At 44.5% G+C, this 288358-nt stretch overlaps 4 protein-coding genes across 5 annotated transcripts in view; 2 read left to right on the forward strand and 2 right to left on the reverse strand.

The window, feature by feature from the left end:
* Window positions 1-3473: 3473 nt before the first annotated feature.
* On the reverse strand, window positions 3474-52717 carry SFXN3 (sideroflexin 3). The gene is made up of 11 exons (XM_040436929.1): window positions 52598-52717; window positions 40075-40241; window positions 35575-35745; window positions 33908-34006; window positions 29868-29943; window positions 22623-22708; window positions 13585-13712; window positions 10907-10956; window positions 7025-7074; window positions 5803-5850; window positions 3474-4248 (listed from the first exon to the last, which is right to left on the reverse strand). The coding sequence occupies exons 2-11, from the start codon at window positions 40236-40238 to the stop codon at window positions 4152-4154; spliced, it is 969 nt and encodes a 322-aa protein (XP_040292863.1). The 5' UTR covers window positions 40239-40241; window positions 52598-52717; the 3' UTR covers window positions 3474-4151.
* Window positions 52718-54005: 1288 nt separating this feature from the next.
* Window positions 54006-79646, forward strand: LOC121005521 (proton channel OTOP2-like). The gene is made up of 8 exons (XM_040438293.1): window positions 54006-54632; window positions 60405-60460; window positions 71682-72088; window positions 73886-74022; window positions 74609-74667; window positions 75498-75622; window positions 75903-76864; window positions 79461-79646. The coding sequence occupies exons 1-8, from the start codon at window positions 54006-54008 to the stop codon at window positions 79644-79646; spliced, it is 2559 nt and encodes an 852-aa protein (XP_040294227.1).
* A 26355-nt stretch (window positions 79647-106001) lies between these two features.
* Window positions 106002-221408, forward strand: PDZD7 (PDZ domain containing 7). Its single transcript, XM_040437546.1, has 17 exons — window positions 106002-106063; window positions 110659-111075; window positions 147927-148067; window positions 150619-150793; window positions 158981-159157; window positions 164154-164301; window positions 165457-165517; window positions 169420-169917; window positions 173354-173542; window positions 179156-179197; window positions 181843-182006; window positions 199053-199144; window positions 200003-200094; window positions 203538-203609; window positions 206437-207051; window positions 208422-208522; window positions 220498-221408. Exons 2-17 carry the CDS (start codon window positions 110883-110885, stop codon window positions 220645-220647), a joined length of 2910 nt encoding a protein of 969 aa, XP_040293480.1. The 5' UTR covers window positions 106002-106063; window positions 110659-110882; the 3' UTR covers window positions 220648-221408.
* Window positions 221409-278877: 57469 nt separating this feature from the next.
* LZTS2 (leucine zipper tumor suppressor 2) overlaps window positions 278878-288358 on the reverse strand; it is a 139272-nt gene continuing 129791 nt past the window's right edge. For both annotated transcript variants that reach the window (XM_040435205.1, XM_040435206.1), the window contains 3 exons: window positions 285900-286493; window positions 282760-283029; window positions 278878-282148 (listed from right to left, as the gene is read on the reverse strand). In XM_040435205.1, the coding sequence (XP_040291139.1) occupies window positions 281444-282148; window positions 282760-283029; window positions 285900-286493 (1569 nt within the window). In that variant the 3' untranslated portion in view covers window positions 278878-281443. The remainder of the gene's footprint in view (window positions 282149-282759; window positions 283030-285899; window positions 286494-288358) is intronic.

The following is a 288358-nucleotide window of genomic DNA, read 5'->3' on the forward strand; positions in this document are numbered from 1 at the left end:
TACACGACTTTTTGTTCACTGTTATAATTTTTTTTGGGGGGGGGAAGGTAACTAAAGAATTTCAAATTGTGTGTTTTTTTTTTTTTCTGTTACGGTGTTCACATTTTCGGACATGCCGATACCTGATATGTTTATTTTTTCTGTTAATATATTTTTATATGGAAAATATGGAAAGGGGGTGATTTAAACTTTTAATATTTTTTTATTTAATAACAATTAGCCCTTATGGTGCTAGAACCTGGGATTCCTTGTCCTATTCGCCCTAACAGAGATCTATTAGGGTGAATAGGATTTTCACCTGATCCCTGCTGCACTGTTCTTTGTGCACACAGCAGCAAGGAGCTTACCATGGCAGGCGTGGAAGGCTTCACAAGTGTCCAGGCTGCCATAGTAAATGATCGGAGCACCACGATTTAATGGCAGGAGCTCTGATTGGAAGGCAGAGGGGGTCGCATACCTCTGCTTTGCCTCGATCAGCATGGATCGTGTCACCTGACACCTGAGGGGTTAAATGACAGGATTCGTCGGGATCGCTGTGCCCCATCATTGCAGCCGTGTGTCTGCTGTAGTATACAGCCGGCACCCGCCGTGTATGGAGCGGGCTCACTGCAGCAGCCCATTCAATATATTACATTAAAGGGGTTGTCAAGGATTAAAAAAACATGGCTACCTTCTTCGAGAAGCAGCACCACAACCTTTTATGGGTTATGTCTGACATTGAAGCTCAGCTCCATTAAAGTGAATAGAGCTAAGCTGCAATACCACATAAACACAAGGCACTGTTTCTGGAAGAAAGCAGCAATGCTTTTCTAATCCTGATAAACCTCTTTAACTCCACATGGTATTAAAATTGGAGAACTACTTTTCGTTGGTCATACACAGATCAAATTTGTGTATGATTAATCTAGTCCTTCACTGAATAAAGATTCTTTAGATATTAGACGTGTCAGTCAGAGCTGTACTGGCAGTACTGCAATCACAAACCTGGAGCTGCTGGAAGGACCAGGCCACGTTGGGTCTGTAATATTGTCAGCCCCTTCAATGCAGTGAATACTAATGAAGCTGTGTGGCCCTTCTGTGGATATGGGTTGACTAGGGCACTCTCCCAGCACACAGACATTTACTAAAGAAATTATTTTACAGATCTCTGTGGGGAACAGAACCACAGGCATTCTGCATGGCAGGCAGCAAGTTTACCACTACTCTATAGACCCTCATTGTTATAAGGACAAGGTTTTCTGTGCCTAAAAAGCTACTAAATAATATTATTGTTTTCTTCACAGTCACATATTAAATACAGTGTATTATTCTTAGTAGCATTTTAGGCACTTTTAATTTCCAGCTTTTCTTTTACTATAAAAAACTGGAATGTAAATGTTACATTGTTCTGCAAAGTTAATGTTACTAAGCAAAAAACATTACTATAAATGTGTAGCATACTTTCTATTAAATATCACAAAACACCATTTGGCATCCCTGGAATTCAACTGGTTAGTGAAATCTTTGTAATCATAATAACCTGCACAATTGTTTTCTTCCTTCATTTAATCCATTGATAGAAATTAAAATTGTAATTATGTGTATGACAAAATGGCCTGACGCAAAAAAAAAGTTACGCTTGTTATAGCAATAAATATGAGTAGGGCCGGTGGGGGTTCAAACAGTTTGCCTGTATGGGGGCCTGAAATTCCTGATGGCAGCCCTAATGTCAGTATTGCCCTGGTTTGGGTGTAACTAACTTATCATTTCTGTCAAATGTCCACTAACCAATTGAGTTGTAATGTAAATATAATTAAACATTTATTTCATTATATTTTTCATTGAAGAAACCACAAAGTATCACCATTTTTGTATTCTTTATTTTCAAAGCAGTCAGCGGACCATAAAGGGTTTACATCCACATTTTGACATATCAACCAGGTTTACGACTACAGACTGCATAGAATGTATATTGTTTCCTCTCTAGCTCGTCAAGACAAGTAGAAATTGGTGGTAAAATTGTTTATCAATCACTGGTCATTACAAGGCAGAATTTATCATAAAATGTATTGTACCATCCATTCACAATAGGTTTACAGCATGTACTAATTAGAAGTCATAAAATATGACAGATTATACTGGTTGTTTTGCCTGGCTGTGGCGCAATAATAATCTTGAGAAAATTAATATAAATATAATAGAATATGATACATGTTGTCAGTAGGCAACCACAGAAGTCCCACTGCAACTCAAATACTTGCATCTTGTTCAGTTTGGCTGCTCACACAGGTGGATGACCAGTCATCTGGACTTCAAACAAATTGGCAAAAATTCTGAGGAAACCATAGTGTTTCCAAAGATTGCTCAAAGAAGCTTTAAATGTTTAAAGAAATATGCTCAGTACCAAAGATCTATAGTATGAAACCTTTCATTGGATTAGAAGAAATTGGCCAAAATTGGTAAAGCTGTAGACTCTGCGAGGAGCAGCTGATTGTCGGGAAAGAAGCGTTCACTCGTTAAGTGGAGGTAAAGCACTGGATTTACATGCAGTGATCACCTCCACAGAATATGGAAGAGTGATGGATGCTGCTATCGCTCGTCCCCATCATTGTTCGTGTTCAGACACCACGATCTGCGGACCGGGAACGAGGATTGAGTATTTCGCTCAAGAACCCCAGTCTGACCCTGCTTGGAGATGACAATCTCTGAATAGCACCACTGGGGTTCTTAAGATTTAGGGTTCATTCAGACGACCGTATGAATGGGTTCACATCTGTTCCACAATGTGGCCTCAAAAGATGTGGACAGCACACTGTGTGCTGTCTGCATCTGTAGTTCCGTTCCTCAGCCCCGCACAAAGAGTGAGTCCTATTCTTGTCCAGATAAGAATAGTCATTTCTATAATAGTGGCGGGCATGTGCAGTCCATAAAATGCGGAACGCACATGGACGGTATCCGTGTTTTGCAGATATGCAATTTGCGGACCGCAAAACACTACGGCCATATGAATGTGCTCTTATAGACACCTGCAGCCTGTTGGAAATCAACGAGGAGCTGCTGATGTCATGTAAATGCATGATGTATGTAAATATCATTATCATGTATGTCACATAACTTTATACAGTACATAATAATATAATCTTCATATAAATGCTGTAGACCAAATAATATATAACACACATTCAGATTGTATGAGGCATTTATGCTTTTATATGATTCTGCAGGGATCATTATTGAATTCAGACTAGAGAAAACCTACCACTACTAAGAATATATTTTGGTATATTAATCAAATGCAATAGGGAAGATGTATAAAACAGTCTAAAAATTGTCTTTGTTACCCATAGCAACCAACCGCACTTTGATTGTTTGCTATTAGGGATGAGCGAATCAACATCGGATGAAACATCCAAAGTTGATTCGCATAATTCTTCGTTTGAATACTGTACGGAGCAAGCGCTCCGTACAGTATTAGAATGTATTGGCTCCTATAAGCTAAAGTTATTACTTTGTGAAGTCTCAAGAGACTTCGCACAATAACTTCATAAATCAACTTCTACTGTAAAAAAACATTTCCCGAACTCGGCTTCGGTTCTAAGGTACCAATTGCAAACGAAGCCGAGTTTGGAAAAAGTTTTTTACAGTAGAAATTGATTTATAAAGTTATTATGCGATGTCTCGTGAGACTTCGCGAAGTAATAACTTCGGCTCATAGGAGCCAATACATTCTAATACTGTACGGAGCGCTGGCTCCGTACAGTATTCAAACAAAGTATTATGAGAATCGACTTCGGATGTTTCATCCAAAGTCAATTCGCTCATCCCTAGTTGCTATGAGCAGAGAATAAAATATTTCTTAAGACAATTTTCATAAATCTGCCTGAATATGAATATGAATTAGGCCTATTTTTGTTTTCAGTTCTCAAAGGTCTAGTATAACCTATAAAATCAGTCCTGGGAAATGTCACTTATAACTGGAATGTATTCAATTTACCAGGAAAACACCCAATCACAAACCTCACAGAACATTACACTGTGTCTGGTTATACCTGAGAAGGCTGGAAATACCCTCATGGAGGAATACAATGTATAGTAGCAGCTTGTAGAGTGTATTGTAGACACAAACGTTCCTATAGGGTCTGCTCAGTATGGAGACACTATATGGACCATGTCTAGAGTCCTTTGTTAAAATATACAAGATCTGTACCGGGGCTCTTTGCTAGGATGTGATCACGGACCTCCGGCTCCAAACTGGATACTTTCATAGAGCTAAAGAGATAGTAAAAGAGAGAAAGTAAAGGTTTTCTTCCAGAATCAGAAAGAAAGAAAGAAAGAAAGAAAGGGAGCTAAGTTAAAACACAGCTAAAAACAGATGTGATAGATGGATGGATAGATAGATAGATAGATAGAGATTAATAGATAGATAGAGATTGATAGATAGATAGATAGATAGATAGATAGATAGATAGATAGATGATAGATAGACATGAGAGAGATTGATAGATAGATGTAAATAGATAGATGTAAATACCATATTTTCTGCTCTATAAGATGCACCCCCCCAAAAGTGGGGAAAAATAGCAGTGTGCGTCTTATGGGGCGAATGCTGCGGCCGTCGGGTGTATCGGCTGAGAGGGAGGAGGGGCTGGGGGCCGGCATCTGGTTCTGTAATGGCAGCGGGGCCCGGTGCAGTCACTGTATTCTACTACACCGGGCCCCGCTCACAGTAGTATCATCATATCTAACTTGTAGGTATTGTTAAACTATTCAAATATCATCTGAAATCCAGCGCTTTGCTTACTACTAACTTTGTAGCAGTCAGGAGGCCGGGCGGGCGCTCGCAGTGTGACTCACTACATCACCCGCCTGCTCTGCCAACTTTATGAATGAAGCAGGTGCATGATGTAGTGAGTCACACTGCGAGCGCCCGCCCGGCCTCCCCACTGCTACTAAGTTAGTAGTAAGCAAAGCACTGGATTTCAGATGATATTTGAATAGTTTAACAATACCTACAAGTTAGATATGATGATACTACTGTGAGCGGGGCCCGGTGTAGTAGAATACAGTAACTGCACCGGGCCCCGCTGCCATTACAGAACCAGATGCCGGCCCCCATTCACTACACAGGGACACTGTTATGGGGGATCTTTGGATAACACATTAGATAAGATGCTATATATGTGTCATCCACAGATCCCCCCATACCAGTGTCATGCCATCCACAGATGCCCCCATACCAGTGTCATGCCATCCACAGATGCCCCCATAACAGTGCAATCCACAGATGCCCCCATAATGATCCCCCATAACAGTGCCATCCACCGATGCCCCCATAACAGTGCCATTCACCGATGCCCCATAACAGTGCCATCCAAAGATGCCCCATAACAGTGCCATCCAAAGATGCCCCCATAACAGTGCCATTCACCGATGCCCCATAACAGTGCCATCCAAAGATGCCCCATAACAGTGCCATCCACAGATGCCCCCATAACAGTGCCATCCACAGATGCCCCCATGACAGTGCCATCCACAGATGCCACCATGACAGTGCCATCCACAGATCCCCCATAATAGTGTCATCCACAGACCACCATTAGTTCAAAACCCACCAAAAGCACACCTTTTGGTTCAAAATATTATTTTTCTTATTTTCCTCTTCAAAATCCTAGGTGCGTCTTATGGGCCGGTGCGTCTTATAGGGCGAAAAATACGGTAGATAGATAGATCCTTTCATAAGTACAAAACAATTTCAGATAGCATTAATAATTAACAAATAACTCCATCACTGTTACAGACCTGTTCCGTGGATTCATTACTTACCTCTTTTGAGGGAAAAGTGCACAACACAAAGGAGTTGCAAACACCAGACTAAAATGAAAAAAAAGAGCAAGAGGTTTATATTCTATGCAGATGCTGTTGAGTATTAGGCTCTATTCAGACGTCCGTATGAATGGTCCGGATCCGTTCCGTAATTATGAGAAACAGGTGCGGACCCATTTATTTTCAATGGGGCCGGAAAAGATGCAGACAGCACACAGTGTGCTGTCCGCATCCGCACTTCTGTTCCGCGGCCCCAAACTTCCGGCCCGCGTCTCCGCAAAAAAATAGAACATGTCCTATTCTTGTCCGCTATAATAGGCATTTTCTATTATAGTTCCGGTGATGTGCACATGGCCGCTGTCAGTGTTTTGCGGATCCGCAATTTGTGGATCCGCAAAACACTTACTGACGTGTGAATGGACCCTTAGGGTGAGGATACACTGCGACTATTTGTAGCGCGACTGATTGATTTTAACTCTCTACTGTAACTACAGCTGCAGTCCAAGTGAAGGCATTCAGATGAATGCGATCTTGTGGACTGCATCTGTCATTCAATAGTTAAAATCAATCAGTCGTGCTACAAAAAATCGCAGTGTATCTTGAACATAGAGGACCTCCGGTAAAGTGCTGAAGGGCACAACGGCCATCCTACATTCATTTCTACAGGAGTGTTGAAAATAGCCGAGCGGCATACTTGGCTATTTTCGGAAGTCCCATTGAAATCACTGGGAAGCACACCACGCACGCAAGTGTTCGATTTCCCTGCAGTGCAACTACAGTCTAATAAAAGTATTATGCCGTGTGTCCTGATGTGCCAGGTCCTCCCGTGGAAAGAGATACTCTTTCTTCTGTACAGTTGCTCTCCATTTAGTCTAATACAGGAGGCGATCTATCAGGGGTCTTGGAGTCGCCTCAAGATTCTGTAATACGTTTACCAGGCAAAGTACTGCTTCTGAAGCGTTAGGGATATCTTTGGCTTTTTTTCCCCAAAACTCAGGTCTAACACAGTACCTGGACAACTCCATGCATTCAACACCGCACTTTCCAACAATCTAAATTTTCTCAGGATTCTCCCACAAACCATTCTTGAGGAGTTTGCTGTATTGATGAGGAGAGTGATCCCCCCGTCTCTCCCTGTCTCCCCACCTTCTCACCAGTGACAGACGTCATGTATACAGGCAGATATACCGGAGTGTTCATAAACATAAGTCAACAAACTTACCAAAATCCAACTAGGCCAACTTGTAGTGGTGCGTTCATCCAGGGGTAGCGCTGTCGTCAGAATACAAGAGATACAAATCACTCAGGGCAACCAGAATAGATTTTATGCAGACGGTGATTCCATACGTCCTCCCTACAAGGTGGACCTTATAGATCTAAATCGTTTCCACTATCATACATTCTGTAAATTCCAGTAACACACAGCAGGTGTCCTCTGGCATCCCATTTACTGGAGAATATATGAAATGGGGTTGTCCCACAATAGGAACTTATCTACTACAGGATGGGGAATAAGTATCTGATTAGTGGGGGTCAGACTGCAGGGACCATTGATCACAAGAATAAGGTGCTGAACTGAATGCAGTGGTGGCCATTAGTGTTGAGCGAATCGAGGACTTCAATCTGAATTTCAGGAAAAATTTTCCCTGAAATGGGGGTAAAAATAAAAATAATCATACTGTGGTGAAGTGCATGATAGAGGTGGGCTGACGGCACTGGCGGATCCGAGCTGCTCAGAAGTGGCGGCCGCAGGGCACAGGGAGATGAGCGCTTCCATTGTGGAAGCGCTCATCTCCATAGTCATCTGTATCGTCATCCTCAGGACAGCGATACAGATGGCTGTGCTGCAAATGTGAACGGGCAGGGGAGGGAGAGGAGTGTCCCTTCCCCTTCCTCAGATAGGCTGCAGGCACTAAGCCGCCTGAGTCGTACAGCGCGGGACACAGGCCGGAAGAGGCCTGCACCGCATCGCTGACATGGAGGTAAGTTTTTTTTATATGTACAATAGTTTTACTGACACATTAGGTGGGGCCTCTTGTTACTGGCACATTAGGGGGGGAGGGCTCTTGTTACTGGCACATTAGGAGGGCCTCTTGTTACTGGCACATTAGGGGGGGGCCTTGTTACTGGCACATTAGGGGGGGCTCTTGTTACTGGCACATTAGGGGGCTCTTGTTACTGGCACCTGATTGGGGGGACTCCAGTGACTGGCACGTGATGGGGGGCTCTTATTACTGGCACGTGATGTGATGGGGGGCTCTTATTACTGGCATGTAATGGGGGCTCTTGTTACTGGCACATTATTGGGGGCACTTATTACTGGCACATTATTGGGGCACTTCTTACGGGCACATTATTGGTGGGCACTATAGGGGCATCTACTGAGGCCACAAAGAAGGGGCATTTTATATGGGGGGCTCTGTACAGTAGCATTTTATACTGGGACACATTATGGTGGCTACTATGGGGAAGTGGGGAGAGGAGTACTATGGGGTCATCTCCAGGGGGCACTAAGAAGGGGTATTTTATACCTGCAAATTGGCATCTAATGGGGCATTATATATGGGACATTTTATACTGCTACATTATGGGGGGCACTAGGAGGAAGGGGGAGAGAAGAACTATGGGGACATTTACTGGGGCACTATATAGGGGTATTTTATACTGGCACATTATGGGGGCACTATGGGGACATTAGCTCAACTGGGGGCATTACAAGGGGGTATTTTTTTTCACTGTCTATTATAAGGAGAAATATTTCTACTGGGGGGGGCATTATGGTGGGCTTTATTACTCCCCCATGGTATGAGCCCCCTAGTAGCAGCACCAGACTCTCCCTGCTCTGCTATCCCTCTGCCCCGTCTCCAAATCTTTATTATGAAATCTTTCTCATTAGGATAAAACACAACATCAGCTCCACCGAGCCCCCCAGCCAAAGTGTTAAAGTGGTGTCCGAGATCCCCAAGGGCCAAGTCAAGTAATTGTAAGTTTTAATGTGAAATATGTTTGTTATACACATATAGCATACACTGTGCCCCACAATATACAGTATACCTCTACACTGTGCCACACAATATACAGTATACCTCTACACTGTGCCACACAATATACAGTATACCTCTACACTGTGCCACACAATATACAGTATACCTCTACACTGTGCCACACAATATACAGTATACCTCTACACTGTGCCACACAATATACGATATACCTCTACACTGTGCCACACAATATACAGTATACCGCTACACTGTGCCACACAATATACAGTATACCGCTACATTGTGCCACACAATATACAGTATACCTCTACACTGTGCCACACAATATACAGTATACCGCTACACTGTGCCACACAATATACGGTATACCTCTACACTGTGCCACACAATATACAGTATACCGCTACACTGTGCCACACAATATACAGTATACCGCTACATTGTGCCACACAATATACAGTATACCTCTACACTGTGTCACACAATATACAGTATACCTCTACACTGTGCCAAACAATATACAGTATACCTCTACACTGTGCCACACAATATACGGTATACCTCTACACTGTGCCACACAATATACAGTATACCGCTACACTGTGCCACACAATATACAGTATACCGCTACATTGTGCCACACAATATACAGTATACCTCTACACTGTGTCACACAATATACAGTATACCTCTACACTGTGCCACACATTATACAGTATACCTCTACACTGTGCCACACAATATACAGTATACCTCTACACTGTGCCACACAATATACAGTATACCGCTACACTGTGCCACACAATATACAGTATACCGCTACATTGTGCCACACAATATACAGTATACCTCTACACTGTGTCACACAATATACAGTATACCTCTACACTGTGCCACACATTATACAGTATACCTCTACACTGTGCCACACAATATACAGTATACCTCTACACTGTGCCTCACAATATACAGTATACCTCTACACTGTGCCACACAATATACAGTATACCTCTACACTGTGCTACACAATATACAGTATACCGCTACATTGTGCCACACAATATACAGTATACCTCTACACTGTGCCACACAATATACAGTATACCTCTACACTGTGTAGTCTTGTGGCGGCGGACAGAAAATAATTTGGAAGTGCCCCTCTCGAGACCAGGCTCTGGATCCGCCACTGGCTGACGGTGTGTATCTCACCTGGGTTTTCAGTTTAGCTGGGTGAGATAACTGGAATCCAGAAATGGTGCTGCCCCCCCCCCCCCCCCCCCACAAAAAATGAATACATTGTTTTTTAATGCATTATATGTATCCCAAAATGGTGACATTATCTTGCAGAAAACCTTTCCATGCCATTCCTCATATTATTCCTTCTAAAAGTTTATGAATGAAATACCAGAAGTCTGCCATAAAGGCCTAGATGGGTGTTACCAGTTGGGGGGATGTCCCTGCACAGTCTTACACTGGCAGCACTGATTGGACAGTGTCAGACTGTGAATGGAAACACCCATTTAGACCTTTATGGCGGGCCTCTGGTAATTCATTCATAAAATTCTGAATGATAAAACATAGAGTTATAAGAGTAGAAGCTCCAGAATTGCAATTATATGGGGAATGTAAGTACTGTAGTTACTAAAACAGACAAGTCAGGAGAGGTGATGGGTCCTCTTTAATATACAGCATTTTACTGCACTGACTAAATGTGCAGTGTTAGGGCTCATGCACATGAACGTATTTTTTGTCCATGTCCGTACTGGTCTTTTTTGTGGCCCATATGCAAAACTATACATTTCAATAGGGCCGCAAAAAACGGAAATGACTCTTTGTGCATTCCGTGTGCATTCTGCAAAAAAACAGAACATGTCCTATTTTTGTCCGTTTTGCGGACAAGGACAGGCATAGTTACAATGGGTCTGCAAAAAAAAATGGACGTAACATGTTTTTTTTTGCAGATCCGTGTTTTGCAGACCTCAAAATATGTACGGTCGTGTGCACATGGGCCCTAACTGAATGAGAATTTATCCTGAATCGGGGGGGGGGGGGGGGGGGTCAATACTGAGACGTGTGTTTCCAGTAATATAAATGCTTACCTTAAGAAATGCTCTCTTCTCCAATATGTTCATTATCACTGGGGGGATTGCTAGGAAAAAAGCAAATTATTGCTGATTATTTGGACACTAAGCACTAAAGGAACATTCCAGGTAAAAGTAATCCATATTCTGAATAGTGCAGGGCCTGGAGGCGGAGCATGACACAGAGATAAAAGATTACAAAAGTCAGGACCTTGCCTCATTGACTAGCACAAGGGTGCATGGCACAGTGAAAGGGCACATCTACATGAAGATCCACTGCAGAGTTTGCCAATGAATGAGAAGCAAAATGAGTTACGTAGAGATTCTGACACAGATCTGCAGTGGAGTTACCTCTGTTGTCACCTTCTACTTTGCAAAGGGAGAAATCCCCAGTGGAACTCCGTGGCCTAAACTGACATGCTGCAGGTTGGACATTCACATTGCGGCTCACTTTACACTGCAGATTTTTTTTTGTGTGGACGAGATTTCAGAAAAACTCATCCACATTGTCGGTTTTGTAAAACGCTGCAGATTTTCAACACGCAAATCGAGGTGGCAACTTCACAGTGTATTTGCCACAAGCCCTGGAGGAGAGGAGGATTGGAGTGGTAGTGGCTCTTGGTGCAACAGTTAGGGCTCATGCACACAGCCGTTGTGCGGCCGTTCCGTGCATTGGGGACCGCAATTTGCGGTCCACAATGCACGGGCAACTGCCGTGCAGGTGCCAGGACGGATCAAGACCCATTCAACTAGAATGGGTCCGTGATACGTCCGCACCGCAAAAAAATAGAACATGTTCTATTTTTTGGCGGTGCAGAGGCACGGACAGAAACGCCACTTCCGTGGGGTTCCGATCCGTGCTTCCGTTCCGCATCTCCGTGATTGTGGACCCATTCAAGTTAATGGGTCCGCATCAGTGATGCTGGGTGCATGAGCCCTTATTTCACAGTGGCAATCCTCACACCGATGCTCCCTAGGGTCAAGCATTGATAGGAGGGCACGCCCTTCCTTCCCACAGCTTACAAGAAGACTTCTCAAAAATGTTCTTCCAGGGCCTCACACCCGGAGCTCACCAGTGATTGACTGAATGCTTCTTTTGCTGCTAGAAATACATTACAGGGGTATTTTGGCACAAATAAAATAATGACCCATGGCCTGCAAATAAAGAATCTTATAGTCCCCTCGCTGATCCAAACTGATCATAACTGATGTTCAAAATAACAGATTCATTTTTTTTTCGGTTCTTCTGACGGATCAGAAGAACGGAAAGCTAAACGGTGATTTTATCATTTGCAGACTAGGAACATTGTTTTACTTGTGTGGAATACCCCTTAAACTTGTAATTGACTTTCCTGGTACCAGTTCCAGGATGAAACGATCTGTGATAGAGCAATTTTGTTGGGACAGAAAAGTGGTGTCCTTGGGAATGTGGGTCTATTCTGATTGTTTGGAAGGCATGGCGCACCACGTCAAGAACCCGTGTGCACCTTACACTCAGGTGTGCACCACCAATGAGGCAAGCTGAAGCGATCGCCTCAGGCAGCACCAGGTAGAGGCAAGAGGGGGGCAGCCGAAGGCCCATGGCCTGAAGGGTAGGGGATAGGTAAAATAATTGGCATTGGGAAAGGGGTGTGCCGTTTCAGTTTTTGCCTTAGGCAGCAGAAAGGCTAGGTGCACCCCTGCTTACACTAGCCTGGAATATTGTATTACAGGTTTCCAGTAACTGAAGCAGAGCCAAAAGGATTTAGGAACTTTTTGGAGAGCTAAAGCCCATTCATTCTGGGAAATGATTGTTAGGGCTCATGCACACGACCGTGTGCTGGCCGGGCTCATGCTGCAGAGCACAAATTGCGGTCTGCAATGTACGGGCACCGACCGTAGGGCCGCCACATGTGGAACGCGGACCTATTCACTTGAATGGGGTCCGATATCCGCATCCGACGTTCCGCACCGCAAAAAAGTGGTGCATGCAGTGAGGAGGCACAGACCGAAAACCCACGGAAGCACTCCCTAGTGCTTCCGTGGACTTCCGATCCATGCCTCCGTTCCGCACTGCACCACATCTCCTGGATTGCAGACTCATTCAAGTGAATGGGTCCGCATCCGTGATGCTGGGTGCACACGGCCGGTGCCCGTCTATTGCAGACCCACTGTATGTGGGCCATAATACGGCCATGGCCGGGCAGCGGCTGTGTGCATGAGCCCTTAGTACAATATTATGGATTCTAGCAATGGGACCTCTTTAAAGAAACACTTTATACAGTGCATCAGAAATGTAGCTGTTTCCCTTTTTGGATAATTCATACCTATGGATATTTTTTTTTCTTTTCCCCCTTTTATTTTTAATAAAAAAATAAACAAATAAATCTGCCCTCAAATAAGAAAGTGCGTCATGCTTAAAGGGATTTGTGAAAAGCATGCTGCTTGGTATTATATGACCTTTCCAGTCGATTACTATTTTTTAATTAACGAACATTACTATGCATAGGCATGTAGTAGAAAAAGGTTCCACTCCTTACAGGAAAATATCAATTATCCCATGAAATGCCGAACATGGTGGTAAGTAACCTCAAACAAAGGAAGAAAATCTTCTGGAAAGTTCATCAAATATCAGCAGCAACTAAGACCTCAGCAGGACCACAGTAAACAAGGTGTTGCTGTTCCAAGGTAAAGAATTTTAACCATACAATACACACCCATAGCCGGAGCTGCCATGCCAATCCTAGATACCACCACCTGGGCAATGGCCTGCTGAGCAGCTTTTGTAGATTCTCCCAGTCTGTTTCCATTCTCATCTGTAATGGGGATCCCAAACTTCAATTCTCTGCATAATACATCAATAGTTAGATCATAAGAGAAATTCTAAAAAAAAAAAAGTCGATAAACTGAGACTTTAAACTTGAGGGTGAATGCTAAGGCGGTCTGCTTCATTACCTGGCACCTCACACAAGGTATGATGGAGGGCAAGAGTGAAAAAATAAATATAGAGCACTAGGGCAGAGATTTATTATCTTCCTACGCCAGTTTTCTGGTGGAAAAAAGTTGCAAAACCCATGTTTGCAGCTTTTTTAATGCCATTGTGAGTTCTTACTGTGCTCTCGCACAGTAGGGGATGTGGCAAAGGTGGGAGTCTCCGAACTGCCGTAAATTTCAGTTTAGGTACACGGACTGCAGGGGATGCACCTAATTTATGACAAGTCCTGCATCTCACCATAAATTAGGCTCATCCTCCAGCACCACAGGCAGGGGCAGACTGGTCATAGACCTTACAGGGAATTTTCCAGGTGGGCCCATGTCCATAGGGCAACTCGAGCTCCCCTCACTGCCACTTGCCAGGTACATACTAATGAGAGAACTAGAGGAATCATTATTAGTGCAGGAAGTCCAGGAAGAATGCTGAAGGTAGGGCTGGCATGATGTTGTGGTCCACATCTCAACCCCTAAGCCTACTGCTCCATATCCATTTTAGAGACAATTGGATGAGGAGGACAGAACGTGGCAGCTATTGATGGCCACCACAGAGGGGCAGCTTCTGGGGAGGTATTTTGTGCTGCACTGTGGTAATTGGTTCTGTGGGATGTTATTCTGTGCTGCACTATGATATTACTGACCCTACCTACTTGTGTTGCTCCACCTTTGTCAGTTTGGACCCACATTGGGGTCAAGTTTTTTTTAAATTCCCAGTCCGCCCCTGAGCATAGGGGATATCAAGACTGGTGTACAAAATCCCAGTCTTGATAAAATCTGCCCCTTGGAGACTAAGGAAAAGATACACAGCATCTGACTGAAGTTTCTTAAGCCCACCAGAGGACATGTGTATAATATGGATGTCCACTTTTAAGTAATTGTTGTTATTTCACATGCATGGTTAATCAACAAGATCTAATAGGATAGCTAGGTACTAGTTCCAGGGTCTTCTCCAAATTATCTTCTACTAGACCCTGGGGCCCTGTTTTAGTAGAGGTTCATTATTGTGTCAGAGTTTGGTACTGGTTGGCCGGTCCAACCATGGACACAAGGTGCAGGGTGGGGTGGAGACTAAAATAATCATTAGCTGTTCCAAGTTTTAATATGAGGCTCATTATGGGGTGACTTATCCAAACAACAGAGCAGTAGGAGCTGGCCCTAAATCGACTACAGACAATTAGACGACTATTGCAACCTACATCTACCGTGCAGTCATCATAATATTCCGTTCTCCTGAGCTGGTTTCCTGGAGTTGCTCTCTGCTGCCACCTGCTGTTCCAGGGCCACATATGAGACACTTTTCCATTTTTTTTTAGGTACAATACACAAGAATCCCATGACACATCAGCTAAAAAGAACCTGTCATCAGGTTTACCCCTCTAAATCATTCTCATCATGTTTTATGACTCACCAGTATACCTGCATTATTTAGAAAAACTAGTTTGAAAAATTCTTCAGCCATATGCAAATAATTAAGTGTCCACTGGGGCACATCTGGACCATGCAAATGACCTGGTCTTTCCACACAAATCTAGTCCCTCTACCTTTGATAAAATGAAACAAAGGACCGGCACTTCACTGATGAACAAATCTGTGGCTTTATTGAAGCATGGAGGAAACAGCGCTGTTTCCTCCATGCTTCAATAAAGCCACAGATTTGTTCATCAGTGAAGTGCCGGTCCTTTGTTTCATATTGTGAGTGGGCTTTCATACCCTGGACACGGGCACCACGACTCTGCCAGAGGAGTGCCGACCGTCTTCAATTTTTGTATTCTACCTTTGATAAAGGTGGTTGATGCCTCCTAGACCATCCACACATATTTTTTATTTACAGACATGGATTTATAGCTCTATAAAGCAGAGAACTGACTTGTGCGCAGAGTGGTAGCCCTCTTCTGGGGAGAGGACTTGATTTCATTCTGTGCATGCGCCAGTGCCAATGTAACTTCGGGGTCATCAGCTTTTACAGCCTTTTATTGACCATAGCAAAAATTTCACAAAATGGAGGTCTTCATGTGCGGTTCAAAGATGTGCCTTCCACTTGATATTTTTGTTGCAGCTGAATGACTGTAGAAGCCAATGACCTAGAAGGTACTTCAAGATCTTCAATCAAAGACATAGGGTCTGGCTTAGTGCCCATAGTCCAGAACACTTGCCTGGTTCAGATATGTCCAACACTTGAGAATAAATTTGCATATGAAGCAGGACATTTGAATAGGCGTACAGCTTGGTAGGTACAGTTTAGAAGAGTAAAACCTTGTGACAAGTTCCAGATAACCATATTTTCTAGCTCAATAAACAATTCTAATATCTGTGTTGCAAAGTGTGCTCTGGCTTCATGTCCAGTCTATTAGTGCTGATCTGGGCTGCCTAGACCTCCGATTTTTTCCTATGTAGTCATTCAACCTTTGGCCATCTACCTGTGTCTAATCGAGATCCTTCTCTCTAGATCTTCAGATTGTCTGATTGAAAAGTTGTCTGCTATTGACTGTTTCTGTTGGAAACCAGTTCAGGAACTGGAACTTGGGGATTTAGGGCTCATGCACACAAAGAGCAAGTCTGCAATATATGGGCCCTGGCCGTTTGCGCAACGCATCATAGATGCGAACCCTTTCACTTGAATGGGTCCGCAATCCGGAAGGAGCGGTGCGGAACAGAGGCACGGAAGCACTACTGAGTGCTTCTGTGGGGTTCCTCTCCGTGCCTCCACACCGCAAAAAAAAAAATAGAACATGTTCTATTTTTTTGCAGTGCGGACGGATCATGGACCCATTCAAGTTGAATGGGTCTGCATTCGTCTGCGGACACCGCACAGATGTTGCCCGTGCATTGGGGACCGCAAATTGCAGTCCTCAATGCACGGAACGGCCAGCACACTTAGGCCTCATGCACACAGCCGTTGTTTTGGTCCGCATCCGCGCCGCTGTTTTGGCGGCTCGGATGCGGACCCATTCAATTTAATGGGGCCGCAAAAGATGCGGACAGCACTCTGTGTGCTGTCCGCATCCGTTGCTCCGTTCCGTGGCCCCGTCAAAAAAATATAACATGTCCTATTCTTGCCCGCGCTTTGCGGACAAGAATAGGGAGTTATATGTAAAGGCTGTCCGTGCCGTTCCGCAAATTGCGGAACGCGCATGGGCGCCATCCGTGTTTTGCGGACCGCAAAACACACCATGGTCATGTGCATGCGGCCTTACTCTGAGAATACGGACATGTCTCTGAGGAGGCTTAGTGGTCACTGTACTTTCGCGCAACTTTGCATAAATCAATAGTGCAGGTGAATATATGAAATTGTGTAATATATTGTATCGGAGAAAAATTTCTTGTTCTCCAGTTATCTTTTTAAGATATAAGATAAAATAAGATAAAAAGTTATTATTTCCAGAGAACCTCATTAACCCAAATCTGTTAGGGGGCCGAATCCTGGTTTGTTACAACTTGTCATGAATCAGTCAGTATAAAGTCAGGCCGGACAGGAGCGCAGCGGTGGGGGAGGACGTGCATGAAGGGGCTTGGCGGTGAAGGACAGGTGAGGAAAGGGTAAAATGTGAGTGGGGGCGGGATTGGAGAAGAGGCGCGAGTTGCTAGGGCGGCGGGGGGCGTGGCCAGAGCGGAGGCAGAGGAAGAAGGCGGAAGTAAGAGCAGTGCGGCCAGGGGACTGAAACGGACGGACAGTATCATGTCGGCTCCTGTGATGACGGTGGAGGAGATGCTGGAGAGGTTGCGGAGAGAAGCGGAGGTGCGGGGGCCTGGCTGGCTGCAGGAGCAGGTTGGTGCATGCATAGTTTCACCTGCTCCTGCGGCTACCCCCATTGTTAGGGCTGCCCGGCCGCAGCGGAGTATTCCACCGGCGCGCTTAAGCCCTGAAGTCACCCCCCGGGCCCGGCGCCGAGTAGGGAGCCCCCCTGTGGACCCTCGGCGGCTGAGAGCGGCCGCTCAGCCTTCCGCGAGCCGCTCTCGCCATGGGAGAAATCCCAATACACGGCGGGGCCCTGAGAGGAGCGGGACGCCCCTTCCCCCGCTCCTTGCGGCTGTGCAACTGGATTCAGGACCAGGAACGGTGGACCGGCCCAGTCCCTCCTTCAGCGGGCGGTCCACTCGGCTTATAGATGACATCCGGGTTCCTCGGGCTGCACTGGTGGGAGACGAATACCAGCGCAGGTCCAGAGAAGATTTGAGCAGTGTGGAAGAAGGTCCCCTTGCAGTGGTGGGTGCCGCGGTCTCGTCCCGGTGTCCGCCCAGCGTGGTGCAGAGGGTCGTGCAGGTGGTCCAGGAGGAACAGCCGTCGACGTCCAGGAGCTATGACGGTGAAGTGTCCGTGCGGCGGGAGTCAGGATCTACGGCAGCGGGAGTAACAGCGCCCGTGGTGCCTGGTGAGATTGCTTGGGGCTCCATGTTAGCGCAGGGTTTCCCGGTTGGTGGGGGGGGGGGACCATGGGTGATTTTAGTAAGGGTTTGGGGCAGTTTCTGGGGGGATTGGCGGGATGGTTGTCAGGTATGGGGGCTGGCGCCGGGTCTCCGTTGCCGGGGTGGGGAGTGGTGCCGGGGTCAGGGGCAGGGACGCAGGTGGTTACGGCGGGGTCGGTGTCAGTGGAGACGCAGGCGGGGGGAGAGGAGGAGGTGCAGAGGTTGGATGATAGGGCTCGCGGTGAGGTGTACGTGTGCTTTGAGGGGCCGCTGGGGGCTCATTTGAAGCAGGAAGTGAGGGAAAAGATCTGGAAGGGTGAGTACGTGGAGATATTCTCGCTGCTCCCATTAGAAAGGTTTAACCTGGAGAGGGGTAAGAAGGATGAGGAAAAAAAGGAGGATGAGGATAAGCGTCGGCATCGATTGATGATTGGCTACAGGCGTTTGTCATATTAGCAAGTGTCATTGGGGAAAGGTCTCCGGAATGTTGTTCGGCGCTGTTTTGCTATCAGGACGCTATTGGGGAAGCTTATAGGGTTTATGGTGGTGTGGGTTGGCTCCGTTACGATGAGCAGTTCCGGCAGCGTAAGGCGGTGAGACCCGATATCCGGTGGGATCATAAGGATATTGGGTTGTGGTTGAGGGTGACGGCGCCTCCTAGAGCTGGGCAGTCCTTTCTGGGGGAGTCCGGGGGGTCATCCCCGGGTGCTTTGGCAGCGGCATCGGCAAAAGGGTTGTGTTTCCTTTTCAATGAAGGAAATTGCAGATTTGGGGCCAAGTGCAAATTTAAGCACGAGTGCACGGGGTGTGGGGGAGCCCATGGAGCTAACCGTTGCTTCAAAGGGGGAAGGAATAGGGGGGGTGAGGGTGCTGGAAAAGGGACGGACGCCGGTGCGGGTGGAAGAGATGCAGGTGTTCCTAGATAGATATCCGGATCGGGTTGCGGCTGGTTTGTTGGGGGATGGTTTTAGGTTTGGTTTTCGTATTCCATCGGTTGTTACGGCGGGGCCTATGGTTCCTAAGAATCTTAGGTCTGCGCTTGTTCACGCGGGAGTGGTGGCGGAGAAGTTGAGGAAGGAGGTGGAGTTGGGGCGGATGGCGGGTCCATTCAAGGAGCCGCCGATTAGGGGGTTGAGGGTGTCTCCGCTAGGTGTGGTGCCGAAGAAGGAGCCGAACAAGTTTCGGCTCATTCATCACTTGTCTTATCCGAAAGGGGCGTCGGTCAATGATGGTATAGATCCTGAACTTTGTTCGGTGGTCTACACTTCCTTTGATGCGGCTGTAAAATGGGTGAGGCGGTTGGGGGGGGGGCGTTGATGGCTAAGGTTGATGTGGAGGCGGCGTTTCGCTTGCTTCCGGTGCACGTGGAGAGCATGGGTTTGTTTGGCTGTTTTTGGGATGGGGAATATTTTGTGGATAGGTGCTTGCCGATGGGGTGCTCTCTTTCGTGTGCGTATTTTGAGACCTTTAGCTCGTTTCTAGAATGGGTAGTGGTGGAAGTTTCAGGTTGTTCATCCGTTATCCATTATTTAGACGATTTTTTATGTTTGGGGGCGGCGAATTCACGGGTTTGTTCGTTGTTGCTGCATACGGTGCAGTCGGTTTTTGCGCGCTTTGGGGTACCGTTGGCGCGGGAGAAGACGTTGGGTCCGGTGACGGAATTGTGTTTTTTGGGGATTGTTATAGATACGGAGCTGATGGAGTGTAGGCTTCCCCAGGATAAGTTGGTGGATTTGCGTCAGGAGATTGATAGGGCCATTGGGAGGGAGAAGATTAGGTTGCGGGATTTGCAGTCATTGTTAGGTAAATTGAATTTTGCTTGTCAAATTATGCCAATGGGTAGAATTTTTTGTAGAAGGTTGGCCGCGGCTACGGCGGGGGTATCGGCGCAGTATCATTTTATCAGGTTACGGAAGGAGTTAAAAGGGGATTTGAGGGTGTGGGCGGAGTTTTTGGGTCAGTACAATGGCAGGTCTTTGGTGATGGCGGAGTTGTGTGATAGCGTGGATTTTGAGTTATATACGGACACGTCGGGGGAGGTGGGTTTTGGTGCCTATTGCCAGGGACAATGGTGTGCGGGCGTGTGGCCAGATTCATGGGTAAGTCGTGGGTGGGTTAGGAACATGGCCTTGTTAGAACTTTTTCCAATTGTGATGGCGGTGGTGTTGTGGGGCGAGAAATTAGAAAATAGGAAGGTGCGCTTTCATTGTGACAATTTGGGGGTGTTTCAGGCTGTCAACAGTTTGTCCGCATCTTCTCCGCCGGTGGTTAGGCTGTTACAGTTTCTGGTATTGCGATGTTTGTCGATTAACATGTGGTTGGTGGCTGAACATGTGGCTGGAGTGGCTAATTCAGTGGCGGATTCTCTTTCTCGTTTACAGTGGGAGCGGTTCAGGCTTCTTGCGCCAGAAGCGGAGGTGGAGGGTCTGGAGTGTCCGCCGTGGCTGTGGGGTATCCTGGAGGAGAAGTGATGGGGATGTTGAGGGATTCGTTGAGTCCGGGTACTTGGAGGGAGTATGGTAAGGCGTGGACGACCTGGGAAACTTGGAATGGGACTTGGGGGGCTGGTGGTGGTGATGGGGATGTGAGGTTGTTGATGTTGTTGGGGCAGTTGAAGAGCGAGGGGTGGTCGGTGTCAAAGGTGAATCATCTTATTGCGGGCGTAGCGTTTGGTTTTAAGTTGCGGGGGTTACCGGATTTGACTAAGAGTTTTTTTGCGCGGCAGGTTTTGAAGGGTTGACGTAGGGGTGCAGGCAGGGTGCCGGACTGTCGGAGGCCGGTGTCTTTTGAGTTGTTGGTGCAAATGGGTGAGAAGTTGAGTTGTGTTTGTAGCTCCGGGTGGGAGCTGGGGCTGTTTAAGGCTGCGTTTGCTTTGGCGTTTTTCGGTGCTTTCTGCTTGGGGGAGTTGGTGTGTGACAGTGTTAGTAGAGTGGGGGGGCTTAGGAGTGAGGATGTCGAGTTAGCGGGGGATAGGTTGCATGTCCGGATTCGCAGGTCAAAGACGGATCAGGAGAGTAGGGGGCAGCGTTTTACGTTGTTTTCAGTTCCAGGGTGTAGTATGTGCCCAGTCCGGTGTGCAGGGTCTTATGGTGCGGGTCTGCAGAGTAACGAGGTTCCGTTTCTGAGGCATGAGGATGGTTCCTTTTTGTCGAGGTTTCAGTTTCTGGCGGTCTTTAAAAAATGTTTAAAGGTTTTGGGTGTGCCGGTCAAGGATTATTCTGGTCATTCGTTCAGAATTGGTGCAGCAACTGAGGCAGCCAGGCTGGGCGCCAGTGAGGAGGTGATCAGGAGGATTGGGCGTTGGGAGTCGGTCGGACGACGGCGGCTTTGGTGTGGATTTTGGGGCACTCCTATGTGTTCTGGGGTGCGATCAGAGCGGATGTGAGGCCGAGCGGGCGACAGTTGGGTATTAGTCCGGAGTTGGCTACGGTTAGGTGGTTAGGCGTGAGAGGTATGTTGTGGGGCGGAGTGTTGCGGGAGGTGCATCATTTCGTTCGGTTGGATCGGCCTCCGGATGTGTTGGTTTTGCATGTGGGGGGGAATGATTTGGGCAAGCGTCCTTTTAGGGAATTGGTTCGTGACGTTAAGTTTGACTTGCTCAGGATCTGGGCGTTGTTTCCGGGGGTGATCACAGTTTGGTCGGACATTGTTCCGCGTAAGGCGTGGAGGGGTGCGAGGTCAGTGGAGAGTCTTAATAAGGCTCGGATCAAGGTGAATAGAGCAGTGGGCCGGTTTATGGCGAGGAATGGCGGTGTTGTGGTGCGGCATGAGGTATTGGAGAAGGGTGAGGGTGCATTTTGGAGAGCAGATGGAGTGCACCTGAATGCGGTGGGAACGGATTTGTGGTCTCTGGGGCTCCAGAGTGGTGTGGAAATAGCTCTGCGTATGTGGAGGGACGCGCAGGGTTGAGGGGGTCAAGCTGCGCGTTCTTGGAGGCGGGGGAGGTCCTTGAAGTGGAGGAATATGGTGGTACCTGAGGATGGGAGGGCCCCGCGGGAGGGGCTGGACTCTCATTGAGGAGCTGGTAGGAACTAATTACGCGTCCATCAGTTGCTGCCTCCGAGCTGGGTTCAACGGCTGGGGGCAAGATGGAGACGCAGGTGTTCCAGCGTTTATGATGTTATTGGGGCTTCTAGGACCTCCCTCGTCATTGGTTAAATTATGTTATATATTTTGTATTTATTCAATAAACGGCTGCTGTGGCCGATTAAATCCAAGCAGTGGTGTGGTGTGTTTATTTCTAGGGGTTAGGGTGAGGGGTTGTGGGTAAGGTGATGGTTAAGCTAGTGGGACTGAACAAATAGCCAATGCCCTCTTCATGTCCATGACATAATGGTTTACTGCAAAGAAACACACTTACCTTTGTCTCATAAGAGGGATGTTGATGCAGTTAGCCGCAGCAACAGCAGCAAAAGGCACAAAGCGCCCGATTAATGAGGGAAGGCTCTGAAATACATAATGGGAGAGAACTGTTCATAAATGCAAAGTGGAAGCACATTGTAAAAACTTTCCCATCTAAAGCTGAAATTTTACCTTCGCTTGCTTCTGCTATCTTGTCAATTTTTCTTCCAGAATTTATAAAACCCACATACTGTATAATAATTGGTCTATTTTCACTGGTAACAACTACTGTACCTTTCTTTTTCGTGATAATGAGAGGTTGCATTTTGAAGGTAGTCAACCCTTATCTTTTTGTCATACATCTTTATATTCATGTGAGGATGTTTTCAGATTTTATATTGCTGTTTTTATCCCTTTAATATTATTTATTATTTTTATGGATATTTTGCAGGCCCTAATTATTTGTGGCATGTATTTTGGTTGAAAAAGGCCAAGTAGCATTGGCTTGCTTGAGAAAGTAGCGTCACAAGTAGCATCTAGTACACTGTTACCCACCTCCACCATGCCCTTTGGGATGGTGAACACTATGTTTAAGTGTATTTTATATTTGCATTAGTAAAAAGATAAAGTAAATGACTTTCTGCGTCCCGGCATTTTTGTATGGATTTGATGGAGGGATGTGGATCCCTGTGCTTACGGATGGTGATATAACGTGAGTACTGACTGCTTTATGTATACGAATTAGGATGCATTCACACGGCCGTGTTCGGAAACCATTCCATGTGCTTCCAGGTCCATGTGGCCGCCCTGCCTTTGGCTGTAACATGCGGATCATGAACCCATTGAAATCAATGAGTCTGCACTGAGATGCTGCGTGCAAATGGCCGGTGTTCGTGTCTTGCGGAGCCGCAGTTTGCGGTCTACCAAACAGACACGGTCGTTAGTTCTTCATACAGCATAGGAAAAATTAATTGGCAAATCCAATGCTTCATAACATCATTATGTGGCTTTGGTTCTTCATTTATCAGAATATATACAGATTGATAATAGCAGTGATGTCTTCTTAATTCAATTGTTTGTAATAACCAGGATTAAATTCGGGCACACCAAATTTCTGCACCTGTCTCCAGCGTGGAGAATCTTTATTAATAAATCCATACATTTTTATACCCATAACTAGAGATGGCCTTGCGGTTCGCCCGGCGGTCGTTTTGCGGCGAACTTTGCATGTTCGCGATTCGCCAAACATGCGAACATATGGAGAAATACGCGCCCGCCATATTCTTTTACATTATGAAGAACTTTGACCCATGACACATCCATCAGGTGGTAGAGGACAGCCAATTGAGACATTTCAGCACATGGACATACCCCCTACCTAATTAATAGACCTGATCTGGCCGCCATTTTACATTCAGTGTTTTGCCAGTGTAGGGAGAGGTTGCTGTGTGGAGCAGGGACAGACTGTTAGGGACACAAATCACTAGCTAATAGGGCCACAAAAATCATTTTAAGCACTAGTATAGGTGTGCTATCGATAGGTGTGATACACAGAGGGGTGCGATATACTTATAATATACTTTTATAATGAGTCAAAAACACATAGATCTATATAGTGATCACCTGGAAGTCAGGGGCCTAGGGGCTAGGGGCTTACTAGGGCCATTTTTATATAGGGTAAGGTTCCGGACAGGGTCGCTCTTATCAGGGCGGGTGGTCTGTGGTTAGGCTATCAGGGCAGGAATAGCACCCCCCTGGCAATATCAGGGACAGTTCTTTGCCCACCCTGTCCTTCAATACCACATCATCATCTAGCCCAGGGATAGATGCTTTTTTGCTTTCCCTCCTGGATTTATCAATGTGCACTGGAACCCCCCGGATTGTGGTAGGACAATATGGTTTCTGATTTGGTGCCACCGAGCACCTGATTTAGTGCCGCCGAGCACTTGTTATTGCCTACCACATCTATGCTTTTTGCTTAAAGGGGTTCTGCACTTTGTTTTAACTGATGATCTATCCTCTGGATAGATCATCAGCATCTGATCGGCGGGGGTCCGACACCCGGGACCCCCACCGATCAGCTGTTTGAGAAGGCAGCGGCGCTTCAGCAGCGCCACGGCCTTCTCGCTGTTTACCGCTGGACCAGTGACGTCACGACTAGTATCAACTAGCGTGGGCAGGGCGAAGCTCTGTCCACTTGAATGGAGCTTAGCCCTGCCCACGCTAATTGATACTAGTCGTGACGTCACTGGGCCAGCAGTAAACAGTGAGAAGGCCGCGCCGCTGCTGGAGCGCCACTGCTGCCTTCTCAAACAGCTGATCGGCGGGGGTCCTGGGTGTCGGACCCCCGCCGATCGGATGCTGATGATCTATCCAGAGGATAGATCATCAGTTAAAACAAAGTGCAGAACCCCTTCAACTTTAATAATGTAATTTATTTTTATTTTGAGGAATATCATTTCCATTCACACTTCCGCAAAATGGGTTCGCACCCGTTCCGCAATTTTGCGGAACGGGTGCAGACCCATTCATGTTCAATGGGGCCGAAATGTGCTGTCCGCATCCACATTTGCGGATCCGCATCCGCATTTGCGGATCCGCACTTCCGCATCTGTGCTTCCGTTTCCGCCAAAAAATAGGACATGTCCTATTCTTGTCCGCAATTGCAGACAAGATTAAGCATTTTCTATTATAGTGCCGGCGATGTGCGGTCCACAAATTGCGGAATGCACATTGCCGATGTCCGTGTTTCGCGGATCCGCAAAACACTTACAGACGTGTGAATGGACCCTCATAGTAACATTATTAAAGGTTACGTTTTACCTTTATGTGTATTCTAATGGATTGCCTTCCTTGTACAATGTTATAATATACTTTCTATGTTAGAAAGTATATTATAGCGCATTTGTATTGTGCGGCAGTTGTGTGCGGTTCTGCCGCGATACTGCAGGTATATAGAGGGACAAGCGTTATTGGAACAAATAATTTCTACTGGTGTGATATACCAGTCACCCCCCAAAAAAACTGATTGAAGCGGGGTGTTATATACCAATATACTTTCTTTATAGTGCATTTGGGTACTGTATAGTGCATTTGCGCCTGCGCATACGCGAAAAATATATTGCCGATATTTCGCATTGAAAAAAATAATAAATGGAGATCGCAAATTTGAATAATACATCTGGTATGTCACTGTCCATGTTGTGTGACTATTTGTGCACTTCTAGTAATTATTACGTGGCTGCAAATATGAGCTGAAGGTTTTTCAGGTTCGCCTGCAATTAAAATAAATGGGACCCAACGCAAACTTGCGGTTCGCAAACATTTGATCGCGAACCGTCCCGGCAGATGTTCGTCCATCACTACCCATAACCTCTTGTACAGTCATTCCATTTGTCCATATTAAAGGGTTAAAACTTTTTAATCACTTATCTGGAAGACTTTCTCACCTTTCTATGGATGGGCTGTAGCTCATCAATCACCTGCATCTAGTAGGATGCATTGCAATTAACTCTTGTTAACCCCTTCCTCCCCTTGGAAGAGACTGGTAAAGACTAACAATAGCTGGATAACAGTTAGAAAGAGGGGTAGAGGAAAGAGTGCCAGGGAGGCTAGCCCTGATCTGACACACCCCAACAAGTTTGCATGGTTGGCAGATGAGGGGGATGTCAGTCCAGGGACGGCACTGCTGCAGCCGGACACTTTCTTTGCCAGTCAGGGGAATGTCGGCTCCAGTAAGCAGGAGACCAGGAGAGCAGGGCAGGCCAGACAGGTGCTGGTATTGGGAGACTCAATTATTAGGGGTACTGATAGGGCGATCTGTCACAAAGACCGGGATCATCGAACGGTGTGTTGTCTTCCTGGCGCTCGAGTTCGACACCTCGCGGATCGTGTTGACAGATTACTGTGAGGGGCTCGAGAAGATCCAGCAGTCATGGTCCATATCGGAACCAATGACAAAGTTAGAGTTAGGTGAAGCGTCCTTAAAAATGATTTTAGGGATTTAGGTCACAAGCTTAGGACAAGGACCTATTTTCCAAAATACTGCCTGTACCACGAGCCACACAAGAAAGGCAGCGGGAGATTAGGGAGGTTAACAAGTGGCTCAAGAACCGGTGTAGGAAGGAGGGGTTTGGGTTCCTGGAGAAGTGGGCCGACTTCACGGTCGGCTACAGGCTCTATCGTAGGGACCGGCTGCACCTCAATGGGGAAGGGGCAGCTGTGTTGGGGGAGAAGATGGCTAGAAGGTCGGCGGAGTGTTTAATCTAGGGACTGGAGGGAGGGTAATTACGTTATAGGAGGGGAAGATAGAGACCGGGGGCAAGGTAATGGAACTGGGGGAGGAATGGAAGGAGGGACTAGAACAGTTCAGAAGGAAAGGTGGGTAAAAAATATACATAAACCTCTTAATTGTATGTATACTAATGCCAGAAGCCTGACTAATAAAACTGGGGAAATAGAATTAGTGATGTGTGAGGAGGACTATGACATAGTAGGGATAACTGAGACATGGCTGGATGATAGCTATGACTGGGCGGTTAATGTAAAGGGTTACAGTCTGTTTAGAAAGGATCGCAAAAACCGGAGAGGGGGAGGGGTCTGCCTTTATGTAAAGTGCTGTCTAAAGCCCACAGTCCGAGACGATATAAGTGAGGGACATGAACATGTGGAGTCACTGTGGGTAGAAATACATGGAGGCAAAAACAATAATAAAATACTAATAGGAGTTTACTATAAACCACCTAATATACCAGAGTCCACAGAAAATCTACTACTAAACGAGATAGACGAGGCGGCAAATCATAATGAGGTGGTTATTATGGGGACTTCAACTACCCAGATATAGATTGGGAAACTGAAACCTGTATATCTCATAAAGCAAACAGGTTCTTGGCAATAACCAAAGACAATTACCTTTCCCAACTGGTTCAGGACCTGACTAGAGGGACGGCCATACTGGACTTAGTATTAACCAATAGACCTGACAGAACAAGTAATATCCTAAGTTAATTAAGTAATGTCATAGCCAGACCCTTATTTCTGATATTTGCAGACTCTCTACTGACAGCGAGTGTTCCAAAGGATTGGCGCATAGCAAATGTGGTGCTAATATTCAAAAAGGGTCCAAAAACATAGCCCGGAAACTATAGGCCGGAAAGTTTAACATCCGTCCAGGGTAAACTGTTTGAAGGTTTTCTAAGAGATGCTATCTTGGAGTACCTTCATGAGGGATCGGTCATGTCAAACTAATTTAATCAGCTTCTATGAGGAGGTAAGTTCTAGACTTGACAGCGGCGTATCAATGGATGTCGCATATCTGAACTTCTCCAAAGCATTTCACACTGTACCACATAAAAGGTTAGTATACAAAATGAGAATGCTTGGACTGGGAGAAAATGTCTCTATGTGGGTAATTAACTGGCTCAGTAATAGAAAACAGAGGGTTGTTATTAACGGTACACATTTAGATTGGGTCACTGTCACTTGTGGGGTACCACAGGGGTCAGTACTAGGCCCTATCCTCTTCAATATATTTATTAATGATCTTGTAAAAGGCTTGCACAGTAAAATACCATTGTTTGCAGATGACACTAAACTGTGTAAAGTAATTTACACTGAAGAGGACAGTATACTACTACAGAGGGATCTGGATTGATTGGAGGCTTGGGCAGATAAGTGGCAGATGAGGTTTAACACTGACAAATTAAAGGTTATGCACATGGGAAGGAATAATGCAAGTCACCCGTACATACTAAATGGTAAAACACTTGGTAACACTGACATGGAAAAGGACCTAGGAATTTTAGTGAACAGCAAACCAAGCTGTAAAAACCAGTGTCAGGCAGCTGCTGCCAAGGCCAATAAGATAATGGGTTGCATCAAAAGGGGCATAGATACCCATGATGAGAACATAGTCCTACCACTTTACAAATCACTAGTCAGACCACACATGGAGTACTGGGCTCCTGTGAACGAGGCAGACATAGCAGAGCTGGAGAGGGTTTAGAGGAGGGCAACTAAAGTAATAACTGGAATGGGGCAAATACAGTACCCTGAAAGATTATTAACATTAGGGTTATTCACTTTAGAAAAAAAACGACTCAGGGGAGATCTAATAACTATGTATAAATATATCAGGGGTCAGTACAGAGATCTCTCCCGTCATCTGTTTATCCCCAGGACAGACTGTGACGAGGGGACATCCTCTGCGTCTGGAGGAAAGAAGGTTTGTACACAAACATAGAAGAGGATTCTTTACGGTAAGAGCAGTGAGACTATGGAACTCTCTGCCTGAGGCGGTGGAGATGGTGACTACAATAAAAGAGTTAAAGAGGGGCCTAGATGTATTTCTGGAGTGTAATAATATTACAGGCTGTAGCTACTAGAGAGGGGTCGTTGATCCAGGGAGTTATTCTGATTGCCGGATTGGAGTCGGGAATTTTTTTCCCCTTAAGTGAGGAAAATTGGCTTCTACCTCACAGGGTATTTTTTGCCTTCCTCTGGATCAACTTGCAGGATAACAGGCCGAACTGGATGGACAAATGTCTTTTTTCGGCCTTATGTACTATGTTACTATGTTACTAATATTTTTATTGCATGTAAATTGCAGTAATAATTTGAAATGCCCTATTGAAGGCATAGGAATACTTTTTGTGGGTAGCCTCTTAAAGGGGTTATCCAGTAAATGATGTTTGCCTATCCTCAGGATAGGTCATCATTATTAGATTGGCAGGGGTCCGGATCCCCGCACCCCCACTGGTCAGCTGTAGTGTGCTAGATATTGCAGTTCAGCCCCATACACTTCAATGTGGCTCAGCTGCAACTAAGCAATGTGACCAATGTACAGTGACATCACATGGCCTAGGAAGAGGCCACAGCACTAAATGAGTGTCTGACCTCTTCTAAAAGCTGATCTGAGCTGGTCCCGGGTGTCAGACCCTCATTGATCAGATATTGATGACCTATCCTGAGGATAGGTCATCAATATCTATTCCAATATCTATTATAACCCCTTTAAGCCACCTATAGTACATGTACATGTAGCTCAACATTTACAGTTTGCTAAAAGTACTACCACCAATCAGGGGTAAAGCTAATGGTTACAATTCAGAGTAGACCAGTATTGCTTGAAAGCCCAGACTTCTTGCTCAAGGAGTTTTATGGTACAATGAATGGGATGTGCAGGGGATCCAATGACATGTCACAGGGTTATTTCACTGGTAGGATGAGTATATTGATATTGACAGGAATGCATCATATTTACCTTGGTCAACGACTTGAGTCCCAGAGCAGTGACGACTGCCCCGGTAGTTGCACTAACGTAGGCTGTCCCCAGTTGGCTGCAACATTGATATAAGTATATGTTAGAAAGACAAAGATAAGGTAAATGTATGGATGCTTCTGAATCTATTATAAGATACATACAATATGTAGGAGTTTAGTCTTTATAGAACTTTTATAAAAATATTTATCTCAATACATTTATTTCAATGTAAACACTTTTTTAATAAAGTCATGACCATTCATATGGTGCAAGAATAATCCCGACACTTTTCCCAGTTTTTCGATGATTTCCTGCTACAGGGTCTTATGTCTAGTGATTGCTAGATTAATGTTGAACTATTCTTCTGGATTCTGAAAGTTAAAGCAATTAGCCAAAAGGTTGATAACATGAAACTTCATTTGTCAGTATCCCTGTCCTCCATGACCATAAGGAGGGCCATCACCTGGCAGCTACTTTATGGTGGTAAGGGTTTTGGTATTAGGAGGGTGATTATTACCTCCTAAAACCTGTGAACCTGTAACCTGACATGGTTGTTGTGGTGGTCAGTACACTTCTTTTTGGGGATGCAAAATGAACAGTAAAATGTGCAAAAAAACAGATAAAAATTTCTGAACTTTCTTACTTTTTTTTATTACTCTTTCTACGTTGAAAATGTTCTACTGGACTTTTCCCAATTTGTTCACTATTATAATTGCACGTTGCACCATAAAAATGGGCACAAAACAAGAATCAATATTATTCAGATTCAAAACTTTTTGTTTTCACCAAACCATGTGCATTACACGCCAAAATAGATGTTTAATTGTGGAAAAATTTTGGATAGCTCCAATGCTGATTTAATTCACGTGATGTTGAGATGCACCAACTGCCATCACCCTAGGCTAAAACTAAATGAGGTATTCAACACTAAGATCCTGTGTGAAGCATTTAAAAAAGAAGTAAAAAAAAAAAGATATAAAAGTTACAAGACAGAGGGGGATTTATCATTCCCCTTATGCTTCTTTCTGGCTTAGAAAAGTAACAAATCTGGTGGATTTTTTAATGCATTTGTGAGTTTTTTTTATTGACAATCTGCATTTTACTCTGCCCTTACCAAGTCTATGATAGGGTGGGGTGTGGCGACTGGCGAGGGAAGGGTGAGGGTGATGCAAGGGCTGGGCTGTCCACCACAGTTAATTCTTCGTTATTTAGCCTAGAAACTGCCATAGAGTTGATATGCTTCATCATAATTTACATGCCTCCTGCAGGCCTTTTAAGGGTCTTAAATGTCTTGTTGGGATAAAAAGGAGTCCAAACTGCAAGAAGAAATAATGAAAAACTGAAAAGAATCCGACCCTCTTTGTGCTAGGACATGTATTGCTGGGAAATTCAGTATGGCAATGAAAGGGAAACTACTGAAACATTTACATTTATGGGGCAGGTGGAAAGAAAGAGAAGGGAATTATAAAAAGGTGGAATTCGTTTTTTTTTATATATTTTTTTTCTCTCTGTAAGTTGCTGGGGCTGGAGAGAGGTCGGGGGATATATGGGGTATATACTATAACAGATTTTTTTTCTTGTATCAGTTGAGTTATTCATTTTTATGCAATTTAATAAAGAACTTGAAAGCAAAAAAAATAAAAAATAATAATAATTGCACTAGACTAGGGCGTAGAAAATGATGAATGAGATGGGCCAGCTGGCCTGTCCCCTTCGCTGCCCACTCCACACACCCTTTTTTGGACCTGGGGCGAGTGGGGAAGATATCGCAGATTCCGATGCCACATGGCGTGCGACAGAATCTGTGCCAGATGCAGGCCACAAAATCTGTTTGGAAATAACCCTCAATTGTTTTTTTAAGTGTATACAAATCTAAAGCAAGAATTTGATCGAAACAGAAACCTAAAGGGGTTTAAAAAAAGAGTTTCCTATTTTCGATAAACAACTGCAATCATTCATTTGGGCTAAAACAAGTATTTTCTTTAACTACACAGGGCTGAGCTGCAATACCAGCCACCTGCTGAGAGATGTTGCTGTTCCAGCTAAAAAAAAACCAGAAAGTTTTTTCTCATTTTGACCAACGCCATTAAAGGGGTTTTCCGAGACTTTAATACTGATGATCAATCCTCAGAATAGGTCATCAGTATTCTGATCTGTAGGGGTCCGATACCCAGGACCTCCGCTGATAACCTGTTTGATAAGGCCTTCTCACAGCTTTGCCTAGGCCAGTGACAACACGTTCATCGGTCACATGGCCTAGGTCTGTGATGGCTAACCTCCGGCACTTCAGCTATGGTAAAACTATTACTTCCAAGATGCACACTTGCTTGGCTGTTCTCAAAACTCCATAGAAATGAATGGAGCATGCTGGGAGTCGTAGTTTCACCATAGCTGGAGTGCCGGAGGTTAGCCATCACTGGACTAGGTGCATCTCAGCCCCATTCAAGGGAATGGAGCTGAGTGCGATACCAAGCACAGCCGCTAGACAATGTACGGCATTGTGCTTGGTGAGCTCCGAGAAGGCCGAGGTGCTCACAGGAGCGATGGTGCCTTCTGAAAAAGCTGATTGGTGTGAGTCGGAACCCCACCGATCAGATACTGATGACCTGTCTGTCTACAGGATTTATATACCCTGTCTATGCCTATGCTATATGCACCTTTGAGTCTAGGTAGCTGTGAGCACCACCGGAGCCAGCTTTGATATTTTATGCTGACCTGGTTGTTGGTACACAGCTTTCCCTAAGCAAGATTACTGATTGTATAGTGATTATCCATTGTTGAACAGTGATCTTAATGTGGACTGTCTTTTATGGCACTCTTAATGGTCTCTATATTTATGTATTAGTTTATGTCTTTTATGTCATTTAATAATAATAAAATAAAAAACTATTTTAATGGATATTATATAGCACCGATTCTCATTTGGTTGATATATAGGATAGATCATCAGTATTAGAATGTTGGAAATCCCTTTTAACTACTACAGTACTGTGTCAGTATATATTCTATGAAAGTGGTTTTGGAGTACACAAATGTGAGGTGAACAGAAAAATCTAGAAACGCAGTTTATGAATTACTGTATTTTTAAGAAATTATACTACTAAAACGATCAGTCATGCCATGCAGCTGAGGTTAAAGTTTAAAATAATAACTATACATGTGGCGAAACCAACCTCGCCACTGGGTTTTGGAGAGGCCTGTTTAAAAGCCTCTTGCCTCAGGATTATGGCCCATACTAACTTTTAAACCCCTGAACCTATTCAAGTGAATTTTGGATAGGTTTGTCCCCAAGTTATACTGTTTAAATTGATGTAAGTTATATGTATGGACAATGTAAACTCACAAAGTTGTAACAATTTATAATAAGTGTAACTTGTCAGCTTGGGAGGAATATGCTGGGTGTGTTTCTATTGTGCCATTGTCCCATTGTGTGTTTAAATGGTGATGTCTGTCCTGTTGTATCCACATGTGTATTGGCGATTTCCCTTTGTCCTGAGAGATAATTGGATTGCTCCTCGGTTGTCTCCGGGACAGAGAGGAGGAAACCATGATGCATTGTGGGGATATGTTGTATCTGTCCTGTGTCGCAGTCTTCCTTCTGGTCCCCTAGGGGCGTGAACGATTGGTTGCTGTACTTACATTGTATGTGTTGTAATATATTGATTGGTTGTATTTCAAAACCCTGTGGGCAGTACTATGTTTTTGGTTTGTGAATAAAAGAGGCTGTACGTGAAGTACAGTCAGACCACTGCTTGACCCTCAACACGGAGCCTTGTCTCGTTATTGGGGGGATCCACTGTATGCTGTTAGAGACTGATTGCCAGGAGTGTAAGCTGATTCCTGTTCGTCTGCTAGCAGCTATTCGTGAGGTTCCAGTTTGGAGTGCTATTTTGTATCCAGTTCGGGAGGTTGGTGTTCTGCAGTAGCTGTGCCTGTCTCTCAGAAAAGGGGCATATCGCCTAAACGGATTTTAACCCCTTGTCTGCTGAAACGGTCCGTTACAATACAGATAACTGGAAGGAACGGAAAATGTGTTTTACCTGTTGGTGATAGGTGCGTCCCCACTTCTGTTGGTGTAATTAACAATGGCATTAAAAGACTGATTGATCCACTGCCAAAACACAACAGCAGGGGTTGTTCTGTAGGAAAGAGGAAAGAAACATACAATTATAGAATTTCCACATTAAAAAATGTCTGTGAAGGTTCTCATTTATCCAGGTCATGGTATATCTGTAAAGAATAAATCAAGGCAACTGGACTTACTGTAGATTTCTTGAAAACGTTTTCAAGAAATCTACAGTAAGTCCAGTTGCCTTGATTTATTCTTTACAGACACAATAAAAAAAATTATAAGGAAATGGTGCTTCTTGTCATGTCTTGCTGTAGTCAAAGCCTAAGGCCGGCCATACTGGCGTTATGTCATGATTGATGTAGAAAAAGAAAATCAGGCTCCATATAGCAAATGACAATCTCTTTATAACAAAGCTAGAACCAGACCCATATCTCACATACTGTAGATCCAGAGCTACCACCCTTTATTGCTAAAATTGATCTCCTAGATTTAGGTCAAGCTGGCAGCTCCAGGGGACATGTTCTTTCTCAGGGTGTGTGTCCTTTCTCAGCGGAGATGGCCTTTCTGCTGCAGCTCTCTCTACCTGTAACAGTTACATCTTCTAGCAGTAGATATGGCTGGTGACAGTTGAAGAGTGGAACTGAGCATGTGCGACCACCTCAGGAGGGGGCGACATTATAATGAATTAAAGAAAATATCTCACAACTGGAGCATTTTTGTAACAGAAAGTACATTACAAAAGTAATCAGCTTTTCATGCTAAATTAGATTAAAATAACATTTAATGGTGGCACAACCCCTTTAAAGCCTAAAAAGGAACAAGGGGTCATTGGCCCAAGGGTCATGGAAACAGAACTGAGGTGGGTAGTAAAACCAACACTGTAATGGAGACGCATTTTGTTTATTGCTATGGCCACCCCTCTCTTTTATGGTCTCCACTGGACAAATATAGTTGACCATAAGAAGCTACCACATATACCGTACTTGGCTTATGAAATCCATCATACTAAATATCAGATTTCTTTGCTGTGTACTATATAAGAGGTTACAGCTTGGGCTCACAGAAAGAATGTAAAACATGCTAAATTGAGCTTGAATACATGAATTCATGCCAAAGAGTTTTCTGTGTTTGAGCTGTGTCTATAGAAACCCTTAATGAAAAGTAAATTATTCATAAGTAACTTTCTGCTTAGGATTCCTGCTTTTTCTCTCTCTCTCTCCTGAGATTAGAAATAGACAAATAGAACAACGGGCTAAGATCTACTGTAAAATTGGGTACTTCATAAATCCCAGCTGCAAGTGACAACTATACAGTGAGCTTCAGAAGTGGTTGTCCACTGTTGTCCACTGTTGGACCTCTTTGTCCCAATTGTCATCTGACAGCTTGTGCCAACTGAAGATCCTCAGCTGATCCAGCCTTAAATATGTTGTCTTGGGGAACTAAAGTTCAGACTATTGTATCAAATTGTTGATGATTTCTCACCTACTTCTGTGTTCATGTCAAGAGAAGACCACTTTTTCACTAGAAAATGACCATATATAGTAACCATTCTGTGTGTAATAGATGGATAGATAGATAGATAGATAGATAGATAGATAGATAGATAGATAGATAGATAGATAGATGGTGACATGCCTGTAAAATGTCAGCATGCAGCCTGTGATTGTCATGTTCATGGGCACCTGTGCCGACATCCGTCCTATCAAGACCATCTTCTCTCCTGTGTCCGGGTGGAATGCGGAATCATAGATGTATTTTGCTTTCCATAGCTGGTCTTCAGTAAGGCCTGGCGTCCGAACTCCATTTCTGTGATTAATAATAAGTGTCAGAGTTTCTAAGAAGAAAAATTAATTTATCATTGGACAGTTTGGGAAATTTTCATCAGCACGCCCCCTTCCCCCTCCTTTCTGTTACAGTACAATACATGTTGAAGAACTTATCAAAACCCTATCCATATGTAGAGGAAACATCCTACAAATTTTCGGAGATATGCCATGTCCATTATATTGAGGAGTTGTTGCATATTTTTATAGATTCTCTACAGATTCATCATGGATTTGCAGAAAATCAATTTTAGAAAAACTCTTCCATGTCTGAACCCTTTTTCTATTTGATGTACTGTAACACAAGCTATGTCAATGGGGGGAAACTACTAAAATGATTAGTTTATATTTAAAGAGAACCTGTCACCACATATGGTTTTATGGGAAAAGATTCAGTAAAACATGTCATTTATACTTTTACATCTCTGCTTTTTCTGACTTAAAGGGGTTGTCTCAGTTCAGCCAATAGCATTTATCATGTAGAGGAAGTTAATACAAGCCATTTACTAATGTATGGTTATTATCCTTATTGCTTCCATTGCTGGCTGGATTTTTCCATCATATTATACACTGCTCATTTCCATGGTTACGACCACCCTGCAATACATCAGTGATGGTCGTGCTTGCACACTATAGGAAAAAGCGCTTGCCTATTTGGTGGCCGGGACCATGGGAGCGCACATAGGCTAGTGCCTTTTCCTATAGTGGGCAAGCACGACCATTACTAATGGATTGCAGGGTGGTCGTAACCATGAATCCAGCCAGCAAAGGAGGCAATATGGACAATCACAATACATTAGTAAGTGCCTTGTATTAACTTCCTCTACATGATGAATGCCATTTGCAGAACTGAGTCAACCTCTTTAAAACCACCTGAGTGAACAACTCCCAGTACAGATGACTAACAGGTGACTAACAGATATCTATGTATACACACTTACACAGAGAATGCTATCAATCCTTAGGATAGATCATCAATGTGAGATCTGTGGGGGCCTGACTACCAGCACCCCTGCTGATCAGCTGTTTGAGGTAGCTCTGTTGCTCATCAGTGCCCTGGCCTTTTTACAGCTTACCAAGCACAGCTCCATATATTTGATAGCGGTAGGCCATGTTACCGATGAATGTGACATCACATGACCTAAGTGCTCCCAAAGTGCCAAAGCCTCTTTTTACATCAGGGATCCCGAAAGTTGGACCCCTGCAGATCTGATATTGATGATATATCCTGGGAATAAGCCATCTGTCACGCACCAGCGGGTGTGAACCCACTGTGCCACGTGTCCTAGCTCCTCTGGGGGCGTTTTCTACGTGAACCCCTCTATCTTCACAGTACCCCTGATGGTGGGGATAGGCTTTCCCGAGGGGAACACTAGGTTGCTACCTCTTGAGGAGGATAAGCACATGAGACAGCTGGTCCAGGCGGACCAGGAGGTACCTGAGAAAGGTACCAGAGGTGCAGGACCAAAGGATGAGGCAGAGGTGTAGTCAGACAGGCAAAAGGTCAGGGCAGGCGGCACAGGTACAGGTCAGGCAATCCGGTTTGGCAACAGGAGAGTCGAGGCAAGCAGGTAGGGATCTAACAGGTAGCGGAGTCCAGGAATACAGATACAGGTCAGGAACACAAGAACACGAGCGTAAGCCAGGAACCTTAGCAGGACACAAGGACCTTGGCACTGAGGCATCTGGGAAGGGGGCTGAGCCACTTATATATGGGAAGGATGGCTAGGATTGGTCAGCAAGGTCACATGACCTAACCCATAAAGCCCAGAAAGTGACGTGCGCTGGCCCTTAAGGAAGTGCTGCAGGAAACAAACAGCAAGCATGCTGTGGCCAGGGCTGAGAGGAAACTGTGGAGCCGATCCCAGAACAACAGCACCCACACAGACAGAGCCCAGGACTGCAGCGGTTAATGGGAAGCACCGGCCGCAAATCACCGCTGAACACGGCGCTCGGGACCGCGGCGGTAAGCAGCCACTGTTACACCATAAATATGTAAATCCCAGAAAACCCCTTTAACTTGGAGATTTTTTTTATTTGATAAAACTTTTTAACTTGTATTTTTGCAATTTATTAGTCCCTCAAGAAGACTTTGACAGGCGATCTACTGATTGTTTCTATAATACACTGTACTCCTTATCTAGTACAGTATATTATGCTGTGAGTGGGATACTGATAGGCATACACTACAGGCAGACCTCGTGCCCTTCATTTGGACCCCTGCCACTATACTAAAATATCGGCACCCTGTTGTAATCTCATTCGAAGCAGTGCTGATGCCTGAGAGAGGGAGACGGACTTCTCCCTCTAAACAACTTAGATGTCAAGGACGCTATTGACCGGTGCTCCTAAGGGGCTATACAGCCTGGACCAGTCATTAGGGCAGGAGCCTGGCTGTCAAAAGGGAACCCAGCTCCTGCTTTCCACTGTACTTAGACTAGGCCTCTATTAAAAGACAGCAGCCTAACCTAAAGCCCGTTAGTGACTGTTATAAAAAGGTGTATTGTCTGCCACAAACGTTTTATTTTTTTTTGTCTATTTATTTTATTTGCAAAATGGGGAAAGGGGGTGAACATGCAATAACTGGGTCGCTTATGCCATAGACTGCAAAAAGACACCATTGCCTGAAGCAGGACTTTAAAATAACTTTACAATGGCAGACCTTTGAGCTTTTTCAAGTTCCTAGCTGCCAGAGTAATAAAACAGATCCCATGGACTTGTTGTGAGCAGGGGCGAATTAAGGTTACCATGGGCCCTGGACTGAATTAAGAATGTGTCCCCTTCCATCCATCTACAGTAAAACTGCAAAGATATTATACCAGAGCCAAGATTACTACATAGATACAACACCAGAACCAAGATTAATACATAGATACAATACCAGAACCAAGATTACTACATAGATACAACACCAGAATCAAGATTACTACATAGATACAACACCAGAACCAAGATTACTACATAGATACAACACCAGAACCAAGATTACTACATAGATACAACACCAGAACCAAGATTACTACATAGATACAACACCAGAACCAAGATTAATACATAGATACAACACCAGAACCAAGACTACCATATAGATACGATGTTAAAACCAAGATAACTTCATAGTTACGATACCAGAACCAAGATTAATATATTTATACCATACAAGAACCAAGATTACTACACAGATATGATACCAGAACCAATATTAATACACAGATATGATTACAACATACATACGATACCAGAACCAAGAATACTACATAGATATGATACCATATATTGCTAAAATATTATCATAGCCACACCCCTTTCTCAGCCCTGTGCTGTGGCTGATGTTGGGTAGTCAGAAGGTCACAGGGTACAGTGATGTCATCACTCCCTGCCCTGCACGCCAAGCTGACAGAACTGCTGCAAAGGGCATACTTTGTGGGGCTGTCTGTGCCTCAGTAAGAGAAAATAGAAAGTGTGATGTATGGCAGGTTTACTTTGAAGTGGAAGATCGTGGGTGGTCAGGGATACTCGGGCCCTCGGCAGCCACCCGAGTTCAATTTTTGCCTAATGCAGTATGAAGGCTATGTACTTTCCTGCCCCTAGAAACAAAGCACTGAGGGAAGGGGGCCCAAGCTGAACTCTTGCATCAGGGTCCATGAGCCTTTAGCTACGTCCCTGGTCAGGTGAGAAGTGGGGGTTTACAAACATCCGAGGGAGCTTTCCCCTCTAATTGACCACTCAGATGCCATGGTCGCACATTTAAGGTGGATGTTACTAAGGGGTGAAGAAAAAATCAGCTCCTGAGACTCCTAGTGATCTATAGTATTACAAATGAATTGGCTATTATGTAATACATAGCCATGAAGAAGTAAGTGGTAGCAGTGCTTTTTAGATCTCTGTCTAATAAAGGGAAGGGCAAGTGGGGGTCCTAAGCGCCCTAGTAAGGCATATGGATTGGGATTTTCTTTTAACATAAATTTCAGTAAATATTCACCTTAGAAAAATATGTTATAACTGGTGGAAGAAATCATCTCAGAAGATCAGAAAATAAAACGTGTATGTTTAATGACAAGGTTTCTCAAATCCAGTCCTAACTACCTCCAACAGGTTGTGTTCTCAGGATTGCACAAGAGAAATATTTATGATCAGAACATTAGGAATTGCCATCAGCGTTCTTTCATTAGATCATGACCAGATGAACCTGAGAGCTGGAGACGAGAGTCACCGTTTTACAAAAATTCTAATGTAAAATATAATTAGCACTGCCTCGTCTGTACAAAGAATCCTATAAAAGAAGTGCAACATTGTCATATAAAAAATATACCTGTAATTTTCAATAATGTTCTTTGCTTCATCAAGAACTTTGGGTCCAAGCAGAATATTGCGAGGATCTGTTACCATGAAGAAGTGTCTGGCTCTCCCTTCGAACGTGCCCTGATCCCATCGAGGTTCCTTGATGTTAATGTTGAAAGGAAGGTCTTCAGGCATTGTCTGCAAAAATACAAAGATCGATAAAATGTTTTATGAATGGTGATAAAGTATGTAAAAACTGACAGTTATCAATGTAAGAGAAATGTAACCAGTATTTTATATTGTATTTATATCTTATGCTTTAGAGATCTCTGCCTAAGTAAAAAAAAAAAATATAAAAAGCTCATGAATATCCTTTTTCTTAGTCAGTATTTTACTACTGCCATTCAGAGATTGCTGACATCTTTTGGGATTGCTTGCGATTTTTTCACGATTGTTTGCATTGCGATTCATTCACGATTGTTTGCATTGCGATTTTTTTGCGACTATTTACATATAGAGTTGCATTGGCATCCATTATTTGAGGTCCAGACTTACAGAATACACTTTTATTTTATGTATGTTTTTATTATTGTCATATAATTTTATCAATATTTTATCGATTAAATATTTGACTTATTCATATAGTACTTGCTGCCATTTCCTAAATTTGCAGTGCCCCTCATTATCTATTGCTATTCCATTTTACTACTTACAGAAGCAACATGTACTAGAGCGCCCCTCTTCCTACTGAAAATGGCTACAATCAATCATACATATGAACTGTATACTCTGTATACCCCACTGACTAATGTGTTCAGTCAGGTTTCCATCAGTTAGGCTGGCATTGTACCAGGCAAAAAAGTGGAGCATGATGCACTATTTAGTCTATTAGCATCTATAGGAGCCTCCAATGCCTATCTCTGGATGGTCGGCCTATCAGAGATAGGATACCGAACCAAAAAGGCCTCTTGGCTTGATGTCCAATCAGAGGGCTAGGTGGGTGGGGGATTTAAATCAGGCATTGACTCTTGGTCATCTTTGGTCAGTGCCTGTGATTTTGTTTGATTCCTGGCTCCTTGTTGCCCTACATTGCTTTATGTTCACCCCCTATTCTTGATTAGATATCCTCTGTGTATCAACTTTGACTTGGTTTCTGATTAACCCCTTTTCTGCTAATTTGGCTTCTACTTATTCTCATGGTTTTGACCCTGGCTAGCTGACTACTCTTCCAATAAGTTCTGCTACCTGTGAGCTCACTGTTGCTTTACTCTGCAGATGTAACCTAAGTCCCAAGCAACAAAGTCTATCTGGCCTTTGGCTCTGGTGCTCTGGTGCTACATTTGGTAGCCTTAGATCTACTAACAGGAGTGGTGTTGGACGATTGGTAGCAGTTTAGAGTTTGCTGGCTGTAACCTCCATAGTTTACCTAAGCATTTTTTTACCATAAATCAGGAGCGGAAACTAAACAAAGGCAAAACATAAAGGAAATATTTATTGGAGAACTTCAATGCTTCTTCTGCCTTCAGCTCAGTTACCTAGGCCCATGTGTCACGGGGTAGCGTCACGGGTATAAAGATAGAGCAGAGGTGCACCCCCTGAGCTGCCACCCAGTCCCCTGTCCCTGCCTACTTGCACCACCCGCCCTAGGTGAAGGGGCGCAACTGAGCGACAGTCCCTGACCTGAGTAAGTGCAAGCAGAGCGATAGAGACAGCAGGGAAGCGGACAGCCAATGAGAGGTAGCACATTCGAGCGGACAGAGAGGTGGAACAAGCAAGGTACCACCAAAAACGTAAGGGCGAGGCGGGTCAACTAGCTGGGGTCAGTCCAGGAGGTCACGTCAGTACGAGGGAGGAGACAGAGACAGATCCGAGAGCGGGCCAAGGTAAAAATCTGGGAGGTCACGTCAGTACAAGAGAAGAGGCAAAGACAAAATCCAAAAGCAAGCCGAAGTCAAAATCCGAGAGGTAGCGTCAAGGTTCAGGGAGCAGGCAGAAGAGGTGTCAGGAAGCAGATCAAGGGTCAAATACAAAGGTAAGCTTAATAACAATAATAATACACAGCCTAAGGGACCAGAATCACAGGCAATCTGTAGCCAGAAGGTTGCCTGTATTTATAGTGGGAAAAGAGGGTCATGTGACGTGGCCAGCGTCACATGACCGACAGACAGACAAGTCGAGCACCGAGTGATCAGCTTGGCGCTCAAGGCAGACCTAGAAGCAGGGAGCCTCCCAGCTAGCAAAAGCCGCCCTCGAAACGAAGCCGAACACAGATCCTCGCTCCCGAAGCTAAGCAGCAGGTCTGCGGCTGATGGGAGACTGAGTGCGCCTTCCGCGCCCCGTTACACCCATGGTTAAGCTATGGAAAGCCCCCATGACAAAGGACTACTGGGTTGGTTCTAGTAATCAGTGACACAACATATTTCTTACAGCAGCTGGTGCAGTAGTCTCGTTTTGGTACATATATTTATGTGAGTTAGCGGTTAGAGTGCAGCCTTGATGTGACATTGACAGACACTGCTAGATCTGAATTTTCTGTCCACAATCGGATGCAAATCCAATACTGCAATGACTCTCTGCTGTAAAAAAAAATTCTAAGAATAAATGAAGATGATAACCCCCGATCTAGAGCTGGAAACTGGCTGGCAGCTTCTTCTCTCCTGCATTGACTAGAAGAGCTGGAGCATCAGCACTAGGTGACCCTGATCAGAAGCCAGGGCCAACTGGGTATGTCAAAGCAAACATGCTCTACAAGCTGGGAGTGTGTTAGAAAAGAGTTCCACTGTTACTACCATAGTCCAACCCCACATACACAGGGAGCTGACCTTGGCTATAGGTGTGTGCATGAAAATGCATCACCAGCTTTTGTTTCCTCTACAAGTTACCACCAGTAAGCTATGACTGCTATTGCTAAGCATTGGTTTAAACATATTTAGGTCATTTCTAAACAATTATTCATTACAGAGCTTTGAAAGTCTCTTTGGTGTCTCAGAATGGACCCATTTTTGGTATTCCCACCTATGGGGAGAACACAGACAAGCATTTTACAACTATAATGGAGTGAGGAGCGTCCATCCATGGTGACCTCTCTACCTTGTTTTCTCTTCTCTGAGGATACCTCTCACAATACATGGTGGTCCCAGAGATGAAACTCTCACCAATCAGATCCTGTGAATATGCTAAGGTTTCATATGGATATATCCCTTTAAAGTATTACTCTGGGTGAAATTTACACACTGTGTTATGCCAAGTGCAGGTCCTGAGGGGACCATACATGACACAGGGATTCAGAGAGCACCAAAGAGAGAATACCAGTCAAGGTCTGCACAGGACATAACAGAGTAACAGTTTGGCTTGGATTTTCTCTTTAGGTTAAAGGGGTTTTCCCGGGAGCAGAATATTGATTACCTATCTTCAGGATAAGTCATCAGTACCAGCTGTTTGAAGAGATCAAGGTGCTTCCAACTTACCAAGCACAACAGCATTCATTAGATATTGGCTGTGCTTGATATTGCAACCCAGACCTATATTCTTGCATAGGTCTGAGCTGGGCCTAGGCAATGTGAACAATGAACGTGATGTCAACTGATCGGCAGGGGTGTCGGGAGTCGGACCCCCCCAATCAGATACTGATAGTCTATCCTGAGGATAGGTCATCAATATTATGTTTCTGGAAAACCCCTTTAACTCATACTAAGGGTCCATTCACACATTCATAGAATGGGTTCGCATCTGTTCCGCAAATTGCGGAACGGGTGCGGACCCATTCATTCTCTATGGGGCATGAATGGATGCGGACAGCACACAGTGTGCTGTCTGCATCCGCATTTCCGGAGCGCGCCCCCGATCTTTCGGTCCGCGGCACCGGAAAAAAATACAACATGTCCTATATAAGGACATATAGGCAGTTCTATGAGGGTGCCGGTTGGGTGTATTGCGGATCCGCAATGCACTACGGACGTGTAAATGGACCCTTATACTTACACCAATAAACATATCGGACAATATAGAAAACAATCTACCTGTGCAATGACCCCCAAATTATGAAAACCCAAAAAATTGCAAAAAACAGGATTTTATAAATCAATCTATCTTTATTCCATGATTATAATAAAAGACACAATTAAAAAGATTTAATCTGTGGTGGTACATAGAATACATAAAACCAATAGCCAAAGCAGGGGACATACACGGACGGAAAAGGTTGTATAATAGATGTTAAATATCTGGTAAATACAACTGGCAATATTGTATAAAGCTAGAAACACAACTAGTAAAGTGCAAAGAGACTAAACAAATAAACATGGGCTAAATGAAAAAAAACGCCCATAAAAGTGCCAGGTAGAAGCAACATACAGTGCCAGTCATAAGAATACCATACCGACCAAGATAACCCTGCACCCCGACGCACATTTCACTCAAACCTTCATCATCGTCCCCCGGATGAAGCTTTGAGCGAAACGCGTATTCTATGTACCACCACAGATTAAATCTTTTTTAATTATGTGTTTTTATTATAATCATGAAATAAAGATAGATTGATTTATAAAATCCCGTTTTTTACTATTTTTGGGGTTTTCATAGATATACTTGCCAACTTTGGGAAACCAGCATCTTGGAGGCGGTGCTGAATTTTTTGGGTACGTGACCATGCACCTTTTGTAGGTCATGCCCCTCTGCATGGACACAGCAGAAGCCCCTGAACGTGAATTTGGACACCAGGACTTTATCTGATGATGTAGCATCCTGGCACCATGGACAGGAAACATTTATTATGTGCTGATTTCCAGGAGGCTTCATGGAACTCGGAAGATTTGCCAACTCTTCTGGGAGTCCAGGAGGTCATCTCTTTTTCCAGCAAGTATGGTCATAAATGTCTCCCCTTTCTTTGCCCCCACACAGTGCACCATAAGCACTTACCTGCCCCTACTTCCTCCCTGCATCTTTCAAGTCCTACATTTATCACTATGGTTGGCACAAGGAAGAAAGAACAGTGGTTCAAACCTATTGACGGAACTCCGTTCTCAGTTGGATGCAGCTGTTTCCTGATGGTTGAACGTAAAATCTGTAAGGGTGCGGCCACAGGGGCAGGTTCCTGCATGCAGTTTCAGAATTCAAAATCAAGTGGATCATAAGAGGACAGAAAGTATGACGGAGAGATACAATTTCCCGTTTTATTTTAATTCACTCCCAGTTTTGGCCTCCAAAACTGAATGCAGAAACCTGACTGTGTGGTCGTACCCTAACAGGGCTAAGTGCCATTTATATCACAAGTGTGACCTCAGAGACAAGGGTCCAGAATGCAACCTCTGCCCCTCGAAATTTACACCTTGGTTTTCAAGAAAACATATCAACCAACCAAAGCTAAATTCATGAGACTCCTACAGAAAGCCACATTCCTCATGTTTTCCAGAACTCGTGTGCCAATCCCAGCCCTTTGGGACAATGCCCAGAGACATTACACTCAAACTTTCCGTTTTCAAGAGTTATGTCAATTGCAGGCGTGGATTATTTTTTAACTGTTTCCTTCTCCTTCTGCTTTACGAGTCAGTTCTACTTTTCCTGCAAAGAAGTATCTGACAGGTGAAGAATAATGGAATACATTGCACTAAGGTTTCCCCGTTGCCTGTCAGCAAGCGCTTGCTGCATTCCAGGCCATCGTCGTACAGGCAGTTTCCATGACAACTGTCGGAGTGACACCAGCTCCCGTGCTCGTGTATGGAGGCGTTACCTGGTTTACCATTATTGAACTTCCTTTGTTTGTAAAATATACAAGACATGAAAGACAGGAGGACAATATTGATTCCTCCGCTGCTGGAGACTGAACTCGCATTGTGTTCTGACGTGCAAATGTCCCCACGTACAGGTCGAGGCGCTGCAGAGAATATTCATTGTGCTCCAGCTTTTACCTTCATTGCAATGAGGCCATAAGATAAAATCCAACAGGGAACAGAAACTTACTGAGCAGATCTGTTCACGGAGAATGTGTTTTCTTCAGATAATTTAACTCTGCAACAGTGCCAAGACCCCACCCAGACTGCGAGCACAACAAACCTTATAGGGGCTGGTTACTAATCTATAGTACATACTAGTATATAATACTGTCTACTGGAGCTGGTTACTAATATACAGTACATACTAGTATATAATACTGTATATCAGAGCTGGTTACTAATATACAGTATGCACTAGTATATAATACTGTATATCAGAGCTGGTTACTAATATACAGTACGCACTAGTATATATTACTGTATATCAGAGCTGGTTACTAATATACAGTATGCACTAGTATATATTACTGTATATCGAAGCTGGTTACTAATATACAGTACGCACTAGTATATATTACTGTATATCAGAGCTGGTTACTAATATACAGTACGCACTAGTATATATTACTGTATACTGGAGCTGGTTACTAATATACAGTATGCACTAGTATATATTACTGTATATCAGAGCTGGTTACTAATATACAGTACGCACTAGTATATAATACTGTATATCAGAGCTGGTTACTAATATACAGTACGCACTAGTATATATTACTGTATACTGGAGCGGGTTACTAATATACAGTATACACTAGTATATATTACTGTATACTGGAGCTGGTTACTAATATACAGTATGCACTAGTATATAATACTGTATATCAGAGCTGGTTACTAATATACAGTACGCACTAGTATATATTACTGTATATCAGAGCTGGTTACTAATATACAGTACGCACTAGTATATAATACTGTATATCAGAGCTGGTTACTAATATACAGTACGCACTAGTATATATTACTGTATACTGGAGCGGGTTACTAATATACAGTATACACTAGTATATATTACTGTATACTGGAGCTGGTTACTAATATACAGTATGCACTAGTATATAATACTGTATATCAGAGCTGGTTACTAATATACAGTACGCACTAGTATATATTACTGTGTATCAGAGCTGGTTACTAATATACAGTACGCACTAGTATATATTACTGTGTATCAGAGATGGTTACTAATATACAGTATGCACTAGTATATAATACTGTATATCAGAGCTGGTTACTAATATACAGTATGCACTAGTATATATTACTGTATATCAGAGCTGGTTACTAATATACAGTACGCACTAGTATATATTACTGTATATCAGAGCTGGTTACTAATATACAGTACGCACTAGTATATAATACTGTATATCAGAGCTGGTTACTAATATACAGTACGCACTAGTATATATTACTGTATATTGTAGCTGGTTACTAATATACAGTACATACTAGTATATATTACTGTATATCAGAGCTGGTTACTAATATACAGTACGCACTAGTATATATTACTGTATATCGAAGCTGGTTACTAATATACAGTATGCACTAGTATATAATACTGTATATCAGAGCTGTTACTAATATACAGTATGCACTAGTATATATTACTGTATATCAGAGCTGGTTACTAATATACAGTACGCACTAGTATATATTACTGTATACTGGAGCGGGTTACTAATATACAGTATACACTAGTATATATTACTGTATATCGAAGCTGGTTACTAATATACAGTATGCACTAGTATATATAACTGTTTATCAGAGCTGGTTACTAATATACAGTACGCACTAGTATATATTACTGTATATCAGAGCTGGTTACTAATATACAGTACATACTAGTATTTATTACTGTATATCAGAGCTGGTTACTAATATACAGTATGCACTAGTATATATTACTGTATATCAGAGCTGGTTACTAATATACAGTACGCACTAGTATATAATACTGTATATCAGAGCTGGTTACTAATATACAGTACGCACTAGTATATATTACTGTATACTGGAGCGGGTTACTAATATACAGTATACACTAGTATATATTACTGTATATCAGAGCTGGTTACTAATATACAGTACGCACTAGTATATATTACTGTATATCTGAGCTGGTTACTAATATACAGTACGCACTAGTATATATTACTGTGTATCAGAGATGGTTACTAATATACAGTATGCACTAGTATATAATACTGTATATCAGAGCTGGTTACTAATATACAGTATGCACTAGTATATAATACTGTATATCAGAGCTGGTTACTAATATACAGTACGCACTAGTATATATTACTGTATACTGGAGCGGGTTACTAATATACAGTATACACTAGTATATATTACTGTATACTGGAGCTGGTTACTAATATACAGTATGCACTAGTATATAATACTGTATATCAGAGCTGGTTACTAATATACAGTACGCACTAGTATATATTACTGTATATCAGAGCTGGTTACTAATATACAGTACGCACTAGTATATAATACTGTATATCAGAGCTGGTTACTAATATACAGTACGCACTAGTATATATTACTGTATACTGGAGCGGGTTACTAATATACAGTATACACTAGTATATATTACTGTATACTGGAGCTGGTTACTAATATACAGTATGCACTAGTATATAATACTGTATATCAGAGCTGGTTACTAATATACAGTACGCACTAGTATATATTACTGTGTATCAGAGCTGGTTACTAATATACAGTACGCACTAGTATATATTACTGTGTATCAGAGATGGTTACTAATATACAGTATGCACTAGTATATAATACTGTATATCAGAGCTGGTTACTAATATACAGTATGCACTAGTATATATTACTGTATATCAGAGCTGGTTACTAATATACAGTACGCACTAGTATATATTACTGTATATCAGAGCTGGTTACTAATATACAGTACGCACTAGTATATAATACTGTATATCAGAGCTGGTTACTAATATACAGTACGCACTAGTATATATTACTGTATATTGTAGCTGGTTACTAATATACAGTACATACTAGTATATATTACTGTATATCAGAGCTGGTTACTAATATACAGTACGCACTAGTATATATTACTGTATATCGAAGCTGGTTACTAATATACAGTATGCACTAGTATATAATACTGTATATCAGAGCTGTTACTAATATACAGTATGCACTAGTATATATTACTGTATATCAGAGCTGGTTACTAATATACAGTACGCACTAGTATATATTACTGTATACTGGAGCGGGTTACTAATATACAGTATACACTAGTATATATTACTGTATATCGAAGCTGGTTACTAATATACAGTATGCACTAGTATATATAACTGTTTATCAGAGCTGGTTACTAATATACAGTACGCACTAGTATATATTACTGTATATCAGAGCTGGTTACTAATATACAGTACATACTAGTATTTATTACTGTATATCAGAGCTGGTTACTAATATACAGTATGCACTAGTATATATTACTGTATATCAGAGCTGGTTACTAATATACAGTACGCACTAGTATATAATACTGTATATCAGAGCTGGTTACTAATATACAGTACGCACTAGTATATATTACTGTATACTGGAGCGGGTTACTAATATACAGTATACACTAGTATATATTACTGTATATCAGAGCTGGTTACTAATATACAGTACGCACTAGTATATATTACTGTATATCTGAGCTGGTTACTAATATACAGTACGCACTAGTATATATTACTGTGTATCAGAGATGGTTACTAATATACAGTATGCACTAGTATATAATACTGTATATCAGAGCTGGTTACTAATATACAGTATGCACTAGTATATATTACTGTATATCAGAGCTGGTTACTAATATACAGTATGCACTAGTATATATTACTGTATATCAGAGCTGGTTACTAATATACAGTATGCACTAGTATATATTACTGTGTATCAGAGCTGGTTACTAATATACAGTACGCACTAGTATATATTACTGTATATCAGAGCTGGTTACTAATATACAGTATGCACTAGTATATATTACTGTATATCAGAGCTGGTTACTAATATACAGTACGCACTAGTATATATTACTGTATATCAGAGCTGGTTACTAATATACAGTACGCACTAGTATATATTACTGTATATCAGAGCTGGTTACTAATATACAGTACGCACTAGTATATAATACTGTATATCAGAGCTGGTTACTAATATACAGTACGCACTAGTATATATTACTGTATATTGTAGCTGGTTACTAATATACAGTATACACTAGTATATATTACTGTATATCAGAGCTGGTTACTAATATACAGTACGCACTAGTATATATTACTGTATATCTGAGCTGGTTACTAATATACAGTACGCACTAGTATATATTACTGTGTATCAGAGATGGTTACTAATATACAGTATGCACTAGTATATAATACTGTATATCAGAGCTGGTTACTAATATACAGTATGCACTAGTATATATTACTGTATATCAGAGCTGGTTACTAATATACAGTATGCACTAGTATATATTACTGTATATCAGAGCTGGTTACTAATATACAGTATGCACTAGTATATATTACTGTGTATCAGAGCTGGTTACTAATATACAGTACGCACTAGTATATATTACTGTATATCAGAGCTGGTTACTAATATACAGTATGCACTAGTATATATTACTGTATATCAGAGCTGGTTACTAATATACAGTACGCACTAGTATATATTACTGTATATCAGAGCTGGTTACTAATATACAGTACGCACTAGTATATATTACTGTATATCAGAGCTGGTTACTAATATACAGTACGCACTAGTATATAATACTGTATATCAGAGCTGGTTACTAATATACAGTACGCACTAGTATATATTACTGTATATTGTAGCTGGTTACTAATATACAGTACATACTAGTATATATTACTGTGTATCAGAGCTGGTTACTAATATACAGTACGCACTAGTATATAATACTGTATATCAGAGCTGGTTACTAATATACAGTACGCACTAGTATATATTACTGTATATTGTAGCTGGTTACTAATATACAGTACATACTAGTATATATTACTGTGTATCAGAGCTGGTTACTAATATACAGTACGCACTAGTATATATTACTGTGTATCAGAGCTGGTTACTAATATACAGTACATACTAGTATATATTACTGTGTATCAGAGCTGGTTACTAATATACAGTACGCACTAGTATATATTACTGTATATCAGAGCTGGTTACTAATATACAGTACGCACTAGTATATATTACTGTATATCGAAGCTGGTTACTAATATACAGTATGCACTAGTATATAATACTGTATATCAGAGCTGGTTACTAATATACAGTACGCACTAGTATATATTACTGTATATCAGAGCTGGTTACTAATATACAGTACGCACTAGTATATATTACTGTATATCAGAGCTGGTTACTAATATACAGTACGCACTAGTATATATTACTGTATACTGGAGCGGGTTACTAATATACAGTATACACTAGTATATATTACTGTATATCGAAGCTGGTTACTAATATACAGTATGCACTAGTATATATAACTGTATATCAGAGCTGGTTACTAATATACAGTATGCACTAGTATATATTACTGTATATCAGAGCTGGTTACTAATATACAGTACATACTAGTATTTATTACTGTATATCAGAGCTGGTTACTAATATACAGTATGCACTAGTATATATTACTGTATATCAGAGCTGGTTACTAATATACAGTACGCACTAGTATATATTACTGTATATCAGAGCTGGTTACTAATATACAGTACACACTAGTATATATTACTGTATATTGGGAATGTATAGAAATACACACATACACAAGGCTTGGGGCTCCAAGTCTATGGTCAGTTATGGGTCCCGGCCTCTTAGTGTATCTGCTCCAATGCACACAAACCTGTATATGTGCAGAAAGTCAATGTGCTGATATGTGTAGGATTAAGCTCCTCTGAGTCCTAATCCTCTAACAGAAACCTCCCAATCATACTCTAATCCGCTATCAGTGTGAACCCAAGGCTGTAACGTAACCTTTATGAAAAAGAAAAGGACCCTAAAACTATGAACCTATTTCTAATGACTACTCTCTATACCGAAAATAGCAGCCTGTCACCTAAAAATCCCCCTGAGGAGCACATGAGATGTGGGGCAGGAACGCAACGTGTACCATCTTTCATGCACCATTGGTAGAGGTACAGATCAAAGATGGATGGATGAATAGATAGATAGATAGATAGATAGATAGATAGATAGATAGATAGAGGATGATAGATAGATAGATAGATAGATAGATAGATAGATAGATAGATAGATAGATAGATAGATAGATAATAGATTCTGTGGAACAATCACTCTTTACACACAGATTAGAATCGCTCTGACGTAGGTAGACTGTCCATCTTATCCCCATGTGGAGCAGACCTCTAGGTATTCCTGTCCTTTCTGCTGCCCACCATCCCACCACCAGTCAGGCTCATCACTCGCCCTATTGTTGTCAGATCCTCTGCTATGTGCTGCTACACTGTAACCCTTTCAGTGCCAGCTACTCAGATACAAAGTTGCCATTCACCAGAAGCTTATAGAAATATTTCCACAAAATATTAGCCGTGTTCTGTGCCAAAATGAAAAGCCGGTGTGTACACTTACGCTCGTCTATGTCCTTGCTCAGAAGACAAATGGTATCTAGCATCCAGTGATCGCAGTGACCTCTCAATGACATCACCTGCTTGTACAGTAGAGGGGAGGGGAGCACAGCCTAGCCTGCTGACAACCAATGCCCACATAATACCGCACTGCTAACACAAGGCGCCCTGTGAGTGGCTCAGCGTGTTCTGCTGTCAGTGGAAACCACACAAGACTCCAGGGGGTAGGCTGGCTAAGAATAACAGCTCCACCTAACTGCTTCACATGGAAGGGGGAGCCGGCTGAGGCCAGCTGCTGCCTGCTGTCACATGAAGTATATCCTGAGACAAATAGTAGTGTAGAAGCAGCACTGTGCGGTCTCAGGATAATGCGTCTATGTCAATGCAGCAGCCTAACCGTAGGCCCTTGATCCATCAGGCCAAATCGTATACGTGTAGAAAAGAAGATGGCTTCGGCAGCATTCCGCAATATCAAAAATACTTTAATCGTACCTCCAGACACAGATGGCAACGAACGTTTCGACTGTGTAACAGTCTTTGTCAAGCCTAATGACACAAAATCTGATAGGCATATATATACCCCCCTCATATAAAATACACACCCCGTTACATCATTAGTGCAGATCACTACATAATAGGATACACATGTTCATACTTTAACTCACAGCTAACGACATGTCCAACGAACTCGTGTAGTTCTCCTCGGCGTTCCCTTATCTGTAATGCGCAGTCGCGTCTCAACCCATCTAAAACCCGGAAGTATCATACGTCGCCATGGCGCCCGGAGGCGCACGTGTCTCTAGCCAATGAGCTGCCAGAGGGCCTCACTGACGTCACAGACTGCGCGTCAACCTCGTAACACTCACCCAAGAGCGCACATCCGTGCGTCGATGGCGTGGGTCACATGAGGTACGCAGCCAGTAACAACATCGCGCAGGTACCGGCGCCATGACAACGAAGACGCCACGATCCACGCTGCTTACTGTGGAGTAAATATGTGCTATCCGTATCCAAAATGAACTGGTTTGTGCAACATATAGACAACACAGATAATAGCCCGATTACAGAGGGACATCAAGCCGGACTGTACATATTCATGATCATAACAGGTATAGGGCAAAAACATATCATAGCAAGTACAGATAGCAATACAAACAGTGTATCCCATGTATACTTCACATATGGATCATCATCATAGCACTTTGACATATAAATTTGGGGACCAATCCCCCGGTGGATGCGCTACATATAGGTTAAAATCATAATGTCCCTATACCAAGCAGAAAAAGAGGGGAAGGCGATATAGAAGGGGTGGTAGGAAACACCACCGATCCAACAAGAACCCTTCCCCCAATATCGATAGAGGCCCCCACCCATATCCAGGGGAGAGTAACGAGACGCGGACAGCGGAAATGATGAACCTGGTCGTGAACATCTCTTCCTTCCAGCTTGACAAAGCACAAATTAGTGTGCTAAGCCGTGGCCTAACATTCTGCCCTACAACATCAAGGGACTGGTTCGAGTTTGAGCTCGACTTACAAAAGTTCTTTAGACGCTTGAGACTGAAGGCTTTTTTTTCAGTTAGAAATATTGATGTACCTATTAGTCAACTTGATGTTTCCACTGATACCTTAATGTGCAAAAACTTCGATTTACGCAATAAAAGTCACTTTACTCCACCGCAAAACAACCATGTGATTGAAACCTACATCAGCTTTGTCAGGAAACGGATCGAGCAATTGAGGGTGGAGGGAACCCACCAGTTCAAACACAACCTATCTCAAGATGAGAGGCGGGCTGTTCTTGAACTGGAACACAACAAGCAATTGACGATCAAGCCAGCTGACAAGGGGGGCGCCGTGGTCGTGATGGACACCTGTAAATATATTGACGAGATCAAAAGACAGGTAGGAGATATTAATGTCTATGAGATGTTGGGCAAGGATCCGAGGTGGGACATAGCAGATATCATAGGGGTGTTATTGGATGAGGCTCTTAGTCAAGGAGTCATTGACGATGAACTAAACAGCTTTCTGCGGGTGAGCCATCCGATCACCCCTGTGATATATGTATTACCAAAGATCCACAAGAGTCTTGTGGATCCCCCTGGCCGACCTATAGTGTCGGGCAGGGGTTCCATCTTTAATCCTGTATCCATCTTTTTGGACAAAGTGTTGCGGATCCACGCGACCACGGCTCCCTCCTATATCAGTGATACTGGCCATTTCTTGACAAAGCTGAATTCACTTGATTTGCCGGCGGAGTTTTTGCTTGTGAGTTTTGATGTTGTATCCCTGTATACATCCATTGATCACTCTTATGGTCTAAATGTCGTCGATGTGGCCCTGGCCGGCACAGGGCTCTCTCCTGGGGCGCGCCGGCTGATCCTCGCCCTCCTGGAGGTGGTCCTGAGGAGGAATTATTTTCTCTTCGGGGACACCTTCTACCAGCAAAAGCGGGGTGTGGCGATGGGGTCCAATGTGGCCCCCACCTACGCAAACATCTTCATGGCGGAGGTGGAGGATCGGCTGGTGTATCACTCCACATTTTTTGAGAGAGTCCTGTGCTGGTGGCGCTACATCGACGACATTTTCTTGATTTGGACGGGGACTGTGCCCGAGTTGGATGAGTTCCATGCGCACCTGAACTCTGGGGTCCGGGACCTGCAGTTCACCGTGATGCATTCTGCCCGTGAGCTGCAGTTCCTTGACGTCCGAGTTCAGGTGCTCAATGGAAGGATCTGTACTGATCTCTTCCAAAAACCTACAGACAAGAACACCTTGTTAATGTATGACAGTAGTCACCCTCAGAATATGGTAAGCTCCCTTCCGTGGAGTCAATTACTTAGAGTACGTCGCATCGTATCAGATGACACCCTCTTTGAATTCAGAGTTGATGAGATGTGCGATAAGTTTAGTAAGAGAGGTTATCCCACCAAATTGATTAACCGTACCAAGCATAGGATTACATCTATGGAACGTTGTTCCACTTTGGTAAAGAAACCACAGAAACATGAGACCCCCCGAATTCCATTTGTATCCATCTTTGGGAGTGATAGCGGCAATATAGCCACCATCCTACGTCAGGAATGGCAGATCCTGCAGAAAGGATTGCCTACAGTCACTGAATTTTCAGTTCCCCCAATGATGGCATACAAACGGAGCCCCAACCTACGGGATAGATTGGTGAAAGCGGATATAGGGGGTAAGGACATCGAAAGACAGAAAAGACTAGCACCAATGAGGAATGGTAATTTCCCTTGCCTTTCCTGTTGCAACTGTGGTGGCATCATGAAAGGCGACGGTTTTACACATCCCTATAGTGGTAAACGGTTCAAAATCAAGGGTCACTATACATGTAAGTCCACAGATGTGGTTTACATGATACAGTGCCCATGTAGCTTGATCTATGTGGGGGAGACTACGATGGAATTGAGGGAAAGAATTAATAAACATAAAAGTACAATAAGAACAGGTGCACTCGACAAACCGGTTGCCAAACACTTCATTGATTGCAAACATTCTATCAATCAATTGAGATTTCGGGCTATTGATAGCGTGGGATATTTGAGAAGGGGTGGGGACAGGAAGGGAATCCTGAGGAAAAAGGAACTTAAATGGATCCATACCCTTAGGTCCCTTCAACCCTTTGGTTTGAATCTAGAGTTCAATGTCTCATCCATCGATTGATGTGTGTCATTGTTTTGTCCTCTTAGTATAGGGACATTATGATTTTAACCTATATGTAGCGCATCCACCGGGGGATTGGTCCCCAAATTTATATGTCAAAGTGCTATGATGATGATCCATATGTGAAGTATACATGGGATACACTGTTTGTATTGCTATCTGTACTTGCTATGATATGTTTTTGCCCTATACCTGTTATGATCATGAATATGTACAGTCCGGCTTGATGTCCCTCTGTAATCGGGCTATTATCTGTGTTGTCTATATGTTGCACAAACCAGTTCATTTTGGATACGGATAGCACATATTTACTCCACAGTAAGCAGCGTGGATCGTGGCGTCTTCGTTGTCATGGCGCCGGTACCTGCGCGATGTTGTTACTGGCTGCGTACCTCATGTGACCCACGCCATCGACGCACGGATGTGCGCTCTTGGGTGAGTGTTACGAGGTTGACGCGCAGTCTGTGACGTCAGTGAGGCCCTCTGGCAGCTCATTGGCTAGAGACACGTGCGCCTCCGGGCGCCATGGCGACGTATGATACTTCCGGGTTTTAGATGGGTTGAGACGCGACTGCGCATTACAGATAAGGGAACGCCGAGGAGAACTACACGAGTTCGTTGGACATGTCGTTAGCTGTGAGTTAAAGTATGAACATGTGTATCCTATTATGTAGTGATCTGCACTAATGATGTAACGGGGTGTGTATTTTATATGAGGGGGGTATATATATGCCTATCAGATTTTGTGTCATTAGGCTTGACAAAGACTGTTACACAGTCGAAACGTTCGTTGCCATCTGTGTCTGGAGGTACGATTAAAGTATTTTTGATATTGCGGAATGCTGCCGAAGCCATCTTCTTTTCTACATGAAGTATATCCTGTCACATGAAGATTCTCCCTGCATTGCAGAACCTATATAGACTCAAGAGTGGAAATACTAAGAGTATGGTCACACGGTCCGGTTTCCTGATGAAGTGTTGGAAGCCAAAATCAGGAGAGAATCATAAAAGGAGAGAAAGTAGAAATGATCCGTCTTTTACAAACGCATTGCAGGAACGGATCCGTCTGTCCGTTTGTCATATGGACAAAGGGATCCATTTAGATTTTTTTCACATTTTTACCGGTTTGCGCATGCGCAGACCAGAAGGATGGATCCGGCATTCCGGTATTTTGAATGCAGGATCCGGCACTGATACATTCCTATGGAAAAAAAATGCCGGATCCGACATTCAGGCAAGTCTTCAGTTTTTTTGGCCGGAGATAAAACCGTAGCATGCTGCGGTTTTATCTTTTGCCTGATCAGTCAAAAAGACTGAACTGAAGACATCCTGATGCATCCTGAACGGATTACTCTCCATTCAGAATGCATGGGGATAAAACTGATCAGTTATTTTCTGGTTTAGAGCCCCTAGGACGGAACTCAGCGCCGGAAAAGAAAAACGCAAGTGTGAAAGTACCGTAACAGGCAGCAGGTAGCAACTAAGGTGACAATGGGCCCCCTACCTCCTGGGCCATGTGCAGCTGCACACCTTGTGCATACAGTATGTCGGCCCCTGCGTGTAGCTGTATCATAAGACATGGTAGAGCTGGGCTGAATTTGTAGCAAACATGTGCTTGTCCAAACTGGTATAATGTGATAAGTACAGTGGGATGCTAAAGTTTGGGCAACCTTGTTAATCGTCATGATTTTCCTGTATAAGGCTACTTTCACACTTGCGTTGTTCTTTTCCGGCATAGAGTTCCGTCACAGGGGCTCTATACCGGAAAAGAACTGATGAGGTATGTCCTCATGCATTCTGAATGGAGAGTAATCCGTTCAGTTTGCATCAGGACGTCTTCAGTTCAGTCGTTTTGACTGATCAGGCAAAAGAGAAAACCGTAGCATGCTACGGTTTTATCTCCGGCTAAAAAAACTGAAGACTTGCCTGAATGCCGGATCAGGCATTTTTTCCCATAGGAATGTATTAGTGCCGGATCCGGCATTCAGAATACCGGAATGCCGGATCCGTCCTTCCGGTATGCGCATGCGCAGACTGAAAAAAAGGTGAAAAAATAAATGCCGGATCCGTTTTTGCCGGATGACACCGGAAAGACGGATCCGGCATTTCAATGCATTTTTTCGACTGATCAGGCATTTTTAAGACTGATCAGGATCCTGATCAGTCTTACTAATGCCATCAGTTAGCATACATTTTGCCTGATCCGGCAGGCAGTTCCGGCGACGGAACTGCTTGCCGGATCTCTCTGCCGCAAGTGTGAAAGTAGCCTAAATCGTTGGTTGTTACGATAAAAAATGTCAGTTAAATATATCATATAGGAGACACACACAGTGATATTTGAGAAGTGAAATGAAGTTTATTGGATTTACAGAAAGTGTGCTATAATTGTTTAAACAAAATTAGGCAGGTGCATAAATGTGGGCACTGTTGTCATTTTATTGATTCCAAAACCTTTAGAACTAATTATTGGAACTCAAATTGGCTTTGTAAGCTCAGTGACCCCTGACCTACATACACAGGTGAATCCAATTATGAGAAAGAGCATTTAAGGGGCTCAATTGTAAGTTTCTCTCCTCTTTTAATTTTCTCTGAAGAGTACCAACATGGGGGTCTCAGAACAACTCTCAAATGACCTGAAGACAAAGGTTGTTCACCATCATGGTTTAGGGGAAGGATACAGAAAGCTGTCTCAGAGATTTCAGCTGTCTGTTTCCACAGTAGGCAACATATTGAGGAAATGGAAGACCACAGGCTCAGTTCAAGTTAAAGAGGACCTTTCATCAGAATCAAGTATGTAAACTGAATATACAGACATGGAGAGCGGCTCCCAGGGATCCCCCTGCACTTACTATTATCCCCGGGCGCCGCTCCGTTCTCCGGTTATAGCCTCCGGTATAGTCATAGTTAGGCTCCACCCATTTGAGCCTGCCGGCGTCTCTTTCTCCTATGTTGTAGCGCTGGCCAATCGCAGCGCTCAGCTCATAGCATGGCTAAGAGCTGAGCGCTGCGATTGGCCAGCGCTACAGCATAGGAGAAGGAGACCGCGGCAGGCTCAAATGGGTGGAGCCTAACTATGACTTTACCGGAGCCTATAACCGGAGAACGGAGCGGCGCCCGGGGATAATAGTAAGTGCAGGGGGATCCCTGGGCGCCGCTCTCCATGTATGTATATTCAGTTTACATACTTGATTCTGATGAAAGGTCCTCTTTAAGGCTCGAAGTGGCAGACCAAGAAAAATCTCGGATAGACAGAAGCGACCAATGGTGAGAACAGTCAGAGTCAACCCACAGACCAGCACCAAAGACCTACAACATCATCTTGCTGCAGATGGAGTCACTGTGCATCGTTCAACCATTCGGCGCACTTTACACAAGGAGATGCTGTATGCGAGAGTGATGCAGAGGAAGCCTTTTCTCCGCCCACAGCACAAAAAGTGCCGCTTGAGGTGGGCGAAAGCACATTTGGACAAGCCAGCTTCATATTGGAATAAGGTGCTGTGGACTGATGAAACTAAAATGTAGTTATTTGGCCATAATAAGGGGCGTTATGCATGGAGGAAAAAGAACACAGCATTCCAAGAAAAACACCTGCTACCTACAGTAAAATATGGTGGTGGTTCCATCATGCTGTGGGGCTGTGTGGCCAGTGCAGGGACTGGGAATCTTGTCAAAGTTGAGGGACGCATGGATTCCACTCAGTATCAGCAGATTCTGGAGACCAATGATGTTTTGTAAAGAGGAATGGTCCAAAATACCTTCAACCAGAATCCAGACTCTCATTGGAACCTACAGGAGGCGTTTAGAGGCTGTAATTTCTGCAAAAGGAGGATCTACTAAATATTGATTTCATTTCTTTTTTGTGGTGCCCAAATTTATGCACCTGCCTAATTTTGTTTATTCAATTATAGCACACTTTCTGTAAATCCAATAAACTTCATTTCACTTCTCAAATATCACTGTGTGTGTCTCCTATATGATATATTTAACTGACATTTTTTATCGTAACAACCAAAGATTTTTACAGGAAAATCATGACGTTTAACAAGGTTGCCCAAACTTTCGCATCCCACTGTATATATTCAGGGGTGACCTAAGTATGGTTCATGAACCTTCATCCTGCAGCTCCTGATTACCCAACACAATGATAAATATGGAGGCTCGGACAGGGAAACTGTTAGGTAGGCCCATAAAAAAGGGTGTGCCCCCAGTCCCCCACCCCTTGCAAAAGTGGCACATGACACAGATGATTGACTGCACTACATATAAATAGGTAGCGCACAGAATCTCAGCCTATGTGTCCATATAAAACAGTGGGTATCTTAGTTAAGCAACTACTCAGTTTATTATCAGAGATTTCTGGGGACCCAAGCATTAGCTTGCTTTGCATGGTGGTAAAACCTGATCCTGATCACAAGTTTCAAACTGGTAGATCGTTGTGATATCAGAAATGGGTTTCCATCAGGTAAGCTGTTGTGACATCACATTTGTCTTTCTGTCAGATAAGCTGCTGTGACATCAGGGTGGTTTCAGTCAGGTCATTACTATGACATCACAACTGCTCAGTTACTTAAAGGCTATGTACACCTTTGGGGGATTTTTTTTATTATTGCATTGTACTCATTTTCAGCTAAAAATATTTTTTTAATTGGTCTTTATAAAAAAAATATGGGTTCCTTTTTTTCTGTATAGAGCTGAGATGCTCTAGTAGCACCCTTTGGGTTTTTGGTTCTTTTCCGTCAGACCAAGAGCAGACGGGCTCCTTATCTCTGATCTTATAAACACTCATTATAGCTCAGTTCTTATCTTACTGATAAGAATGTGGCTTAAATAAGTGTTTATGACCCATAAGTAGTTTAGAGATAAGGGTTATCAGTGGTGTGGAGAGCGCCATAGCAGCCATAGCAATGGCTATGGGGCCCTACGCCACTGGGGGCCCGGGCTGCCGACTGAAGATATTTCAATTTTTTTATTCATGTGGCGAGTGGGCCGTGGCGCTGTGATAGGGGGCGGCCGGAGGCAGAGAGGGAGTGGTCCCGCAGTCTGGGCGGCAGTTCTGACTAGTCCTGGCCAGAAGTGGAGGAGGCAGACTTGGAGCGTGCCGTACACCGAAGCTGCGCGCTGCTGGAGTGTGGGCGGCTGGCGCGCAGACGTACGGTACGGTTCAAGTGGCTAAGGTGAGGGCTGGCTCTGGTCTGGCTGACTCTGGCTGGGGAGTGGGGACTGTCACTGTAGCGGTGTGTCCGACCGAAGTGGCAGCATCAGTGGAGTTATATCATCTGTGAGGTACAGCCGGATCTCAGCATCTTCCCTATTCACACATATACCTGCTCAAGCCTGGCAACTGCATTATTTAATAGTGTGGTGTGGTAATGGTGAATGGCGAAGACACAGCCACCTAATCCTATCTGAGGGGTCTGTAACACAAGAAGGTTAAAGTACATATCGTGGGGTGTGTATGTGTATTAGACAGAAAGTAGGGATATGTATCTTGTGTAGTTTGGGTATTAGGGAGAGTAAGGGGTATATATCTAGTGCTGATACATGTGTAGGTGAAGAGCGGCTCTTCACCTACACGTGTATCAGCACTAGATATATACCCCTGCCCTTACTCTCCCTAATACCCAAACTACACTAGATACATATCCCTACCTTCTGTCTAATACACATACACACCCCACGATATGTACTTTTACCTTCTTGTGTTACAGACCCCTGTACAATTTAACAATCTTCTTTAATACACAGACAGTTAGATTCATACATTTCCTACACTGGCACAAATGCGTTGCCAGTGACCAAGTGTCTGTGCTCAGTCCTACGCGTAACCGTCGCAAGTGCATGAGGAGCTGCGGATGTGGCGCGTCCCCGACACCGAGAGCGCGCACCAACCGTCTCCTTCAGTAAACCGTGTCCCGACTTTCCTGCTGAGTATATTCAGCCATCATCAGCCGCATTCAATACGTACCTTCAGAGCCTATACAGACATATCATCAAATCCACACTAACCAACAGATGTAGAGATAGGCTGAGGGGCGGACACACTCCATTTACCTGCCCCTTCCACAGGTGACAACTGCCCTGCAACCACAGGGCTGTAAAAGTTGCCAAGTTCTAGGTGCATTTCGCCAAGGAGTTAAAAAAAGGGTTATTCCCATCTCAGACATGGGGGCATATTTCTAGGTGTGGTTCACAATGCAGGCTCCATTCTAAGTAAAGGTGCTGGTGACCAGCACCTTTACTTAGAATGGAGTCCGCAGAGTCCGCAGAGTCCCGGAGGGCACACAGCGCATGAGCGGCTGCCCTCCATTTATTCCTATGAGAGCACAGAAAATAGCCGAGCGCAACACTTGGCTATTTTCGGAAGTCCCACATTGAAATGAATGGGAGACGCACTACACAAACACGGCCATCGTTCTATTCACTTCTAATAGCTGAGCCAGCGCTCTCATAGGAATGAATAGAGGGCAGCCACGCATGCGCAGTGCGCTCTTCGGAGCTTTGCGGCTCCTTTTTAAGCACATCAGGCATTGGAGACATATCTTAGCGATATGCCCCCAATTAGGAGATTTAGGATGGGTGTAGGGGTGGGAAGTCTAGGAGGGGTGTTTGGGTGGGAGCTCTGAAAGGGGTGGGAGGTCCGAGAGATATGTGGGAGTGGGAGATCCGGGAGGGGGGGGGGCATAAATTATTTTTGCTATGGGGCCCAGTCATTTCTAGCTACGCCCCTGAGGGTTATTAAATGACAGCACAAAGTGAAAGTAAAAGTCACACAGCTAGAAAAACAGTTAACCCTTTGTGACAGAACAGTTCAATATTTTTAACAAAGGCCATATGGAAAAAATTATTTTTAGCCAAAAATGAGTAACATGCAATCATAAAAATGTTTGCCTCCGAAAGGTATACATAGCCGTTAACCTCTTCCAGACACAGGGCGTACAGGTACGCCCTGATGTCCTGGTACTTAAGGACACAGGGCGTACCTGTACGCCCTGTGTATTTTTCGATCACCGCCGCACGGCGGGCGGTGATCGGAACAAGGTGCCTGCTCAAATCATTGAGCAGGCACCTTGGCTAAATGCGCAGGGGGGTCCCATGACCCCCCGTGTCGGCGATCGCCGCAAACCGCAGGTCAGTTCAGACCTGCGATTTGCGGCTTTTCATGTTGCGGGCGGCGGCGGTGCCATCGGAACCATGTGGGGCTGTAGGGGGGACCCGATGGCATAGAAGGCAGCGCGATGCCTTCCTGAGGCATCTGCGCTGCCTTCCGGTGACAAGCCTGTGAGATCCAGCCCCCTGGATCTCACAGGCCAGAAGCTGTATGAGTAATACACACAGAATTACTCATACAACCAATGCATTCCAATACAGAAGTATTGGAATGCATTGTAAAGGATTAGACCCCCAAAAGTTCAAGTCCCAAAGTGGGACAAAAAATAAAGTGAAAAAAAGTTGAAAAAATAAAGTTTTACCTCCCAAAAATTAAAAGTTTCAAGTAAAAATTAACAAAAACGTAATTTTCCCCAAATAAATAGGAAAAAAATTGGTAAATAAATAGGGGAGGAAAAAAGTTGACATATTAGGTATCGCCGCGTCCGTATCGACCGGTTCTATAAAAATATCACATGACCTAACCCCTCAGATAAACACCGTAAAATAAATAAAAAATTTGCTAAATAAACAATTTTTTGTCACCTTACATCAGAAAAAGTACAACAGCAAGCGATCAAAGAGGCGTACGCCCACCAAAATAGTACCAATCTAACCGTCACCTCATCCTGCAAAAAATGAGCCCCTACCTGAGACAATCGTCCAAAAAATAAAAAAAAACTATGGCTCAGACTATGGAAACACTAAAACATGATATTTTTTGCTTCAAAAATGAAATTATTGTGTAAAACTTACATAAATAAAAAAAAAGTATACATATTAGGTATCGCCGTGTCCATATCGACTGGCTCTATAAAATAATCACATGACCTAACCCCGCAGATGAACACCGTAAAAAATTTAAAATAAAAACGGTGCTAAATAAATCATTTTTTGTCACCTTACATCACAAAAAGTGTAATAGCAAGCGATCAAAAAGGCACACGCAACCCAAAATAGTGCAAATAAAACCGTCATCTCATCCCGCAAAAAATGAGATCCTACCTAAAGTAATCTCCCAAAAACTGAAAAAACTATGGCTCTCAGAATATGGAGACACTAAAACATGAATTTTTTTTGTTTCAAAAATGATATTATTGTGCAAAACTTACATAAATAAAAAAAAAAGTATACATATTAGGTATCGCCGCATCCGTAATAAGTTGCTTTATGAAAATATCACATGACCTAACCCCTCAGGTGAATACAGTAAAAAAAAAAAAAAAAATTTTTTGTCACCTTACTTCACAAAAAGTGTAATAGCAAGCGATCAAAAAGTCATACACACCCAAAAATAGTTCCAATCAAACTGTCATCTCATCCCGCAAAAAATGAGACCCTACCTAAGATAATCACCCAAAAACTGAAAAAACTATGGCTCTCAGACTATGGAGACACTAAAACATGATTTTTTTTGTTTAAAAAATGAAATCATTGTGTAAAACTTACATAAATAAAAAAAAAGCATACATATTAGGTATCGCCGTGTCCGTGACAACCTGCTCTATAAAAATACCATATGATCTAACCTGTCAGATGAATGTTGTAAATAACGGTGCCAAAAAAGCTTTTTCTTGTAACCTTGCGTCACAAAAAGTGTAATATAGAGCAACCAAAAATCATATGTACCCTAAACTAGTAAACTTCCACCCGATCCAGTGGTTTCTAAAATGGGGTCACTTTTTTGGAGTTTTTACTCTAGGGGTGCATCAGGGGGACTTCAAATGGGACATGGTGTCAAAAAACCAGTCCAGCAAAACCTGCCTTCCAAAAACCGTATGGCATTACTTTCATTCTGCGCCCTCCTGTGTGCCCGTACAGCAGTTTACGACCACATATGGAGTGTTTCTGTATGGCATTCCTTTCCTTCTGCGCCCTCCCATACGACAACATATGGGGTGTTTCTGTAAACTACAGAATCAGAGTATTGAGTTTTGTTTGGCTGTTAACCCTTGCTTTGTAACTGGAAAAAAAATATTAAAATGGAAAATCTGCCAAAAAAGTGAAATTTTGAAATTGTATCTCTTTTTCCCATTAATTCTTGTGGAACACCTAAAGGGTTAACGACGTTTGAAAATCAGTTTTGAATACCTTGAGTGGTGTAGTTTCTAGAATGGGGTCATTTTTGGATGGTTTCTATTATGTAAGCCTCACAAAGTGACTTCAGACCTGAACTGGTCCTTAAAAAGTTGTTTTTTGAAAATTTCTGAAATATTTCAAGATTTATTTCTAAACTTCTAAAGCCTTGTAACGTCCCCGAAAAATAAAATGTCATTCCCAAAATGATCCTAACATGAAGTAGACATATGGGAAATGTAAAGTAATAACTATTTTTGTAGGTATTAATATGTATTATAGAAGTAGAGAAATTGAAACTTGGAAATTTGCTAATTTTTCAAAACTTTTGGCAAATTTTGATTTTTTTTTATAAATAAAAATGAATTTTTTTTGGTCATAAAGTACAATATGTGACGAAATAACAATCTCAGAATGGACTGGATAAGTCAAAGCGTTTTAAAGTTATCACCACATAAAGTGACACTGGTCAGATTTGCAAAAAATGGCCTGGTTCTTAAGGTGAAATAAGGCTGTGTCCTTAATCCCCTAAAGGACTCAGCCCTATTTCACCTTAAAGAGGATCTTTCACTAGAATAAAAAATCTAAACTAAGCATACAGACATGGAGAGCGGCGCCCAGGGATCTCCCTGCACTTACTATTATCCCTGGGCGCCGCTCCGTTCTCCCGGTATAGGCTCCGGTATCTTCATATGTTCGGCTCAACTGGGTGGAGCCTGCCAGCGTCTCCTTCTCCCAGGCTGGAGTGTTGGCCAATCGCAGCGCTCAGCTCATAGCCTGAGAGAAAAAAAAAGCTCTCAGGCTATGAGCTGAGCGCTGCGATTGGCCAGCACTCCAGCTTGGGAGAAGGAGACGCCGGCAGGCTCCACCCAGTTGAGCCGAACATATGAAGATACCGGAGCCAATACCGGGAGAACTGAGCGACGCCCAGGGATAATAGTAAGTGCTGGAAGATCCCTGGGCGCCGCTCTCCATGTCTGTATAGTTAGTTTAGATTTTTTATTCTAGTGAAATGTCCTCTTTAAGGACTTTTTTGCAAATCTGACCGACCAGTGTCACTTTAAGTGCTAATAACTTTAAAACGCTTTGACTTATCCAGGCCATTCTGAGATTGTGTTTTCATCACATATTGTACTTCATGACACTAAAATGACACTAAAATGAAGTAAAAAAAAATTAATTTTCATTTATTTTAAAATACCAAATTTACCAAAAAATTTTAAAAAATTGCAAGTTTCCAAGTTTCAATTTCTCTACTTTTATAATACATAGTAATACCTCCAAAAATAGTTATTACTTTACATTCCCCATATGTCTACTTCATGTTTGGATCATTTTGGGAATGATATTTTATTTTTTGGGGATGTTAGAATGCTTAGAAGTTTAGAAGCAAATCTTGAAATTTTTCCGAAATTTTCAAAAACCCAATTTTTAGGGACCAGTTCAGGTCTGAAGTCACTTTGCGAGGCTTACATAATAGAAACCAAAAATGACCCCATTCTATAAACTACACTCCTCAAGGTATTCAAAACTGATTTTACAAACTTTGTTAACCCTTTAGGTGTTCCACAAGAATTAATGGAAAATAGAGATACAATTTCAAAATTTAACTTTTTTGGCAGATTTTCCATTTTAATAATTTTTTTCCAGTTACAAAGCAAGGGTTAACAGCCAAACAAAACTCAATATTTATGGCCCTGATTCTGCAGTTTACAGAAACACTCCATATGTGGTCGTAAACCGCTGTACGAGCACACGGCAGGGCGCAGAAGGAAAGGAATGCCATACGGTTTTTGGAAGGCAGGTTTTGCTGGACTGTTTTTTTTGACACCATGTCCCATTTGAAGCTCCCTGATGCACCCCTAGAGTAAAAACTCCATAAAAGTGACCCCATCTAAGAAACTACACCCCTCAAGGTATTCAAAACTGATTTTACAAACGTCGTTAACCCTTTAGGTGTTCCACAAGAATTAATGGAAAATAGAGATACGATTTCAAAATTTCACTTTTTTGGCAGATTTTCCATTTTAATATTTTTTTTCCGGTTACAAAGCAAGGGTTAACAGCCAAACCAAACTCAATATTTATGGCCCTGATTCTGTAGTTTACAGACTCAAACGTCATTAACCCTTTAGGTGTTCCACAAGAGTTATTGGCAAATGGAGATGAAATTTCAGAATTTCAATTTTTGGGCAAATTTGACATTTTAATCCATTTTTCCCAGTAACAAAGCAAGGGTTAACAGCCAAACCAAACTCAATATTTATGGCCCTGATTCTGTAGTTTACAGAAACACCCCATATGTGGTCGTAAACCGCTGTACGGGCACACGGCAGGGCGCAGAAGGAAAGGAAGCCATACGGTTTTTGGAAGGCAGGTTTTGCTGGACTGGTTTTTTTGACACCATGTCCCATTTGAAGCCCCCCTGATGCAACCCTAGAGTAGAAACTCCATAAAAGTGACCCAATCTAAGAAGCTACACCCCTCAAGGTATTCAAAACAGATTTTACAAACGTTGTTAAGCCTTTAGGTGTTCCACAAGAGCTATTGGCAAATGGAGAAGAAATTTCAGAATTTACATTTTTGGGCAAATTTTCCATTTTAATCAATTTTTCCCAGTAACAAAGCAAGGGTTAACAGCCAAACAAAACTCAATATTTATGGCCCTGATTTTATAGTTTACAGAAACACCCCATATGTGGTCATAAACAGCTGTACGGGCACACGGCAAGGTGCAGAAGGAAAGAAATGCCATACGGTTTTTGGAAGGCAGATTTTGCTGGACTGTTTTTTTTTTACACCATGTCCCATTTGAAGCCCCCCTGATGCACCCCTAGAGTAGAAACTCCAAAAAAATTGCCCCATTTTAGAAACTACGAGATAGAGTGGCAGTATTGTTGGTACTAGTTTAGGGTACATATTATTTTTGGTTGCTCTATATTACACTTTTTGTGAGGCAAGATAACAAGAAAAAGCTGTTTTGGCACCATTTTTATTTTTTGTTATTTACAACATTCATCTGACAGATTAGATCATGTGATATTTTTATAGACCAGGTTGTCACGGATGCGGCGATACCTAATATGTATACTTTTTTTTTATTTATGTAAGTTTTACACAATGATTTCTTTTTTTAAGCAAAAAAAATCATGTATTAGTGTCTCCATAGTCTGAGCGCCATAATTTTTTCAGTTTTTGGGCGATTACCTTGGGTAGGGTTTGATTTATGCAGGATGAGATGATGGTTTTATTGGCACTATTTTGGGGTGTGTGTGACTTTTTGATCGCTTACTATTTTACTTTTTGTGATGTAAGGTGACAAAAAATGGTTTATTTAGCACAGTTTATATTTTACATTTTTTACGGTGTTCATCTGAGGGGTTAGGTCATGTGATATTTTTATAGAGCTGGTCGATACGGACGCGGCGATACCTAATATGTATACTTTTTTATATTTATGTAAGTTTTACACAATAATATCATTTTTGAAACAAAAAAAAAGTGTTTTAGTGTCTCCATATTCTGAGAGCCATAGTTTTTTCAGTTTTTGGGCAATTATCTTAGGTAGGGTCTCATTTTTTGCGAGATAAGATGACGGTTTGATTGGCACTATTTTGGGGTGCATATAACTTTTTGATCGCTTGCTATTACACTTTTTGGGATGTAAGGTGACAAAAAATGGTTTATTTAGCACAGTTTTTATTTTTTACGGTGTTCATCTGAGGGGTTAGGTCATGTGATATTTTTATAGAGCCGGTCGATACGGACACGGCGATACCTAATATGTATACATTTTTTTTATTTATGTAAGTTTTACACAATGATTTCTTTTTTTAAGCAAAAAAAATCATGCTTTAGTGTCTCCATAGTCTGAGAGCCATAATTTTTTCAGTTTTTGGGCGATTACCTTCGGTAGGGTATGATTTATGCAGGATGAGATGATGGTTTTATTGGCAATATTTTGGGGTGCGTGTGACTTTTTGATCGCTTGCTATTACACTTTTTGTGATGTAAGGTGACAAAAAATGGTTTATTTAGCACAGTTTTTATTTTACATTTTTTTACGGTGTTCATCTGAGGGGTTAGGTCATGTGATATTTTTATAGAGCCGGTCGATACGGACGCGGCGATACCTAATATGTATACTTTTTTTTTCACCTATTTTTTACCAATTTCTTTTAATTTTATTTGGGAAAAATGACGTTTTTGTTTATTTTTACTTGAAACTTTAAATTTTTTGGGGGGAAAACTTTATATTTTGAACTTTTTTTTTCACTTTATTTTTTGTCCCACTTTGGGACTTGAACTTTTGGGAGTCTAATCCTTTACAATGCATTCCAATACTTCTGTATTGGAATGCATTGGCTGTATAAGTAATACTGTGTGTATTACTCATACAGCTTCCGGCCTGTGAGATCCAGGGGGCTGGATCTCACAGGCTCTTCACCGGAAGGCAGCGCGATGCCTTCCTTAGACATCGCGCTGCCTTCCATGCCATCGGGTCCCCCCGACAGCCACATGGGGACCCGATGGCACCGCCGACCACCGCCGCCGCAACATTGAATTGCCGCAAACCGCAGGTCTGAATTGACCTGCGGTTTGCGGCGATCGCCGACATGGGGGGGTCACAGGACCCCTCCGCGCATTTAGCCTAGGTGCCTGCTCAATGATTTGAGCAGGCACAGGGTTCCGATCACCGCCCGCCGGGCGGCGGTGATCGGAACTATACATGACGTACCGGTACGTCATGGGTCCTTAAGGACTCGGGATCCATGCCGTACCGGTATGTCATGGGTCCCTAAGGGGTTAAGGAGTTAAGCTATTATAACAATTTTTGTAATAATTTGAACAGCAGTCAGCGTCTGTCACATCCCACGTGTGTTACAGTAAGGCTTGTTTCACACTAGCGGCAGGGGAGTCCGGCTGATGCAATGTGGTGTCTTCAAAGTTCATCTGTTACACAGACAGAAAATACTGTCTCTGAATCCGGCCTAAATTACTGGTATTGTACAGTCTTAAAATGTAAATCTTCAAGGTGACCATAAGTGATAGGCCATAACCATTCGCTTCTCCTTACCAATAACTTGCAGTCTCCTAATTCCACACAGTCAAGGGTGGTCTTACATTTTAAGAACGCCTCCTCTTATTCCATCTCTAATAAAGTCAAACGACTGTGCAGCAAGAACTTCACTAGGACACAGGACATTCAGCGGGGTCATAGCAAAAACAGTCACTTCTAGTAAAAGTAAGGTAAGAGCACAATTTACAGCCTGTTCAGATATGTTGCAGCACACTTGAAATGCAAATGATTGTCCTCTTAATATCTTTGGCTGATTAAACGGGTTTAACACCATTTAAATCTCATGTAATGTAATTATGGTAATTAGGTCTTAAGAAGGGTTAATTAGATTGGCGCTAACGATTTGTCAGTTGCTTAAGCATAATTAGGGTCACTTGGCAGATTTATTGCAGAAATTGCTGTCAATTCATCCGAATGGGACTTGCAAAAATGCATGCACGTGCCGCAGAAATAACCCCATTAAGGCCTCATGCACACGAACGTTAGGGCTCCGTGCCCATGCTGCAAATTGTGCAATTGTGTGCATGTAGCCTAAGGTGTATGGAATGGATTTTCAGTCCCAGAAATATCTGCAACAAGTCTGATATGTGAGCAAATCCTTATAGTCAATGTCCCAGACAGTATATGAGGAATATAGAATTGTATGGTTATTCTACTATTTTCCCATTGTAGAGTAGATTTCAGCTTCAAGGGGTTATCCCACAAAAATGATTTATCGCCTATCCGCAGGCTACGTGATAGAAGTGAATACAGTGGATCAGGGATCCCTAGTTCTTAGGATGCAATATTTATCACCTGTCCTGTGCATAGGCAATAAATCATTTCATTTGCCCAAATAAAGGGCATATGGAAAGGGGTTATCCTGGTGGGCAGCTGAAGCAGACATGATGCTTTCTCAAGCATTACAGCGATTTCTTTCTTGAGATAGTGTAGGTCCTAAGCTCATGGCTACTTTCTCCAGTGCTATCAGATAACTAAGGGTGCACCTACCTTTATGGATAATATATTTTATGATGATTAATATAGTTGTTAAAGACCATTTGAGATACAGATGACCTTAGACTGTTCTGATTATTGAACATGTTTTATCCCAAAAGAAACACAAATGAAAAGATGAACACAACTGTGATCTCCGGAGAAGGCACCACTTTCCAAGTTCAAGACGTCACCACTAGAGATACCACTTGCTCCCCAGATTCTCTTTTTTCCAGTATCAGCATCAGCAGCTCAGAAAATGAGAGAGAGACATGGCACCACTCTGCCAACCCAAGAACTACCATTCTCCTCTCATTACTTTACCTGGCCCTCCTGACTTTCTTTGGCAGTGCAGTCCTCTTGGCGGAGATGCGTCATCACAACCCTCAAACACACAATGTCCAGGGATTTCTCACGGTGCTCATGTTGTCCTCCTCAGCTTGGATGCTATGGTTTGCATGGACATCTGCCAAAAATAAAAAAATAAAAATGTATCAGGATTACCAGGCTGGGGCTAGCTGGCTGAAAGGTAGGTATTGCATTATTCTTATTCGCTGTAATAATTTATGACACGATGACAAGATGTTAGGAGGTTATTATCTTAACGTAGCAATGAAAAGTTCACAATTGTTAATGACAGAATCATTAGTTCTAAGTTAAATAGTTGGGGTTCCTCTATTAAGGACCTTCGTCTATTAGCCAGAGCAGCTCCAAAGAGTGTCTCTCACTATGGAGGACCTGCCATGTCCATGCATTACGGTGACAGCTCATTGATTCTGCAGGGAACTGTGTAATTCCTTGTTTCCCCCATGGTGGCGCGGCGGGGGAACTGAACACTTGCTTCCAGGTTCCTCCACAGATTATAGCTGATCATCGGGGATACTCTGTGATCCACTAATCATTCAATTTAGGGATTCATATTAATAATAGCATAGACCAGGAAACACAACAGAAAGTGGATTAACAATGGATGATAACAGATCCTATTCATTTCTATGGGACTGAAGCTGATGCCAAGGTACATCAGTCATCAGTCCTCTCATTATCAGTTTTACAGTATCCACCTTCATCTGCTTGAATTAAAAGTGAACCTGTCACCACAAAATGCAGTGCAATCTGCAGGCAGCATGTTATAGAGCAGATTGATGTATGGTTTTATGGGACAAGATTCAGTAAAACTTGTAATTTATACATACATTTAATCTCTCCTCTTTCAATGCTTAGCAGTCATGTGGGTGGTTCTACTCAGTACTTGACAGCTAACTATTAGTGACTAAGCAGCCGCCCACATAACTCCTAAGTAATAAAGGAGAAGGATTTAATTGAATAAATAAAAAAATAAAAAATAATTTTATAAATATATATATATATATATATATATATATATATATATACACTGTGACACAGTGAGGGGAATGGTCTGGGAAAACAGGTATTTTCCTCCCAGCGTGTGCTGCTGGGCTGATTTGCAGCCAGGTGGGGTCAAACACCGGACTGGATTTTAATTGCCGGTCCGGGTTTTTGGCAGCACCTGGCTGTCCTTAAATAGGCAGCTGGGCTAAGCAGCAAGATCTCTGTGGGGATCTGAGGCTTGGTGCCAGGTTGGAGGCTGAGACCCATGGGCCGAGGAAACAGGCCCCCTAAAGCCTGCCGTGGACTGCTGAAGGCAGAACTGACATCAAGGTCTTATATGTACTTTCCATTGTGTGTGAAGTAACACCAAGACTGCAAAGTAACGCATTGTTTTGTGCATTTGCCTCAAGTGTGAATAAACACTGAAGTTTTGTGTTAAGAACTTGTCTTTTGCCTTTGTACTGCGTCCGCTTACCCCATCTACCAGAGCGAAACCCCACAATACACATATATATTTAAAATCTGCTCAGCTCCTCCTGCTCGATAACATGCTGCCCGCAAATTGCATTGTATTTTCATGGTAACAGGTACCGTTCAATAGGCTACATATTGGAAATGACCATGCACAGCAATGTACTCTGATTTTATTTCCCCTTTAATTTTCACCCCGCATACATCAATTGCAGTGATCTAAAGCTCACATTAACAATGGAATTGACCATGGACTCTAATGTCTACTAGGGTGTCCTAACTCCTTCCCGAGGGCAGATATTAGGGGGGGGGGGATGATCAAACATGTTGGATTTCAAAGGGGCAATGGCTTATTACCTTCGCCTCATTGAAAACAGCAAAGTGTACACGTACATGGGAGAGTCAGGGGTCATAGCTGTTGATCTGAACATCTCACCCTTAATAGGAAATGCATAAAACCTTCCACAGGTATAATATAACTGACACTTATATGTCTCTGCAGGTGGATTGTGCCTTTTTGCTCTGGCGACACTTGTCCTAGACTGTTTAACACTCGGGTATTACCATGAACTGCATCAATGTACCCCAGTATTGGTGACTTCATTCCCTATTGTCCAGGCTGTCTTCACAGTGATACAGGTGCGAGATAACAGGGATTATAGATCTTAAAAGGGTTTTCCATTTGGGACATTTATGGAATATCGCTAGGATTTGACATAAATGTCAGATAGGTGCAGTTCCCATCTCTAGGATCCACTCCTATCTCTGGAACAGCTCCCCAAAATGAACATAGATGTAGCCACGCATGTGCAGCCAAACTTCCTTCTCCACTATGGGAGATTTGAGTGCTGGCAGTCCCATAGTGGCATGGCTTGCTCTCCATCCACTACTATAGGACTTCCAAAAATAGCCGACTGCCCTCACTCAACTATTTTGGGAAATTCTCATAGCAGTGAATGGAGAAGATACTGTGAATGTGGGGTGTGCTCTCCTTCACTTCAGGACCCCTTTTCTACGATAGATGAGGGTCCCACAATTATCTGAAGTATTAACCAAAATAATAATGAATTTTGCACTGTATATACATTCATTTCACTTTACCAAGATATAATAATAATAAAATAGTAAAATAAGTGCAATAAGGAGCCACTGGAGGAAACTGGGTTTAATGGTGGGAGACTAGAGGTCTCACACACAGCCTTTTCTTCTGTTTTTTCCTTTCAAGGTCTCTCTTCTTTCATTTTACGCTAAAATCTGCATACAGGAGAAGCAACAGTTAAACAGGTAACATTGCCCGAGTGCATGCTCCAAGTTTTCCTAATTTTTGTGTGCCTCACTGCTCTAAATCATATGAATGGAACGCGTTCCCACAGGATACGTCTCCTAATCTAAACTGATTAGCTGAAGGTGATTTCGACTTACGTTTGTCTAAAATGTTTCCAAGTTTCATACAGTACAGATTGGACTGAAAATCTTTAGTCTCCATTTGCGGCCCTAATAGTTCCTACTGTAGTAGCAATAGGTTGGCAGATTTTAGTCTACTGTCTAACAAGCTGGTTGTGCAGTCAGAACACTTATTTTTGCAATACATTTTTTTAAAGGTGTTATCTGAAAGTTTAAAGGGGTTGTCCCATGTGGGGCATTTATGACATATTGATGGGATAGCATTCATGTAAGAGTTGTATTCTGTATTCTCTAAGTCAATGAGAGTCCCTCTTTGATGTTCCTCCTTCATTCTTTCCCTACACTGCTTCATCCCGAGTGAGAAGCTGCAGCTGCATCCCCCTCCTCTCCTACCTTATTACTTCATTACTATCAATAGTACATTTACATTATTTGTTAAAACCTATTATGATAGTCACAGGCTACAATATGGCACAGAGCATACGATAGCCCTGATAGCCATTCTAAACCCTCCTAACGTGATCCAAGGAAAACTCAATGACAGAGTCAACCCCCCCCTCCCCAGTTTAAATAACCGACTGTGATGTCATCAGGGAGAGGCAATGACGTCAGGAGCTCCCACTATACCTCTGCCATTGGTGCAGGAACGTGGAAAGATAAATAATATTACCTAAATTGCTGTTAAGATGCATTCCTTCTCTTTCTCATAGGTTCGGCCTTATGCATGCACTAGCGACAAATATATTAATGTGGATGAGTGTTGTCCTAGACGAGTCTATGAAGCACCTACAAGAAATTTATGATATTCAAAAAAAGAAGATGAACATCTTGGAACGTAAGACTTTTAGAACTGCCTACTGCAGGGATGTCAAACTCATTACCCTCCAGCTGTTGCAAAACGACAACTTCCAGCATGTCCTGATAGCTGTAGGCTGTCCTGGCATGATGGAAGTTGTAGTTTTTCAACAGCTAGAGGGCCACAAGTTTGACATGCCTGGCCTACTGGAACGTTGTCTATGATGTTATAGCAGGCTTTCTACTATTCTAGCTTTATCTTCGTTCCAGCATTTGCTTTTTGTTTTGCTTATTAAATGACTATCGTGTCCACGTTTCAGCGGCTGGGGTTCACGTAAACAGCTGTGTCTGCACCACAGACCTGTGCCACATCTTCTCTGAAGGAGCAGACTACTTACACCCTTTCAATATAGAGTTTAGTCTCTTCTCGTCTACCATGCTCTACGTCATCTGGAAGAACACAGGGAAGACAAGCTGTACTGCAGCAGTCTCGGGGCACAGCAAAGGCACTCTTCATATTAATGGAGCATTCGTAGGTCTGATCCTGGGAGCATTTGCCATCTCAGCTACTTTTGGAGTCATGATTAGCTTTGGCGTCCTTGCTAAGTCACCTGGGACTGTTCCTGAGGCGTTGCGTATCTATTACCTTTTCAACTCAGTCCTCCTGTCTGCAATGTTCATTGCCTCTGTCATTGGCATCATAACATGTAGGCTGCAGAAAGGTTTTCGCGTTGATGACGTGTCTAAGAGCGTGGTGAGAAGCCTGGACATAACTCTTCTTATGGGAAGTTCTTGTGGTCCGTTATTGGTATCCGTTTTCTCCTTAGTGGCCATATTCTTCCTGCACATTGAAGGGAACCTATACATTCTGGATCTCTGTTTTTCTCTCTGTAAAACTGTTCAAGTCCTTGGCCAGAATCTTTTTATAACAGAAGCCCTTTACTCTGGGCCGGTGCAGAATAAAACCACTGCATCCAATGCCTGGGTCTACTCCATATCCCAGGTTCCAGCCAAAGAGAGCATAAAAGGTGAAACAAGCAACTTGCCCACTGAGTATGACCATGTAAGCTTAAACTCAGAGCATGCAGCAAGCGTAAAGAGCTCCAAAACTTTGATGGACTTGTGTACAGATGTGCCAAAAAATCGACAATCTAGAACCGGTGTGGCAGAGATTACCCACAACAGTCACATTGTTAAGAAAGAGGACAAAGTACCATTTATTAGAACTAGAAGAAAGATTCTGCAGAACATATCCATCCTATTAATCTGCTACAACATATCGGTAAGTGCAGGGTGAAGGATCATGAACATGGCTCTGTGAAAGTTAAAGGGCAGCTGTCAGCAGTTCTGTACCTATAACACTGGCTGACCTGTTACATGTGCGCTTGGCAGCTGAAGACATCTGTGTTGGCCCCATGTTCATATGTGCCCGCATTACTGAGAAAAATTATGTTTTAATGTATGCAAATGAGCCTCTAGGAGCAACAGGGGCGTTGCCGTTACACCTAGAGGCTCTGCTCTCTCTACAACTGCCGCTTCCTCAGCACTTTGATTGACAGGGTGAGGTGTGATGACGGTTTCACTGCCTAGACTTGTCAAAGTAAAAGTAGATAAATGTGGCAGACTTTATGTCCCCACCCACTCCCTGTCCTTGCCATATCCCCTTTTAGGTAAGGCGGCGAGTTTGGTACAGAAACGCCACTTGTGTAACAACTATAATGGGGGCGGGACGGAGTTCCGGCAGGGGCACGGCAGCGCATGGCGAGAGGCTGCCGAAATAAATGTCGGACATGTAGTAGTTTCATTGCGACAGCCTCTCGCCGTGTGCTGCCGTGCCTCCGCCGGAACTCCACCCCCGCCCCTATTATAGTCAATGGGGACGGAGTGGTAGTCCAGGGGCACACGTTCACTAGCGGCAGCACGGATCCGACATGCTGTTCACCCGACGTAACAGCCTGCCAGAGGTCCGTGCCGCTAGTGTGAAAGTAGCCTTATTCATTTCTTAGGGTACTTTCACACTAGCGTTTTTCTTTTCCAGTGCTGAGTTCCGTCCTAGGGGTTCAATACCGGAAAAGAACTGATCAGTTTTATCCCCATGCATTCTGAATGGAGAGTCAGTCCTTCAGGATGCATCAGGATGTCTTCAGTTCAGTCTTTTTGACTGATCAGGCTTTTCAGAAAAACGTAGCATGTTGTATTTTTACCTCCGGCCAAAAAGCCTGAACACTTTGACTGAACGCCGGATCAGGTTTTTTTCCTATTGACTTGCATTAACGCCGGATCTGGCACTGTGTGTTCAGTCAAAACGGATCCGGCTTTTGCATGTTAAACCCGAAAAATGTGAAAAAAAAGTTAAAGTCCATAAATGGCGGATCCGTTTTTTCCAATGCATTTTTTCATTGTGATCAAAATCCTGATCAGGATTCAAATGTAATCCGTTTTCACACGTTTTTCCGGATCCGGCGGGCAGTTCCGGTGTCGGAATTGAACGCCGGATTAAAACAACGCTAGTGTGAAAGTAGCCTTAATACATCTTCATATCCCTTTTCTGACACAGAGCTCAGACTCGCCTGTATACAGCAGAAATAGCTCCAAACCTGCTAAACTCCCTCTAGTGGTGACTGCGGGCAGCAGGACAGTAAGCAGTGGGTTTGGAGCTCTCACTTGAAGGAGGCTGATTTGCAGCACTAGACACAGGACCCCATGCTCATAGACTGCGGATCTGGCCTCATCGATTATGTTTTAGGCTTATACATTTTAAACAAATTCTCCCTGCTGGTATACAGTACATGTGCCACATCTAGTTCTCCCTGAAGTCATTTTATTTCAAAATGAGCTCGCTCCCAAGTCTTCCCAAGGCCCCATTCACATGGCCGTATTTTTGGTCTGCATCACATCCGAATTTTTTTGCGGATTGAACACGGACCCATTCATTTCTATGGGTCCGCGGAAAAATGGACAGCACACTGCTTGCTGTCCGCATCTCTATGTCTGTTCTGCAGTCCCTCAAAAAAGATAGAACATGTCCTATTCTTGTCTGTTTTGTGGACAACAAGAGACATTGTTACAATGGGTCCACAAAAAAAACTGATGCAACACGGACGTCGCCCATATTTTTTGCAGATCCACATTTTGCAGACCACAAAATGCATACGGTTGTGTGATTGCACCTTTAGGGCTGTTTCACACGAGCGGATACCTTGCGTGACATCCGCTGCGTGAATGACAACGAAGACCCGCTGCGGACAGCAGAAGCACGGAGCATTAACATTATTGATAATGCTCCATGCCTTTCTGTGATCTTTTTACTACAAAATCCCAGTGAGATAAAGTTGTCACCGTGACTTTGTAGTAAAAAGGTCACAGAGAGGCACGGAGCATTATCAATCATGTTAATGCTCCGTGCTTCTGCTGTCCGCAGCGGGTCTTGGCTGTCATTCACGCAGCGGATGTCACGCGTGGCTTCCGCTCTTGTGAAACAGCCCTTAGGGTACGACCACACGGTCAGTTTTCCTGATGTAGCTGGAAACCAAAACCAGGAATGAATTCCAAACAGAGAAGTATCTGTCCTTTATACGGTACTTTCTCTCCTTTTATGATCCACTCCTGATTTTAGCTTCCAAACGTCAGGAAATCTGGCCATGTGGCCGTGCCCTGAGACACATTTTCATAACAACAGGTTTATCTATAAAACTCCAGATGTAAATGTTGAAGCATAAAAGTGCCATAAACCTGGGCTTGTTTTCCCGTCTTGCTCAGTTTACTTAAACTCTGTAATTTTCTAGGTTTATGACATTGTGGTTATGTCAACAGCAATAAGATCATAATGTCATTCAGTCAAGTGTGCAGTAACAACAATTGCTTTGTGTGATCCACAGGTCTGGATTTTATACGCTTATGGCACCCGGCCACACTTGGTGAGCCAAATAGAGCAGTCCTTCTACGGCTTCACGCTCTGGGTCATCATTGTAAAAATTTCTCTTCCGCTGGGGATCTTCTATCGTATGCACTCTGTGGCCAGCTTGTTTGAAGCCTATTGTAACATATGTGAAGCAACCGCTTGATAAGACCCTTACAACGTCGTTGTCGTCCAACCATTCCAACTTTGTCTTATTGCAATTCCTCTTCCTGAACGCTGTGCCATCCAACGCATTTATGAGATGACTACAAAAACCTTGAGAGAAGTACATTTTGATGCTGGAATTTTATCCTTTCCTCTGGAGTATTAAATTCCCACAAGGTTGACGTGAACATCATGGATGGCACAGCCACATTCACACATAATAACAATCTTCTTCTCTGTTTCGACACAAGAACTTGGATAGCCACAATGAGATCATCTATGGAGCAATCAAGTGTGTGATTGTATGGTTACTACTAAAGATGAATCTCTTGAGAACAAGCTCTGATCTTCTTCACTCTACATCTGAGATTACACTTACCAGGACATTTTATTGCCCCATTCACAAGACTATCATAGAGGCTGACCATGCTGCTTCTATGGGAATCCAGGAGGGGGACGAAGCTCAGCTTGGCTGAATTCCTAACTTTAATGGGTTGTATGGGATCTCCTCTCCCAAAGCTCTACAACATGCAAAAAATTAGCTCAAGGAAGATGCAGCTCAGGGAGGCACTGGTTCTCATTGACAAGATCCAGAGGGTACATGGAGCCTTATTATCTGGCAATGCTCCATGGGTAAAGAATATGAAAATGATCTCATGTCAGCCAAGACAGAGAGAATACTCATTTGTCTACTCATGGATGATGGAAATGAGATGGTCTGTCCCATTTGGTGGGGTCTATAGCAGCAATATTTTCTGCCATCACCACTTATCCAATCTAATTGACTCTAATATTAAAGAGAACCTGTTACTGCAAAATGCAATGCAGGCAGCATGTTATAGAGCGGGAAGAGCTGAGCAGATAGATATATAGCTCTATGGGAAAAGATTCAGTATAAGGCCTCACGCACACATCTGTGTCTGTACTGTGGTCCGCAAACCATGGATCAGCAAAATACAGACACCTTCCGTGTACAATACCCATTTTTCTCACTCCTATTACTAGAAATGACTATTTATGTCCGCAATACAGACAAGAATAGGGCATATTCTATAATTTGTGGAACGGACACGTGGATGCAGACAGCACACAGATGCTGTCCATATTTCTTCTGGACCAATAGAAGTGAAACAGAAACAGATGTCAAATACAGTCGTGTTCATGAGGCCTAACTAATTTGTTCATTTAAATATTTGCTCATTATGAGAGATTTAAAGTGTCACAGAACTTGAAAAAAAAAAACCTCTGATTTGTGTTAGTGACATATCAACGATCACCGATCTCGCTGCAGGAGACAGAAGCAAGACAGGCCCAAAGACTTTCTATTAAGTCCAACTTGCTTCCTCTCCTGGTCCATGACCATATAATGGATATAAATGATCAGAGAAACAAATTGGCAATTAAAAAAGGAAAAAGAAGGACTCGCATATCATGCTTTATCTCCTCGCTGCAGAAAACAGAAGCAAAATGGGCCCTTAGACTTTCTTTTCGGTCCGTGCAGCTTTTTCTCCTGCAGTGAAGAGAGAGAGTGATATGAGCGTGCTCCTCTCCCCTCGTTCTAGCAATTGGTGGGGTTTCTAGGATATATCAAATGTTTTTAGAAAACTCAGTAAGGTTACAAGGTGAAAATAAGTGGCTGTGCTAATAACTACTAGATCGCAATGCAGTTTTTTGAGAAAAACCAGATCACAAACAGGTTACTGTACAGGCCTTATATCACTGCAGCCAGTCTGCATAAATCATAATGTCAGAAATGTAAAATATCATGTCCTAGACTTACAGGTGAAACTCAAAAAATTTGAATATCGCACAAAAGTCCATTTATTTCAGTAATGCAAATGAAAAGGAATTGCATTAATGCAGCTTAAAATTAGAATTTTGTGAAAAGGTTCAATATTCTAGGCTCAAAGTGTCACACTCTAGTCAGCTAATTAACCCATACCCCCAGAGCAAAGGGTACCTCAAAATTAAGACTTTGGGGTTTATAAGCTATAAGCCATAATCATCCAAATTATACCAAATAAAGGCTTGAAATATCTCGCTTTGCATGTAATGAGTCTATCTCATATGTTAGTTTCACCTTTAAGTTGCATTACTGAAATAAATGAACTTTGCACGATATTCTAATTTTTCGAGTTTCACCTGTATATAATAGCACATTTATTGCACTTAAAATGTTAGGATTTATAATGTGACAAATAATGTAGTTCTTACTGCATGTATCACATGTGAATAAATGAATTGTAAATCAGCTTATTGGGAGAAAATGTCATCTACCTTACAACTTTCGTCCGTTTATGTATTTTCAGTTTCCGCACGGTTGGAATTAAATTTTTTTGGGGGATTGTTAAATGTAACTATGTGATTACAGAAGGTATAGCAGCAATCTACCTGTGTGTATTAAAGAGAAATTGAACGTCAAGCCTCAGTAGTCCATTTACGTATTTTCAGTTTTCACACGGTCGCAATTTAATTTGTTTTAAGGTGGTGCTTTCAGTTTAATTAAGCAGCATATATGTGTGATTACTGCAGCAATACCTATTATGTGGCAGCAATCTACCTGTGTGTGTTAAGTTGAAATTGAGAGGTGAGCAGGCAGCAATTGCAGCAGTGAGCAGTGTAATTACAAGTATGGAGTCCCCATTCACTTCTGTGAGACGGATCTGTCTGTTCAAGTGTACACTACAGAGTCATCCTATAGAAGTGAATGGGGACGCCATACTTGTAATTTCACCTGCTTGCAATTGAAGCAGGTAAACAGAGCAGAGAAGGCAGCACTCGTACGAGCACTGCCTTCTCTTCAAACAGCTAATCGGCGGGGGTGTCGGGTGTCAGACCCTGCAGATATGATATTGATGACCTATCTTGAGCATAGGTCATCAGTAGTAAAAAGCAGACAACCCCTTTAAAGACATACTTGGAAAATATTGCATACAGCGCTACAGAACATACAGGGTAATACAGTGCCACATACTGTACCTCTTAAATTCAGTGACGTCTCCCCTGATGTAGATGTTCTCTTTCCTCATCTTCCCCTTTCCGACCGCCATGATGATTTCTTTCAGCCATCTCATCTCTACAAAGGTTAACAAAAAGACATCTTAATTTTCTACTTTTTTATAATTTTCCCACCTTCTGAACACCCCAACCTACAACCCCCAATACTGTGTCCACTGTGCTCCCTAATACTACAGAAACAGTCCACCTGAAAATACTGGTACCACACAGGTAATGCCCCCTTCAACAATTATTGGCACACAGTGCCCTAAAAAATAACTGGACCCGGCAAATAGTGTCCAACAATAATAGTGTAACCATAATGTCCTACAAAAATAATTGTGCTAAGCTATGCCAGGTGCCCCCACAGTAATAGTGCTCCCCAACGTCCCACCAATATGAATAATCTGCCAGAGCGCATAGTTTTAACAGTGCCCCCAGTGGTAATAATGTGCCCATTGTGCCCATCATGTTCACCATAGCTCCCCAGTACTAATACTTCTCCTTATATTGCGTGCCAGTAGAAAAATACCTTCTAATGTGTGCCAGTACAAAAATGACCCCCCTATAATGTGCGTCAGTGCAAATACAACCTTATATTGTGCACCAGTACAAAAATACCCCTTATATTGTGCACCTGTACAAAAAATACCCCTTTTCCTTTCAAATCAGACCCCTATATCAGACCTCAGATCTGACCCCCATATCAAACCTCAGATGAGACCCCCCCATTTCAGACCTCAGATCAGACCCCCTTTAGACTTCTATGTCAGACCCCATATGAGACCCCAGTTTCAGACCTCAGATCAGACCCCCATTAGACCTCAATATCAGAAACCCCCATATCAGATCTCAGACCAGACCCCCATTAGACCTCTCAGACCCCCGCATATGAGAACTCAAACCAGACCCCCATTAGACTATAGCTACATCAGTGGTTTTACCCATAGCTATGTATGTCAGTGTCACTCAAACATGGGCGGGCTGGGAACTTAAAGTGGCTCTGGAAAAAAAAATAAAGTGGCCTTAATGTTTTAGGTACTGTAAGTCCAAATTGACGGAAGGTGGGACAACAAAAGTACCGTAGATGAGGCTAATACAATTGTCAGGGTCAGCAATACCATAGTGCATCACAAAATACTATCCCACAGGACCAAATACCACAGTGCAGCACAAAATACCTCCCTAGAAGCTTGTCTCTCTGTGATGGCCATTAATAACTGCCACATTCTGTCCTCCTCCAATTAAGATATAGAGCAGGGGGCTTACGAAGTGAGATGTGGGCCACTTCCTCTAATAATGACCACTACAGTGCTCCCAGTAGTATGTACCTAGCCAGCGGCAGTAAGGAGGGCTCAGGTGGCCCTGTGAGGCATCGGCCCACCGGGAAAAAACCTTGCAGAGTCTATGGCAAGTCCGCCCCTGTACTCAGACATCATTTACTATTGCTGTCATTGCATTCTAAAGCTTGGGGAGGGAATAAAAATCACGAAAAAAGATAACAAGTTTTCCTAAAAATTATGAGTCCTAGGAGGCCAGAGGCTATATACCAACTTTTAAGGCAATTGGAGCAACTTCTGTTAGGCCTGAATCGATTTGGGTCCGAGAAACTGATCTCTACATGGAAACATATCAGTCTGCATGGGAGCTGTATAGGCAAAACGGTAGTAAATTATAAAGTTTTCAAAGACTAAGGTTGCCTGATATTTTATTTTAGACACATTAGGAGGTTCACGCAACAACCCAACGTTGTTTTAAGCTCTCTGCATAGAGTATGTCAGATGACAATCTAACCGGCTGTGTCCCATCCAATAATCTTGGTTGACATTTCTCATAGGCCTGATGCACACAGCAAACAGCGGACATGGAAAAGAGAAAGCAATATACTGTTTCTTGGACTTTATATTAAACCAGTGACTTCCCGAAGATCGTTGTTTTGTGGGTTTGTGTCTGAGAATGCATGGCACTTGAGATGTTAGTGGGAGTCGGATGATTAATTCATAAGACCTGAGTCACTCATCCAAGACGCTGTAATCCAACTAATGGATAGGAAAAGTCAGCTACTTTGTGCTTGTATTACCTTCAGGCCAAAGATATGTTGTATGTAGAAATCTTTTACTTTGAATTGGAGATTTCATGCATTAACTAAACACACATTTATTAACCCCTTCCCGACCAGCACTGTACATGTACGGCACTGGCCAGGACTTTAAAGATGGTGCCTGTTCGCGAGCACAATAGCTGCCAGTTGCCTGCTGTTTCATACAGCAGACACCCATGGCTAATGGCTACGACCAGCGGTGATGATGTTTGTGGACTTTTAACCCTTCAGATGCCATGGTCAGACGTGACCATGACATCTGTACATGCTAAAACCCGGAAGGGCACGCTTACAGCTTACCCCGTCGGGGATCGGGGGAGCCAGAGTGTGTGTGCAGCAGCCTCTGCTCACCTGTGTGACAAGAGGCTGCTGCACATTAGTTCTTATAGAGAGCCTGTCTGTGGCAGGGCTCCATAGGAACACAGTATTGGAGCTAATGGAGTCTATGAAAGGAGTAATCATTGGGCTGGTTTCACACAAGCGGGTGTCACGCTCCGAACTTGCAGCGCAGCTCCCGTCCTGTCCTCCCAGCACTGCCGGGGTTGCATAGCATTATATTTATTTATGATGCTATGTAACCCTTAGAGGTCAGGAATGTATTGGATAACACCAACATAATGCTGTCCGTGTTATCCAATACATTCCAGAACTGTAAGGCCTCTTTCACACGGGCGTCACGTTTTGGCTCAGGATACGTCCCGGGGGCATTGTGGCAAACCCGCGCGAGTAGGTATGCAATTGCAGTCAGTTTTGACTGCGATTGCGTTCCGTTGTTCAGTTTGTTATCGCCCCGGTGCAATGCGTTTTGCACGCGCGTGATAAAAAACTGAATGTGGTACCCAGACCCGAACTTCTTCACTGAAGTTCAGGTTTGGGTTCAAGGTTGTGTAGATGTAATTATTTTCCCTTATAACATGATTATAAGGGAAAATAATAGCATTCTTAATACAGAATGCTTAGTAAAATAGGGCTGGAGGGGTTATATTTTTTTTAATTTTATTTAACCCACCTTAATCCACTTGTTCGCGCAGCCCGGCTTCTCTTCTTTGTTTTTTCTTCAGGACCTGGGTAAAGGACCTTTGATGACATCACTGCGCTCATCACATGATCCATCACCATCAAAGAAGAAGAAAGAAGAGATGCCGGGCTGCGCGAACAAGTGGATTAAGGTGAGTTAAAAAAAAAAATATTTTTTTTTTTTACCCCCTCCAGCCCTATTTTACTATGCATTCTGTATTAAGAATGCTATTATTTTCCCTTATAACCATGTTAGAAGGGAAAATAATAATGATCGGGCCCCCATCGCGATCGTCTCCTAGCAACTGTAAGTGAAAATCCCACCACATCCGCACTTGCTTGCGATTGCTTGCGATCTTCAAGCAGCCCCATTCACTTCTATGGGGCCTGCGTTGCGTGAAAAACGCACAAAATAGAGCATGCTGCGATTTTCACGCAACACACAAGTGATGCGTGAAAATCCCCGCTCATGTGCACAGTCCCATAGAAATGAATGGGTCCGGATTCAGTGCGGGTGCAATGCGTTCACCTCACGCATTGCACCCGCGCGGAAATCTCGCCCATGTGAAAGGGGCCTAAGGGTTACTTAGCACCATAAATCAATATAATGCTACGCAGCCCCAGCAGTGCTAGGGAGGTCAGGACAGGAGCTGTCAGATACTCACGCTGCGAGTCCGGAGTGTGACACTCTCTCGTGTGAAAGCAGCCTAATAGTTGCTTGTTATAGTTCCCTATGTAAAAATAAATAAATGTTTTTAAAAATAAAAAATTTTAAAATTAAAATAACCCCCCTTTACCCAAAATGAAAAAAAATAAATAAAAAATAATAAAATAATACACATCATTTCACCGAGTGTGAAAACACCCGTACTATTAAAAATATCCAATACGGAAAAAAGGCGAATCAGGAAAAAAGTCTAAATGGCCGATTCACAGTTTTTTGGTCGCTTCTCCTCCCACAAAAAATTCAATAAACAGTGATCAAAAAGTCATACACACCTCAAAATGTTATCAGTGAAAAGTACAAATTGCCCCTCAAAAAATGAGCCCTCACACAGCTCCATACACACAGCTCCAAAATTTTTTATATGGGTCAGAATATGACATGGAAAAGAAAAGATTTTTTTTTTTCAAGGTTTTTTTTTTTTTCTGTAATAAAATGTAAGAAAAACTCTACATATGTGGTACCGTCGTAATCGTACTGACCTGGAGAATGAAAGTAACTGGTTGGTTTTAGCATATAGGGAACGCATTAAAAACAAAACCCATAAAACTGTTGTGGAATTTTTTTTTGCCAGTTTAACCCCATTTGGAATTTTTTTCCAGCTCCCCACTATATCGTATGCAATATTACAGTAAATGGTGGAATTAGAAAGTGCAACTTGTCCCGCAAAAATCAAAGCCCAACAGAAAAATAAAAAAAGGCAGGGAGTGAAAAACATAAACACAAAAATGAAAAAACCTCCGGGTTGACAGGGTTAAATCTGGTGTGCACAATATTTTGCAGTTTTGAGAGCTGCACCTCCCGGGGCCACTTTCAGAAGTGGAGTGAAAAGTGGGTTGGGTTTTCAGAATAAATGACTTTTACATTACATTTATAAAGTGCTAGTTTTAAAAAGTCACCTAATAAGTACTTTCACTGAAATAGGCTCATCTACATTGCACATGCTCCAAATGTATTAATTCCATGCACCATATACATACATTTGGCACAGGTGCACATAGCAACTCCAATCTAAAAACTAACCTCAAATACACCTACAATAATAACTAACACACACACACAAATTGTCTTAACCCAAACTGCAGACTGATCCTACTGATCAAATAAGAAAGATTATTCTTGATACGCCCAGATGTAACAGCCATCTTTGCTTCTACTGATCCATAGACAAAACCGTGCAGGACATAAAGATGGGTAGGGGTATTTGGGCTCTGGTTGGTCATACACTCCAGGATATACAGACAGGGTTGGACTGGCCCATCACAGTACCAGACAATCCTCTGGTGGGCCCAGGCTCTGATACAATAGTGGGCCCCAAAGGTCCAGGAGAAGAATCCCATTTGGAGCTCCCTTTGGCTATAATTATTTGCCACTAGGGTCTATTTCTTTGATTCAATACCTATTAGACATTATTAATGATATAGGGGTTGGGACTAGGGACGAGCAAACCCAATGTTTTCAGGTTCGGGTTCGGCATTTGAGTTCTGGTGGAATTCTGTTATCACGGAACATAACGGAATTCTATGATGGAATGCACCACGGAAGCCGTTAAGAGGTATTCCGTTTTGCATTCCGTCATAATAGAAGTCTATGGACAGCATAACGGATCCGTCCTGTTTCCATTATGCAGGACTCAAAACAAAGTCCTGTCCTGCATAACGGAAACCAGACGGATCCGTTATGCTGCCCATAGACTTCTATTATGACGGAATCCATAACGGAATTCCACCAGAACCCGAACCTGAAAACGTCGGGTTCGCTCATCCCTAGTTGGGACCTCAGAATAATTTTCTTTGGTAGGGCCCAGGAACGCCAGTCCGGCACTGTATACATTGGATTGATTTGCCAGGGTAAATTTTTACCACTCACCAAAATGTATTATATGCAGTTCAGTCTGCTATAGGTAATGTATATATTTGGAGTGCAACTATACAAGCACTGATTTATCCAAATAATAGCCAACATTTCTGTATGATTAGTGAAAGGAGTTGAGGTTTCCATCTGCATTATAAGTAGTGTTGGGCGATCATGCTCGGCCGAACACTAATTTTACTTGACTTTCGCAATGCTCGGCACATTGCGTGTTCGGCCGAACACCGCGTGTGCTCGAGCGCCATGCTCGAGTCTCCTCCCAACACGTTTGTTGGCTGCTACGCAGCCATTAAACATACAGGTAAGTACTGCTATTCACAGTAATGCCGTAGAGGAGAGAATATTTAAAAGAAGAAAAACTGCTACAAGAGGACATAGTTTTAAATTAGAGGGGCAAAGGTTTAAAAGTAATATCAGGAAGTATTACTTTACTGAGAGAGTAGTGGATGCATGGAATAGCCTTCCTGCAGAAGTGGTAGCTGCAAATACAGTGAAGGAGTTTAAGCATGCATGGGATAGGCATAAGGCCATCCTTCATATAAGATAGGGCCAGGGGCTATCCATAGTATTCAGTATATTGGGCAGACTAGATGGGCAAAATGGTTCTTATCTGCCGACACATTCTATGTTTCTATGTTTCTATGTCATATTGACTACTGGCATTACAGTGATTGGCTGGCTGGAACGCATCATCAGGTGCTATATAGCGTGTTCGGCTCAATCTTAGTCAGGGAGAGCTGTGTTGAAGAAGGAACAGATAGTGTAGGGAGTGAAATACTAATATTTTTATTGAAAAAACTTGTTAGAGACCCAAAATTCTTTTTAAGGACTACTGTTGTATCTGGCAGCAATATAATTATTAGTGCAACCTGCGCTAAATTGCATGGAATTGTTAGAGACCCAAAAGTCATTTTAAGGACTATAGTTGTATCTGGCAGCAATATATATTTTTAGCACAACCTGCGCTAAATAGCTTGCAATTGTTTGGCCGCTGCAGACAGCGACATTATCTGCGCTACATCTCCTGTCTAAAGTGTGCACATCCCAAAAATATCTGTGACATCCAGTGTACTTTTTCCGTAGACAGTGTCTGCTGCGGACAGTGACATTACCTGCGCTACATCTCCTGTATAATGTTTGCGCATCCGAAATATCAGTGACATTCAGTCAAATTTTTTTGCTGCTGGTGGCAGTGACATTACCTGCACTACATCTTCAGTATAACGTTAGCGCATGCGAAATATCAGTGACATTCAGTGTAATTTTTTTCAACGCTGGTGACAGCGATATTATCTGCGCTACATCTCCTGTATAACGTGTGCGCATCCTAAATATCAGTGACATTCAGTTTATTTTTGCTGCAGACGATGTCCGCTGCGGACAGTTACATTACCTGCGCTACATCTCCTGTATAACGCTTGCCCATCCTAAATATCAGTGACATTAATTCAGTGTAATTTTTTATTAGCTGGTGGTGACAGCGAAATTACTTGCGCTATATCTCCTGTATAACGTTTGTGCAACCTAAATATCAGCGACATTCATTCAGTGTAATTTTTTACTAGGCGGTGATGATAGCGACATTACTTGCGCTATACTTCCTGTATAACGTTTGCAAATCGTAAAATTATCTGTGACATTCAGTGTACTTTTTTCATAGACGCTGCTGGTGACAGTGACATTATCTGTGCTACATCTCCTGTTTAACGTGTGCGCATCCTAAAATATCTGTGACATTCTGTGTACTTTATTTGCGCATACACTTACAAAACCTGTGCTACTGTATGTGTGACATACTTGAAAGCATATGTACCATTTATTATGTGCAAGGCGAGCAGTAAGGGATGGGGAAGAGAAGCAGAGGCCGTGGCCCTGGGCGCTGTGAAACTGTGCCTGCTGTCAGAGCACAAGAAACACACTCATCCACGATACCTAGCTTCATGTCCCAGTTTGCAGGGCGGCGCAGGACACCACTCTTGAAGTCAGACCAGTGCGACCAGGTGGTCGGTAGGACTGCAGCAGATGACCTAACCTGGGAAGGTGGCAAGCCGAGCGAGTACAGGAGTACAGAGGGGGAGGGATCCGCAACTGTTCCCCGGAGCACCCCCTTGCGGCAATATCCCTTGCCAAGTGGTAGGTGTTCCGCAGTCTGGCACTTTTTTGAGGAAAGTGCGGACGATAAAAGAATTGTCATTTGCAACCCGTGCCATACCAAAATGAGCAGGGGAGTGGACACTAGCAGCCTTACCACCACCAGCATGATCCGCCACATGGCATCAAAGCACCCTAATAGGTGGGCCGAACGCCTGGGTCCACAATCAGTGTCTGCGGGTCACACCACTGCCTCCTCTTCCCCTGTGTTACGTGATGGCCAATCCCCTGTCCAAGACGCAGGCCCGGATGCCTCCCACCCTGCACCTGGACCTTCGCAAGCACCATCAGCTAGCACATCCACTTCTGTGTCCCAGCGCAGCGTACAGTTGTCTACACCCCAGACCTTTGAACGAAAGCACAAATACCCAACCACCCACCCACAGGCCACAGCACTAAATGCGCACCTTTACAAATTGCTTGCCCTGGAGTTGCCATTTAGGCATGTGGACACTGAGGCTTTCCGCAGCCTGATGGTGGTAGCCATCCCGCGTTACTCTGTCCCCAGCCGCCAATATTTTTCACGGTGTGCAGTCCCAGCCTTACACCAACATGTGTCTCGTAACATCACCCGTGCCCTGACCAACGCAGTTATTGGGAAGGTCCACTTAACGACTGACACATGGACAAGTGCTTTTGGCCAGGGACGCTACATTTCCCTGATGGCACACTGGGTGAACGTTGTGGAGGTGGGAGCGAGTCGTACCCTGGGATGGCACAGGTGCTACCGATGCCAAGGATTGCGGGCCCTACTTCCATCAGGGTTTCCGCCACCCCCTTCTCCTCCTCCGCCTCCTCCTCCACCTCTGAATTATCATCTTGCAGCACCAGTCAGACATCGGTCAGTAGCTGTAAGCAGTGTAGCACGGCAGTGGGCAAGCGGCATTAGGCTGTGCTTAAACTGATCTGCTTAGGGGACAAACAGCACACTGCCGCAGACCTGTGGCAGGGGATAAGGGACCAGACTGAGTAGTGGCTCTCGCCACTCAACCTATAACCAGGCATGGTTGTGTCTGATAATGGCCGTAACTTGGTGGCGGCTTTGGAGCTCGGCAAGATCATACACATACCATGCCTAGCCCACGTGTTCAACCTAGTGGTTCAGCGGTTTCTCAAAACCTTCCCCAATTTGTCTGAGCTACTAGTGAAGGTGCGCTGCGTGTGTGCCCATTTCCACAAGTCATCGACAGCTTCTGCCGGTCTGGCAACGCTGCAGCAGCTCTTGCAATTGCCAGCTCACCGACTCTTGTGTGACATGAGCACGCGCTGGAACTCCACGTTCAACATGTTGGCCAGGCTTTTGAGCAGCAGAGGGCAGTAGTGGAATACCAGCTGCAACATGGTCATCACCTTTCCAGTCAGCTTCCGCTCTTCTCAAGCAATGAGTGGGCATTGATGTCTGACCTCTGTGAGGTTTTACGCAACTTTGAGCAATCAACACAGATGGTGAGCGGCGATAACTCTATTATGAGCGTAACCATCCCAATTCTGTGTCTATTCAAATGCTCGCTGCTCACAATGAAGGCGGACGCTTTGCATGTGGAAGAGGTGAAAATGGGGGAAGACAGTACACAGGGTGATAGCCAGACCACCCTCAGTTCGTCTTCTCAGCACAAATTGGATGGTGAGGAGGAGGATCCGCTACAGGGGGTAGTACACATGGAAGTTTTATTCTATCTGTTCAGCGTGGATGGAAGAGGAGGAAGAGGATGAGGAGATTGAGAGTCATCCTCCTGATGAGGACACCGAAGTCTTGTCTGTTGAGACTCTGGCACACATGGCTGACTTTATGTTAGGCTGCCTTTCTCGTGACCCTCGTGTTGTATGCATTTTGGCCAACACCGAATACTGGTTGTTCGCCCTTCTCGACCCCCGCTACAAAGAGAACTTCTCATCTCTCATTCCTGTGGTGGAGAGGACGAGCAAAATGGTGCAATACCAGAAGGTGGAAAAATAGCTCCAGAAATTTCCAGCTGACAATGCTGGCTGCAGAGTACGTAGTTCCTTGGCCAACCGCGGAGGGGAGAGGAGGGGAACACATAGCAGTTCCAATAGATGCAGGGAAACACTCTCCAAGGCCTGGGACAGTTTTATGACACCCCGCCAGCACCCTCAACCTGATGCACGGCCTAGTATCACAAGGAGGGAAAATTTTTGGAAGATGGTGAAGGAGTGATCCCTCTGTGCCTTACAACTATTGGGTGTCCAAGCTGGACACTTGGCGCGAACTGGCGCTCTACGCCTTGGAGGTGCTGGCCTTCCCCGTCGCCAGCGTTTTGTCAGAGCGTGTATTTAGTGCTGCTGGGGGCATAATAACTGATAAGCGCATCCGACTGTCAACTGAAAATGCTCACTGGTTGAATCTTATAAAAATGGCCCGGATTGCCCCTGACTTCTCTACTCCACCAGAAGAAAGCGGCTGAACATAAAGCTCTAAATGTGGCTTTTATGGTGTATTGAATACACTGTATTCCCATGCACCCCTTCCACCACAAAAAAAGGTATATGGTTCAATCTCCCTTTTCTCGTCATCATCCTCCATCATATCAACATGCTTTTCAGGCTGACCTCACTCCTAATGTTTTAAAGGGTCAGCTCAGCAGCAGGCCCTCACCCATAATGTTTTAGAAAGTCACCAGCAGGCCCTCGCCCATAATGTTTTTGAGGGTCTACAGCAGACCCTCAATCATAATGTTTTTGAGGGTCACCAGCAGGCCCTCACTCATAATGTTTTAGAGGGTCACCAACAGGCCCTCGCCCATAATGTTTTTGAGGGTCCCCAGCAGGCCCTCGCCCATGTTTTAGAGGGTCACCAGCAGGCCCTTGTTCTTAATGTTTTAGAGGGTCACCAGCAGGCCCTCACGCCTAATATTTTAGATGGTCAGATCAGCAGCAGGCCCTCGCCCTAATGTTTTAGATGGTCAGATCAGCAGCAGGCACTCGCCCCTAATGTTTTAGATGGTCAGCTCAGCAACAGGCCCTCACCCCTAATGTTTTAGATGGTCAGATCAGCAGAAGGCACTCGCCCCTAATGTTTAAGAGGGTCAGCTCAGCAGCAAGCCCTCGCCCCTAATGTTTTAGATGGTCAGATCAGCAGCAGGCACTCGCGCCTAATGTTTTAGATGGTCAGATCAGCAGCAGGCACTCGCCCATAATGTTTTAGAAGGTCAGATCAGCAGCAAGCCCTTGCCCCTAATGTTTTAGAGGGTCAGGTCAGCAGCAGGCACTCGACCCTAATGTTTTAGAGGGTCAGCTCAGCAGCAGGCCCTCACCCATAATGTTTTAGAAGGTCAGATCAGCAGTAGGCACTCGCCCCTAATGTTTTAGATGGTCAGATCAGTAGCAGGCACTCGCCCCTAATGTTTTAGAGGGTCAGCTCAGCAGCAGGCCCTCGCCCCTAATGTTTTAGAAGGTCAGATCAGCAGCAGGCACTCGCCCCTAATGTTTTAGAGGGTCAGATCAGCAGCAGGCACACACCCCTAATGTTTTAGTGGGTCAGATCAGCAGCAGGCCCTCGCCCCTAATGTTTTAGAAGGTCAGATCAGCAGCAGGCACTCGCCCCTAATGTTTTAGAGGGTCAGCTCAGCAACAGACCCTCACCCCTAATGTTTTAGATGGTCACATCAGCAGCAGGCCCTCGCCCCTAATGTTTTAGATGGTCAGATCAGTAGCAGGCCCTCGCCCCTAATGTTTTAGAAGGTCAGATCAGCAGCAGGCCCTCACCCATAATGTTTTAGATGGTCACATCAGCAGCAGGCCCTCGCCACTAATGTTTTAGATGGTCAGATCAGTAGCAAGCCCTCGCCCCTAATGTTTTAGAAGGTCAGATCAGCAGCAGGCACTCGCCCCTAATGTTTTAGAGGGTCAGCTCAGCAGCAGACCCTCACCCCTAATGTTTTAGATGGTCACATCAGCAGCAGGCCCTCGCTCCTAATGTTTTAGATGGTCAGATCAGTAGCAGGCCCTCGCCCCTAATGTTTTAGAGGGTCAGTTCAGCAGCAGGCACTCGCCCCTAATGTTTTAGAGGGTCAGATCAGCAGCAGGCCCTCGCCCCTCTTTTAGATGGTCAGATCAGCAGGCCCTTGCTCCAATAGTTTTTGAGGGTCACCAGCAGGCCCTTGCTCCTAATGTTTTTGATGATCACCAGCAGGCCATCAATCATAATTTTTCAAGGGTGTGTATGATGCCCTCCTTTATGTGTAATAAAGGGTGTATTGGAGTGCTGATTCCTTGTAATTATTTGCAGCCCTTTCACTTAGTGCATAGGCTTTATGAGTGTAGGAGTCCCACTACCTGAACAATTGTACCACAATGTGAATGAGGCCCTCCTTTATGTGATATGCAGGTCGTATCGAAGTGCCTCTTCCTTATAATTTTTGGCAACACTTGCACTTTATATACAAGTAAATATATAGGAACGAATGTTTCCTAATAATTTTTCCTCTAAAATCGGTTTTGTGTGTCTGTAAAATTGGCGTACTACTCGGACAACAGCAGCGACCTGGGAGTCAAAGATGCATCCAGACATCCTGCCCATGCTGTTCCCGAACCATTTCAGTGGTGTTTCCATACATTTCTGACCTTTTTCTGTGAACTAGACACCCTCCCCTCTTCAGAGCAGGGGGTGCCTGGTTTAATGCTCTGGTTCTCCCATTGACTTCCATTGTGCTCGGGTGCTCAGTAGAGCACCCGAGCATCCCGAGGTGTTCTATTCGAGCACCCGAGCACTTTGGTGCTCGACCAGCACTAATTATTAGGCCACACAGGCAGAGGTCTTAACATTTGCTGTTAGAAACCAACCATTTATACAGTCCCTCTAGCTTTTACATTGGCTTGCTATGGGCTTTTCTGCATCTATTTTCAATAACTCATGTGTTTTTGTATTTTAACCTGTATTTTGAATTGCCGGAGCTCCTCTCCCCGCTCATACTAGTCCGTGGAACGGCAGAGAGAGGAGCCCGGCTGTGCTGTGAGTTTTTTTCCTGCCATCAGGCACAAATCTGTGTTTTTTTTGGTGAGGTAGGGAGAGGTAGGGAGAGGTAGATTAGGCAGGGATAGTGAGGGAGAGTTAGGGGGAAAAAAAAAGTTTTTTATTGGGTTGTAGCACCAGATCGGGTGTCTGGGGTCCACAGCACTCAGCTGTGTGACCCTAGACCCCCCAGGGGTGCTGCAGCTTGCCCCCCCCCACACTTTTTGGGGGCTTTTTTTTTGCATGCGCTGACTGTGGCCAGCACTCTTAGCGTCCGGCCACTGTTAGTGCATCGCCCACCCCACCACTGATCAGCTTCGTACCGCTGATCAGCTTGTTTGAATCTTTTCTTTTTTTTTACACTTTTTGGGATGAAAAAATTTTTGGGGTCAGTTTTTAATATTTTTTTCTGTTAGGTGTAGGGCAAAGTCCGTGAACACCCGTCCCCCACACACACGCACACTGAATAAAGTTTTCCTTGCACACACACACACTCCCGTATGGCCCGCCAGACGTTCTCGGCCGAGGAGGCATACGCCCTGCTTGCCTCCGACTCTGAGAGCCCCAGTGAGGACGAGGATGACCCCACTTTCCTTTTGTCATCTAGCGATGATGATGAGCCCCCAAGGCGGCGGAGACGCTGCCAGGCGGAGCAAGGGGACCGCCATGCTAGGGACCCTGTGGCCCACACTAGTACGAGCAGCTCTGGGGCTCGTACTAGTTTTCCGGCCCACCAGATAAGTCCACCTGAGCCCCCTACCGGTGAACTTGTCTGGTGTACCCCAGAGCATTTTGAGCCTGTGATTCCTGATTTTGTTGGCCAAGCAGGAAGTAGAAAAAAAGTAGACATATTTAGGTTTTAAAAGTAAAATAAAAACGGTGCAAAAAAAGGTATTTTTTTGTCACCTTACATCACAAAAAGTGTAATAGCAAGCGATCAAAAAGTCATATGCCCCCCAAAATAGTACCAATAAAATCATCCTCTCATCCCGCAAAAAATGAGCCCCTACCTAAGATAATCGGCTAAAAACTTTTAAAAAACTGACTCTGGAGATACTAAAATTTTTATTTATTTTTTGTTTATAAAAGGATAATATAGTGTAAAACCTAAATAAATAACAAAAAAGTAGACATATTAGGTATCGCTGCATCCATAAGAATCTGGTCTATAAAAATACCCCATGATCTAACCCCTCAGATGAACACGGTCAAAAAATTTTTATTAAAACTGTGACAAAACAGCAATTTTTGGGTAAATTTTCCATTTTAAACCGTTTTTCCAGTAACAAAGCAAGGGTTAACAGCCAAACAAAACTTAATATTTATTACCCTGATTCTGCAGTTTACAGAAACACCCCATATGTGGTCGTAAAATGCTGTTTGACCAAACGGCAGGGCGCAGAAGGAAAGGAACGCTGCATGGTTTCTGGAAGGCAGATTTTGATGGCCTTTTTTTGGCACCATGTCCCATTTGAAGAACTCCTGATGCACCCCCAGTGTAGAAACTCCATAAAAGTGACCCCATCTAAGAAACTACACCCCTCAAGGTATTCAAAACTGATTTTACAAACTTTATTAACCCTTTAGGTGTTCCTCAACAGTTTATGGCAAATGGAGATGAAATTTCAGGTAACCTTGCCTTACAAAAATGTAATATAGAGCAACCAAAAATCATATGTAAATTGGAAAGCTATAGTAAAGGGCGAGCACACTTCATTTGGACTAGTACTAAAATTTAATTAAATCACACTAACACGTGTATAACAGATACATAAAATACTATAAAATACAATAAAATACAAAGCATAGAATATACTTCATACAAGCTCCTAGACCTGGATGGGTCCACAGAAATAATATACCGCAATATTCCTTAAATGCAAGGCTGGATTAAATCGGAATTTTCAATAAACCCGTGGAGATGGTGGTCCACGTACAAATATAGATTGTCAAGATTATTTCAACAGGCTTGTAATTGCATGAATATTCAAACGCTGGTCTCTTTCTGCGGATGCAGTATAATGGCTGTTTATATATATGTATGTTGCAGTCCCATATACCGTGTTGTATATAAGTAAGGTGCAAGTTGCCAGATAAAGTTGCACTGGCTTAAGGGATCCTTGAATATTTGAACGCTGGTCTTTTTGCGTTAATACAGTATAATGTCCAATTATATATACTCTGATCCCCTAAAATGTCGATTTAGTCCGCTTACCTTCCCCAGCGTTGGCAGTTTGGTCAGGCGAAGGTTGAGCGGCGCGGGACACTGCCGGCGTCTGGCTCCTTGCTCCTCCAACTGACTTACCCGAGATCTCGCGGGAATTCAAACGAGACTTCGGACGGAACTGCAGTCTATGCCCAGTGTAGTATACGGGAGTTGTAATACCCGTTACTACCAAAGGTCACTTGGTGTGCTGTCGTCCCTCCTTAATTATGGAAAGTTGTTGTATGTCAGTTTTATAAAATGTAATGTAATGCATGTATTTTCCTGTTACTGAGATTTGCATGTACAGGCCTGCTAGGGGTGTCATTACCGTTTCTAGTCCATAGAGGGAGCTAGAGAGCCCTAGTTTATAAAAGGCCCAAACAGGGAAGTGCAAGACAGACGGAGTCTAGTATCTGTAATCTACAGATGGAGATTAGATAATGTCTGAGACAAGTCCAGGCCTGAAGCCTGCTGTTCAGGAGAAGATTCCCTCCTGAATTCCTACATGCTGAAGCAGGAATACCTTAGCCTGAGGAACCATTCAGAAGCTAGGAGAGACTGAGGCAAATATCAGAGGAGCCAGAGGTACTGGGAGAAACAGAGGAGGTACTTATAAAAGCCATAATCAAGGATATAAAGCCAGACTTAGGTTAATGGGCCTTGGTGAAGAATTGCTATATTCCAGGATCAGACAGAATTAGAGTGCTAGCTCCTGTGCTGCGAATCCTGTGTTTTACACTCTGTAATTACCCTGCTGTACTGAATTGCCTGCATCGACCGAATTGCAAAATCGACTGTATGCTGAGGAACTGCGTTTCCAATATTGTCTCTGCCTGCAAACTACTAAAGTTGAAGTTCTGTTTTAACACCACGTTTCCTCAAATTATTCCTGCATCCGCAAACGGCGTGCCACCGTTTACTTGGCACTGGCGTCACGAACTATTCTTACCTATACCTGCCCTTGCAGAGAGTCAGCTGTACCAGGTTAGTGTATATTGCACTACTACACTCAGAAACACCTACTACGCACAACTTGAGTACACTGCACCTCTCTTTTGGCGTCACGAACAGGATACGCACGCTTTATAGTGCAAGAAGCGTGAACTTTGTGCCTTATACCGTTGCCCTGTGACCAAAGTGACAATTTTCCTGTTTATTTCAAGTGGACTTTGTGGACTGAAAATTATACCCAAAGTATACCAAAAACCTCTAAAAAGCGCTGTGCAGTGTTGCGCTACCCAGAGGAAGAAAATCGCCGCATTGGATTGTGGTTTTGTGGACTTTAAACATTCCTGCTTGCTGTCAGTGAACAGACAGCGTTTGTACCTAAAGATGGCCGCTGAGCTGGCTGAATTTACTGCTGCGTCACCTTCATCCCGAAAAGGCGGGAAAAATTGGCGCCTTTCTGAGGAAAAGGCGGGAAGAAGGTCAAGGGCAGGCGCCACGGCTTATCTGGACATTTGCATGTCTGCCAGCATGGACACCGCCTTCCCTATATTGAGATACCTGGGGGGCGGCCCCCCAGTGCAGTGGGAGGAGCTGGCTACTCTAATTGACGCGACCCTATCGCTCTCCTCAGTAGGATCGAGCATGTTGGATTGTGAACAGAGTGTTGCTGCAGCGTCCGCACCTGTAATTGACATGATGACTGACACCGGTGTAGAGCCAGAGGAGGCTCCACCGGCCTACGCTCCGGGACCGGAGCAACCCGCCTGCCGCACCAGGGAGAAGGAACCCGAGCCCTACTATGGCTCATGGAGGGACTTTTTTCAGCCATCGTTCAAATGGTCTTCCCTGATGGCGGAGATCCGAGAGGCCGCTATCAAGCGGAATACTAAGACTAAGATCGTGTATGAGGAGCTAACCAAGACCATACATGAAAGACATACGCACACCCAACCCCGCCTGGAAAGGAGAAAGGGAGTGGTGCTGTCGTTTGACAAATCCCGTGGCTACGGGTTTATTCAGGACTATCTTACTGGCAGAGACCTCTATGTGAATCGCAGGTCCGTCAAGAGAGACTACCTCCCTTCGTACCAGCACAGCCTCCGCGAGGGAGAGGAAGTGGAGTACACCCCTGCCGAGAGCCTGCGAGGCCCCTATGCGACTGCTGTGACCCGTCCGAAGCGAGGACCTGAGGATTGGGAGGCAGAAGAAGGAGAAGACTACTCTGGCTGCGAGCGAGAACCGGAACGCTCTCCAGAGCCGGCCCATCACGCCTTCCAGGAGCGGAGCTCCTTCATTGGGCCGAACGTCTTCTGGCAGCCAACCGTGTTGGAGAAATGGGTGAGCCCCTACCCTTCCCCCGAGCTGCCACGTCGGGAGAAGACACTATCTGAGCTGGAGCAGCAAAGAGGATTGAGTGCTACCTTCCAGAACATCCGGATGGGACGGAGACCTGAGGCAAGTCCAGAACCTGAAGAGGCCGAGTCTGCATCAGCGGTGACTGTACCTGCGCCGGCGGCGCCAGCAGAGAACAGCGACTCCGACACCGAGAGTATCGGTGAGCAGATCGTCCGGCTGGAGGAGAAGTTGCGGGAGTTGCGTAAGACCTACACCGCCAGGATCCAGACGCCGCCGAGGAAGGATGAGGTAAGGGTGCCTGTCACCACCCGCCGACCGCCTTCTGTTGTCACCGCTCCGTCAGTGCCCCAGACCGGACCCGCGATTGCTGTGAATTGCTGCACCCAGAGCACCGGACCGCTTGCTGCGGCGGTACCAAGTATGTCACACCCTGCAGTGATTATGCCAGGGCCGGCACGGCCCACCAGAGGGTTCACCCCTAGGCCTATGGGGCCTATACCTATTAGGGGCCCCTTTACCCTGCAGCTACCCCCTGATACAGTCATGTGGGCCCATCCTCCTGTAGAGGAATACTACAGAAGATACCTCCCTGCAGAGCCAAGTAGCTACAATGTGCCACTGTAGTCAGCCTGCTAGGCCCTTGATTCATTTCTTCAGAAGGTGATGTTAACCCTTCCAGGACGGGAGTCCTATGTTGCTGGCCCTTTGTTGCAGCTGCCAGTTTGTCCACGGCTCAGTGGTAGGTGTTGACCACTGAAATTACAAAGTCAGCAAGGCCACGTTTGTTTCCAGGACCTCCTGCCTGCTTTTGTTACCCCACACCAAGTTGTGCCTGTTCCTTTGTTGCACCTTTTACCCTTCACCCCCTTTTCAGGTTGATCAGGGGTATTACAGCACTTGTCTTTGCTGTCCATTTTATTGTGCAACCTGTTACTAAGGAACCGTGCCCGGAGACAGACTCAAAAGATACCTGAGCCTCTGAGATTCTTACTCTTTTAAAAGTATTGTGCCCAGAGATGGACTCCACCGCATGAGAGCCTCTGTGATTTAATAAGAAATAACCTGGGTACGGACTCATGTTTGTTATTTGAGCCTCCAAGAACTTTTATACCGTTTTCTACTGTTTTATTATGGACTTATTCATTGTCATGGACTATCCTGGTTATACTGTTACGCTGTGCCAGGTCAGCGCCCCCGTTCCATTCACTATCCTGAGAGAAGAGAACGACGCCCCTTGTCACTGCCCTGCACCTTTGCCAATTGGACCTGATGTAAATGTAAATGCAGATGAATTGCATATATGTATGCCTGCATGTCTCTTTTTCTATTTCAGGTAGAGATTCCAGTTGGGCGATCCATGATGGAGTACGAGGGCGTACTCAGCTTAAAGCAGTGGGGTATGTAGTATACGGGAGTTGTAATACCCGTTACTACCAAAGGTCACTTGGTGTGCTGTCGTCCCTCCTTAATTATGGAAAGTTGTTGTATGTCAGTTTTATAAAATGTAATGTAATGCATGTATTTTCCTGTTACTGAGATTTGCATGTACAGGCCTGCTAGGGGTGTCATTACCGTTTCTAGTCCATAGAGGGAGCTAGAGAGCCCTAGTTTATAAAAGGCCCAAACAGGGAAGTGCAAGACAGACGGAGTCTAGTATCTGTAATCTACAGATGGAGATTAGATAATGTCTGAGACAAGTCCAGGCCTGAAGCCTGCTGTTCAGGAGAAGATTCCCTCCTGAATTCCTACATGCTGAAGCAGGAATACCTTAGCCTGAGGAACCATTCAGAAGCTAGGAGAGACTGAGGCAAATATCAGAGGAGCCAGAGGTACTGGGAGAAACAGAGGAGGTACTTATAAAAGCCATAATCAAGGATATAAAGCCAGACTTAGGTTAATGGGCCTTGGTGAAGAATTGCTATATTCCAGGATCAGACAGAATTAGAGTGCTAGCTCCTGTGCTGCGAATCCTGTGTTTTACACTCTGTAATTACCCTGCTGTACTGAATTGCCTGCATCGACCGAATTGCAAAATCGACTGTATGCTGAGGAACTGCGTTTCCAATATTGTCTCTGCCTGCAAACTACTAAAGTTGAAGTTCTGTTTTAACACCACGTTTCCTCAAATTATTCCTGCATCCGCAAACGGCGTGCCACCGTTTACTTGGCACTGGCGTCACGAACTATTCTTACCTATACCTGCCCTTGCAGAGAGTCAGCTGTACCAGGTTAGTGTATATTGCACTACTACACTCAGAAACACCTACTACGCACAACTTGAGTACACTGCACCAGTCCAAGTATATCTCGTCCGCTGTAACAGGGAGGTAGATGGTTACTTGCTCTGTCAGTCCTAGTTCAGGTCGTTTTCAACTGTCTTTAAGAGCAGTTTATAGCATGGCCATGCTTTTCTTGCGGAGGTGCTGTTTCACAGGTGTACGGTCCTGCCCAGACGCGTTTCGGGAACTAGCCTTCCCTTCATCAGTGGTACCGTCACCTGTTGCCTCCGCCTTTTATTCAATGTAGAGCACCAAAATGTGGACAACTGGATTTTCTTTCAGAACCGGAAAATGTCCATACCATTTTTATTTTGTTTTTTTATACATGCGTTTTTGCTGCGGTTTTCTTTATGCATATGCGTTTTTTTGTTCTGAGTCCTCCTTATGGTCTTATGGATATCTTGTGTGAACAAATTTTGAATAGGTGGTTTCCTTTAGAAATTATAGCAACTATATGGCATCTCATTAATATGTGATGCCCATAATTCAATATAATGATTGCAATTATTCTTCCTAATATGTTTAAATATCTTTATGCGATATATATTTTTATAAATACAAATCTAATTAAAATAGATAAAATACTATGATAAAACAAAACTAAATAAAATAGAAACTTAATTTAAGAATACAAGTAGCGGATTCTATTATTTCCCTATTTAACATGGGATAGTACTAATGTCTGAGTGATAACTTACATTGTTATATACAATCTTTATAAATTGAGGCAGTGCGTCATAGGGACAATCCGCAATAGAGACATATACATTGATATTTTATCTATTTTAATTAGATTTGTATTTATAAAAATATATATCGCATAAAGATATTTAAACATATTAGGAAGAATAATTGCAATCATTATATTGAATTATGGGCATCACATATTAATGAGATGCCATATAGTTGCTATAATTTCTAAAGGAAACCACCTATTCAAAATTTGTTCACACAAGATATCCATAAGACCATAAGGAGGACTCAGAACAAAAAAACGCATATGCATAAAGAAAACCGCAGCAAAAACGCATGTATAAAAAAACAAAATAAAAATGGTATGGACATTTTCCGGTTCTGAAAGAAAATCCAGTTGTCCACATTTTGGTGCTCTACATTGAATAAAAGGCGGAGGCAACAGGTGACGGTACCACTGATGAAGGGAAGGCTAGTTCCCGAAACGCGTCTGGGCAGGACCGTACACCTGTGAAACAGCACCTCCGCAAGAAAAGCATGGCCATGCTATAAACTGCTCTTAAAGACAGTTGAAAACGACCTGAACTAGGACTGACAGAGCAAGTAACCATCTACCTCCCTGTTACAGCGGACGAGATATACTTGGACTGGGCATAGACTGCAGTTCCGTCCGAAGTCTCGTTTGAATTCCCGCGAGATCTCGGGTAAGTCAGTTGGAGGAGCAAGGAGCCAGACGCCGGCAGTGTCCCGCGCCGCTCAACCTTCGCCTGACCAAACCGCCAACGCTGGGGAAGGTAAGCGGACTAAATCGACATTTTAGGGGATCAGAGTATATATAATTGGACATTATACTGTATTAACGCAAAAAGACCAGCGTTCAAATATTCAAGGATCCCTTAAGCCAGTGCAACTTTATCTGGCAACTTGCACCTTACTTATATACAACACGGTATATGGGACTGCAACATACATATATATAAACAGCCATTATACTGCATCCGCAGAAAGAGACCAGCGTTTGAATATTCATGCAATTACAAGCCTGTTGAAATAATCTTGACAATCTATATTTGTACGTGGACCACCATCTCCACGGGTTTATTGAAAATTCCGATTTAATCCAGCCTTGCATCTAAGGAATATTGCGGTATATTATTTCTGTGGACCCATCCAGGTCTAGGAGCTTGTATGAAGTATATTCTATGCTTTGTATTTTATTGTATTTTATAGTATTTTATGTATCTGTTATACACGTGTTAGTGTGATTTAATAAAATTTTAGTACTAGTCCAAATGAAGTGTGCTCGCCCTTTACTATAGCTTTCCAATTTACATTTTCAGAGGGTGGGTGTCCCTCTCACTAGGGCTAGCAGCACCTGTTCCGTAATCACGTTTGAAGCGAGCCACCATCTTAAATTTCAAAAATCATATGTACCCTAAAAATAGTCCCAACAAAACTGCCACCTTATCCCGTAGTTTCCAAAATGGGGTCACTTTTTGGAGTTTCTACTCTAGGGGTGCATCAGGGAACTTCAAATGGGACATGGTGTAAATAAACCAGTCCAGCAAAATCTGCTTTCCAAAAACCACACGGCGCACCTTTCCCTTTACGCCCTACCGTGTGCCCGTACAGTAGTTTACAGCCACATATGGGGTGTTTCTGCAAACTGCAGAATCCGGGCAATAAATATAGAGTTTGGTTTGGCTGTTAACCCTTGCTTTGTTACTGGAAAAAATTGATTAAAATGGAAAATTTGCTCAAAAATTTTAATTCTGAAATTTCATCTCCATTTTCCATTAACTCTTGTGGAACACCTAAGGGGTTAATGACATTTTTAAAATCAGTTTTGAATACCTTAAGGGGTGTAGTTTCTTAGATGGGGTCACTTTTATGGAGTTTCTACTCTAGGGGTGCATCAGGGGGGCTTCAAATGGGACATGGTGTAATCAAACCAGTCCAGCAAAATCTGCCTTCCAAAAACCACACGGCGCACCTTTCCCTCTACGCCCTACCGTGTGCCCATACAGTAGTTTATGGCCACATATGGGGTGTTTCTGCAAACTACAGAATCAGGGCAAAAAATATTGAGTTTTGTTTGGCTGTTAACCCTTGGTTTGTTACTGGAAAAAAATGGATTTAAATTGAAAATTTGCCAAAAAAAATTGAAATTCTGAAATTTTATCTCCATTTTCCATTAACTCTTGTGGAACAGTTAAAGGGTGAATGACGTTTGTAAAATCAGTTTTGAATACCTTGAGGGGTGTAGTTTCTAGAATGGGGTAATTTTTGGGTGGTTTCTATTATGTAAGCCTCACAAAGTGACTTCAGACCTAAACTGGTCCTTAAAAAGTGAGTTTTTGAAAATTTCTGAAAAATTTCAAGATTTGCTTCTAAACTTCTAAGCCTTGTAACGTCCCCAAAAAGTAAAATGTCATTCCCAAAATGATCCAAACATGAAGTAGACATATGGGGAATGTAAAGTAATAACTATTTTTGTGTAGGATAAAAGTGGCTACACCTGCCTGGAAAACAATGGTGTGGTGCTCACTCCGTGCGACTTTTTGTAGGTGTTACTATGTATTATAGAAGTAGAGAAATTGAAACTTTGGTAAAATTGGTATTTTTTTTATAAATAAAAATTTATTTTTTGAAATTCCATTTTACCAGTGTCATGAAGTACAATGTGTGACGAAAAAACAATCTCAGAATGACTTGGATAAGTCAAAGCGTTTTAAAGTTATCGCCACATAAAGTGACACTGGTCAGATTTGCAAAAAATGGCCATGTCCTTAAGGTGAAAATGAGCCCGGTCCTAAAGGGGTTAAATATATGCAGGCAGAAATTATTGACTCTAAACCACCAGGGATCCACCTTCTTCATCTCTGCTGCTTGATCTGGTTGTGCATATTCTAAATACAAGTAACTTTGCTTGCAAAAAGCCTGGCAGATTCTGTGCTGCTTCTCCTATTGGCTGCTAGTGGCCACTAGAGGGCGCAGGAGTGGACCTGTCATGTTACACATACACAGTGCAGGCTTGTGATGTAACACAGTATTCAGAGGAAGCAGCTCAGCATCAGAGGATCCATCTACAACCACAAATTTAAAGTAAGTCAATGTTGTGCATGGGATAACTTTGTCCTTTTCTACTAGTTGCTCCATAGCCAAGAAACAGGCTCTGTAGCTTGAAAGTTGCTTGTCTTGTGCTACAAGTTTACCTAATGCTGCAAAAGCCTGGCATCAGAACTGTAACTGATAAGGTATATTATTCCTGAGCCTCCTAGTAAATGCATCTATGTGCAGTTTGCAACCGGCATGTAGTAGTGATGCTCCAGAGACTACTACTCCTAGCATGTTTACCTTTTCAGGGTGTAAACAGTTAACAGTTCTGCCTGTGTTATATTTCCTATTTGAGTAATGTTAATAATGTTCCATTTATTTAATAATATTCCATTTATTGCATTGATACAAGGTAACACTGTAAACAAGCCGCCTGTTCACAATGAGGATAGCTGCCTGACCTTAGAGCTCATTCATCAGCACAAAGAAAGTTCTGGCTCAGGATCTGGAAAATAAATCCAGGAAAAAAAACTATTATACGACATATATGACTCTAGAAAATATACAGGAAGGAATGTAAAGAATAGGTAAAGAACGTTTTGTTAGATGCAAAATCTAAATGCAGACTTCAGGGGGGTTCACACATAGGTTGTTCCTGGATTTTTTGTGCACTTCTAAATTTTTTAGGGGCCTTTTTTGTTGCATTTTTGTGCCGTAAAATGAAAAAATAAGAAACACAGAACTCACAAGGGTTTCTTCTACTGACATTTTTGTTCATTGACATTTTTCATCTTTTTTGCTTCTCTTCAAAAATGTAGCATGCCGTAGCTCTTGGCGTTTTCACATTATCTCCTCTTTAGGGAAAAAGTGCTATTTAAAAAGAAGTGGGCAAACACTCGTATCTGTCCTTTATACTTTTTTCTTATTTTATGATCCACCCCTGACTTTGGCTTCTAAAACTGCATGCAGAAACCTGACCGTGTGGCCGAACCCTTAGGTCAAGGGTAGGCAACCTCCAGCACTCCAGCTGTTGTGAAACTACAACTCCCAGCATGCATACTTGCTCTTCTCAGACCTCCCATAGAAATGAATATAGAATGCCGGGAATTGTAGGTTCACAACAGCTAGAGTGCCGAGGGTTGCTGACCCCTGCTTTAGGTGAACGATGCAGATTGTAACACAATGTAAAGTTTATAGTCTGAAGTACTGTAGAAAACTGACATGTGCTTGGGACAGTGGAAAAAATATTTCTATGTATATTACAGCAACTCCTGCTGTGACGGTATAAAGACATATGAGGTAGCCCAAGGCAATGTGTGTGTGAACTGGTCCTCCTGTTAGCAATTCTGCCTCCTATATCCAACTCCAACTTCTTTTAGTATCATGTCTCCTTTTGCCGTTACTAAGGTGAGATGAGACACTGTCCCGACCACCAGCCATCTCGGAAACAGCAGTGCGCTCCGGCACTCGCTGTTTCAGTAGCTCCCATTGTGGTGCATGAGAGCTACAGAAACAGAAGCTATACTGTGTCCCCAAGGGCTCATGCACAAGAACATACTTTTTCTCCGTGTCCATTCAGGGTTTTTGTCTGCCCTTATGCGGAACCATTCATTTCAATGGAGCTGCAAAAAAATGGAAATGAATTAGTGTGCATTCCGCAAAAAAATTGAACATGTCATATTCTTGTCCGTTTTGCAGACAAGGACATGCATTGTTACAATGGATCCACAAATAAAATGGATGTAACACGGACTTCACATGGACGTCATCCGTTTTTTTTTTGCAGATCCATGTTTTGCAGACCACAAAATACATACAGTCGTGTGCATGAGCCCTAACTCAGAAAAAGTGTAGCTTGCTGTGCTACGCTGTTTCCGTAGCTCTCATTCACCTCGATGGGAGCTACTGAAAACAGCGAGTGCAGGAGCGCTCTGCTGTTTCCCAGCCGGTGGGTGGTCGGGACAGTGTCTCATCTCGCCTTAGAAACAGAGAGATAAAAGAACCCCTTTAAGGAAGATCAAGTAACAAACATACTAAGAAACATATGCGCAGTAGTTATGTGCATTCACAGTTTAGTTTGGATATGCATTACTTATATATGTGTGAATCGGCATTTATTATCACAGAGGTAGCAGAGCTGATTTTGTCCTTTAGGACTGCATCCTTCGGGACTTTAGTTAACTAAGCATTGTGCATCTACTACATCTCAGCCCCACTCCCTTGAATGGCGCTGGGATAAAATTGCCAAAGAGGCTTTTCTGTGGTCAAAGACCTACCAGGTAGGTAGGTTTAGCGTTAGGTCCCGAGCTACTTGAGAAACCTTGGCGCGGTGCTCGGGCTCAGACATGTCCTCCAAGCAGGATATGTTGGCTAATCTCTCAATTTTACACCAGTATGAGGGTTAGTAAGAACGCAGAGTGCACCTGTCTTTGTTTTTGTTATATTATTTTTACTGTTTTTCACATCCACACATTTGCTATCCTATGTAGGATGTCCATTGTGGTATAGATGCAGCACTGCATATGGGGTTGAGCACTTCCTGCTTTTTAATACCAAGCCAATCTGTAGTTTGTACAGAGACCTACCAATCAGCGAGTGATAGCCTATCCTAGAGATCTTCCATCACTTGTTGGAAATACCCCTGGCCTTACCTGCCTTCCTGTATCAAACCACTGATAAAGTATTGCAATACCATCCTATAGGAAGGTCAGTGGGGGAGGATAGTCTTATATGGGCTAAATGGAGAGGAATAGGTTAAATAGCTTCCATCCTTTGTATTTGTTATAGAGTGCTATGAAGTGTAACAGCAACCTGTCATATGATCCAGGCCAGTCATCCTGTGGAGGTTGGGTTTGCAGTACACAAAGCAGTTAACTGCAACATATTGAGTTGTATTGAAGCATATATGTCACTTACATAGGAACAAAAAATAAAAATGTTGTATAAATAATGATCATTACTGCATTTCAATTATATTATAGAAATTGTAATAGTTTTATGGATGGAGTAGGCTCGTAGCAGCTTTATATGTTGCTTTTTATATTTGTATCTCTTTTATTACAATCATTGCGGTGCAGACGTTCCATATGATGTTATGGTACCTGTGAACCATAATGCACATTTTGGAACCAAATACTCATCTGCTTCTCAGCTCTCCTTACTCACGGTGCACAGGATGTCGGAACCTGCTGTAAATTATTCATGTAGCCAGGTATAGCTTCCAGAAGTGCTGCGTCTACAAGTGACCTGGTGTTCCTTTCAGACCTGCACTCCACAGCACCTTGCATCAAATCTTTACCTACAGAGATTGGATGACAAAATATATGGATAGAGAGAATAAGTCGCAAATGAAATTTTATTAGATAACGGGGCAGTTTGCTTCCATGTTCAGAGTCTACCCCCCATGTGTGCCAGAAAGTACCGCCTCTTCCATAGAAGTGCTTGCCATAGGGTGCTCAGGTCAGAGGGCAGTGTCTCCCAAAAACTGGTTACCTTAAACTGATCCCCGGTCTTGTAGGGAGTGACGTCAGCAGCTAGTGCAAAGGTAGCACTTTTTTGCCGTTAAGGTATGTTTTGCTATTAGGGATGAGATTCACCTGCCAAACCTCCTACATTAGTTAAAGTTGAGAAGACATCTGTTTTCAATCTTGGTACCAGCATCCCATCATGCTTTGCTTTCCCTGTAGTGATTAAGCATTTGCTTTACAGTTTCCATGCAGTCAATAACTGATTGAGGGGTTTCCTTGCAGTGAAACCTCAGTTTAGAACTGAAGGAACGTTAGCCTAATATCCACACAAATCTAAGATCAGTTCACCCTGATCAATAGTGAAAGCTAGAATAATAGCTGGAGGAAAAGCACAGGTTTTCTCTAGATGTGGTCAGGGGAGCAGGACTCACAAGCTTTCACTAGGTGTGGTTGGGGATTGGGAGGCAGGACTCAGACATTTTCCAGATTTAGTAGGTACAAGCAGGACTCACAGGCTTTCTCTAGTTGCGATCGAGGCAATCAGGACTCACAGGCTTTTACTAGGTGTGGTCAGTGAAGCAAGACTCACAGTCTTTCACTAGGTGCAGTCAGAGAAATCAAGACTCATGGGCTTTTGCTATGTGTGGTCAGGAAAGCAGGCCTCACAGGCTTTCTCTAGGTATGGTCAGTGAAACAGGGCTCACAGGCTTTCGCTAGGGTTAGTAAGGGAAGCAGGATTCACAGGCTTTGTTTAGGGGAGGCCAGGGACCAGGACTCTCAGGTTTTCTCTAGGTGTAGTCAGGAAAGCAAGACTCACAGGCTTTATCTAGGTGTGGTCAGGGAAACAGGACTCACAGGCTTTTGCTATGTGTGGTCAGAGCAATCAGGACTCACAGGCTTTTGCTATGTGTGGTCAGGGAAGCAGGACTCACAGGCTATCTATAGGTGTGGTCAGGGAAGGAGGAATCACAGGCTTTCTCCTGACAGCATTTAAAAACCTTTTTACTTGAAAATCATACTCAAATATCCCTGAGCTCAGCACCCCCCCCCCCTTCCCCCTCTATCTTATACTGCCCTCATGCAGGGTAACCAGAAGACCTAACAGAGCCGACATTTAATTTATGAAATGCACAGAAGTTAAGACATGTCTAACAAAAGTTTTTTCTGTTTCTCCAGTTTAGGTCATGGTCATTTATTGAATGGTATTTACAATGGCAAACACAGAGTTGCAATTTATCGCCTGAAGACATGCTTCTTATCACTATGTTCAGCATATATCTCTTCTGGTGGGAGATGACATGAAGCCGGAATTTCGTATTTGCAAGCACACAAACATTTCTTCACTCACGGCATTTACCAGACTCTAGGATCCCTATGACTTGCCCTCACGTTCCACCACCATGGCACATGCTATTGAAGTGGATGACAGTGAGATGACCAATGATGACTTCCCCAGCAGTTCCAGGAGAGACTCCTCAATTAGGGCTCGGCATTTATTTCGAAAGCTGAACCGACCAGGAAATGGTCACCCTAAAGGGCTGCGAGCCACCTCACCGATGGGAAGGGTGATTTTAATAAACTCTCCCTTAGAAGGTAAGTTCTTGTATGGTTTTCTCTACATCAGTTAGTATCCTGTTTGTGACTTGCTTATTTTTATGAATATTTTGCACATAACAAATATATTGCTTTAACTTAGTGACCAGGATGGTCATGGAGAGGAATGTAAGGAAAGAATATCTGGTGGATGTGACCCCACCATGTATGGCCATTGGTCACCCATTCATTTGAATGGACCTCATTTACTATTCTGTTCAACTGCTTTTGGGAAAATGTGTTGTCTGAGGAAATTTCCCTTAGCAAAAATAGATGATTTCTGATAGGTCCTGAAGCCAGACCTGCGAGCAAGCTGTTTTTAGAGTAGGAGTCGGAGTAGGAGATATTTGAGCAAGTGTAGGATAATTGTTTCAATTAAGCCATATATCATCTGTAGCTAGACATGGTTAGATTGAAATTTCAGGGGTTGACAGAAAGCTCTTGTCTATATGCTCTGTTGGGGCATGTGGATCTCACAGAATGGGGCATCTTTCAGACCCAGTACGTACATATATACACGGATATACACTATTCACAAAAAGTTAGGGATATTTGGTTTCGGGTTAAATTTATGGAAAACTTAAAAAGTTCTGTGATATTTTATCATGAAAGTCGGGCATTTCAGTAGAAGCATGCAATGGTGATTTCCTCATCTCAAACAATTTATTGAAACAAAAGCCAACAACAGTGCTGGGTATACCCCCACAAAAAAATGTCAGTGTCTCAATAACTTGTCATGTGGCCTTCAGCATCAATTGCAGCTTGAAAATGACGTCTCATGCTGTTCATAAGTTGACTTATTGTCTGCTGAAGCATGGCATCCCACTCTTCTTGAAGGGCGGCCCTCAGGTCATTGAGGTTCTGGGGTACAGAGTTATGAGCCTCTATACGGCGACTCAGCTGATCCCATAGGTTTTCAATGGGATTCAGGTCTGGAGAAAGTGCAGGCCAATTCATTTGAGGTACCCCAGTCTCCAGCAGCCATTCCCTAATAATGCGACTTCGATGAGCTGGAGCGTTGTCATCCATGAAGGTGTCGTCTTGGTCTCATGATGTCAAAATGTGAACAGCATGATAAGGAGGACTGTTTAAATACTAATTCCAATTGAAAAACAAGAAATGTATTGGGTGATTCATGGATCAAACACCTGTTGTGAATTTTGCCGTTAAGGCCTCATGCACACGAACGTATTTTGTTTCCTTGTCCGTTCCATTTATTTTGCGGATAGGATGTGGACCCATTCATTTCAATGGGTCCTCAAAAAATGTGGACAACACACCGTGTGCTGTCCGCATCCGTATGTCCATTCCTTAGCCCCGCGAAAAATATAGCGCATGTCCCATCTTGTCCATTTTGCGGACAAGGATAGGCATTGTTACAATGGATGTGCAAAAAAAAACGCATGCAATACGGATGCCAAAAGGACGTCATCCATATTTTTTGTGGATCAGTGTTTTGCAGACTGCAAAACACATACAGTCGTGTGAATGTTCCCTAAGCTCCTTGTTAGAGAACAGCAAGTTGTGCAAAAAGTACTGAAACATTGAATAGTTGGACATGTGCATTCAAAAGTTTAGAGAAGGTCAGATTAAGTTCCTCTGTAAAGGTTAGAGTGCATTTTAGGTTCATCCTGAATTTCACCCACAAGCCAAATATCCTTAACTTTTTGTGAGTAGTGTTTGTTTGAACAAGATTCCTCCAGCTTATCATTGGGGTGGGGGTTGAGAAAAGCCAGCTTCATTTTAAAAAGGGGTTATTTTCATGAGACTTGGATTGTCACTGACTGCACTTTGATTTTTTTTTTAATATGTCATAGTGACATATCAGATGTTTTGTTCTATGGGGGTCTGAGTGCTGAGTGCATTCAGTAGAATGAGGAGAGAGAAGAGCTCAGATAGCACGCTGTTAGACTGTCATGGTCTTACCTGCTTGCTGCTCTCCTTCGTTTGACATGTGCTGGCGGCCATCTTGGGTCCTGGGTTTCTTGTAGCCTTCCACCCTGCGGCTCCTCCTTCCCCTGGGAGGAGCTGGATGCCTAGCTCATATATATAGGAGGTCTGTGGCTTCAGTTCCTTGCTTGGTCCTCTTGTGTTCACATGCTTCTAAGACTGCTGCTGCTTCTGGTTCCTGATCCTGGCTTCGTCTGACTACCCTGCTGGTTCCTGATCCTGGCTTCGTCTGACTACCCTGCTGGTTCCTGATCCTGGCTTCGTCTGACTACCCTGCTGGTTCCTGATCCTGGCTTCGTCTGACTACCCTTCTGGTTCCTGACCTCTGGCTTCGCAAAGACTCTGCTCGGTTTCACCATCCGTTTGGACTTTTGCTTTACAGCTTTATTTTCAATAAAGCCTTCTTATTTTCACTTATCTCTTGTTGTACGTCTGGTTCATGGTTCCGTGACATTAGGACCAAGCCATGAATTCTGACGGTACAGGGCCATCCTCGCTACCCACGCTGGTTGCCAGACTTGATCAGCAGGATCACCTGTTGGGTCGGTTCGCTGTGGCGTTGCAAACCCTGCTTGAACGCACGGCTCATTTCGCTCCCGTTGCCGATGGGTCGGTTGTCGCTCCTGGGCTCGCTCCTACTGCCGCTCCGGTTGTTGCGCCAGAGTCTACCCCGACACCTGTTGTTGCGCCTGCGGTGTTTCGGGGTATGACCGGTTCTGCCCCTCTTCCACAGCGCTTTGGGGGAGAGCCAACTCAGTGCCGAGGTTTCCTTAACCAGGTGGGCATTTATTTCGAGTTGCTGCCACATGCCTTTCCTACTGAGAGATCAAAGGTGGGCTTCTTGATCTCGCTGCTCTCGGACAAGGCCTTGGCCTGGGCCAGCCCTTTATGGGAGAACAACAATCCGGTGGTTGCCGAGTTTTCCGGTTTTGTTGCTTCTCTTCGGAAGGTATTCGATGTGCCGGCTCGTGCTGCCTCTGCTGCGAGGCTCCTTATGTCCATCAGACAGGGTTCACGATCCGTAGCTGAATACGCCATTGAGTTTCGTACCCTGGCAGCAGAGGTGGGCTGGAATAATGAGGCTCTGGTCGCTGCTTTCTCTCATGGTCTCTCGGATGCCTTGAAGGATAAGGTTGCAGCTAAGGACCTACCAGTTGAGCTCGAGTCTCTTATTTCTTTCCTGATTTTGATTGACACCAGACTCAGGGAGAGACCTTCCTTTAAGGAGAACCTGCGGAGGTCTTCTAACAGGTTGGTGCCTACGTTTGCTGTCCCACCCGTGCCTCCCTCTCCTCCCACGCCTCCTGGGGATGACTTGTCTGGGGGTGAACCCATGCAGCTGGGGTTTGCTCGCCTGTCCGAGGGGGAGAGGGCACTCCGGAGACGCGAGGGCCGATGCATGTACTGTGGTCTCGGTGGGCATTTTCGGTTGGCATGTCCGAACCGTCCGGGAAACGCTCGTACCCTGAGATCCTGTCGGGGGCAGATCTTGGGTGGAGTCTCCTCGTCCCCGGTTTCCCGTGTTGACAAACCACTGATCACTGTTGTCCTCTCCTGGGTCGGGGGCTCGGTGACGACCCAGGCGTTGGTGGACTCTGGTGCTGGTGGTTTGTTCATTGATAGTGTGTTCGCTGCCGCCAATTCCATTCCTCTGCAGGCTCGAGGTTCCCCACTGGCTCTTGAGGCGATAGACGGCAGACCCCTTCTGCCGCCACACGTGACTCATGAGACCCTTCCAGTGGGGATAGCCATTGGTGCCGTTCACAGAGAGTCGGTCTGCCTCCAGGTTATTTCGTCTCCACACTACTCGGTGGTCTTGGGGTACCCCTGGCTCCAGAAGCATAATCCGACTTTCGATTGGAGATCGGTCGAGATCCTCTCGTGGTCACCGCAGTGTGGGGCTAGTTGCATCCATGGGTCTGTCAAGTTGCTGTGTACTTCCTCGGACTCTCTATTGCCTCCTGAATACGAGGAGTACCGGGATGTATTCGATAAGGTGCGCGCGGTTGCCCTACCTCCGCACCGCCCATACGATTGTGCCATAGAGTTACAATCTGGTGCCGTTCCTCCTCGTGGCAAAGTCTATCCACTGTCGGTAGCGGAGAATGAGGCCATGGAGGAGTACGTGAGGGAGGCGCTTTCACGCGGACACATTCGCAAATCTTCGTCCCCGGCAGGGGCTGGATTTTTCTTTGTGAAAAAGAAGGGCGGTGAGTTGAGGCCTTGCATCGATTACAGGGGTCTCAATCGCATCACGATCAAGAACGCTTACCCGATACCCTTGATTTCCGAGCTGTTCGATCGCCTTAAAGGGGCCACGGTCTTTACCAAACTCGACCTGAGGGCGGCATATAACCTGGTAAGGATCAAGGCGGGCGATGAGTGGAAGACCGCGTTTAACACCAGGACCGGTCATTACGAATCCTTGGTTATGCCCTTTGGGTTGTGCAATGCGCCCGCAGTCTTTCAGGAATTCATCAACGATGTTTTCCGTGACCTGTTGCAGCAGTGTGTGGTAGTCTATTTGGATGACATCTTGGTATATTCTGAATCCATGGAGGCCCACATTCTGGATGTCAGACGAGTGTTGCAACGGTTACGAGAGAACAAGCTGTTCGGTAAGCTTGAGAAATGCGAATTTCACCGATCCCAGGTAACCTTCTTAGGTTACATCATTTCCGCTGAGGGGTTCTCCATGGATCCTGAGAAGGTTTCGGCTGTCTTACAGTGGCCCCAGCCCAGTGGTCTTCGTTCCCTGCAGCGCTTTTTGGGCTTCGCCAATTATTATCGGAAGTTCATCAGGGACTTTTCCATGCTGGCCAAGCCTCTCACGGATCTGACCAGGAAGGGCAGTAATTCCCAGGTCTGGCCGCTCGAGGCCATCCGAGCTTTTGAGGCCCTAAAGTCCGCCTTTGTGTCGGCTCCGATTCTGTCGCATCCCAACCCTGGGTTGCCCTTTGTCCTCGAGGTGGACGCGTCTGAGACGGGAGTAGGCGCCCTTCTGTCTCAGCGTAGAACACCAGAGGGTCCTCTGCTTCCTTGTGGGTTTTACTCCCGGAAACTGTCTTCCGCGGAGTGCAACTATCAGATTGGTGACAGGGAGTTATTGGCCATCGTGCAGGCCCTTAAAGAATGGAGGCACTTGCTCGAGGGTTCGGTGGTTCCGGTTCTCATCCTGACGGACCACAAGAATCTGACCTACCTTTCTGAGGCCAAGAGATTGACACCACGTCAGGCCAGATGGGCTCTGTTCTTGTCACGTTTTAATTACGTGGTCTCCTACCTACCCGGTTCCAAGAACATCAGGGCGGATGCCTTATCACGGCAGTACTCCGAGCTGTCCAGGGAGGAGTCGATTCCGACTTCGGTCATACCTCCGAATCAGATCCTGGCCGCCATTCGCACCAGCCTGACCTCTCCCCTGGGTGAGCAGATTTTGGCGGCTCAATCTGGTGCTCCCTCTGGGAGACCCAACGGCAGATGTTTTGTGCCTGAGGAGTTGCGCACTCGGTTGTTGCGAATCTACCATAACTCCAAGACCGCGGGGCATCCTGGAAAGAATCAGCTGTCCTGGGCTGTTTCACGTCTGTTCTGGTGGCCTTACCTACGTTCCGACATCGCCGCATATGTAGCGGCATGCTCCGTTTGTGCCCAGAGTAAGTCCCCTCGGCACCTTCCGTTGGGCCTTCTGCAACCCATAGCCACCGGGGAGCGCCCATGGTCACACCTGGGGATGGATTTCATTGTGGACCTCCCTGCATCCCGAGGCCATACGGTCATTCTCATGATTGTGGATCGGTTTTCCAAAATGTGCCACTGTGTTCCTCTCAAGAAGTTACCCTCTGCACAAGAGTTGGCCACGATTTTTGCCAGGGAGGTCTTCCGGTTGCACGGTTTGCCTAAGGAGATTGTGTCGGATCGGGGGAGTCAGTTTGTGTCCAGGTTCTTTTGCTCCCAGTTGGGGATTCATCTCTCCTTCTCCTCGGCCTACCACCCTCAGTCCAATGGGGCCGCAGAACGATCCAATCAGGCCTTGGAGCAATTCCTTCGTTGCTATGTCTCCGATCACCAAGACAATTGGGTTGACCTCCTGCCTTGGGCTGAGTTTGCCAGGAACACGGCGGTGAACTCTTCCTCTGGGACGTCTCCCTTCATGGCCAATTATGGGTTCCAACCTGCCGTGTTACCGGAGGTATTCTCTCCCCAGGATATTCCGGCTGTGGAGGATCACCTTTCCGTCCTACGTGCTTCTTGGGTACAGATCCAGAAGTCCCTTGAGGTCTCTGCGCAGCGCCAGAGATTCCAGGCTGATCGCAGACGAGCGCCTGCTCCTTCCTACCAGGTCGGAGACCGTGTATGGTTGTCCACCCGCAACCTCAACCTTCGAGTGCCCACTCCCAAGCTGGCGCCTCGCTTTGTTGGTCCCTTCCGAGTGCTTCGCAGGGTAAACCCGGTAGCCTATGCCCTTGCGCTTCCTCCTGGCATGCGGATCTCCAACGTGTTTCATGTCTCCCTGTTGAAGCCACTGGTGTGTAATCGTTTCACTTCCTCGGTTCCTCGGCCTCGTCCGGTCCAAGTGGGCAATCGTGAGGAATATGAGGTGAGCAATATCCTGGACTCACGCCTGGTCCGCGGTCGGTTGCAGTTTTTGGTCCATTGGCGTGGTTATGGTCCAGAGGAGCGTTCCTGGGTTCCCTCCGCAGATGTCCATGCTCCTGCCTTGCTCCGAGCCTTCCACGCACGCTTCCCTCAGAAACCGTTTTGTGCTCCGCGGAGGAGGGGCCCTTGAGGGGGAGGTACTGTCATGGTCTTACCTGCTTGCTGCTCTCCTTCGTTTGACATGTGCTGGCGGCCATCTTGGGTCCTGGGTTTCTTGTAGCCTTCCACCCTGCGGCTCCTCCTTCCCCTGGGAGGAGCTGGATGCCTAGCTCATATATATAGGAGGTCTGTGGCTTCAGTTCCTTGCTTGGTCCTCTTGTGTTCACATGCTTCTAAGACTGCTGCTGCTTCTGGTTCCTGATCCTGGCTTCGTCTGACTACCCTGCTGGTTCCTGATCCTGGCTTCGTCTGACTACCCTGCTGGTTCCTGATCCTGGCTTCGTCTGACTACCCTGCTGGTTCCTGATCCTGGCTTCGTCTGACTACCCTTCTGGTTCCTGACCTCTGGCTTCGCAAAGACTCTGCTCGGTTTCACCATCCGTTTGGACTTTTGCTTTACAGCTTTATTTTCAATAAAGCCTTCTTATTTTCACTTATCTCTTGTTGTACGTCTGGTTCATGGTTCCGTGACATAGACAAATGTAGAAATAATAAAGCCAGAAAAGGGAGCAACTTTTGGCTCACAGCAGGAATAGATTTCATTTTCTGACTTTAGCACTGTTCAAGATGTGGTAAATTTATAGCAGGAATTGTATTGGAGGGAGTGTATATCTCACCCAGAAAGTTAAGCTGGGTGAGATATTAAAAGTCGGATAATGTTGTTTTGTTCAGGAGCCTAGCTGCTAAACTGTTGGTAAATGGTAAAATCTGGGCCGGCTTTGTTGGAGTGGTGAATAGGTGGTAGTGGGACTCCATTACAGAGAGTGTGGGAGACTCAGTCCGTTCAGCTGAGAAAAGGGTGCCTCATCACAGGTGCATAAAAGCCTGAGGGAACCAGCAGTAGGTCTCTGTAAAAGAACCTTGCTGAGGGACACAAGCAGTCTGCAGGCTGGTAACAGAGCCAAGTATTACCAGCACCCCTGGAAGTGTGAGGCAGGGGTGCTCCGTCACTATACTAGCCGAGCCAGGCGAACGCTTTCTTTGGTGTTATTTCTGTTTATTGTTCAATCCGTGTGGAGCTGAAATAAATCCCTACGTTACTGCATCGGGACTGTTGCGTCTGTGTCACAGCCACACTGCTCTACCACACTTCAGAGCTTTACAAGAGATGTGCACCTTTTAATACAAATTGCTCTATTGATCCGAAATCCCAGTCCTAATACATGTCGGCCATTGTTTTTTTCTCATTGTCGCCTGTCTGTTCGTATATAACTCATGATATCACCTACAATGCATATTTTGTCACAACTGGTTATGTTGCGGCCTTGTGCTAAAATTTAAAAGAAAAATCAAGTTTTCCCCATCATTCTGCACTCATTACCCCACAATGACAATGCGAAAACAGAATTTTATAAATTTTTGCTAATTTATTAAAAAGGAAAAACTAAATTTCTCATGGACATAAGTATTCTGACCCTTTGCTATGACACTTGAAATTTTGTTCTGGGGCCTACCATTTCTCTTGATGTTTTGTGAGATGTTTCTACACCTTTACTGGAGTCCACCTGTTGTAAATTCAGTTGATTGGACATGATTTGGAAAGAGATAGCCCTGTCTATATAAGGTCTCACAGCTGACAATGCATATCAGGGCACAAACCATGCCACGAGAAGGAAAGTACTGCCTGTAGATCTGCCTGTAGATCTCAGAGACTGGATTGTGTGGAGACAAAGATCTGGAGAAGGGTACAAATTTTTTTTTCACCCACTGAAAGTTCCCAAGAGAGCACAGTGCCCTCTATAATTCTTAAATGGAAAAAGTTTGGAATAACGAGGATATGATCGTATCCTGTTCGTGATGCCAATTTATGCAGCACGCCAGACCTGCAGGGTAGTGCGATAGTGAGGTCACGGTTATGGGCAATCGAGGGTTACTCACTTTTTGGAGGACCCTGGGCAGGCATGCGGCAGTGAAGGAGAGGTAGACACAAGTTCCTCTGGGGCACACTCTATATGGAGAGACCTGGCCTGATGTTGGGTGAGGTGCCCTAGATGTTGCAGGTGTTTTGAGTGCCTGAGGCAAGGTCCCTTTAAGGATCGTGACGCCAGTGCCTGTAACGGTGGCACACCGGTTTCTAATAGCAGTAATTGAGGTACACAGGTGGTATAGTGAACCAAACGTTGCTTTACTTTGGAAAACAGTCCAACTTTGTACAGACAGTATACAGTTGATAATGATGCAGTCCCTTATATCACAAATGCCACAGCAGGTTTACTTCTCAATATGGCAGGTATAAATCTTGCAAGATACTTGGAGGGTAAACAGTTAATGCTTAGCAGACCTATGCTGCACTATCCCCTTCAGCTATTCTAGCTGGCTGGATCCCAAGGCCCGGATGCCTAAATGCTGGCTTTAATCCTTGGTATATAAATCTTCCTCCAGTATTGACTCTTGACTTTAGATTAAAGTGCCTCTGCTCATCAGGTTACTTATCTTAGTTGGATGACAGAACACTGCATAGTTTGTGGGTGACTGCAGGTTTCTCCCAGGAGGTAGATTCTTCTTCTGGGGTGACTCTACTGAGCTAAGCTTAGACTCAGGAGCTTCAGGCTGACTACATTACTCTTCTAGCCACCTGGAATGAACTACTCTCCCCTGTCTGGGCCTACCTATATATACTTAGGGCTCTCTAGCTCCCTCTAATGTCTAGGAGGCTAAACTACACCCTAACAGGCCTGACACCCAGATAACACAGGGAAATGCATAATTAAACATCACAGTAATGCAAAAGACAATGTTAACCTTGTGTAGTGCCTACCTTTACCTAGTGGGACACTACAGGGTGTCTTGCAACGGTTCTCCCTCTCGCAGCAAACCAAACCAAATACATGTACTTCACTAAGTACTACTTTACTGCACTAAGCGCTCAACACTCCGCGACTTGGCCATAGTCATATATGGAGCATGGGGGCTGTCATGTACTGTAATCCCTCCACATTCTTCGATACGCCCGCAAACAGAAAGTTGGCTTCATACTGTATTCCCTTCCTAGCACCAAGATCGCATATTGCTTTACGGTTTGTCACCTTGATGACTGAACTTGTAGCTAAACACACATTTTCCTTAAGGCAGGACCTCTTGCCTTAGGACACACTAAACAAGGAGGAGGAGCCGGTTCTCTCTCCATACACATGATAGCAGTGGGATCACCCTTCACGATCTTAGAGCTGCTTGTTTCCCCTATTCAGCAATAGGCTATATAACACAAGGTCACATAAGAACCATTAGTATTTTGCGTCCTCAGATGCAGTCCATAATGAGCAACAGCGATGTTAGATCTGCTTGTGACATATGCGGACGTCTTTAGAGGCAGTTCATAATAACTAAGCAATGACATAAGTTGCTGACTATCTGGTTAACTGCATAATTACCCCAAGGTCTATACAAAAGTGCACATAAGAGATCACTTTGCAGCACCTGAAAAAGAATACACACAATGGGCAATATACTTGAAACATTGCTGAAAACTTAAAAGGTTAGTGCAAATACTGTATAGTGCAAATATTTAAAGCGTTTCTACCACCAGAAATACTGTTATGTAGCTGACTGATATAGCGATGCGCTAATGTCAGCACTACATAACAGTATGTTTTTGACATTTCTCCCTGTAGCCGTTTTGGTAAAAAAAAAGCACTTTTATAATATGCTAATGAGCCTCTAGGTGCTATGTGGGTGTAAAATCAGTACCTAGAGGCTCCGTCCACTCACCCTTTATCCCGCCCAGGTCCCCTGTTCTGCCCGTCCCGCTCCTCTTGATTGATGTGACAGTTCGCAGCAGCGTTGACGAAATCCCGTGCCTGCGCCGTTCACTTCTGTCTTCGGCGCAGGCGCAGTGAGTGAAGGCCGCTCTCCTGGTGCCGGCTTCCTCACTGTGACGTAGTCGGCGCAGGCGCAGTGAGGAATCCGGCACCAGGAGCGCATCATTCACTCACTGCGCCTGCGCCGAAGACAGAAGTGAACGGCGCAGGCGCGGTATTTCGACAACGCTGCTGTGAACCGTCACATCAATCAAGAGGAGGGGGGCAGGCAGAACAGGGGACCTGGGGCGGGATAAAGGGTGAGTGGAAAGAGCCTCTAGGTGCTGATTTTACGCCCACATAGCACCTCGAGGCTCATTAGCATATTATAAAAGTGCTTTTTTTTACCAAAACGGCTGCAGGGAGAAAGGTAAAAAACCTACTGTTATGTAGTGAAGACATTAGCGCATCGCTAATGTCAGTCAGCTACATAACAGTATTTCTGGGGGTAGAAACCCTTTAATGCAAATACATAAGGCACATTTTTAATGCAATAAAGTTACATTTGAGTCCATATCTTCTGTGCTTGAAAGTAAAGTGCACCTGACGGGAATAAAAGTGCAACAAGTTTTTTGTAATCCATGGCAAATAAGGCAACGTCATTAATTGTAATCCAAATTAGGTTATAGTTGTAATCCACATAGGGCACAAAGTCATTTGTAATCCACGTGGGTAACAATATAATATAGCAGCACAGCCTATGAGAACCGTTAAGCAAAGAGGCTCCCAAATAACCTGAAAAGGGGAAGAGAGGAAAAAATTGACATTGTTAAACGCAACTGGGAGGTGATGCTGATAGTGGGGGGAGTCCTGACTTACATGGCCATCCGCGTGAGTACTTAAACACGGCAACCTGAAACATAAGAACAGACAACAATGCCAACAGGCCCTCAACCTTCAGACGCAGTCCACCAAGTGGCTCCCAATTGTCACTGTTCTTTGAACTGAAGAGGATGCTGGAAAGAGACTCCTTATGGGAAGGGCCTCAGGTCCTCCTCGCTGCTGCTGTTGGAGAAACTCATAAGTGGTTTGTCCTGCCTCTGATAATCCACTATGACTTGAGTGGTGAAGCGCCACTGCCCTCCTGTGGCTGAACTTGGTGATGACCGGGTGGTCACATTTTTTACTGCAGCGGCCATCTTCTGCTTCATAGAGGTGGCGGCTCCTGCCATCCCAAAGGGGTCCAGTATCTCCGGCTGTAGGGGTGTTGACAAATAGTCCTCCTCTCTAGGGGGTGATTCTTCTGCTGCCCTCCTCATCGCGGCCTCCATTTTCCACGGTAGCTGGTAGTTAACTACCATCGAGCTTATGGTCACTGACGTGGTGGACACGCATGCCTGCGGAGCAAGGGGTGTTGGTGGAGCTGGAAGTCAAGAGATGAGTGGCTCCGGCTCCAGTTAGGGTCTCTCTCCTTGAAGCGGAGCACTCCATCAGCTGTTTCTTGCAGGCAGCGCACTCTACCGGTGGCACATGATCATCCGGCCATTCCTCAGGTGCAGTCAGGGGTACTTGGGGTTTTGGTAGGCAGTAGTGTTGGGCGAGCATGCTCGGCCGAACACCATTTTGACTCGCGTGTGCTCGAGCGCGATGCTCGAGTCTCCTCCCTGCACGTTTTTTAGCTGCTACGCAGCCAATATACGTGCGGGGAAGTACTGGCACTCACTGTAATGGTAGCCATGTTGTTTACTGGCATTACAGTGATTGGCTGGCCAAAACGCTTCATCAGGAGCTATATAGCACCCGATGACACGTGATTCGGCTCAGTCTTAGGCCTCATGCACACGACCGTTCCGTTTTTTGCGGTCCTCAAACTGCGGATCCGCAAAAAACGGAAGCCGCCCGCGTGCCGTCCGCAATTTGCGGAACGGAACGGGCGGCCCATTGTAGAAATGCCTATTCTTGTCCACAAAACGGACAAGAATAGGACATGTTTTATTTTTTTTGCGGGGCCACGGAACGGAGCAACGGATGCGGACAGCACACGGAGTGCTGTCCGCATCTTTTGCGGCCCCGTTGAAGTGAATGGGTCCGCATCCGAGCCGCTGACGCGGACCCAAACAACGGTCGTGTGCATGAGGCCTTAGTCAGGGAGAGCTGCAGCAGAAGGGACAGATAGTGTAGGGACAGGAATTATTATTTAGGCAGGGTTTAGTGTTGAAAGGTGTTAGAGACCCAAAAGTCCTTTTAAGGACTATTGTTTTATCTGGCTGCAATATATATTGTTAGCGCAACCTGGGCTAAATTGCGTGCAATTGTTTGGCCGCTGCTGACAGTGACACAACCTCTGCTACATCTGTTGTGTTACATTTGCACATCCTAAATATCTGTGACATTCAGCGCAATTGTTTGGCCGCTGCTGACAGCGACATTACCTGCGCTACATCTCCTGTATAACGTTTGCGCTTCCAAAATATCTGTGACATTCAGTGTGTCGGAAAGCGCAAGGGGCCGTCATTGACGGAAGATAGAAGGTTCCTAGCCTCGGGGAGGTAAGAGGCGGTAATTTTAAGTGTCAGCGGCAGCTAGTGCTCACTGAAACTATTGGTTATTTAGTGTGGCTGTAAAGCCGATCCGGGCCAGCTCTTACTGGGAGCAGCCAAAGTGCAGGGTGGGTGGCTGTTCCCCACGTTCCAGGCCGGGTTTTGGTTAGGGATATAAAACCCAGCCAGCAGTCTCAGCTGGGTGTGGAATATCCTTTATTTCACAGTGAGTCTGTGAGTCTCTGTGGTTTGAGAGCTGCATTGCTGGAAAGCAGGCCCTAAAGCCTGTTGGGGACTGCTACTGCCAAAACCGCTGACAAGGTGAATGCTTTTTGTTCTGTGGGCTTGCCATGGTGTGAATGAACACCAAGACGACGAACTGTCATTTTTGTTTATGTGTAAATAAACACTGCACTGTTCAAGTCAAAGACTTTGTTTTTGAATCTGTACTGCGTCCGCTAATCTGCCTACCAGAGCGAATCCCTACAAGTGTAATTTTTTTCTTAGCCGCTGGTGACAGCAACATTACCTGCGCTACGTCTCCTGTATAACGTTTGCGCTTCCTAAATATCTGTGACATTCAGTGTAATTTTTTCTTAGCCACTGATGACAGTGACATTACCTGCGCTACATTTCCTGTATAACATTTGTACATCCTAAATATCTGTGACATTTAATGTAATTTATTTGCGCATATACTTACAAAACCTGCGCTACTGTATGTGTGACATACTTGCAAGCATATATACCATTTAATATGCTCAAGGCGAGCAGTAAGGGATAGGGAAGTGGCCGTGCTGCTGATGGTGCATGCAGAGGTCGTGGCCCTGGGTGCGGTGAAACTGTGCCTGCTGCCAGAGCACAAGAAACACATGATACCTAGCTTCATGTCCCAGTTTTCAGGGCAGCGCAGGACACCACTCTCGAAGTCAGACCAGTGCGACCAGGTGGATTGCAGCAGATAATGCTTCCAGTCGGTTAAGCACCACCCTGTCTTCCACCAAGTCCAGTCTCAGTAGCCAAGAGTCTGGTCAACAGAATCCTCACCCTGATCCTCCTTCCTCCCATCATGGAGAGTCTTGGCAAACAAGTGATCCCACACTAAGATATTCTGAGGAGCTCTTTTCATCGCAATTCCTTGATTTGGGCCTCTCGTCAAGCCCGCTTGAAGAGAGACATGAGGAGATCTTGTGCCCTGATTCCCCATCTCTTGAGCATCCACAGTCAGAAGAAGATGACGGTGGGAAACGGGAAGTGTTTCACAGGTGGATTATGATGATGAGACACAGTTGCCAATAAGTCAACAGGAATTTGTGTCTCAAGAGGTTGATGATAAGGATGAGACACAGTTGTCAATAAGTGAGGTTCTTGTTAGGTCAAGAAGTCAGGAGGATGACCAGAGTGAGGAAGCTGAAGAGGAGGTGGTGAACGATGAAATCACTGACCCAACCTAGGAAGGTAGCAAGCCGAGCGAGGACAGCAGTACAGGGGGAAGGGATCCGCGGCACCGCAACAGGCTTAAAGAGGCAGTGGGATGGCAAAAGGGAGAAAGCGGCCCACACCAAACAGGACGCAACTGTTCCCCTGAGCACCCCCTTGCGGCAATCTCCCTTGCCAAGGGGTAGGTGTTATGCAGTCTGGCGCTTTTTTGAGGAAAGTGCAGACGATAAAAGAATTGTCATATGCAACCTGTTCCGTACCAAAATGAGCAGGGGTGTGAACACTAGCAACCTCACCACCACCAGCATGATACGCCACATGGCATCAAAGCACCCTAGTAGGTAGGCCGAATGCCTGGGTCCACAATCAGTGTCTGCGGTCTGTGGTCACACCACTGCCTCCTCTTCCCATGTGTTACATGCTGGCCAATCCCCTGTCCAAGACGCAGGCCCGGATGCCCAACCTGCACCTGGACCTTCGCAAGCACCATCGGCTAGAACATCCACTTTTGTGTCCCAGCGCAGCGTACAGATGTCCATACCCAAGGCCTTAAAACGAAAGCGCAAATACCCAGCCACCCACCCACAGGCCATAGCACTAAATGCACACCTTTCCAAATTGCTGGCCCTGGAAATTTTGCCATTTAGGCTTGTGGACACTGGGGCTTTCCGCAGCCTGATGGCGGCGGCCATACCTTGTTACTCAGTCCCCAGCCGCCACTATTTTTCCCGGTGTACCGTCCCCACCTTACACCAGTATGTGTCCCGTAACATCACCCGGGTCCTGACCAACGCAGTTATTGGGAAGGTCCACTTAACGACTGACACATGGACAAGTGCTTTTGGCCAGGGACGCTACAGTTCCCTGACGGCACACTGGGTAAACGTTGTAGAGGCCGGGAGCGAGTCGTACCCTGGGACGGCACAGGTGCTACCAACGCCAAGGATTGCAGGCCCTAATTCCATCAGGATTTCTGCCAGCACCTACATTAGTGGCTGCAACCCCCCTTCTCCTCCTCCACTTCCTGAATTCTCATCTTGCAGCACCAGTCAGCCATCAGTCAGTAGCTGGAAGCAGTGTAGCACTAAAGTGGGGAAGCGGCAACAGGCCGGGCTGAAACTAATTTGCTTAGGTGACAAACAGCACACTGCCGCAGAGCTGTGGCAGGGTATAAGGGACCAGACTGAGATGTGGCTCTCGCCACTCAACCTACAACCAGGCATGGTGGTGTCTGATAATGGCCATAGCTTGGTGGCGGCTTTGGAGCTTGGCAAGCTCACACACATACCATGCTTAGCCCACGTTTTTAACTTAGTGGTTCAGCGGTTTCTCAAAACCTACCCCAATTTGCCTGAGCTACTGGTGAAGGTGCGCCGCGTGTGTGCCAATTTCCGAAAGTCATCTACAGCTGCCGCTGGTCTGGCAACGCTGCAGCAGCTCTTGCAATTGCCAGCTCACCCACTGTTGTGCGACGTGAGCACGCGCTGAAACTCCACATTCCACATGTTGGCCAGGCATTGTGAGCAGCAGAGGGCAGTAGTAGAATACCAGCTGCAACATAATCGTCACCTTTCCAGTCAGCTTCCGCTCTTCACAAGCGACGAGTGGGCATGGATATCTGACCTCTGTGAGGTTTTACGCAACTTTTAGGAATCAACACAGATGGTGAGCGGCAATAACGCTATAATCATCGTAACCATCCCTCTTCTGTGTCTACTCAAACGCTCGCTGTTCACAATTAAGGCGGACGTTTTGCATGTGGAAGAGGTGGAAATGGGGGAAGACAGTACACAGGGTGATAGCCAGACCACCCTCCGTTCGTCTTCTCAGTGCGAATTGGATGATGAGTAGGAGGAGGAGGAGGAGCAGGAGACGGTTGCCTCCGCTACAGAGGGTAGTACCCATAGCAGGTTTATTCCATCTGTTCAGCGTGGATGGGCCAAAGAGGAAGAAGAGGATGAGGAGATTGGGAGTCATCCTCCTGATGAGGACAGCGAAGTCTTGTCTGTTGAGACTCTGGCACACATGGCTGACTTGATGTTATACTGCCTTTCCCGTGACCCTCGCGTTATACGCATTTTGGCCAACACCAAAAACTGGTTGTTCACCCTTCTCGACACCCGCTACAAAGAGAACTTCTCATCTCTCATTCACATTTTGTCAGAGCGGGTATTTAGTGCTGCTGGGGGCATAATAACTGATAAGCGCATCCACTTGTCAACAGAAAATGCTAGAGGGTCACCAGCAGGCCCTCGCCCATAATGTTTTAGATGGTCAGATTAGCAGCAGGCCCTCGTCCCTAATGTTTTAGAGGGTCAGCTCAACAGCAGACCCTCCCCCCTAATACAGATATTTAAAAGTTTACACATCCAGCTCACCTTATTCATAAATGCTCCACGTGCTTGGAATGAACAGGTAGTCCTTGGAACATTAAAAGAAGAAAGGTTTCCGGCACTGTAATATTTTTCAGGACAAATCTTCCTCTTTATTAACGTAACATAAATCCATATAGAGACAAATCCATAAACCATGCGATAGTTTACGCGTGTCCTTAGTCGCAACTTAGGTTGATGTCGAAATTGGGAAATTTAAAGTACCACCAATAACCCAGCCCCCACAGGAAGTGGGGGGGGGGGGTGGGGAGGTAAGATCAAATCAATATTAACCCCCATCACATCAAACCACCTATTATGCAACTCACATGTGAGTTTTAAGGGCTGGTGTCAGGGCATAACATAAATTACACCCGTGCTGTTGCAATTGATATAAGTTTTTATTGGAAAAGTTATCAAGTGGTCAGCATTTTGAAAAGTTTGGGTCACAAGCACAAAGCCGCAAGTTTTGCCTGGATGGCCTCCACACCAAGTGAAGCCATTGAATTTCATCCATGTGTTACGTGCGGCTTTGTTGGATGAATACATGGAAGGAGAAAGGGAACTTGCAAGATTTGGTGCCCTCCTGGAAACAATTCTGCAGTCGTTTTTTAAGAGTGTTATACAATATGTCATCATCATATAATATGGGTAAGCAGTTTCTGATGACACTTTGTATTTGTATAAATTGCCGGCTGTATGTCAGGACCAGGGTGGGTAAATTTCTATTTTGTCCCTTCCTGTCATCAGCCAATGTGCTGGTTAATTTGATAGGTCCACTTTGACTTTTATTTTCATTTGAAATACTCCCATTTGATTTGAGCCCCACATTAAACAATAACTGAAACCTTGATTTATTCGATGCTATACTCATAGTTCGTTGTAACATCCACTGCGGATAGCCTCGTATGCTCAATCTAGAGCTAATGATCTGACATTCTTATTGAAAGGCAGATTCCGTGCTACAGTTTCTACGTGCACGCACAAATTCTCCCACAGATATCCCTTTAATGGTATGGACAGGATGGTGACTATTAGCATGCAGGATAGTATTGCCTGCGATTTCCTTGCGATATGTTTTTGTTAGGACTGGTCTATTTTGAAGTCCGGTTAGTCTGAGGTCTAGAAAGCATATATCATACGAATCAACTGTGCATGTAAAATGCAGGTTGTACGTGTTATTATTTAGATATTGTTTAAAGTCTGGTATGGCAGACACCTCTCCGCCCCAAATAAAGAGCAGGTCATCTATATATCTGCCATACCAGACTATATGTTGTGAAAATGGATTGTCCAGACTATAGATGTACCGCTCCTCCCAGTAAGCCATAGTAAGATTAGCTAAAGAGGGCGAGAATTTCACCCCCATAGACACACCATTGATTTGCAAATAAAATTGAGTATCAAACAAAAAATAATTATGTGTTAGGAGGAAACAAATAACCTCCAACACATAATCTATGAAATTAGGGGAATGTCGGCTATATTTATGGAGGTGAAATTCCAAAGCCAATAATGCTATTCTATGGGGAATAGAGGGGTACAAGGACACGACGTCCATGGTCATCCATGTGTATTCAGGTTATATCATACATGGATTTCAGCAAGTCCGTCGTGTCCTTGATATAACCCGGTACCCTCCTAACCATGGGTTGGAGCAGAGAATCAAGCCAGTCTCCTAATCGTTCCATAAGAGAACCAATACTTGAGACAACAGGATGTAATGGAGGGGGATTGATTTATTTTGTGAACCTTAGGCAGAGCGTGCATGATTGGAGTGACAGGTGCCTCCACACACAAAAAGCTGTGCTGTTTATGGTAAAAAAACAACAACTCCTTTCCCTTAGATAAAAGTTGATTATATTTATGCTTGTATTTGACCAAAGGATCACCACTCAGCCTTTCGTATGTGGAAGCATCTGATAAAATATCAAGCATTTGCCCTTGATACACGCTCTTATCCAGGATTACAACAGAACCACCCTTATCAGCTATATTTATGACAACTTGATCCAAGTTCTCCAATTCTACTAAAGCTTTGTTTTGGGGATTACTAAGGTTGCTCAGTTTTTTAATATGATAGTTTTGTGTGTATAACCCAGTAAGCTCCTTTTCCAATATTTCCTGAAAACTATCCATACTCGGCGTGTGTGACACAATCGGGTTAAAATCTGGATTAGGAGTTTTGAAATCACCAGTCAAATCAACATATTCACTCACTCCAGACTCTAACCGGAGATCAGCAAGGCAAACAAGGGACATTTGTTCTGTAAGAAGCATATTTTTATAGGCATTAATATCAGATCACGTTGGAATTTAATATGCTTGACTTCCATTATTTTTTCTTCCAGATCTCTGATGGAAGTCATAATTTTTTGTTCCATATTGGTATACTCCACAAAGTTTTCATATGTGGTCAAAGCTTATTTGCATGTCTGGGTTTCACTTTGCAGTAACGATAGTTTTTCCCCTTTGTGCTCAATGATTAATGCCATAAGTTGCATGGAACAATGTGAGAGAATGTCATTCCATTTATTTACAAAGAGGTCGGAAAAAATAGTGGTAGGGATTTTTTTGATCCTTAATCCCCGTGGAATCATTGTTTTTCCAATATATTTAAGTGGTATGATCCCACCATAACCGAATCTCTTGTTAAATCAATTTTTCCAAATCCGACATTTTACTTTTTGGCTCCAAATCTCTTTGGGAGGTTTCATCATCAATGGAAAAAACTGAATCAGCCTTTGACTTACGGTCAGGTAGAATAGAAAACGCCATTAACAAACAGGTACGCAGGTAGAAGGATTGTCTGAGCTTTAAAGGATGTTACAGAGGAAGTCCCACTTCACAGCCAAGCGGAGAACAAGTGGTAGAGCACGGAAAAAGACCTTAGTACAGATATTTGAAAGTTTACACATCCAGCTCACCTTATTCATAAAAAAGCTATTTTATTAAGAGAGGCTTATTGAACCTTTAGACTTAACACTAGGAAGCCTACAGGTTTGAATCAGAGAACAGAACTTATGTACTTCTATCAGTGATCAAACCCTTTTGGTCAAGGATAGACGGCAGTTTAGTTCTACGCCATTGTATATCTGAAGACTCAGCTGTATTTATCAGATTTTATTTCAATTTTGCAAAATGATGTCTGTCTCTATTCACATTGTGCGTTTTTTTTTGTTTCAATTATATGTTGCTCCATCTGGAGCAATGAGCTGGGTGGTGCGGGTGCTGTGTTGCGGTGGGTGTGGACTTGTGTCCTGCTTCGTGATTGCACTGCCCTGACACCAGCCCTCAAAACTCACATGTGAGTTGCATAATAGGTGGTTTGATGTGATGTAGGTAAATCTTGATTTGATCTTACCCCCCCCCCCCCCCCCCCCCACACACACACACACACACACACACTTTGTGTGAGGGCTGGGGTTATTGGTGGGACTTTAAATTTCCCCATTTCAACATCAACCTAAGTTACGACTAAGGACACTGTGTCCGAAACGCGTAAATTATCGCATGGTTTATGGATTTGCCTGTATATGGTTTTATGTTACGTCAATAAAGAGGAAGATCTTTACTGAAAAATATTACAGTGCCGGAAACCTTTCTTCTTTTAATGTTTCAATGACTACCTGTTCATTCCGAGTACGTGGAGCATTTATGAATAAGGTGAGCTGGATGTGTAAACTTTCAAATATCTGTACTAAGGTCTTTTTCCGTGCTCTACCACTCATCCTCCGCTTGTCTGTAAAGTGGGACTTCCTCTGTAACATCCTTTAAAGCTCAGACAATCCTTCTACCTGCGTACCTGTTTGCTAATGGCGTTTTCTGTTCTACCTGACCGTAAATTAAAGGCTGATTCAGTTTTTTCCATTGATGATGAAACCTCCCAAAGAGATTTGGAGCTAAAAAGTAAAATGTCGGATTTGGAAAAATTGATGTCACAAGAGATTCGGTTATGGTGGGATCACACCACTCTTGTTAAATATATGGGAAAAACAATGATTCCACAGGGATTAATGATCAAAAAAATCCCTACCACTATTTTTTCCGACCTCTTTGTAAATAAATGGAATGACATTCTCTCACATTGTTCCATGCAACTTATGGCATTAATCATTGAGCACGAAGGTGAAAAACTATCGTTACTGCAAAGTGAAATCCAGACATGCAAATAAGCTTTGACCACATATGAAAACTCTGTGGAGTATACCAATATGGAACAAAAAATTATGACTTCCATCAGAGATCTGGAAGAAAAAATAATGGAAGTCGAGCATATTAAATTCCAATGTGATCTGCATGATTATGCCAAAGATCAAGTTTATGAGTGGGGCAGGAGGGATAATTAAAGCTCTCTTATTACAAGAAAAATAGAAATAAAAATAAGGAGAAACCTTCTACAGGGGGAGCTAAAAAAAACGAATTAGAAGGGCAGGACGAAAGCACAGGAAAACCCCACGTGATGTACAGACGTCTCCAGAAAAAAAATATGTGAATGAGCCCCTCTCCACATGACTTGATGCATTCAATCTCTCTAAAATAAGGTTAACTGAGGACCAGACTGAGGTCCTGTCTTTGGGATTGAACTTTGCACCTTCTGTCAATTTTGATTTATTTAAGACAATATTAGATGTGAATAAGTTCATTAGGAATCTTGTGGTCACTAGACATTTCCATGATGTTCCAGACACAGCTGGGGGTATCAGTGGGACAAAGGGGACCGATATTAATGCCTATAAAAATATGCTTCTTAAAGAACAAATGTCCCTTGTTTGCCTTGCTGATCTCCGGTTAGAGTCTGGAGTGAGTGAATATGTTGATTTGACTGGTGATTTCAAAACTCCTAATCCAGATTTTAACCCGATTGTGTCACGCACGCCGAGTATGGATAGTTTTCAGGAAATATTGGAAAAGGAGCTTACTGGGTTATACACACAAAACTATCATATTAAAAAACGCAGCAACCTAAGTAATCCCCAAGACAAAGCTTTAGTAGAATTGGAGAACTTGGATCAAGTTGTCATAAATGTAGCTGATAAGGGTGGTTCTGTTGTGATCCTGGATAAGAGCGTGTATCAAGGGCAAATGCTTGATATTTTATCAGATGCTTCCACATACGAAAGGCTGAGTGGTGATCCTTTGGTCAAATACAAGCATAAATATAATCAACTTTTATCTAAGGGAAAGGAGTTGTTGTTTTTTACCATAAACAGCTTTTTGTGTGTGGAGGCACCTGTCACTCCAATCATGCACGCTCTGCCTAAGGTTCACAACAAAAATCAATCCCCCTCCATTACATCCTATTGTCTCAGGTATTGGTTCCCTTATGGAGCGATTAGGAGACTGGCTTGATTCTCTGCTCAAACCCATGGTTAGGAGGGTACCGGGTTATATCAAGGACACGACGGACGTGCTGAAATCCATGTATGATATAACCTGAATACACATGGATGACCACGGACTTCGTGTCCTTGTACCCCTCCATTCCCCATAGCATAGCATTATTGGCTTTGGAATTTCACCTCCATAAATATAGCCGACATTCCCCTGATTTCATAGATTATGTGTTGGAGGTTACTTGTTTCCTCCTAACACATAATTATTTTTTGTTTGATACCCAATTTTATTTGCAAATCAGGGATGTGTCCATGGGGGTGAAATTCTCGCCCTCTTTAGCTAATCTTACTATGGCTTACTGGGAGGAGCGGTACATCTATAGTCTGGAAAATCCATTTTCACAACATATAGTCTGGTATGGCAGATATATAGATGACCTGCTCTTTATTTGGGGCGGAGAGGTGTCTGCCATACCAGACTTTAAACAATATCTAAATAATAACACGTACAACCTGCATTTTACATGCACAGTTGATTCGTATGATATATGCTTTCTAGACCTCAGACTAACCGGCCTTCAAAATAGACCAGTCCTAACAAAAACATATTGCAAGGAAATCGCAGGCAATACTATCCTGCATGCTAATAGTCACCATCCTGTCCATACCATTAAAGGGATACCTGTGGGAGAATTTGTGCGTGCACTTAGAAACTGTAGCACGGAATCAGCCTTTCAATAAGAATGTCAGATCATTAGCTCTAGATTGAGCATACAAGGCTATCCGCAGTGGATGTTACAACGGGCTATGAGTATAGCATCAAATAAATCAAGGTTTTAGTTATTGTTTAATGTGGGGCTCAAATCAAACAAGATTATTTTAAATGAAAATAAAAGTCAAAGTGGACCTATCAAATTAACCAGCACATTGGCTGATGACAGGAAGGGACAAAATAGAAATTTACCCACCCTGGTCCTGACATACAGCCGGCAATTTATACAAATACAAAGTGTCATCAGAAACTGCTTACCCATATTATATGATGATGACATATTGTATAACACTCTTAAAAAAACGGCTGCAGAATTGTTTCCAGGAGGGCACCAAATCTTGCAAGTTCCCTTTCTCCTTCCCTGTTTTCATCCAACAAAGCCGCACGTAACACATGGATGAAATTCAATGGCTTCACTAGGTGTGGAGGCCATCCGGGCAAAACTTGACCCTCACCCCTAATGTTTTAGAGGGTCACCAGCAGGCCATCAATCATAATCTTTCAAGGGTGTATATGATGCCCTCTTTTATGTGTAATAAAGGGTGTATTGGAGTGACGGTTCCTTATAATTTTTGGCAGCCCTTTCATTTAGTGCATAGGCTTTATGAGTGTAGGAGTCCCACTACCTGAACAATTGTACCACAATGTGAATGAGGCCCTCCTTTATGTGATATACAGGTTGTTTTGGAGTGCCTCTTCCTTGTAATTTTTGGCAGCACTTGCACTTTATATACAAGTAAATATACAGGAAAGAATGTTTCCTAACAATTTTTCCTCTAAAATCAATTTTATCTTGGGTTTTGTACGCATTATTGTTAGTCTGTAAAAGTGGTGTACTACTCGGACAACATCAATCCTAGCAGCGAGCTGGGAGTCCAAGATGCATCCAGACATCCTTCCCATGCTGTTCCCAAACCATTTCAGTGGTGTTTCCATCAATTTCTGACCTTTTCCTGTGAACCAGACACCCTCCCCTCTTCAGAGCAGGGGGTGTCTGGTTTAATGCTCTGGTTCTCCCATTGACTTCCATTGTGCTCTGGTGCTCTATAGAGCACCCGAGCATCCCGGGGTGTTCTACTCGAGCACCAGAACACAATGGAAGTCAATGGGAGAACCCCAGGCACCCACTGCTCTGAAGATGGAAGGGTGTTGGAACTCTAGTTCAGCTTAGGAGCCCCTGCTCTGACTCCATATATACAGTACAGACCAAAAGTTTGGACACACCTTCTCATTCAAAGAGTTTTCTTTATTTTCATGACTATGAAGGCATCAAAACTATGAATTAACACATATGGAATTATATACATAACAAACAAGTGTGAAACAACTGAAAATATGTCATATTCTAGGTTCTTCAAAGTAGCCACCTTTTGCTTTGATTACTGCTTTGCACACTCTTGGCATTCTCTTGATGAGCTTTAAGAGATAGTCCCCTGAAATGGTCTTCCAACAGTCTTGAAGGAGTTCCCAGAGATGCTTAGCACTTGTTGGCCCTTTTGCCTTCACTTTGCGGTCCAGCTCACTCCAAACCATCTCGATTGGGTTCAGGTCCGGTGACTGTGGAGGCCAGGTCATCTGGCGCAGCACCCCATCACTCTCCTTCATGGTCAAATAGCCCTTACTTTCAAAGTTTTCCCAATTTTTCGGCTGACTGACTGACCTTCATTTCTTAAAGTAATGCTGGCCACTCGTTTTTCTTTACTTAGCTGCTTTTTTCTTGCCATAATACAAATTCTAACAGTCTATTCAGTAGGACTATCAGCTGTGTATCCACCTGACTTCTCCTCAACGCAACTGATGGTCCCAACCCCATTTATAAGGCAAGAAATCCTACTTATTAAACCAGACAGGGCACACCTGTGAAGTGAAAACCATTTCAGGGGACTAACTCTTGAAGCTCATCAAGAGAATGCCAAGAGTATGCAAAGCAGTAATCAAAGCAAAAGGTGGCTACTTTGAAGAACCTAGAATATGACATATTTTCAGTTGTTTCACACTTGTTTGTTATGTATATAATTCCACATGTGTTAATTCATAGTTTTGATGCTTTCAGTGTGAATCTCTTTGAATGAGAAGGTGTGTCCAAACTTTTGGTCTGTACTGTAGCTATGTCCATATATGGAGTCAGCGCTTGGGGACACCCCAGTGTATTTAAATCTAATTTAGCCTGTATTTCAGAAAAGTTTCTGCCAGGATTCCAACTCACGACCTTCTGTATTAGAGGCAAGGCACTTAACCACTCAGCTATAGCTGCATAGCCAGGTACTTTAAAAAATGAGACTTCTACTGTACTGTACTTCTACTGAGACCTATACAGTAGAAGTCTCATATGTTTTTTGATTTTAGTTTGGTGACTGGCTATGCAGCTTTATAGTGTAGTGGTTAAAGTTCTGGGCTAAACTTAATTTATTTTTATATATATATATATATATATATATATATATAGATATATATATATATATATATATAGATATATATATATATGTTTTTAGCCATAATATATTTAAACATATTATTATATATTTAGAATATATAATATATTATATTATATGTAAATATACTATGGCTAAAACATCAGTAGTATTTTCCCACATATTATGCATTCATATACAGTGGATATAAAAAGTCTACACACCCCTGTTAAAATGTCAGGTTTCTGTGATGTAAAAAGATAAAGATAAATCATTTCAGAACTTTTTCCACCTTTAATGTGACCTATAAACTGTACAACTCAATTGAAAAACAAACTAAAATCTTTTAGGTAGAGGGAAGAAAAAATATAAAAATAATATAATATGGTTGCATAAGTGTGCACACCCTTAAACTAATACTTTGTTGAAGCACCTTTTGATTTTATTACAGCACTCAGTCTTTTTGGGTATGAGTCTATCAGCATGGCACATTTTGACTTGGCAAGATTTGCGCACTCTTCTTTGCAAAAACACTCCAAATCTGTCAGATTGCGAGGGCATCTCCTGTGCACAGCCCTCTTCAGATCACCCCACAGATTTTCAATCGGCTTCAGGTCTGGACTCTGGCTGGGCCATTCCAAAACTTTAATCTTCCTCTGGTGAAGCCATTCCTTTGTTGATTTGGATGTATGCTTTGGGTCGTTCTCATGCTGAAAGATGAAGTTCCTCTTCATGTTCAGCTTTCTAGCAGAAGCCTGAAGGTTTTGTGCCAATATTGACTGGTATTTGGAACTGTTCATAATTCCCTCTAGCTTAACTAAGGCCCCAGTTCCAGCTGAAGTAAAACAGCCCCTTGGCATGATGCTGCCACCACCATGCTTCACTGTGGGTATGGGGTTCTTTTGGTGATGTGCAGTGTTGTTTTTGCGTCAAACATATCTTTTGGAATTATGGCCAAAAAGTTCAACCTTGGTGTCATCAGACCATAACACCTTTTCCTACATGCTTTTGGGAGACTTCAGATGTGTTTTTGCAAAATGTAGTTGGCTTTGATGTTTTTCTTCGTAAGAAATGGCTTTCGTCTTGCCACTCTACCCCATAGCCCAGACATATGAAGAATACGGGAGTTGTCACATGTACCACACAGCCAGTACTTGCCAGATATTCCTGCAGCTCCTTTAATGTTGCTGGAGGCCTCTTGGTAGCCTCCCAGACCAGTTTTATTCTCGTCTTTTGATCAATTTTGGAGGGACGTCCAGTTCTTGGTAATGTCATTGTTGTGCCATATTTTCTCCACGATGACTGTCTTCACTGTGTTCCATGGTATATCTAATGCCTTGGAAATTCTTTTGCACCCTTCTCCTGACTGATACCTTTTAACAATGAGATTCCTCTGATGCTTTGGAAGCTCTCTGTGGACCATGGCTCTTTCTGCGGGATGCGACTAAGAAAATTTCAGGAAAGACCAACTAGAGCAGCTGAACTTTATTTGGGGTTAATCAGAGGCACTTTAGATGATGGCAGGTGTATGCTGGCTCCTATTTAACATGATTTTGAATGTGATTGCTTAATTCTGAACACAGCTACATCCCCAGTTATAAGAGGATGTGCACACTTATGCAACCACATTATTTAAGTTTTGTTTTTTTTCTTCCCTCCACTTAAAAGATTTCAGTCTGTTTTTCAATTGAGTTGTAAAGTTTATAGGTCACATTAAAAGGTGGAAAAAGTTCAGAAATTATTTATCTTTGTCAAATTTTTTTACATCACAGAAACCTAACATTTTAACAGGGGGTGTGTAGACTTTTTATTTCCACTGTATATTAGTAGTATGATTATATATATATATATATATATATATATATATATATATATATATATATAATTTTTTTCTACTAATTACACCTTTATTTTGTGCCATACATTTTTGTATTTACAATTACAAAAAAATATATAAAATATATAAATCTAATTTAAAGAGGACCTTTCACCAATTATTACCCTATGAACTAACTATACAGACATGTAGAGCGGGGATCTCACTGCACTTACTATTATCCCCGGGCGCCCCTCCGTTCTCCCGTTATGCCCTCCGGTATCTCCGCTCACTAAGTTATAGTAGGCGGAGATTCCAGTCACTAAGTTATGGTAGGCGGAGTCTGCCCTTGTTCTGCTCTAGCGCTGGCCAATCGCAGCGCAGAGCTCAAAGCCTGGGAGGTTATTTTCTCCCAGGCTGTGAGATCTGCAATGCGATTGGCCAGCGCTACAGAAGAACTAGGGAAGACTCCACCTACCATAACTTAGGGAACGGAGATACCGGAGGACATAACGGGAGAACGGAGCGGCGCCCAGGGATAATAGTAAGTGCAGGGAGATCCCCGGGTGCCACTCTCCATGTCTGTATAGTTAGTTCATAGTGTAATAATCGGTGAAAGGTCCTCTTTAACCTCTATTTCTGAAAGAGTTTCAGTAGGTCTCAGTAGAAGTACAGTACAGTAGAAGTCTCATATTATTATTATAATTATTTTTATTTATTATATATTTTTTTTAAAGCCTCTACCGCAAAAGGTTATGAGTTTGAATCCCTGCAGAAACTTTTCTGAAATACAGGCTAAATTACATTTAAATACATTGGGGTGTCTCCAAGCACTGACTCCATATATCAGGGATGGCCAACCTGCGGCTCTCCAGCTGTTGTAAAACTACAATTCCCACCATGCCCTGCTGTGGGCATGCTGGGAGTTGTAGTTTTGCAACAGCTGGAGAGCCTCAGGTTGGCCATCCCTGCAATATATGGACATAGCTATCTATGGAGTCAGAGCAGGGACTCCTAAGGCTACTTTCACACTTGCGCTTGGTGCGGATCTGTCATGGATCTGCACAGATGGATCCGTTTAGATAATACAAACGTCTGCATCTATAATGAACGGATCCGTTTGTATTATCTTTAACATAGCCAAGACGGATCCGTCTTGAACACCATTGAAAGTCAATGAAGGTCGGATCCATTTTCTGTTGTGCCAGATTGTGTCAGTGAAAACGGATCCGTCCCCATTGACTTACATTGTGTGTCAGGACGGATCCGTTTGCCTCTGCATCGTCAGGCGGACACCAAAACGCTGCAAGCAGCGTTTTGGTGTCCGCCTCCAGAGAGGAATGGAGGCAAACTGATGCATTCTGAGCGGATCCTTATCCATGCAGAATGCACTAGGGAAAAACTGATCCGTTTTGGACCACTTGTGAGAGCCCTGAACGGATCTCACAAACGTAAACCAAAACGCCAGTGTGAAAGTAGCCTAAGCTGCAGACTCACACTGAGGGATTCCCTCACTGTACAGCGATCTTCTGCATAGAAATAGAGGCTAAGGATACTTTCACACTAGCGTTGTTTAAATCCGGCGTTCAATTCCGACACCGGAAGTGCCCGCCGGATCCGGAAAAACGTGTGAAAACTGATTACATTTGAATCCTGATCAGGATTTTGATCACAATGAAAAAATGCATTGGAAAAAACGGATCCGCCATTTATGGACTTTAACTTTTTTTTCACATTTTTCGGGTTTAACATGCAAAAGCCGGATCCGGTTTGACTGAACACACAGCGCCGGATCCGGCGTTAATGCAAGTCAATGGGAAAAAGACCGGATCCGGCGTTCAGTCAAAGTGTTCAGGATTTTTGGCCGGAGGTAAAAATACAACATGCTGCGGTTTTCTGAAAAGCCTGATCAGTCAAAAAGCCTGAACTGAAGACATCCTGATGCATCCTGAACGGATTACTCTTCATTCAGAATGCATTAGGATAAAACTGATCAGTTCTTTTCCGGATTTGAGCCCCTAGGACGGAACTCAGCGCCGGAAAAGAAAAACGCTAGTGTGAAAGTACCCTAAATTAGATTTAAATACACTGACTCGATCATCGCGCTCGAGCACACGTGGTGTTCGACCGAGTATAGGGATGCTCGAGCCGAACTGGTGTTCGGCCGAGCATGCTCGCTCAACACTAGTGCTCGATCAACACTAGTTGACAGGCCACCGCCATGGCAGAGGGACCTTGCAGAGACTCCATGGGGGTAAACTCTTGTAAAGGCTATAGCAGGCTTGCGGGAGGTAAGGCAGCTTTACAGAGCGCCTATTCACACAGAGAATCAGACAAAACAGCTCTGCCAAGCTTGCTGCCACCTGCTGATGAATCAGGAACATTACATGTTAACAGTTACAAAATCAGGAATACAAATACACAATGTGCAGGACCTGGAATAAATATGCATGATGACATTACAGTTGTGTTCAAAATTATTCAACCCCCACTGAAATTGAATGTTTTGGCCAGTTTGACATTGATTTTGATCATTTCAGTCATCTTGTTTACAATTAAATCAAAGAGGCACTTGTAAGTCAGACAAATATAACATAACATTTATAATGACATAACCACAAATGTATTTTCTGTGCTCACATCATTATCAGTTTTATTCAACCCCCAAGTGACATTCAATCTTAGTACTTAGTACAACATCCTTTTCCAGTTATAACAGCTTTTAAACGTGAAGCATAGCTTGACACAAGTGTCTTGCAGCGATCTACGGGTATCTTCGCCCATTCTTCATGGGCAAAAGCCTCCAGTTCAGTCACATTCTTAGGCTTGCGCGCTACAACTGCTTTCTTTAAGTCCCACCAGAGATTCTCAATCGGATTTAAGTCTGGTGACTGCGATGGCCACTTCAAAATGTTCCAGCCTTTAATCTGCAACCATGCTCTAGTGGACTTGGAGGTATGCTTGGGATCATTGTCCTGTTGAAAGGTCCAACGTCTCCCAAGCCTCAGGTTTGTGACGGACTGCATCACATTTTTATCCAATATCTCCTGGTACTGAAGAGAATTCATGGTACCTTGCACACGCTGAAGCTTCCCTGTACCTGTAGAAGCAAAACAGCCCCAAAGCATGATTGACCCCCCGCCATGCTTCACAGTAGGCAAGGTGTTCTTTTCTTCATAGGCCTTGTTCTTCCTCCTCCAAACATAGCGTTGATCCATGGGCCCAAACAGTTCTAATTTTGTTTCATCAGTGCACAGAACACTATCCCAAAACTTGTGGTTTGTCCACATGACTTTTGGCATACTGCAGTCGACTCTTCTTATTCTTTGGAGACAACAAGGGGGTGCGCCTGGGAGTTCTGGCATGGAGGCCTTCATTACGCAGTGTGCGCCTTATTGTCTGAGCTGAAACTTCAGTACCCACATCTGACAAATCTTTTTTCAGTTCCTCAGCAGTCACACGGGGACTTTTCTCCACTTTGCGCTTCAGGTAGCGCACAGCAGTCGAAGTCAGCATCTTCTTTCTGCCACGACCAGGTAGCGTTTCAACAGTGCCCTTTGCCTTGAATTTGCGAATGATGCTTCCTATGGTGTCTCTTGGTATGTTTAACATCTTTGCAATCTTGTTATAGCCATTGCCCTTCCTGTGAAGAGAAATAACCTATTCTCTTGTCTTCCTGGACCATTCTCTTGACTTCACCATGTTTGTAAACACACCAGTAAATGTCTAGAAGGAGCTGAGTATCACAGTCCTTTTAAATCTGCTTAATTGGTGCTTATTATGCTTGATTGCTGCTCCTTGACATCCACAGGTGTTTTCAATACCTGATCGAAAACACTTAAATGAACCTCTGTTCTTAAGAGTGGTAGTCTTTAAGGGGTTGAATAATTGTGTCAATGAAGAAATCACAAAAAAAACATTTAATACTGTATTACAAAAACAATTGATGTCATTTTAGTTGCATTGGTTCTTTAAAAAGTCCTTGTAAGATTTCATTCTGAACACAATTACAAATGTACACTAAATTCCCTAAAACCCTTTACAGCATTGGGGGTTGAATAATTTTGAACACAACTGTAAATCAACCATAGAAGATAGTGGGAAAGGGGGGGTGTAAAAGGTGGTAATGCACCTCTGGGGTGTTACACTACTATACAGTATTCAGTACTAATGACCAAACTGTGCCTCCTTTACAGCAGAAATGCCCACATTGAAAAAATAAAAAACAAAGTTTAAAAAAAATAAAAAAATGAATAAAAAATGTATCCCATATGGTAAACTCCAGAACAGGAAAAAAAAACATCAAAAAGGCAGAAACACCATTTTTTGGTTTCTTCAATTCTCACAAGAAAATGTAATAAAAAGTGCTAAAAAAAATCCTACATACCCCCAAATTGTATCAATAAAAACTATGAATACTACCAAAAAAGAGCGTTTAGACAGCTCTGTAGACGGAAATGTAAAAAAGTCGTACGTGTTAGAATATTGTGATGCAAATACATTTTTTTTTAAAAGGCTTTATTTTTCCATTTTCACAGAAATAAACTAACTTTAAATAAGGGAACAACCCCCTCAACAAGGTATAACCTTGAACATCACATTTAATTGACAGGCAAAATAATAGGATTACATATAGACAACATGTCTACAAATGCAAAGATTATAATGTGATTCACATCAGTCATAAAGCAGAAGCATTGTCATGAAGTCGAATTGTTCCATTAAGACCTGTCTCCATCCACGCACACATTCATACTGGCAGTGACCTGGACATCTCAAAAACCCCTCCAGCCCCATTACACAGTGACCGAGTTTGCACTCAGCCAAATATCCCAGATTTTCAAAAAATTTTCCGGTATGCCCCTAGCTTCGTAAGTTAGCTTATATACTGATAATGTGGCATTGATAAGCTGGATCCAATGAGACAATGTTGGTTTCTTGGGGGGCTTCCAGTTTAGCAGAATTGACTTTCTCGCATAAAACATCAGCAACCTATAAACGATTTTGGTATGTTTAGTTGGAATAATATCGTTGACAAGACTTAGCAGGCTGACTTCAGGTGTTATAACTGCTGGGAGCCCCAGACGAGCATTAAGATACTTATGTATCTGCGTCCAGAAATCAGCAATAACCGGACACTCCTGCCATTATCACACCTTGTACACGTATCTGAAGCAAGTTTATGCATGCGTACCAGTCTCACTGGGGTATAGTAGACTCTGTGTAACCATTTCGTCTAAATCAGCTGATCCCGTGCACAAATCACCGTCTTCCAATGCAGGAATATCATCCATCCTAAGAAAAGCCCTTGCCATCGGTGGAGGCCGGGAGGATAGAAGGATAGCATAAAAAGACGACACCATTTTAGTATGTTTTCCCCTTCTGGCAATTTTCTCTACTGCATTATATTCCAGCCTCAAAGGACCAGCCCCAAATTGGGATTCGCAAGCATGTCTCAGTTGAAAAAATCTAAAAAGAGATGCTTGTGGCAGGTTGTATTCCGTTTGCAAGGTTGAGAAGGTCTTAAAAAACACGTCTTCATACACTTGAGTCAGGTACTTGATGCCTTTTCGCGGCCAGAACTCAAAATCAAGCAGAGAATTTAGTTCCACCAGCCTGGGATTTCCCCACAAGGGCATCACTGGGGATAATATATTGCTTTCCTCTCCATCCCCCCTCACCCCCGCAAAAGTATTCCACGCGTTAATCACCCCCGCCATCAATGTAGCAAAATGTTTTACCGGGATGCAAATACATTTTTACTTTTTTTTATTTATTGATGATCTATCCTCTGGGGTTTCAAAGAAGAAGACCGGCACTTCGCAGATGTAGATCACAATGTAGATTTATTCAGTCACATATTCAAGTGGCATAGTGACGCGTTTCAGCACAAGTGTGCTTTCATCAGACTGCAATGAAACATCTTACACTCCAGCTATTTATACATAAATGAGACACTAAGGAACTGACATCATCAGAGGAGCTCCGCCTCCCTCATTAAATAAAAATTTGCATATCAAATAATCGCAATGAGAAATTCGCAATGAAAAATTCGCAATAGAAAATTTGCAAAAAAAATTCGCACAAAAATTTGCAAAAACATATCCACTCTGTACTGGCGAAGATTTTCAGTCAAATAGTCCATTTTGGCAGTGATTTATCACGCTGAAGAAAGAAAGAAATATATTTATCGGATTGCATAAGGCCGAATGCCTTATAGGAAGCAGGACACATTGTACTCACGATTGAGGCCCCTGGGCTCCATTGTCTGAAGACGATGGATCCAGTAAGCCTCTCTTTTCAATAACAATTTATTTCTATCACCCCCTCGACGGGGTAATAATACACCTTCAATGATCTGATACCTCAACTGCGAGATATTATGTTTTTTATCATGAAAATGAAGGGGTATTGGAAGTAATAAATTCTGTTTGCGGATAGTAGATTTGTGTTTACTTAGTCTGTCCTTCATTCTCATCGAGGTTTCCCCCACATATAATAATCCACATGGACATTTAAGAATGTAAACCACAAATCTACTATCACAGGTGAACGTGCCCCTTATTGGAATATTTTCACCTGAATGTGGGTGGGAAAAACATCAACCCTTTATAACGCTGGAACAATTGACACAATTTAAACAAGGAAAAGTGCCCCGTCTAGGTGTAGATAAAAAACTCTGTCCTCTTTCTATTTTATTACTTCCCACATCTGCCCGGACTATTTTATCCCTAATATTTTCTGCCCGTTTATAGCATATCATGGGTGGCCTCTGGAACTCTCCTATCCGTGGATAGGACTTGGATAATATGTGCCAATGTTGATTGACAATAGTCCTCAGGCGCTGGGACCAGGGATGGTATTTAATCACTAAGGGGATCCTTGTTTCTTTCTTAGTTCTATCTGGTGGTGTAGTCTCAGCTTTATTACGCTGTATTTTCAGTAGATCAGGGGGGTAGCCTCGCTCTCTAAATTTATTGGTCATACCGTCTAATCTTGTTTGACACATATCCCTATCACTAACGATCCGTCTAACCCTCTGGTATTGTGAATATGGGATAGATTCCTTGATGGTTGCTGGGTGACTACTTGAAAAGGACAGCAAACTATTCCTATCAGTTGATTTCACAAATAAATCCGTCTGTATCTTACCTTCTTCTCCTGCCCAGATGAACTTATTGAAAAAGGGCTTATCTTTCAGCCCGACCGGGAACTTTGATACGTTCACCTTGGACACTGACTTACATCGTTTTTTTCGCAATCTGCGTCTAAAAGCTCAATTTGGTGGTAATGAAACTACTGGTGATGTGGAACAGGTGGAGGATAGCTCTGTTACTACTATGTTAACTGTTAAACAGTTTAATCTGAGAGTAAAAAGTAATTATACACCTCCCAGGACATATCATCCAGTTGAGACATTTGTTAAATTGTTGCAACAATGTAAACAGGGAAAGTTACATGTACATTATAATTTACCTGTGGAGGAGAAACATGCCCTTGACTCCTTATTAAAGGAGAAATCCTTAATAATAAAACCTGCAGATAAGGGGGGGTCCATCGTTATCTTAGACAAAGAATATTACGTTAGTGAAATTTTACAACAATTACAGGATAGTAGTACTTATAAAATACTAAATAGTGATCCAGTCTACCATATCAAAGAAATTTTACAGCGAGTGGTAGATAAAGCCAAAGAGAATGGAGTGGTGGACGCCAAATTGGGGGACTTTCTTATAAATCAACATCCGATTACCCCAGTGTTTTATACTCTACCAAAAGTGCATGTCACTAATTAATCCACCAGGTCGCCGGATAGTGGCGTCCACCGACTCCATACTTTCAAATCCAGCTATTTTTTTGGAGAGGGTATTAACCCCTCTAACTAAACTAGCACCATCGTATATCCGAGACACTGGCCACTTTCTGAGTACAATGTGTCCTGCTTCCTATAAGGCATTCGGCCTTATGCAATCCGATAAATATATTTCTTTCTTTCTTCAGCGTGATTAATCACTGCCAAAATGGACTATTTGACTGAAAATCTTCGCCAGTACAGAGTGGATATGTTTTTGCGAATTTTCTATTGCGAATTTTCTATTGCGAATTTTCTATTGCGAATTTTCTATTGCGAATTTCTCATTGCGATTATTTGATATGCAAATTTTTATTTAATGAGGGAGGCGGAGCTCCTCTGATGATGTCAGTTCCTTAGTGTCTTATTTATGTATAAATAGCTTGAGTGTAAGATGTTTCATTGCAGTCTGATGAAAGCACACTTGTGCTGAAACGCGTCACTATGCCACTTGAATATGTGACTGAATAAATCTACATTGTGATCTACATCTGCGAAGTGCCGGTCTTCTTCTTTGAAACGTTTGTCTGGACGCCATTCCACAGACAAGTGCACCGCGAATTCAAGAAGGTAGTGCCGCCCTGCTTTTACTAGAATCTATCCTCTGGGGGTCATACACACAAAACCAGCTGTTTGAGGAAGCACCGGGGATCGCATTAGCACTACAGCCTTCTCTCAGATCAGTGTACAGCGCTGTGCTTGGTATTGCCACTCAGCCCCATTCACATCAAGGGTCTGACCAATGAGAGAAAGCTGTGGCGGTGCATTGGCGGGGCTCATCAGTTAAATAATCTCAGACAACCCCTTTAAAATATAACAGAAGCTATATAAATTTGGTATCCCTTTAATCAAATTGACCCACAGAATAAAGATAATGTGTAATTTTTGCAGCATAGTGGTAAAAGCGAAGTCTATAAAACCATGGTGCAATTGCAATTTGTTTTCCAATTCTATCTCATTTAGAATTTTTTTCCAACTTCCCAGTACAAGGTATGGATTACCAAACTGTCCAGCAAAAAAAAAAAAAACTACGTCAACGGAAAAACTTAAATGTTATAGCTTTTGGAAGACAGTGAGTAAAAATATAAAAAAATAAAATAAAATCTGTTTACTATGGGAAGGGATTATAGGGTAACTGTCATGTTTTCATTAAAAAAAAAAACAATTTTACCATATGTTACTGCTGCAGCAGCATTATACATAAAGCAATCTTTAGTTTTTTCACATACCACTGTTTTCCTTGAGTTTTTCCCTCAGTTACGGCTGTTTAAACATTTACAATATGAGGACCTTTTGAAGATGGCTCCTCTGCCAGTTCTTTGAAGCCAAAACTGCTTTCCCTCACTTTCCATACACACTTGCTGTATCCAGCAGCTCCCTGCCAGCCAATCAGATTGGATTACTGAGAGACACGCCTCCTCACTCTGAAGCCTAATGCAGGTATGCAGTGTGAAGGACTGCCCCTCCGTCTTCTGTTTATACAAGTCCTAGCAATGGTCTTTTAAGGGACCAGTGGAAAGGGACAGAGGACATTAATGAAAGCTGTTATTATAAGGTAATTACAGATCTTTTGCAATCATTGACAGACTCACTCAGGTATACATGCCTAGCTCTCATAAACCAGCAAATAAATAGATTTGACAGTTACCCTCTAATGTATATGAATATTCAACTTTTTATTTTTTCATTATTTTGTATGTTTTGCTACACTTTTCTTGGCTGTTGTGTAACCATATGAATAAATAAAAAAAAAATGTAAATTCATATAAAAAGGAAAAACAAATTGACTGTATGGATCACTTTGCAGCCAACAGTGATGAAAGTGATGCGATCCTCGCTATCACAGTGGATAAGACTTCTGATGGAAGATTGGGCTTCAGCGTTCGAGGCGGTTCAGAACATGGGCTGGGGATATTTGTCAGTAAAGTGGAAGAAGGAAGCAGTGCTGGTAAGATACATGTGAACCTTATGTACATAACTTGTGTGTCTTTGTATAGATTTCGTATAGATTTCATACATACTGTATATATGTTCTGTATCAGTACAGTATATGTAGTGTCTGATACCTGTAAAAGTAACTTGAGCTTTTGACAAAAATAGCCATTTGTAAGAACAGCAGTATAGCAAATGTATGGATTTTATGCACATACAGTAGCCAATTTTACTCAGACCAGCTTTTTATACTTTTAAAATAAGATTGCATCTATCATTTAGATTGCTTTTTTTGGGGAGTTGCCAACTTAAAGGGGTTGTCTCATCATAGACAATGGGGGCATATCGCTAGGATATGACCCCATTGTCTTATAGGTGCGGGTCCCACTGATGGGACCTGCACCTATATCAAGAACGGAGCCCCGCAAGGTGGTGGCTGGAGGACTCCGGTCCGGCCACCACCAAGCCGGCTCCCCATAGAAGTGAATGGGAGCGCACTGCGCATGACCGGCCACCGCTCCCATTTACTTCTATAGGCTCAACAGAAATGGCCGAGCCAGTGTTCAGCTATTTTCGGCGGCCCCATAGAAATTGAATGGAGGGCGGCTGCACAGTGCACCCTTCTTCACTTTCGGGGCTCCGTTCTCAATATAGGTGCGGGTCCCAGCAGCCTATAAGGCCCTGGACCCGCACCTATAAGACAATGGGGGCATATCCTAGAGATATGCCCCCATTGTCTGTCATGAGACAACCACTTAAAGTTGTCAACTCCCCCAAAAAAAGCAATCTAAATGATAGATGCAATCTTATTTTAAAAGTATAAAAAACTGAAGCCTGAAGAGAATTTTGTTAGAAGACTCAGATCACAGTTGAAGAGCGTCTAGTAAGTATAATACTAGCCCAGGCTGTGCTTCTCTGGGATAAATATATGAAAATGAGCTTTCCTTCCAAAAAGAAAATAAAGCTGAGCCTCTGATGCCACCAGATGTAAGGTAGCTATCCTATACGTCAAAGCTCAACCTTTTAAACAGAAAATAGCTAAGCGAGGAACTCATCTGCAGACAGCTATATCAAGGCATCTACACCTAATCAGTGCAGAGCAGAGAAAACTGGCTTAACTGGGTGAGAGGCCTTTGTCCCATTTCAGTGGGTACTATTTCTCTATTTAGAGAGCAAATAGAAAGTGTAAAGAATCTTATAGGCCAGGTAGTGCTCCTCAGGGAAAAGGTATGCAAATTAGCTTTCTTTCCAAAAATAAAATAAAGTCTGAGCCTCTGATGCCATCAAATGTATGATATCGAGCATTGGATTATAGGATAGCTCCTTACATCTGGTGGCACCAGAGGTTCAGCTTTCTGTCATGGTAGCAATTATTTTAAGGCTATGTACACCATCGGAGGCAATTTTTGTTTATGATTGCATTTTACTCATTTTTGGCTAAAAATCATATTTTCAGTTGGCCTTTATTAAAAATATTGAGCCATTCTGTCACAAAGGGTTAACTGTTTTTCTGTGACTGGTACTTTCACTTTCACTTTGTGCTGGTCATCTAATAAGCCTTATCTACTTAAACTACTAAGAGGTCATAAACACTTATATAAGCCACGTTCTTATCAGTAAGAACTGAGCTTTAATGAGTGTTTATAATGTCAGAGATGATAGATCAGAGATAAAGAGCCTGTCTGCTCCTGGTGTGACGGAAAAGACAAAAAAATCCACAGGCTGCTACTACAGCATGTCAGCTCTGTACACAAAATAGGAATCCATATTTTTTATAAAGACGACAGCTGTTCTTCCAGCCCCCCCCCCCCCCCTCCCCAGACACATGCATACTTGGCTCAGGAGAACAAGTGCAGATCTTTATTTGTCTAGAAAATAAAAATGAATTTAGGTTAAAATTTTAAAGTGCAATGAGTCATACAGCAGTGGCCCGGAAATTTAATGTGGCTCTGGAAAAAAACTGAAAGTGGCCCCAAGTTGTAGGCAGGTCCAAATTGACAGAAGGTGGGGCTAACACAAGTAGGCAGGGCCAGCTATATTACAGTGCAGCACAAAGTACTGCCCCAGTGGAAACAAATACTACAGTCTCCTGTATTGCCCCCAGTAATGTCCACTATGGTCACAACATGCCAGGAAAAACAACTAATACTCATCTGGGTCCTGTTCTCCACCGCCGTCTGTGATCCAGGCCATGGGCCTATGGCCTATGGTCTGAGATGCCTGCGTCCCAATGACATCATCGTCCTGCACCCTGGTCTAGTAGGCATCATACCTCTGAGACTGAATGGTGGGCAGGGGACTGTCGTCTCTCATGCCCTGCACCAGTATTCAACTGCATCCTGATGATGGCAATACAGTTGAATTCAAGGGGGGGACCTGCAGCCGCCTACTGGGTACAAAAGTACCTCGCACTCCCACATTAATTAACACAATGTGGATGGCTCAGGTGGTGCCCTGGGCATTGGTCCACTAGGAGAATTCCTGATAAGGTCTATTGCCAATTTTCCCCTGGAGCCGTAGTCCTAGCAGTGCACAGGGTATAACATGCTTTTAAACTATACTTGCAGATCTCGCGGGGCTCTGTGTTGGAGATAAGATTGCAGAGGTGAATGGCATCAGTTTAGAAAGTATAACCATGGGAAGCGCCGTCAAAGTCCTGACCGGGAACAACCGTCTACGTATGATGGTGAGACGGATGGGAAAAGTGCCAGGGATTAAGTTCTCCAGAGAAAAGACCACATGGTAAGCAGAGCCGGACTCTTTACTCACATCCTCCTAAGTCATTGTCAGCCGTTCTGGCCTGGGTAACCAAAAATTACAATGTATCACCTCTATGGACCGAAGAGAGCGTGTCAAGTTCATCAGAGGATCACAGTATCTGGTTTCACCACAGCAGAAGGGCTTGTGCGAGCATGAACTCTGACCAGAGAAAAATGCGTCTCATACGCTCCGTTTAGTCTTTGGAAATCTTCAGGATGTGTAGAAACTTACCTAGAGCTCTAAATTACCTGCGTAGACATAGATTTAAAGGAAACCTGTCACCATGATTTTGCGCATAGAGCTGGGGACATGGGCTGCTAGATGGCCACTAGCTCATCTGCAGTACCCAGGTCCCATAGCTCTCTGCGCTTTTATTGTGTTAAAAAACAGTTTTGAGTGATATGCAAATTACCTGATATGAGTCCTGTAGCCGGAGATGAGTCAAGCGGAAAGGAGCCCAGCACCGCCCGCGTCCTCCGAATCTCCTCCTTGCCGGCTGACGTCACATAGCTGGAGCGCCGAAATCTCGCGATGCGCGAGCTAGCGCATGCGTAGTTCGTTCCCTGTGCTGATGCCAGCACAGGGAATGAACATGATGCCGACACTGCGCATGCGCTAGCTCGCGCATCGCGAGATTTCGGCGCTCCAGCTCTGTGACGTCAGCCGGCAAGGAGGAGATTCGGAGGACGCGGGGCGGTGCTGGGCTCCTTTCCGCTTGACTCATCTCCGGCTACAGGACTCATATCAGGTAATTTGCATATCACTCAAAACGGTTTTTTAACACAATAAAAGCGCAGAGAGCTATGGGACCTGGGTACTGCAGATGAGCTAGTGGCCATCTAGCAGCTCATGTCCCCAGCTCTATGCGCAAAATCATGGTGACAGGTTTCCTTTAAAGGAGTTGTCCAGAGGGATCATATAGACCCTCGGCACCCCCGTCTATCAGCTGTTTGAGGAGGCCACAGTGCTCCGGTGAGCTCCTCACAGTATACCAAGCACAGCACCATATATTGTGTATATTGCATACATTGTATATATTTTCAGAACTCCCATAGCAGTGGATGGAGGGAGGTCACACCTGTGCAGTGCACTCTCCTTCACTTTAGGGGGGAGCGTTCTGGAGATAGGAGCTGGACCCAGAGGTGGGACCAGCATCTATTTGAAATTGGTGGCATATCCTAGCAGTATGCCTCCAATGTCAGGCAGACTCAACATAAACAGATAGATAGATAGATAGATAGATAGATAGATAGATAGATAGATAGATAGATAGATAGATAGATAGATAGATATAGATAGATATTGATATATTACATATTATCTTATATTCTGTGCAAATACAGAATGCCTCCATTAAATTGCATGAAGGTCATACTGTTATTCGATGGAACACTAAACCTGAATATGCTGTGTGCATCAGAGCCGTCTTTATTATGTACTATCTGTTTGGAAATTTGCAAAGTGATTAAATACTATGAGGCACATTTATTAAGACCAGCGTTTTAGATGCCAGTCTTCATAAAGCCCTAAGCTGGTGGTGGATCCGCCGAAGTTATGAAACAGTCATAGAAAATGGTAAATGAGACGGGCCTGCTGTCCCACCCCCTTCCCCACTCATGCCATGCCCACAATTTTAGACCTGGCATCAGTGGGGCGAAGTCGCTATCTGCGCCTGAAATACGCCTAATTTAGGCGTATTTCAGATTAGTAAATTACCCCCTATATTCTGACTAAAAGTAATCGCTGCCTGAGACTTGACAGCTGGATGTGTGACTAGTGCGTATTTGCTGTATGCACTGGGGATAAGAACATTTACAACTCCTAAATCATTACATAAACATTAGTAATATTTCACATGTGACTTTCTGTATCCTTAATATCCCCCGAAATCTGAATAATTGTGTGGAGCAGAGTTGAAAACCTATGGTAGCCTAAACTGTTCTAAAGTGAGATCATAGTCAAACATCCCCAAACTATCGATATTATTGTACTAAAATATGGAGTTGCATATCAACCGGAAACAAGTGAATGAACTGAATGTTCAGAACTTTTCCATCATCAGTATTGAATGGTCTGCTTGCTCCTAAATTTATGAATGGCATTATATTGTCCGATATGGTATACTATAGGAAAATAAATAAATGATTGATAAGAAGAAAAATCACACAACACAAACAATGAGGCAAGCAGCCGCACACATACAGCAGAAGGGGCTCACCAGCAAAACTAAAAATGGGGCTGCTGACAGTGCTTGTTCACACTGTGTCCTTCTCCACCAGCTTCTAGTCCCTGGCAGCATTGCAGTACCATACCTCCCAAATTTTTTAAATCACAAAGAGGGACAATAGCAGCTGCGCATGTTGCGTGCCGTGGCAAATAGTTTAATACTAATGTTGATCGAGCATGCTCGGCCAAACACCAGTTCGGCTCGAGCATCGCGATGCTCGGCACATCGCGGTGTTCGGCCGAATACCACGTGTGCTCAAGCGCAATGCTCGAGTCTCCTCCCCGCACGTTTGTTGGCTTCTACGCAGCCAATAAACGTGCAGGTAAGTACTGCCACTCACTGTAGTGCCATAGCCATAGTACTGCCACTCACTGTAGTGCCATAGCCATAGCCACTGGGTGCTGGCATTACAGTGATTGGCTGGCTGGAACGCGTCATCGGGTGCTATAAAGCACCCGTTGACACATGGTTTGGCCAGTCTTAGTCAGGGAGAGCTATGCTGTAGAAGGGACAGATAGTGTAGGAAATAGAATTATTATTTTTTGTTAGGAAGGGTTGGTGTTAGAGATCCAAAAGTCCTTTAAGGACTGTTGTATCTGGCAGCAATATATATTTTTAGCGCAACCTGCGCTAAATTACATGCGATTAAAGACCCAAAAGTCCTTTTAGGGACTATTGCTGTATCTGGCAGCAATATATATTTTTAGCGCAACCTGCGCTAAATAGCTTGCAAATGTTTGGCCGCTGCAGACAGCGACATTACCTGCGCTACATTTCCTGTATAACATTTGCGCATCCTAAAAATATCAGTGACATCCAGTTTACTTTTTCCATAGATGCTGCGGACAGTGACATTACCTGCGCTACATCTCCTGTATAACATTTGCGCATCCTAAAAATAACAGTGACATCCAGTGTACTTTTTCCGTAGACACTGCGGACAGCGACATTATCTGCGCTACATCTCCTGTTTAACGTTTGCGCATACAAAAAATATCTGTGACATCCAGTGTACTTTTTCCGTAGACGGTGTCCGCTGCAGACAGTTACATTACCTGCGCTACATCTCCTGTATAACGCTTGCGCATCCCAAATAGCTGTGACATTCCCTGTAATTTTTTAATTAGCCGCTGGTGACAGCGACATTACCCGCGCTACATCTCCTGTATAACGTTTGCGCATCATAAATATCAGTGACATCCACTTAAATTTTTTCGCCGCTAGTGACAGCGACATTACCTGCGCTACATCTCCTGTATAACGTTTGCGCATCCCAAATAGCTGTGACATTCCCTGTAATTTTTTATTATGCGCTGGTGACAGCGACTTTATCTGTGCAACATCTCCTGTATAACGTTTGCGCATCATAAATATCAGTGACATTCCCTGTCATTTTTTATTAGTCGCCGGTGTCAGCGATATTACCTGCGCTACATCTACTGTGTAACGTTTGCACATCCTAAATATCAGTGACATTCAGTTAAATTTATTTGCGCATACATTTACAAAACCTGCGGTACTGTACGTGTGACATACTTGCAAGCATATATACCATTTAATATGCAGAAGGCGAGCAGTAAGGGACGGGGAAGTGGCCGTGCTGCTGATGGTGCACGCAGAGGCCATGGCCCTGGGCGCGGTGAAACTGTGCCTGCTGCCAGAGCACAAGAAACATCCACGATACCTAGCTTCATGTCCCAATTTGCAGGGTGGCGCAGGACACCACTCTCGAAGTCAGACCAGTGCGACCAGGTGGTCGGTTGGATTGCAGCAGATGATGCTTCCAGTCGGTTAAGCACCACCCTGTCTTCCACAAAGTCCAGTCTCAGTAGTCAAGAGTCTGGTCAACAGAATCCTCACCCTGATCCTCCTTCCTACCTCCATGAAGCGTCTTGGCAAACAAGTGATCCCACACTTGGATATTCCGAGGAGTTTTTTTCATCGCCATTCCTTGATTTGGGCCTCTCACCAAGCTCGCTTGAAGAGGGATATGAGGAGATCATGTGCACCGATGCCCAAACTCTTGAGCATCCACAGCCAGAAGAAGATGACGATGGGGAACGGCAATTAGTGTTTCACGAGGTGGATGATGATGATGAGACACAGTTGCCAATAAGTCAACGGCAATTAGTGTCTTAAGAGGTTGATGATGAGGATGAGACACAGTTGTCAATAAGTGAGGTTGTTGTTAGGTCAACAAGTCAGGAAGATGATCAGAGTAAGGAAGTGGAAGAGGAGGTGGTGGACGATGAAATCAATGACCCAACCTGGAAAGGTGGCAAGCCGAGCAAGGACAGCAGTACAGAGGGGGAGGGATCCGAAGCACCGCAACAGGCTGTAAGAGGCAGTGGGGTGGCAAAAGGGAGAAGGCGGGCCACACCAAACAGGAATGCAACTGTTCCCCGGAGCACCCCCTTGCGGAAATATCCCTTGCCATGGGGTAGGTGTTCCGCAGTCTGGTGCTTTTTTGAGTAAAGTGCAGACGATAAAAGAATTGTCATTTGCAACCTGTACATTATCAAAATGAGCAGGGGTGTGAACACTAGCAACCTCACCACCACCAGAATGGTCCGCCACATGGCATCAAAGCACCCTAGTAGGTGGGCCAAACACCTGGGTCCACAATCAGTGTCTGCGGGTCACACCACTGCCTCTTCTTCCCTTGTGTTACGTGCTGGCCAATCTCCTGTCCAAGATGCAGGCCCGGATGCCTCCCACCCTGCACCTGGACCTTCGCAAGCACCATCAGCTAGCACATCCACTTTTGTGTCCCAGCGCAGTGTGCAAATGTCCATACCCCAGGCCTTAGAACGAAAGCGCAAATACCTAGCCACCCACCCACAGGCCATAGCACTAAATGCGCATCTTTCCAAATTGCTGGCCCTGGAAATGTTGCCATTTAGGCTTGTGGACACTGAGGCTTTCTGCAGCCTGATGGTGATGGCGTCCCTCGATACTCAGTCCCCAGCCGCCACTATTTTTCCCAGTGTGCAGTCCCCGCCTTACACCAGTATATGTCCCGTAACATCACCCGTGCCCTGACCAACGCAGTTATTGGGAAGGTCAACTTAATGACTGACACATGGACAAGTGCTTGTGGCCAGAAATGCTACATTTCCCTGATGGCACACTGGGTGAACGTTGTGAAGGCCGGGAGCGAGTCGTAACCTGTGATGGCACAGGTGCTACCGACAGATTGCGGACCCTACTTCCATCAGGATTTACGCCACCACCTACATTAGTGGCTGCAACCCCCCTTCTCCTCCTCTACCTCCTCCTCCACTTCCACCTCAGAATTCTCATCTTGCAGCACCAGTCAGCCATCAGTCAGTAGCTGGAAGCAGTGTAGCACTGCAGTGGGGAATCGGCAACAGGCCGTGCTGAAACTAATATGTTTAGGTGACAAACAGCACACCGACGCAGAGCTGTGGCAGGGTATAATGGACCAGACTGAGCAGCAGAGGGCAGTAGTGGAATACCAGCTGCAACATGGTCGTCACCTTTCCAGTCAGCTTCCGCTCTTCAAAAGCGACAAGTGGGCATGGATGTCTGATTTCTGTGAGGTTTTACACAACTTTGAGGAATCAACACAGATGGTGAGCGGCGATAACGCTATTATTAGTGTAACCATCCCACTTCTGTGTCTACTGAAACACTTGCTGCTCACAATTAAGGCAGACGCTTTGCATGAGGAAGAGGTGAAAATGGCGTTACACAGGGTGATAGCCAGACCACACTCCGTTCGTCTTCTCATTGCGAATTGAATGATGATGAGGAGGAGGAGGAGCAGGAGACGGTTGCGACAGCTACAGAGGGTAGTACCCACAGAAGATTTATTCCATCTGTTCAGCGTGGATGGGCCGAAGAGGAGGAAGAGGATAAGGAGATTGAGAGTCTTCCTCCTGATGAGGACAGCGAAATCTTGTCTGTTGGGACTCTGGCACACATAGCTGACTTTATGTTATGCTGCCTTTTCCGTGACCCTCGCGTTATACGCATTTTGGACAACACCGATTACTGGTTGTTCTATTCACCCTTCTCGACCCCCGCTACAAAGAGAACTTCTCATCTCTCATTCCTGTGGTGGAGAGGACTAGCAATACCAGAAGGTATTATTCGGGAACAGCATGAGGAGGATGTCTGGATGCATCTTGGACTCCCAGGTTGCTGCTGTTGTCCGAGTAGTACGTCAATTTTACAGACTGACAATAATATGCACAAAACCGATTTTAGAGAAAAAATTGTTAGAAAGCATTCTTTCCTGTATATTTACTTTATATAAAGTGCAAGTGCTGCCGAAAATTACAAGGAAGAGACACTCTGATACAACCTGTATATCACATAAAGGAGGGCCTAATTCACAATGTGGTTTCAATTGTTCAGGTAGTGGGACTACACTCATAAAGCCTATGCACTAAGTGAAAAGGCTGGCAAAAATTACAAGGAACCGGCACTACAATACACCCTTTATTACACATAAAGGAGGGCATCATACACAAAAAAAATTATGATTGCTGGCCTGCTGGTGACCCGCAAAAACATTAGGGGCGAGTGCCTGCTGCTGATCTGACCATCTAAAACATTATGCTCGAGGGCCCTCTTGCTGAGCTGACCATCGAAAAAATTATGGTTGAGGGCCTGCTGCTGAGCTGACTCTCTAAAATATTAGAGGCACCTGCCTGCTGCTGATCTGACCATCGAAAAAATTATGTTCGTGCCACGTGTCCAGCTTGGACACCCAATAGTTGAAAGGCACAGAGGCACAGAGACATCATTGAGGACGCTGACACAGTCTGCTACGTACTCCTTCACCATCTTCCAAAACGCTTCTCTCCTTGTGGCACTAGGCCACGCATCAGGGTGAGGTTGCTGGCGGGGTGTCATAAAAATTGTCCCAGGTCTTTGAGAGTGTTGCCTTGCCTCTGTTGGAACTGCTGTTTCCCTCGTCTCCCCTCCTCGGTTGCCTCGGTTCTCCCCTCCTCGGTTGCCCACAAGGGTTGCCCCCTTGTGAAAAATTTCACAAGGGGGCACCCGAGCATCCCGAGGTGTTCTACACCAGCACCCAAGCACTTTGGTGCTCGATCAACACTATTTAATACTAAACCTCCTCCCAATCTATGCACACCCAATCCCACCTAGTTCCCTTAGTGCCCCCACATGGTAATTATTCCCCTATGTGCTCCTACACAGTAGTTATGCCCCCTTAGTGCCCCCACAGAGATGTTACGCTCACATTGTAGTAATGCCCATATTGTGCTTCCTCACAGTAGTTATGCCCACATTGTGCCCCCTTCACAGTAGTATGCCATCATTGCGCCCCTTCACAGTAGTTATGTCCACATTGTGCCCTCTTTACACAAGTTATGCCAACATTGTGCCTACTTCACAGTAGTTATGCTCACATTTTGCCCCTTTCAAAATAGTTATGTAGTTATCCCCCCCTTTCAGTAGTGCCCCTTCACAGTAATTATACCCCTCTTTCAGTAGTGTCCCACTACCGTTGATAAAATAAAATAAAAACTGTAAATACTCACCTAGGCCATTCCCCCAAAGATCGGAGCACATCCTGCTCTCACACATTGCGCCTGCTGTGCTGTCTAGGAGGAGCGCACATACCAATTCCTGGATCTGCATGCCTTGGGGCTCCCTGCTTCATCATTGCAATTAACTGTCTCTGCGTCCTTAGGATTCAGAGCTGGACATACCTCTGCCATCCTGGGACCGCGAGAAATCTGAAATCCAGGACGGTTGTTAGGTATGCTAGGCATGCTGTTACCATGGAGAAACACAGGTCTGTATATAGAAGCTTTAAAAACAAAATGTAGGATATTTTTGATGAAGACTGGTTGTCGGGTTGCTTTTATTTTTATATGCACTAAAGCAATAAAAAGTTAACATTGCATGTTCATTAGCTTATAAATTTCCCCTATTTATTATTCTAGGGTAGATGTTCTAAACCAGAGGCTTATAGTAGAGAAGGGTAGTTCAACACCATCGGACAGCAGCTCTGAAGATGGGATGAGAAGGATTGTCCATCTCTACACGTCCTCTGATGACAGCTGCTGGGGGTTTAACATCAGAGGGGGGAAAGAATTTGGCCTTGGGATATTTGTTTCGAAGTAAGTAAAAATTCCACAGAATTAGCTTCTTCAATACCTGTAAGGGATGTATCCTCGATGAATCCGGATACTAGGTGCTCAACTTTTTAACATTTTGTGATCCAGGCTTTGTTGAAATACAATATAAATGATATGCCACTAAATACATATAGTGAATATGAATGTACAGGGCGGGCCACGGAAAATAGCCACTTTTTCCCTTGTGCAGTTTGTTGAATAATGCTGAGGGCCTGTTTACATCACATTTTGAGCCTTGCATCAGAAATGTAAGTCTAGAAGACTTAGAATGCATACCCCTGACAGAAGGCTCAAACATATCCCACTGCATAGGCATATGGTGGGGGTATATCCCACCACAGTTTGGCTCTATAGCGCTGTAGTGCATTCATTAGTATTCCATGTTGGTTTTTTCCCCTGTATAGTGACATATTCCAGCCAGATAGAGGTCAAAAGGGTACTCTTTTGGCCTCTGTCTGACTGTTGGAGCCTTATGCACACGTTTAGCGTCTACGTCAGGACGTTTTCTGACGTACATGCTAGATGTAGAGCAAAAATGTGATATGAACAGGCTCTTTTTTGGGGCTCAATTACCAGAGCAGTATGAGAAATGAATGAGGCCCATCATGTCCTTAGTGCTGTAAGTATGTCTAGCACGTCATATTTGACCCTACAGGGAATTATGATGGTGGAGGCCTATGTTCACACAGATTAGACTGGTTTTCCGGTCATTTCCTGGATCTTCCCATTCCAAGTAAAATTATTATGTATGGTTTGGTGTTGAAGTGGTGTATCACAGAATCCGTGAGCAATGCCTCAAAGAGACAATTACATGCTCAGACAGCGGTTGTTGCAGACATCTAGCAAGAGGATTAAGAGAAACCTCAGGAAACTGGCACAAAATGATCCGAGCAAGCACATGTCAGCAGAACAACATGGCAATGTGAACTGAATATTGTTTATTGCAATATATCCTGTTTATTTACACTATTATCACACTATATCTGCACTGCACTGTAGAAAGGGTTATTGTACAGCCTGAGAGACTTTATGACTATCTACCTATGCAAAGTTTTGGAGGAAAAAACAACTACTGTCTGGTTTAGCTCTGTTTTTATGTCTGAAGGCTTATGTCTGGAAAAACAGCTTATTCATTCCCTTAGACTTTCATTGAAGCTCTATACAAGTCCATGACAGACAGAAATTGTAACTGTGTTTCTGTTTAGGCTTTGCATCTCCACTCCACCCCTCCCACTAGAAGGTTCTAGTTCAGCTGCAAACTGTATATAGGGAGAACAGTCAGAACCCCTAGTTGTCTGCAGATAGGGGCCACTGCTTAGTAGAAGAGACTCTGCCAGTCTGCAGATAAGGACCAGTGCTTAGTAGGAGACACTCTGCCAGACTGCATGAGTGACCAGAAGGACTGAGCCACAGATCCTGGGCCACCAGCCTTCGGCCACAGAACCAGCCTTTTGAGAGACAGAAGGACAGCTAGCTCAGGCCTTTCTTCAGCGCAAAACCTTCTTCTGCCAGAGAGAAGAGGATAGCTCAGTGCCTTGCCTGTATTGTTTTGCACTTAAGGTAAAGAATCACACTGGTTAACTGCAGACCCTGACTCTCTGGACTTATTTCCCATTGGCATGCAACACGCCTTACCATTCCTTCCAGAGAGCAGCAACACGTGCTGACACCTCGACCAGGGGCATAGATAAGGGGGGGATATGGGGGTTCAAACCCCCCCAGGCGTGCCGCTGACCCGAACGCCCACATACTGTATTACTGCGGCGGGGCACGGGAGCGCATAGCTCCCTCTCCCGTCGCCTATCACCTCCATAGGCTTCAGGCCTTGTAGGCCTGAGGCCTATGCGGTAGTGAAATTCCGGCGCAGGCGTGCGTGATGACGTCATCGCGCGCCTGTGCCGGGACGCAGCACTGTGACGCGCCTGACTCATCCCGCCTTCCTTTGCGAGCAAGCGCCTGGCCCTGGACATAGGTGAGTATTTAGCTTTTCATTTTTTGTTCATTTTTTTATTTCATGTGCCTACTTTGGGGGACATGGGGGGGACACACAGGAGGACATATTAGGGAAGATAAATAGAGTACATGATGGGGGGGAATGTGGGGGCTGTATGGGGCCAAATTATTATGGGAGGGAATACTATGTGGGGGCAAATTATTATGAGAGGGACTACTATGTGGGGGCAAATTACTAGATGGGGCAGTGTGGGGGCAAATTATTATGGGAGGGAGTACTATGTGGGGGCAAATTTCTATATGGGGGCAGTGTGGGGGAAACTATTGTGTGGGGGCAGCGTGGGGGTAATTGCTATGTGGGGACAGTGTGGGGTGATTTATATGTGGGGACAGTGTTGGGAAATTGCTATGTGGGGGCAAATTACTATGTGGGGGCAAATTACTATGTGGGGCAGTGTGGTGGAAATTACTATGTGGGGGCAGTGTGGGGCAAATTACTGTGTGGGGGCAAACTACTATATGGGGCAGTTTGGGGGAAATTACTGTGTGGGGGCAAACTACTATATGGGGCAGTGTGGTGGAAATTACTATATGGGGGTGTTGCTATTGGGGAGGCACTGTAGGGGCAATTCTATTATTTCTGGGGACACTATACAGGGATTATTGCCTGGAGCACAATAGAGGGTGTTATTATTACTGGGGGTCTCTAGGGGACATTATAGCTGCTGTGGACACTATAGGAACATTTGGGGTAATTTATCAAACTGGTGTAAAGTAGAACTGGCTTAGTTGCCCATAGCAGCCAATCAGATTCCACCTTTCATATTTGACAGCTCTTTTGGAAATCCAGTTCTACTTTACACCGGTTTGATAAATTACCCCAATTATGTCTATTAGGGTCACTATTTTTTCAGCAGTATAGTACCTGGGGCATTGGGGGGCACAATGGATGAGGAGGTTGATGGAAAAATTTAGAAATCTAACGTGTCTGTGTTACAAACTGTAGAAACGAGATGCGGCTGAAAGAATTTGCCATGGTGGTCTGGGTCAAATGGAGGAGAAGAGGAAAAAGAAGGTCTACATGACAGGAGATGTCACTGGATGTAAGAGGTATGTGGTGCTGTATTCTCCTCCATGTCTTTTTTATTACAATTATATGTATTTTAAATTTGGCGACCAAATTTTTCAGTTTAGGACCCAATTTGGGGTATTTTTTTTTGTCTGAAGATGTCATATGGCCTAAGAAGAGACTGTGGCGCTCATGAAGCACCGCAGCCTCTTCATACAAAAAAAAAACTAAACCAAAATGGAGGGGGGGGGGGGCCCAAGTTGGGTAGACAGCCCCGGGCCTATCATGCACTTAATCCGCCCCTGGGCAGCATAGGCGTGCGCACGGGGTGTGCCGGGTGTGCCTGGGCACACCCTAATCACACCCCTGTGCTCCGCCGCCTGCCAGCCCCGCACTAGTGTAATTTGAGAAAGCTGAACCCCCCCCCCAGGAAAAAAAATTAGCTACGGCCCTGACCTCGACAGTGTCCGGAGGACCCAGTGTAGCATTGGGACCACCCCAAAACTGTTCACTGCATTGGATCTAGAGAATAATTTCCTCTGGTGGACCCCAGGAACCCTAGTCTGACACTGTGTAATGGTGTGCAACTTTATCTGTGGGAATAACTGAAGGGTAGAGTTTATAAAATGAAGCCCCAGACAGTGTTAAATGTAACAAAGCAGCAAATTGAAATTTATGCTCAGAATATTGAACTTGTGATGTTGCAGAAGATGATCCTAAACATGATAAGACGGGCACTATGCATAGCCAATGGTGTAAACCACTTCAGGCATCTCCATTATCCTGTACAAACCACACAAGGGAAACGGTTCTGTTTTTCATGGCCCACTATGTATTTTATCCATCTTTTGTTCTATTTGATCATATACCTGTATTACAGCTCTGTCAGCATTTGTGCAGCACTGTTTTTTGTCTGATTGCTGGCTTTAAAGGGGTTGTCCTACTGGAAAAGATATCTTTATATGTGTATAGGCAATCTCTGGCAGTCTCATAGAGTTGAATGGAGCACCAACGCAAATGTGTGTCCATCACTCCGTTCAAACGATGGAACATGGTCATTAGTTCAAGTGATCAGTGAGGCCCCAGCACTCTGCTGATCAGACATGTATCCCCTATCTTGTGGACAGAGGATAAGTAGTTATAATGGGACAACCCCTTGAAGCACATGTCCAGTTCTGTGTGAGAAGGAGGCTGGAGGCCCGGCTTATTTCAAGGGTTAAGCCTCCTCTCTGTCTCTGCATTTTCTGTGCTGAGAAGGGGGCCAGTCATCCAGTCTCCTTCGTACACAACACCAGATATGTGCCACCACAGGAGACTTTTTACTATGTCAATGCCAAAATTCAAGTTGAGGAGCCAAGACATGGGCCTGGTACTGATTTATTGAGATCACGGCAACTTTGTTAATTCAGGTACATTAGTAAGTAGTACAGGTATATCTACTTTTTTATAGCTGGGCAATCTCTTTGTTTGGTTTCAGGCTCTATTGACTTTTAAGAAAACATAGGCCCAAATGAAAGGACATTCCAGATATGGAATAATATTAAATTTTGACAAGGACTTAAAGATTCTAGTCCTAAAAAATATTTTTTATATATTTATTTCTCATTACTTATTCCGTGAAACCTCTCTGAGGCAACCACCCAAAATTGCATTGAATACGGGTCTTTTAGAGGGGTGGTCTTCTGGAGAAGGATAATCAGTATACATATGATATAATGGAAGTGAAAATCCGCTGTAGAAAATCTGGTCATCATATACAGTAGAAGCCGTATTTTCAAAGAAGTGGTCTTGTAGCTGATTAGTGGGTACTATTCTCATGCTCTGCTATTCAGATATCTAGAAGATAATGTAAAGTAGTGAGAGCTATCGTCTCAAATCCCATATGTCAGAATAGGTTTGCTACATCTCAGTTCTCATTTATTCCTTCATATTTTTTTTATTCTGTCTTGTCCGCAGAGTTGATCCAGGGGGACTAGCTGAAGAAAGAGGCATAAAAGTTGGAGATCAAGTTCTTGTAGCCAATGGAGTTAACTTTGAAGACATAAGCCATAGTAAAGCGGTTGAAGTGCTAAAGGGGTTAACTCACATCATGCTCACAATTAAGGTAAATTGGTAATAATTTGGTTAAAAATTATAACTTGGATCCCACTAGATATCCGATACATTGTATCATCAGCAGTTTGATTCCACTTGGAGGACATTTTTAAGTTCTTCAACGTGTACCTTGTTTCCTCTGATTTCTATTTGCTCTCACTTTAGAAAACATCCTGTTTATACCACTTATCAGTTGGATTACTTTAGTTCAGAACTTTGGACAAAAATTGCAGCACATTAGATTTAAACACATTGACGGACATTTATCAAGACTGGCGTTCCCATGCTCCAGTCTTGATCTCCCTGTGCTGGAGTGAGTTTCATCTTAATTAATTTGGTGCACCAGAAACTGAAGTCTACTGGGGGTGTGGGGTTCGGGCTACCAGCGAAAGCAACTAAAGGTAGGGAAGGGGGGGGGGGGGTAACGGATGAGTTTAAAGATGCTAGGTTTGAGTTCACAGAGATGGATTTATTGGTATTGTCTGTAATGATGTTGAAACTATATTAATATGTTTTTTATATGTGTATTAGCCGTTTCTAGTATCCCTTTGTTCCCGGCTCTGATGAAAAGTTTTTGTATTCATTATTGAAAATAAAATATTATAAAAAATTAAAAAAAGAAACTGAAGTCTACTCCATGTGGCCTAGGCCACATTCCCAATGAAGTGAATGGGGCTGCCCTACAATACCAAACACAGTCGCTATTAAAGGGACAGTGCTGTGGCCTCTCAATTGAGAATCGTAGCCTCCTCGTACAGCTGATCAGCGGGAGTGTAGGGTGTCGGATCCCTGATCCCTGACCAAAAGCTTGGAAAACCCCTTTAAAACTGTCTCTGAGCAACTAAAAAATGACTGAAAAACTTTAAGTAACTCATCTGAGAGAGTCATCAGTGAAAACCCGTGCCTGTTTCTGGGTAAGTGACTTACCACTAATTACCTTCACAATAAAGGGAAGCCTATAATCAAGCATCATGCAGGCTGCGTCTCAAGGCACTGCAAGGTCACTTACTTAAGGTTCTCTGTATACTGTTTCATCTGTAAAGAGTAATGTATTATTCATCAAGTAGACCTATCAGGTTTTACTTTCTGCAGCTCATCTCATATTTGCAGATCTGGGGGTATTTTACTATGTTTTCAGTTCATTTTGTCCACCTGTATCTTACAGGAGACGGGGATGTACCCTGCGTACAAGGAGATGATTGCAGAGTATTGTTGGTTTAATCGATGTAAGTAATGAATAATAAAACAGGTTTGTAGCCTTTGAAGGGGATCCAGGTGCAAGGAACTCCATCACAGAATGAATACTGCTGTTATATAAGGTTTCCTGATATGTTAGAAAAGTACAGATGGAATATTCAACCACTTTCTTAAAGATTCACTGTACCTTTACTCAGTTTAATAGAGAATATTGTAAGTAGCAAATTTCTAAATCACTTCACTTAAAAAATCTGCCTTCATTCACCTGAAAAAAGCTATAAATTCATGGCCACTAGGGGTCTCACTTCCACCTGTTGTCTGCCAAGATCCGCTCCTAGTAACAGAGAAGATAGCTTAGAGGAAATGGGGGAGTGTCAGAGCTAGCTGAGATCCTAAGCTTCATAAAATAACTGCTTCTACACTGCTTCTGAAGAGCAGAGAAGCTCCTGTGTGTCTAAGTGTAATCATTACCTCCTTATCAGCTTTCTGAGCTCCCTAGAAGCAAACAAAGATAGTGAAAAGTAATGGAAGTGAGGTCACTGCATATTGGCACATTCTACAGAAGGGTGACATCCCCGGCTTGTGAGAGAAATGCATTTAGCTATGCTAGTGAAACGGAATAATATGGCTGAGGTAGACATTAAGGAAGCCCAAAAAGTACCTGCTCCTTCACAATTATGATTCTACAATGAAGCTGTCACGGACGTCCCGGCGACAGTGAGTGGCAGAAGATCTGTGAGACTGGCAACACGTGGTTTGATCTGACAAGTTTTCCTTGTGGATCAATAGGTGTCTGTGTTGTTTCTGGTAATGGACGCACCCCTTGCCTCCAGGTGTTGCTTATGTGGCCATTTAACCTTCCTTATTTTTAGTTGCTTCTCCCACTATGCTGTGCAGTTTATAGCTTCTGTGCCTGTGGATAGTTTGTGGTTGGATCTCAGCTGAGTTCCTGGTGCTTCCATAGCCTCTTTGAAGTTAAGTCTTTCCTTTCCCTTTTGTATTTTATTTGGGTTCTGTGTGTTGCATTTCCCTGTTGTTTGTATTAGGCCTGAAGTAGACTCCTGTTTGTCCTTCCTTTTGAAGGAACAGGTAGTCTCGTCCCTGCCATTAGTACCAGGGTCCTATAGGGCTAGATAGGACTCTAGGTATTCCTGCGTATGAACTCACCTACCTTTAGAGTCTGTTCATACTGGTAGTCAGTCAGGATTTTGGCTAGGATTTTCACTAGGAGGTGTCCATCTTCATTCCCTAGTTCTCAGTCCTGATTCCCTGTTTTCTCCTTCCCTCCTATGCTAGATGTGGAGTTTCCCTCCCACACTGAAGCACGACAAAAGCTCAGCCATTATGCAAACTTTTTTTTAAACTCAGGTACTTTAAAAAGAACGTATATGATCTCCACAGGAATTTTTCTGCAACATTCATTTCTTCTTAAATGTTTCTTGTTCAAAAAAGATTGTGCATTTTACTTAAAATGAATTGCTAGTTTAAAAAAACTATTTTCAAAAACTTCACCAAGACTGACAATCGTGTCCTATTCATAGGATTGGTAGTCTCACAGTGGTTGAATGGAGTGGCAATGTGCATGCTCGACCGCTGCTCCTTTCAGACAAGGGAGACGGGGCCTCTATGATCCTGTGAATAGGTAAAAAGTGTAAATCTTGGTACAACCCTTTTTCTTCCAGGACTTTATTATTGATGGCCTATCATTTGCCGAGTTCTGTCTCCAGGTACCCCCAACTGGTCAGCTAAATGTAGGGACTGTGGCTCCCTAGTTCCCTTCATTGTTTACCTAGGCACACTAGCATTCATACAGATGGGGCTGTGCTTAGTACTGCAGCTCAGATCCATCCACTGGAATAAAGACTTAGCTGCAGTACCAGGCTCATCCACAATGATATGTATGGTGCTGGTGTGGGGAAATAGTGGAGGGTGCACACAGCGCTCTTTTCCGTTCAGCCAATCAACGGAGGTGCTAGAAGCTAAAATGCACAATGGAAGATTGTTGTCCTCTCCTAAGGATAGGTCAGCAGTATTAAAGTCCTATAAATTCCATGTTAAGGACCGACATCTATTAACTAGAGCAGTGAGCGTCTCTTACTCTGGAGGTCAGCATACCTAGTATTTGAATTTGATCTCTACTCTTGGGTGTTCTGGTCGAAGTCTGATGATATTGGACATCTAACAGAAAACATTGAGTGGTGTTAAACATGCAGGAAGTGCTCAAACCCATATGCAGTTGTGCATGTGTATACAGGAGAGCAAATTCTGCACTTGTAGCCCGTTGCTAATGGTGATCCCCAGCAAAAATTCATACATTGGAGAATGCCTGCAGCAGACCACAAGTACCACAATAGACATCCCACACAAGATAGCAATAATGTGGATGTGATAACCAATATAACAATGTAATAACATTTGCAAAGACAGGTGCACTCTACGGTCATACTAAACCCTTATACTGATGTTAAAATTGAGAGATTAGCTAACATATCCTACTGTGGAGGACATGTCTGAGCCATATGGGCAATACCAGGAGCCAGTGGGCGAACTACAGGAGTGTAAGGTCCGACTTATAGTCAATTTCTGGTATTGCCCATATGGCACAGGTAGGTGAGTGTTAGATTCAGAGCTACTTGAGAAACCTTGGCACGGTGCTCGGGCTCAAACATGTCCTCCACAGTAGGATATGATATTGGACATCTCCCACACACCATGTGAGTTATTGTATCCTGTTTTTATCATATTTTTGTGTGACATAGAGGGGCGCTGTCTTGCTCTGTCTTTATTTTTGTTCTTACTCTGGAGGATCCATCATATCCCTACGCAGACATACCAATGAGTTCAATGTGAACTATGTAACCTTTCATTTTCCCCATGTTGGCATTGTAGAGAAATTAAACATTTTCTGCCAAGTTTAACCACAGATTACAGCTGATTGTTTAGGGTCCCAACTATGGGGCCTTCTATGATCAGCTTATCATCGAAGGGCCTTTCTAACAAAAAGGTATTATCCAACACCAAAAAATAAGACAAGGAATTTTTCTCCTGCACAGATGCCATCTTTCATAACATTTGGTCCCCTAAATCAACATCAGTACCATTGTGCACCATTATTTTCCAGAGGAGTCCTTAGTTGACCAAAAGGGTGCCTCATTATATTGAAAGAGAACTTTACTGCTTGTGTGAGCATGTGTTAATTATCTGTTCAAAGTCAAGGAGGTAGAGACGCTGCTGAGAAAAATCAGGATGTCCGTGTCCCAATCCCACCAAGCCGGGCTTCACTGATGTTCCTAAAGATATGGAAAGTTGTCACAAAGCCAGCCAAAATCTTGTGCGTGACCTTCTGCGCATGCACACTAAAGCTGAAAGTACTTGCCCTGACTTGTTATGATAATGTTCTCAGTTCTCAGAGACATCAATTAAGACTGGCTTGGTGATATTAGGGCTTGGACAACCTAAATTCTTTCAGCAGTGTCTCTACCTCCTCGACTAAGTAGCACAGGGTGAAATGCCAGCTATAAAGTTTCTTTTCATCATAATAAAGCTCCACTTTGTGCAACTAAGGCCAACTTTGAAGACTACTGAAGCACAAACATCAGGTACTGGTAGCAGTTAGGGGGTCAAAAATATTGACAGCTCCTCTGTCTATATAAACTATTAAGGTATGTGGACATCATTTAGGTTTAATGTCCCACTGCAGTCCTCCTTCCATGAGCTAGTATGCAGAGCTGTTTTGTAAGAGCAGATGCCTCCCTGGTGGACCCAGCCTGTCCATGTATTACGTGGCTAACATCTCATTTGAGTGGGCACCATGTAACTTTACATGTTTCCTGAAGTGGAGGCAAAAACAGCTGATTGCCAGGGTTAGATAAGCCAACTTCTTTTAGTCCCTATAGTACATTCAGGTATTGATATTTTTTTCCTTTCTCAGTAACCAATGGCCAATTGCAGCAACTATCTCAAGCATCAGAAACCAGCTCTTCTATCTCTTCCTATTCCTCCGGACCTCCTCCAGGGTCTATTAATGGATACCATCAAGCAATAATTTCCAGTCCAGCCATGTATGAACAAGGAATGATAGATGTTGGCATTTCTACTGAAGCTTCACTTGAGACTGATTACTTGGACCGGACAGAGACTGCCATACAAACAGATGCCCACATGTCTTCCTCAGGGATCCTGGATCCAGAAGGATCTCACAAAAAAGGGATCGTCGGAAGTGAAATCAAGAGGACTGTGCATCCCACTGTTCGCCTTAAAGATACTGCCATAAGATCAGAGAGTTTTCTTGAATCCCAGTTTAAGAAAAAGCAGAGGAAACAATCAGGAGATTTTCTTAGCTCAGAATCTCCAAAAACAGCCTTGTTATTAGCACTTAGCAAACCTCGAAAGCCCATCAAAAGATCTCAGAGTTATTTAACTCTGTGGGGTGAGTTTTTTTTTGCCTTTTACTGTATATATTTTATATCGGTTCAATTCATATTATATATATACAGTGCTGCCCATAATTATTCATACCCCTGGCAAATTTTGACTTAAAGTTACTTTTATTCAACCAGCAAGTAATTTTTTGACGGGAAATGACATAGGTGTCTCCCAAAAGATAATAAGACGATGTACAAGAAGCATTATTGTGTCGGAAAAAAACATTTCTCAGCTTTTATTTACATTTGAGCAAAAAGTGTCCAGTCCAAAATTATTCATACCCTTCACAAACTGTCACAGTCTGTGGGAAAATCAAAAGTTCTATACCATTCCAAATAGTCCAAGCTGTTCTAAAGCATCCTAATTACCCTGATTAATTGGAAACAGCTGTTTTAATCAACTCAACAGGTGAAAAACAGCAGCTCTCTGTAGTTGGTTTGTGGACAGTCATGGCTAAGACAAAGGAGCTCAGTGAGGACCTGCGGCTGCGAATTGTGGCTGCTCACAAGCCAGGAAAGGGCTACAAGGCCATTTCTAAATGTTTTCAAGTTCAGGTGGCTACAGTGCAAAGTATTATTAAAAAATACAAGATGTTCCGCACTATGGAAAATCTCAGAGGACGTGGTCGGAAGCCAAAAGTGACACCTGTGCTGGCAAGGAGGATAGTTAGAGAGGTGAAAAAGAATCCAAGGATCACCACCAAGGCCATCCTGGTGAATCTGGGCTCTGCTGGTGGCAATGTCTCAAGGCAGACAATCCAACGGACACTGCACACTGCTGGGTTCTACGGATGCAGACCAAGGAGGATGCCACTTCTCCAGATAAGGCACACAAAAGCTCGCTTGGCCTTTGCAAAAGCTCATCTGGACAAAGAAGAAGACTTCTGGTCTTCTGTGTTATGGTCAGATGAAACAAAAATGTTTGGTCACAATGATGTTTTCTTCATTTGGCGTAAAAAAGGAGAAGCTTTCAAACCAAAGAACACCATCCCCACTGTCAAACATGGTGGTGGGAACCTAATGCTTTGGGGGTGTTTTTCGGCCAATGGACCAGGGAACCTAATCACAGTAAACGGCACCATGAAAAAAGAGCAATACATGAGGATTCTCAACAACAACATCAGGCAGTCTGCAGAGAAACTTGGCTTTGGCCACCAGTGGACATTTCAGCATGACCATGACCCAAAACACACAGCAAAAGTGGTGAAGAAATGGTTAGCAGACAACAACATTAACGTTTTGCAGTGGCCCAGCCAGAGTCCAGACTTGAATCCAATTGAGAATCTGTGGAGGGAGCTAAAGATCAGGGTGATGGCAAGAACCCTCCAACCTGACAGATTTGGAGCTCATTGCTAAAGATGAATGGGCAAAAATACCTGTGGAGACATGCAAAAAGCTGTTTTGCAATTATAGGAAGCGTTTGATTGCTGTAATAGCCAATAAAGGCTTTTCTACATAGTCTTATTATCTTTTGGGAGACACCTATGTCATTTCCCGTCAAAAAATTATTAGCTGGTTGAATAAAAGTAACTTTAAGTCAATAAATGGGGTATGAATAATTATGGGCAGCACTGTATATATTTATATATATAATTTATATTTACGAGTCTGGGGCTGAGAATGGTGTGTGCCCAAAGGCAATAAACCACATTCGAGCAGTGTCCAAATGCCCAAATTGCCAGTCCTCCCTGCCTTGTCAATTTAAAAGTGCCTCCAGTCCGGAAGCACAATACATAGTGTACATTCTGGTGTCTGTATTAGTAGTGTCAGCCTAGTAGCTGATCAGCTGCTGCAAGGAGCATTTGAGATGAAGATGTGCAGCCCTTGCTCTCTTGTGAATATACTGTTAGGCTCTGTTCACATCACATTCTCCAGCTATGTTGCCTGTCATTGATGTGTTATTAGCGATGAGTGAATTTAGTGTCCAATTTGGTCGAATTGGCCTTCAGAATTGAAAGTGCTCCAGTTGCCCAGAAAAGTTGTGTATGGCGCTCTGAACTCTCCTAGAACTATATCAACCCTATTCAAGGTCTTTAACACCAAGGCAGAATTAGTAATGTCAAAGTGACCGTGACATACATAGCTACTGGTAAATGGAGGGTATCAGGTGGTAGCAAATGGCCTGCTTAAAAACTTACTGCTCTTTTGGATTTTTTTTTCTAATTACTTCTAATTACTTATTGGGTGAAGGACTTGTGACCATGTAACTGTGATGTCATCATGGGTTCTTCAGCCCTTCTGACCTTGATAAATGCACTGATACTCATGGTTTGCATTATCAGTGCAGTGTTTCATTAGACAAGTCAGGATAAACCACGCCCACTGTGAAGCCACACCCTACATCAGTTAAGCCACGCCTCCATTGTCAGACGGGGAAAAACGGGGGTGAGGAGAGGGAAGACGTTTCTGAGGAGAAGGTGAGCTGGGGGTAGCCGGGGTGCTTCTCTCTACCTCAGTCAGCCGCAGGGAGCCATGTCTGCAAATCTAGTGACTGAATGGAGGTGATAGAAGCCTCAGTCGGCTGCTGCAGCTCACGCTCAGACAGCGCAGTGCTACTGTCTGAGCGTGAGCTACTGCAAGGGTGGACATCCTTGTGTCAGTCCAGACGGAGGACAGGGAGACAGAAAACCGGACTGTCTGGCCTAAAACCACCGGACTACTGGCTACCCTAGGCCCATCCAGGAGGAGGACTAAAAGATTTTATTATCAGGGCCCCCTCAACAGTATTATACATTATATTCAGTGACACTGTAGGAAATCTACTGAGCTTCTGCTGGGCCTTGGCTAAGAGAGAGTGATCTTGACTAGCCACAGGAGTGGGGGTTGCATGGGAGGAGAGGTTTGTGAAGACTTTGCCGGGGTGGGGGGGGCCCCATTCAAATATTTGCTGTGGGGCCCAGCCATTTCTAGTTACGCTACTGCCCCTAACCAATAGGTCCACTCGGAATTTGCTTGGTCCCATGATACAAACCAGTTATACTGGGTTTCAACATGTTTTTAATAGTCCATTTTATTAGATATTTTCCAAGAGTCAAGAAAAAATACAAAAACAACACAACACAACCCATTTGAACACAGTTTGAGCTTTCAACAAAAGAAGGGATTTCAACATGTTTGATGATTTTTTCCTCCAATACATATACCAGTCTGAGTATGCATCTTATTGAAGTAGTCAGGAGAGATAGCATGAGGAATAGCTAATGTGACTGTTGGGACAAATGCTCTGTGGTGCAGTCAACTGAATCTGTGAACCGGGCAACGGAAAGCTTAGCTATAACTCTGGAGTCTGGCCAACAGTTGTCAAATAAATGTGGTTAGCATTAATGTAGTAATTTTAAAAAGTTAAAATTTTGACAAAGTCATATGCTATAATGATCTAATGATATAAGAGTAAGGATAATGTCCTCATTTTCTTTTTGAATTACTGTATTTTTTTTATAGAAGCCAGAAAGAAAAAGAAGAAAGAGAAGCGGTCCACTCCCGATCTTTCAGGACTACAACGCTCCAAGACGTTCATGAATTTATTTTTTAAGGGCCATGGAAAACAAAATGGAAGCAGCAGTAAGGAGACCGTGACTCCTGATTCTAAGAGAAGGAGAAAGTCCTCCTCACAGAGCGATGGAGATAAAGGTATGGCTAATTTTTCTATTTAGCTGTCCCCAAGTCTGCCTTCCTAAAATATGATTATTTGACATAAAGCAAGTATCATTCTGACCAGAGCGACTTTGAGCCATGATAGTGATAATTGTCTCATGTAAATGTCCTTAGAGAGGTTTGGACAATATCTTTTTGTAAGAAGGTTCCCCCACTCCTGTTGCTGGGACTGCCTGCAATCAGCTGTAATCTGTGGGGTACACTGATGGCAAGTAGCCATTATACCTGCATTAACTGATGGCAATGAAATGGGTGGACCTTCGGTGTAATATATGGCTGTTCTAGGTCCTCCAGAGCAAGAGCTATGACTAATAGATGAAGGTTCTGCACAAAGGACTTTCTTCTGTTAACTCAGATGTCCTTAATAAGTTATCTTAAAATTTCATTTCTAAACCAGAAAACCCCTTTAAATGGGTTCTCCAAGTCTGGGAATCCCATTTCATATGTGTAGACAGGTGCAAGGATTCATAAAAAAAATATATAGACTTACCTGTCACCAGCTGGTTCCAGCACCAAACTCTCTTTTCCTATGCTTCCCCACAGCACGCACGTCACCATTCCAGGCTAATCAATGGCCTCAGTCTTGTGCCGTATCTACACGCAGGGGCAGATTGGCCATAGACCCTACAGGGAAATTTCCCGGTGGGCCAATGCCCAGGGGGCCGTCTGGGCCCTCCTCACGGTCGTCCAGTGGAAGTTTTTGGGATGTATTTTGTGCTGCTGGCAGTGTTTTGTGATGGACTGTGGTATTTGGCTCTGTTGGGGTGGTATAATGTGCCACAATATGGTATTGCTGGCCCTGCCTTCCATCAATTTGGACCCAACTACAAAACGGGGCCACTTTTAGTATTTTTTCCAGGGCCACTTAAAGTTCCCAGTCCGCCCTTGCCTACATGTGTAACTGACCATTGATTGGCCGGTAATGGTGATATGAGTGTAGACAGGACATCAGACTTTTGGACCGGAAGCAGAGGAGGAGGGAGCTCACAACAGCTCCGGACTGGCATTTTTTAATCCCTGCACCCAGGCTGGCAATATCAATAGGGGGTCCCAATCTCAGAGAACCTGTTTAACTATAATTCTATAGCATTGATTGGAGTTCACAATCCAGGAAATTATGTCATAATAGTGGAAAAACCCAGCAACAAAAGAGAAATGTTGATTTCAGCCCTGCTACATCTACGATACATTGTGAATACAATTAGTTATGTCTGCCCGAGGAATATATTTATTGGCCCAGTTTGGCTTCCACATGTTGTTTTCCAGCAGCAGTCTTGATATCCAGCACATTATTTTCACGGCAACACCTTACTCAGTGGAAAGCCTGTCACTGCTAAGAAGGATTTAGTGACCAATCCAATTTATTCCTCTTGTAATCTGAGCCTATATTTGAATGGTCACCAAATCCTGTTTGGATTACCTTTAGTGAACTTGAGCCAGTAAAAAAAAAAATCTCAGCCAAAATTTATAGCTTTAGCTTTTTATGTATAACACTTGATTTATAAAAGAAAAAAAAACTAAACCTCAGAATTAAATTATAAGGCTTTTTTATGAGTTAACATTGGTAGGCCATCAATGCGTGATCTGTGGGGGTCCGACACATACGCATAATGGCGCAACTCCAACGCCACAGTAACTGACACAATTCTGCCTTGTGGTTGTGTCTGGTATTGCAGCTTTGCCCCTGCTCATTGTATGTGCAATGTGTGCGTCCTATGCGTAGGTTAAGGCTAAATGTGCTCACATTTTGTTTTATGCTTCCATCAGAGGTATACAGTTGTGGCCAAAAGTTTTGAGAATGACAAAAATATTAGTTTTCACAAAGTTTGCTGCTAAACTGCTTTTAGATCTTTGTTTCAGTTGTTTCTGTGATGTAGTGAAATATAATTACACGCACTTCATACGTTTCAAAAGCTTTTATCGACAATTACATGACATTTATGCAAAGAGTCAGTATTTGCAGTGTTGGCCCTTCTTTTTCAGGACCTCTGCAATTCGACTGGGCATGCTCTCAATCAACTTCTGGGCCAATTCCTGACTGATAGCAACCCATTCTTTCATAATCACTTCTTGGAGTTTGTCAGAGTTAGTGGGTTTTTGTTTGTCCACCCGCCTCTTGAAGATTGACCACAAGTTCTCAATGGGATTAAGATCTGGGGAGTTTCCAGGCCATCGACTCAAAATGTCAACGTTTTGGTCCCCGAGCCACTTAGTTATCACTTTTGCCTTGAGGCACGGTGCTCCATCGTGCTGGAAAATGCATTGTTCTTCACCAAACTGTTGTTGGATTGTTGGAAGAAGTTGTTGTTGGAGGGTGTTTTGGTACCATTCTTTATTCATGGCTGTGTTTTTGGGCAAAATTGTGAGTGAGCCCACTCCCTTGGATGAGAAGCAACCCCACACATGAATGGTCTCAGGATGCTTTACTGTTGGCATGACATAGGACTGACGGTAGCGCTCACCTTTTCTTCTCTGGACAAGCCTTTTTCCAGATGCCCCAAACAATCGGAAAGAGGCTTCATCTGAGAATATGACTTTGCCCCAGTCCTCAGCAGTCCATTCACCATACTTTCTGCAGAAGATCAATCTGTCCCTGATGTTTTTTTTGGAGATAAGTGGCTTCTTTGCTGCCCTTCTTGACACCAGGCCATCTTCCAAAAGTCTTCGCCTCACTGTGCGTGCAGATGCGCTCACACCTGCCTGCTGCCATTCCTGAGCAAGCTCTGCACTGGTGGCACTCCGATCCCCCCAGCTGAATCCTCTTTAGGAGACGATCCTGGCGCTTGCTGGACTTTCTTGGACGCCCTGAAGCCTTCTTAGCTAAGTTAATTTTTATGGCAAAGAAGGACTATGCAATTCATCTGATCACTCTTCATAACATTCTGGAGTATATGCAAATTGCTATTATAAAAACTTAAGCAGCAACTTTTCCAATTTCCAATATTTATGTAATTCTCAAAACTTTTGGCCACGACTGTACATCAGGAGTATTCCCCCAATACATACAGACATAAAAGGTATACAGAGGCATGTGTTGGCCATTGGCTCCCATTGTAATAAAAGAAATATGTATACCAAGCTAAATGCTTTTTTTTTTTACTGCACTCCTCTGTAAAGGAAAAAGTAGCACTGTTAAATGGGTTATCTGGGGAAAGATATTGATGACCTTTCCTCAGAATAGGTAATCAATATCAGAACTGAGGGTGACCGAGACCCGGGACCCTCACCGATCAGCTGTTAGAAGGGGGAGGCTCTCAGTGAGCGCCATGGCCTCTTCCAAGGCCAGTGACACCTAGTTGCAGTTCAGTCCCATTCAAGTCAGTGGGGCTGAGCTGCAATACCAAGCACAGCCGCAATCCGATGTACGGTGTGGGGCTTGGAAAGCTGCCGGGAGCAGCGGCTCTCTGAAACAGATGATGGTCGGTGGTGCTGGGGCTCAGCCTCCCGCCGATGTGATATTGATGACCTATCCCCAGGTTTCATCATTATCATTTCCAAGATAACCCTTTAACAATTAATCTTTAATAAATAATGTTAAATTTGAATAAATCCAAAGCTGAACGACATGACCGAGTGACTATAGTGAATGAACAGCACTAGTAGGGAACCTGTACCAATGTACACAAGTGATATACTGTAGGTACACTCACCCAGCCCACTTGTATAGTCCTCAAATGGTATCACAGTCCAATTTGCTCTGAAGATGCTTTCAATCTTGGCAGTGAGTTCTCACTGCAAGAAGATAAAGACACCTTCAAGCCCCTAGTATAGCCTACTGTTCCCCTCATAGAGCAGCCACCCTTAAAAAGAGCAACCCTAAAAAACTTAACCTGAAGAACCCTACTACCTAATGGTCAGTCCTGCTGGATCGATTCGCTGGTCATTTCCACTTCATATTCTACACAGATTTCTTTATACAGTGCATGGATCAGATTTGGTAAAATCTCATCCACTTTGCTTCTACTATAATATTTTCCACATGCAGGTCTACAGCAGAAAATCCGTAGCTTATTTGTCCTCTGTGGGTTCCATCAGGTAAGCCCACAACTACACTATAGATGCTCAGTGCCATCTGGAGATGGATTGTTCAACCCTAATTACATGATGACAATATTGCACAATTTTGGCCATTCACAGCCCCCTCTATTAGGCCTCATGCACACGACAGTATTTTTTCACGGTCCGCAAAACGGGGTTCCGTTGGCCCGTGATCCGTGACCGTTTTTTTCGTCCGTGGGTCTTCCTTGATTTTTGGAGGATCCACGGACATGAAAAAAAAGTCGTTTTGGTGTCCGCCTGGCCGTGCGGAGCCAAACGGATCCGTCCTGACTTACAATGCAAGTCAATGTGGACGGATCCGTTTGACGTTGACACAATATGGTGCAATTTCAAACGGATCCGTCCCCCATTGACTTTCAATGTAAAGTCAGGAGTTAATATACCATAGGATCGGAGTTTTCTCCAATCCGATGGTATATTTTAACTTGAAGCGTCCCCATCACCATGGGAACGCCTCTATGTTAGAATATACCATCGGATTTGAGTTATATCGTGAAAACTCATAACCGACAGTATATTCTAACACAGAGGCGTTCCCATGGTGATGGGGACGCTTCAAGTTAGAATATACTACGGGGGGGGGCGCATACTGGCCACCAATGAAATTAAAACTGGGGAGGGAGGGGGGTCTGCCCCCTGCTGCCTGGCAGCCCCTGATCTGTTACAGGGGGCTATGATATGCACAATTAAACCCTTCAGGTGCGGCACATGAGGGGTTAATTGTGCGGATCACAGCCTCCTGTAAGAGATCGGGTGCTGCCAGGCAGCAGGGGGCAGTCATGTACACAGTTCGTAGCATCACTATAAGAACGCCTCTGTGTTAGAATATACTGTTGGATTTGAGTTTTCACGAAGTGAAAACTCAGCTCTGAAAAAGCTTTTATGCAGACGGATCTTCGGATCCGTCTGTATGAAAGTAGCCTACGGACACGGATCACGGACACGGATGCCAATCTTGTGTGCATCCGTGTTTTTTCACGGACCCATTGACATGAACCGTTATCCGTCAAAAAAATAGGACAGGTCCTATTTTTTGGACGGACAGGATACACGGATCATGGAGGCGGATGACAAACGGTGCATTTTCCGAGTTTTCAACGGACCCATTGAAAGTCAATGGGTCCGCAGAAAATCACGGAAAACGGAACAACGGCCACGGGTGCACACAACGGTCGTGTGCATGAGGCCTTAACCACAGCCACTAAAAAGTAATACAGTGTGCTCTGGTGGACCTGGCCATCCATACATCTCATGGTCAGCCATTCATTTGAATTAATAGCCAGATACCTGTTCCCAGGTCAGTAACAGCTCAATATCAAGAATTTCTAAAGCCAAACCCATAGAGATCAGCTGAACTCTGTGATGGCTTTGTTTTTAAAAGGGGTTGCATTCATGAATGGCCGACCTTTCAAGGAATGTCTGGATGTACAAATGATTCCTCCATGATAACTCTAGACCTTCCTTTTCAATGGATTTCAGTAAGTGTTTTTTTGTTTTGCATGGCTGTAATATTGTTTTTATTTCTTCTAGTTAATATTGTTCAGAAATTATTGATCAGAAGCGTGAAGAAGGGTAAATCAATCAATCACGCAATGTGTGCAGAAGGTTTGTGGTGTTCCTGCAACAATCATACAAAGATGCAGATATGGTGCCCTACTAAAAACCTCCATTACATCCATTTACCATATACTAAAATGTAAAAGTTTGAGCTTCAGCAAGTTTAAGTGAATCGACTCCCCCTGTGTATTCTATGGGCCAGCAATCAGAGTATCAATTTTGCCGATTGCTAATAAACTTGATGTACCCTCTGGCAACCTTGTTCATGATCTGCATTATAGGAGACTTAGGTCCTGAGTCATAATTATCACATTTAGTTGATCGCTTACTATGTTTTAGTTGGCTGACATATTTCCTGTAAAAATCTAATTTAGCAGTAAATCCCAACTTAAGTACGGTTTCTAGCTAAAGATGGGAACCGAATTCCCAAGAATGTCTACTTAAATTTCTTGATATCATAATACAAAAATGCTGTTTTTTTACAGTCATGCATCTTTGTATAGGTTGGGGAAATTGTGAGCATGCTTTGACATATTCTTCACCCAAAATGTAAATCTGTTCTAGGAGGGTATACAGTAAATATCCTTTAATCCAGCATTAGGCTACTTTCACACTTGCGTTAAACTTTTCCAGTATTGAGTTCCGTCCTAGGGGCTCAATACCAGAAAAAAACTGATCAGTTTTATCCTAATGCATTCTGAATGGAGAGCAATCCGTTCAGTATGCATCAGGATGTCTTCATTCAGTTACTGTACAGTTTTTGGATGGAGAAAATACCGCATCCGGATCTGTCTACAAATGGTATCCGTTTGCCTACAGATTGCCGGAACTGCCTGCCGGAATCCAACAACGCAAGTGTGAAAGTACCCTTAGAAGGTTAAAAGTAAAAAAAAAAGTTTTAAAAAAGTAATGTAATGTAATTCCCCAGTGACAATTACTGAGGAGGCCAGCTGTAGAAGCGGACCCCATAGCATGCTGGGACTTTGAGGTTGCACATATTGTACCTACTTCCAGACCCAAGAAATTTCAGACTATTAAGCCAGTTCTGTGATAAAGGGGTCATGTCACTAATATAAATGGACCCTGCCCAACAGATAACGCTGTTATATCAGGTTCCCCAAATACCACCATTTATCACAACTGCCTTATTCTAAAGTTATCAGCCTACCATCGCACCCTGTGGCAAATCCATTGCAGTATCCAGTTGCTGCTGATTACGTCCTGTAGTGGAGCCTTGTAATGTATGACATAGGAGGCATCATTGGTAAGAACAAAGGGTGTTGTTAGTGTCACATGATGCTGATGTCAGGACACATCTCACTGCCCTAAGGCATCATGGGATAGCAGTCACATGACAAACCAGGAAGTAGGATTCAAGCACGGGGGATAAGAGAAAACTGTAAATTAGGGAAATTTGGAAAAAAAGGAGTAATGGGAGCTAGAGTAACTGATGAAAATACACTACAGTGAAAAGTAGTTTATGGCATAACCCCTTTAAGTTCCTCAGTTGCTGGATTACAGATGTATTACTATATATCATATTTCCATAATGTTTTGTGATTCAGTGTCTAATTGAGGATGATTAAAGGGAAAAGAAAGGATAGAAGAGAGCCTCTGTCATGTACTGCCCATTTAGTCCCTGCTCGAGACAGAACACAGAGCAGCTATGACTACATGGCGATCTTGGAGTAGCAGTCCATAGAAATTAATTGGGTTGCAGCACATCTAGCACGTTTGCTGCCCCAGAATTGCATTATGTGACCCTATTCATTTTTATGGCTGCCCTGTTACTCTGTGATCCTTGGTTGTGTGACACCTGTTGCGCCCAAGATCACTGTGTAGCCACAGACGTAAAGGGGTTATCCAACCCCTATAATGACTCCCCAATGCCCGGGCCCTTCATATAGATTATAGTAACCTTGCTCCCTCGCACCCGCGTCACTCCTGTTCCTTGCACGGCCGCCGCTGCATCTCCCCGTCACACGGATCAAAACATGGGGTGATGGGAGGAGCATCCTTAGCGTCACCCATGATGCAGAGGCAGCCATGTGGGCATCAGGAGTGACGGAGATGCCAGGGAGCTGGTTAGTATAATCTATATGAGGGGCCCGGGCATTGGGGGGGCCATTATAAGGGTTGGATAACCCCTTTAAGGACCACTAGCACATCTTGGATGCAGACTTTTTGGATGGATCTCCACTTTATATAATTTTCAGCAGATTTCAAAGAATTTATTGGCTCCCTAATTCTCACAAAATTGCGGCTTTAAAATGAGATAAATGTAAAAGTGAATATATATAACTGAATATATATTTTTTTTTAATGCTAAATAGGTTAAAAATTCTGAGCTGATTAATTGTTTGAGGGAACCACCAAAATTGCATTTAAAAATGGGCTTCTACAAGGAGTGATCTTCTGAAAGATATGGTGCAACTGAACATCTATGGCTGGAAATCTGGTCTGGATAAGTAGGTGGTCTTCTCATAGAGGTGGTCGCAACTGTATTAAGAAATTAATCAGCATAGAATTTAGGATTTAAAAATAAAAAATGATAAAATGTGGAGCTTTACTCTGATCAGTGTGTAGATGATGGGTGCTGCTTCTCTTTCAATTCCTCTGACACTGATTATAGTCAATCAAAGTCATTTACTTTGTTCTAGGTAAGAATCGGAATCGTCCATTTTTCTTTGGTGCCCAGCGGGATCTGAATGCTCTGTACAATGGAGATATGTCTATGGAGGATCGATTGGCGATTACCGAAGACATGGCCCGGAAACTGCTAAATGAGGATGAGGTAGCGGCAGTGCTGCGTCATTGTAAAAGGGTGAGTATGTGATCTGTCATTTCTACATCAGTGTCAAAGTTAAGGCCCCTTCACACTGCACGATGGAGCAGATGATTGTCGGGAAGGAAGCATTGCTCATACTTGAAGTATGGAGAGGAGTGATCACTAAGACCATCTCTTGTCCCCATACAGAATCATTGTTTGCCGGCAGCAGAGTGATGTTTAGATGGCAAGATCTACTGAAGGTAAACAATGATATAGGTTACCACACCAATGATCCTATTACGTTTATTTATCAGGTTATCGGCAGCAACTTCACACAGGCAGATTATCACTAGTGAGTGTTCCTGAGAACGATTGTTATACCAAGCACATTGTACAGTGCCGTCCCAAGACAACAAAAATGCATGTTTAATTTCAGCTGCCAGGTCCATATATTCTCTAGGAGATAAGCTGTTGACATATGTATCTGTGTCACGGATGGTGTTGCAGAAAACTGGAAGTCACAAATAAACATCAGACTGACTTGATCCCAAACTAAGGAACAAATAGGTAAGCCCTATAAAAGCCCTAGAGCTCTCCCTTAGTGCTCAGCCCATGCAAAGATCTCTATGATAGATAATTGCATGCCCTCGTGCCTCGACTATATGAGACCTGAAAACCCTACAATAGTGAGGGGACACGACCACCGGCTCCCTGCACTTAATACGGAGGGAGTCAGGGTCACCTAGAATCAAGCCAGCAGAAAAACACAAAGAAAGGAAGAGACTTATCTGAGGAACCAGCAGTTGCAGCTTCTAGCAGAGAGCACAATCCAGGAAGTACTATAAACCACAAAGTGAGGCAGTATGGGAGGGGATATAAAGGGAGGCAATCAGTGTGAATAGATGACAGCTAGGAGAAGAGATGACAAAGTGAAAGCAAAACAAAAGAACATCATGCAGGAGGTACAGAAGAACGTCTGTCAGAGCTTCTTAGAGATCTGGCGGTGACAGTACCCCTCCCTCTACGAGTGGACTCTGGACACTCAGGGCCCACCTTCTCAGGATGGGACCTATGGAAAGCCCTGATAAGACGAGAGGCCTTAATGTCCGTCACTGGGACCCACATCCTCTCCTCAGGACCATAACCCTCCCAATGAACGAGATACTGGAGAGAACAGCGGACAATGCAGGAATCCACAATCCTAGAGACCTGAAATTCAAGATTACCATCAACCACAATCGGAGGAGGAGGCAAAGAGGAGGGTGCAGTGGGTTGGACATAAGGTTTTAATAGGGACTTGTGAAAAACATTATGGATCTTCCAAGTCTGAGGAAGATCAAGACGGAAGGCAACGGGATTGATGACGGACAAGATTTTGTAAGGCCCAATAAACCTAGGACCCAACTTCCAGGAGGGAACCTTCAGTTTGATATTTTTAGTAGACAACCACACCAAATCACCCACATTCAGGTCCGGACCAGGCACACGTCTCTTATATCTCTCACTCATGCTCTTTAGATTACCCTGAATATTTTGCCAAATGGATGACAAAGACGAGGAAAATCTCTCCTCATCAGGTAAACCAGAAGACCCCTCTCCAGAGAATGTCCCAAACTGCGGATGAAACCCATATGCACCAAAAATGGTGACTTATCCGAGGACTCCTGGTGACGGTTATTTAAAGCAAACTCAGCAAGGGACAAAAAAGAACACTAATCCTCCTGATTCTCTGCCACAAAACAGTGCAGATATGTCTCCAGATTCTGATTGACGCGTTCTGTCTGGCCATTCGAATGCGGGTGAAAAGCAGAAGAGAACGACAACCGAACCCCCAAGCGAGAAGAGAAAGCCTTCCAGAATCTGGAAACAAACTGCGTGCCCCTATCAGAGACTATATCTGAAGGAATGCCATGCAATTTGACAATGTGATCAACAAATGCCTGCGCCAGCGTTTTAGCATTGGGTAACCCAGGAAAGGGAATGAAATGCGCCATTTTGCTAAAACGATCCACCACCACCAGAATCACAGTCTTCCCCGAGGATCGAGGCAGGTCCGTAATGAAGTCCATGAACAGATGCGTCCAAGGACGGGAAGGAATGGGTAACGGTAGGAGAGGACCCGATGGCCGTGAATGAGGGACCTTGGCACGAGCGCAGGTCTCGCAGGCTGCCACAAAACCCTCAACCATCTTACGAAGAGCCGGCCACCAGAATCTCCAAGCAATGAGATCCACTGTGGCTCTACTCCCCGGGTGCCCAGCAAGGACAGTATCGTGGTGCTCCTTAAAAACCTTGTGTCGTAAAGCGAGAGGCACAAACAACCTCCCAGGAGGACAAGGATCAGGAGCCTCTGCCTGGGCTGCCTGAACCTCTGCTTCCAATTCAGGATAAAGAGCAGAGACGACCACCCCTTCAGCCAAAATGGGACCCGGGTCTTTAAAGTTCCCCCCTCCCGGAAAACAACGTGACAGGGCAATAGCCTTCATATTTTTAACCCCAGGGCGGAACGTGACAACAAAATTAAACTTAGAAAAGAATAAAGACCATCTGGCCTGTCTCGGGTTCAGACACTTGGCTGACTCCAAGTAGGCCAGATTCTTATGGTCGGTAAACACGGTAATAGGGTGACTGGCTCCCTCTAGCCAATGGCGCCATTCCTTAAAAGATAATTTGATGGCCAACAACTCCCTATCTCCCACATCATAATTTCTGTCTGCGGGGGAGAGTTTCTTTGAGAAAAAGGCACACGGTCGCCATTTGGCAGGAGAGGGACCCTAAGACAAGACCGCACCCACACCCACCTCAGAAGCGTCCACCTCAACAATGAAAGGCAGAGAGACATCGGGTTGTACCAAGATGGGAGCGGAAGCAAAACTCTCTTTGATAGTAGAAAAGGCCTTAAAGAGGACCTTTCACTAGAATAAAACATCTAAACTAACTATACAGACATGGAGAGCGGCGCCCAGGGATCCCCCTGCACTTACTATTATCCCTGGGCGCCGCTCCGTTCTCCCGCTATAGCCTCCGGTATCTTCATAGTTAGGCTCCACCCAGGGGAACCTGCTGGCGTCTCATTCTCCCATGCTGTAGCGCTGGCCAATCACAGCGCTCAGCTCATAGCCTGAGAGGCTTTTTTTCTCTCAGGCTATAAGCTGAGCGCTGCGATTGGCCAGCGCTACAGCATGGGAGAAGGAGACCCTGGCAGGTTCCCCTGGGTGGAGCCTAACTATGAAGATACCGGAGGCTATAACGGGAGAACGGAGCGGCGCGCGGGGATAACAGTAAGTGCAGGGGGATCCCTGGGCGCCGCTCTCCATGTCTGTATAGTTAGTTTAGATGTTTTATTCTAGTTAAAAGGTCCTCTTTAAGCGCATCCACCTACCAGGAGGAAAAATCTACCCCCTTTTTAGTCATATCAGTGAGTGGTTTAACAACAGAGGAATAATTCAAAATGAACTTCCTGTAATAATTGGCAAAGCCCAAGAAAACCGCATCAGCGCCTTCTGATTCTCAGGAAGCTCCCAATCAAGCACAGCGCGGACCTTCTCAGGGTCCATGCGAAAACCAGAAGCAGAGAGAAGAAAACCCAGAAATTGAATTTCTGGAACCGCAAACACACATTTTTCCAGTTTAGCGTACAATTTATTCTCCTGCAGAATCAGCAAGACCTGACCTATGAGTTTTGAAATCAGGAGAAGAAAATCAAAATGTCATCCAGATACACTAGTACAAATTTCCCCATTAAATGACAGAAAATGCTGTTCACAAAATGTTGGAAGATGGCTGGAGCATTCATCAAACCAAAGGGCATAACCAAATTCTCAAAATGGCCCTCAGGGGTATTGAAGGCCGTCTTCCATTCGTCTCCTTCCCTGACCCTGACCAGGTTGTATGCCCCTCTTAAATCCAACTTAGAAAAAACTTTTGCCCCAACAATCTGGTTAAACAGGTCCGGGATCAGAGGAAGCGGATATGGGTCACGAATCGTGATACGGTTCAGCTCCCTGAAATCCAGACATGGTCTTAAAGAACCATCTTTTTTCTTAACAAAAAAAAAAACAGCGGCAACAGGTGACTTCGAGGGTCGGATGTGTCCCTTTCTCAGGCTCTCAGAGATATAAGTACGCATAGCGACCCTTTCAGGTTGGGAGAGATTGTACAGTCGTGGCCAAAAGTTTTGAGAATGACACAAATATTAGTTTTCACAAAGTTTGCTGCAAAACTGCTTTTAGATCTTTCTTTCAGTTGTTTCTGTGATGTACAGTAGTGGAATATAATTACACGCACTTCATACGTTTCAAAGGCTTTTATCGACAATTACATGACATTTATGCAAAGAGTCAGTATTTGCAGTGTTGGCCCTTCTTTTTCAGGACCTCTGCAATTCGACTGGGCATGCTCTCAATCAACTTCTGGCCCAATTCCTGACTGATAGCAACCCATTCTTTTATAATCACTTCTTGGAGTATGTCAGAACTAGTGGGTTTTTGTTTGTCCACCCGCCTCTTGAGGATTGACCACAAGTTCTCAATGGGATTAAGATCTGGGGAGTTTCCAGGCCATGGACCCAAAATGTCAACGTTTTGGTCCCCGAGCCACTTAGTTATCAGTTTTGCCTTATGGCACGGTGCTCCATCGTGCTGGAAAATGCATTGTTCTTCACCAAACTGTTGTTGGATTGTTGGAAGAAGTTGCTGTTGGAGGGTGTTTTGGTACCATTCTTTATTCATGGCTGTGTTTTTGGGCAAAATTGTGAGTGAGCCCACTCCCTTGGATGAGAAGCAACCCCACACATGAATGGTCTCAGGATGCTTTACTGTTGGCATGACACAGGACTGATGGTAGCGCTCACCTTTTCTTCTCCGGACAAGCCTTTTTCCAGATGCCCCAAACAATCGGAAAGAGGCTTCATCAGAGAATATGACTTTGCCCTAGTCCTCAGCAGTCCATTCACCATACTTTCTGCAGAAGATCAATCTGTCCCTGATGTTTTTTTTGGAGAGAAGTGGCTTCTTTGCTGCTCTTCTTGACACCAGGCCATCTTCCAAAAGTCTTTGCCTCACTGTGCGTGCAGAAGCGCTCACACCTGCCTGCTGCCATTGCTCAGCAAGCTCTGCACTGGTGGCACTCCGATCCCGCAGCTGAATCCTCTTTAGGAGACGATCCTGGCGCTTGCTGGACTTTCTTGGACGCCCTGAAGCCTTCTTAACAAGACTTGAACCTCTTTCCTTGAAGTTCTTGATGATCCTATAAATTGTTGATTGAGGTGCAATCTTAGTAGCCACAATATCCTTGCCTGTGAAGCCATTTTTATGCAACGCAATGATGGCTGCACGTGTTTCTTTGCAGGTCACCATGGTTAGCAATGGAAGAACAATGATTTCAAGCATCACCCTCCTTTTAACATGTCAAGTCTGCCATTTTAACCCAATCAGCCTGACATAATGATCTCCAGCCTTGTGCTCGTCAACATTCTCACCTGAGTTAACAAGACGATTACTGAAATGATCTCAGCAGGTCCTTTAATGACAGCAATGAAATGCAGTGGAAAGTTTTTTTTGGGATTAAGTTAATTTTCATAGCAAAGAAGGACTACGCAATTCATCTGATCACTCTTCATAACATTCTTGAGTATATGCAAATTGCTATTATAAAAACTTAAGCAGCAACTTTTCCAATTTCCAATATTTATCTAATTCTCAAAACTTTTGGCCACGACTGTACAGGGTGGCCCATTTATATGGATACACCTTAATAAAATGGGAATGGTTGGTGATATTAACTTCCTGCTTGTGGCACATTAGTATATGTGAGGGGGGAAACTTTTCAAGATTGGTGGTGACCATGGCGGCCATTTTGAAGTCGGCCATTTTGAATCCAACTTTTGTTTTTTCAATAGGAAGAGGGTCATGTGACACATCAAACTTATTGGGAATTTCACAAGAAAAACAATGGTGTGCTTGGTTTTAACGTAACTTTATTCTTTCATGAGTTATTTACAAGTTTATGACCACTTATAAAATGTGTTCAATGTGCTGCCCATTGTGTTGGATTGTCAATGCAACCCTTTTCTCCCACTCTTCACACACTGATAGCAACACTGCAGGAGAAATGCTAGCACAGGCTTCCAGTATCCGTAGTTTCACCATCTTGCTGGAAAAACTCAGGGAACGTGCCAGCTTCAGTGCATAAAGAGGGAAACACATCATCATGTAGCAATTTCGCAGATCCAGTGGCCTTGAGGTTTCCATTGATGAAGAATGGCCCCACTATCTTTGTACCCCATATACCACACCATACCATCAATTTTTTTTGTTCCAACAGTCTTGGAGGGATCTATCCAATGTGGGTTAGTGTCAGACCAATAGCGGTGGTTTTGTTTGTTAACTTCACCATTCACATAAAAGTTTGCCTCATCACTGAACAAAATCTTCTGCGTAAACTGAGGGTCCTGTTCCAATTTTTGTTTTGCCCATTCTGCAAATTAAGTGCGCCGATCTGGGTCATCCTCGTTGAGATGCTGCAGTAGCTGGAGTTTGTAAGGGTGCCATTTGTGAGTAGCTAATATCCGCCGAAGGGATGTTCGACTAATGCCACTCCAGTGACATGCGGCGAGTGCTACGCTGTGGGCTCTTGCTGAATGAAGCTAGGACAGCCACTGATGTTTCTTCATTACAGACAGATTTCATGCGTCCACTGAACCAGTTTCACGAAACTTAGCAAGCAGTTTGCTAACTGTAGCATGGGAGATGGGTGGTCTCGTAGGGTGTCTTCCATTGAAATCTGCTGCAATGACCCGGTTACTGCGTTCACCAGATATCAACACAATTTCTATCCGTTCCGGCTGTAAACAAAGAGAAACTTGTAAATAACTCATGAAAGAATAAATTTATGTTAAAACCAAGCACACCATTGTCTTTCGTGTGAAATTCCCAATAAGTTTGATGTGTCACATGACCCTCTTCGTATTGAAAAAAACTAAAGTTTGATTCAAAATGGCCGCCATGGTCACCACCCATCTTGAAAAGTTTCCCCCCTCACATATACTAATGTGCCACAAACAGGAAGTTAATATCACCAACCATTCCCATTTTATTAAGGTGTATCCATATAAATGGCCCACCCTGTATAAACGTGATTTAGGCAGCTTGGCGCCTGGGATGAGATTAATAGGGCAATCGTACTCCCGGTGAGGAGGGAGCTCTTGGACACCACTCTCTGAAAACACATCCGAAACTTCAGAGAGAAAAGATGGTACAGTCTTGGTAGAAACCTCTGAGAGAGACGCCGTGAGGCAATTCTCTCTGCAAAAGTCACTCCAACCATTTATTTGCCTTGCTTGCAAATCAATGGTGGGGTTATGTTTAGTGAGCCAGGGTAGCCCCAACACTAGAGGAGTAAGTAATCCGCCCAGGACGAAACATGACACATCCTCAACATGAGCATCATCCACAGTCAAACGGATATTGTGAACTATGCCCTTTAACGATTTTTGAAAAAGTGGAGAGGAATCGATAGCAAAATCAGGTATATCCTTTCCCAAAGTGCATACCTGGAAACCATGTGTTATAGAAAATTGATTATCAATGAGATTGACAGCTGCTCCACTATCTACAAAAATCTCACAAACAATGTTCTTGCTATCTAGCGCCAGCCTGGCAGGTAGGACAAAACGGGAACTACAAGCAAACGGAAAACTTTAAATTTCCGCATCAACCTTGCCAATAGTAACAGATGAAAACTTTTAGAGGATTTTTTTCTCTTTGTTTCTTTATTACCCTCAAAAAACTCCCGGAATCTCCTAGAGGGACAAACATTTGCCAAATGATTTATACCCCCACAACAGAAACAAACCCTCCTCTGAGAGCTGAATCTTCTACTATCCGAGGCAAGCAAACCCAGCTGCATGGGCTCCTGCTCAGAGGGGATTGAGAGAGACTGAGGCCCCTGCGCACTGAATGAGACCTCCCCAGTGTCCTTGGACTGGATATGACAGGAAGGAGTGATCTCTCCTCTATCTCTAAGATGCCTGTCAATATGAACAGCTCGAGACATGGCAGACTCCAACGAGGCAGGTCTCTCATGAAAGGCAAATGCATCTTTCAATCCCTCCGAGAGACCATGGCAAAACTGACTTCGGAGTGCAGCATCATTCCAACCAGTATCAGTTGCCCATCTCTGAAATTCTGAACAGTATATCTCTGCGGACTGTTTACCCTGGCATAAAAGACGCAGTTTAGATTCAGCCAGAGCAATACGATCCGGATCATCATATATCTGACCCAGGGCTACAAAAAATTCCATCCACCGATCGGAGGGGCCGTGCCCCCACCGGCAGCGAAAAGGCCCAAGACTGAGCGTTATCCCTGAGCAGCGAGATGATGATCCCCACCCTCTGCTTCTCATCACCAGAGGAATGGGGAAGTAGGCGAAAATGGAGTTTGCAAGCCTCTCTAAAACTAACAAAATTCTCACTACCCCCCAGAGAAAGTATCCGGAAGCGAGATCTTAGGCTCAGAACAAACTCCATGAACGCAAGCAGAACCGGTCACCTGAAACTGAGATACAGTTTTACGGAGATCTGCTACCTCCAATGAAAGACCCCACATGCGGTCCGTCAAGGCTGAAACCGGATCCATGCTTAAAACGGTTTTGGTGGTTTATAATGTCATGGAGGGTGTTGCAGAAAACTGAAAGTCACAAATAAACATCAGACTGACTTGATCCCAAACTAAGGAACAAATGGGTAAGCCCTATAAAAGCCCTAGAGCTCTCCCTTACTGCTCAGCCCATGGAAAGATCTCTATGATAGATAATTGCATGCCCTCGTGCCTCGACTATATGAGACCTGAAAACCCTACAATAGTGAGGGGACACGATCACCGGCTCCCTGCACTTAATACGGAGGGAGTCAGGGTCACCTAGAATCAAGCCAGCAGAAAAACACAAAGAAAGGAAGAGACTTATCTGAGGAACCAGCAGTTGCAGCTTCTAGCAGAGAGCACAATCCAGGAAGTAGTATAAACCACAAAGTGAGGCAGTATGGGAGGGGATATAAAGAGAGGCAATCAGTGTGAATAGATGACAGCTGGGAGAAGGAAAAGAGATGACAAAGTGAAAGCAAAACAAAAGAACATCATGCAGGAGGTACAGAAGAACGTCTGTCAGAGCTTCTTAGAGATCAGGCGGTGACAATCTGGCAGTGGCATAACTATAAATGACTGGGCCCCGCAGCAAATTTTTGAACAGGCCCCCCCAGCAACTTTTTCACAACCCCCTCCTCCCGTGCAACCTCCACTACTGCGACTAGTCAAGATAACTCTCCCAGGCGAGGCCCGGCAGCCTCACCATCTGTTTGCTACATGGTGACTGTTTATAATGTCTTTTTCTAATACTGTTGAGGGGGCCCTGACAATAAAATCTTTTAGTCCTCCTCCTGGGGGGCCCCTCTTGAGTTCAGGCCCCCAAAGCAGCCACTTCCGCTGCTTCCCCTATAGCTACACCCCTGGTGTCTGGCAGTGGCTTCAAGCCCTCTCCCCATTCAATACATATGTATACCCCACCGAGCATGCGTATTTCTAGGAGGATCCAGAGATAGCTGTTGGACAGAGAGCTGTTATGTGTATGGCCACCTTAACACATTAGATCATTAATAGTAGATTGGAATGTTCATCAGAACTGGATTCCTGGAGATCTGTTCTCCAATACTAAGGCTGTCTGGCTTGTTCATGGTAGGGGTTCTCATGAAGAATGCTAGAATTTAGTTATGGGCTTTACTATTTTATACTTGAAAAGTAATATTTCTAAACTGGAAGCCTCCTTAGGATTGAGAAGATCCACAACATTAAGAGAGCCACAGGCTGACACCATGTATATAGATGGAGGGTAGGTGATAGTAGTTTATTATTGGAGCCACACTGGATGATGGAAACTATGGAAAGTTACCCTGCCACCAGTATGCTGGTGATGACTCTTCTGCTCTTATTCATTCAGAAGGCACTATCTAATAAGTTGGGTAGAAACATCCTCAGGGTAAAATTGTGCCAACAGGAGATTAGTTTTCATAGTACTGTAGATTTGTGAATATATATAAAAATAGTTATTTAGCCGTTTAGGTAATTGAATACAGCATTCTTGTTTTTTACCTAAAGGTGGCGCCAAAGATCAGGAATTGGTTTTAGGTGGCATTTAATCCGCAGAAGTTTGCTTTTTAAAAGTATAAAAAATCTTGTATTAGACTTTGATTCTTTATGCAGTATGTACAAAAATACTAACGCCCTAAGTGGTAGGCAATTAAGAGTGCCGCATTTGTGTGAGGGGAGGCGGGGCGTTCACTATTTAAACCTGGCCCTCCTCCCCCCACTTGTCGGTTCGAACGATTTCGAATCGGCTTGTGGGTTGGTGCCAGAGAAGGGCATGCGTCACTGGAGGATCGGGGGATCGGCTGCGTCGAGCTCGTCGCTACGGTGATTAGGTAGGCAGGGTGGCTTGCACACCCGTCTCGCTATGTATAACATGTGGGGCTGCCGAGCGTGCCGCCGGTCCCCAGCTGCGCTGGAGACTGCCCGCACTCCCGATCGCTTCCGGCACCCCGAGACAGGCACCCCGATCCGCTCCAGGCCCTGCGCTAAGCACCCCCGCTCCCACATGCAGCGTCCCCCAGGCGGGCACCCCTCACCTGTGGCTCAGCAGCGACGGGTCACGATGTCCGCTCGCATACCCTGAGCATCGGTCACGCCGGCCGTCGGCTCCACGACGCAGCGTTATATATCACTCACTCCCGTATCAGAACGTTCCGCCGTAGAGGAAAACGCCGTCCGCTCACACAGGGATCTATTCATTAGCTGCAATCAGTAAGCGGAGGTCCAGCTGCAGGATCAGGGGGCGGAAGCCGAAACCTATAGGCGATTAATACGCCGCGGCTTTCCCTGTACAAATAGTCGATAGCGGTGGGCACTGGATGCAATGTTCCACATGGCGGAGCGCAAATCCCTCACAGCCGCTCCTGATGCACGTTCTCCTGGTAATTACAATTAGCGAGGCTGTGAAGGTGGACATGCTTATGTGACTTTCAGTCATGTCTAGGAATCCGCTGCAGAATAAACTCGTCTTCTTTACTGCGCCAAACTCAGGCAAGACGAGATAAGCAGATACTCAGACATGTGCACTGTATACAAGTTATGATTTCAATGGTTAATTCTAACCTAGAAGGGAATCACTGGCTTGCTGCGCTCCAGCAGGTCCTGGCTTGAGAGAGGGCGGGGGATGGTCGACACCTACAGGCCCATACTGGTACTGCAGTCCAGGTGCAGGGCTCCTCTGCTCAGGCACAGTGGCTAGGTACTAAGGCAGGAGTATAAAAAAAAAAATATATATTTAAATAAAATTTGGAATATGTTCAAGGATCAAATATAAAGAGGGCTTCAAGGAGGGGGGCGGGCCACGTCACTTTGCGCACGCAGCCGAGCCGCCCGTAAGCCCATACGGTCAGTCAGGGGGTTGGTTCGGGCGCAGTCACAATAATCCGGTGGTTAGCTAGGGAGCGGTGGCATGAGTGAAGTGTCGCCCAGCTGGCGTGCGCTCACTCACACGTCTGTTCTTGGTTGTTCAGGTCCACAGGTGGTGGGCTAACTTACGATACTGTGGGGTTCGTGGCTGTCATGGCCGCCAGGTGAGTCAGGGGTGGTGCATGCGGGGGCCAACCCCCTCTTTTCTCCTGCATAGGCTTGGGGGACGGGGGATGGTGGACTATTATGTCCAGGCCTCTGGCGCATCTCTTACAGGGTGGCGCCTACAGTCGTGGCCTTTGGGGGGGGGGGGAAAGAAAAAAAAAAAAAAAAAAAAAAGAAAAAATAATAATAATGGTATAGATAGGAATGTTGCTTTGCCAGGTCTGTCACGACTACAGACTCCTTATAAAGCCCTGCCACGACTGCAGGCATCAGTCTGTCACGACTACAGACCCGCTCTAAAGCCCTGCCACGACTGCAGGCAACAGTCTGTCACGACTACAGACCCGTTATAAAGCCCTGCCACGACTGCAGGCATCAGTCTGTCACGACTACAGACTCGTTATAAAGTCCTGCCACGACTGCAGGCATCAGTCTGTCACGACTACAGACCCGTTATAAAGCCCTGCCACGACTGCAGGCATCAGTCTGTCACGACTACAGACTCGTTATAAAGTCCTGCCACGACTGCAGGCATCAGTCTGTCACGACTACAGACCCGCTCTAAAGCCCTGCCACGACTGCAGGCACAAATCCGTTACGACTACAGACTCATTATTAAGACCGGCCACGACTGCAGGCATTAGTCTCATGTCAACAGACTCACGAGGTAATACTACCACGTCTACAGGCGATGGTCCGTTACCGCTACTCTCGATGTAGGGTCCCCTCACGACTACAGGGGCTAGTCGGTCACATCCACAGACTCGGTCGCACTGCCGTTAACTACAGGCACTGGGTGGGCATCTACGGGTAGTTGCGTCACGACTACGCACGTGGGTCAGCCACGGCCTGGGAGGTCAGCCTTCACGGTCACAGGTAGGTCCAGTTAGGCTTCAGTCTCCCAGCGGGTTCCAGTCACAATAACCAGCCCCTAGGTGAGGGGGGGCACTCCCGCACCGGCGCACAATGCCAGGGAGCTGTGCGGCTCCTCACGCGGCACACGGTTCAAACCAGCGGGGGCCGGGGCCCACGGTAAAGGAGGGGCTCCCTCTGATCCGGTGCACATTGCCAGGGAGTGGCGCTGCTCCCCACGCGGTACGAGTGTCCAGCCGGCGGTGGGTCGGCCCTAGTTGAGGAGGGGGGCTCCCCCGCACTGGTGCATTCTGCCAGGGAGCAGCGTGAGCTCCCCACGCGGCTGGGGGGTAAGGCTCCTCATCTTCAATAAAGTCTGGCACGGGCCGCCGTGCCGTTAGGTAGGCAGGGATCAGGGGAAGGAGTACTAGGCTCGGTCAGGGGGAGCAGATCATAGGCGGTGGCTGGCTTCCTGCTGCCGGCCGTACATTAGGTTCCAAGGGGGTTATTTAGGCACAGGATGTTAGTTAGTCCATGCAGGTGATCTGCGTTATACCATGCTCTTCATGCTCGTACTCAGAGCTGTGCCCATACGAGAGCTGCTTAAGTGGTTGATAGTGAAAAAAAAAAAATTAAAATTAAAAAAAAAAAAAAAAAAAATACATTTTTTGAGTCTCTCACGCATGGCTTCTCCGTTTTAGGTTTACACATATGACTCCGCCATTAGAGTCTCTCACGCATGGCTTCTCCGTGTTAGTTTTACACAGACGGATCCGCCATTAGAGTCTCTCACGCATGGCTTCTCCGTTTTAGGTTTACACTTATGACTCCGCCATTAGAGTCTCTCACGCATGGCTTCTCCGTTTTAGGTTTACACTTATGACTCCGCCATTAGAGTCTCCCACGCATGGCTTCTCCGTTTTAGGTTACACATATGACTCCGCCATTAGAGTCTCTCACGCATGGCTTCTCCATGTGAGTTTTACACATACGACTCCGCCATTAGTCTCTCACGCCTGGCTTCTCCGTTTTAGGTTGGCACATATGACTCCGCCATTAGAATCTCTCACGCATGGCTGCTCCGTTTTAGGTTTACACATATGACTCCGCCATCTGAGTCTCACGCATGGCTTCTCCGTTTTAGGTTTCCACATATGACTCCGCCATTAGAGTCTCTCACGCATGGCTTCTCCGTTTTAGGTTACACATATGACTCCGCCATTAGAGTCTCTCACGCATGGCTCCGCCATTAGAGTCTCTCACGCATGGCTTCTCAGTTTTAGGTTACACATATGACTCCGTCATTAGAGTCTCTCACGCATGGCTTCTCAATGTGAGTTTTACACATACGAGTCCGTCATTAGTCTCTCACGCCTGGCTTCTCCGTTTTAGGTTGGCACATGTGACTCCGTCATTAGAATCTCTCACGCATGGCTGCTCCGTTTTAGGTTACACATATGACTCCGCCATTAGAGTCTCTCACGCATGGCTTCTCAATGTGAGTTTTACACATACGAGTCCGTCATTAGTCTCTCACGCCTGGCTTCTCCGTTTTAGGTTTCCACATATGACTCCGCCATTAGAGTCTCTCACGCATGGCTTCTCCGTTTTAGGTTACACATATGACTCCGCCATTAGAGTCTCTCACGCATGGCTTCTCAATGTGAGTTTTACACATACGAGTCCGCCATTAGTCTCTCACGCCTGGCTTCTCCGTTTTAGGTTGGCACATGTGACTCCGTCATTAGAATCTCTCACGCATGGCTTCTCCGTTTTAGGTTACACATATGACTCCGCCATTAGAGTCTCTCACGCATGGCTTCTCCGTTTTAGGTTACACAAATGACTCCGCCATCTGAGTCTCTCACGCATGGCTTCTCCGTTTTAGTTTTACACATATGACTCCGCCATTAGAGTCCCTCACGCAGAGCTTCTCCGTTTTAGTTTTACACATATGACTCCGCCATTAGAGTCCCTCACGCAGAGCTTCTCCGTTTTAGTTTTACACATATGACTCTGCCATTAGTCTCTCACGCATGGCTCCGCCATTAGTCTCTCACGCATGGCTTCTCCGCTTTAGGTTTACACACAGGACTCCGCTATTAGAGTCTCTCACGCATGGAGATTAAAAAAAAAAAAAAAAAAAAAGGGGGCCTATCACTCACCTATTGGGCTTTGTCAGGATTTTTGCCACTCTCAATTAAACTTGTCCTATAGCATTGTTAACTATACATGGCAGGTATTCAGCACCATTGGTACAGGCTACATCCGGACCTACCGTCACTCTTCTCCGCCCACCCGATCAAAGCGGCGTTGAAGGGTTTGCGCAAGATGTCTGTTGTGAAACGACATGGGCGTCAGCCATTTACCGGTAGCTTGTTCAGGCCGTGACAGGCAAACTGCAGGGGCAAACCGTTCGGGCCACAGGTTAGCGCTCTGGTAGAAACAGCCTTGTACCTGGCCTTCCATGGATTCCTCAGGTCAGGCGAGCTCATGGGCACCAATACGCTGGCTGGGTGCCTGCGGAAAGGTCAGCTCATCCGGCGCGGGTCCATCTATGTCCTCACCTTGGCCTCGTCCAAGACGTCACGGCCGGGGCAACCAGTGTCGGTCAGATACTTTCCCACGGACAGCAGATGGTGTCCGGTGCAGGCCTTGGAGGCTTGGCTCATAGTATTTAGTCCAAGCGGCATGTTCTCCCGTACTCGAACTAGGCAATGCCCGGCTAACCACCGCGGCCTTTCTTACGTACATTCAGGTTAGTTGACAGGTTCAGGGGTCGGTCCTCGCTGGATCACAGGACATTCCTTCCGCATGGGCGCGGCAGCAATGGCGTCCATGCATTAGGTGCCAGTACATGTCATCAAACGGTTGGGTCGTCGCAGTTCCGCGTGTTCCATGCGTAATATCCCGGATCCTTATACGAAATATCATTGGCTTTCGAGTTTTGGTCTGTAGTTTCTGTTATGAAGTTTTCTAACTCCTATGCATGGTTCTTTTGGCCCCTTTAGGCTACCCTTCGATAAGCAGTTCCGGCATAACTCTGCTGCTTCTAGGTTGGGGGGGTGGAGTATAGGCTTAGGTAGGGTACCCTCTCAGCATGAGCCGATCCGAGCACAAGTGGTAGGCAATTAAGAGTGCCGCATTTGTGTGAGGGGAGGCGGGGCGTTCACTATTTAAACCTGGCCCTCCTCCCCCCACTTGTCGGTTCGAACGATTTCAACCCACCCAGGAGCCCTCCCTTCTTTCAGGTCTCATCATTGGGGTAGCCCCCTTTAGGCTACCCTTCGATAAGCAGTTCCGGCATAACTCTGCTGCTTCTAGGTTGGGGGGGTGGAGTATAGGCTTAGGTAGGGTACCCTCTCAGCATGAGCCGATCCGAGCACAAATGATGGTTGTAAATCTAAATAGAAAAAATACATAAAAGTACAAGAAAATGGAAATGGGTCACGTTAGAATCAATTATCAAACTCTAAACATAAACTATTTTTATTTAGCATTATTGTGTGTGGTAGGATGGAAAGGGAGGACAGTATTTTGTAAATGTAAAGCCGACCATACACATTAGGCATATGTCGACTGAACCTGCTGGATCATCCAACTATGTAAGGTGTATAGGAGGCCTCCTTACGCTCCCCCAAAGATATCTGGAGAGCAAAAGGCCAGGCATTTCCATGTCTCATTTTTTGGTTCTCACGTAAAAAAGCCACAGACAGAGGAGCCTGCTTTCATTTTCTGAGCATGTATGTGTATGTTGGTTGGCTGACAGTTATCTGAGGTGTACAGCCAGCTTAAGGGTCCATGCAGACGTCCGTAGAATGGGTCCGGATCCATTCCGCAATTATGCGGAACAGGTGCGGACCCATTCATTTTCAATAGGAACGGAAAAGATGCGGACAGCACACAACACACTACGGACGTCTGAATGGACCCTAAAGGGCCTCTGTCAGCAGATTTGTACCTATGACACTGGCTGACCTGTTACATGTAGCTTGGTAGCTGAAGGCATCTGTGCTGGTCCTATGTTCATATGTAACAGGCAGTGGAAACATGATCACACCTCACCCTGTCAATCAAAGTGGAAAGAGCGCAGCAGTTGCAGAGAGAGCAGAGCCCCTAGGTGTAGCGGTAACGCCCCCATTGCTCCTAGAGTCTCATTTGCATATGTTAAAACATCATTTTTCTCAGCAATGCGGGCACATATGAACATGGGACCAACACAGATGCCTTCAGCTGCCAAGTGCACATGTAACAGGTCAGCCAGTGTCATAGGTACAAAACTGCTGATAGATGCCCTTTTTAAGACTCATAAACCACTATGGTCCTACAAGCCACTGGATTATCAGGTGTACATGCATTTTTAATAGTGATTTATTCACATTTCTCCTTGATGAAACAACATTGGCCACAAGTCAATGGTAACCATTCTGGCTGATAGAGGGGGGTCCTGATCGCCGGACCCTCCTTTATGGCGTCTATATTCCCTAATGGGGCAATCTCTTTATACTTCACCAATGCCATTCTAGTGTTGTGACTTGATAAGAAACCATGACCCTAACATCACTTCTCCTTACAGTATATCCAGGAAGGAGGAATTGAAGACCTGGTTAGGCCATTGCTTGCAATTCTGGACCGTCCCGAGAAGCTTCTCCTTTTACGAGATGTCAGGTAGGGTAAGCAAGTACTCTGCTGCAGAACGAAGAAACCTTAGAAAGAAATATATTTCCTTCTAGCTCCGACTTCCTTATGTGATGGACGTCTGTTCCTCTGCTAGCTGTTGGTTCTTCCAATTTTTTTCCCCTCACTTGTTTATCTATCTGAAAGTTCCTCTATTCCTTTCTTAGTGCCGAGGAGATAAATGAGTGACTCCTCATACAGTGAGAAACAGGGAGGTCTCTGTACCTACATCATTTCCACAAGACATTACTGCCTGGACATATACCACTTAGATGGTGTACACCTCGCTGTCATATACTCTATTGCTTCTTAGCATTTACGAGTTCTGGAAAACTTCAGTGTTTTATCAAGTTGAAGCCTTGGTCCAGAGTGTCTGACCTCCAGATTTTCACCTGCTTTAATGACCAAAGTTTCCATTCTTGTTAAAAGGCTCTGTGTAAGCAAGAATCAATACCTCCAGCAGGTCAGAAGGTCCTGAGTATTGATGAGAAAACAGTCCACAGCCACAGATCCTCTTTAAAGAGGTTTTTAGGACTAAAACATTAGACAGGCCATCAGTGTGAGATTGGTGGGAGTCCAGCACCCATGACGTCCACCAGTCATCGCAGCAGTACTAGATGCAGCCATATGTATGGACCATCGATGTGCTTGGATAGACACTGAAGAAGCTATAGTACTCACTGATGATTGGTGAGGGTCTCATAGGTTCACCCAGACTATAAAAAAAACCTGCATGAAAATCAATAGCTGAACTGCATGAACCTGCAACCTTTCCACTAATGTTAGTTTACAGAATCTAGTGCTGAATCCTGAACGTGCATTCATCAGATTTTATTTTATACACTACAGGGGTTTAATTGCACTCACAGATCTTGGACGCTTTGACAGTATGGTTATCTCTCTGGAGATGGAAGCTTATGATGCCCTCAAGAGCCGATCAGGTAGATTATTTTAAACGATTGAGATAGTTTCCAATTACAAGTAACTACAAAGGGTTGGTTGGGATTAGAAAGAAGGGCCTTTTTTTAACCAGAAACAGCACCACTCTTGTCTATGGGTTGTATTTGGTATTGCAGCACATCCTTATTCTCATGTGTGTGAAGCAATCAGGTGTGAAGCTGCAATACCAGACATTGACAAGAGTGGAAAATGTAGACCCTTCTTTCTCATCCTGAACTACCTCTTTATTACGTGTGCATTTAATATGGACAATGCACAGGGTAAAATTACTTTGTAGTACACCAATCTGTTGATAGACCTGACTTATACTATATGTATATTTTTAAACATGGCCACCTTTCAGACACTTTGGGGAACATTTATGAAATTATATATAGAAAAAATGCCATTATTGCCAATAGCAGCCCATCATAGCGCAGCTTCCATTTTTCAAAAGCACTATAAAAATTGAAAGCTGCCCTAGGCAACAAAGACAGTTTTTGGCTCCATTCACACGTCCGCAAAATGGGTCCGCATCCTTTCCGCAATTTTGCGGAATGGGTGCGGACCCATTCATTCTCTATGGGGACGGAATGGATGCGGACAGCACACAGTGTGCTGTCTGAAGCCGCAATTGCGGAGCGCGGCCCCGGTTTTGGGTCTGCAGCTCCGCAAAAAGATAGAGCATGTCCTATTCTTGTCCGCAGCTTGCGGACAAGAATAGGCATTTCTATGGGGGTGACGGGCTGGTGTGTTGCGGACATGTAAATGTAGCCTTTCTTAAGACAGTTTGTGTGAATGAAAAAAAGTGTTCATTGCTTGATTTTCAAGTAAATGTACCTTGATTTTGGGGCTAGTATTAGTTGCTTTCATTCATTATATTGCTTTCATTATATTGCGCTTTGTATCTATATAATACCTCATGTGTCCACCAGAGGGCATCTGTGCTAAAAACTTTAAGCAGACATGTGCGTAGATTATTTGCAATGATCATAAGGCTTTTTTAACTTAGTATCTTGATATTGATGGCTTGTCCTCCAGAATAGGGTGTCAATATCAGATGAAAAAGGGTCTGACACCCTGCACCAACTTTAGCGGCACTGGAAAAACAAGGTAACAGTTTGTCGGCCCGGTCTGAGGATAGGACATAAATCTTGTACAAGCCTTTATGATTGTTTGACGGTATTTGATTTATGCTGCAAAACATAAAAATACAGCTGAAGGTGTTTTATATCTATTAATAGTGTACATGATGCTTCCCCTTTCTGCCAAAAAGAGGATATGCAGCAGCTGAGAAATAATGTGCACAATTATTAAAGATATTAGGAGTCACCTTGGAGTCCTGTGATCTGCTTATATGGCCTGCGGCCTCTTGTTTACTTGCGGTCTTGAACCTCAGAATTTACAGAAGGGCGTATTATATCCCTTGTATTATATCATTTAAAAAAAAAAATCCAACAAATTCACAATTTTCATGTAAGGCCTAAAATAGAGATAAAAATAACTTCTAAATAAATGTCTTCAATAATCGCTGTCACACCCACTTATAGCAACAGGTATCTCTGATCGTCTCCATCTGTCCAGTGCTTTTTCTTGCTTGCTTACAGACTCAATATAATCTCCAGCTGAAAAAGCGGAGAAGGTGGGGAGGTCAGTGTTTCTAATTGTAAAAACTACAAGTCTCCTTGTCGACCTTGATGATGACTTCCACCCTCAGTGACTTGTCACTTGCTCTCTGTGGTCAGATAAAAACCAGGTGGTTGCCAAGTTTACTGTAGAGCTGGATTTACATAGGGCAGTTGTCACACTCGTTCCCAAAAATCGGCCCATGTAAAGTTGCCGCAGATCACCCAATGAACAAGCGAAACCATTGCTTATTGGGTGAATTCATTGTTTGTCTGGACACCTCAATGATCATTTCTGGGCAGCAGATAGAGCTGTGTAACCAGTGATCTGTTGCCCAGAAACAATGAATCTGCATGAGGAAGAGTTACGGCAGCTCTTTTCTCCACTGCTGAGCAGGCGATTATTGGGAAGAAATGGTTCCTTCCTGATAATTGCCTAATCAGTCAGCGCATGTAAATGTGCATTAAGGAATAGCAGCTGATTATCCTATGTTGTAAAGATTCTTTACATGAATACATATATTTCCTGCAACATATAAAACCATAATTTAAAATCATTACCTTCAAAGGTGATCCCAAATGTCCATACCCATGATGGACCCTACCTTAATTTTGCGGAAAACCTTAGAGACCAAATTTTCCCACCTACTCACTAGGCTGTTGTTGAGTAAATCAGCGTTTTTAGCTGGGGCTGGCCAACAGTCTAATGTGTATGGCCAGCTATGACTCTCCCCAACAGATGATGTTCGAGGTGGGGAGAAGGATTGGGTGCTTTGAATTTCGATCCTAGACTACTCCTTCAAGGAGCCCGTTTAGGCTCAGAAACGCGTCGGATTGAACTTGTCCCCTGAAGGCTTCCACACTCAGTGCGGTGACGTCACACGCCAAGTTCCCGGACTTCAACTGGGGTTCCCTCGCGTGAGTGATCTGCTGCCGGCCGGAGCATCACCTACGCTAGAGGTCGAACCTGAAGGCACCTTGGAAACCTACCCACCGGATCCAGAAAGACGGACACTCCACGGACAGACTACCTGCCAAATAAGGTAACCGCTCCAAAGATCACTGTGAATATCTCTTCCCTTACACACCTACCTAATACTGTGAATACCCCCTCCTTTACATACCCACCCAATAATCTGCAACGTATCTGAATCAGCGCAGGTTCCGATTCTGATTTGTGCCCAAATCAGACCTTGTAAATACTTTCACATTACGGTCGCTGCAGCAGACCGTGGCAGTGAACCTTGCAGCGACTCTCTGCCTGATACGTAGGTTTGAGTGTATCTGGGAGCGCGGGTGGACTTGTATATGTTCTATATTCTATTGTGAATAAAATATGGGTCTTTAAAATTATAAGATTATTGCATTATGTTTTTATTTACATTTCACACAGCAACCAAACTTTTTGGGATTGGGGGTGGATATCCAAATATAAATAGATTCTCCAAAGCAGATAATGGTCATTCCTGAGTGTACTCACATAGAGATTATCTGGCAGTACCAATTAGTACAGTATTTTTAGTCCTACTAAATACCTAATAAGACACACTTAAAGTGTGAATGGATAGGAATGAAGAACACCCACAAGACATTCCAGAACTAATGCTTCGTATTTAATTCAGAGCTGGTGCTGGAACATCCATGGCCTCCAACTGTGACCTTCACACAGCTGTCACTGGACCATTACATTCAGGCTGTTCTGAGTATATTCTGTCAGTGTCATGAAAATGCCCATGCACCAGTGTGTTTTTACAGATTCAAATAAAGCTTTTCTATAATTCCAGTGTTTTAACATATTTTATTTTGCCTGTTTATTCAAGTTACATCTCCTGCACTCAGACCAACCATGTCCAGCACGCTTCCCAAGAAACATCTTGTTACACCAGTTCCGGGTCAGTAATGGTTTAGCTATTGTAATGAATGTGACTGTTGTTCTTTAATTGTTCATTGACTGGTGTTACTACACTGCCTGTCCAAAAAAAAAGTCGCCACCAACAAAAAAGGGTCACACAGTCTAATATTTTGTTGGACTGCCTTTAGCTTTGATTACGGCACGCATTAGCTGTGGCATTGTTTCGATAAGCTTCTGCAATGTCACAAGATTTATTTCCATCCAGTGATGCGTTAATTTTTCACCAAGATCTTGCATTGATGATGGTAGAGTCTGACTGTTGAGCAAAGCCTTCTCCAGCACATCCCAAAGATTCTCAATGGGATTAAGGTCTGGACTCTGTGGTAGCTAATCCATGTGTGAAAATTATGTCTCATGCTCCCTGAACCACTCTTTCACAATTTGAGCCCGATGAATCCTGCCATTGTCATCTTGGAATATGCCTGTGCCATCAGGGAAGAAAAAGTCCATTGATGGACTAACCTAGTCATTCAGTATGTTCAGGTAGCAAGCTGACCTCATTCTTGGAGCACATACTGTTGCTAAACCTAGACCTGACCAACTGCAGCAACCCCAGATCATAGCACTGCCCCCACAGGCTTGTACAGTAGGCACTAGGCATGATGGGTGCATCACTTCATCCGCGTCTCTTCTTACCCTGATGCGCCCATCACCTGATGCGCCCATGGAACAGGGTAAATCTGGACTCATCAGACCACATGACCTTCTTCCATTGCTCCAGAGTCCAATCTTTATGCTCCCTAGCAAATTGAAGCCTTTTTTTCTGGTTTGCCTCACTGATTAGTGGTTTTCTTACGGCTACACAGCTGTTCAGTCAGAATGTGGAAATGCTCTTACTTTTATTATTAATCATAGCCCTGAGTTTTACTGTTGTTTTTCTTCGATTTAATTACACCAAACGTTTATGTGATCGCCGAACACGATCATTCAGGATTTTTTTCCCCCTTTCCCCCGCCACATTTCTTCCTCGAATACGATGGGTCCCCACTATCCTTCCAGTTTTTGATAATGCCTTGGACAGTTCTTAACCCAATTTTAGTAGTTTCTGCAATCTCCTTAGATGTTTCTCTGCTTGATGCATGCCAATGATTTGACCCTTCTCAAACAGATTAACATCTTTTCCACGACCACGAGATGTGTCTTTCGACATGGTTGTTTAAGAAATGAGAAGCAACTCATTGCACCAGTTGGGGTTTAATAACTTGTTGCCAGCTGAAAGATAATCGCCCATGCAGTAATTATCCAATAGGAGGCTCATAACTATTTGCTTAGTTAAATCCATGTGACAACTTTTTTTTTGTACAGGCAGTGTATAATAAGGAAAGTGGTATTTCCATGTCATAAGGCGGTATTGCTACGGTATGTATGCCCTCACTTTATTTTTGGTGGGGGTCCAGCCTTGTTTTTTCCTGCACGGGGCAACTCCAACCTATTAGAGAAGATCAACCCTTAAACGGGATCCCTGTAAATTAAGAAAATGAAAATACTTAAATATTACTTGATTATAAATATATTCCCAAATACCTTTCATTAGCTATTATGGCTTGTTTTGTCTGAAGATCATTCATCAGAGGAAATAAAATAGCCGCCATCCTAGTAGTACACACAAAACCTGTCCTAATCACACAGCAGGACAATTTACTTCACAACACTGAGCTAAAGAGCTGCCTCATTCTCCTCTCTGCTCTGCTTGTCAGGGATTATTATCCTGAATACAGTTTAATATGATCTTCAACTGAATCTCTGTAGGAATGGCATTCATGAGGGGACATGAAGAACAGAGAGAACAGACAGGACATGCTGTGGTAATGGAGACTGCATACAAGTGCTGCTGCTCATTAACACACCCCCACCCCCCTCTCTGTACTTGTCTCGTCTTATTAGCTGTATTCTGGATCATAATCCCTGACAAGTAGAAGAGGAGGATGAGGCAACTCTTTAGCTTAGTGTTGTGAAGTAACTTGTCCTCCTGTGTGATAAGGAAAGTTTTTGCGTGTACTAATAGGACGGTGGCCATTTTATTTCTCCTAATGATTGCTCCCCAGACAAAACGAGCCATTTTAACGAATGAAAGGTATTTGGGAATTTACTTATTATAAAGTAATACTTAAGTATTTTCTGTAATTTTATTTTCTTAATTCCCGGAAAACCCCTTTAACTTGATTTGATGGATTTTCAGTTCCAATTCCTCTTTCTTTGTATATATTGGCATTTCCATTTGAGTGGTCATTTCTGAAAGGTTTAACAGTATATGAACAGCTCTTTCTACAAGATGCACCTTTATAAACTGTTTAGCACTACTTTAAAAGGACTCTTCCTTTAGAAACTTAATATTCTCAGAAAACTATTTTTTAAAGAACTTTTTATGGTTTTTCATTTCAGCCGTTCTATGTCATTGAAAATTGTTTAAAAAATATTATCTTTCTGTAGAAATTAACACAGAGAAATAAAAGGAATATATAAATAGATAGCCCATTGTTAGTTTACTGCTGTTCCAAGGGAAAGATTTTAACTGTTAGTAAAATAATACATTAATTGGGATAACAGTACAAAAGCTTAGATGCTCTCTTGATAGACCTAGATAAAGTGTCTACAGAAGAGAATTGTACTTATCAGTGTATTGTGTGATTCTCTAATTGAGTGACTCATCCCCTTTTGTTTCTGGTCGCAGTGAATGTTCTGACTGAGAAAGTTGAGCGAGACTGACTTCCATGCTAGAAGTCCATGCAAAGGAGGAAGTTAAATGGCCAGGACAGGAAGTAGAATACAAATAAGTGTAGTAATTTATTTTATTCCTTTAATCTCAGATCACAGAGGAACCTTCCAGCTTAAGCTAGTAGAAGACATAAGCAATCGTCAAACACTGATAGGAGAAATGGAGAGGTTACAGGTTTCAGATGCTCCAAATGTAAAACGTACACAAAAAAACTTTACCCCACTTGAAGATGTGCCAGTCGATTCATGTGATGCCCAAAATATGACTTTAAGTAAGTCTTCCTCTAGGCCCCCAAGGCCAAATTGGCTTCTTACTGAACCTACAAAGTCCTCTTCTGATTTATCTCAAGCGACCTCATCTCTGCCCAGTGACAAGTCTTTGCCTACGAGGAGTAAAAAAGATCAAAAAGACCTAAGTGACAACTCAAAAGCATCAAGAACTACTCGCAGCAGATCTAGAGAAAGAAAAGATAATGCTTATACTGTGCTCAACAAACCCAAGAAATCCAGGCCAATCTTATCTCAGATATTTGGTGGTGTGTCTCTGAGTCCTTCGAATCTTGACATCAAGCTGAGGACTGTCAAATTACCGGTGGAGACCAATCATGTAGAAGCAGATCAGCAGTCCCATAATGGCTTCAGTCAACAGAATGAGGAAGAATATGAGCTTGTAACTGTGATGGTCTCCAAAATGAAGCAGTCTTTGGGTAAGTTGCATATCCATCATATCTCCATTGTCCTCAAGTAGGATTTCCTGGTTTAAATAGGATACAACTACATTAAGACTTATGTAACTTGAGCATCAATATCAATCAGGCAGTGGTGAGGGGGTGACAGGTCTCTGTTAGGGCTCACGCACACTGCCGTTGCCATTTTTGCAGTCTGCAAACTGCAGATCCGCAAAACACAGATACTGCCCTTGTGTGTTTCACATTTTGCGGAACATCCTGCCCTCTATAGAACTGTCCTAACACACGTGGTATTTTTTGAAGGCACCCCGGAAATGACACCTGTAGTCTGGAGATTAGTTATTGAGATTTTTGTGTGCCTGATCTGTAGCTTGTGAAAAGGTGTAGAAAGGGGGAGGAGAGGAGCTGTAATGAATTATGTGTTGTCAGTGGTGAATCCTGTGTTATCTGCCCCCAGCTTTATAAGAGATATTACCCATTATTGTATTCCTGCAAACAGATTGAAAGGTTTTCTCGACTGTGCATGTGAATAAATTGGGTGTTTTTATATCTGGAGAGTTGAGATTTTTTTTTTCATTCTGCTGTATTGTGGTTTGGCAAACCAAACAACATTTCGCTTTGTGCCTCTTTACTGCTAATTGAATACAAGAAGTATTGTGCTTCTAAATCTCATGAACTGGATTTATGGAACTTGGTGCATTGTTCAGTTCTTGATTTGCGTGGCCAATGTTACAGTAAGTTGGAATCCCCACAGTGCGGTTTAATGTGGTTCAAGAAGAGTAAGTAAAGACCACCAAAGTAAGGATGGTGACACAGAAATGGCAAGCCCAGGTAAGGCCAGTTGAGATTGATAGTTGTTGGCATGGCTGCGTGGCACCCCTAGGATGCTAGCTGTGAGGCTGATTGAAAGGGAGTCTCCCCGCATGATTTCCTGGAAGAGGCCTAGATACCAGTTGAGTTGAGAGTTTCTCTGTGCAGAGAGGCACTGAGCACAGAAGTCTTTCTTGATGCTGCGGTGCTGGGCAGGAATAGGCCACCATCAACTCTACCACAGTTATTGTACTGCAACTGTTCAAGTATGTTGCCACTGTAGAGAACCATTATTCTTATGTAACTGATACTGAGCTGTTGAAACCATTATGCGTGCTGTGCCTTAACCTGAGTAAAGTTCTTTTTGGTTTCAATTTGACGTTGTCAGTGATTTCTCTCCTCATCTGACCACCATGTGGGCTCCTCACACAGGCTTTATTTCGGCTCATCTTCTGATTGCAGAATACTTGAATTGGTTGTTATAGGATCACAAGACGAAAATAGGGTTAATTGTAATTTTCACATACTTCTGTCCACCTCTATGTAAATGATAAGTAATACATTTATATTTCCTATAGGAATTAGCATTTCTGGGGGTATCGAATCTAAAATCCAACCAATGGTTAAAATAGAGAAGATCTTTCCTGGAGGAGCAGCTTTTGTCTCTGGTGAACTGCAGGTAATAGTGTCACCTTGATTTGGTGATCTTCTCTCCATATCCTGCAGCTACTGTATTATTTCACCTTTGTCCTGAACGTCACCAATGAAACTTAAATGGATTTTGGCAAAGTCATAAAGAAGCAGTTCAGGATATTTGTTTTACCTATATAGTGCAGGATAAGCCATTATTATTAAAGAATAAGATATGTATGCCTAGTGTATACCTGTTTTATTTCATGTGTAATTTGTGGGTTGTCAGCCATCTTGATTCTTTCTTCCCCTTAAATATGGTTCTCCTAAATTCTACATTTCTCATCGTGCCTTGCTTTGCAGAGACAGAGGGGGCATAGTCTGACCATACTGCACTGCTCTGAGTCCTGTGTAAGGGCAGCAAGTAACAGATCAGTGACACAGAGCTGCTATCCCCTCACACTGCAGAGTCTCCATGTTCTCCTATGTGATGCAGCTTGAGTCTGTCTCCCACCTCTCCTGTCATCTCTCTTTTCCCTGTCAGCTTTTATATGCAGGAGGTAGGGAGACCAGTGTGAAGCTACATGTCATAGAACTACACTGGAGAGTCAGCACACACAGATGGCATAGACAGGCAGTTTCAGGAGGGTCAGCACACACTGATGGCATAGACCAACAGTGTCAGGAGGGTTATATAACTGCAGCTAATCACTGCATACACTCATCTACTATACATCTGCACTCCTGGACCTTTAGATAAGGAACACGTTGTATCTTCTAAAGAATACTGGGAGATACAAAAAAAACATGAAGGGAGTGGAGGGGCCTGAGAGCTGCCAAGAGGGTTTTGATTGGTGATGATGTTATCCTGTAGTTCACAGGAAGTCATTCACAGGGAGAGACCAAGATTACACATTAGAGCAAGGATTCAGACTAGAGATCACATGACCAAGTTCCCATAAATAAAGGTTCAAAATGTATAATGTATGGATGCAACTTAGGGTGTAAAAAAATTACACAAATGGAATACTGGCAGGAGGTTAGCAATACATGTATAAAAAAAAAAAAAAAAAAAAAAAACTGGAGTGCTTTTGTAAGAGCTGAGACCATGATGCTTTGCACCACAGTTCCATATTGAAGCTACTTGTGAGTCCAGGAGAATAAAATACTGTAGTGGGGACAATCTCTTAGAGCATGTTTCATACTCAAAGAAGAAGTTGTCACAGCTACAGTATTCATCTAAAGATAATATGTACACTCCGCGGCCTGTAGTATGTGACCACCCCAGAAGTCCACTGCCATAAAAGATCAAAAATATAATGTTTTATTCTAGGGGTTACAATCGCATTACATAAGTCACATCCAAAAACATTCGCATTGTATTTTTTTTTTTGCAAATGCTGAAAATGAAAATGCCAGCTCCAAAAGCTTTTGGCTTTTTTTCTAATCAGTTTTTTGTCTGTTTGGTGTTTTTTTTGCAATGCTGCACGTTGAAGCTTTTGGCATTTTTTCTTAGGCATTTTCTCATTCCCTTTCTATAGAAAAAAATGCCTGAATAAAAAACACCATCCACACATTTGTTTTTCAAAAAACATTATTATAAAATGCCATAAGATAAATGCAGTATGGACAAAAATGCAAACGGTTTCTATGCCATTTTTTTAGGGATGGAAAAATGCCAGGACAAATTCATGTAGTTAGGGGCAATGTCAGGAGGCTGCTGCTGCTAAATCAGTAATTTGGAATTAACGCCAAATTAATGCAAATGCTTTTTGAAAAAGATATTTACTAGGGTCCAATATCTGAGTGCTAAGATATTTTTAGCCATGTTTAGTTGAAGATAAAGTAAGTGACCCCTTTGAAATTACCTGAGCTTTGGTTGTTATTTAAGTCACAATTATAGACAAATACAATCTAACTAAACTAATAACTCAGGTTGTACTGCTCATGTATTTTACTGAGCACACTGAGTAAATATTCAAAATGCAGAGAGAAAAAGTAACTTAACCCTTGAATTTATTAACCTGTACATCCCCCTTTGAGCAGCAATCACCTCCCCAAATGTTTTTTTAACTGCAGATAAGATTTCACACTCACACACGGAGCGTGATTCCCGCAATGGACTCGCTCGTGTGAAACAGCCCTAATATTGATGATCTGTCCTCAGGATAGCTCATCAGTATGTAATTGGTAGGGTTCCGATGCGAGGCACCCCCATGATCAGCTGTTTGAAGTGGCTGCGGCATCCCAGTGTAGCTTAGCAAACACAGAACTCCATTGCAGCTTAGCCTCATTCACTTGAAAGGACTAAGCTGCGTCTAGACCATGTGACCGATAAACGTGACGTCACATAGCCCAGGAGGCTTCAGCACTTACCTGAGCACCAAGGCCTCTTTAAACGGTTGATTGGTGGGGGTGGCAGGAGTCAAACCCCCACCGATCTGATGCCCTATCCTGAGGATAGTGAAGAAAAGCAGATTGACGGCAGAATCTCCAGAAACGTAAGTTATTCAAAGTGGGTCCATGACACGTGCAAAATAAGCCAATAAAGTGCTGCAATGTTTTGGCTAGCAAGTAGCCTTTGTCAAGCATACAAAGTAAAATACACGAATATAAATACTATACACAGTACCGCCCCTAGGCGGCTTCAACCAATAGTGATCGCATATTATAAAGACAAACACCTGTTACTTAACATCTACCAATAAGGTGTATAATTGCATGATTTTCCTATTTTATGACGTAAAGTCATGATTTTATTAAAGACACGGAGGCGAGTATTGCTATCTCTTTCTTTACTTAGATTAAATAGCAGCAAAGAAAAAATACAAGTCAAACAAGTTGCCATGGCAACAGAACCCTCCCCCATATGACCCAGTATAATAGGTCTGGATCCCAAACACTCCTCCTCTTTCTTTGATGGTGATTCCGCACTAGAAGAACTGAACAACCCAACTTGAAGAAAAAGTTCCAGCTGACAAAACGAAACTTAAAGGGAACCTGTCACCGGGATTTTGTGTATAGAGCTGAGGACATGGGTTGCTAGATGGCCGCTAGCACATCCGCAATATCCAGTCCCCATAGCTCCGTGTGCTTTTATTGTGTCAAAAAAACCTATTTGATACATATGCAAATTCACCTGAGATGAGTCCTGTTCCTGACTCATCTCACGTACAGGACTCATCTCAGGTTAATTTGCATATGTATTAAATCGGTTTTATTACACAATAAAAGCACACAGAGCTATGGGGACTGGGTATTGCGGATGTGCTATCGGCCATCTAGCAACCCATGTCCTCAGCTCTATACACAAAATCCCGGTGACAGGTTCCCTTTAAGACGAAATCCTCATGGAACCGGATTTGCTGAGCTGGAGAACGAAAAGGTAGACGCTGTAGTCATCCGTTGTAGCGTAATAGGTAAGTTCATCCTGAGAAAAGAAAAACATAAAAACAAAGGGTAATCGACCTTTTAAGGAAAAGGACAAAGCCACTAGCAAGATTTTAGCAACAAGGCCAACTTCAAATACAGTACGAGACTTAAAAGACATAGTATAATGAACGTATCAATCTCAGAAATAAAAATGACAACATAATAAAAAAAAAGGGGGAAGGGAGGGAGGGGCAATACTCGCCTCCGTGTCTTTAATAAAATCATGACTTTACGTCATAAAATAGGAAAATCATGCAATTTTATTACATGACACGGAGGCTCATATTGCGAGTTTAAAGCTGAGAAACAACTGAAGTAAAAACATGAGAAGAAGGACGAAAATAGAACTCACGGAATGTCGAAACCCGGGACCAGTCTGCAAGACGCATAATGTCCTCCAATCGTGCTCCGCGACTGCCATGGAAGTTGCAGCAGCACCTCTGGTGGAATGTGCGGTGAATACCGCGGTATCAATTCCCGCTTGGGACATAATCTATTTAACCCATGGAGCCAAGGTGACGCTGGTGACAGGGTGAAAAGGACGGCGATACGATAAGAAAAGTTGAGGACAAGAGGAGATACGATGAGAAGAAGTGCAAGATTCATACTCTCTCAGACAAGCGACCGGGCATAGAGACGGAGAATCCGGGAAACATGGGTAAGACACCGACCGAATATTGGTCTTGGTGCGATGAGTGATATTAAATACCACCCCATCCGGTGTAAAAGAACAAGCGTCGTAGTCTAAGGCCCTAACGTCCGAGACTCTCTTACAAGAGACCAAACAAAAAAGAGAGACCAACTTAGCGGAAAGCTGACGCAAGGAAAGTTCTGAGTTGAGCGGCCAGGACGAGAAGAGAGATAGGACAGAAGAAACGTCCCAGGTGGAAGAAAAACGTGGCCTAGGAGGACGCGAAAGGCGAGAGCCTTTAAGAAGACGACATACCAAGGGATGTTGACCCGCAAGAACCCCACTAAAACCTAGATGAGAGGCCGAAATGGCCGAACGATACAAATTGATCGTACGATAAGCCCTACCCTTGTCAAAAAGCGATGTGAGGAATTCCAGAATCTCCGTTACAGGAGCTGATAAGGGATCCACGTTCCTAACCATGCACCAGTCAGCCCAAGATTTCCAGGCCGCACGATAGGACCGTCTGGTTCCGGGAGCCCATGCGTCTTCCAAAAGACGTCTAGCTGAGTCTGAAATAGCTGCGATGTGCCAGGGTTCCCAGAGACCCTGCAGGCGAGGAGCTGCAGAGCTCCTTCTAGGATGAGGGGGTGTTGAAGACCCGAAGGATCCAGTAAGAGGTCCGGAAACATTGGGAGAAGTAATGGGCACTGAATCAGGACTTCCAATAGTTGAGGAAACCAAGATTGTGTGGTCCAAAACGGGACAATCAAGACTAGTTCGGCCCTCTGTAGGCGAATCTGAGCCAGGACAGGGGGAATCAGGGCAAATGGTGGGAAGGCATACATCAGATGTCCCGACCAGTCCTGCAACAGGGCGTCTATTGCCTCCGCGTCCGGGTCTGGACGCCAGCTGTAGAAACGGAGAAGCTGAGAGTTCAAGCGGGACGCGAAGAGGTCCAAATAAAAGGGTCCCCAAAGGGAGGATATAGAAGCAAATACCGTCGAGTCTAGCCTCCAATCGCTGGAATCGGAAAGAAAACGCGAACTCCAGTCCGCGTGAGTGTTGTGGAGACCGGGTAGGTATTCCGCGACTACGGTGATGTCCCTGGAAAGGCAGAAGGTCCAAAAATCCCGAGCCAGTCGGGACAGGGTCGATGAGTGTGTGCCTCCCATGGCGTTGACATAGCAGACAGCCGACACGTTGTCCATCCGTAGTCTGATGCTGGTTCCGGTCAATCCATTCGCAAAACTGTGAATCGCGAAGGTTCCCGCGAGTAACTCCAGGCCGTTGATGTGTAAGGCAGATTCCTCCGCAGACCAGCGTCCTCCAGTGGTCACTCCGTCGCAGTAGGCTCCCCATCCCAGAAGACTGGCATCCGAATCAACTGTAAAATCCGGACGAGAGGCGACAATCGCTTTGCCGTTCCAGACCTCCAAATTGCCAATCCACCAAGTTAACTCGTTCCTGGTTGCCACGTCCAAGGTGATCAGGTCCGAATACGAGAGGCCTGCCAGAAGGTGGGAGTTCTTGAGGCGTTGCATGGCCCGGTATTGCAGGGGAGCAGGAAAAACTGCCTGAATAGAGGCCGAAAAGAGGCCGATGACACGGGCCAGTTGACGAAGGGAGACTTGCGGGAGGGAAAGAGTCCGGTAAAGCTCCTTGCGAATCGCTTGGACCTTGGAAGACGGGTGACTGAGAGTTTCTGTAATGGAATTGATGGAGAATCCCAAAAATTCCATCTCCTGACCCGGAGTGAGACAGGATTTCTCCAGGTTGAGCAGGAAACCTAGACGGGACAAGAGGTCCATAGTCCAATCTAAATGCGTCAGAAGGGTAGCTTGGTCCCGAGCCATGAGAAGGATATCGTCGAGATAGACAATAAGACGGATCCCTTGACTGCGGAGACAGGAGACAACCGGGCGCAATAATTTTGTAAAGGCCCAAGGAGCTGAAGAAAGTCAGAATGGAAGACAAGTAAATCTCCATGTCTCCTTGCCCCAACGGAATTGAAGGAGGTCTCTGGAAACCTCGGACACTGGGACTGTCAGATAGGCGTCCTTCAGATCTAACTTTACCATCCAATCGCCGTGCAGGAGCATGTCTCTCAAGAGATGAATACCCTCCATTTTGAAATGGCGGTAACGGACGAAGGCGTTTAGCGGCCGGAGATTGATAACAGGGCGCATTTGGCCCCCTTTTTTGGCCACTAGAAACATATTGCTGAGCACTCCCATGGAGGATGATGGGGCCGGTTCTATGGCGCCCTTCTGGGATAGGGCCAATAATTCTTTGTGCAAAAGAAGGAGTTTTGGAGCAGGAAGGTGGTAAGGTACTGGAGGGGGAATGTAGACCTGAGATCTGGTTAGCTCTATTCGGAAAAGCACAGTAGAGAGAACCCATGGGTCCGAGGTAATTGTAGCCCAAAAGTGGGAAAAAAGACGGAGTCTGCCCCCTACCCAGGTAACTGAAGAAAGGGGAGGGGTTGGTAGACTTACCGAATGAACGTCTTGAAGTTGGGAAACCTCTGGAGCCTCTGGATCTCCAAGCCGGGCCACGAGAGAGGAAGAAGGTAGACGGCTGTCTGGATTCCTGATTCGAGCCTCAGTATATGAAGGAGCCTCGACCCGAACCACGGGTCTGGAACAATGAACGGCCGGACCCTAGAGCTGCCGACCCTGGTGGAGACCCGACCTTGAAAAACGTGTCTCATAGACGTCTGTGCCTTATCCAAGGCCGTAAAGGCCCCAACAAAACGGGAGAGATCTTTTATAAAAGAATCTCCAAAAAGGAGGCCTTGGGCATCTTTACCCGCTTCGGTTAATGCCAAATTTGAGAGTTTTGGCTCAATCTTAAATAGTATGGCTTTACGTCTCTCAATAGAGAGGGACGTATTAATATTTCCAGTGATACACACAGCACGCTGGACCCAACCCCGTAGCTCTTCTGGGTCTACTAGCGTGTTTTGAGCTTTAGCGGACTCAGCCAACTCAAATATTTTTGTCAGGGGGCCTAAAATATCTAAGACCTTGTCTTGACAGGCTTTTAGAGCAGATTCAAGCCCTCTGCTGGGATTTCATCCCGACTTAGCTAAATATTGGGACATCTTCGGGTCCACAATAGGGGTCTCACAGACCTTATTCGGAACAATTGGCCTGGGGCATTCAGCTTTTAACTTATTTCTAGCCTCTTTACTAAGAGGTTGGCGTACTCTCGCCTCAAAGTATTTGGCAACATGCTCTGAGGGGAGCCATTCTGAGGATCTGGGATGGTGAAGAGCATCCGGGTCAAAAAGCGGTTCACCAGCTGGGTCTAGAATGGCCAAGGAAGGTTCAAAAGAACCGTCAGTATTAGAAGTAAGGGGTATGGCCGGGGTAGAAGATGGGCCGGGGGGGGGGGGGGTCCATATCTAAAAGGAGTAAACCCTCCTCCTCTGCACCACAGAAAGAATTATCCTGTGCCTCCTCATCCGAATAATGATCGGAGTCTGAATTGGTGTAATGTTGCGCTCTGGCGCATTTCCATTGCCTCGCCTTTTCTGCCTGGCGGGCGTAGGCTCTTTTGCGCGAACGAGGCGCGCTATCTAGGGTGGCAGGTAACTCACCAACATCACTGGTTCTGGAGGCAGGTAAATCAGGGGCAGCCGCCCGAGAGCTAGAGAGTGCAGGGATGGTATTATCTTTAGAGGGCAGATTATGCAATGAGAAAGCCTCAGAGATGGAGTGAAATATGGCAGAAGCCATGGACCCCATAGCCGATTGAATGGCCATAGCTACAGAGCGCTGAATTGCCAGCGCCTGATCATCAGACTGAACAGAGGCAGACTCCTCCTGGGCAAGAGACAACTGCTCCAAGTCCCTAGGAGTGGGGGTGCGCTGATTGTGATCAGTCATGGTAAAAGCACTGAAGGTATAAATATTGGTAGGTTGTGGTGGCTCACTAGCAAGTAGTTAAGGTATGGTGCTGCAAGCTCATATAGAGGGAATCACCCAACCCTCTCTTAAAAGGCAAATGTAGTAATAGGAAAATGGTCCCCTGAGGAAGAGAGAGTGAATCTACCCGTAACGCGTATGAAACAAGTGATGTACCTGCATTGAAAAGCCTCCGATAATACTGTATGGCCATACAGAAGAAAATTTCTACAGTAAAGGATTAACTATTCTTATCGTCGAAAGCTGCACCAAAGGAAATTGCGGAACAGAGTGACAACTCCCGCGATCTTTGGAACTCCCGCGAAATTTAAACCAGCTTGCTTTATGGAGCGACTGAATAAGCCGGCAAACATTTAAAGCTCCATTGAAGAAATAGGGAGACAGCAGACGCTAGACGGTAAGCCAAATATCGATTTAAAGTTTTCTTCAATTCAAAGCTCATATCGACCTTAAAAGGATATGCCATAAGAGACTTTTCACATTATCAGGATTCCTGTGGACACTTTATGAACATATTGCGCTCCCAGTGAATACACCTACAACATTTTCAGTGACATTCAGTTTCCCAAATTGGGATAGAGTGCTAGAAGATAATACCCCCTCTTTCCCAAATAACAGCATATATTTGAAGTTTTTTGGTGTGATATATATTATTGAATTTATCGACACTATTGAGTGGTATCGAATATTCTATCGAATATTTCAACATTGAATTTTCTACCATTCAATTTATCGAATATTTCTATCGAATATATTTTTATTGAATATAGTATCGATCATATCTACCACAATATATGTGACTGTAATGTTGTATATTATTGCTACATTGTTCTTATAAATTTTATTACTTGTATTTTATGGGGATTTAATAAATATTTTCTGCATATGTCAATCTGGTTGCCAAGTGTATGAGTGCTCGCTCATTTTCCTATTACTACAAGGTATAAATATGCCTGAGTAATATATGGCCTGGGACAGAACCAGAGAAAACAGTACAGCGACGGGGCACTAATATATCTAAGGGCGCCAGCTATAACAAACCTAGAGGCCGGCAGGAAGAACAGGGAAAATCACTAAGAGACACAGAGCGCTATTGCTGAAAAAACCGCCCGCTCAGAAGTACTAGTGAGCGGTCACAAGCGAGATCTCGCGATGCTGGACGCAAGAAAGCGCGAGATCTCGCGAGAACAGGGGAAAAAACGGTGCGAAAGATCCAAGAAGAAGCTGGAGAGGAGACAAGATAAGAATATGGCGGCCGAAGTCCCGCGAGACAATGGCCGCCCGATGGGAGCGCGCAGGAAGCGAGCAGAAAGGTAAGACCGAACGGACCAGGCAAAAAAGGGGGGGGGGAGGACGGAAAGGAACGGAACCCTGTGGAACAAAACCCCCCCAGAGAAGACCCACAGAATAAATAAATTAACAAACTAATATATATAGATAGACCTAAGGAGGGAAAATATATTCAAATATACACAGTAACAGCAACTAAAGGAAGTAGAAAAACTGCCTAAATAAAAGGGGGGAAGCGAAAGAAGGAAGGGAATAAATCCCTAACAATATGAAGCTCCCACAGATTTTAGCCCACACAAAGTACTTATCTGTGGACAGCAGCAGCAAAGAAAGAGGAGGAGTGTTTGGGATCCAGACCTATTATACTGGGTCATATGGGGGAGGGTTCTGTTGCCATGGCAACTTGTTTGACTTGTATTTTTTCTTTGCTGCTATTTAATCTAAGTAAAGAAAGAGATAGCAATATGAGCCTCCGTGTCATGTAATAAAATTCACGTGCATGTCCCCTCCATAACCCAATGAAAGAAGACCACTGTTGATTACCTAACAAGGGGTGGCAGCATCCCAAAAGCCCGCATCATGCATACTGCCATTAGCGTCCCTGAATTCCAAACGCACATGTCCAGAACTTCATCCTACCAGTATAGTGATACCTAGCTGTCACGTGTTCAGTCAGTGGTCACCTGACCTGCCGCATCATAGAAGAAGTGATCACCTGACTGGACACATGACTGCATCACCTAACTTCTCCACCCACATGCCTACAAAGTGCGTCTAAGTTACCATGGAGACCAGGTCACATGCTGTTTTCCACAATCATGTGGTCACAAAATGCGTCTCCATTGCCATGGAAACTAACTAGTATATCAACAAGGGATCTATACTGAAATCATCGGTAGATCAACCATGTATATTCAAATGTCATGAAAGATATGGTTGAGAGGTTTACTAACAGAGGATATCCACGTAGATTGCTATGTAGAGCTTTGGGAGTGTACGAGATGAGGGACAGACGTTTCCAGCTCCGCAAAAAAAGGGCAATTTCCCATGCTTGGAATGCTGCAATTGTGGGAATATGATCAAAGGTGATACTTTTTCACACCCATACACAGTATCTATATACAGAGTTAATGGATACTATACATGTAGATCTACGTATGTGATCTACATGATACAGTGTCCATGTAGTTTGACGTACATTGGAGAGACAACTATGGAAATCAGAGAAAGAATCAACAAACATAAAAGTACGATTCGGAAAAGGATGCTTGACAAACCAGTGGCTAGACATTTTGTGGAGACAGGCCACTCAGTCAACCAGTTGAGATTTCGGGTGATTGACTCAGTGGGTAAATTGAGAAGAGGGGGCGATAGAGAGATGATTTTAAGAAAGAAGAAATTTAAGTGGATCTATACTTTGAAGACATTACAACCCCATGGTTTAAATATTGAATTAAATGTGAGTGGTATAGATTAATTTGTCATTACCAGTCTATAGCCAATTTACTAACTTTAAGTTGTTTTTAATAGTTTTGTATTTTTCTTCTCTTTTAGATCGGGGGAGAGGCACTCGGATGGCCAGTCATGCATACAGAAAACTTTTTAGCGCGGATCTTTTTGGCATGTTTATTTATATTGCCAAATACTCGCAGATACATGCCCTTTGATCATGACATTTGAATATACTGTACATGGTTGATCTACCGATGATTTTGGTATAGATCCCTTGTTGATATACTAGTTAGTTTCCATGGCAATGGTAACGCTTTTTGTGGCCACATGATTGTGGATAACAGCACGTGACCTGGTCCCCATGGTAACTTAGACGCACTTTGTTGGCATGTGGGCAGAGAAGTTAGGTGATGCGGTCATGTGTCCAGTCAGGTGATCGCTTCTTCTATGACGTGGCAGGTCAGGTGACCACTGACTGAACACGTGACAGCTAGGTATCACTATGCTGATAGGATGAAGTTCTGGCGGTATGCATGATGCGGGCGTTCCGGATGCTGTCACCCCCTCTTAGGTAATCAACAGTGGTCTTCTTTCATTGGGTTATGGAGGGGACATGCACGTGAATTATACACCTTATTGGTAGATGTTAAGTAACAGGTGTTTGTCTTTATAATATGCGATCACTATTGGTTGAAGCCCCCTAGGGGCGGTACTGTGTATAGTATTTATATTTGCGTATTTTACTTTATATGTATGCTTGACAAAGGCTCCTTGCTAGCCGAAACGTTGCAGCACTTTATTGGCTTATTTTGCACATGTGTCATATGGACCCACTTTGAATAAATCACGTTTCTTTTCTTCACTATTCGAATGACCATTGTGTATCTGATGTCGTGATGGGCTGAAGCATTCTGGATTATGCCTTCACGGTAGTGAGTGCTGCTCTGAACACTATTATCACTATCCTCAGGATAGGTCATCAGTATTAAAGAGTCGGACAAACCCTTTGCGCATACTGTAGCGAAAGCCTAACTACATTTAAAGTATGGCTAGCAGAGTCATAAATCCCATCCTCTACACACAAAAGAACTGATTTGTCTTCTGAGCCTCTGGACCTCACAGCAGCTGGCTGGAGTTACATGCATGACCCATAACATTACAGGGGCATTATTTCTTTTTTGATGTGTTAGGTTTTAATGATTAGTATAAGACACTTGAAAATAAATTAGAACATTGAATTATTAGATAATAAATTGTTAATTGACGCATGTTTTACGATATTTCTAGGCTGGTTATGAACTGGTGTCAGTTGACGGGGAGACTATGCAGAATGTGACTCACCAGCGGGCAGTGAATGTGATTCGCCAGTCCTACAGCAACAAGCAAAAGGAGCCCATGGAGATAGTTGTTAAAATTCCAACGAAAACTGAACAATAACAATATGTTACCCCTCAGTTTGTTATCCGTGCAGTTTCCCTCTGGTACAGTATAGAAACAACAGAGGGAAACCGATGCCAGAACTGATCTCATGGTCTTCTGTCAGATCATTCCTTGCATCTAGTGCATCAGTTTTAGGGCTCATGCACACTAACGTATTTTCTTTCCACGTCCGTTCCGTGTTTTTTTTGCGGACCGTATATGGAACCATTCATTTCAATGGGTTCGCAAAAAAAAAACTAAAGGTACTCCATGTGCATTCCATTTTCCTATGTCCGGATTTCTGTTCCGGAGAAAAATAGAACATGTCCTATTATTGTCCGCATTACGAACAAGGATAGTACTGTTTTATTTGGGGCCAGCTGTTCCGTTCTGCAAAATACGGAATGCACACGGACGTCATCCGCATTTTTTGCGGATCCGTTTTTTGCGGACCGCAATATACATACGGTCGTGTGAACAAGCCCTAATGTCAGGTTGAGCCCCAGTGGACAGGAAAACAGCGTGTAGAATTTGTCCTGTCCAGCTGTTTCAGGTCATCAGACCAATGTACAAAGATGTCATCAGTTGTATCTGGCACGGCATAAAACAACTAGCCGGACACAACTAATATACTATATGTGTACCCAGCCTAAACTTCAAGGAATAAAAGTTAAATATTGATGCCCTATCCTTAGGCTAGGTAATTAATATCAGATGGTTGGGGACCGTCACCCCAACGATCAGCTGTTTGAAGGGACCAGGGCACCCAGACAAGCGCTGTTGCTCTCATTCACTTGAATGGAACTGAGCTACACAAAGGACGTGACTGATGGACGTGACGCCACAGGCCAAGGAAGAGGCTGTGACGCGTGGATGAGGCCCCTTACATCAACTATTTGGCAGGGGTGCCAAGAGTCGTATCCCCAACAATCTGATATTGATGACCTGTCCTAAGGATTGGTCATCAATACATAGGTCCCGGGCAACACCTTTAACTTACAAAACTTTCTAGCCTCTGCTAGGACCAGCAATATCTGTTTTCACTGCAAGTGCCTAATGTGTTTCCCTTATTCTTCCGGCTAAACCCGTGCACTTCCCGGATTGTCCTATCTGAATTAGCACCAAGAGTTACACGTGATTCCATTTATACAAGTGCAGAGCCGAGGACAGACCACGTTAACCTTTATTATTTTTTTTATTATGTACATACTTTTGTAGAATGTAATAATAAAAGTTTTTACGGTACTACTGTTGTCAAACCAAAACCGGTTCTGTCTGTTTCATTAATTTACACAGAGAATAAAGGAGTCATACCCCCTAAGTCCCCTTCAAGGGTCAAGCACAGAAGACAGGAAGGGCTCTACTCCCTACAGAGAGCAATGAGCATATCTCCTAAGTTTGCCCTAATTAAAATGAATGTCCACGTCGTACCACTCTTACTTTTTTTAGGTCCAAATTCTCTGCTGGTTTATTGTGTGTGTGTATAAATATATATATTAATTACAGTCCTCATGAAAAGTTTAAGACCACTTGAAAAATGGCAAAAAATCATATTTAGCATGGCTGGATCTTAACAAGGTTCCAAGTAGAGCTTCAACATGCAACAAGAAGAAATGGGAGTGAGACAAAACATTTTTTGAGCATTCAATTTAATGAAAACAACGAATAAACTGAAACAGGCTGTTCTTCAGCTGATCAAAAGTTTAGGACCACACCTCCAAAAAAAAACTAAACCCCCCCCAAAACAGAAATCCAACTTCCAAACATGAAGCTCCGCCGTTATTGTTTATCACTTCAAAAATTTGTTTCGGCATGCTTGATGCAAGCGTTTCCATGAGGTGAGTGCGAACATTTCTCAAAGTGGTGAAGACGGCCGCACGAAGGCCATCTACTGTCTGGAACTGTTGTCCATTTTTGTAAACTTCCCTTGCCATCCATCCCCAAAGGTTCTCAATTGGATTTAGATCAGGGAAACACGCAGGATGGGCCAAAAGAGTGATGTTATTCTCCTGGGAGAAGTCCCTTGTGCTGCGGGCATTGTGTACTGTAGCGTTGTCCTGTTGAAAAACCCAGTTGTTACCACACAGACGAGGGCCCTCAGTCATGAGGAATGCTCTCTGCAACATCTGGACATAGCCAGCGGTCGTTTGACGCCCCTGCACTTCCTGAAGCTCCATTGTTCAACTGAAGGAAAAAGCACCCCAGACCATTATGGCGCCCCCTTCACTGTGGCGCGTAAAAAACATGTCAGGTGGGATCTGCTTGTCATGCCAGTAACGTTGGAAACCATCAGGACCATCAAGGTTACATTTTTTCTCATCAGAGAATAAAACTTTCTTCCACCTTTGAATGTCCCATGTTTGGTGCTCTCTTGCAAAGTCCAAACGAGCAGTTCTGTGGCGTTCAAGGAGACAATGTCTTTGAAGACGTTTTTTGTTTTTGAAGCCCTTCAGTCTCAGATGCCGTCTGATGGTTATGGGGCTGCAATCAGCACCAGTAAGGGCCTTAATTTGGGTCGAGGATCGTCCAGTGTCTTGATGGACAGCCAATTGGATCCTCCAGCTCAGTGCTGATGAAATTTTTCTTGGTCTTCCACTTGACTTTTTTGTTCCATAACCCTCAGGATCATTTAAGAAATTCCAAATGACTGTCGTACTGCGTCCCACCTCAGCAGCAATGGCGCGCTGTGAGAGACCCTGCTTATGCAGTTCAACAACCCGACCACGTTCAAAAAGGGAGAGTTTTTTTGCCTTTGCCATCACAACGTGTGACTACCTGACCGAAAATGACAATGAATCCACATCTTTGCACAGATTTGGCCTTTTTTTCCAAATAATTGAATGCTCAAAAAATGTTTTGTCTCACTCTCATTTCTTCTTGTTGCATGTTGAAGCTCTATTTGGAACCTTGTTACGATCCAACAAGGTAAAATATGATTTGCCATTTTTCAAGTGGTCTTAAACTTTTGATCAGGACTGTATATATATATATATATATATATATATATATATATATATGCTTTTTGACTTGATGCAGCCACCACTAGGGGGAGCAAATTGCACTTGGATCTATACAGGTAGTGTTGAACTCATTGAGAGCTGTATAAATCTGTCTGTAGTGAGCTCCCCTAGTAGTGATTGCAGGTAACTGCTGTGACAGTGTCATGGAAAGCTGGAGAGACAGATAGCATTCACATACCCTATCTCAGGTACATACCAACTAATTCACAATCCAACGATGGCTTGTATCCATGGTGTGTGACAGTGTCGAACTGGGATTCCTTGGGTCCACCAGAGGAAATTATTCTTAATTATTATCATCTATATAGTCTAATAGGTTGATTAGGTTGAGTATGATTCAAATAAATAGACCCTAGTGGCAAAAGATAAGCTCCAAAGGCAGTTCCAAATGTGTGTTAGTAAAATATATAAAATCACTAGATATTTATTATATTAGACATTAATTTATTAAAAGTTACAATTAAATACACTCATTCCGTTAGATAAAGCAAAAAGTGGCCAACAAGAAGGGGATCATAGGGTGAATAAGTTAAGCTACTTGGTCCCTCAAGGGGTGCGTTATGTTCCCCTGTTTGTGTAACTTACAATAGGCACAACACCAGTGAAAGCTTAGGAAACGGGAGCAGAGGTTTGTGCAGCCGATGCTATCGTTGTTCTCCAGAGAAATGGCCAATTGACCAGAGGAGTAGGAAAACCACAGGAAGGGAACTGGTAGACGGCTTAAAGAAGAACTCCTGCAAAAAAAATTATTCTCTGACCTGTTAGAAAGGTACATGATGTAATCTTTAGTGAATGTAATCTTCTTACCAGTGACTTTATATGTGAGTTATCCCCTCCCTTCTGATCCTCAGCTGTGTCATGTGACCAGCACTCAGTTTTTCCAAATAACACAGCATCTTATGTGTAGACAGGAAGTTTCTCTATGTATTCCTATGGGAGCCTCAATGTCATTCTCATAGGAATGAATAGAGAAGTAACTGACTTCCTGTCCTGTGTTGGTTGGAGATCAGAGTGCTGGTCACATGACACAGCTGAGGAGTGGAAGGGAGGTTATAACAAATACAGTCACCGGTACGAAGATTACCTTCACTACAGATTACATCATGCACCTTTCTAACAGGTCAGAGAATAAAAACATTTCTGGGAGTGCCACTTTAAGCCTCACTCTATGTAAAGCCTTTATTAAATATTGTTTTTCACATGGACAGCTCAGGTATCCATGGTACTCAGGACCCCAAAAAAGCTGTCCATGTGAAAAACAATATTTAATAAAGGCTGTGGAGTTTATTACTACATTGGTTATGAGTTTTCGCCTATCTACTATCACTTTAGAGTGAGACTTAAGCCTCCCACCCGTTCCCTTCCGTTAGATAATGGCTTTAACATTTACAAAATGAGCAATTAAAGGTATAATCGCCCACAAAGCCATGTCAGCATACTCTCATGTCATATGTTATTACTTGCCGTCAGGGCCGGCTCCAGGTTCATGTGGGCCCTTGGGCGATAAATCCCAGTAGGCCCCCTTGAGGCCTTTTTTTTACATTTATATGTCCCCCTGTGGCTCCCACACTGTATAATGACCCCCACTGGCCTGTATACAGTATAATGACCACTAGTGGCCCTTCACACACTATAATGACCCCCCCCCCAATGCCCCCACACACAGTATAATGACCTCCAGTCGCCCCCATTCAGAATAATGACTTCCACACTGGGGGTTATACTGTATGGAGAGGGCACTGGGGGTCATTATACTGTATGGTGGTCACTGGGGGTCATTATATTGAATGGGGGCTCTGGAGATCATTAAACTGAATGTAGGGTCATTTGGGATCATTATACTAAATGGCGGGCACTGGGCATCATTATACTGTGTAAGGGGCCCTCACAGTGTAATGACCCCCCCAGTGGCCCCCTCACATACCTATCATTGCTGGAGCGCAGGGGAGCCGGCGGTCCTGTCATTCACTAACCACAGCTCATCTCCCTGCGCTCCCTCTCTCCTCCGGCCCGCTCCAGCAGTGAGACACACGTCATGACGTCACTGCTTGGCTGGGCGTGGAGGAGAGAAGGAGCTGTGCAGTGATGTAGCTAGAACTGACTGGGCCCCACAGCTAATTTTAGTACTTCCCCCCCCCCCACATCACGTTTTTCCTATCAGTTTGATGCATACAAATGTGCAGCACTCCACATTTTTGTATCCTGAAGAGTCCAGTAAAAAATGCATACGTTAACGTATATGTTTTTTTTACAATGGAACTCTATGGTGAACGGATGCCACTGTATGGCATCAGTCTGAGGCATCTGTTATTAATGTATGCATTTTTGGTATACATTAAACGGATGGCAAAAATGTGATGTGAACCCAGCCTTAGTGTCAGAATAAGCACCAGTACACAGCGGAGCAGCGTGGCGGAGAGGGGAGGCCGCCATGTACTGATAGAGCGCTACCTGGTCCTGGTAGTCAGGGGTGAGGACTGTGTCTCCCAAGGATCATTTATCTATTGGGAAATACAGGGCACAGTATAATACACTAGAATCTATATACTATAAAGATATTAGCCCTACCCTGGAATAATATTACAATTAGGGGGGTCATTTATTATATAGAAATACGTCTATATTTGGAGTATTTCTGACACAGATTGTGGCACAAAGGTCCTTAGCACCGCAATCTGCAACTTTTCCTCACTCATGCCAAGTATGAAAAAGGTGGCGTGGGTAGGGAAAGGGATACAGTTATGGCCATACAGTTATTGGATGCCATCGCCATACAGTGACCGGATAACACCTCTGTACAGTGACCGGATAAAAGGTTATAAGAGGGCACAGTACAGGTAATGACTAGGGGCACTGTATAGGGTGTGGTAAGAGGGTACAATGCATGGTATAAGGGGGCACAGTATGGTGTGAGGGGCACAGTACGAGGTGGGGGCACAGTCACATGACCCTGTGACGTTAGAAGTAGTGATGGACGAACATCGGCCGGGACTATTCGCGAACATGCGTTCGCGATCAAATGTTCACGAACCGCGCGTTCGAGGTGGGCCCCATTCCCTTTAATGGCAGGCGAACCTTAAAAACCTTCAGGTCATATTTGCAGCAAACATGGACAGTGATATACCAGAGGGGGATCATTGGCAAAAATTCCCATAAAAAATATGTAGTTTAAAGGGATTCTGTTATGACATTTTAGGCCTATAACCTAAACATATGGCCAGGTCCATACTAATAACCTGAATCCGAAACTGTCCTTATTAAATCTGCCTGTGGCTCTATTAGCACATAAAACAGGTTTTTATAACCTGTCATTCACCTACCTAAGGTGCCCAAGGTGCCCGGCTGCACCCATCTCCGTCTAGTGCCCAGCGCCGCCTTCCCAGTTGAAATTGCCGCCTTCCTCACCTCAGCCCCACCTCTGCAATCGTCCGGTCCATCTGCCAGATCCCGCGCGTGCGCACTAGGCATAACCTGAGGGACCAGACGATTGCGGATAACACCTTTGTACAGTGACCGACTAACACCGCCTTACCGTGACCGGATAAAAGGGTATAAGAGGGCACAGTGCTGTGCTGAACGTCCTTTCGGACAGGACACTTGACGAGGGGAAAGCCAAGAGTTCCATGGCAAATTGTGCCAGCTCTGGCCACAGGTTCAGCCTGCTCACCCAGTAGTCAAGGGGTTCTTCGCTTCTCAGAGCGCCACATCGGCCGTTAACCCGATGTAGTCGGACACCTGTCGTTCTAGGCGTTCCCTGAGGCTGGATCCGGAGGGTGGCTGTTGATGGGTTGGCTGCAAGAATGATCTCATATCCGAAGTGACCAACACATCTTCAAACCGCCCTCTTTTTGCAGGCGCGGTAGGATTGGTACCCGCACCTGTTTCGCTGTAAATGGAAATTCCTCTGCCAGCGCCCGCAACAGCAGAATGCAGCATCTCTCGCAGCAAGGCCTGGAAATGCTTGCATTCTGACAGCCCTCTGTGATGCTGGTAATATGTCTGCCATTTTGTGTTTGTACCGGGGGGTCTAAGTACGTTGCCACCCAGTACAGGTCCTTGACCTTTATGCTTTTTATACGGGGGTCCCTCTTCAAACATTGGAGCATGAAGGCCCCCATTTTCACTAAATTTAAAGCGGTGTAGCTCCTGCTCATCACCCAGGAGAATGTCGTCCTCGGTCTCCTCTCTCAGCCACGGACAACACCAGGGATTCCCGAAAAGTTTAAAGCCTGTACTACTTGCTCCTCCTCCCCCCAGCCACCATCCTCCTCTGACTCCTCTTAAGACTCCTGCTGACTTGTCTCAGATGGAGTAGCCCTCCCTGGGAATTCATTCAGCATTGCGACTTCCTCATCTTTCAGCTCCTGCTCCTTGATGGCTCGATCAATGACACAACGCAATGCACGCTCCAGAAAGAAGGCGTAGGGTTTGATGTGACTGATGGCGCCCTGGTTGCGACTAACCAGTTTGGTGATCTCATCAAATGGCCGCAGAAATCTGCATGCGTCGCGCATGAGCAGCCATTGGCGCGGTGAAAAGAACCACACATCCAAAAAAAAACTAAACCCCCCCAAAACAGAAATCCAACTTCCAAACATGAACTCAGTAATGAGTAGCTCCGCCATTATTGTTTATCACTTCAAAAATTAGTTTTGGCATGCTTGATGCAATCGTTTCCATGAGGTGAGTGCGAACATTTCTCAAAGTGGTGAAGACGGCCGCACGAAGGCCATCTACTGTCTGGAACTGTTGTCCATTTTTGTAAACTTCCCTTGCCATCCATCCCCAAAGGTTCTCAATTGGATTTAGATCAGGGAAACACGCAGGATGGGCCAAAAGAGTGATGTTATTCTCCTGGAAGAAGTCCCTTGTGCTGCGGGCATTGTGTACTGTAGCGTTGTCCTGTTGAAAAACCCAGTTGTTACCACACAGAGGAGGGCCCTCAGTCATGAGGAATGCTCTCTGCAACATCTGGACATAGCCAGCGGCCGTTTGACGCCCCTGCTCTTCCTGAAGCTCCATTGTTCAACTGAAGGAAAAAGCACCCCAGACCATTATGGCGCCCCCTTCACTGTGGCGCCCCCTTCACTGTGGCGCGTAGAAAACATGTCAGGTGGGATCTGCTTGTCATGCCAGTAACGTTGGAAACCATCAGGACCATCAAGGTTACATTTTTTCTCATCAGAGAATAAAACTTTCTTCCACCTTTGAATGTCCCATGTTTGGTGCTCTCTTGCAAAGTCCAAATGAGCAGTTCTGTGGCGTTTAAGGAGACAAGGTCTTTGAAGACTTTTTTTGTTTTTGAAGCCCTTCAGTCTCAGATGCCGTCTGATGGTTATGGGGCTGCAGTCAGCACCAGTAAGGGCCTTAATTTGGGTCGAGGATCGTCCAGTGTCTTGATGGACAGCCAACTGGATCCTCCGGCTCAGTGCCGATGAAATTTTTTTTGGTCTTCCACTTGACTTTTTTGTTCCATAACCCTCAGGATCATTTAAGAAATTCCAAATGACTGTCGTACTGCGTCCCACCTCAGCAGCGATGGCGCGCTGTGAGAGACCCTGCTTATGCAGTTCAACAACCCGACCACGTTCAAAAAGGGAGAGTTTTTTTTGCCTTTGCCATAACAACGTGTGACTACCTGACAGAAAATGACAATGAATCCACATCTTTGCACAGATTTGGCCTTTTAAAGGCATGTGGTCCTAAAATTTTGATCAGCTGAAAAACAGCCTGTTTCAGTTTAATCGTTTCTTCCAAATAATTGAATGCTCAAAAAATGTTTTGTCTCACTCTCATTTCTTCTTGTTGCATGTTGAAGCTCTATTTGGAACCTTGTTACGATCCAACAAGGTAAAATATGATTTGCCATTTTTCAAGTGGTCTTAAACTTTTGATCAGGACTGTATATATATATATATATTTGTGGTCAGGGCGCCGGTCCCTGGACGTAGGAGCTAGCGCCACCATCTGGCTTGGAAATGCCGGAAGCCTGTAACGAGGATAGGCCTAAAAGGGGGCCTATCCTTAAGGAAGAGCTAAGAAAAAGGGAAGGGAGGGTGGGGGTAACTGGCTGCACGTCCCGTCCCTTGCACTCCGTGGGTCTTATAGCCAAGGGGGCGGGGGCTATGCCCCTCCCACAAATACAGGCTGCACGGCAGCCTTAACTACTTGAGGTCAGGGCGCCGGTCCCTGGACGTAGGAGCTAGCGCCACCATCTGGCTTGGAAATGCCGGAAGCCTGTAACGAGGGAAGGCCTAAAAGCGGCCAAAAAGGAGACAAACATACGGACAGATTCTTTATTGCAGGGTTACAGGGCAAGAGAACAGAAAGCCTCACGGATCTCTGATTGAGGGTTAGGAATGTATCTAGAAAAACATGACGACCTCCAGCGCCCCATGCTCCTGATGACATGAGGAGGTATCTGGTGCCTTGAAGCCGCAGAGGCTGCCTCAATACGAAAAGAGTGTCCCGAGATGCTCTTTGGGTCTTGACCTAACCCTGCCACCAATGACCGCACATGAGACATGAACTGGGGCGTGGACAATGGCCCCCCTTTGAAGGGGAGTAGGGGACTATCAGCTGCTGCCGCCCGCAGAGCCACCGCCAACTGCCGCAGCACCCCGACCGGGCACCAGTCATTGTGCGAGGGGTAGAAGGACACCAAAGTTGGAGGTCCTGTCTGATCGGTCTTGGTAGATGGAATGCTCAGAACAAACTGGTTGTGATGCCAGGTCAAGTGCTGCTTCAGGAGATGACGACCGCTGCGGACGGAGGTGGTGAATTCCCCTGGACGAAGGAACCCGTAAAACCCCAGGTAAAGGGCGGCCTTAATGATTGTGCTAATGAAGGGCCCAAAAGGATCACTATCCAGAGCCAAGGACAATAGCCTAAATAAGGAGCCGGTCATGGGTTGCCGGACCACCGGCCTGCTTGCACCGGCTTTCTCAATGCCCCGGAGTGTGGCCTTGATTGCCTGTGAAGTTAAGAAAGAGATCCGGGCCGGATTGTCCAACGTGAATTGATGTTGCACCCCTGCTAAATACAGGCGGATGGTATTGTGAGCGAGCCCGAGGTTGGCATGACAATGCGCGATGAAGGCCATGATGAACGACACGTCATCCACGTCGCCCTGATGATGACTCTCGGTGAATTTCTTAAACAGATTCCAGCCCGTCTGATAGTTCCTGACTGTATTCTCAGACAGGCTCTGGTGCAACAGGTCCTTTGCCTTGGTGATTAAAGATGTCAGTCCCACACCAGGTCGCTGTACGCCGGAACGTCTGCCCCCGTTGCGTCCGCAAGCGGCATGTTCTGAAAGAAGACATCGATGTTAAACTTGGACAGCGCATCAGCAGCCGTATTCTTGGAACCCTGTATGTGGGAGCACTCAATGCAGAAATTGTGTACCATGGATAACCATACCAGCCTACGCATAAGAGCCATGATTTTTGGGGATTTAGCTCTGCCGTTGCGGATGATGTCGACCAAGTCCTGACTATAGGTAATGAATAATACCCTTGAGTTAGACCAAACGTGGCCCCATACATGGGCCGCTGCCACCACTGGATACAACTCCAAGAAGGGAGAAGACCTGAGGGCCTGCCCGTCCAGCATAATCTGAGACGGCCAGGCACCGGCCAGCCAGTGGTTGCAAAAAATGGCTGCAAAGCCCTTGGATGCGGCCGCGTCGGAATAGACCGTGGGAGAGGATGAGCCCCGGGGGGGAATAAACAACCTGACGCCATTCCAAGAGGACATGAACGTGCTCCACATGGACAGGTCCGCCATGGCCTGTTGATCTAGACGAATGACACTGTCTTGTTCCGGCGCTGATGACAGGAGCAGCAAGAGTCGAGACACGAAGGTGCGCCCCTGGGGCATGACCCTCATGGCGAAATTCAGCCGGCCCAGCAAGGATTGGAGGCTTGTTTTGGTCAGGAAGCAGGATTTGGCAGCCTCCTGGATGGCTAACCGGATCTGCTGTAACTTCTCCTCAGGGAGCCTTGCTTCCAATTTAACAGAATCCAGAACGACCCCTAGGAAGGTGATCATTGAGGAAGGACCGACCGTCTTCCCAGTGGCGACAGGAACCTGGAGCGCCGAGAACAATTCCAGCAGAGAGGATAAACCGGAGGGCTGACTGGCGGGGTGCTCCACCAGCAGGAAATCATCTAAGTAGTGGATACACATCGGAACCTGCCCATGTTCGACCAGAACCCAATGCAGGGCCTGGGCCAGCCGGTCAAACAGCCAAGGGCTGCTTTTTGAGCCAAACGTAAGACGATTGGCAAAGTAGTATCTTCCTGCCCATTTGATGCCATAATATTGCCACAGTTGCGGGAGGATCGGGAGCAATTTAAAGGCATCGGCAATATCAGTTTTTGACAACCAGGCCCCCCTGCCTGCCTTGAGAATGAACTGAATGGCCTCATCAATAGAGGACTACTTCATGCTTAACTCTTCTGACGGTATGAGCGAGTTGATACTAGAAATATGTGAGGAATGAGGAGCCGAGAGATCATAGATCAGCCTTTTTTTATTTGAGCCTCTCTTCGACACCACACCAATTGGGTTAACCCTCCACACTTCAAAAGGAATTGAGTCAAAAGGGCCGATGATGAAGCCTTTTTCCAATTCTGAGGATAATACCGCTTGCACCGCCTCAGGATCTTGTCTTGCAGAGAGGAGGTTCTCACACTCCCAATTCGAATGTGGCAGGGCCACCAATCCTGTGTGGAACCCTAGTGACAGGCCAGTGATCAAGTGCTGCACGAACTGCCGGTCGTCATGACTTTCCAGGAGTGTTTCCAGGAGATCCACGTTGACGTCGGTCAGTCATGCTTGTTTGGCCGATTTTTTGGGACAGGTGGACCTGGGATGTGCCGAAAGCAGACCGTGCACAATGAAGTGCCCTGCACCCGCTGAACATGCAGTGCCCGAAGTTGAAGTTATTGCATATCTGGCTTTTGCCCAGATACACAATAGGCCTGCCAAACTTGTCCATGAGGGCCGGACCCCTGGTGACCCCCGATGTACTTGGAAGGGCTCTATCTGGACGGGCAGACGCCTCGTTGGGGCACCATACTGTGTCATGGAAAATGGACTGGCACGAACCACAAGTGGGGGCTCGGAGTCCTGCAAAATGCCTGCAGAAAAGCTCCATGTCTAGCACAGCCCAATTGGTCATGAATTGAAACTGTGCTAGGGAGGCTGCGGCTTTAGCCGCGAAGGACCGATGGTAATCGTAAAACGCCGAGTCCCCATACTTGTGGCCCAAATCGGTGACCTGATATAGATAGGCGTCCAGCTCCTCCCTCCTATTAGGCTGCGCCGAGCAGATGACGTCTCGGAACAAGCTAAAGGCGAGAACAAATTCTGGTATAGACAGCTTGCGATTCAACCTGGCATCTTTAGACTTCATCACCACTGACACCTCCCCGCAATCAATGGTTCTGTGCTCACTAGCATCGTGGGAAGCTATGAGGATAGATGCCAGGTTGACTTCTTTGCCCGCCAGTATATCTCTCCTGATATTTTCTGCCACAAAATGAGCTGGGACAATGGCCGGCGGAGTAGAAGACATACCTAGGGAACCTGCCACCGGCCTTGATACTGCCGACATGGTCGCTACTGACTGCGACGAGGTGGAGGCCCTGGACTCCAGTTCCACGACCCTGTGCTGGATGTCCGCTACCGAGGCAGCCAGACTCCCCATGGTGGCATTTAATTGAGCCAGTGATGCCTGGATATAAGGCACTACCAGCTGCTCGCTTGCTGGAACCGGGCTAGATACCAGTAGCCTATAAAGTTCGGCTTTCCTGGCCGAAGCCGGGTGACTAATGCCCCTTCTATTTAATTCGGCCACCAGTTTTGGAATTGTCCAGTTCCTCAGGGATCCATGACCAGCCAGACTGGAAACCATGGACCCGGAGATGGACGAGGCATCGTCGATGTCTGAGGCCTGGGACATGTTGACCGCGCTGTAACCTCTACGCCCTGGATAAGACCTGAGGACAAAACCTTTGTTACTTGTGCGGACCCAGGTGTGTCTAGGACAACCCGATGGGCCCTTTTTTTTTTTTTTTTTTGAAACCGCCCCTAGATTCTGGCCAGCCTAATGAACCTGAATTGATACTCACCTGGTTATGGAATTTTGGTGACAAAGACAATGATACCGTACCGGAGGCTCGTACCACCAACCGAGGTGGAGACCTTGCTTATGGAAAACTGCCGGCACTGAAACCCCAAACGTGCTGCCGTATAAACAAAGAACAAGTATGAAAATCTTTTTTGGGCAACAATGCTGAGGACAGAAGAACCAACAAACTAGGATGACGTGCCCCCCGGGCGTGCTGCTAGGTCAAGCATGCTGCTATGGCGGATGTGTGCCATGCTTGGTGAACAAAAAACCCCTAGGACGTACTTAGACAGGACACCATGCCACCGGGGCGGCTGACGCGACATTGCCTGAACGCTTCAGACAAACGTGTAACAAGGGACAAGAAAGACCACCTGGGCGTACCAGGTAGGACCACGTGTCACAGGGTGACGGACGTAATATTTCCCTGAACGTTTCAAGCATACGTACACCAAGAAATGAATATGACAACCTGGACGTTCCAGGCAGGACCACGAGCCACCCGCGTGGCAGACATACTTTGCCTGAACGTTTCAAGCAGACGTGCCACCGTAGACGAGTATGGCAACCTGGACGTTCTAGGAGAGAACAACATAACACTGCTTGAACGCTTCAAGCGGACGTACCACATGAGATGACGAGACACCCTGCCACCAGGACACCGTGCCACGAAGTGGCGGACGTGACTAAGCCTGAACGCTTCAAGCAGACGCACCACAATAAACATTTTGACAACCTGGGATTCAAGGCCGGACCACATGCCACCGGAGTGGCGGACACCACAAGCCTGAACGTTTCAAGCCGACGTACCACAAAAGACAAAGTGACCCCCTAGATATTTCAGGCAGAATCATGTGCCACCGGGGTGGCCGACAGAATAGCGCCTGAATGTTTCAAGTAGACGATAAGGAACGTGTGAAAGTGCCTGCGGCCAAACCCCCGTGACACATACCATACCAGTATGGAAGATAGGACGTATTACCTACTGTACGTAAAGAATACTTGAACCGGAGTGGAGCGACAGATAACCGACCAGAAGCAGACACTGTAATATGATGATGCAAGACAAAAGGTAAAGGAGAGCCCAACCACGCCGCTCAGAGAGCCCAACCACGCCGCTCTAGAGCAGGACAAACAAAGGACTCTAGAATCTTGCGATATACCAAAATGACACTTACAGCCCGTGGCCACATATACACACAGAACTATGACCAACATAGGTCTTCCGACTGATAACCACATAATCAGACCAGATTCCTTAAAGTGACAGTACACGGACTGAATGTCATACATTGCATGCTCTGTGTTCTCCTCCCCCACCCCTGTTATATAGAAGACTTCATGAACTGCTTCCCGCACAAGGGATTCTGGCACAGAAGGGGTTAACCAATTTGGACACCACAGCGGCTAGCAGGCCGGAACGATGCGGTCAATCAATAGGCACATAGTGGGCGGGATTCCCAATACGGTGCGAGCGTTACCAGGGGCGGAGCCTCAGAGCGTGCCTAGCAACCGGCACAAGCGGCTGCTCCCGGAACGCCCGCCCGCACAACAAGCCCGCGCCGCCCGGCCACGGCATCCCCGCAAAGTGCCTGCCCAAAGCTTATTCTGAACTTTCATGTTTACTTTCATTGAATACATGTGAGGAATAAATGCAGTCAAGGAACCGGAAGTGGGCGTGGTATGTATTCCATAGTGGAGCACAGGGTGAATAGTATATGGGGTTCCCCCTGTGTGCCCCACGGTGGAGCGCCGGGAAAAGGTTGGTGATATGGAAGGCTTCCTAATGATTAAAAGCGATTTATGAATGCCGATGCGTTCCACTGTGGAACGCATCGGGGAAAGTAGTGGAGCTCCGGGAGGTGGGCGGAATTTGTACATGCCGATGCGTTCCACCGTGGAGTCTGTGTATGCTATGGATATATGCAATATATATATAGCGGTAAGATCACGGCCAGCCGAGCGCTGCCCCCCTTCCCCCCCCGGGGTGAGGACCCGACCCGCCGTGCGGTCCCCACGCTGCTGCCCCGGCATCGGATACCCCCTGCTTACCTGACCGAAAGCACCAGACGAGCCGCCGCAGCCAATACTCACCCAACCGAGACGAAAAAGAGCGGGACGTGCAGGAACCAGACGTGAACCGGAAGTACCAGGTAACTGGCTGCACGTCCCGTCCCTTGCACTCCGTGGGTCTTATAGCCAAGGGGGCGGGGCCTATGCCCCTCCCACAAATACAGGCTGCACGGCAGCCTTAACTACATATATGATGTAAAAAATCGGACTGCACTCCAAGCGTATCTTCAAACAAGTTAGTGTTTAATCACCCATATGGTGGCAAAAGCGACGTTTCGGCTCCAGCATGAGCCTTTTTCAAGCATTGGTGAACAGTGAACAACTGGTATATAAAGGGGTTCCAATACATACATTCAATCAAACAACATAATTGATACTTTAAAAATAATACATGTATACAATATATCAATATGTGCATAAACCGCATGATAATTATGATTATTAAAGTGACTAGTGCATTGCATAAAGTAAAACTCCATAATACAACAAATTACATATGAAAACACCATAAGACATATAATTGGTTACAGCTGCAACTCATCCATATATCATTAGTGCATCAACTGTAATAGTGCACATGTGCAAATAAGGAAGACTAATGAATTGCTACCTGGGGGAATGATGATGCCCACATATACCATAGCGCTGATCGGCGCGTCCTCAGGAGACCAAAGCGCATGTCCCGGTCGCATCACGTCATCACTGGGGGACAGGCTGGTGCATAACGGTGCCACCTACTGATGACATCAGCGGCGCACCCAATAACGCCTCACAGCCCTCTCCCATCGATGACTGCATGCAGCGGCGCATGCGCAATAGCAACAACAAGCTCTTTGCAGCCATATTAGAAGAGGGAATCTGACCAAAAGAGTAATAGTTACTTTTGTAGCTTACTGTCTTATTCGTTCTACTTATTCAGTTACTGTGGTTGAATACCACTGTGGCGCAGGTTGGATGAGTAACCATCTTTTCCAAAATGGTAAACCCAAATCCACTCGTCACCCCAATGCTAGCAGCACGTCAGTGTCATCAGCATTGTAGGATCTTGCCCTGCTTCAATACATAACTGTGAGGGTACTCCTCATTACAACAGAACGATTTTGGAAAAACGGCAGTATCAGCTACAAAAAGGTATAAAGTGATCCCCCTTAGATTTAATCTTAGCGGGACATACGCATGGAACCCAGAGACAAACAAAATTATAACACAACACAATTGTTTTTTCGTGGGCTCATCATCCACCATCCAGGTTCATCAGTTTTCTGAGGTGCCTTCTGTGCAAGTGTTTCTGAAAAGATAATACAAAGTGTCAGTGACATATATTAATCAAATTACTAATTACACTTATATTAAAATCAATATAATATTTGTTTGCATTTTTTTGTCTTTTTTAACCAATGAATCTGTCGTCCACAGGAGATAATTTGGAACTCATATCAGTGGAACATAGGGGCAAACTGACCTCCTCACAAACCTCCACCATATCTATAGTCAATATTTAAACCTCTAGGGTGCAGACTTTGTAATGTCTGGATCCAATGCATTTCTCTTTTTTTGAGTAGAGATACCCGATCTCCACCTCTCCGTGGCATTGGAACTTGATCTATGATCCAACATCTAAGGTATTTTTCCCTGTGCCCTAGTAACCCAAAATGTCTCGGGACTGGCAGATCTTTGCGTCCCTTTCTGATTGTGTAGCGATGATTATTGAGCCTAGTCTTCAAGTCCGTGGAAGTTTCGCCTACATATAGCAACTGGCATGGACAGGATAGGACATAGACTACAAATGAAGAGTCACATGTTAAATGAAACTTAATGGGATATATTTGTCCCGTATCGGGATGTGTGAATACCCTGGACCTACGAATCAGGCTACAGTTAACACAATGCAGACACGGGAAACAACCCGTGCCTGATGGTGCCAGCATTGTCTTTCTGACAGTAGATTTGGGTCCCACATCCGCTCTCACCAGTTGGTCTCTTATATTTTTACACCTACGATAGGCACATAGGGGAGATGTTCTAAATTCTGGTACCGTTTTCAAGCAGCTACCAAGTATTGGCCAGTGTCTTTTTAGGATTTTATTAATGGCGCCGCTGTATTCTGAATAGGTGGACACAAACGTGATTCTTTTCTGTGTCTTCCTGTTGTCCTTGCCCTGCAATAGGGAGTCCCTATCTACAGCTAGCGCTTTTTGTCTCTGCTGGATGAGCAGTTTATTAGGGTAACCCCGTTGTTTGAACTTAGTAACATATTATCTACCGTATTTTCAAGGGTTTCACTGTCTGCTACGATTCGCCTTGCTCTTAGAAATTGCGAGTATGGTAAATGTTTTACCATACTGCGTGGATGACAGCTCTCGTACCTTAACATCATATTCCTGTCGGTGGGTTTAGTATATAATAATGTAGATAACATTCCATTGGAAACCACGACATTGGTATCAAGGAACTGTACTGAGGTGTTTGAGTAAGTCACAGTGAACTGTAACTCACTGTCCGCATCATTGAGGTACCGGTGGAAATCTAACAGCTGTTGTTCAGTTCCTGTCCAGATGAGGAAGATGACGTCTATGTATCTCCACCATCCCAAGATATATTGGGCATGGCGGGACCCATAGACGACATCTTCCTCAAACCGGCGCATAAAGATATTGGCGTACGTTGGGGCCACCTTTGACCCCATCGCCACGCCGCGTTTCTGGACATAGTAAGTATCCTGAAAAAGGAAATAGTTGTGTTCCAGTACAATAGTGAGAAGCGAGATAATGAAAGAGCAAGCCTCTGGTGTCATTGATGACATATCCAACATACCTTGTACCGCAGCAATACCCTTTTTGTGGTCAATGGAAGTGTATAAGGATATGACATCAAACGAGACCAATGTGATCCCCACCACCTTATCAAGATTGACCTTACTCAATTTCATCAGGAAATCAGACGTGTCTCTGATATAGGATAGTCCCCCTGTAGAAAAATCGCGTAACACCTTGTCTAAAAAAATAGATATGTGACAAAACACTGAATCGGTGCCTGAAACAATAGGGCGCCCGGGTGGGTCCACCATTGTTTTGTGCACCTTTGGCAACACATAAATCACTGGGGTAATGGGGTGGGAAACAATGAGATATTCCCTAAGCCCCTCATCTATAATACCTGCTTGTACAGCTTTTGTCACACATTGTTCAATTATTCGCATGATATTGAATTTGGGGTCATATGATATCAGATTATACACTTTTACATCACTTAATTGCCTTAAGATCTCTTTGGTATATTTGATGGTGTCCATCACTACAACGGCACCGCCTTTATCGGCGGGTTTTATCGTTAGGTCAATATCCTTTTTTAATTCAACTAATGCATACACCTCAGCCGCAGTGAGGTTGGGATACCTGAAGCTCTCAGTACGAGGGAGAGACTTAAGGGCACCAATCTCATTCTTGACGGCCGAGATGTATGCATCAATGGCTGGTTCATTTACCACCGGATTAAAGTAACTCTTGTTGGACAGATTAAGCATTTTACATGAGAACTCGCTAGATCTTGTTACCTGTTCCCCACTCTTTCCTTGGAACCACACCTTTAGCTTAATAGAGCGGAAAAAATCACACAGAACAGATTCAACGTCCAGCCAATTTACCTGTGAGTTGGGGCAGAATGATAACCCTTTAGATAAAACGGTTAACTGTGCAGGGGTCAATGCTTTGGAGGAAAGATTAATAACAGCTATTTCTTCTTTTTTTGTATTTGAGTCTGTGTTTTCATGTTGCGTGTTCTGCTGGTTTCGTCTATATCGACGACCGCCTCTCCTGGTTCGTTTCCTCTTGCTGCATTGGAGTCCATTTTGTTCCCTAAAAAAACTTCCGGTTCTCCTTTGTGCATATGGATATTTTTTCTTATTTTTTTGTTCTCCCTCATATTGTTATACGGGAAATTGCCAGGTTGCCAACTGTATATGTCACCTTTCTTGTAGTCCTCGATGTCTCGGGCCCATTTGATCCTCTTACCGTCCTCTAGTTCAGTCTGCAGCTGCTGTAACTGCCCCTTTAAAGTCTCACTGAACTCTGAGTACTGTTCCTCCGTCATACACATACGGAGCTGTTGCTCAATCTGTGCCATATCAATGGTCAATGTGGCGACTTCCTGTTGTAAGAATTCAATATTTAATAAAATGAAGTCCATGAAATATATTTATTGGACAAGGCCTCGAAACGTTTGCAAAAGAAATCACTGTGAGAAAACAGGTTAGGGCGCAAATGGGATCGCATCCCTCTAGGGATCTGCTGCTCCTTGTAGTAATGCCCAAGAGTGGTCATATGTAACTTTAGAGATAATGTCCGTCTGGATAGGTTTTCATATTTTCTTTTATATTCCTTCAAAGATGGAGTCGTCAAAAAAGCAGTATCTCCCTCTATGCCACCGATAATGCGCTCCGCATCCTCCTGCGTGAAGACACAACCACCGGGTGTATCCAATTGCGACATGTTGGTGTGCAAAACCAACAAAAAAGTATTGAAAAAACAAAAAGTAGAAACTTGCAGGTGTGCTAGGCCAATATCACAAAGATAGAGGAAAAAAAACTCCTGCACCTCAGAAAACTGATGAACCTGGATGGTGGATGATGAGCCCACGAAAAAACAATTGTGTTGTGTTATAATTTTGTTTGTCTCTGGGTTCCATGCGTATGTCCCGCTAAGATTAAATCTAAGGGGGATCACTTTATACCAAAATCGTTCTGTTGTAATGAGGAGTACCCTCACAGTTATGTATTGAAGCAGGGCAATATCCTACAATGCTGATGACACTGACGTGCTGCTAGCATTGGGGTGACGAGTGGATTTGGGTTTACCATTTTGGAAAAGATGGTTACTCATCCAACCTGCGCCACAGTGGTATTCAACCACAGTAACTGAATAAGTAGAACGAATAAGACAGTAAGCTACAAAAGTAACTATTACTCTTTTGGTCAGATTCCCTCTTCTAATATGGCGGCAAAGAGCTTGTTGTTGCTATTGCGCATGCGCCACTGCATGCAGTCATCGATGGGAGAGGGCTGTGTGGCGTTATTGGGTGCGCCGCTGATGTCATCAGTAGGTGGCACCGTTATGCACCAGCCTGTCCCCCAGTGATGACGTGATGCGACCGGGACATGCGCTTTGGTCTCCTGAGGACGCGCCGATCAGCGCTATGGTATATGTGGGCATCATCATTCCCCCAGGTAGCAATTCATTAGTCTTCCTTATTTGCACATGTGCACTATTACAGTTGATGCACTAATGATATATGGATGAGTTGCAGCTGTAACCAATTATATGTCTTATGGTGTTTTCATATGTAATTTGTTGTATTATGGAGTTTTACTTTATGAAATGCACTAGTCACTTTAATAATCATAATTATCATGCGGTTTATGCACATATTGATATATTGTATACATGTATTATTTTTAAAGTATCAATTATGTTGTTTGATTGAATGTATGTATTGGAACCCCTTTATATACCTGTTGTTCACTGTTCACCAATGCTTGAAAAAGGCTCATGCTGGAGCCGAAACGTCGCTTTTGCCACCATATGGGTAATTAAACACTAACTTGTTTGAAAATACGCTTGGAGTGCAGTCCGATTTTTTACATTTTATAAGTGGGTAAGTACCTTTTACCATGCTTGGATATTGCACCCGTTCATTATTTATACCTTTTTAAGGTGGTGCTGCCAGTGGTTTTTTATATATATATATATATATGCTTTTTGACTTGATGCAGCCACCACGAGGGGGAGCAAATTGCACTTGGATCTATACAGGTAGTGTTGAACTCATTGAGAGCTGTATAAATCTGTCAGTAGTGAGCTCCCCTAGTGGTGGTTGCAGGTAACTGCTGTGACAGTGTCATGGAAAGCTGGAGAGACAGATAGCATTCACATACCCTATCTCAGGTACATACCAACTAATTCACAATCCAACGATGGCTTGTATCCATGGCGTGTGACAGTGTCGAACTGGGATTCCTTGGGTCCACCAGAGGAAATTATTCTTAATTATTATCATCTATATAGTTTAATAGGTTGATTAGGTTGAGTATGATTCAAATAAATAGACCCTAGTGGCAAAAGATAAGCTCCAAAGGCAGTTCCAAATGTGTGTTAGTAAAATATATAAAATCACTAGATATTTATTATATTAGACATTAATTTATTAAAAGTTGCAATTAAATACACTCATTCCGTTAGATAAAGCAAAAAGTGGCCAACAAGAAGGGGATCATAGGGTGAATAAGTTAAGCTACTTGGTCCCTCAAGGGGTGCGTTATGTTCCCCTGTTTGTGTAACTTACAATAGGCACAACACCAGTGAAAGCTTAGGAAACGGGAGCAGAGGTTTGTGCAGCCGATGCTATCGTTGTTCTCCAGAGCAATGGCCAATTGACCAGAGGAGTAGGAAAACCACAGGAAGGGAACTGGTAGACGGCTTAAAGAAGAACTCCTGCAAAAAAAATTATTCTCTGACCTGTTAGAAAGGTACATGATGTAATCTTTAGTGAATGTAATCTTCTTACCAGTGACTTTATATGTGAGTTATCCCCTCCCTTCTGATCCTCAGCTGTGTCATGTGACCAGCACTCAGTTTTTCCAAATAACACAGCATCTTATCTGTAGACAGGAAGTGGCCCTTCACACACTATAATGACCCCCCCAATGCCCCCACACACAGTATAATGACCTCCAGTCGCCCCCATTCAGAATAATGACCCCCAGTGACTTCCACACTGGGGGTTGGTTATACTGTATGGAGAGGGCACTGGGGGTCATTATACTGTATGGTGGTCACTGGGGGTCATTATATTGAATGGGGGCTCTGGAGATCATTAAACTGAATGGAGGGTCATTGGGGATCATTATACTAAATGGCGGGCACTGGGCATCATTATACTGTGTAAGGGGCCCTCACAGTGTAATGACCCCCCAGTGGCCCCCTCACATACCTATCATTGCTGGAGCGCAGGGGAGCCGGCGGTCCTGTCATTCACTAACCGCAGCTAATCTCCCTGCGCTCCCTCTCTCCTCCGGCCCGCTCCAGCAGTGAGACACACGTCATGACGTCACTGCTTGGCTGGGCGTGGAGGAGAGAAGGAGCTGTGCAGTGATGTAGCTAGAACTGACTGGGCCCCACAGCAAATTTTAGTACTTCCCCCCCCCCCCCCCTACATCACGTTTTTCCTATCAGTTTGATACATACAAATGTGCAGCACTCCACATTTTTGTATCCTGAAGAGTCCAGTAAAAAATGCATACGTTAACGTATATGTTTTTTTTACAATGGAACTCTATGGTGAACGGACGCCACTGTATGGCATCAGTCTGAGGCATCTATTATTAATGTATGCATTTTTGGTATACATTAAACGGATGGCAAAAATGTGTCAGAATAAGCACCAGTACACAGCGGAGCAGCGTGGCGGAGAGGGGAGGCCGCCATGTACTGACAGAGCGCTACCTGGTCCTGGTGGTCAGGGGTGAGGACTGTGTCTCCCAAGGATCATTTATCTATTGGGAAATACAGGGCACAGTATAATACACTAGAATCTATATACTATAAAGATATTAGCCCTACCCTGGAATAATATTACAATTAGGGGGGTCATTTATTATATAGAAATACGTCTATATTTGGAGTATTTCTGACACAGATTGTGGCACAAATGTCCTTAGCACCGCAATCTGCAACTTTTCCCCACTCATGCCAAGTATGAAAAAGGTGGCGTGGGTAGGGAAAGGGATACAGTTATGGCCATACAGTTATTGGCTGCCATCGCCATACAGTGACTGGATAACACCTCTGTACAGTGACCGGATAAAAGGTTATAAGAGGGCACAGTACAGGGAATGACTAGGAGCACTGTAAAGGGTGTGGTAAGAGGGTACAATGCATGGTATAAGGGGGCACAGTATGGTGTGAGGGGCACAGTACGAGGTGGGGGCACAGTCACATGACCCTGTGACCTTAGAAGTAGTGATGGACGAACATCAGCCGGGACTATTCTCGAACACACGTTCGCGATCAAATGTTCACGAACCGCGCGTTCGAGGTGGGCCCCATTCCCTTTAATGGCAGGCGAACCTTAAAAACCTTCAGGTCATATTTGCAGCAAACATGGACAGTGATATACCAGAGGGGGATCATTGGCAAAAATTCCCATAAAAAATATGTAGTTTAAAGGGATTCTGTCATGACATTTTAGGCCTATAACCTAAACATAAGGCCAGGTCCATACTAATAACCTGAATCCGAAACTGTCCTTATTAAATCTGCCTGTGGCTCTATTAGCACATAAAACAGGTTTTTATAACCTGTCATTCACCTACCTAAGGTGCCCAAGGGGACGTCGCTTCATACAGTGTGCCCGGCTGCACCCATCTCCGTCTGGTGCCCAGCGCCGCCTTCCCAGTTGAAATCGCCGCCTTCCTCACCTCAGCCCCGCCTCCGCAATCGTCCGGTCCCACTGCCAGATCCCGCGCGTGCGCACTAGGCATAACCTGAGGGACCGGACGATTGCGGATAACACCTTTGTACAGTGACCGGCTAACACCGCCTTACCGTGACCGGATAAAAGGGTATAAGAGGGCACAGTGCTGTGCTGAACGTCCTTTCGGACAGGGCACATGACGAGGCGAAAGCCAAGAGTTCCATGGCAAATTGTGCCAGCTCTGGCCACAGGTTCAGCCTGCTCACCCAGTAGTCAAGGGGTTCTTCGCTTCTCAGAGCGCCACATCGGCCGTTAACCCGATGTAGTCGGACACCTGTCGGTCTAGGCGTTCCCTAAGGCTGGATCCGGAGGGTGGCTGACGATGGGTTGGCTGCAAGAATTATCTCATATCCGAAGTGACCAACACATCTTCAAACCGCCCTCCTTTTGCAGGCGCGGTAGGATTGGAACCCGCACCTGTTTCACTGTAAATGGAAATTCCTCTGCCAGTGCCCGCAACAGCAGAATGCAGCATCTCTCGCAGCAAGGCCTGGAAATGCTGCATTCTGACAGCCCTCTGTGATGCTGGTAATATGTCCGCTATTTTGTGTTTGTACCGGGGGGTCTAAGTACGTTGCCACCCAGTACAGGTCCCTGACCTTTATGCTTTTTATACGGGGGTCCCTCTTCAAACATTGGAGCATGAAGGCCCCCATTTTTACTAAATTTTTACTGGCTCCTGCTGATCACCCAGGAGAATGTCGTCCTTGGTCTCCTCTCTCAGCCACGGACAACACCAGGGATTCCCGAAAAGTTTAAAGCCTGTACTACTTGCTCCTCCTCCCCCCAGCCACCATCCTCCTCTGACTCCTCTTAAGACTCCTGCTGACTTGTCTCAGATGGAGTAGCCCCCCCTGGGAATTCATTCAGCATTGCGACTTCCTCTTCTTCCAGCTCCTGCTCCTTGACGGCTCGATCAATGACACAACGCAATGCACGCTCCAGAAAGAAGGCGTAGGGCACGATGTGACTGATGGCGCCCTGGCTGCGACTAACCAGTTTGGTGATCTCATCAAATGGCCGCAGAAATCTGCATGCTTCGCGCATGAGCAGCCACTGGCACGGTGAAAAGAAACCAAGCTCCCAGAACCTGTCCTGCCGCAGAGTTCGTACAGGTAGTCGTTAATGGCACGTTTCTGCTGGAGCAGCCTACAAGCATATACCAAATGGAGTTCCATTGTGTCGGGCAGTCACAAATCAGATGTCTGACAGGCAAGTGATGTCGCCGTTGAACGTCAGCAAGGCGAGCCATGGCCATGTAAAATCTTTTAAAATGGCCAGAGATTTTCCTGGCCTGCTGCAAGACGTCCTGGACCCCAGGGTATTTGGCTGCACGACTTAGTTCAGGACATGTGCCATGCACTGTGTGTGTGTCATTTTGCCCTGTTTCAGTGCGCTCAGCAGATTGGCACCGTTGTCACACACCACTTTACCAACTGTCAAATTGAGCGGGGTTAGCCACCGATTGGCCTGTGACCGCAGAGCTGAAAGCAGTGCAGGACCGGTGGGGCTCTTGGCTTCCAGGCACAACAGCATTGCAACATCTCACCTGGCACGTCGAATGGGTTCTGGGGAGCTTAGGAGTGCAGCAGAAGAGGCGGTCAGCTGAGGAGGAGATGGAGGATGGAGTAGGAGGAGAAGAAGAGGCCGGCCTACATGCAATCCGTGGAGGTAACACCAAATCCACACGGGTGCCACGGGTTACATGCTTGATGGCATTCAGAAGGTTCACCCAGTGGGCAGTTAAATTTATGTACCTTCCCTGCCCGTGTTTGCTAGACCAGGTGTTTGTGGTCAGATGTATCTTGGCACCGATACTGTGTGCCAGAGATATATTAACTTGCCACTGAACATAGCCATATAGTTCAGGCATGCCCTTCTGGGAGAAATATTTCCTTCCGGGGACCTTCCATTGCGGTGTGCCAATGGCCACAAATTTTCTAAAGGCCTCCGAGTCCACCAATTTATATGGCAGTAGTTGGCGGGCTAGCAGTTCAGACAAGCCAGCGGTCAGCCGTTGGGCAAGAGGATTATCCGGCGCCATAATTTTTTTACGCTCGAACATTTGGGCCACGGAACCCTGCCTTGTGCCAGATCAAAGCGACGACGGCACGGTGGAAGGTGGAGTGGAGGACAAATGGGAGGAGAGAGGAGAAGGAGAAGAGGAAGGAAGTGGAGCGTCAAGAGTGTGGCTTTGTGGGTTCTGATGGCATTGCTCCCACTAGGCTCAGTGATGGGAGGTCAGGTGCCTTCTTAAGGCGGTTGCCCCTAGGAGAGTGTTGGGCTTAACGTGACTTGTGCGTTGACAGCACAGGCTGCAGATACAAACACTATTGTCAGCAGCTGACACGTTAAAAAAAGCCCACACTGCGGAGCCATGTGCTGGCGTCCTGGGAGGGCAAGATGTGACCGTGCATGGTGGATAACTCGCTCCAGATACATTTGCAGTCTGCTTTTTGCCTCCTGTGCACTGCGAGTTAAGCCCGCTTCTCCTCCCTATCTGCTGTTCTCTCCCTCTGAACTCCCCTCCTCTTACTCTCTTGTGGTCACCCACGTGACGTCCATCGGCACGTCATCATCGTCATCTTCACCACCACTGACATTAGAGATCTCGGAGTAGGCAGCAACAGCGGGGACCACCCTCCTTGGGCTGATCTGGGTACTGTCGTCAGACCGCTGGGTGGCAGCCGTTGCTACCTCCTCTTCCTCATCCGATACCAAGAATGGCTGTGCATTGGTAAGGTCTGGGAATGGATGGGAAAATAATTCCTCTGACTCGAGTGGAGGGGATATGGTGGTGTCTTTGGGGGTGCACACAGCAGAGAGTGATGAGGGTGCAGATATGGAAGGCTGAGTGAGCGACTCAACCAACTCTGGTGCCTCCTTTGACATAATCGCACGCACCTTTTCCAACTTCCCACTTAAGCTCTGGCCTGGTGCACCTGCCCGACTCCTACCACCCCTGCGCAACGGCCTGCCTCTTCATCTGCCTGTAATTTTCAAAAAGACCCTGTGCCAAAGTCCTTAGAGAAGAGCAGTATTTGTGGAAGCTGATATATGGCAGGCCTCAATCAGTTGTTAGCGGAAGCAGGTATATCAAAACCCGCAATCAGTTTTTGTGGACGCAGGTATATGAAAAACCTCTATCACTATTTTGTGGAAGCTGATATATGGCAGGCCTCAATCAGTTGGTAGTTGAAGCTGGTATATCACCCTCAAGCAGTAATTTTGTGGACGCAGGTATATGGAAAACCTCAATCACTATTTTGTGGAAACTGATAGATCGCAGCCCTCAATCAATATTTTCATGAAGCATAAAAATGCTCTATAATATACTTTCTATGTTAGAAAGTATATTATAAGTATATCACACCCCTCTGTGTATGTAGAACTACAGGTAACAGCACTCTGCTAGTCAATTGCGCAAAGATATAAGCAAACACTAAAAGAATAAATGCTTGGGGGTCATACTTACTGCAAATGCAGCTAGAAGCTTTTTGCGAATATAATTGATCAAAAATATTTCGGGCCCATCTACCGGTCGTCAAGGTCGCTTCTAATCAGATGGGTCCTACTCTGACATGCCTCTCCTGGGCTTACAGCCTACAATCTGGGCAAAGTAGTACCAAGCTGCATCCTATACATGCCTCTCCCAGGTTGTGAGCCTGCAGTATGGGCTGGGTAGAATACAGCTGTACAAGCTATCTAATTAAAAGCACATGGTAAATGGGCTGGTGGTGCACGGTTCAATCTCACCACCAGGGGGAGCCACTCCCCTAGTGGCAGTGACAATGGGGAAAAAATAAACGAACCAGCACCTCCACAATAAGTGAATATAAGAACGCAGGTGCACGCTACCTTGGCTAAAACACACTTGGATACGTAGAACTACAGGTAACAGCACTCTGCTAGTCAATTGCGCAAAGATATAAGCAAACACTAAAAGAATAAATGCTTGGGGGTCATACTTACTGCAAATGCAGCTAGAAGCTTTTTGCGAATATAATTGATCAAAAATATTTCGGGCCCATCTACCGGTCGTCAAGGTCGCTTCTAATCAGATGGGTCCTACTCTGACATGCCTCTCCTGGGCTTACAGCCTACAATCTGGGCAAAGTAGTACCAAGCTGCATCCTATACATGCCTCTCCCAGGTTGTGAGCCTGCAGTATGGGCTGGGTAGAATACAGCTGTACAAGCTATCTAATTAAAAGCACATGGTAAATGGGCTGGTGGTGCACGGTTCAATCTCACCACCAGGGGGAGCCACTCCCCTAGTGGCAGTGACAATGGGGAAAAAATAAACGAACCAGCACCTCCACAATAAGTGAATATAAGAACGCAGGTGCACGCTACCTTGGCTAAAACACACTTGGATACGTAGAACTACAGGTAACAGCACTCTGCTAGTCAATTGCGCAAAGATATAAGCAAACACTAAAAGAATAAATGCTTGGGGGTCATACTTACTGCAAATGCAGCTAGAAGCTATTCACTTATTGTGGAGGTGCTGGTTCGTTTATTTTTTCCCCATTGTCACTGCCACTAGGGGAGTGGCTCCCCCTGGTGGTGAGATTGAACCGTGCACCACCAGCCCATTTACCATGTGCTTTTAATTAGATAGCTTGTACAGCTGTATTCTACCCAGCCCATACTGCAGGCTCACAACCTGGGAGAGGCATGTATAGGATGCAGCTTGGTACTACTTTGCCCAGATTGTAGGCTGTAAGCCCAGGAGAGGCATGTCAGAGTAGGACCCATCTGATTAGAAGCGACCTTGACGACCGGTAGATGGGCCCGAAATATTTTTGATCAATTATATTCGCAAAAAGCTTCTAGCTGCATTTGCAGTAAGTATGACCCCCAAGCATTTATTCTTTTAGTGTTTGCTTATATCTTTGCGCAATTGACTAGCAGAGTGCTGTTACCTGTAGTTCTACGTATCCAAGTGTGTTTTAGCCAAGGTAGCGTGCACCTGCGTTCTTATATTCACTTATTGTGGAGGTGCTGGTTCGTTTATTTTTTACCCCTCTGTGTATCACACCTATCGATTGCACAACGTTACCAGTCCTTAAAAGGACTTTTGTGGTTCTATTAGCTAGCGTTTGGTGTCCCTAAGTTCCTAACAGCCTATCCCTGCCACAAAATGCAACCTCTCCCTACACTGGCAAAATACATAATGTAAAAAGGCTGCCAGATTGGGTTCTGTTATAGGGTTGGGGGGGGGGTGTCCATGTGCTGAAACGTCTCAATTCGCTGTCCTGTCCCATCTGATGGATGTGTCATGGGTTAAAGTTTGGCGCAATGCAAAAGAATATGGCGCACACGGACATCGCCATATGTTCACATGTTCGGCGGATCACAAAGTTCTCAAAGTTCGAACCGACCGCCGGGCGAACCAAAAGGCCATCACTAGTTAGAAGGTCCTTATGGTGATTGCGGTTCAGACGCCACCATAATGAGAGGCAGAGGAGTGAGACAGGGTCTCGGGGCCCTGGATGGACAGGAGGGGTGGACACAGCAAGTAGGCAGAAGGGGCTCTGAGGGGGATTCATACAAGAAGTAGGGGAATGACTAGGGTATTGCAGAGTGCATGAGCCTATGTAACTGTAAAATAATCAGTCTTGACACCGTGTGACGATGGAAAAAAGGTTGGCCACAGCAGCCTCTTTATTAACTAACATGTTATAAACATCATAAACATCATGAACATCATGAAACATATTAAACCAGACAGGTTGTCAGGAGAGGAGGTCATGGTTGCCCTGACATCCCCAGTCACAACACACCGACTCGGGGATGATAACTTCCAGTATCAAAAATCGATCCTTTACACCACTCGCTGTTGGGGGGCTCCATCTCTCCAATGGTTCCCCAACTACCACCTCAATCTGTTCCATGCATGACCTCCTCCTCGCCAAGAAGAGCAGACATGACCCCTTGTGCCTGCAAATCCCGCCACACCCTGACAGCTTTTTCAATACCTTCCTGCAAACCGAGATTCCAAATGTCCATGCCAATCTCGTTCAAATGTACCCCATCTGGTCTCATCATTGCCCGATCAGGCACTTCGAGGTCTCTATGGCAGACCACTACACCTCCATTACGGGAAACAAAACACCTCTTTATTAATTCTACCCCTCGTTCTATTCAGTTTTTCTACAGAACGCGTGTACCTCCACTGTAAACGGGCTACCATTTCCGACCACACCAACAAAATACCAGGAAACAAAGATAACAATCTCAGAATATCAAACTTAATATCCCGAATCAACTGCCTAGAAGACCGGACGCAGAGGTCATTCCCTCCAGCATGTAAAACCAAGACATCAGGTGCCCTGTCTAACCGGGAGTAAAAATGCAACTCTGGAAGCACACCCCTCCATAACAAGCCTCGAACTCCGATCCAACGCAGGCTCACCTCGCTCCTCGGGAAATCAAGCTGCCTACCATCTGGGCGTACATCGGCCCGCAGGGCCCCCCAATAGATGTAGGAGTGGCCCACGATCCAAACCAGGCAAATTCCAGAGTCTAAAATAAGGTAAAGAAAGAAAACAAATTAAAACCCGAAATATAATGCCATGAAATTTACAAACCAGACAGACGTACATATGATCGGAATCTTCCAGACTCCCATCTCCCAATCCTGCGAACAAGCCCGTCGGACAGACCCCTACTAGTTGCTTCTGTGGCAGCCCCAATCCTAAATGAATGAGATGCATATTCCCTAACATTCAGGCCTTGTCTGGCAATAACCTTTTGAAGACTGCAACAAATTGAAAACGGGAAAGGGCCTTGCCATCGTCATGCAATAAAAAAGAACCCCCACATAGGTCCGGCCGGACCACCAAAAACTCCCGGACACGTCGCACCGGACAGACGCCTGAACCCTCAATCGCAAACAACTCAATCATACGCCCCCTTCCCTGCTGATCAGACTTGGATTTTCTCAACCAGCACAGCACTCGATCAGCATGACAAGAAACATCTGTCCGTTGTATGCCATCATGAGACGCGCAGGTGCGACTAATCAGCTCGCTAATCCGAAAAGCCCCAAAAAATGCAAGGACAAACGCCGCCGAAAACAATAGCCGCTCATAAACAGACATGCAAACATACTGTAAATCCGAGACGATGGCAACTAACAAAACAAATGAAACTGGACGACGCCCATCCAAAGAAGCCACAGACTTACGGTAGCCCTTTAAAGCTTGAATCACCACAAATTCCTTTGTGATATCTGGAATATTCAAAAGTTTAAACCAATAAGATAAACCCGCTACCCGTTTCAATAAACTGGAACCCGAAAAACCCGTCTCGTAGGCAGAACCAATGAAAGACAGCAACAACGAGATTAAATCCCCAGTAACCCAGTCATGACCTAACCGTCCACAGAAAAGCAACCATTCTCTCCAAACCGTCTGATAAGAGCGCCTCGTCGAATCACTCAGTGCACGACCCATCAAGGCAAAGGCGACCCGAATGCCAGACTCCATAGATGTTCCGGGCAGGGAATTCCGTTCTGCGCCGCTTCTGGTGCCAGCATGCGAAAACGATTCCACTGTAATCGAGACAAGGAGTCAGCAATGGAGTTAGAAATCCCTGGAACATGACGAGCGCACATCCATGCATTAAGCTCCAACCCTCGCAGAACCAATTGGCGTAAAAAATTGACTACGGGGGGCGAAGATGCCGAAATACTGTTAATGGCCTGTACCACTGACAAATTATCGCTGCAAAAACGAACACGCCTGTTCTGAAAATGTGGCCCCCAAACTTCCAAAGCCGATACTATTGGAAACAGTTCCAACAGAGTCAAACTATGAGTCAGCCCCGCAGCTTGCCATTGAGAAGGCCAAACACCTGCCATCCACTGACCCTGGAAGTACGCACCAAATCCCAATGCCCCCGAGGCATCCGTGTATAATTCTAGGTCGACACTATCTGCCCAGTCCGCCCACCACAGGGACCACCCATTAAACGAATCAAAAAACTTTTCCCAAACCCTTAGGTCTGCCTTGTGATCACTATTTGAACGGATGAAATGTAATGGGCTCCGGATCCCTGACGTGGCTATTGCTAACCGTCGACATTGCCCAACAATGATTGAAGCCTAATATGTCATGGACCAGGTTGCGCAACTCTGTTAGCTTGTCAAGGGGTAACCGGCATTCCATAGCAACCAAATCCAATTCAATACCCAAAAAGGAAAGCACTGTCACTGGACCAACGGTTTTGTCGCGGGACAAAGGAACCCCAAAACGGTGTGCCATCTGTTCGACAGTATGAAGCAATACAGAACATTGCCGAGAAGTAGCAGGGCCTATACAAAGAAAATTGTCTAAGTAATGCAGCACTGACTGAAAACCCGATTTTTTTCTCACTACCCATTCAAGAAAAGTGCTGAATGCCTCAAAGCAACCCATGGGTAAACATTGGTCGACATAAAAACGATCTTCCCACATGCAACCAAAAGGTGAAAACACTCAGGATGCACCGGTAACAAACGAAAGGCCGCTTAAATGTCAGTCTTGGCCATGAGTGCTCCCGCCCCGCATCGACGTACCCAATCCACCTCCTTGTCAAAAGATACATATACTACTGAACTCAATCCCTGTCCAATACCGTCATTAACGAAAAACCCTGCGGGGTAGAACAAGTGTTGGATCAGCCGAAATGTATTTGGTTCCTTTTGGGGGGCCATGGCGTGTCAAGAAATGGACCCGCCATGCGTCCCAAGGTCACCTCCTTGGCTAACTTATCCACCACCACATGACTGTGCTGTCGGGCTGACTTCAGGTTCCGAGGACGAAAAACCGGTGCATCAGGTACAAAAGGGATTTTAAAACCGAATCTAAAAACGTCCTCCAAAAACCGGGCCGAGTCCCTGTCTGGATACTCACTTAGCAACTGGAGCATCGCTTCGAGTCTCACCGGCGCCGTCCCTTTTTCCTGCAAAATCGCCGGGACGAGGCCTCGTGTTCCGCCTAAAACACTTTGTTGGTGCGTGTATTCATTCGCAGGTTGCACACTCGTGTCTAAAACGACAGGAGGCCCCGAAGCGGCAATGCCCCTCGTTAAACTGCCAGCAACAGCCTGGTTAGCCAGGGACCCAGCCCCTGAGGGTGAACCCCCGGCCTTTGAATGAAAAGGCTGTGCAGAAGATCGCGCAGCCACCATCAAATGCATCCACAAAGAGATATCCTTGTGGTCCCACCGCAGAGAGGGATGGATTGCCTTACACTGCCGAAATGGCTCATCATACCGGAGCCAGGCCATGCCGCCATAAACCCGATAAGCTTCGCCTATCGAGTCCATGTAACAAAAAAGGGGGGAGCAATTCTGTGGTGCACGTTCCCCAATGACACTGGCTAGTATGACAAATGCCTGAAGCCAGTTGGAAAAAGTGTGTGGTATCAAACGATACCGACGCCTTTCTTCCTCCTCTTTCTTAGTCTTGTCCGGTTTTCCTCTGTCCAAATAAAATTTCTCAAGAGGAAGCAATGTGAATATCTCTACGTATTCGTCTTTCCATATTTTTTCCTGCACCTCCTGCTTTAAATAGGCCCCTAGCGGACCGTCAAAACAAACATAAACCTCGCCATGGGCCACGTCCGCCATACGCACAGCAGGGTTACTAATTCCCTTTGAGACAACTGCTGAATCCAAATTAGGTTGAACCTCCCCCCAGCAAGCGCAGGAACTGTTGGAACATTAACTTCCTCGGAAGCCCCTGTTCTAACCGGCTCCGATAACACCTCCCCTGACGACGTACCCACCCACGCTGACACCGGCAAAATCTGAGGCTGGAGAACAGGAGGCCTAAAATGTGAAAAAACAGCTAAAATTGCGCAAACGCCTCCCCAGTCTCGCGCTAATGTCCCGTTAAGTGTGGCACAAGCGACGACCCTAACCCATTCAACAAAGACATAATAGAAGAGTATAGAGAAAGGGGGAGGGGAACCGTATTGGACTCACCCGGCTGACTCGGGACAGGAACAGCCGTCTATCCGGACGTATGACGTGAAGGTCGCGGTTCTCCATCTTCCAGACTGGAGGCGTCATCATCAGGCGGCGTCATCTCTTCATCAACCGAGCAGCGCTCCGCAAGGCGGTCTCCCACAGACCCCTGCGTTACTTGTACTGGAGAGGCAGATTCAGGGATGCTGGCAGCAAGTTGTGGTTCCTCACGCCCTCTAGTGGTCTGTGCTGGTATTTCCATCTCCCGTGCACTGTGAACTGAAGGAGAAGGAGAGAGCACACCACGTGCTCTGCTTTCACTATCTTCTAAACTGCGCTGGGCTCTGGGAATGGAGGATGTGCGGTAAGCCCCCCGAACAGGTAGAGGAGAGGGCACAGCGGACCCAGGTCCAGGTGGGGGTGTTGCTTGAGGGGGGGGGGGGTGCAGGTGATGCAGAGCCAAAGGAGGGCTGTACCCCGAGGTGCATGCCGAGTCCTCCCGGTCCTGGCTCTGGTGAAATTCTGCAGCACACTGCCTGAGGGGACCGGAGGACGTGTACTGGGGCTTCTGACACGACAGGACCGGCGGGGAACATCAGGGCTGAGGCGCTCTGGAGGTCGGCGTCGGCGGGAAGGCGGTGCGTGAGCGGAAGTCCGGTGATTGACCTCTTACTCACCTGCAGGCAACAGATACGTCTGTTCCCAGGTCCTGTTCCAGATGACTAACTGTCTCTTGGCCGGATGTCACGTACCCCTCTCCTACTAACTCCTCCCAGGCCGATGTGACCTTGCTTGACCAGTCCCTGACCCCCACAGCCCTAGCACCACTTCTTTCAAATTATTAACCACTTCTGTCCTTGCTCTCCCCTGCAAACCCTGTCATGTCGGGCCTGCAGTAGCTTCGCCGTTTTTGGCCCTCACTGGAGGTCTCTGCAGGGCATAAATAGGAGATAGTAGGGTGGAACAGGAGCTCTGGATACATGAGGGAGGAAAGGAGACAGCAGGGGCTCCATGAGGATGAGGTAGGACAGGATATGAAGGGGGGGGGCAGGTGTCAAGGAGGCAAACTGCTTGAGGCAGTAAAACAACTAAATAGCATGAAGCTGCTGGTATACAGCATCCAGCAGCAACTTGAAGAGTTCAGCCTGCCCACCCTCCTGTCCCACAGAGAAGAGACAGTCACAGTGCAGACTCACAGACTGTGTTCACACTTGTGCTCCAGCCCTGCGGTCTCTCTCCTCAGGCAGCAGTCTTGTGTAGAGGAGGTGTGTCTGAAGCTCTGTAGCAGCCGGCCTCATGTGACTATCAGAGGGCCCACCAGAGGGGTACTGCGTAAGTGAAATGACAGCAGTGTTATTGATGGAAGTGCTCATAGCAGTTCAGTGGGCCCCCCAGAAGCAATGGGCCCCGGCACTTGCCCGGGTATGCCGGGTGCTGACGCTGGCCCTGCTTGCCGTATCCTCCAGTGTTACTGTTGCTGTTTATAAAAAGCTTTGGTTTCTTGCAAGTGTGAAGATGCCATGTACTAAGTGTATGATACTATGGTGAGGTTTCTCTCTTGATATCAGGCTCTGGTTAGGGAACCAAAAGAACATCAAACACAACCAAATTAAATTCAGACAGTTCTTTTTATTTAAATAACAAAGGGTGACCATGTACTGCTTTAATAGTCATAGGTTTCATAGCTACATTTGGAACGGGGCCAACAGAGAGTGAAGTACTGTCCCACCCCGCAGAAGCCGGCAACAGTTAGACTTTAAAAAGGGTTGCTCCAGATTGGCGATCTTGGAAGGCAGGGGTTGTGGCGTGTGCTGCTTGCCCTGCCTCTTTTCACATACCATGCCCCTTTTACAATAATCTCCGCCTTTAGTGACACAACCCTCTCTGTTCACGCCCCCTTTTGCCATAGGTCCTGCCCCACAGTGTGTGTTTAGGCACCGAGATTGCATCTAATGATTCAAATCCAAGCAGGACACACAATTAGGGCAGCTCTCCAGGAGGTGCCCGGAGACTTTCACCTTTCACCGCACCTGGCAGACTTGTGATCTCCCCTTTTTTCCAAAAGCCTCCCAGACGTTCCAGAAAAGATGTCAACTGTGATTTACCACCTAACCATAAGACAGGTAATAAGTGGGGTGGGGGCTTTTGGAACAGCAGTCAAACATGGGCACTGCGGTTTGAGTCGAAGTATAAGGGATTTCTGACAATAGCGGAGTAGAGTGCTTGGCGATATCCGGCAGTGCCCATGTTTGACCGCCACTCCATTCAAATGGGGGACATGATATAGGGTTCCTATGGTCAAATCCCAACCAATTAGATACCAATTAAAGGGTCTCCTTTAAAAGACAGGTGTCTGCACACAGTACAGATTTAAAAATAAATAGGGGGCAATGCATAGCCAGTGTACCCCTCCATAGGCTGCCTACCAGTATGTACACCAGAGGTCTCCTTAAATGCTCTTGTTTTTCATATTTTCAGTAACGGCTTTTACATTTCTCAGAATCTGTACAAATATCACCTCTCAGCTTAGTCTCCAGACTTCTTGTCTCTCATAAGAGTAAGCAGTGTAAGGAAGTTTATATAACTATAGATGCCAGCTCTATTAAAAGCCTTGAATATTTATAAGCGTCTTCTAAAATTTTCATAATTTACCCTGACTAGTTTACAGTCAGCCAATGTAGCTAAATGCTAGCCCGACTGTTCACATTCCCCTTGCATTAACTACCACGTTGCAAATGAAATAAGGCAACTTTCCACAAGGCGAGCGTACACTGGGGCATCTATAAATAGATTGATCAGGACATGGATAGAAACGGCTCAGAAGACCTGGGGTGAGGAGCTCCAGTCACATGAATGTTCTTCTGGAAAATACACGTACTCAATAGTTCCAGGGTCAGGCTAAAGAAAAAGCCAACATGACTGCGGTTTACAAACAAACGGTTTAAACAGCATTTCGATTGCAAGAATGCATTATAAAGAATCGATAATATCTGGTCACCTTCATGAGAAGCACCACAGTAATGTGCATATTAAATATGGCTAGAACTGATCTGTACCACTTGTATGAATAAAATATTATGACTGCAGGACACTCAATAGACTCATCTGAAAGGACGGCTACATGAGCGTAACTTCCAGCGATGCAGATATTACAGCTTGTAGGGGTCTAACAACTAAAGAAGGATGGAAGGAGGCTTGATAAACTAAATTGCATCCTATTCCAAGATTACAATTATTCCTGTGCTGTGACATCATTGTTTTTTGCCTCTACTGTGATGTCACTGCGTGTATAATAATTCAACTCGGATGTCACCATGGGAAATAGGCTTATGTTGCGACATCCCTGTGTCCATGATTTCTGTACTGTGGCATCTCGGTTTTTATTACTTCTGTGTGGTGACATCACTGTGTGCATTATACATGTACTTTGACAACACTATCTGTAATTATCTCTGTACTATGATATTACTGTGTGCATTAGGCTTCTTTCACACTAGCGTTCGGGTGTCCGCTCGTGCGCTCCGTTTGAAGGGGCTCACGAGCGGTCCCGAATGCATCCGTCTGGCCCCAATGCATTCTCAGTGGAGGCGGATCCACTGAGAATGCATCCGCCTGCCAGCGTTCAGCCTCCGCTCAGTGAGCGGACACCTGAACGCTGCTTGCAGCGTTCGGGTGTCCGCCTGGCCGTGCGGAGGCGAGCGGATCCGTCCAGACTTATAATGGAAGTCAATGGGGACGGATCCGCTTGAAGATGACACAATATGGCTCAATCTTCAAGCGGATCCGTTCCCCATTGACTTTCAATGTAAAGTCTGAACGGATCCGCTCAGACAACTTTCACACTTAGAAAATTTTCTAAGTTTTAATGCAGACGCATCCGTTCTGAACGGATGCGAACGTCTGCATTATCGGAGCGGATCCGTCTGATGAAACATCAGACGGATCCGCTCCGAACGCTAGTGTGAAAGTAGCCTTATCCTTGTACTGTGACATCACAGTATACACTAGCTCTGTACTGTGACATCACAGCATGCCTTAGCTCAGTTCCGTCTCTAGAAAATATAAGAATACAGTGGTCCCTCAAGATACAATATTAGTTGGTTCCAGGACGACCATTGTATGTTGAAACCATTGTAACTTGAGTAATCAGTTCCAAAGCCCTAAAGTGTCATCCAAGATAACAGAAAATGAGAATTTAAGAAAAATAAGCAGATAATTAAGACAGATAAAACACGTTCTTACATATAACAGTCAGGAATGTCTGCTAACTAGCAACTATTACAGCTATTTTACCATAGAAGTGACCTTGATTGGGTGGATCTGAGTCTGAGACATTGTATGTTGAGTTCAACTTACGATGGGTCAGAAAATACCATGAAAATATTGTATCCTGAGGCCATTGTATCTTGAGGGACCACTCTACATGGTGCTCCATAGTTTAACCCATAAAACCACAAGAGCCTGCAGTAAAATGAGGCACACTCCCCAAATACAGTCAGGTCAATAAATATTGGGACATCGACACAATTGTAACATTTTTGGCTCTATACACCACCACAATAGATTTAAAAATGAAACGTACAAGATGTGCTTTAACTGCAGACCGTCAGCTTTAACTTGATGGTATTTACATCAAAATTAGGTGAACGGTGTAGGAATTACAACAGTTTACATATGTGCCTCCCACTTGTTTAGGAACCAAAAGTAATGGGACAATTGGCTCTCAGCTGTTCCATGGCCAGGTGTGTGTTATTCCCTTGTTATCCCAATTACAATCAGCAGATTAAAGGTCCAAAGTTCATTTCAAGTGTGCTATTTGCATTTAGAATCTGTTGCTGTCAACTCTCAAGATGAGATCCAAAGAGCTGTCACTATCAGTGAAGCAAGCCATCATTAGGCTGAAAAAACACAACAAACCCATCAGAGAGATAGCAAAAACATTTGGCGTGGCCAAAACAACTGTTTGGAACATTCTTAAAAAGAAGGAACGCACCGGTGAGCTCAGCAACACCAAAAGACCAGGAAGACAACTGTGGTGGATGACCGAATAATTCTTTCCCTGGTGAAGAAAACACCCTTCACAACAGTTGGCCAGATCAAGAACACTCTCCAGGAGGTAGGTGTATGTGTGTCAAAGTCAACAATCAAGAGAAGACTTCACCAGAGTGAATACAGAGGGTTCACCACAAGATGTAAACCATTGGTGAGCCTCAAAAACAGGAAGGCCAGATTAGAGTTTGCCAAATGACATCTAAAAAAGCCTTCACAGTTCTGGAACAACATCCTATGGACAGATGAGACCAAGATCAACTTGTACCAGAGTGATGGGAAGAGAAGAGTATGGAGAAGGAAAGGAACTGCTCATGATCCTAAGCATACCACCTCATCAGTGAAGCATGGTGGTGGTAGTGTCATGGCGTGGGCATGTATGGCTGCCAATGGAACTGGTTCTCTTGTATTTATTGATGATGTGACTGCTGACAAAATCAGCAGGATGAATTCTGAAGTGATTCAAGCAATATTATCTGCTCATATTCAGCGAAATGCTTCAGAACTCATTGGACGGCGCTTCACAGTGCAGATGGACAATGACCCAAAGCATACTGCAAAAGCAACCAAAGAGTTTTTTAAGGGAAAGAAGTGGAATGTTATGCAATGGCCGAGTCAATCACCTGACCTGAATCCGATTGAGCATGCATTTCACTTGTAGAGATGGCCCGAATAGTTCGCCGGCGAATAGTTCCCGGCGAACATAGCTTGTTCGCGTTCGCCGAGGTGGGCGAACATATGCGATGTTCGGTCCGCCCCCTATACATCATAATTGAGTAAACTTTGACCCTGTACCTCACAGTCAGCAGACACATTCCAGCCAATCAGCAGCAGACCCTCCCTCCCAGACCCTCCCACCTCCTGGACAGCATCCATTTTAGATTCATTCGGAATCTGCATTCTCAGTGAGAGGAGGGACAGTGCTGCTGCTGCTGATTCAATAGGGAAAGCGTTAGCTATGGCAGTGTTCTGTGTCCACAGACTCATCCGCTGTAAGGACAGCGTCCTGACAGCACCCCAAAAAGCCCTTTTCAGGGCTGGTACATCAGTCTGCTTTTTTTTTTCTTTTATATATATACACTGCTCAAAAAAATAAAGGGAACACAAAAATAACACATCCTAGATCTGAGTTAATTAAATATTCTTCTGAAATACTTTGTTCTTTACATATTTGAATGTGCTGACAACAAAATCACACAAAAATCTTAAAATCTAATTTTTCAACCCATGGAGGTCTGGATTTGGAGTCACACTCAAAATTAGTGTGGAAAAACACACTACAGGCTGATCCAACTTTGATGTAATGTCCTTAAAACAAGTCAAAATGAGGCTCAGTAGTGTGTGTGGCCTCCACGTGCCTGTATGACCTCCCTACAACGCCTGTGCATGCTCCCGATGAGGTGGCGGGCAGTCTCCTGAGGGATCTCCTCCCAGACCTGGACTAAAGCATCTGCCAACTCCTGGACAGTCTGTGGTGCAACGTGACGTTGGTGGAAAGAGCGAGACATGATGTCCCAGATGTGCTCAATTGGATTCAGGTCTGGGGAACGGGCGGGCCAGTCCATAGCATCAATGCCTTCGTCTTGCAGGAATTGCTGACACACTCCAGCCACATGAGGTCTAGCATTGTCTTGCATTAGGAGGAACCCAGGGCCAACCGCACCAGCATATGGTCTCACAAGGGGTCTGAGGATCTCATCTCGGTACCTAATGGCAGTCAGGCTACCTCTGGCGAGCACATGGAGGGCTATGCGGCCCTCCAAAGAAATGCCACCCCACACCATTACTGACCCAATGCCAAACCGGTCATGCTGGAGGATGTTGCAGGCAGCAGAACGTTCTCCACGGCGTCTCCAGACTCTGTCACGTCTGTCACATGTGCTCAGTGTGAACCTGCTTTCATCTGTGAAGAGCACAGGGCGCCAGTGGCGAATTTGCCAATCTTGGTGTTCTCTGGCAAATGCCAAACGTCCTGCATGGTGTTGGGCTGTAAGCACAACCCCCACCTGTGGACGTCGGGCCCTCATATCACCCTCATGGAGTCTGTTTCTGACCGTTTGAGCAGACACATGCACATTTGTGGCCTGCTGGAGGTCATTTTGCAGGGCTCTGGCAGTGCTCCTCCTGTTCCTCCCTGCACAAAGGCGGAGGTAGCGGTCCTGCTGCTGGGTTGTTGCCCTCCTACGGCCTCCTCCACGTCTCATGATGTACTGGCCTGTCTCCTGGTAGTGCCTCCATGCTCTGGACACTACGCTGACAGACACAGCAAACCTTCTTGCCACAGCTCGCATTGATGTGCCATCCTGGATAAGCTGCACTACCTGAGCCACTTGTGTGGGTTGTAGACTCAGTCTCATGCTACCACTAGAGTGAAAGCACTGCCAGCATTCAAAAGTGACCAAAACATCAGCCAGGAAGCATAGGAACTGAGAAGTGGTCTGTGGTCACCACCTGCAGAACCACTCCTTTATTGGGGGTGTCTTGCTAATTGCCTATAATTTCCACCTGTTGTCTATCCCATTTGCACAACAGCATGTGAAATTGATTGTCACTCAGTGTTGCTTCCTAAGTGGACAGTTTGATTTCACAGAAGTGTGATTGACTTGGAGTTACATTGTGTTGTTTAAGTGTTCCCTTTATTTTTTTTTAACAGTGTATATATTGCAGTTGGCTGCCCGTGTGTGAGAGGCTGCAGGCTCAGTCACAGACAGTACTGTGTGCACACCATTCATACAGGGTGTGACAGAAAATACCTTGCAGATAAAAAAAAATTATATTTAATCTTTTTCTGTAATATAAATCACTGTTGCAAGCCAGTGTGTGTCAGGCCCACACAGACTGTATTCTGGCCACTGGCTAGTGGCTAGGCCTCCACTTATACCGTTACAGGGTGTCACTCACTCAAATACCTTTCAGATAAAAAAAATTCTATTTAATATTTTTCTGTGATATAATCACATTTGCAAGCCCGTGTGTGTCAGGCCCACACAGACTGTATTGTGGCCACTAGCTAGTGGCTAGGCCTCCACTTATACCGTTACAGGGTGTCACTCACAAATACCTCGCAGATAAGAAAAAATTATATTTTATATTTTTCTGTGATATAATCCCATTTGCAAGCCCGTGTGTGTCAGGCCCACACAGACTGTATTGTGGCCACTGGCTAGTGGCTAGGCCTCCACTTATACCGTTACAGGGTGTCACTCACTCACAAATACCTCGCAGATAAAAAAATATTATATTTAATATTTTTCTGTGATATAATCACATTTTCAAGCCTGTGTGTGTCAGGCCCACACAGACTGTATTGTGGCCACTGGCTAGGCCTCCACTTATACCGGTACAGGGTGTCACTCACTCACAAATACCTCGCAGATAAAAAAAATATATATTTTATATTTTTCTGCGATATAATCCCATTTGCAAGCCCGTGTGTGTCAGGCCCACACAGACTGTATTGTGGCCACTGGCTAGTGGCTAGGCCTCCACTTATACCGTTACAGGGTGTCACTCACTCACAAATACCTCGCAGATAAAAAAAAATTATATTTAATCTTTTTCTTTGATATAATCACAGTTGCAAGCCAGTGTGTGTCAGGCCCACACAGACTGTACTGTGCCCACTGCCCACCACTTATATAGGGTGGCACAGTACCTTGCACGCATAGTAACACTTATCTAATAAAAAATTACAGGCAGAGGCAGGCCACGCCGCAGGGGCCGTCGTGGTCGTGGTGCTGTGATTTCCACTGGCCCTGGAATAATGCCCAGTGTTCAGAGGCCACGTACCCTGAACCCAAAAAATTTGGAGAAAATAGTTGACTGGCTTACACAGGACACCCAATCTTCAACAGCTTCCGCTAAGAACCTTGACGCACCATCCTCCTACAGCTCAGCTTTGGTCACCTGCTCTCAAGTTACCACTCTCCCGCCTGCCGCCACCACCACCACCACTACCACCACAGCCACCACAGCCGCTTCACTTGATCCCTCAGAGGAGTTATTTACACATCAGTTGGATGAAATTAGTGATGCGCAACCATTATTGCCAGAGGATGGAGATAACAGGGATATGTCTCAGTCAGGCAGCATTACACACATGGACGTACGGTGTGATGATGATAATGATGTTGTACCCGCTGCTGCTTCATTTGCTGAGGTGTCAGATACAAGTGAAGTGGTTGATGATGACGATGTGTCCGTGGATGCCACGTGGGTGCCTGCTCGAAGAGAAGAAGAAGAGGGGGAAAGTTCAGAAGGGGAGACAGAGAGAAGGAGGAGACGAGTTGGAAGCAGGGGGAGGTCGTCGCAAGAAGCTAGTGGCACAGTCAGACAGCATGTATCGGCACCCGGGGTCAGCCAGACAGCACGCCAATCAACACATGCTGTTGCCACCACCAGAATGCCATCATTGCAAAGCTCAGCAGTGTGGCATTTTTTTTGTGTGTCTGCCTCTGACAACAGCGATGCCATTTGCAACCTGTGCCAAAAGAAACGGAGTCGTGGGAAATCCAACACCCACCTAGGTACAACTGCTTTGCGAAGGCACATGATCGCACATCACAAACGCCTATGGGATCAACACATGATGACGAGTAGAAGCAGCACACAAGCTCAAAGCCACCATCCTCCTCCTGGTCCAGCATCTTCAGCCACGTCAACCACTGCTGTCCTCCTTGCCCCCTCTCAACCACCCGCCACTCCGCCTCTCACCTTCAGCAGTACCATCTCATCTGCCCGCAGTCAGGTGTCTGTAAAGGAAATGTTTGAGCGTAGGAAGCCAATGTCACAGAGTCACCCCCTTTCCCGGCGTCTGACAGCTGGCTTGACAGAACTCTTAGCCCGCCAGCTTTTACCATACCAGCTGGTGGAGTCTGAGGCCTTCAAAAAATTTGTCGCTATTGGGACACCACAGTGGAAGGTACCCGGACAAATTTATTTTTCAAAAAAGCCAATCCCAAACCTCTACTCAGTGATTGAAAAGGAAGTCATGGCATCTCTGGCATACAGTGTTGGGGCAAGGGTCCATCTGACCACTGATACCTGGTCTGCAAAGCACGGTCAGGGCAGGTATATCACCTACAATGCGCATTGGGTCAACCTGCTGACGGCTGACAAGCATAGAATGCGTGGCTCTGCAGCGGAGTTGGTGACACCGCCACGACTTGCAGGCAGGCCTACTGCCACCTCCTCTACTCCTCCTACTCCATCCTCTTCTATAACCTCCTCGGCTGAGTCCTCTTCTGCTGCGGCATCTGGCTGCACATCAACTGAATCCCCCCAGCTCCCCAGGGGCTATTCCACATCCCGGATACGACAGTGTCACGCTGTCTTGGGGTTGACTTGCCTGAAAGCAGAGAGCCACACCGGACCAGCACTCCTGTCCGCCCTGAACACACAGGTGGATCAGTGGCTGACCCCGCACCAACTGGAGAACGGCAAAGTGGTGTGTGACAATGGAAGCAATTTGTTGGAGGCATTGAATTTGGGCAAGTTGTCACATGTGCCGTGCATGGCACATGTGTTGAATCTCATCGTACAACGCTTTGTGTCTAAGTACCCAGGCTTACAGGACGTCCTCAAGCAGGCCAGGAAGGTGTGTGGCCATTTCAGGCGTTCCTACACGGCCATGGCGCACTTTTCAGACATTCAGCGCCTAAACAACATGCCAGTGAGGCGCTTGATTTGCGACAGCCCGACATGTTGGAATTCAACACTCCTAATGTTCGACCGCCTGCTCCAACAAGAAAAAGCCGTCAACGAGTATTTGTATGACCGGGGTGCTAGGACAGCCTCTGCGTAGCTGGGAATTTTTTTGCCACGTTAATGGACTCTCATGCGCAATGCCTGTAGGCTCATGTGTCTTTTTGAGGAGGTGACAAACCTAGTCAGTCGCACCGAAGGCACCATCAGCGACCTCATCCCATTTGTTTTCTTCCTGGAGTGTGCCCTGCGAAGAGTGCTGGATCAGGCTGTAGATGAGCGTGAAGAGGAAGAGTTGTGGTCACCATCACCACCACAAACAGCCTTGTCATCATCGCTTGCCGGACCTGCGGCAACGCTGCAAGAGGAGTATGAGGAAGAGGAGTCAGAGGAGGAATGTGGCTTTGAGGCGGAGGAAGACCAACCACAGCAGGCATCCCAGGGTGCTCGTTGTTGTCACCTATCTGGGACCCGTGGTGTTGTACGTGGCTGGGGTGAAGAACAGACCGTCAATGACATCAGTGAGGACGAGGAACGGGAAATGAGTAGCTCGGCATCGAACCTTGTGCAAATGGGGTCTTTCATGCTGTCATGTCTGTTGAGGGACCCTCGTATAAAAAGGATGAAGGAGAACGACCTGTACTGGGTGGCCACGCTACTAGACCCCCGGTATAAGCAGAAAGTGGCGGAAATGTTACCAAATTACAGAAAGTCAGAAAGGATGCAGCAGTTCAAAACAAAACTAAAAAATATGCTTTACACAGCTTATAAGGGGGATGTCACAGCACAACGGGAATCTAACAGGGGAAGAGGTGAAAGTAATCCTCCTCCTACCACGACCACGGCGGGAAGGACAGGACGCTTTACAGATGTGTTGTTGATGGAGGACATGCAGAGCTTTTTCAGTCCTACACATCGCCACAGCCCTTCGGGATCCAGCCTTAGAGAACGACTCGACCGACAGGTAGCAGACTACCTCGCCTTAACTGCAGATATCGACACTCTGAGGAGCGATGAACCCCTTGACTACTGGGTGTGCAGGCTTGACCTGTGGCCTGAGCTATCCCAGTTTGCGATAGAACTTCTGGCCTGCCCCGCTTCAAGTGTCCTGTCAGAAAGGACCTTCAGTGCAGCAGGAGGCATTGTCACTGACAAAAGAAGTCGCCTCGGTCAAAAAAGTGTTGATTACCTCACCTTCATTAAGATGAATGAGGCATGGATCCCGAAGGGACTGACAGTGGGGGATACGTTTGACTAACAAAAGGCCTGATGACATGCCTTGGCCTCAAAATGGTCCCCACGCTGCTGTATTTAATGTCTGTATACCGGATGACTTTCGTGAATTCTCCACCACCAACTAGGGTTCAAGCCGCAATGTTTTAGTCACCTTTCTGCCTTGAAAACATAAATTTTTCCGGCCGCTGCTACAACAGCGGCTGCAACAATAACATTATTTTTCAGGCATGTGTACATGCCTAATTTTTCTGGCCTCTGGTGCTGCACTGTGGCTGCAAAAACAAAACAAAAAAAAAGGCACATACAAGTGTCAATTCCCCTTCGTGATCGTTACCTTGTTGTGGTGAAGGGGCTTGCGTATCACAATGAAGCGATCATCACCTCTATGAGTGTGTTGGCAATGTTGCCACACCCCAGATGATAAGGCCGTTGCTTCATTATGATCAGACCAAAAGCGACCGGCTGGATAATTTTTCATAGAAAAAACGTACATTTTTTTTATTTCTTTTTTTTAAGTTGTATGGGTGGGTTTTTAATACATAAAATAAAAAAATCATAATAAAGTCTCTTAATAGTTTATTAGAAATAATGCAGACAATTTAAAAAATCCCCATCAATTCCAATACAAAGCAAGTACAAAGCTCAGAACTAAATTATTCCAGGATGTCGTAATGGTTCGTTAATTCAACAATGGTTAATCAATTCGACACACGTCCCCGGATAGGGGACGTAACAGGGAGTAAACTGATAGGAATAGTACTAGTTAAGACACCACTCATATAGGGTGTGACAGCACATTGCTCCGTGCACACGCAGTGCCCCAACTTGGGAGTAAGAGGACCGACCAAGCTGCTTTTTCCATCTCCCGGTTCCTAAAATCAATTCAGTTTGATGTATCAGAGTTTGGTCTGTCACTGTGAAGGCAGTCGACCTAATTTTTTTTTCACAAAAGGCAATCCCACCCTGATATGGGACGTAACATGGATTAAACTGATGAGAATAGTACTACAGAAAATACGACTCATATCGGGTGTGACAGTAAATTGCACGGCGCAGACGCAGTGACCGTGCCGTGGATTCAAACAAAGGGGAGGGAGCCAGCGTTTTTTTAACCATCTCCCCGTTCGAAAAATCTATTTAATAAATGGATCCCAGATTGGGGACCATACAGGGATTAAATTGATGAGAATAGTACTACAGAAAATACCACTCACGGGTGTGACAGTAAATTGCACGGTGCAGACGCAGTGACCGTGGCGTGGATTCAAACAAAGGGGAGGGAGCCAGCGTTTTTTTTAACCATCTCCCCGTTCGAAAAATCAATTTAATAAATGGACCCCAGATTGGGGACGTAACAGGGATTAAACTGATGTGAATAGTACTATAGAAAAATACCACTCATATCGGGTGTGACAGTAAATTGCACAGCGCAGACGCAATGAACGTGGCGTGGATTCAAACAAAGGGGAGGGAGCCAGCGTTTTTTTAACCATCTCCCCGTTCGAAAAATCTATTTAATAAATAGACCCCAGATTGGGGACGTAACAGGGATTAAACTGATGAGAATAGTACTATAGAAAATACCACTCATATCGGGTGTGACAGTAAATTGCACGGCGCAGATGCAGTGACCGTGGCGTGGATTCAAACAAAGGGGAGGGAGCCAGCGTTTTTTTAACCATCTCCCCGTTTGAAAAATCAATTTAATAAATGGACCCCAGATTGGGGACGTAACAGGGATTAAACTGATGAGAAGAGAGAACTACAGAAAATACCACTCATATCGGGTGTGAGAGTAACTTGCACGGCGCAGACACAGTGATCGTGGCGTGGATTCAAACAAAGGGGAGGGAGCCAGCGTTTTTTTAACCATCTCCCCGTTTGAAAAATCAATTTAATAAATGGACCCCAGATTGGGGACGTAACAGGGATTAAACTGATGAGAAGAGAGAACTACAGAAAATACCACTCATATCGGGTGTGAGAGTAACTTGCACGGCGCAGACACAGTGATCGTGGCGTGGATTCAAACAAAGGGGAGGGAGCCAGCGTTTTTTTAACCATCTCCCCGTTCAAAAAATCAATTCAATTCACCTTTCGGGGACCCTTGGTGTTGTACGTGGCTGGGTGGAGGAAGAAACCTTCAATGACATCTACGGGACATGGCTAGCTTGGTATCCAACCTTGTGCAAATGGGAAGTTTGCGGTTGGGCAAATGGACTGTTTGCGGTTGTTTGCGGTGCATTAAAAGGGGAGTTTGGTCTGTCAATGTCTGTGAAGCGGGCGTAACCCTTACACTACCTGATCGATACAACATCATACCTGATCGTATACACACACTGGATATTTTAAACCACGTTGTTAAAAAAAAAATTGGATTGTTAGGTGATTTATGCCCTTTATGGATTAAAATCCAACTCTGCGTCAACTATGTAATTTTCCATGGGAGTTTTGCCATGGATCCCCCTCCGGCATGCCACAGTCCAGGTGTTAGTCCCCTTGAAACAACTTTTCCATCACTACTGTGGCTAGAAAGAGTCCCTGTGGGTTTTAAAATTCGCCTGCCTATTGAAGTCTATGGCGGTTCGCCCGTTCGCGAACATTTGCAGAAATTCGCGTTCGCCGTTCGCGAACAGAAAATTTTATGTTCGCGACATCTCTATTCACTTGCTGAAGACAAAACTGAAGGGAAAATGCCCCAAGAACAAGCAGGAACTGAAGACAGTTGCAGTAGAGGCCTGGCAGAGCATCACCAGGGATGAAACCCAGCGTCTGGTGATGTCTATGCGTTCCAGACTTCAGGCTGTAATTGACTGCAAAGGATTTGCTACCAAGTATTAAAAAGGGAAAGTTTGATTTATGATTATTAGTCTGTCCCATTACTTTTGGTTCCTTAACAAGTAGGAGAAACCTATGCAAACTGTTGTAATTTCTACACCGTTCACCTGATTTGAATGTAAATACCCTAAAATTAAAGCTGACAGTCTGCAGTTAAATAACATCTTGTTTGTTTCATTTCAAATCTATTGTCGTGGTGTATAGAGCCAAAAATGTTAGAAATGTGTCGATGTCCCAATATTTATGGACCCGACTGTATGTGCTAATGCTGGCATAAGACAGTGGCACGTTTGTAGTGGTTGAGACTTAGACTGCACCTTCTGAACTGCTTGGTGATTCACCTGGAACCCCTTGAAATGCTGAGACATGAGAAGAAAGAAGCAAATGCCAGGACACTGTCCTCAAAAAGGTTTAAAATGTATTAACTTAAAAACATTACAACATAAATAAAAAGTCAACAAAAAGAGAAGAGAAGAGAGGGGGGAGACGGGTATGACTCTGATTTTGGCAATCGTTTCATACTCCTCTGCCAGATCCATAACACTTTCAGGCACATCAATATCTGTGTGTCATGACAACAACTTTATTGACCAAAACCAGATAAAAGTCATCACAAAGTGGGATGAAAGAGAATCCGCCAGATACAATCAATGCCTTTAATGTGCGGGAACACATGCTTTATGTGAGGGTCTGTAAACACTAAATTTGGGATAACAGGATTGTGTGCATCTCAAAACCTCAACTTACAGATGGAAAATGTGTTTTCTGGTCACTCAGGCTTGGATCCAGCTGCAATGTGATGGTTATTCAGATCAACATGAAAGACTTTTCACAGAAGAACAGATTTGGCTTGTAACCCTCTGTCTGTTCAGGGGACATTGTCATCGCCTCATCTTCATACTGGGACATTGATCCTACAAATATCCCAATAATTAACTTCCAAGATGCTCATCTGCTCTCTGCATTAAAATGTGAGCCCCTCCATTCTCAATTCTTGGTGCACCTGCTACAATCTTGCAGGAAATTTGAGTTCTGGAGGTTTCTCTTGTAGTGATCCATAAGAGTCTTAAAGGGAATTTATTGTTTGCTAAATAACCTACTTTTTAAAGTTTTTACATTAAACATTCTTTAAATTTGTAAACTGAGGTGATGCAGGACCTGCCACCTTTCCAGATGGACATTGTAAGCATAACACTTGATATCTATAGAGTTATCATCCTACTCTGTGATAGTTATTGTGGCCTATGATCTACCATCCTGACTTTTACTTGATGGATTTGTAAGTGCATTGGTTTTAGATACTGGAGATCCAGATTTGGCGATGTTTGTGTCCAATTAAAGCAACCACCTCAATGTTCCTAACTGGCGATTTTCAGCATCTTCATCTTCACCATGATCATCTACAGACTCCTATATTCTCTCAAGTATGGGCATTCCATTTATCCATTTGTCAAAATCCATCTTCATTCCTGACCCCATCCAGCCCCGCCTTTCATCTCCATAATTTTTCCACTTAAATTTCCAACACCCCCCCCCCCCCCCAAAAAAAAACCTCCACAATGACATCTTTACCATCATCCATTTCCATCTCCAACTTAATCCCCTTAACTCTATTTTTATTGATTTTTTGTTTTGCAATTTGCATGAACCTAACATCATTTACATATTAGGGTTTGGTCCACAAAGGGGGACACTGGGGGAAGCAGCAGGATGGGAAGAATCTGCAGAAATTAGTTATGAATGGAAGAAGTATTGAGAGTGGTCTGGATAGGGAATAAATGAGAAAGCAGATGAACATAGAGAGGACGTCACCTGTGTCCCTGGACTTAAAGGGGTTGTCTCATCTGAAACATTGGTAGTATATCTCTAGGATATGCCAACTATTGAGTCGATTCTACTGTAGAAGGAAGCTCTCATAGAGAACAAGAGTGCACCATGCATGCGTGGCTGCCCTCCATTCCACCTATTTCCAGCAGTTCCATTGATGGGAATGGAGCAGTGGCTGCACTTACGCGATGTGCCCTCCATTAATTTCCATAGGACTTCTGGCTATTTTGGCTAATTTTTGATAGAAATTAAGGTTACAAGTCCATCTCTAGAGATCTTGATGTTCCTTTGTCCACGGTGCACAACATAATCAGGAAGTTTACAACCCATAGCACTGTAGCTAACCTCCCTGGAGGTGGACGGAAGAGATAAATTGATGAAAGGTTGCAACGCAGGATAGTCTGGATGGTGGATAAGCAGCCCCAATCAAGTTCTAAAGAAATTCAAGCTGTTCTGCAGGCTCAGGATGCATCAGCGTCAGCGTTAACTATTCATCGACATTTGAATGGGTCTCCTGCCATAGTGTTTCATTTCATTCAAATGTCGAAGAATAGTTAACGCTGACGCTGATGCACCCTGAGCCTGCAGGACAGCTAGGACCCCACTGCTGACACAGACATAAAAAAGCTACACTGCAGTTTGCCAAAATTTATGTGAGTAAGCCAAAATCTTTCTGGGAAACATCTTGTGGACAGATGAGACCAAGATAGAGCTTTTTGCTAAAGCACATCATCTACTGTTTACCAAAAACGGAAAAGGGCCTACAAGGAAAAAGAACACAGTACCTACAGTCAAACATGGTGGGGGTTCAAAGATGTTTTGGGGTTGTTCTGCTGCCTCTGGCACTGGGTGCCTTGACTGTGTCCAAGGCATCATGAAATCTGAATATTACCAAAGGATTTTGGGTCGCAATGTAGGGCCCAATGTCAGAAAGCTGGGTTTGCTTCCTAGGTCATGGATCTTCCAGCAAGACAATGACCCCAAACATACTTCAAGAAGCACCCCGATATGGATGGGAACAAAGCGCTGGAGAGTTATGAAGTGGCCAGCAACGAGTTCGGATCTAAATCCTATTGAACACCTGTGGAGAGATCTTAAAATTTCTGTTGGGGGAAGGCACCCTTCAAATATTAGAGACCTGGAGCAGTTAGCATAACAATAGTGCTCCAAAATTCCAGTTGAGAGGTGTAAGAAGCTTGTTCATGGTTATAGGAAGCGATTGATTTTCAGTTACTTCTTTCAAAGGGTGTGCAACAAAATATTAAGTTGAGGGTAAATTGCCAGTAAATTTGTCCGTCCCATTTTTGGAGTTTTGCGTGAAATTATATCATTTTTGGATTTATTTTCTGTTTTTTGTGTTGTTCCAATACACACAAAATAAATAAACATGTGTATAACAAAACATGTGTAATTGCAATAATTTTCTGGAAGAAATACTTCACTTGCGGCCATGACTGTATAAATGTAACCCCTGAATGGGGTGCTGTGAATGCTGCAGCTGATGCCAAGCAGTAACTCTTTGGCATCAGTTTTCTTTTTCCAGAAGTGTATTGGACTACAACTCCCAGCACTTCTTGCTTGTGTATGCTTCCACAACTTATAGAAGGTGGAGTTGCAGAGGAAAAGATTACTCAAGCCGAGAAAGAACATGGGGGAGAGATGTTGTGTGTCCGCTGCAAAGTGCACAAAGTCCCACACTGGTAGACACATATAAGAGACACTGAGAAGGTCCTAAAAGTCCACCAGCTCACTCTGGACCGAGAGCAGCATCACTTCTGCAGATCATCCCAAGAGTCAACCACTGTACTTTGATCAACCCCATAGGAAGCTCCTGCCTCCCACTCCATTTACATCGATGCATTTGGATGCTGCAGCCCCAATCTGGATCCCGATGTTACACCACATTTGCTACAATAAGGAGTGACTAGATATTGCTGGTCTTATTGTTCTACAATTGAGAAGTTGGTGAGAGAACTGTTGCTGAGAGGCATTTGCCGCCTGCCGGATTTAAAAATGCAGATGTGAAACCAGCCTAAGAAATCTTGATGAATCTGGGAGGAGATATTTTTGTGGATATAGGGGGATATTGATCAAATGTGTTATGCGAGTGTCGCAGCTTGGTTTCACATCTGTTGGCACACGTTTTCAGTTGCACAAGATTTTGGGACTTTTAGCCTCCTGCGCCACATTCAAAAGTGGAGTGGGATTTAGGCCAACTCCATGCCAGGCATTACTAATGCAGGTGTAAAACATATTGCACTTACACCAAAATTTATTATTACCATGGACCATTTTCATAAACTTAGAGCAGGAGCGAACAGCAACTCCAATCTAAAAACTGACCTCAAAGACACCTACAATGATAAATTCCCCACTATAGTTTATATAGCTCTACATCTGTCAAAAGGTTGTCAAAAAAAAAAAGATCTCGACAGTAGAGATACAAACAATTATAGCTACAATTCCTACAAAGAGATATAAATCTTTTCAGATTTTGCGGGTCAAGTCTAGAAGCATCTGTCATAAGAAGCCTCTGCACGGCCAAGGCACCTATCCAGCTCTGAAATGCTGACATCCCTCTAAAACATTCACCAAAGATCATTTGCACGCGACCTCACAACCATTACCTCATCGTGTTCATTTTATCCTGGCGTGTGCATACAACTTCAGATCAATGATTCCATAACCCGAAAGAGCTTACTCCAGTAACCGTAGAATCCCTGGGGGATAATCACGCTCCTGATGTAAGACAGACACTAGTAATGAATCACAGACGTGTTATGCTATTGAAGGCTGAAGACATCCACAGCAATAGAATAGTGATCAGCATTACATGTCACCACAAGAAAATGACACATCAACTAACAATGGCTGAAGGGTAACAATATACTGACTGTCTTCTAGTGATGAACAGCAAAAAACATAATTATTTCCATTTTTCTTTATTTTGGAAGTGTCAGCAGAGAAGAGGTAAGCCAAATGGACTCATAACATACCGTAGTTTTTGCTACAAAAGACGCAACTGATCATAAGATGTATCTAGGTTTTAGAGGAGGAAAACAATAAATATTTTTAAAACTCTCAATTTTCATCAGACCTCAGATCAGACCCTAATCTTCATCAGACCTCAGATCAGACCCCCAATCTTCATCAGACCTCAGATCAGACCCTCAATCTTCATCAGACCTCAGATCAGACCACCAATCTTCTTCAGACCTCAGATCAGACACCCAATTTTCATCAGACCTCAAATCAGACCCCCAGGCTTCATCAGACCCCTAATCTTCATCAGACCTCAGATCAGCAGTGGCGTGCCAAGGGGCGGCGGTCCGCCCCGGGTGCCGGCTCTCAGGTGGGTGCCAGAAGCAATGAGCGCTTCCATCAATACAGATAGAAGCACTCATTGCTGGAGCGCAGAGAGCTGGGTCCTGTCACTCACCGCTCAGCTCCCTTGCGTTCCTCTCCTCCTTCAGGCCGGCGGTGCTCTGAATGGTTCAGCAGGAAGACTTCTTCCTGCTCCACCATTCATCCTACAGGCACAGATCGTGCTGCCTGCCTGTGTGGGTGGAGCCTGCAGCCCGGTAATCTGCATAAGCTCCGCCCACACAGTGCTGCAGGTGTGAGCTTCAGGAACGGGACAAGGTGAGTAGTTACTGTGTTTTTTTTTTTTTTTTTAATACAGAGGGGACACAGAGGGCTTTATTACTATGGAGGGGGCACAGAGGACTTTATTACTATGGAGGGGGCACAGAGCCAGGGGGGCATTACTACAATGAAGGAGGCACAGAAGACATTATTACTGTGAAGGGGGCACAGTGGGCATTATTACTGTGATGAGGCACAATGGGGATTTCTACTATGGAGGGGGCACAGATGGCATTACTACTATTAAGGGGGCACAATGGGCATTATTATTGTGAAAGGGGCACAGAAGGCATTACAACTATTAAGGGGGGCAATGGGCATTATTACTATGAAGGGGGCACAGTGGGCATGATTACTATAAAGGGGGCACAATGGGGATTATCACTATGAAGGGGGCACAATGGGGATTATTACTGTGAAGGGGGCACAAGGGGGATTATTACTGTGAAGGGGGCACAAAGAGTGCATTACAACTGTGAAAGGGGCACAGAGAGGGCATTGCTACTGTAAGGGGGCACAATGTGGGCATAACTACTGTGAGAGGGCACAATTTGGGCATAACTACTGTGAGAGGGCACACATTTGTACAAAACTACTGTGAAGGTAGTACAATGAGGGCAATACTACTGTGAGGGGGTACCATTTTTTATTGCGGTGGTGCCAGAGAAAAAACCCGCCCTGGGTGCCAAACACCCTAGGCACGCCACTGCAGATCATACTCCCAATCTTCATCAGACCCCCAATCTTCAGACTTCAGATCAGACCCCCAATCTTCATCAGACCTCAGATCAGACAAAAAATAAATACCTCTCCTGCTCCGTACGGCGCCGCCACACGGGAGATCCAGCCTCTTCTTTTACTGCAGCGCTGCACCATGTGCACTATGTCCTGACGCTGTACCAAGGATCGTTGACTAAAGCCAGCACCAGGGGCACTATATTCAAGGCTCCCTGGTCCTACTCTTTTAATGAATGCTTCCATAATGGAAGCGCTCATTAGTAACAATTAGATTTAAAAATCTCAGCCCTGGGTTGCTCTATTTGCTTAATAACAGGCATGCTCAACCTGCGGCCCTCCAGCTGTTGCAAAACTACAACTCCCAGCATGCCCGAACAGCCTACAGCTATCAGCCTAGAGCAGGGCATTGTGGGAGTTGTAGTTTTACAACAGCTGGAGGGCCGCAGGTTGAGCATGCCTGCGTTATAAGATGTACAGTCGTGGCCAAAAGTTTTGAAAATTACAAAAATATTAGTTTTCACAAAGTTTGCTGCTAAACTGCTTTTAGATCTTTGTTTCAGTTGTTTCTGTGATGTAGTGAAATATAATTACACAAACTTCATACGTTTCAAAGGCTTTTATCGACAATTACATGACATTTATGCAAAGAGTCAGTATTTGCAGTGTTGGCCCTTCTTTTTCAGGACCTCTGCAATTCGACTGGGCATGCTCTCAATCAACTTCTGGGCCAATTCCTGACTGATAGCAACCCATTCTTTCATAATCACTTCTTGGAGTTTGTCAGAATTAGTGGGTTTTTGTTTGTCCACCCGCCTCTTGAGGATTGACCACAAGTTCTCAATGGGATTAAGATCTGGGGAGTTTCCAGGCCATGGACCCAAAATGTCAACGTTTTGGTCCCCGAGCCACTTAGTTATCACTTTTGCCTTATGGCACGGTGCTCCATTGTGCTGGAAAATGCATTGTTCTTCACCGAACTGTTGTTGGATTGTTGGAAGAAGTTGCTGTTGGAGGGTGTTTTGGTACCATTCTTTAATTATGGCTGTGTTTTTGGGCAAAATTGTGAGTGAGCCAACTCCCTTGGATGAGAAGCAACCCCACACATGAATGGTCTCAGGATGCTTTACTGTTGGCATGACACAGGACTGATGGTAGCGCTCACCTTTTCTTCTCCGGGCAAGCCTTTTTCCAGATGCCCCAAACAATCGGAAAGAGGCTTCATCGGAGAATATGACTTTGCCCCAGTCCTCAGCAGTCCATTCACCATACTTTCTGCAGAAGATCAATCTGTCCCTGATGTTTTTTTTGGAGAGAAGTGGCTTCTTTACTGCCCTTCTTGACACTAGGCCATCTTCCAAAAGTCTTCGCCTCACTGTGCGTGCAGATGCGCTCACACCTGCCTGCTGCCATTCCTGAGCAAGCTCTGCACTGGTGGCACTCTGATCCCGCAGCTGAATCCTCTTTAGGAGACGATCCTGGCGCTTGCTGGACTTTCTTGGACGCCCTGAAGCCTTCTTAACAAGAATTGAACCTCTTTCCTTGAAGTTCTTGATGATCCTATAAATTGTTGATTGAGGTGCAATCTTAGTAGCCACAATATCCTTGCCTGTGAAGCCATTTTTATGCAACGCAATGATGGCTGCACGCGTTTCTTTGCAGGTCACCATGGTTAACAATGGAAGAACAATGATTTCAAGCATCACCCTCCTTTTAACATGTCAAGTCTGCCATTTTAACCCAATCAGCCTGACATAATGATCTCCAGCCTTGTGCTCGTCAACATTCTCACCTGAGTTAACAAGACGATTACTGAAATGATCTCAGCAGGTCCTTTAATGACAGCAATGAAATGCAGTGGAAAGGTTTTTTTGGGATTAAGTTAATTTTCATGGCAAAGAAGGACTATGCAATTCATCTGATCACTCTTCATGACATTCTGGAGTATATACAAATTGCTATTATAAAAACTTAAGCAGCATCTTTTCCAATTTCCAAAATTTATGTAATTCTCAAAACTTTTGGCCACGACTGTACTGCCATTTTCCTCCCACTTTTTTTTGGGGGGGGGAAAGGTCATCTTATAAAGCGAAAAACATGGTGCGTATGACAGAATGGACCTCCAATGACATGTAACTGCATATTGGCCTCCTTGGTTCCTACTCCGCATTCAACATAGTCAGACTGATCCATCAGGGAATCCTACAGTGGGCCCCAGCTCTGTAACAATTAACCACAAATCTCCAGCAGAAGGATCTATTTCCCGATTCCCAACTTATTAGACCTTATTTATGATATAACCTGTGTAAGATGCTATAAAAGTTTATGTGCACATTTTCTGTATAGCAGGAGACTGGGAATGATAGCACTCAATCAGAACATGGACATGAAGTCTGGACAAGCAAACACTGACAGGGCACAGGAGCATTTACTTCCATAGCTGTCCTCAAAGTCGCTGCCAAGGACTTTGGACTCTGAGGTGAACAAACACCAGCCTCAATCGTGAAAAAATGAAAAATTGAAGTGAATCAGTTCTGTGCGCCTGTAGTGGTAGCCTGTATCTATGCCATGTGAGTCACTAGGTATAATTCAACTACTTCCATGATAAAATGTTGTGATGGTCCAGAGCTTTCAGGATCTGTTTTGTCTGGCCCAGTAAGCTCTTTTCACTTCTCATGACAGGACCAGCTGCCAAACTAATATACATGGGGATATCCAGACGCCAGATGATGACACTAACATTTGAGAGATAATCCCCCACTAGAGATGTCTGGCAGCAGTTTATTCCCTTCTCACCATTGGCCGATTCAAACATGCATGTGTATAGGGGTGGGAGGTATAGCTGCCAAGGGTATATGGCCACCTTCACAGTAGTGGTACCTTGAACAGGGTTGCCTGCTTTGAAAAACATTTTTTGTTAGAAGAGAACCCTGCGATAAGCACAGGGTGACAGTGGTCGGATGTAATCTGTGGGGAGAACCCAGCAGCATATTTATTTTCCATGCAGAGCAACTACAGAGGAATCAAAGGGGTTGTCTCAAAATTTTGACTTATTACTTATTCACAGGGACACCTGGGACCCCCAATGAACATGAGAACTGGGGTCTTGTGCCCCTGTCCCGCCTCTCTGTTTGACCGTCGCTCCATTGATATGGGGGTGATGAGACCTACGTTCTCATAATCTGCAAGGATCCCAGTAGTTGGACCTCCACTGATGAGACAATTATGCTGTATCCGGTGCATAGGTGATAAGTGTAAAATTTTGGGACAAGCCCTTTAAGCAATACACAGTGCCCAGTCTGTGTCATGTGTTCTCCAGTGGAAAAATCAGCATCTGCTCCCCATCCTCCCATAAAATTAAGAATTCCCTAATAGGACTATTTCATATAAACTGAACACATTTCACAAAGGGGTGATGTTATACAGAATGGGAAGGACTTGAATAATTCTGTGAACTTTCCAGATCTACGTAGATTGATAGACGACAAAAGACATTGTATTACATTTCTGGATATCATCAGGTTTTATTATTAGGCTCACAAACAAATAGCCCATAAAGTGTGGGAATAAGTCTTCGTATTGGCTTTAATACACTTAGCTTTTTGCGATTTCGCTCACTCCCTATTGTTATCATGTCATGACAGTGGCATTTAAGCTTTTTGTTTTTTATTGCAAATGAAAAATTGTAACACACGGCAATAATAACACAAATGCCATATATTGTCAGTGTAGTCCAAAATGCTAAAAAAAAAAACTTGGTTTTACAAACACAGTACTTTCATCCAAAAAATCATAGCTCAGCATTCATCAGTCTTCACACTGGTAAATCTAGCTGTACGATAAAATAAAGCCATGTGTATGAGGGTAGCTCAAATGTCCCTGAACGGGCAGACATCAAGAGAAACAAGGACGGGCAGAATGAATGCCTTAGAACAGGGATCAGCAACCTCCGGCACTCCAGCTGTTCTGAAACTACAACTCCCAGAATTCTCCTTTCACTTCTATGGGAGATAGAAAAACAGATAAAAGTGCATGCTGGGAGTTGAAGTTTTGCAGCAGCTGGAATGACGAAGGTTGCAGATCCTTGCCTTACAAGATGAGTGCTACCTAAAGAGTATGGCAGCTGCTTGTCGTCTCTCTGTATGGCAGTAATATGCACCCTCGAAAGAGCCAAGCATGCATGTTTTGGTGAAGCTGGGGGAGCTAGCCATCAGAAAGCTGATCTCTGTATACAATGTCTCCCACTAGGCTACTTCTCAGTTGGCAGATAGCACATGCCTGTTTTCTTTCAGCCAGATTTCCTGTGACCACTTCTGTACATGAAGCCACATGGACAGAATTGGTGGTCACCGAACAGGAATGAAGCACTTGTTTGAAATCAGGAGGAAGCATTAAAAGTTTTACCTCCTGGTTCTTTGTGTGTAAAGGAGGGGCAAGACAGTTTGGAGCTGTTGAGACAGAGACTTTTGTAGGCTGAACTTGGCATGGATTGCGTGCCAAAAAGTCACCGGGCGGCTGTGGTTTATGGTGGTGACTGCCCCAAGAAAGGACAATAAATCGTGACCGCATGCAAACTCCACCTGAATGGTCTCACACCGTCATCTCTTCCTCTGTATTGCCCAGAGAAACCCCAGGAGGTGATACAGGAACTTTTATTCATGTTATCACCCCTATAACAATCTGGAAGACTAAGGGGGAGATTTATCAAAACTGGTGTAAAGGCAAACTGGCTTAATTACCCCTAGCAACCAATCAGATTTTACCTTTCAATTTTCAAAGGAGATTTGAAAATTTAAAGGTGGTCCGTTTTCCTTTACACCAGTTTTGATAAATCTCCCCCTATGTGCCCAGAAATTATTAGATTTAGTTTTTTTCCAGAAAAACCATAAGAAATCACAGGATAGATGTCAATCTATGAGTGACTCTGGAGTGAGTGGAACTCCTTTCATCTCTACGTTACCGCCAGAGATAGCGGAGTATTGAAACAGTTCTGTAGCGATCCCAGGGAGCTGAATGGAGCTACAGGGTGCACATGTGAATCTCACTCCATTTACATCAGGGACCCCAGTCTCGTGATCAATGGGGGCCTCCGCAATTGGACACCCACCAATCCAATAACAACAGGTGACAAGTTCTTATGGTTGGAAAACCTCTTTAAATGCCATTATAATAACAAAAGGTGAATTAAAGGAGGAGTCACAAAAAGTAGTATAAGACCCCCTAAGTCTCTCAGCAGGCAGAGGGGCTTCCACGTACAGTATGGCTTGGTTGTATGACAGTGTGCTACAGGCCCTCTGAGAACTAGGAGAAGGAACGGCTATTCTATTGCAAATCCTATTATCTGAAGTCTTTGTTACGATTGTGCTCTAGCAATTTACCTACCTGAGATCGAAAGCGACTATGTTTGTCAGACAGGAAGAGACAGAGAAGAAGGTGCTAGTCATAGTTTACAAAGCCAGTCATTTCACTTTGGGAAACAAAATATCTTATCTTACATTATTTACAAGCGGTGACCTAAACCTGCCACTGTGTTAATGGAGAATACAAACTCTAAGCGAATGGCAGATGTTACATGTGAGAAAAAACATTCAAAAACATGGCTACAGTATGATTAACCGCGACAAAAGAGAAAAAGCAAGAAAACAGGGCTGACGTGCCATTAAATAAAACTAAGTATCCAATGGAAGCCTCTTCGCTTGATGTTACTTCCCAGAATCCTCATCTGCTGCATAAGGTGACCACAACAAAATGGCTGTCCTGAGAACGGAATATGGTTTCACTAACGTTCCTGCCCAAGGACACTGCTTTGGTCCATTAGGCATGTTTAGCACGGCCTGTGAGGTCAGATATGGCTCCTTTAGAACAGATCAGATGGAAATGTGAACTCATATTAGACATCTATTCACACAATGTCCTGTCAATCAGATGTTTGAGTTCTTCTGTCAATATAAAAGCAAGATATCTTTTATACAATAAATGCAACAGCATTTGTGGGCAAGTTGCTTTTTGGCAAGACCAACCACTGGAATGTCCAAAAACAAGGCATATGTGGTACTATATTGGCTTTAAATTTCCGTGGCTGTGATTTCTTCAAATTGAATCTCGGCACCGTGCAAGTCAAATTCATTAAATTCCCTTGCCTCCAGTTCCAGAGTGAGCTGTTTAATCTCTCTCTCCAGCTCCCGGTTCTGTTGGTACATCTGGATATAGTTGTGTTGTAACTGCTTTTGATATCGGATCACCTTCTCTTTTTCCTCCTGCCAGATGCGTCGTTCTTCCTCAAAGTTTTCGAACTGTTCCTGGTTTCTTCTGCGCTCACTCACCAAGGCCTCCCTTAACTTTTCCATGTACTGCTTTAGGCTATGCAGGTTTTCAGAATTTTGACGCTGTGCTTTGGCCTCATCACTTTCGTAAAGCAAGAATGGATCTTCCTTCTCATAGCAATGGCACAGTCCATGCCGAAGGCTGGCCACGGCTGCTTCCCGGAGACTAGCCACCTCCTGGTCCAGCTTACTGGCCTTCTCTCGTAGCAGCTCGGCCTCATTTTTCTTGCGTTGCAGTTCATTCTCGCACACCTCCAACTCCAGCGTCTTTGTATGAGTGGTGTCCTGAAGTTCCTGAATTTGCTCCTCACTAATCTGAAGGTCAGAACGAGTGTCTCTCAGCTGGGAACGAAGCAGTAATATTTCATTGGATTTCTGAGATAGTTCAGCCTGAGAATCCTTCAGCTGCTGTTTGAGTAGAGAAATTTCACCAGATTTCTGGCAAACCTAGAACAGAAAACATGATGGATAAGCTATGGAGCATGTGCAACAAACAAATCCATCAGGACAAACAATTAGGCCATAAATTTCTGATGGGATGGGGTCAAACCATTTGGAACCTAATGATCAGCAGAACGAGGGTCCTGTGTCCCCAGTTTCTGCCTTAGTTCCAAAGAAGTCTATAGAGAGTGATGGATAAAGCCAAGTGACTATGGGCAGATATTTCCATAGACTTCCATGGACAGAAGTAGCTGTATTTTCCTTTGAATTCTGCATAGCTTCAGGACAGCAATGGGGGACACAGAAGCCCATCTCAGACCTCGACTGATCAGACATTTTCAGCCTATCATATGAATATGACATGTTGGTTGCTGCGCCTTTCCTTTAATAGCTTGCTCAAAATCTGGACATAATAGGACATCCTGAGGACACACTTCCATCAGAACATCACAAAATAAAGCTGAAATAATTTGCCACCATGAAGGTTCAAATAACCCAAAAGCCCTAGGTAGGCTAATACCTCTGTAGAAGCAAAGATAGTATGTTAAGTAACTAGAATTATAATTTTTGTAAGATTGCTTGATATAACCCCCTTGTATGGACTGTGTTCATCATACCTCCCATTTTGTCTCCTCTAATCGTGGCCCAAGCTCTGTCTGTTCCCTCTCGAACGAGGCGCACCGCTTCTCCAGTAGTTCCCTTTCTTGGAGAAGTTGAGAGAAATCCTCCTGAAGTTTTTTCTTCTCTTGCTGTAGCTGGAATATTTGGAGCTGCAGAACCTGCTGCATCCGCTGAGCCTTCTGGGAAGCCTGCTTCATTTTGAGGGCACAGCTTTGACGTAGCTCCTCCATCTCCTGCTCACATCGTTTTTGTTTTTCTTCATAAACCTGTAAAGGGTAAAACGTAAAAAACAAATTGGTGTCAGAACCATTCACTCACAATCATCCTTGATCATTTTTAAAAATTATACTCGCTGTCTATAAATACCACAGTGGTTCAAGTTGTATTTAGCAAAACCGACTGAACATGCACATGTATATCAGGTGTTATTTTTGGCACCATGGTGTAATATAAAACAGTAACATAATGAAAGGTAAATTAGCAAAATTAAGGCACGGATGTCTTGTATGTACTAGTTTTTGGACAGGCACAAGTATACGAAATTCTATAATGTTGTAAAATACATCAGGAAAAAGGTTATTGAGCTCTTGCCTTTGGAAACATTGCACACACTTGTTGAATTTGATCTGTAGTTATATATAGGCTTTAGTAGGTAACACTCCGGTATACACTTAAAGGAGTTGATCACATTTAAAGGGGAGAGGGAGGGTTGGAAACCCTCTCCCTCCTGAGCAGACCTGCAAAGGTAAGCTCCTTCGTTCCCTGGTCTCGGCTGCCTTGTTTGGGTCTTCTGCTGTCAACATTGCCTTTGACATTGCTGTAGTCAATCGCTGGCCACAGCGGTGAACTTCTCCACTTGCGTCATGTCAATAGGTCACATGACGTAAGGGAAGCAGGTCTCCACTGCAGCCAGCGATTTGCTGCCGCGGCATTAAAGTAGATGTTGACAGTGGGGGACACAAGCGAGGAGGCCACTGCCTGGAGTGAAGGAGACAGGAGCAAGCGCCAGGGAGCAGGTAAGTATGCTTCACTAGGTCTGCCCAGGAATGAGGTTGCCAAATTTCCCCCCAAATGTCAATCCATTTAAAATACAGGCAAAATGCCTTTATAATGCTCCAAAGTTTGTGCCGGATAAGTAAAAGGCTCTTTTTTTTTCCCCAGCACCACACTTGTAGATGAGCCATATTCAGCACTGCAGGCTAGCCCTGTTCATTTCAATGGAAGTCAGCTGCAATACCAGACACATCCTACAGATTAGAGTGGCAGTGTGTTTGAACAAATCAAAACAGAGTCTTTTCATCTAATCTTGGACAACCCTTATGTGACATATCCTACATATCCATTTTGTATGTATTATATGTATGTGTCGAGCTTATCATGTAAATTAAAAGTACAGACCATTTAAAAAAGACTAAGCTCACATTCAGTTTTCTCAATGCACCCACAGAACACATGGGTACTGTAGTACAGATAAAACACATGCCAGAGTATTTCCTACATTGACAACCAGCAGTGTACGAAACTGGGTGGCAATATCTGAAAACCAATATGGCTTTCATCTCAGCTACATTTTCCCAGAAATGGTTGCCAGAGGTGGACATCTTATGGGCATGTTTGTGATCTTTTTTCAGTTTAAAACAGAAATGCTCTGTAACATGTGTTAAAGGGGTTTTCCAAGACCCCAAAAATGTAAAGGCAGGGAGGGTAGTAAAATAACAAAAGGAGTCCCATCTGTCCAATCCCTGCCGTCCCAACATCGTCGCTCCTGTGTTCCCTGCCAGTCTCGTTTTCCAGCGTTTCAGTAAAGACATCCTTGGCTAACCCATGTGATTGCTGCAGCCAATAACTGGCCTCACAGGTCACACGGGGTAGCTGAGGGTGTCATCTTTGCAGAACCGGAATCAAAGACTGGTGGAGGCCATTGAGCAGTGGTGCTGGAACAGCAGGAGATCGGACAGGTGAGCAAGACTTCTTTTGTTAGGCCATTGGCTGCCATGACAGCACTGATAGGCTTATAGAAGGAGTCTTCTCCCACAGTAAAATCATTGAGCTGCAAGGGTTACCAATGACTGCAGAATTTGTGGGGTTTAATGACTAAGATTGGAATCAACTCCAATCCTGGCCATTAAAGCAGGGCATATTAAAGGGTCATTTGAACCTAATTAGCTGTCAGACACTAGCGGTCTGCTAGTGTCTGCTCTACCTAACCATGCTATTCTAAGACCTTTGTGTGCAGCCGTTACACAAAAAAACCAACTTTTATTGCTATGCAAATGAGCCTCTAGGTGCTATGGGGGCGTCTTTTCAGCACCTAGAGGCTCCGTCTACTCACCCTGTATTCCGCCCCGCTCGTCCGTCAAGCCCGCCCATCTCTAGATTGCCAGCCTCCATCTCATCCATCGGCCGAATTCTCGCGCCTGCGCCGTGTGCGTCTGTATTCGGCGCAGGCGCAGTGACTGTCTGACCGCTCCCTGCGCCGGCATCTCCACTGCGCCTGCGCCAGTTACGTCAGAGTGCTCAGAAGAACAGACGATGCCCGGCCGGTCAGACAGTCACTGCGCCTGCACCGAATACAGACGCACACGGCGCAGGCGCGAGAATTCGGGCTTGACGGACGAGCAGAATACAGGGTGAGTAGACGGAGCCTCCAGGTGATGAAAAGACGCCCCCATAGCATCTAGAGGCTCATTTGCATAGCAATAAAAGTTGGGTTTTTTTGTGTAACGGCTGCACACAAAGGTCTTACAATAGCATGGTTAGGTAGAGCAGACACTAGCAGATCGCTAGTGTCTGACAGCTAATTAGGTCCAAATGAGGTGGTAGAAACCCTTTAAGGCTGGCACCAACAGGCAAAGATCCTGAGCCTGTGCCATCCTAGTACCATTGTAGAACATTCTGCTCTTCACACCATTGCCTTCCTCATGCCCTATGAGCTTGGGCCAAAATGCTGCACATATGGGTCACTAAGGAAACCAACTTTTGTTCATAAAAATCCCTTTAACTTTTTATTTTGTGTATAATTACCACCAAGAACAAGATGAGATCCAGCTCTTGGCAATAATTATGTAGCCCCAGCATAGAATGTAGACTTCGAGAACAAGATTCAAAATTTAGCTCCAATGTTCTGATTCCCAACCTGGCAAATGGCTGCCTCATTTTCATCCAGATTTTCTTTCAGGTGCTGTAGTTCCATCTCCCTGTCTTTTAACTTCTCCTCCAGCTCTCTAATAAGGAGCTCCTCATTGATGATGGGTGACCTATCACAAGAGCCACTATCAGATGACTGGTTCCCTCTTCCACTTAAGGACCCAGTACTTTTACTAGAAGATGAGCGTCCACTGTCAGAGTTCGAAGGACGTGTCCTTGTGCGTGATACTCGTTCAGAAAAACCATTTACGTTATTGTGATTATCTAGGTTAATGTGACTCATGGACATGCTGACTGGCTCTAGCTGGTGACTGCCACCCGTGCTATAGGTGGGAAGACTAGACAGAGAGTTCCGGCCAGAGTCTGACATTGTTCCAGAGATGGAACTGTTCCTGCAGCTAAGCGAGTTGTGCTTCTCATTCGTCCCCATTGAGTTTCCATTAAAAAGAAGGTTTAAACTGCCCTGGCTGTCCGATAAGCTAGGACCTGCATTCCTTTGGACAAGATATTGTAAAGAAGAGTTCCGTTTTTTCGGCACCACTGGTTTGAAAGCTGTTGGTTTTATCAAGGTCTTCTCAATGTTCTGTAAGAAAAAGCACAATACGTTTGATAAATTATTATGAGTCAACTGTAGCAAACCCATACACATTAATTCCGACCAAACCAGACAATTTTGGCAGGACTGGCACCCCATCTAATATACATGGAAGGCCTCTCCACTATCCCCACTGGCAGATGTTTGGGGAGAGAAGTATCGGACAGTTGGATTACAACATGCTCTGTCCTTTTGTTCTCAGAGGAGATAAACTGCTGCCAGATGGGTCTGGTAGTGGCTTCCTTCACTGTCTGCATTTAGAACATTATCTACAGTGTAAGGCAGGCCATTCAGATGACAGCTATCTATTCCAACACCTCCACACATATGCAAGCTTGGCCAAGTGTGCATAAGTTCTGAAAGGTGAGAATGAGGTAAGACAAAGCCAGACACTTGGATACCAAAAAGGGATCAGAAAAGTTAACAGCCAACTGCCCGAACTTATTCTCCCCAACATTTGCCATTGGGGAAAGTCAGGACGTTTGGCCACTGCTGACAAAATCATTGAGTTTGGCGGACGTTAATTGACAGGCCAGCATAAGGGTCCAAAAAGTAAAAAGTTTTACAAACAATGTAATGTATACAGTCAGGTCCATAAATATTGGGACATCGACACAATTCTAAGATTTTTGGCTCTATACACCACCAGAATGGATTTGAAATGAAATGATTAAGATTTGCTTTAACTGCAGACTGTCAGCTTTAATTTGAGGGTATTTACATCCAAATCAGGTGAACGGTGTAGGAATTACAACAGTTTGCATATGTGCCCTCCCACTTGTTAAAGGAACAAAAGTAATGGGACAATTGGATTCTCAGCTGTTCCATGGCCAGGTGTGTGTTATTCTCTCATTATCCCAATTACAATGAGCAGATAAAAGGTCCAGAGTTCATTTCAAGTGTGCCATTTGCATTTGGAATCTGTTGCTGTCAACTCTCAAGATGAGATCCAAAGAGCTGTCACTATCAGTGAAGCAAGCCATCATTAGGCTGAAAAAACAAAACAAACCCATCAGAGAGATTGCAAAAACATTAGGCATGGCCAAAACAACTGTTTGGAACATTCTTAAAAAGAACGAACGCACCGGTGAGCTCAGCAACACCAAAAGACCCGGAAGACCACAGAAAACAACTGTGGTGGATGACCGAAGAATTCTTTCTCTAGTGAAGAAAACACCCTTCACAACAGTTGGCCAGATCAAGAACACTCTCCAGGAGGTAGGTGTATGTGTGTCAAAGTCAACAATCAAGAGAAGACTTCACCACAGTAAATACAGACGGTTCCCCACAAGATGTAAACCATTGGTGAGCCTCAAAAACAGGAAGGCCCGATTTGAGATTGCCAAACGACATCTAAAAAAGCCTTCACAGTTCTGGAACAACATCCTATGGACAGATGAGACCAAGATCAACTTGTACCAGAGTGATGGGAAGAGAAGAGTATGGAGAAGGAAAGGAACTGCACATGATCCTAAGCATACCACCTCATCAGTGAAGCATGGTGGTGGTAGTGTCATGGAGTGGGCATGTATGGCTGCCAATGGAACTGGTTCTCTTGTATTTATTGATGTGGCTGCTGACAAAAGCAGCAGGATGAATTCTGAAGTGTTTCGGGCAATATTATCTGCTCATATTTAGCCAAATGCTTCAGAACTCATTGGACGGCGCTTCACAGTGCAGATGGACAATGACCCAAAGCATGCTGCAAAAGCAACCAAAGAGTTTTTTAAGGGAAAGAAGTGGAATTTTATGCAATAGCCTCGAATCCGATTGAGCATGCATTTCACTTGCTGAAGACAAAACTGAAGGGAAAATGCCCCAAGAACAAAAAGGAACTGAAGACAGTTGCAGTA

This window comes from Bufo bufo, chromosome 6 (assembly GCF_905171765.1).
Source record: "Bufo bufo chromosome 6, aBufBuf1.1, whole genome shotgun sequence".
Lineage (NCBI taxonomy): Eukaryota > Metazoa > Chordata > Amphibia > Anura > Bufonidae > Bufo > Bufo bufo.

Coding starts and splice junctions, on each gene's coding strand:
- SFXN3 (XM_040436929.1), bottom strand. CDS start 40,238: ATGCCTGAAGACCTTCCTTTCAACATTAACATCAAGGAACCTCGATGG. Junction 29,944..33,907: donor GACGCACCTATCACCAACAG/GTAAAACACATT, acceptor TCAATGTTGCAG/CCAACTGGGGACAGCCTACG. Junction 5,851..7,024: donor GTTGGCCTAGTTGGATTTTG/GTAAGTTTGTTG, acceptor TTTTCATTTTAG/TCTGGTGTTTGCAACTCCTT.
- LOC121005521 (XM_040438293.1), top strand. CDS start 54,006: ATGATGAACCTGGTCGTGAACATCTCTTCCTTCCAGCTTGACAAAGCA. Junction 74,023..74,608: donor CTGTCTTCACAGTGATACAG/GTGCGAGATAAC, acceptor TTTCCTTTCAAG/GTCTCTCTTCTTTCATTTTA. Junction 74,668..75,497: donor GAGAAGCAACAGTTAAACAG/GTAACATTGCCC, acceptor TCTTTCTCATAG/GTTCGGCCTTATGCATGCAC.
- PDZD7 (XM_040437546.1), top strand. CDS start 110,883: ATGGCACATGCTATTGAAGTGGATGACAGTGAGATGACCAATGATGAC. Junction 164,302..165,456: donor ACATCATGCTCACAATTAAG/GTAAATTGGTAA, acceptor TGTATCTTACAG/GAGACGGGGATGTACCCTGC. Junction 203,610..206,436: donor TCTTGTTACACCAGTTCCGG/GTCAGTAATGGT, acceptor CTTTAATCTCAG/ATCACAGAGGAACCTTCCAG.